Raw genomic sequence first — 288358 nt, forward strand, 5'->3', positions numbered from 1 at the left:
CTTGGTCTGCGTGATTGCTATGAATAAAATCATAGTGTTCTTGTATCGGATATTGTACCTAATTTACTATAATATATCAAAGTTACTTAATCATGCAGCTTGCGGTAATCATTGACCGATGGGCACTCATTTTTAACTCTCTGTTGATTAAAACATAGATATTTACAATAATATTTATTGATAATATGAGATCCATGTTATTTTAAGTTTATTATTATAGGTTTTTATAACCTTTCTTATTGTTTAGGTGTACCTATATCGCCAAATTAAAGTGGATATCTCATATCCACCTCGGCTAATTTGTTCACTTTTGGGAACAACTAATGGTGAGAAATATGATCTAAACGGCATTAGAAAGAGAAAACACCACGCTTTACATTCAAATGATTATAATAATTGGATAACTTGTATAGCGCCGTTTTTGTGACAAATCACCTCAAGGGTGATGTAAATCATCATATCAGTAAAACATACATCTGGTCGCTTCAGATAAACACACTTTTATTAAAAAAAGTCATAAACTTTTTTAAGTTTACGACCACGCAGAGGACATTATAGAAAAAACACTGGATATTGATTTTACACTTGTTATTTTACCCTCCATTACTAATGATATTACATTTATTAGAAGATTAGTGGCAAAAGGTAGAGTTGATATTTATATAAAAGACTGGAGAATTTAGGACTCTTTAGGACTGAAGAATTTTAATGAAATGACCTTAAAAAGCTTACAAAGCTAACAAAAAATATTAAATTTTTTTACACATTTCGTTTTTTACAATGTCGCGGACTGTAAATGTGAAAAGTTTCTGACGTTATGGAAATGATTGTCTAAAAAGTTGAGTTTTGAGTGTTGCTCTAAAATCTGTCGAGTCTGTAATCATTCTTAAATTATATGGCAGTCCATTCCAGGCTTTAGGTCTTGACACTCCGAAAGCACACTCACTGAACTTAGTATAGCTGATGACGCTGCTGACCTAAGGGATGACTGTCGTCAATTGGTATTTTTCGGAATACACATTTCCGATAGGTAATCTATTGGGTGATTCAAATACCATTTTTCAGAACATTTGAGCCATTTTTGAAATGTGGGAATAAGTAGATATGCGTGATAAGTCGCAGCGTTGAAAACGGATTGCAAACTGTTAATTGGGATCTGGGGAGGCTTGCATAAATTGCATTGCAATAATATAAGAATTGATTAAAAATTTTGTGGCCTGTTGACAGGTTTCTCCTCACTGCTTTAATTTGCCTTAAATGAAAGAACCCCGTGCTTACAGTTGTGTTCACTTGAGTTTTAATTGAGTTTATCTAAATGCTAACTACAGAAAAAATGTATACCTCCATAAAACCAAATTTTCCGACCACAACTTGAAAAATATTTATGAAACTTTGTGATTTTTTTTGATTAATTATTTTTACACGACAGTGAAAGTGAGGTGTAATACATTTTTCTAATTAAATACGGGGGTGTTTTTATTTTTATTAATTTGTATTTTAGTCAGAAAAACGAAAGTTGGGCCATTATTAAAACATTCTATGTTTGCTTTAAAAATACATATTTAAAAAATTATGTGTTTTTTCTAATAATATAATCTGAAAGCGTAATTCATCACCTTTCAAAAGCAGTTTTTAGTTACCAGATACGTTAAGAAATATTCAATTTATTTTGATATTTTTGCAAAGCGGAAATAATTTGATTATCTGACAAAATATCCCAGAGGCTTAAGGAGTTAAAAAAAGATCGCATAAAACAGAAGGTAGGTACCTACTTATCAAAATTAATAGTGATTTACTGCCCCAAATCTAAAAAAAACGTAATGGCGTTTGGAAGAAATTATCCAGAACACGAAGATTAATTACCATCTTCGTCGACCCTTTCAGACGCCTTCATTTAGCCGAGCAAGACAGGGACAGCATCTATTTGTTATTTTTAAATTGGGATATAACACTTAAAAGCCAATAAATCTTACACAGTACAATCCGAATGGGACTTGTCGGAATGTGTCGTTTCATTTGAAAGACTACATCGTCCACAGGAGTGAGGGAGACTTTTGTATTCTGTAATATTATCTCCGATCTGTCACGAGAAGCTGTGGGATTTGAGCTTAGTGCGGCTGGACCTATTTGGCGCCAGGAATTTTGCATCTGGTGTAACATTATTTCAGGGCAACTCAATCCCGAGACGTCATCTGAGATATGGGATACATTAGTTGAAATTTGCGCAACCTGACGGACACTTATATGCTTCATAATATTATCTGAAGTGGCCAGATGTTTTGCTGGGATAATGCTGGATATGAATGCTGAAGTAAAATTGAAAATAGGTTTGAAAAAATGAATAGAAAAACTATTATAAAATGTAATGTGACCTTTTTGCTAGATTCCCAAATGAAGTCGAAATACGAAACGAAACTACGTAGGTTCTAAGTACCTACCCAAAAATGGAATCAAAATCCTTATTTTGAGATCTGCATTCGTTTACATAAACTTGTTTAACGTGGAAATACTCCCACAAAGATATATTAACTTTAGACATAGGTAGGTATGAGTAGGAATTGAACGCTAATTCACAAAGCGATCCAATTGAAAAAATAAAGTGGTTTTTTTCAGTGAAGAAGAAGATAATACTAAAAAATCTGAACGAAACAGAAAAATAAAAATAGATAACGGTCACAACTAGGAATCGAATCCAGTTTCTCTTGTTTTATCACGATAGGCGTCTTAATTTTATTAGACACTTTGTGACACTTAAGGACACGGGTTCATGTCCCGTTGGCGTCATCTTATATCAGGAGATTTTTCAATGTGGATGAGTGTTTCAGGCTAATAATTATTGCTTATAAAAAATAATAATTGTTACCCTTTGTGCTGTGCATAAAAAATATTGTCTTAAACATTAGTTTACCAAAAAAATAATAATTAATATTTGACAAGTTCTAGTATTTTCACCAAAATTGTAGACAATTTGTCTCGACGCCATCTAGTGAGAGAGTTAGCACTTACAATGCCTTTCTCATATAAAATAAAGTTGGTTGTTTCAGGTGAACAAATGTAACAAGCAGTAATTGTTGAATGAAACACTAGTATATATTGAATTATTTCGCGGATAAGAGATAAGCCGCCATAGCTCAGTGGTCAGAGCTGTCGACCGGAAATCGAAAGGACACGGGTTCATGTCCCGTTGGCGTCATGTATCTTTTATCAGGAGATTTTTCAATGTGGATGAGTGTTTCAGGCTAACAATTATTGCTTATGAAATAATAGATACTTTGTTTTCATATGAAAAGGTAGATGCCAAAAAATTAAGGAAAAATTAGTTGAAAGACGATATTTTTAATTCTGAATTTGATATATGAGATCGACAAATATGACGTTTAATAAATAGGTCCCAATGGTCAAGTTGTCCCGGTAAGACAAGAGATCCTGGGTTCGGTTCATAGTTGTGATCTTTTTTATTTTTCTGTGTCTTGTTCTGTTTCATGTTTTGTTTAGATTTATTAGTATTATTTCTTCTTCAATGATATATTGCATTGATGGGATAACCTTCAAAATAAGTTAAAAACAAAAAGTGTTTCAAGTATTTTTTACCTGAATTTGAGATCCAAATCGTCTGATGTCACGAACAAGCTGATGCATTATACTGGTCCTTCAGAGAGCTTTTGACAAAAATACTGTCATTAGTAAATGGATTACATACAATTATTCAAGAGAACGCTTTTAGAATACGAAACAATTGTTTATTAAGACTTCGTAAAAGGAAGGTTAGGTATCTCAGCAAACAGGGTTTAACAATTTAATGAATTTAAATTAAGCTGCTAAATAGAAATAAGAATACACATTGTTAATAAGCTTCTAACAAAACAAAAAACAAATACGAAATGTATCTTTACACACGGACTACATTACAATTACAATACCCTTTCATTCTACACTCTATCAATTTAATCACCTTTCAGACAAAACATAACATATCCTTATTCCCTAACTTAGTGGTATAGTATGTCAATAAATAATCAGTCTGATCTATTTACTAATAATTACTCAAATTATTAGTAAATAGATCTTATAATCTTCTTATAACTTCTCCATTCTCTTCTTGCAACCCAAACTAGCTTTTCGCCATTTTTCTTTTTCATATCATAGTAATGTATAGATTCTGTTCAAACTGTAAAATTCACCCGCCATAACACAGGGTCATCCCTAGCATGGAGGGTGAAATATCACAAAAACCATATGTACCCTCTAAGTCTTGTATTAATAAAATAAAATGAAAAATAAAATTTATGACATCAGACATCACACCACAAAATTAATTTCCTTAACGGGCAGCAAGTTAAAATATTCGCCTGTCACTTATAACTAGATATTGATTATAATATATTCAAATGCTGGCCAATAGAAAATGTGTTCAGTTCTATGAATATTGATTAATGAGATGTTCCTAAATCGACATTGGTCACGAACTTCCAATTTCACGACGAACGAAGACCCACCACGATTTGCATAAAATAAAGTAGGTACTTCTTCCTGAATCAATTATCCGAAGACTCGTACTTGAATATTTGATGAATGAGATTTATAAAAATTCGACATTCTACGCTAGAAGAATGCTGATGGACCTTTTGTTTTTTTAGTAAATGATTTTTTCGTAAAGTTGAGCAATAAACCTTGTCCGTTGCATTGCCTCACGTCTGTCCTAGAACGGGAGGAAATAGGGATGGGTTTTTCAAGAAAGGCTTTGTTCATACAATATTCGAGAACAAGTTATTTTACATACCACACGAGTAGGTACTTATAGCTTACTGCTTGATTTGCTAATGGTAAAAACCTACAAACCGATTCAAATTAAAGAGGTCAGTCTGCTTATATTATTGACGTAAAAGCGTCTACTGACCTTCCCCGTTTTATGTTTACTTCACGTACGGAAAAATACGAATGTTTTATGCATAACAAATCGTACGTGTGAAGCGGCTATGACTTATTACGTGTAAAACATTAATATTCAATTCATTCTCATGCGAAGATTCAAATATTTACTTCGACATCTGTTACATATTCAATATAGATACATACTTCGACACGTTCCAGTTATTCTGATTTCAGTTAGCAAGGCTTTCGAAATTTGTAGTTAAATAAATACAGCGTGATATTTCCATTGAAAATCCGGGGTGTCCTGGAGGGTAAGAATTAAGAATTCAAAGAAGTGTGTTGTAGGTAGGAAGGTAAGGTAGGGGTAAGGTAAGAGGAATGCTTATTTAAAGGCATAGATTATCTAAACAGCAGAAAGGTGAGTAAAGTCGTTGTTTGCATTAATAATAAACATTTGGGCGTGGAATATCTGCGTCGCCGGAAAGGACGGATCAGGTTTCTGTAAGGAATATTTAAAATAACTCACCCTTGTAAGATTAAACTTTACAAGCAGTTGAGAGAGTATTTACTAGTACGAGATACAATATTTAACGTGTAAACTGTAAACATAATCTCGCCATCTGACTGCTAGGAAGTCAGAAAGTATTGACACTATCCTATATCCTTTATTATTCATTATGCTTCTTTTTAAAGCGAACATTTTGTTTATTTGTTATAGATAACTGTGAGATGAATACAATACGACTTTTGACGTGGTAATTAGGTACTTTGAATTTCTAATATTCCCACAAACTATTACTAATAATATGGAATGTATTGCATTGCACTACCCCTGTATGCATTCTGGAAAAATTCTTATTATTATTAATGGCAGATAATTTGTAAAAGGTTGACAATTAATACAAAATACCCATAAAATATACACTTCATTATATACAGCTGTAATTCACAATATTTGCAGATGTTTATTATCATTACAGCCTTAATAGTTGTATTTTATCACATTTCATATTAGTCTTATTTCATTTGATTGTAAAATGTGGGGCTCAGCACGGGCAAAGTACCGACTGAGGCCCGCATCATCATCATATTTACATAACATCAGTTAGGTACATAATATATCCGTAATACGTATATATTATTATAGCCCTATTCAAGCGCGCATGGGGTAATTTTTCACAAAAACGGCGCTATAAAATCGTATAAATAATTTTTGGGAATAATTTATGGATAAAAAATTAATTGAAATAGTATTGTAAATTCTGAATTTGAAATACGATATCGACGAGAATGACATATAGGGTTTTCCAATAAGAGGTGTTATTTTGATATTCAATCGTAAAAGATCAATGGTTTCGTTGCTTGTGTGGCACGTAGCGCCATCTTGTTGAAAGTAAACGTTGTTCAGATCAATACCATCCAATTCCGGCCATAAAAAATCATTAATCATCTCTCGATATAGCGCAATCCATTCACCGTAACTGTTGCTCCAGCCTCATTTTCGGAAAAGTAAGGTCCAATGACTCCGCCGGACCATACACCGCGCCAAACAGTCACACGTTGAGGAGAGAGAGGCTTTTCAACAATGACTCTTGGGTTTTCCGAGCCCCAGATGCGACAATTTTACTTGTTGACGAACCACCGAGGTGGAAATGGGCCTCATCACTCAAGATGATTTGCATTTGATTCACTCAAGTGAATTTTAATAATTTCAATGCGTTGTTGAAGCGTGAATCGTTCTATTTTTATCAATGACGTAGTTTTTATTTGTCAAATGTCCAAAAATGACAGCTTTAAACGTAACATATACCGAAATAGCGGGTTATTCAAAACAACACCTCTTATTGGAAAACCCTGTAGAATTATTTGGTTCCGATGCCCGAGTGACAGAGATCGTGTGTACGATTCCCAGTTGAGACCGTTAGCTTTTTATTTTTACGTCTATTAACCTACCAAAGTTGGCGTGTTGGCAAATATTGGTATTCGTGTATGTATAATATTATTCAATAATAATCTTCTCAGTTCCTACCCATGAAAACAGACGCCAATATGATCGGGAAAATATCTAATAAACTAGTGACAGTCATGTGGAAATTACCATAAATTTATTACGCGTGATTATCGATAATTTATTCAAATTGTCTATAAAATTTATGTAGAGCCAAGAAAACTCTATAATTGCTCGTCTTTCCTGATAACAGGTAAGATAAGAGAGCTTTGTCGCCTTGCTGATAATAATTATTGACAAACCAGCACCGAGTAATTATCTTTTAAGTATTACCTGCCAGGGCGAGACAGGAAGAGCAAAGTGGGTTCCATTCCATTCAGGAAATAGCTCGACTCTGGGAAGCAGTCATGGGTGTGGTGTGGAATAATTACCTCGGATCATTATTGAGATTTCAAGCAAATAATGGCAAAAGAGTCTTATTGGAAATACCCATGAGTGAGGAGAAAAAGTCCAGAAGGTAGGCTTAAAAAAATGTAAGATACCGCACAGGCACGCCCACTGTCCGGAGTTAGTGTGACTTTAGAATCCTCAATTACGGGATTGCAGTGGGGCTGAATAAAGTGGAGAAGTGAAGGAGATTGAATGTAATGGTCGAGGTGTAGGTATCTATTCACTAAACACAGTTTTTTAAACCCGTAGCCGATTGGCAGTGTAAGGAGTCAAGCTAATCGCTCACCAACGGAGTTGTGTAAAAGAAAATGGGCTTAAAATTAATAGGTACAACTGCAAATTTATTTCAATAAGAACATATAAAAATCGTCACCATGGTCAATTTGAAGACTTTTAGAAGGTTATTTATTCATCGAACACACAATAAATTGCTGAAAGATGATGGCATTCCTCACATCTCCCATGAACGTGTCTATAAATAACGTAATCTTGTGGACACAACCATTTTCATTGTGTCAAACAATCATTCGCAGACTCCGGCATCCTGTGAGTGTTCCAACAATTCCAACACTATCTGTGTGAACATTTCTGGGAACTCTGTGTGAGGGCTATGGAAACAATAAACCAGGACGGAATTTGCTGTATGCAAATAGTGATGTTATTTAATTAAATTATTGAGAAAAACCGTAAGAAAAAAAGGAAGATCTGCTAAAAACGACATTTTTTCCTGACGTACACATCGGTTTATAAGACAAAAACTTGCGTATAATTAATCCTTTTTCATTATAAACCTGTTTGGGAGGCGGGTATGGGTACCGCCGCCCCGGGAACAATTTTTGCCGTTGGTCACCCCAAGTGGTTTGCTACGTTTGTTGAATTAGTAGAGGTGCCCAGGTTCATGGGGTGGGTTTTGTCTAGGTGTCGGATGCGTTTGCCCACCTACTGCGCGGGGGGCCGAATCGGGAGTGACTGGCTGAGGAAGACCTTTTGACCCCTCTCGACCTATCGCCTTGCACCGAAAAGGGAGGGATGGGTTCATACCATCATACCTGAACACATTGACTCCCAGATTCTCTATTATCTCTACTCACCCTTCACTCCTTTTTCCTTCCCAGAACTTTATCTCTTTCCTCTACATAGCATCCACAAAGATGATATAGGTCCTGAGGGAAAAAATCTTCAGGGCCTCTTTTGTGGAACTAATGTAAAAAAATTGAAAAAAAAAATTGTTGACAGGTTATCCAAAGAATGTACGTGAACATCGGACAAGAGTGCCAACTTTCCGGAGCCAGTGGAACTATGGCATCGTTATTATTGTGACAGCTGTTTGATAATGGCCGGTAATGATAGTGACAGTTGATATTGGTCTTGAAAGCCGAGGTAGCTGTCACAATAACAACAAAAATTGGATTATTCTAAATTTGAAAAAAAATGAAATTCGAAGAATTAAACACAATTACAATAAATATGTCGTGATACTGGAGGGAGCGGGGAGGGGAAGATGAAGTTTAGTCAAAGTAGCTACAGTTTTGTTTATGTAATTTTAGTATGACTTCAAAATGTAGAAGTAACTACAAGGAAAATGCTAAATATGCAAAATGGTAAAAAATGGCAAAAATATACATTTGAATAGACAAATACATAATATAATGTTGCACGATTATATACATACTTAACATATGATTTCATGAAGACGCAAAACACTGTGCATTTATGTAATTCACTTAGAATTATTAATCAAGTCGGATTGACTTATTATTATTAACAGAACATTTATTAGAAGCAGGTTGTCTGGAAACGTTAAGAGCCTTTACAAAGAGAAAAATCCGGAAGCTTACGATAAACCAAACACGTAACAGAAAGGTTTTACTGCTGTTTCAGGTTTCAGGAGTGCAATAAACAAGCAGTAGCCTCCGATAACTCAGGGATAGGAAGCACAAACTCGTAAAGGACTTTCTACGTTATATAAGCATTCTAAAAGTAACCTAGAAATAAGAAAGTAAGCATATATCTGTAGGTATCGGAACATAATAAGAGAATGTGAGAATAAGTCCACTGTATTTAGTTATCTATCCAGTGGACTTATATCTTAAAGCAAGTATATTAATACCCTGGAATATGCATGAGAATAATAAACAAAAATAACCACAATTTTATATGATTTTAAGAAATTTGAATCTTACCTAAATCTATAAGAAAACTAAAATAGCCATTTTGATTCTACGGGCTAATTTTCCGAATTCTTATTGAAAAGAATTGAGAGATATTAAAATAATTATTGTAAATACGTATCTACCGGCTATCAGTCTTATTGTAAGACGGCAAAATTCCAAACCACGTAGCTTATAAATGACGCATAGTTGACTTTACTGAGTAAATTCGTACCCAAATATATTTGCGTTTACTGGGAATGGCTAGTACTGAAATAAAATAATTCAGTAGGTATACTTACCAATATATTATAGATAATTTCTAAAATAATTTATAGAATTTTGTGTTCCTGGATAGATTCCTCAGAGCGATTTCTAGGCCCGCTGGTAAAGACTCAAGACCTATTTTACAAGCTAACGTGCAACGGAACCCACGTTCAAAGTGTGGAACTAATTTATTGGGCAATGTATATTTACTGCTCACTACTCGGTCACAACTTTATTAGTACCTTGAAACATTTTATAGAGTCAACACTCAAGGGACAAGAGGGTCGTTCCTGTACATTGGAAAAATCAACACTTATTTGATATTAAATTAGATTTCTGAAAGTTTTGTAACATCGTAGGTCAATGTAATTATTACGTAGGTACTAGGTAGAGCTTAGGTTGATGTTTTAAACTCAAAATTAATTACAATTTTTTTTAATTTCACCGTTAAATGCCTATAATCGGCCCGTTACTGCTATTGATCACACATTGATCATCTGTCAAGCTGATCACAATTCACAAATTGATCAGAATTTGAAATCGGCCGACAATCGGTGTTCTACGAAGACCGTTAAAAGATGTTTTTTACCATCTAACCTTTCACTGTACTGTGAGCAGAAATATTTTTGTAGGCTTATAAAATAAACGTTTTTAGCGATATAAAACCGAGAAGATACCGACTAGTATTGCATCAAATATTTGATTAGAGAATACTGGATCAAAAGTGTCTGGCGATAATAAACACATTTCAACGTATGATTGCTTGATAATAATGCACAACTTGCAGAAACTTGGAAGGACGATCTTATGGTAAAACTGGGATAAAACTTTTTTGTCTTGCTTAACTCCTGACAACCGAATGGAACACGATTTTAAGTAACTGTCTCTACATTTCCTACACTATTTATTTACCTTCGTGCCATAATAATTGTTCGACTTTGTAAATGGACCAGTAAAAAAATAATTCTCTTGGACAATTCAATTTTTTGGTCATCTAAGGGTTATGACGTTAAGAGGAAACAATCAGAATTTTGCCCAGCCAAACCAGTGCCCATCAAACTGATAACCCCAGGATACCTTGAGCAATGATCCGCGATGCCAGTGGTCGGGGCTTTGACCCATTTACAATAGAATCGTAATAATTTTGTTGTTAAGATGTCACAAGTGGGAAGAGATTTGATTATTTTTGCGCTCCTGCGGGCTATCAAATTTTTCACCATTAGGGAAGGTTTCCTGGGGTTAAATTCGTAGGATATAAATATGATATTACATTAATTCTTTAAGTTGGTTAGTTTTAATGAAAACTCGATGGAAACTAGGTGATCATTTAACCTATTACCATGATAATAATAATAATAATTGGATAATTTGTAAAGCGCCGTTTTTGTGAAAAATCACCTCAAGGGCGCTCAGTTTGTAGGTTGAATAATGCCTTTGATGGGTGAAGTTTGAAATTGTAATAGCGGTGTTTAGTGACCATATCAGAATAGATACATCCTAACTTTTGTCTTTGCGATTTCGTTTCTCTCCCAAATCCCTTCAGATTCACAACACACCTACCTCTATTGGGAATTCATTGGCTCCGAACAGTTGGGACTCTTGGGCGGTATTCACACACGGAGAAAACTTACTGGTATGAAATATTGTTAATTTATTAAAAATCTGGTCAATTTATTCTTTTTCATGATAATAATGAATTAAAAGAGTTCCTAATCAGTCAAAAGATAATGTTTTGTGAGGACGGCGGAACACGTATTCATACAAATACTAATACTGTCGCATTCCGTCATGGTATGTACTAGGAAAAGAACGCGTGTTCTCGATATATTCTAAATGACTAACATTTTATTAGGAAGTTGGCACGCTGTCACCTTTTAAACAGTATCATTTATCTCCGTGCACAAAAACGACAATTCAGGCAAAAACCTAACACGAAAAAATAATGATCCAGCAGCATAGACTAAAAATACATCAATGTCCAGCAGTCTCTGATGGGCAGAGAGGACGGACAGCCAAACAACTCGGTCTTGGAACACACTTCTTACCTCATTCACATCGTCTCATACATACTATTCTATTATTCTGACTCTTGACATGGGCCGACTCAAGTATCTGATTCACTAGATCGTGTCATGTCTTCCTTGGACGTCCCCGACTTCTGCTACCATTCGCATTTGCGTCCCTTACATTCCTTTCTTCGCTCATTTGCTCTACATGCCCAAATCATCTAAGAATCCTTTCTTAATATTACTCATTACGCTTACATTAGCCTTGCACTCTTTGAGGATCTCCACATTTCTCACACGAACATACATTGTTTTACTAAACATACGCCTCAGGAATATCTTTTAAATAACCAGTATTTTATATAATTTAGTTGGGTAGGTATTGATATCGACAAAAATGTAAGGATTGGTTTATTGAGTTCATCTATTTGGCTTGGGGTTGATTTTATGTCGTGGTTGTGGTGGGTTCGAAACCCATCGCAGCGCAAAACTATATGGACACAATTATTTACTCCACTATATGTGTAAGTACTACGGTTTTGCCAGTTGGGCGTCTGCTTATGCTGTCCTTAAAATGTTTACAGTTGTCGTAAGGAACATTTATAAATAAATAAACAGTCAACACAGACATGCACTGCAAACCGGATGCGTACCTTCGAGAGTTGTAATATTTAATTTTCAGGCGAAGCACTCGCGTTTGCCGGTTATCGCTTCGAATGTTTATATTGTGATTTAGCATGCTGGCAGTTGGCAGTTTACTGACTGAGTTCTCAGAAGTGTTGAGGAGATATCTCCTGCAGAAGTTATCTGCGGGCCAGAGAACTTTATGCCCCCCATTATCTATTGGCAGATTTGCATTTGCAACAAAAGACCAAGGCAATACAAACTTACAATACGGAATAGGGTTACCAACAATAATAATAATTATAAAAAGATTGGAAAATGTTTATCAAAACGGATTTTCGTTCAGAAATCCAAATAGGTTCTAATGCTAAATCACTATTTTGATTAATCTTTATCACAAATTGGTGTACATTATAAATACCAAAAATATGCTTTCGATAAATTGCATGTTTTTCAATCGTTTCGTTTGAGTAGAATACAAATAAAAAAATAAATTACTCAATAAAAAATATTAATGTAAGCTACAAAAAAAAATATTTTTTCAACAGAAATGTATTAACGCATAAAGGAAACAACTTTTAAAAATACGGTATTATAGCTATGATTATCTTTGACAGTTTCACTTGTTAACTTTTTGCTTTCTTATAAAATTATTTACAAAATAAATAAAAAGCAGTTTTATGCTTGAAATCGATCGTTTCTAGACTCCGTTTGTCAAGCGATTTTAATGCCTATTACCTACGATATAAGGTATACCAAGAATATACACATTTTTGGCTTGTGGCTTCCTCTTAAGGGGGAGTGTAGAAATTAGTAGGAGAATATATGATGCGAATGCTAATGGTAGCAGAAGTCGGGGACGCCAGAGAAAGACATTGATACAAGTGAATCAGATACTTGAGTCGGGCCATGTCAAGAGTCAGAATAATAGAAGAGTATGTATTAATGTGAACGAGGCAAGGAGTGTGTGCCAAGACCTAGTTGTTTGGCGGTCCGTCCTCTCTGCGTACCTCTACGGGGAAACGTCGTGATGGTTAGTTAGTTAGTTAGTTAAGTTTGTTTCCAGATGGCTAATGTTGGTGAAATGGTAAATGGTTTGACAAAACTCTGCATTAGTGCTCTGTCATCGAAAACTCTTCATACTAATCTGACAATTCCAACCGTAGAGCAAAAAATATAGTAACGAAAAACCACCAGTTTAAATTTATGTACGTGCAAGGAGGTTGTATTTTTATCAGCTGGTAGGCTAAGAAATATAATGCCAATATTGGAATGTTTGATGTAGGGAAGATTTGGGGACTGGAAGTCTTGGGTTGTTTCCTATAAATTTAATTATCCCTGCATCTTGAAATTATTATATTTTTTTTTAGAATACCATTCAGGAGTCCCAACTACTCCCAATCGCATGGAGCCAGTGAGACTATGGCAACCCTACTTGGAGCAGGTTGTAAAGTGAAGGAGATGGGGAAAAAGGAAGGTGGGGGAGTACCCAGCTATTAAAATCTAGTCACCAAACAGGGCTGAAGCCATTTCAAGTAACGGTTCAATTAGAATGGTGGTGTTATACCAGGGCGATACTGAGAGTAACTCCCACTCTGGAACGTGCCGCAAGTATACTATATATATTTAAATAAATAAAATAATGAAATAACACAAATCCATAAAATAAAATTTACTTGCGCACGCCTGGATTTGAACCCACTACTGATCATTTGAGCAATCGGAAAGCAAATCGAGATCCTTACCCCTCGACCACGCCGGCCGTCCAACGAAATGGTAAATAGTCAAGACTATTTAGTTGTGTTGACATAGAATTACCATGTCAACACAACTACTTTCAGCTCACAATGTCATATCCATAGTGATTTATGGATTTTAGAGTTATAAGTGAGGCCATTTTCTAGTTTAGTTATTTTTAAAAATAAATTTCGAAAAAAGGGTGTGAAACTAGTCTTCCATAAGCTTGGACGCTTGGATACCTTATTCCTGTTTAACTCTTGGCCGTGAAAAACAAATTATGTTCTTGGGTTGCAGCTTCAAATTTATTAATAATGTCAGATCTATAATATTATTACTGTTCCCACGAGGAAAACTATTAGAATCACTTGTTTCTCGGTCCCCAGTCTACCACCAGCCACTCTATGTAAACATATTCGTTTATTGAGCTATTTGGCAGCTTTCTAGTCATGTGCATGATAGCATGATCACACCACTGAAATAGAACCCGGGAGAGTAATGTGAAAATAATTATTGCGAACGTTGTTTTCGTAATGGCTACATTAATGTAATTAATGACATACATTTAGCGAAGAAAAATATACGCGTAAATTCTTGTCGTTTTCGCTTTCGCGGAATATAACTGAGTCCAAGGCCGATTGGTGAAGCATAATTTAAATGCGTGATCGTCGATGTCAGTCGATGTAGTTGAAGCGTGTAACTATGAAGGTAATGTACATATTGCATTTGAAATAAGGTTAACTTCATACATATTAATATAATGAGGTGTTTGACACAGATCGGTAAAGATTTATACGTTGTTACCTGTAACAGTTCCAGTGGTGTATAAAGTGAAAAATACCCAAATTGCGATGCATTATTGGATAATCACCGATTGTAGAGTTATAAGCATTTTGAGTTTTCACTAAAGCTTGTTACTCACTAGGGATATAATATTATGTACATGCTGGCATGCACAATATAGATTATAAGATTTAATACGTTCAAGGCTGAGGATAGGAGAGTGGCACATTGCGGCTCCTAGCTAGTAGGAGAGGGACAAATATAAATTACAATATATCGCTCGGCCAGCAGATCAAGGAATATTATCTAAGCCGCGCACCCCCACAACTCCAACACCCATTGTATATTATTATTATTACTCTTTTTACCGAGTGTATGAGATTGAATGGTGAGTGATATCGTGAGACAGGCCACGTCCACTGACATTTACATAATATTGTATCCCTAATAATAATAATAATAATACTTGGATGACTTGTATAGCGCCGTTTTTGTGCAAAAACACCTCAAGGGCGCTGTACAAACTTATATTGCTCAAATGATCAGTGGTGGGTTAAAATCCAGGCGTGCGCAAGTAAATTTTATTTTATGGATTTGTGTTATTTCTTTTTTTTTTGAAATTTAAATATGGAGAAAATATACAGTACAATACTTACCTGGTAGGTCACTTGAGATTAACACTTAATTAACATTATCTAATTGTTTATTGGCGAAATTTAGATACAGGATTTAGGAATTAATTGAAAAATTGAATATAACTGGACTTTCTCTTAGGATTGGTATATTTAATTTAAGGGTACGACAGCGACCTAGTGTGTGACAAGCTTTAGGCGAACGAAAAGCATGTTTTTTCATATTTGCGTCTCGCTCCATAGTAGAAGATACGTTCTTTGAAATGGCCTGAGCTATGTTTATATATATATGTATGTGTGTGTGTGTATATAAACATTAGAAAACAAAATTCTAAGTCATCACATTATTAATTCATTCTATTTAACCAACTAAAATTCTGAATACATTTTTCTCTACTATCCTATCGTCCTCTGGCATATTCTGTCAGGATTTGTGTGTATTTCTGCTGTGCAATAAAATCTTAATAAATGGAAAATATTTGAACGTATTCGAAAACTAAAAACTGTTTTTGAATGATAACGAAATACGCTTTCACATTTTATGATCAGGAATAAATACATTTTTTTAAAACGTATCACTTTACGTATTGATGTCTTAACAATGAAATTAATCGTTCCGTTTACAAAAATAACCTTAATAAGTTACCTCACTTTTTTATCGTTTCCATTAAAAAATAATTATTAAAAATTCATTCAAGAAGTTTTATAATTTTTCTCAAATTGCAATCGGAACCTTTAATTTCATGGAGATACATTTAAATTCTTCTATTGTAAACTATAGTTTTCTTGATTTCAATATAAAACGTGGTGTTTTTTTTCTTTCTAACACCGTTTAGTTGTTATTTCTCACCATGGCAGTAAGGGAGATGCATCGATGTTTATGAGACCATCTGAGCAGTTCCCAAAACCAATTAAATTTGCTTGAGAGCGTAGTTATCAACTGAAGTGAATTCTTCTAGTAATAATTATAAACTTAATTTTGATGTGGTTAATATTTATCATTATGATTTATTTTGAACGCGAAGATCTCACCAGACTAGCTTGCTTGCATAGACATAAGAAGACGTCAGTGCTAACTTGCTACTTCCTTGCTTACTTGGCAGATGAACGTTGTTTGGTATTATTTGCGATGCGCCGCGAGCGAAATAAGAAGGAGATTACGCCCCGGTCCCGAGCGGGATGCTGCGTATCGCGGGACACGAACATGAAGCTATCATGATGTATAGCATATTCATTAAAATAACATATACAAACCAGTGGCGTGCCGTAATACTTTTCCAAACCTGTGTAAAAATTAAAAAAAAAATCGATAGATAAATAGTAAATAGAACTAATTTCTTAAAAACCTAACTTTTCTAATGAGGCTACGTTTTGTTTACATTTTATATATGGCTTAGCTGTTATTATTGTTAGTTTGGCTTATACCTACAAACTATCATGTTTCCATTTGCGTTTTGTTGGCTTTTATATATCAAATGGTGAAGGTTATATTATTGCTTTTACCATTCTATACTTATAATCTTCACAATATTTTTTTATATAAACCATTTAAAATATGTATGTAAAATGGCAGACCGATCGCCCTCGATTTAACAGGCCGCGATAACCAGTCAAACGCTCTATATTTTGTTAACAATACATATTCTTATTTTTGTTTAAGAGGTTTATACCTAAAAATAATTGTTGTATGCATTTACTATTTACTTGCTGTTATAATATGTCAAATGGATATGGTTAAATGTATTATTACTGTTACTATTGTGAACTTACAATCTTCAGAATATTTTTCTTAAGAACTATGTATGTAAAAGCCCAATGGGCGTATAAAAAAAAAAAATAAAATAAAAAAACATAAAAAAAAATGATACACCTATAACATAAACCCATTAGAAATACACTTTTTATTTATATTGTACCTAACTATACTTCCCGTAGGTGGTGGGTTCACACCCCAGCGTGCGCAAAAAAAAGTGATTAATTTGTGTTATTTCACAATTTATTAATTAAAAATAATATGTAGTATATTTACGGCACGTTCCAGAATGGAAGATATTCTCAGTATCGTTCTGGTGTAGGGCCATCATTCAGAATTGAAATGTTGCTTAAAATGGCTTTATCCATTCACCGTGTTTGGTGACAATATTTGAATAGCCAGTTACTTCCGCCACCTTCCTCTTCCCCACCTCCATCCCTCCTTAGTACCACAAGTATCACAACATATCCCAATTGGGGATAACATAGTCTAACTAGCTCCAGATGGTTGGGAGATGGGACTCCTATGCGGTATTAAAAAAAAATATTTTTGGAAAATCAATGAAAATACTGTCGAAAAAAGATTCTCAAGTATTATTTTCTACAAAAACTTGAAAGATAAAACTTTACTTTTAAAATTTTTGTGCAGACATTTTCTTCAAAGTTACATATTCGCGACATTTGAGACATAGTTTTATATTTATCGTCTCATATAACCGTAAATTGGTATGCCACCTACAATACTAATCTTCCAATTAATAAATAATTGTTTTGTCACTTGTGTAAAAGTTAAAACACGTTTATTAGTAAAGTGGTTGAATAATAAAGGGTGAGTCGAAAAAAAAACTTTTTCTTCAATATTTTATAATTTATGCTTCTAAAATTTAGGAAACTTGAATAGAAATATCTTTGCACGCCTCTGGTAGGAAGGTATGGTGCCATGAATTGCATGGCGGTAGACAGATAAGGAGTCCGCCAGCAAACTGACAGAGGAAGTGCGTGGGTCGATAGGAGCTCTCAATAGCAACTAGCACTATATAGCGGCGCCAACAACCAACCACGTACAACTTTGCAAAACTGCATCATTTTGCATACAAATATTGTAATATTAATACTTACTAGGAGTTATGTGAACAATATACAACGTGTCAAAAAAGCAGTTTCTAATTTTCTCGAATAAAATAAATCAAAACTTGAAAATGGTATTATTTGTAAGTAGGTACTTAAATACCTACCCGCTTCATTAATTATATACCAATTTTCTTTCAAATAAGGAATTATACAATTTTTTCAAAGAAACCTATCATCTAAACTTTTTCTGACCATAAGTGCGTTAATATTTATTACTCCGATTTGACCACGATCATGTGAACTCTGGCGGGATTAAAATGTAGTATCTAACTCGCCCACTATCTTGGCCCGGAACCGGAACGTAACAAACAAATTTAGAGACGGATGACATACCAAATGTTAAAACAGAAATTCGCTGCGCTCAATTATAGATTTCATCCAGATTAGATAGATATATGGTTTGGGCTCAAGGAAAACAAACGGAGAAAGAAGTTTAAAGAGAATATCATATTATGTGAAAGTAGGTGAATGTAGGCGATTTTAGGAAGACGTGGCAGGGTCAAGTGGTTCAAATAATAGAGTTGGGTTAGGTTAAGGTCTACGAGTTGGGAGTCAAGAGTCTATGGTCGTGTTGTTTCACCCGGGTAGGTACCTATACATAGTCAATGCCAGAGTTATATTCAGTAAAAAAAATCGTATTTTAACCCTTGACGGTAAAAATAAAATTTAAAACCTTATTTAAAAGTTATGGCATCAACGATATTGTTTTAGTTATTACGCATGTACATGCTTGTGCTCTTACGCGTGTTAACGTAAAAAGTGCGTTTCTATTTTTCTTTATATTATAAGATTTGTAAGTAGCTTCTGAATACAAACCTACTTAGTAATAAAAGCGCCCCTGAGGTGATGTCTCACGGCGCTGTATAAATTAGCCAAGAATAAATAAATAAACCATATTCAAGGAGAGTAGAAAATATGTACATACTTAATTTTTTTCTACGAACATTGAACCCATAAATAAACCACCTTGAACCATACCCAAATATTTTTGTTTTATTTCAAATAAGGAATTATTTCAATTTGTCCAAAGAAATGTCACATAAAATATTTTAAAAAAATAGACACTGTTTACAAATAAGTAGATATTTAAGTACCTACATCGAAATCTTATGATTTCCCTGGAAAATTTTGGTTTTTATTTATTAAATAAGATAAAATTAGAAATATACTTTTTATTACTAACTGTTCACAGAACTCCTAGTAAGTATTAATATTAAAAAAATGTTGCTTGCATAATGGTACAGTTTGCTAAGTTGGTTGTTTTTGAAAATGCAAATCCTGTAAACGTGATTAAAAATAAAGTGAAATATGGGTTTTCCAATAAGAGGTATTATTTTGATATTCAATCGTAAAATATCAATGGTTTCGTTGCTTGTGTAGCACGTAGCGCCGTCTTGTTGAAATTAAACGTTGTCCAGATCAATAACATCCAATTCCGGCCATAAAAAATCATTAATCATCTCTTGATAGCGCAATCCATTCAACGTAACTGTTGCTCCAGCCTCATTTTCGAAAAAGTAAGGTCCAATGACTCCGCCGGACCATAAACCGCACCAAACAGTCACACGTTGAAGATAGAGAGGCTTTTCAACAATAACTATTGGGTTTTTCGAGCCCCAGATGCGACAATTTTGCTTGTTGACGAAGCCACCGAGGTGGAAATGGGCCTCATCACTAAAGATGGTTTCAATTTGATTCACTCAAGTGAATTTTAATAATTTGAATGCGCTGTTGAAGCGTGAATCGTTCCATTTTTATTAATGGCGTAGTTTCTACTTATCAAATGTTAAAAAATGACAGCTTCAAAAATAACATCTACCGAAATAGCGGGCTATTCAAAATAACACCTCTTATTGGAAAATCATGTATTTGGAATGTCCGCTCGAGGAAGTTTTTTCGTCAGAATAAAAACAATGATTTTGTTATATGCTTACCGAATTATATTATAATTGTTCGACCCAGTTCGTTGAAAGAAACACTCTTTTCGTAATGTCAGTTTGAACTGCGGTTTAGAATAATTTTTAATACATATATTTAATTATTACACTGGTTGTGATTTTAAAAGGCATCCGTGACGAATACAAGGCATTGCAGGAAACCAAAGCAACTTGGTGTGGTTGAATGGTTGTAACGCAATAAAGATAAAATTCCCCGGTGACACTTTTCCGCAATTATTTCGTTTAAGGTCAGAATTAATCGTCCGATGTTATCTCAAAGACGAATGAACGTCTGAAAAGCTAAATACAAAAAAGTTGTAGTGTTTTTTCCGGAACTTTTAAAACTTGATTCATGTCTAGGAGATTAGCAGTTAGTTGTTAGTTCTAGCAAGTCCCTCGGTAATATATGGCCCTTCGGCCTTAGGGAAGATATTTATGGCACTTACTGTGTGTTTGATGAATACCTGGAAAAAGACCGCAAAGATTAGACTTATGGCAGTTATCTACTTAAGATAATAAAGGTATTACAGTAGTGGGATCTTGAAAAAAAAATGAAGGGTTTTTAAAATAATAACAATACTTGGATGATTTGTAAAGCGCCGTGTTTTGGGCAAAACCACCTCAAGAGCGCTGTAATAATATATGTCTAAAATGATATATATTTTTTTAAAATTATTGAAGGCAATATTAACCACTCTCAAACCAAAAATGTAAAACAGAAAGGAGAGAAAAAGATTCGTTCGCATCTGGGAATTTAACCCAGGACTCGGGTTGTAGGGCCATTGCTCTGTCCAGTGACCTCTGAGTATATTTGTAGGCAGCTATCTTTAAGTATGATTAGAAGGTACTACACGAATTAAATTAAATTTTTTTGATATTTTGTAAAATTATTAACCTCAACACAGGCTTGTCCTAGTGAGGTTAAAAATTATAACTTTAAAACAAGATACAATGTAAAGAAACGATAAATAAATAAATAAATAAATTGCAATCTAGATGGTGTCTTGGATAAACACATCCATATTTATTGTATGTGACATTTACAAGTCCTGGATGAATATTCAATTTTTATCGCGGTATTATTTTATTACATTACAATTTTGTATTTTTAGTTTTAATTTCTTAGGTATGAATTTTGATAGCTTTACGCCCAGGTACTTGCCTATACACTACAGTTCCTCAAGGCAATTTACGTAAATTTTGGTGAGAAGTAATTGTCAGTTGACTGATATCGGGCCATAGTAACATCTACCTTCGCAAAGTCCCAGGGTGACGATGGGTAAGAAGATGTGTAAGAAGAATTTGCAAATAAAATTGAATTCTTTACCTAAAAAACTTTAATATTTTGTTAAAATTATAATTAAATTTTTTCAGCATATTTAAGTCATTTATTTTTATTTATTGTTTGAAACAATTAAGTGTTAACAATTAAATCCATGAATTTGCCATTGGGATGTGAATAGATATCAACACTCCAATAGAAAGTTCAATTCATTGATAATACGACCGTAAAAATATGTTAGATGTACCTAGGTGTTTTTATTTATCATTGACACAAAACACAACTTACTTAAGAGCTTTCAACCCCTAGGCTCCAAACAGGTCAATGAATTTATTTATTAGCTTAAGACATAATTCCCATGTTTGATCAATTTTAGTAAAATTATGGTTAATTTGAGTTTATTTTTTTTTTCATTTTAGTTAAAGGAATATACACATTTCGTTTTCTAACTACACAATTCGAAGATATTATCATAAATATACATAACATTATCTTATCTCACAGCTTATTTCGGGCACACGGATTCGCCCACAAAATACTTCTATCAATAATTTATCTCTTCGGTGTTCAGTGACATTATCCATTTCAATCACAGTCTGACATGACACATCATCATCGCACAAGCGAGTCAGCGATTTATCCTTTATCCACACAGCGTAGATTTGCAGCAGGAAGGAGGACGAAAAAGCAGTCAGTGATAAGTGACAAGCGGCAAGTGGCTTGGCGCCAGTCTCGTGTCACTTGATCTCACCACGACCGGACCGAGTCGTGAAGTGGCAAAGTAAGGAGTAAAAGGTGTTTTACACGACACCTTTTTTCATACCGATCCCCATATAGGAACCCAAATGAAAAATCTTCGCTTTATACGATCGTTATTTTAATACTGATGATTTTATACAGATAGTTGCCATTAGAGAAGAAATAATATTTTTGGACAGTACTAAATCCTCAAAAAATGGCAACAATCATGAAAACATCTGTCACATTGTGTCATATGTTTGGTTGTTATCAAATCGATGTTTTAATTGACCTTTCGGCGTGTGATTTTCACATTACAATGATTTTTGTAACTTGATCGATATTATATTCGTATATATGAGGTAAAACCACCATAATGTGGCAGCGCAGATGCCAAAGCAATAACTGTCACAACTCATTAATCAATTAAAAAGTGTTACAATACGATGTTAATATAAATACATATTGTATCCTATGAGTTAACAGTTAGCAGTGTAAAGTTCTCGTGCATTATTTCCTCAAAACAAAATGTCAAATCGTACACGTTAACAGTCAGTAATGAACACATATCGTAGTGTTTTTATAAATATTTTAAATATAAAATGAAATAAACATTCATCATTTTCACGTAATATAGTTAAGTAAAAAAAGAGATGACATGTCAAATAATGTGTGCCATCTTAAACCTTACGAAAATCCATACCAAAATAAAACGCGTCCTTTTTTTCATCCCGAATATTAAGGAATAGACAAACTGGACGAAAAACTGGTGTAAAACCCGCATAACACGAACTGATCACTGAAAGCTGAGCAGTATTGGAGCCTGAAGCGCCTTACCCACGGGTAAACAAATAGGTCCCGGCCACTTAGCTAACCGGATGGCTTACAAATAATGGCATATTATATACTGTCGTCAGTCATGCGTGATGCGTGGTGCGCAAAGATAATAGAATATAATATCTTTGCTGGTGCGTCTGACGGAACGTTTTTTTATTGTAATTTGTCTCTTGGCGTACGTTGACTAGATTATTATTTGTAGAATATTACAGGAGTTATGGACATCTCTTGCAAAATTATAAACAGCTTGAAATGTGCATTTAGAAACGAGTCACATAGGTGGTTACGGTACAATACAAATTTACAGACAGATGAAATGCCAAACGGTCGAGTTTTTTTTATATTCAATTTAATAATAATGCTTGTTAGTTTACAAAGGTAAGTTTTAAAAAAGAGGTAGTCCAGCAAAGCTGTCACATGGCTGCTTGTCGGTACAATAAAATCTAAACGGTATAATTATAAGGATTTTGACACCAATCTGTAATGTTATAAAAAATGTACAAATTGTATAAAATAAATAAATATATAAGTAAATAGTGGTTTTTAACACTTACTTTCTACCTAGTTAACCATAATAGTAAGGAACCAGATAAGTCCTTTAATGATAAGTATACCCTCCGAAAAAAACAATAATTGTGGATTGCTTCTTTGTCTGTCTGTATAAATTAGGTGTGAACATTTTTTTCACCATAACGATTTTTAAATTTTCAAAATATTTTATATATTAGGGAAATTCAAGTATTGCTTGTATTTCCCTATGTCCTTATTCCGTATCTAAGGTTAGATTACACCAAATAAAAATGTGCTATGGGGCAATATAAATTTTATTTCAAAGAAATTATTCGCTACGCATTTTAGTAACTTGCTTATCCCATTTAAATTTACTGTGAACAATTACTTTGACAAATTTTAATAAATTTGTCAAAGTAATGTTTATTATTTTGCGTACAAAACCTACAAAAAGTCCGAGGAAAACATTTTATTTATATTCTTTTAAATATGCGTAAAGTCGAAATTTGATACCCATGCAATTCAAACTTTCAATTGTTACAGAAAGTTTGCCAATTTTCGGTGGTAAGTACCCACTGAAAAGCGCGCAAACATCAATGAGGCGAAAATAGCTTCGTCATAAACTAGTCAATGCACCAGCTTCATACACACGTATTCAATTTATAATCCTCTTTGCATGAAGAAATATTAACGCTATTTACTATGCAAAAACTGGTCTTATATATTCTTACTTATTCGTTTCAGATACCTGTCTTTTTTGGCGATATTATGTACATAGATGTAACCAAAGATATTAGAAGAACGAGATGTGCTATGAGCAGTTCATACTGTGTGGAATTGTTTTGCCCAGTGTCGCCGGTTTTTTTCACCAATACTACTGCACACCTTCGCTTACGCTAAGGTATCCGCACTAATACATAGAACAGATTTCTGTGCGTACACGTCCCGATAGTATTCAAAGTATCCTAATTAGGTAGTACTCCGCCTACGGTCCGGCGGCCAACATAGCATATCTCGTTATTCTAATATCTTTGGATGTAACATAATATGAACACGTCCCAGACATGAATGAATTTAGTTTGTGTTTTTTGCTGTACCAGCTCCCTGCCCCACTGCCTCGCCTCAGGGATGGTATCAGAACTCCAACACGAACTGCTAGCCTCGCTTCGTTTGACTTCATGTACCAATATTCAAATAACCAAACCACCCACAGAGGTCACGCGTTTGCTGAACGTTTTTTACAAACACAGCGTTTTAAATTAGCTGTCAGTTTGGTAATATGATTTTCAATTGCAAACATTCAAAATGGTACACCGCCTCGGCAGGCCTGACGACACGAACCGAGAACCGAGGAATGTCTTCATGAATATTCAGATGCTATCAGGGGCGGAGAGTAGCGGAAAATAGGTGTCTGATTATATAATTGTGCTGGTTAAGATTTTGTTATTGTACTCCATTCTGTTATGGGATTGAGATGGTCAGTTTTTCCCTTTAATTAATTACAGCATTCTGAATAATAAATTGAAAATACGAGTATGTAAAGAACACGAATTGAAATGCCTACTACCTACTCCTGAACGTTATTTTAATTCCATGTATTAAGGATAAACGATTCAAGTTTAAGGCGATCCAATACCAAGCAATGCAAAATCAGGTGTTTTTGGTTTGAACATTTCATTGCTTAGAAATACTACAGATGCTTTAATTAAATACTGCAAGTAGAATACATCTTGGCCTTGTTAGCAGACGATCACTTTTATGATAAGATTTTTATAAGCCTAGAAAAAAATAAAGTGTCAGGCCTAAAAAAAACTGTCTAGTGCAAAATATCCTATTTCCAAACCCATTTTCGGATATTTTTTTATTGTATAATTTGGCAAATTCAATTATTTATTCGATTGTCGGAGGAAATTTTCATATATGTACCAGAAATTAAAAAAATATGCATTTTCGCGTTGTTTATTTTTACAAGAAGATCGATTTTCGGAGAAGTGAACATTGAATTTGCATTTGTAAAATAACCCTTTTGCCGTCTACTAATTAATCATTGATATTATTAACAACTCTCAATGAAGATATGAAACAAAAACAGATAATAAAAAGATAACGGTCGCAACTGGGACTCGAACCCAGGTCCTCTCTAGTCTGACCTGGTCAGTTAGTGGAGCATAGTCCCGGTAAGAGTAGAGAGGGCCTGGTTTCGATTCCAAGTTGAGACCGTTACTTTTTAATTTTCTGTTTCTGTCTGCTTCACATTTTCGTTGAGAGTTTTTGATATTATCTTTGTCAATGATTTCTTATTTGAATTATTATCAAATCATTTTCAATATTCCCATTCTTTAGCGTGAGATTTTAAATTGTGTACAATTTTATGATTAGCACAGACATAGGAATTAATAGACGAGAAGATAATGGCGAGGGGTAAAATCAACTGTTGAAGAACGAAGGGGGTTAAGCTGACTGTGATTCGTCAATAAATCAATCTGACAGTAAATAGGCATCTCGCATTATAATATCACCATTTAGTTCTTAAAAGTAAAATCTGCTTTTGAATGAATAGACATTTTTACATGGGAGCGCAAATTACTCGCCACGTTATGAACTAATTTGCGAAGTCCAAATTCGGCGAAGTAAATTTCTTCTGTTTGCAGAGTCGTAGTTAGTTTCAGAGTATTTAGTTAAGACACTTTTACAAATGTTTCATAATTTACTTACCCCAGTAAACAACGATGAGCACACTTGAGAATCGCTACATTGTGATGTGATAGTATATGTTTCTAAAACTGATCCATATAATACGGTGTGAATAAGCTTAAAATAAAGTCAAATAATGCTTACTTATGGAATGTAATACGATAATTGGGTTTATTCTCTTTTTCACATCTATTTTTACAAGTTTTCATAGTACAAGTCAACATTTTGCCGTGTTATTTCGTAAAATGAACCGATGATGCCTCGACCATAGTTCGCACAAGAATGATGACGTCACGTTTTCAAATTTCACTTGAGGCCATACGCGAGCCCAGCCGGCTCCAATGGAACCGGTATGGGGAGTGGGGATAATACGCTTTTAATCACTTAGGGCAGGTCTACTAATATTCATATGTCTATGATGATTAGTTAATTCTAATACGAATTTTGTGATGAAACAGGGTATAAAAATTCTGAATATATTTAGATTCATATAAATATTTACAACTGATTAATGCAACTTAAAATGAAAAACAGATTCCTTATTGTGTAAGTTTGTGCGCGCACAAATGCAGCTCAATCGCGTTGTTCCGGGCTGCAGACCGCAGGGTGAAAATTGCCCCGTTGATGTCCAGATGAGAGAGCCTTAGGTGAGGGAGAGCACCAGAAGCAGAAGTTGTGAGTATTTATCGCTCATGTAAAAATACCACATCTGCTATTTGTCTATTTTTAATAACGTATTTAAAAGAAATAAATAATTAATACAGATTTCAGAAAAAATCTGTTTATTGCAGTTGTTTGATTTTTGACATAAATTTGAAAATTCGCCAAATTAATATTCTTCAGACACAGTTTTCTCAAAACATGAGAAATGCATTCGCGTTAAATTTAAAATTAAATTTTTAGAACCGCGTTAAATTGCATGAGCGTCATGTTCATGTAATTCAACGGGTTTTCAAAGGATTTTTTTTGTATTGGTAATACTCCAACTAAATCTTAACAAAGACATAATAGATGTAGTATTGAATTTTTATAAAAAAATTCTTTGTTATTATTTTTCCACATTTCCACCCCACTTGTCGTTGAAAATAAGTAATTTTATACACGAGAAGTCATTTATTTACCTGCTGGAAAGGTTCCCGTCATTATTTCTTATAATCACAAAATAAATGCACTTGTTTCGCAGTTCTCAGATCGTTTGATGAATTATTATATTTCGCTATAATTAATTTATTTCTGGCAGATTCAATCAATCAAACTGTTTCATTCAGTCAAATGATTGAACGCCGACAATGTTTGCATCAAATTAATTTTTCAGTTGCAAATTTTAAGAATGACAGGTACGAGATCAATCACCTACCAAGATAATTCAATGATAGCTAAAATAAATACATACATAAAATTCTAGGGGGCAATTTTACAATCTTTTTAGTTAGCAGTTCATTAGTGTCACACGTACTCAGGGCTGGCACTGATTCCGGCCCCGTTTGGGGCGTGGCGCAGGTAAAATTTTGGCGTCCTTTAGCAAAACTATTAGACGCATAGGCATTTTCAAGAAAAATAACCCCAAGGGCGATGTGTTAGGACCGTTAGCTGTCAGGTATTATCAGCGCCTCGGCGCCATTGCAATTCGGCGTTCGGAGCGGACAGCTCCAATTGTTCCCACATAGGGCCAGCCCTGCACGTACTGAGAAAGGTTGTGAAATAGAACCTAAGATCTACAATTCAGCCAGGTTTATTGTTTAACCACGGTGTCTACTTTGTAATGCTGCGTATACATGTACGAACCTAACAAACAAATAGGAGTGACTGTTGATTGCCATTTTAAATGGGACATTCAAATAAACAATATTTTTAAAAGACTGAGAGTGATTGTGGGTAGATTCGTTCCTGTGAATATTTTAAAAATCATTTAACTATCTATCACTCGCAGAATCAACTCTACGACATTGAATAACCACCTGGAGACATTCTAGCAAAACTAATTTAAATTACCTACTATCAGTACAAAATTCTATTAAATAGGTATACAAAATTTAAATGACTAATTTCAAATTTTTTTTTTCACAGAGACGTAACATTTCATTGTATCGGAACATAAATATCTTGCCTGTGCAGGCCTTACTATAGGACAATATATTGATTCAGCATATTTCTGAATCTGAATATAAAAATAAATTGGAACATGAACACAACACTAGGTTCACAAAGAATGAAGGCATGCTCGATCCAAAATATAGCAATAAATATGGACAGCGAACCGTAGAATATGTCAAGTAACATAAAAAATTGTAAATTACTAAATAGATTCAGATATATGCTGAAAACAAGGCTCATAAGTAGAAATACTTTACACTAATGATCACTATCAATCACTAGTTGTTATTTATTGGCTTGTAGATGTAGTGTTATTTTAGATTATGTTTGCCAATTAAACCAAAGATCGAACCGAGCCACGAATCATGGAAAAGGAACGAAGACACCGCAAGCGGCATTTCGCTCCTTTTGTGATTGTCTGGTACTTTTCCGTAAATCGTGGCTCAGTTCACGCTCGCGTTCGTTCGTGTATACGGAATATATGGAGCATTTTATTTCTTATTATTTATCAATGTGAAAACCGAATGCGCTACAGTCTGCGCGTTACCATACAAAGTAAGCTGGAAGTTGTTGGATCAATTGCCATATCGGTACCTTTCTGAACGTCGGATAAGCAAAAAGAAATTGGGGAAAGAAATGAAAAGGAGGAGGAACTAGAAAGACCTCGGAAGTGGCGTGCCACGACTTTTCCTCACATTTCCAGAACAAACGATATCGTTTCTATATTTTGCTGCCGGCTTTGAATGAATCATGGAAATTAATATATATATATATATATATATATATATATATATATATATATATATATATATATATATATATATTTTATGTTACTATTAGTTCCGGACATATAATATCAGGACACAAGATAATCCTATAGGTAATTCACTGTAGAATTAAAAATAATTCTATTTATTTTACAACTTTTATTTTATTTAAAAAAAATAATAACTAATTAATCGCCGCTCATTGTAAATGTCTGTTCGTACTTATTTGTCTATATTTGCTTGTTTACTCTTAATTTGTTAATTTTCATGTACGTTTATCATAATGAAGAAACCATTGGTTTTGAAACATCTTGATCCTTTTTGATTAAGTAGTGGCGAATACAAAGTTATTTATTTTATTTAGATGTAAACTAGTTTAAACTCGTTTGATTAATTTCTATTCATATAATTCAAACAAAACTCATATGAACCCAAAGCAGCAACCTTAATCTCAGTCTCAGTTGTTTAAACTTTTCACAAAGTCCCTTTCACATCAATCCAAGACCTTAGTCACTTTTTAATTAATTCGAAATTCTTTGCAAGAGTAATGTCACCGGGTGTTCCTTCAGATGCAGTTAGAAACGGAATAGATTTGAATCCTGAGCGACAAATTAATGCAAAAACGACGCCTCCATTACAAAGTTTAACATAATTTAATGAAAAAACCAATGACGAATCAAGTTAAGTATTAGAAAAACAGAATACGTGAACGGATGTGAAAGTCACGAAGACGTTCATTGTTCATGAAACATCAAACGACTTTGTATAATCATGCTGTAGTTGTGACCGTTATCTTTTTTATTTTTCTGTGTTTTGTCTGTTTCATGTTTCATTTAGAAGTATTTTTATTATCTTCTTCTTCAATGATATAATACACTGATGGGTATAACCGTAAAAATAAGTTAAAAGAAAAAAATCTTCCTGAATATTCATTTAGACTTTTAAAATACTGAGTCAATCGGTGTCCCGTATAAATAATAATAATAATAACAAGAAAACGTATGTTTATTCGAAACACTTTCTAATAATTTTTATTAAATACTTTGTAATCATTTAAAAAGGGTAGCTGCCAAACATATGGGAAAAATTAGTTGCGAGATGATATTGTTAATTCTGTATTTGAAATATGATATCGAAAAATATGACGTTTAGTAATAGGTCCCAATGGGCAAGTGGTTTAAGAAGCCTGTCCCGGTAAAACAAGAGATCCTGGATTCGATTCCTAGTTCGAACTGTTATCTTTTTATTTTTCTTTGTCTTGTTCTATTTCATGTTTCATTTACATTTATTAGTATTATCTTCTTCTTCAATAATATATTGTATTAATTTAATTTATTCGTTTGGGTAAATCAATACGGTTGAATTACGACAAAGTTATAAGAAAAACACGTAAGACAGGTGTGTTAGAAACTACCGTAACATCCCTAGTGCTTTTGTATATTTATTAATGCCTCTTTGTCAAATGAAAGCAGACTTGATTGAGCCCGGCGATATCGATAAAGCCTTCAGAAATCGACATCATTAGTCGCCCATTCAGGGGAAACGTTGAAAAACTTTTTCCGGCGTTAAATATATAACTTGTCGTGCTCCTTAATTACAAAAATCGCTCGCCAGGATGAAAGTAATTCGGGACATTAATCATTTTACCGACGTCGATATTCGCAAATAGTCGACACAATTTGTAACATGACAATCGTGTCATTCCGTCAATCACTATAAGCTGCGTGCCAACGGGTGGAAAAATACCAGTCACTGTCCACCCTTTAGTCCTTTGTGTTCCCTGCTGGGGGCGCAACCCTTCCTCGGAGTAAATTAAAGGCGATCAATCAAAATGTCCTGAAGGATTTAACCGCCCCTAAGCTGCCGCTAGCCTGAAAGAAGCATGCTATCGGGAACGGAACACACAATGAAAATAAATATGAATAGATTAAGGGATATTACTACATTATCCTCCCAAAGACTCATTAACGTTATATTATGTGTTAGGCTAAAGCTGTTAATATAAACCCTTCGAAGTTCCTTTGAGTGATATCATTTTCTTAATAAATTGTCAGAATTCACTTTTGCAGTAAACATGTGAAATAAAAAAAATAAGATAATTAATAAAACCATCAGAACAGTGTATACACAGAAGTTCCACGCACAGTAAAATATCGTAATTTTCTGCTGTAAAAAAACGATAAACGCAATAAAACAAGAGTTCCACGTAGATTAAGTAGGTACCCATAATGTATAGGTAGGTATGCGAAACAACGTCTAATATAATGTAGGATTATAGGCAATAAGAAAATATTGAGACACATATTATGAAAATAATTCTGCCAAGTTCTTTCTAAAGCATTTACTGAACTGTATAGCAATACTAGCCAGCGTGATGTCTCCGGCGTTGAACGGGTTTTACACAGATTTTTTCGAAGTCAGATGTAGAAAGTAATTTAATATCCTTTTATTTTGAAGGTCAAGTGTGCAAAATCTCATCAAGAACTATCAAAGTTGTGCTTTAAGGGATGGATAGATGGGATGTGAATGAAGTCTTTTGTCTTAGTGTGAAAAAATTCATTGGAATAAAACTGTAAATTTGCACAAAAATGAAATCCACGCCGCCCGCCACAGACACTCTTCGCACACATACATAGATAATGTTAAACCTATTTGAATACATTTAACATTTGTCCAAATCTTCTGTCATATTTTGCAGGTACATACATAAAGATTTTTTTAATGTAAATTTTATGAACTTATTTAAGGAAATTCGTGAGGGTGTGTTCATGTAAGGTATTTTTTTATTATTTTAGATGAATTATTCATAAAATACCCTACACCAAGGGTTTCCAAACTATGTAGACCCGCAATCGTCTTGGCGAAAAAATAAACTTTTGTATTTGCTTCACTGTTATTAAGTCACACCACTCTCCAAACCTACGTTCTTTCTGTCTGTCGTCTATAAGTTTATTAAGCCACTGACTGCTGGCAATTTGCCAAAGAAAAATGATGATTAGAAAGAACGCCGCCATTTTACTTGGATTTTTATGGGAAAATTTCTTCGTTTATACATGTGGAGAAGATTCACATCCCAGTTATAAATAAAATGTTTTCTTGGATTCGTTATCCACTCAATCGTCCAAAGCATGAACTGTCCCTATGTGGTATTTTTCAAAGTTTTTCATAGGCCCAATTGTTTCGCAAAAACTCACTTGTGACAAAATCATCAAATGACCATTTTGTTTTGTTGACATTTGAAAGGTCCGAATTCAAAAAGTCGATTCTAGGTGCGTTTCAGCTTTCTATCAAATTTGTATAAGCTGATAAGCTTAACAACATGATAGTTGTGGTTTTCTGCTGATCACAATATTCTTAAAAAGCTGAAACTGACTAAACGGAGAACTTTCAATTAAAAAAAAAAACAAAATGGCGCCTAGTGGGCATTTCATAACAATGTAATATTTGAATTTCTGTGAGACAACCCGTCCTGATAATGGATTAAACTATTGTATTGACTGTTATAATGACCTTCATGAGATTTTAACTGCCCATAGAATGTTTCAAGTAGGTACGTATGGTGTAAATGCTGAAATTCTAATACGGTTTCGCGACCAACCTAAAATTGGCTGGCGTCAGATTGGGAACCTTCCTATCTACATACGAAAACGTAGATTTTCCGCATCCTCCGGAAAATAAAATTACTTCTAAGAAAAAGAACCTTAAAGTTTTTACTACAGAAAAAGTTATCGGCAAGTCCGCCAGAAAAAGGAGTTATGAGAAGAATAATCTTATTACTTGGACTGTGTTTCAATTTCGAGTTTCCTAGCACACTGCTTACAATGAAAAATAGAAAATGGAAATTTAACAAGGAGTGTGAGGATTTTGATATGATATATTACGCATATTAAATTTCTACGTAGGAAAACATATTAGTTTAAATTATGTAATCTAGCATATTTATTGGCACTTTCTACTTTTAAATAAAAGATTCAGGCATGTAAATGATTATACAAATCAAACTAATAATCATTAAGTAATAGCGGAGGAATATATTTTTTAAATGTGAAACGGCACAATAGTACCAACAGCTCCCAATCGTCCGGTGTCAGTGAGATTATGGCATCCCCAAATAGCGAATGTTGTGAGGCTGAAGGAGGGGAGGGGAAGGAGATGGAGAAGAGGAAGGTTGAGAAGTACCTGACTATTCAGATCTAATCACCAAACACGGCCAAAGCCATGTCAAGCAATGTTTCAATTCTGAATGGTGGTCTTACACCAGGGCGATACTGAGAGTATTTTCCACTCTGGAACGTGCGCAAGTACTCTACATTCAGGTTGGGACAAAAGTAATCACCCTATTGCAAATGGCGCCAAAAGTCAATTCGGTTTTGACATTTAATGATTAAACGATTAAATGCATGATTTAGTGATTAAATAATTAAATAAACCAATTTCAAAAGCAGTACCAAAGTTTATCATTTAAAAAAATACAGCAAAAGAACATAGGGTGATTACTTTTGCCCCACCCTGTATTATTTAAAATGAATAAATGTTGAAACAATTTTTAACAATCATCGTGAAAATTTACTTGCGCACGCCGGGATTTGAACCCGCAACCTTCAGATTGCTAGTCGAGAGCCTCATAATATTTGCTGATTTTTTACTCACTAACATCAGCCATGCATTTTTTGCGGATCTCCACATTTCTCACACGATCATACATGGTTATACAAGACATTCGCCTCAGGGATCTGAACATTCAATCTACGTTCATCCTTCTTCTGCCAGTTCCATGCCTCACTGCCATACATCAGGGTTGGTACCAGCCCTCCATTGTGGACTGTTAGCTTCGCTACTTTGAACAATTTTTTGTTTCCTGCATTTACCCTGTCTTTACCAGCCCTCAAAATACTTCCCAAATACACCAACTATTATCATTCACAACTATACAGCACACTGTTTTCGTACTCTCTCTCTTTCAAACACTATAATTTTACGACATGTAATATGTCTCTATTATTTCACGAGTGATGGAATACAGTACCTACATACAAAATAAGGGCAGCATATTTAAATTTAAACGTAAAAGGGAACTTTAAATTCGTTTTATTAAGTGTCGGTCACGTCTCTGTTAGCTTTCAGATTTTACGTACCAGGAAAATTAAATGAAAATTTACTGTAGGTTTAATGAGATTTCTCGAAAAACAATCTCAACTAAATGGTATCCTTTTATTAAGAAAGCCAAGATTAAGTTAGTTTAATCTCAGCTGGTATTACTGTAGGTAGATACTCTTTTTTGGATTTATCTTTCTAGGAATATTGTCTGCCAATCTATAAAAAAAATGTCTAACCATAGATAAATGTAGATAACTCCAAGATAACAGAGAATCAGCAACATGAAAACTATTTATTTTAAATTATGTAATTACTCGCCAGACAAACATTGAAAACATATAAACAATAATTTAAATAGACTCTTAATAAATAGGCAATACTCATTTTTCTTTGTTTAATATATATGTTACAGCCAAAATAATAAATCCGGATTTTATTTATACTATCCAGCCATTATTTATAATGTCTACCCAGTTTAGATAAAGTGACAATTGACACAGAATTAATTTTATACATATAAAATCTTCGAAGACTTGGAAAAAGTAAAAAAAACAAGTAGGTATAGGTAAAGATTATAAAATTATATTTCAATTTGCCTTTTATTTATAAAGTAAATTTAAACTAGGTTGTGTTATTATAGCTTAGGTTAGGTTGGGTTATGATAGGTTAGGTTAGGTTGGGTTATTATAGGTTAGGTTAGGTTAGGTTGGGTTAGGTTAGGTCAGGTTAGGATTGGTTAGGTTAGATTGGGTTTTGATAGGTTAGGTTAGGTTAGGTTGGGTTATTATATGTTAGGTTAGGATAGAGGGGTAAGAAGTAAATTGGACCGTATTTATTACTTTGGCTAACTTAGACCCAGTATTATGAATAATATCTGGATAAAGTGATTAATTTATCACATTCTATAAAAAAATTGTTATTATTATCACTATGACTGTAACATATATATAATTGAAAAGCTTAAAATGTGGAGTAGGTAATTATTTCTAAAGTAATGTTCTATATATACCTATTTTAATGTTTTTAATATTTTGTTATTTAATTCAATTAATTACGAGTATGAAGAGTAAAAAAAATATAACCCCCTCATATTTTGTTTTGGTTCCTTTTATATAATTTTAATGGAAACTACTATTGCAAAATCTCACGAATTGGTAATATTTCGTTATTAAAATGTTACTTTTTGACGTGTTCGAGAAAAATTTATCATATGTAGGGACATTCTATCAGAATAAAAAAATGATAAAATAATTCATGTGCTCAAATTAGTTTTATTTTATTTTATTTTCACATGGCCGGAGAATTAAAATTATTCCGTTCACGTTCGACCGGTGGAGCCGCGAAGCTTTTGTACTGATTTTATATTTAAAAATGAACCACCTTACAATAATATTATCTCTCCGTTAGTTGATTCTGCGATTAGTTCATTTTTTAATCAGGTGTTATTCGAGCCAATATTTGAAGCCGAATATTCCACAAATATTAGGCTGTTATTTTGATTATAATATGTACATGTTAATTTTAAAGGTTTCTCTAGTAGCTGAAACTGTTACTATATATTTAACCCACGAGTTTATAAGGTTCAGATACTCGTATTCGGATAAGTGTGAAACATAGTACAGTAAATTTTTATCTACACATTTTGAAATCAATTTTTATGGTTACCGACTGGTATATAAAAATTTGTTATATTATAATATAATATACAGGTGTAGCAAAACAGACAGTGCAGATTTGAAGAGCAGATACATCAGGTGTGGTGGGGGTAGGAAACTGAGAGGGTGTCGGGAAGGTCGTGCTGTTTTCAGTCGTTACCGTGGTTTAGTCCGGACAACACCGGGGCTTCGCTGTCCGCACGTTTCTTGAAAATCACTGTTATTTCATCGCCATCCAGCAGGCCTTCTGGCTGCAACTTGCGACTTCTTTCGGCGGAACTTTGGAAGAACTCAAGATTGAATTCGGGAGGAAATGCCCGTCGAGATGTGCCAAAATGCGGCCGAAAACTAGAGAAATCGCCTTCACAAATGTATAGCCACTGGAGGGCCATCATCTTTCTGGTGTCATCTTCAGCATTTGATGCATAAAATAAAATTAAACCATTTTAATAAGTTTTGCCGTTTTTTTAAATAGTTCTTCAAAACTGCACTGTCTGTTTTGCCGCACCTGTATTACGGTATATTAAGAAGTAATAATATACCAGTAAAGACAATATTATATAAAGACAAGTATTTATCGAACTTGAAAGTGCGACGAAGTGTCAACAAGTAATACAGAATTAAATTCCTCGGCTGTATAAGTCCTCCATTACGACAAAAGCAACCTTTTCCCCTTACTGTGGTGATAGTAGAAGATTTTAAAATATTGTCAGGTTATTCATAACCCTGAAATGTTTTTCTTTCTTTTAAACTTACAAAAAAATATATTCTCTAAGATATAAAGATTGCAGACATAATACTGAAGAAATGAATACTGGGATGCAGTTGATAAATTGTCTTCTTATTGGACACATGAATCATAATATATATGGCAGGGTTGTGTAATATGCAGTAAGCACAATAGCGAATGGCTCTGTTTAACATTAACATTTCATGTTCAGTCTTATTGAAAAGGATCGTTTTCATATAATACAAGATTACCTTATATATTTGTGGATCCGTGTGTTTTAGTTTTCGCACGAAAACAAGTTGACAAACTTTACAATCAAAATCTCACAATTTTGGTTAGGACGTTGTGTTAGTTGGGGCAAACGTGAACTAATGAAGTGCCGGCACACAGAACGGGTTGGGTTGAGTATGGCATTGTTCCCTATAAAAAGTATCGTCAAATATACATAGTGCGCAGAGGAGCGGGTAGCAAGTGACGGAATAATGTATGCAGATTAACAATCAGGGTTCAAAGGACCATTGAAAATGGGAGGAGTGGAAAAACAAACAATTGACACCCGCGCCCGGAACTGGATCCCGGAACCACCCCTGTGTTTAGTACCCAACCCCCTCAGCAGGAAATCAATCACCCGCAGACAACGTCAAACCGGAAACTTTACGGCGGAAGGGAATTTTTCCGATATTCACGCAAGTACTTGCATATTTATTATATAAAGTGGTGGATCGGTTGCTTTGAAAAGTTAGCACGGCAAAAAACTGATTTGATTTGATAAATCATGAAAATTGTCTTAAGAAAAAGTGTTTAACATTACATCAAATTTGGGAAAATTTAATCACAGCCACAACACATTATTTATATGCGGCGAAACCTTAATAAATCATAGATGATCACTTTAATTTCAGGACAGAACCATTTTACGTGTGAATTACGCATATAATCTGAGTTTGCCACTTCTCTAAATCATTTGTTTCACCATCTCACAATGCCAAATCGAGTAGTTAAATAGTTTACCTTGATTTACAGAGAACAGAGGAGCTGATAAAAATATGTGAAATATCTAGCCAAAGTAGTACCTATAATGATAATTATCCTACACCACGCGTAGTTTTTAGTAAGATCATCGAAGTTAATTGAAAATACCAACCCTAATGAATGTATTAAACAACCCCCCCCCCTGAGATCACATCTGCTTTTACTTTTCTTGCGACGTCGACATCGGATGAAAGTTATATTTTGTTGAAGTAATAAATCAAGATAACCCGCTTAGTAAAAAGTATTCAGGGAGGTCGGTGAAGTATAGTTTATGCCACTTCCTCACTCTCGCAGTTCGCACGACACTCTTCCCAGGGGAAGGAAGTTAAACGCCCGAAACTTTCATGACCCATAGGGAAAAACTGTTAATATTGCCATTTATTTTGGCTCCTGTACAAACTGGGTCAGGACTTGTCAGTTGGCGCTTCTGACAAAAGTTTTTTTATAGTGATGAAGTTAAAAAAGCCTTCGGTTTTAATGTTATTTTTTTATAACGATCTTTTTTTACATTAGCTACACACGGGAGGGCCTGAGAGAAAAAAATCCCTAAGCGCCTATGTCATCTTTGGGGATGCTGTGTGGATGGTATTCATGTGGAAAATAAGGAGATGAACTTGTGGGAAGGAAAAATGTATGAAGGGTGGGTAGGAATTTGTAGGTCAAAGTGTCCAGGAGTAACGGACGTATGAATCTATCCCTCCCTCTGCGGTGCAAGGCGATCGGTCGAGATAATCCGGCTGGAGAGGTCAAAAGGTCTCCCTCAACCAGTCTCTCCCCATTCGGTCCGCCACGAAGTAGGCCAAGACCTAGACAAACCCTATGAACCCGGGCACCCCTGCTAAGGCACCACACTTAGTGAACCACTTAGTATGACCTATGGCAGGGGTGTTGGTATTGATATATATATAAAATGGTTGCTGGGGTGGCGGTAACAATACTCGTTTCCCATATACATCTAATTATAACCTTGTTCTATCGGTATTACAATGGAAGATGCTCTGAAGAACTAGCGTCATTGATCCCTTCGGCACCGGTGCGTAGTCGGGATACACGCCAAACGCGCGCCCAACATTTGTACACAGTTGACACTTGTCACATGAGAACGGGTCGCTTCTACAATTCGTTCTTAAGTTCAACAGCTCGGCTGTGGAACGAACTGCCGGCCTCTGTGTTTCCTCCCTCCTACAACATGGGACTCTTCAAGACCCATGTTCACTCCTTCCTCTCCACAAAAAGACCCTCCACACAGCATCCCCAAAGATGACATAGGCCCTGAGGGAAATTATTTTCTTCAGGGCCTCCTGTGTGGAGTAAATATAAAAAAAAAAATAAAAAAAAATAACGCAATATTATCTAATTAATTTTCACAGGGATTGCAATAAGAAAAAAAAATTCACAAGATTACTATTAAAATTTACCTTCAGTACCTGTAGAGACGACAAATTTTGTATGACTATTTTTACTTTCATTTTGAGTCTCGAAAACTTGTACATTAAAAAAAATTGTTTCAGCCAATTTTGTATACGAACACAAAGGAAAATAAATTACATTCTTTTTTGTAAGTAGATATTGTATTTTTCAGTTGTCGACTCTGTTTCAATTAGGTGCAAGTGAATTACGTTTCGACAGTGAAGAATGTCATTGATACTCTCAAATATTGCAGCAAGGAGCGCCGATATTTGATATCCGAAGTCTCTAATCAACTCCGCAAAAGCCCTAAATAACAAACATTTTTTGTGTTATCGTAATCCGATATTTTATAGGAAGATTGGGGAGAAACATACTTATTGGTGAGAAAAAATACTCGTAAGAACCGACGTTATGTTCAATTATAGGACGGCAGGTAGATACATAGATAGAAATAATAATATTGCGTTCAGTGACCCTTACCATCGATCTGCGCCTAGTATATTCATTACGAAAAACTACAGATAGCAGAAACCAAAACTGAAAACTATAGTTTCGATGTTTTCATAGATTATTCTTTCAGGTTACAGTTACAAAAATACCACATTAAATATTTTCTGTGAAAGACCACAAAACTTAAAAATAATTATATTGCACATATTGAACTTTTATGCTATTTAAATAACCACGAATAAATGCATGAATGTATTTCCGGACAATTCTATCTAATTCGATGTCAAGAAAACATTTATTTATTGTAAGAAACAAACAGCAATTTTATACAGGATGAGTTATACAAGAGGTTAAATATGAGGTAAGCCAAAATAGTTTCTTATGCTAATGTTGGTTAATATGATATAATACAAAATTGTAATTGGTTAAAACCATTAACTGAAAATGAAATTAACAAAAAAGAAAAAAAATCATATAAACATATTAGAAGGAAGAATGAATCGGAAAGGGCAAGAGGCAGAGGAAGATGGGATGGGGACAGGAGATGCTCATGTTGTACCTTTTCTATAACTGTGCATTAATTTAATTAACATTTGTGTTTAATTACACTTGACTTCGTTTCGGTATTTCACAAGAGCATTATTAAGAATATCGATATTGTTAAATTGCGTGTTATATTGCGCGCATATACGGGGGATTGGAGAATTTTTTCTAAGGTTGGTTCTGCACGCGGGCAAATGAAAAAAATGATTTTGTCTGGTTGGCCTTGTAGGTATGTGAATTCTTAAATAATTTACGAGTTCAGGAGAGTCCAGGCCGTTATTCAGAATTTTGTATAAAAATATTTGATCAGATATCAATCTACGTGTTTGAAACATATTTTGATAATCGTAGATCTGTGGAGATTCGCAAAGAATGCAATTATGATGTAAGCGTAGTGAGTAAGATTAAGAACGGTTTCAAGAGCGAATGAACGAAGAAAGAGGTCTAAGTAGAGGATATGACACATATGTGAATGGTAGCAGAAGTCGGGGACGCCCGAGAAAGACATGGCACGATCAAGTGAATCAGATACTTGAGTTAGGCCATGTCAAGAGTCAGAATAATAGAAGAGCAAGGAGTGTGTGGCAAGACCGAGTTGTTTGGCGGTCCGTCCTGTTGGTCACCCCCACGGGGAAACCCCACGGGGAAACGGCGTGATGGTTAGATAGTTAGTTAGTAGAAATTATTACGTTTAAAAAGTAAAAAGTGATAAAGTAAGGTAATAAATTAAAAAGTGTAATAATAAGTGAGCCCTGTTCAAATTTCAGGTACGGCCAATTGAGTTATGGAGCCACCACTGGGCTGGAGCTCCAAAACACTTGATTCCGTGCAAAGGAGGGCGGTCCGTCCTGTCTGAAATCTGTTGTTAATATTGACCGATTGTCATCTCTATTTCACTGATTCAATGAAGGCATGCTTCATAGAGTTTTACCTCCTTCATACAATCCGGGTCTCTTAATGACCCGCATTAATAAATCCCTTTGTACAGCCCTACCTTAAGCCGCCTCACAAATCACAACGATAGGCGATATTTTTTATTTACACTGTTCAAACAGGGACAATCTTGTGAGGTGTCACATAATCTTGGCCTTTTTGAATTGCACAAAGCAATATGAATCCATACCTTATTTCCACCTTTAGTTCGCTATGGGAAATTCATTATACTTTCCCAATCGCTAGTATTGCCAGCATTATTTTTTTCATGAGTTGCCAGCATCCCAGCATTATTTTTTCTATGGGTTTCCAGCATGCCAGCATTATTTTTTCTATAGGTTTCCAGCATGCCAGCATTATTTTTTCTATGGGTTGCCAGCATGCCAGCATTATTTTTTCTATGGCTTTCCAGCATGCCAGCATTTATTTTTATGGGTGGCCAGCATGCCAGCATAATTTTTTGTATGGGTTGCCAGCATGCCAGCATTATATTTTCTGTGGGTTTACGAGTACACCTTTAGTAAACCTAACTAACCACCTAATCGTAAAACCCAACATCTTTAACTTTTGCAATGTACTATATAGTGGCTATGGCCTTCCTATTCCAGAATATTGTGTGTTTAAAATTGAATAAAAATCTTTCATTTAATTAATCGAATCTAAATCAAATCAAAATAATCGAATAAAAAATCTATAAATTTAGCCCGTAGCTAAAGTAGGGAATTATTCGATTCATCCTTAGTACCTATTATATTGTAGTAGCGCATTGAACGCGGATGCATTGGACTCGAGTTACGGGCTTGAGAATTCATGCATTTCTGCGTAACATCTATTCCTGTACTGAGTTTTGTTGTTTTCTTAACATTGCCATTGTGTTTTACGTATTCACACATTTGTTGCGCGCTTTGGTCGTCTTGAAATATTGAAGGTGAACACGAACAGTCCATTGAAGTGAAGCCAGACTCTGCGAATGTAAGGGCTCACAGCAAACGAGAATTACAACTTTCCATTGGAAAAATTTCACATCTCCGACAGTTATTATTCAGGATGATATATTTTATGGTTAAATAGGTATATTCATACATCGAAAATTAAAGATTTCTTCGAGCTACAAATGATAAAAAAGTCAGAATACAAGAATGAGTGCTTATTTGTCTAAATTGTATATATTTTGATAAAAAAACAAGTGGTTTTGCAGGTTTATTATATTCCAGAAGCCCAAACAACATATTGGCTATTTTCACGTATTCTTGTAATCATTATTTTTTGGAGTTGTCCACGGTCCAATTAATAACTATAACAAATAAGCGATATTTAAGAGAAATATATTTTTTTATTCTTGCGGGTTTGGGTTTTGAATTCACAACCCACCGTATTCACAATCCATAGGAAATAAATTATATTAAGATTAATTTAAAATTTAATTCAAATCATATCTACTTAATACATGGATGGAAATATAAAAAAAAGATGTACGGAAGCATATAATTTGATGTCAATTATTATTATCATAAGTCAAGTAAAATTTTATTTATAAAAAATAGAAGATATCGTATATTTTGTTATTGGATAATGTCTGTTAAAAAAATTGAGACTTGCCATGATGTAATGTATCTTACATTCTAGAAAAAAGTAAATATCATGGTTTGGAATCATGTGACAAATAATATTAATTACTCGATGAATTTTAAAGTTTGTGTCACGACCATGACACCGTACTATCTATCATGAATTGAATATAATATTTATTTATATTAATCTATATACATAATAATAAATCAGTAATCTTGAAGTAAAATTTGCTATTTACATTATACAGGGTGTTAAGAGATGTACTTGACTTACTTTATCCAGTGATTCCTAGTAAAAAATGTAAATGAAATTTTGGTCTCCGATGACATCCTTGATGTTTTTTATTTTTATTTTTTAACAGAAAACGTAAAAAAAATTAATAGTAATTAGACAGCTAGGGTCGATGTGAGGGGTTGTGCGGATAATAGACTGAAGGACTAGTAATGACACGTGGAAGAAAAAAAATCAAAAAAGTCACAGGAGACCAAAAACTCAATTAATACTTTTTACTCCAAATAATATCAGGAATCACTGGTTATAAAGTAAGTCAAGCAGGTCCCATTATACTCCGTATAAATTACATGGAGAAGAATAGTATTTTGCTAACTTTAAGTATTATTATTATTGAGGTATTTTATTATAGCCTCCTTGTAACTATATACCGTGCAGTTGAACATATCTACTATTTTTGCGAAAGTATTGCCAACGCATGCAATCCTGATGTTATTGTTGAAATTAAAAGTAATTTTTGAGAATATTTTTATTGGAATCGGAGTGGATTTTATATATTTTAGTGAGGGGAGCAGATATAAGTAATATTCGACTTGATTTCAAACTAAAGAAGAACATATTTTTTTTAATGTTGAGAATGAAGCCATGCATTTTTAATCCTTTATTTGTTACTGACGGAGAAAAAGGGGGACATATTTAATTTTAGCCTGTTGTCCCACGGGTCGGTAAGCAATCGACGTAAACTGAATGCTGCAAGTCCCGCAGATTCGCATAATAGAACTACGCTGCAGATTTTTTGTGAAAAAAATAAAATTTGGTATTTACTAATGTTTAGATAAAGCTTGTTTGCTTGAATCTTGTCATATGTCTAAATAATAAGTATTCTAGAACGAATTGATGTAAAAATTACCCACTACTTATCAACATAAAAAATTGTTATACGTTTTCTAAATCTTTTGAATATAAATCCAATTTTGTTGTAAGAATATAAAAAGGAATTAAAGAAGAGAATAATAATTGCACATATACATAAATGAAAATAAAAGCTTCGAATGAGTACTTCTATGTCGTTGTTCGTTATTGGACACCGACTTTTTCCCTTCTCAGAATAAGTTTTGCTGTTGGCCTATGGGTAGGACGCTCGACTGGCGGTCGATAGATCGTATTGAGACTCAAATCGGACACCGACTGTTTCCCTTCTCAGAACAAGTTTTGCTGTTGGCCTATGGGTAGGACCCTCGACTAGCGGTCGATAGATCGTATTGAGACTCAAATCGGAAACCGACTGTTTCCCTTCTCAGAACAAGTTTTGCTGTTGGCCTATGGGTAGGACCCTCAACTAGCGGTCGATAGATCGTATTGAGACTCAAATCGGACACCGACTGTTTCCCTTCTCAGAACAAGTTTTGCTGTTGGCCTATGAGTAGGACCCTCGACTAGCGGTCGATAGATCGTATTGAGACTCAAATCGGAAACCGACTGTTTCCCTTCTCAGAACAAGTTTTGCTGTTGGCCTATGGGTAGGACCCTCAACTAGCGGTCGATAGATCGTATTGAGACTCAAATCGGACACCGACTGTTTCCCTTCTCAGAACAAGTTTTGCTGTTGGCCTATGGGTAGGACCCTCGACTAGCGGTCGATAGATCGTATTGAGACTCAAATCGGACACCGACTTTTTCCCTTCCCAGAACAACTTTTGCTGTTGGCCTATGGGTAGGACGCTCGACTAGCAGTCGATAGATAGAATTGAGACTCAAATCGGACACCGACTATTTCCCTTCTTAGAACAACTTTTGCTGTTGGCCTATGGTTAGAACGCTCGACTAGCGGTCGATAGATCGTATTGAGACTCAAATCGGACACATACTTTTTCCCTTCTCAGAACGACTAAAATCGGACACCGACTTTTTCCCTTCTCAGAACAAGTTTTGCTGTTGGCCTATGGGTAGGACGCTCGACTAGCAGTCGATAGATAGAATTGAGACTCAAATCGGACACAGACTTTTTCCTTTCTCAGAACAAGTTTTGTTAGTAAATACGTTGACTCTTGATTTTTCTCGAGGGAATCAACCCAGGATCACTGTCTTACCGGTACAATGCCTCTAACGATCGTAAAACTTTTTTCTGTGCCTTATTCTGTTTCACGTTTCCATTATTTATTAGGATTATCTTCTTCTTCAATGGTTAAATATTATATTGATGGGTATAACCTAAGAAGGATATTCCAATAAAATTAAGTAAAATCCCCATAAATTTTACTGCCGGAAATACTAAATAAATATTCCCAGAAAGTAGAAAAGCAATCCGCGTTGAATTTTCATTTAAATTGACTTTCACGGCGATTTAAAAAACACAGTTTAAAATAATGTTTCCCTACCCGGCGCAATAGTATGCAGGAGTGAAACAATGTACAATACGCCATTGAGCACGTGTTAGTGTTGTGCAGTTCATTGTCCATTCTCACGGGCGGAGTTTTTACCCGTAACAATTTTTCTTCATTTGCGCGGCGGTAAAACTGCGCCATTTATGCTCCATGCTCCGCCTTGCGACATGCAACGAGACGAGGGGAAAACACAGCAGAAAATTTTCTGTTTAGTTTCAATATATTTATAGTATCTATTGATTCATTCTAAAATGTATAATTAAATTTTTAAGATCAAACTAATTTAGCTAGCTTATTTTTCAAAAAAGTCTTACAGATTTTTATGCATGTTCTGCATATCTACACTGCGAAAAGTCAAGTTTTGCACTATTCCGACCTTACCGCTTAAATATCGTCGCCGCCATTGGCTTTCTTGTCCTAAAAATAACAGATTTAAATATTTGCTTTATGCGATGCACCACGACGTATCACGTTTGGAATCGGGCCACTAACAATAACACTCTTTATGTAGATGGCGATAAGGTTTAAATTCCCGTTTAACACCAGACGCCCGTTTTGATTTATGTAAGAAAAAACATCGCCAAAAAGTGTATATTATTTTACCATGCGAAGTTTAGGCACAAATATTTTAATCTTTTACTTTCATTTTCTAATGAACTTAATTTGCCACATTATACAATTAACATGGGCTCGTAAGTTGGAGATTTTGAACTCTGAAGCAGATAGTTAATAGGCCTGATAATTTAATTTTTCTGGGCTTAAACAGAAACTTTAAAAATGCTCGATTATTTCAAAGGCCAAATGTTTCTATGTGCAGTAGTTAATTAAAGTATGTGAAAGATTTCTACACGATCAAATTTTCAAACCAAAAAACACACGATTTTGCATTACTACATGGTGCTTCGCCTGCATTGCAATAAATAGAACCAGCCAATATATTGGCAATGTGAACTATGTGTCCGACAAAAGCAAAGCTAAGTCAAGAGGTCAGCAGATCTTAATGTTGCTAACCGGTTAGTTGAACCCTTTTGGTAAAATAAATCCGTTCTTTTCGTATATCCGGCATGGTCATATGGAATAATATAATATTTTAAATCATCTTAAGCTGCTATAAAACACAACTTCAACGTAGAAATAAAATTTACAATTTTCCTTTTGAACCTCTTTAATTATTATGTTCTAGTTTTTTCATCATATTCATGTATCTTAGTTATGCAATGCTTTATGGAAACTTTTTACAAAATGTAATTATTTTAAAACGTGTAAATTGTCATGGAATATCGAAAATCTTTATAACACGATATTTCTACAAATAAGTATTCTAAAATGTTAATATAAGTAAGCCTGCTGCTCGTGAATATTTAAAATCATTGTTTTAATTGGCTTACAATATTAAATATCTGCTATTTTCTCAATTAAATTGTGTTAGGTTATTATTTAGTGTAAGACGCACTTGTTGTGAGCCTACAAAACTGCGCCATATTAATTCAAAAGTGTTTACTAATTTTTATAATTATTATTACACGCTGCATAATATTAACATCGTGTTTGTATGGATAGTGTAGCAAAAGTAGTTGGACTACGACCATAACCGTACGTATTATAATACAATATGTTGCATTATGTATTTATTTTATAGTATAACCTGTTTTCTTGTGTTCGTTGAAGAGATTTCCCGTAAAATTATTCAGTGCAGACAAAATATAAAAAGGGATGAAAGAACAGCATTAAAAATAAAGCAGAGTATAAAAAATGGAAGGCACGCGCAACAAATATAACCCTGAAGAGCAACATTAGTACGGTATGAATAGAGCCTCATTTCTCTAACGCAACTAATGGCATTACATTATATTACGAGCAGCAGCAGAAGGCTCCCGTAATGTGGAGGCTTTCACTTTATCATCCCTCCCTATCCGCCCTTTTCCTGCTGCCCGGGAGGTTTGGGCTCGACGCGGGGGCCCCGGGCCGGGGGCGAAGGTTGCAATGCTCTGCCGCCCCTGACACTGACGGGGGTACAAAAGTAGTACACAACCTTTCCCTTCGGAACGTTCCAAAACCCACAGCAACTCATTTATAATTGTTATTCTTGGAAGATCTACTTTTCATTCCAACCGAGAAAACAATCAGAGGATTTGAGCTATCAGGGAATGATCTAGTTCAAACGATGACGACAGAAAGTAAAGTAACTTGTGTAGGTACTCGCATGTTTCCACTGAAAATCACTCATAAGAAAATTTCATGCACTTTGCAAAGAAGATACAACAAAATAGATTTTTTTATGGGAAGCCGCATAAGTGTCCCAACTGCTCCCAATCGTCTGGAGTCAGTGAGACTATGACATCCTCAATTGTGAGGCTGAAGGTGGAGGTGAGGGGAAAGTGATGGGGAAGAGGAAGGTGGGAAGTACAGGGCTATTCAGATCTAGTCACCAAACACGGCCAAAGCCATTTCAAGCAACGTTTCAATTATGAATGGTGGTATTACACCAGGGCGATACTGAGAGTACGATATCTTCCACTCTGGAACGTGCCGAAAATATACTATATAGTCATTTGTGAAAAAAAAACACAAATTAATCAAATAAAATTTAGTTGCAGTTGGGATTTGAACCCACAACCTCTAGCTCGCTAGTCAACAGCCTTACCCCTCGACCACGGAAGCCTCCTGAGAGGCCAGGAGAGAATTCTGATAAGTTTGCTTGCTCAGAATGACAGCAGTACGACTACCATACACTACCGATATGGAAGGTTCCTAGTAAATTGCCCGCTACAAAATTGAAGTAAACTTATACAGAATCTGTACTGGGAGAGACTGCAATGAAGCTTATTTATTATTCGAACAACAATCATGACGTGATTTTCTTACTGTTAGATACAAAATAACTCTTAATTTTTATTAATTTTAAACTAAACATACCGATTCAATGCTTAAACCACAAAATACACTTAAAACACATTCCCTAGAAAATAGAAGATAAATTACTAACGTAACGTTGTGAACTCCTGCACCTAATCAACTTTAAAGTACCTTATCGAGCTCCTCAGCAAATTGAATTGTATTGTTCTTCAACAATCATTCTGGGACAACTATCACATACATGCACCCATATCTCGTCTACATACACTTGGGAACAAATTCACTTCAAGTATCTGCATATTTTACGTAAGTTTTCAGGAGCATCGTACAGGAACTACAGGGTTTTCCAATAAGACGTGTTATTTTGATATTCAATCGTAAAAGATCAATAATTTCGTTGCTTGTGTCGCACGTAGCGCCGTCTTGTTGAAAGTGAACAGTGTCTAGATCAATACCATCCGATTCCGGCCATAAAAAATCATTAATCATCTCTCGATAGCGATCCATTCACCGTAACTGTTGCTCCAGCCTTATTTTCGAAAAAGTAAGGTCCAATGACTCCGCCGGACCATAAACCGCACCAAAAAGTCACACGTTGAGGATAGAGAGGCTTTTCAACAAAAAAACTCTTGGGTTTTCCGAGTTCCAGATGCGACAATTTTGCTTGTTGACGAAGTCACCGAGGTGGAAATGGGCCTCATCACTCAAGATGATTTGCATTTGATTCACTCAAGTGAATTTTAATAATTTCAATGCGTTGTTGAAGCGTGTATCGTTCCATTTTTATTAATGGCGTAGTTTCTACTTGTCAAATGTCAAAAAATGACAGCTTCAAAAGTAACCCCTTTTATTGGAAAACCCTGTATTTGGTTTATTATTTATTTATTTCTTTATACCAAGCACTATGTAATGCATTATGGATTATGCACATGTAACGCTGTTGACAACGACTACCTTCTGGATATCGTTCATTTTTATTCCTATAGATCGTGTGTTTCGTCCAGTACGAAGCACACGATCAAACAAAATATTCCGGTGACCCGAATCAACTATTCCACATCCTACACTCCATAACTAACTACACATAACAATAATTTTTCAAAAGGTTCACAAAAATAAAATTGAATAATATCTTTTCAGTCGCCGATATTTTCCATTTGTCCTTAGGTTATATGTATTTATTATATTTATATGGTTATATGTATTTTTACTATAACTTTTGTGAACTTGCAATCTTCAGAATATTATTTTTTTATGAACTATGTATGTAAAAGCCCAATGGGCGTATAGATAAATAAATAAAGAGGTCAGTTTATTAATTACGAACCCTCTACACCTGCTGTGTGTAAGATGTCTAAGTTATTTTGATTATGTTTTCGCTTTATGTTTTTTCTAATATAATTATGGTACGGCTTACATCTTTTTATTTGCAACATAAAAATTGTCACGCACATATATTACGCACTTATATACAATGTATTAGTTTATTTGCTTCTGTGAAATGTTTTCTTCATACATTGTGTCTGCACATTGGGTTGGGTTGGGTAAATTTTTCTGTACAAACTCTTTTTTTTTTTTTTTTACTCTTCTATTTCAAAACTACCAATTGGCGATCCCTTAATGAGTTTGATAACTCATGGAAGTGCAACATCGTTTGTTGTATGTTTAAAAAAAAAATATATATATATATTATTTCTAAGAACAGGCAATATGTGTAGCAAGCAAATTCAACTTCTATATGCCTTAGTTTATAACAAATGATAACTTATATTTTGCAAATACAGATGTAATTTAAATGTCGGCATAAATACATAAACACATAAATAATGTTACTTTTATTTACTTATCTACAATTCAGTATTTTTTTCTTTGTATCATGCACTTAATCTTGTAAAATGTAAAAATCGCGTGAAAATCTACCAGGTCATTGATAATCTTCTATATATCTATATAAATAAAAATGTAAATGTTCCTTCGCCCAAAACCTTAAAAATCCGAAAATTCTTCACGATTTTTTTTTTTTAAACAGCGCCATCTGTTGGACGTAAAAGCAACAGGCGCTCTTGTTTCAGTATCTGCATAGACAGACTGAGCCATAGCAAGTGTGTTATACAGTTAGTTAATAAATAAATAAATTAACGTAATTTAACGTCATTTTCTCTACTTATCTAAATTTATAACGGTTTTTATAAAAACCAGTTCAACGAATAGTATTTCTTAAAAGCAAGAGTTGCCGATCGCTTTGGTCGAGGGTTGTGGGGCGCCCTTTATTCACGATACATGCTTAACGCATTTAGACACTTTTACAGCGCTTTAATGAACGTTTTGATCGTGAAAATTTTATGAAAACTTTACAACCCAATTTTGCTACATGCGTAGAATATTTACTGGATTACTTATTTATTTTACGGCCAGTAAACGTGCCATTTGCAGTACTACTAGTGCCCTAAATATTAACTTCATCAAAGTTTACACCGCAAGTAAAACTTAGTCTAATATACAAAGAAGAAATATAACATATTAGTATAATTAAGAATGGAACACAATACAGACAGGACAATTTATTATCAAAGAGGCGAACAATCACATGACTTTTTACACAACTGTGCAAAAAACAGTAAAAAAATTTAAAACAACCCCCTCTTTGTGATTATTGGCATGACATATGTCAATGATTATAAGTATTTTTTTTAGTAGGGAAAAAAATCTTATTCTTTCCACCTTGTCCCTTTCTTTCGTACCACTTTATTACTACTTACATATTAAGGACGATTAATATATGTAACTTTTTTAAACTATTTTTACAGAAATATTTATGTAAAAAAATAATTTGGTTAAATAAAAAAAATATAACAGAATACAAGAATGTTTGTAACCAATGAACACATTTTATTGTTATTAACTTATTCATAAAATAATTATTTACAAATAATAATTTCGGTGGTGTGTCTCTGTAACTTTGGTTCAGTAACCTCTGAAACTGGGATTTGCTTTGATTTTCAAAATTCGAATTGATTGTACTAAGATTAAGACAAGCCATAAATTTGGTGCCAAATTAATTTTATTAATTAATAATTCTTTATTAGAAATGTGTATTTCTTCTGTTAAAATTTTTGACAATTGTCGTAATTTTCAAGTTTATTAACGGTATTCATTCGAAAGGAAAATTTCTGATCAAGTTTTGGAGGGCGATTCGGCATCTTGATTCAAAAGTATGTATCCATATTTTATATACCTTAATTGGTTTTAGGGTTTTGCGCTTGTAACAAATAAAATGCATGCACCTCAGACAAGGTATTTGATATATTTTAACTGGTGTTACTATAATTTAAAACAGCTTTTGGAAGACGAATAAGCGGACCGTGATACATGTATATTAAAAGCTTTAAAGCAACGCCAAAAGATGATTTTGTTTAAAACTAGTACCATTTAAGGGTTGTGTTGGATTTCTCGAAAGCAAGTAGAACTTATTTTTATCTTATAGATTATCAAAGTCGAACTTTTTTATATTTTCATTGTTAATTTCCTTTCAATTTTCAGATATAAAAATTGTGTAAGTGGTGTTTTATTAATCCGGCTTAATAGCTTAGAGAGGTGTTAGTTACTGGAGGACGGGGGTGAACGTGAAGTGGCGGGTGGTGAGGGCGAGGGGGCAAGCTTATGATTAATTAGCAACCAACGGGAGGGGGAGTTTTATTCCGAAGTGGGGGGAGACGATATAAACGACAATTAAGGAAATATGATTGCCCAAGCTCCTTCCTCATTACTTTCTTTGAAAAAAAGTAAACAGACGCTTGGTTCTAACAGTTTTCTAATTTGAAAATATTAGGTTAATATAATTATATTTGTCCATCGTTAAAAATATTGTAATAAGTATTACAATTTGCAATGAAGTATCACAATTAAGTTATTTAATTTCAATACAGTTAATTTTACTGAAAATAATTTGCATGTAAATAAAATATGATATACTGCATCTGATACAATTGTAAAATTGAGGCATCGGCACAGGTTAATGAAGCACGCATTACCAAATGTTTTAAAAAACATATTGCTAAGGTGCAAATAAAAAATGGTTAATAATTCTTATTATCGTTGGAAATCTTAAATTGTTGAGTAAATTTTGAGCTAGTCCGCAGCTCTTAGTGTTAATAATTGTATTACCCACGCACTGAGCTTGTCTGTGTGAGATTTTTTACTATGCATACATTAAACGAAGGTAAACTTATGTTTACAAGACAATGTTTTTTTATGGAAAACGCAAAAAAATAACAAGATATTATAAGTAATATTTGAACCTATGCATATACATTTTTTTAAGATATTTAAATATATTTTTTCTTTTTCTATTTACCCATTTTCTGCAACATACAATATTTTTGAACCCTTACTTAAATAATGATCTTCCATAACAATCTATTCAAAGTTTATCCCACAAAAATAAACGACTTGTAAGTAATATTATAGTTTATTTTTCTTGTATTTTAAAGGAAACTTTGCAACGTATTAAAGTTATTTTATTATTGAAGTTATATTTTCCAAAAAATGGCGATATTAAAAGTTTCAAATTATATTTTCTTTTATATTTTAACAAGATTAAGACCTAATTTCATAAAAAACATCTGTTATCGAGTTATGTGTATTTTTCGGTAGTCGTATTAAACCACATTTCGTAAATATGTGCTCAAATGTAAAATTACATAAATATATTATGAAATGATTTGTTGTAAAACTATGTTTGATGCTCACAACTTAATTTTTTTTATTTTATCACTAATTTCTAATGGAGTACCCAAATAAATAAGAAAGGGTTATTTTTTATTATTTAAATGTCAACTCACATCGTGTATCCTTATAATTTTACAAACATCAATATATAATAATTGGCATTATGCATTTTTATTTGGGAAATATATTTTTGAATAATGTTTTTAAATGAAGGTGTATAAAAAAAACTTAAATTTTAATTAATTAATATTCTTAATTAAAAGTGTTTTTTTTATTTTTACTTTATTTCCTCTTAAAAATCAAACATATCTTCATATGCACTAATTTATTTTGGAATTATATGTAGTTTGACGGTCTGGAACATTAGAGATATACGGGTGCTTGATTATTTTGTAGGTGATTTTGCCGTAGGTACCTACCTACTTGATTTTTTAGTTTCTGAAAATCTAACGCATTTTACATTTCTCGCCCTGTGTTTTCATATTATCTCAAAATTATTTATAAATTTTCATTTACATGTGTGTGACAGTTTGTGAAACCTTGAATTTTCTTTATTCGTAATAAATAGGTTGCTTAACTTATTTTGATTATATCTAGTTAGAAATGGAGGCATAATATAAGCACTTTCAATTTTATGATAGATTTAAATGATACTGTTGTTAAAGCACGATTGTGGCCGTAGAGTACCCGGTAACTAGTTACACGGCTGTTGTAAAAGTAACTTGCGATATAAAAATCAGTCCTTAAGCAAATATCGGCCAGCCGATAATATAAGATAAGATAATGTGTATAACTTGCCCATGTGGTGGCTTCCCACCGGCATTGATAGGAAATACTGCGAGCCGTAATAAACAGTAGTCAGTCACAAACTACAAGTAGGAATATCAATAATACTTGATTAGTTTTATGGTTTATCAAACAACTAGATTAGACATAAGCTAGGAATAGTATTGCCGTTCACGCGTATACCAACTTTATTATTGTTTATATGTGAGTTTCTCAAACCTACAACACGCGCATAAGTACTCGAATTAGATCGTAAATCATTCAGTGTGATGGGAAAAGCTCTCTAACACAGACGCGGGAACCAAACGTGTCTGGAAAATATGGCTATTTTAAGAATATAAGTAACTATATTTTGAAAAAAAAAAACAACTTTGCTTTTTGCATGAGGTTTTTGTATTTTTTACTCCTAAAGAAATGCGAAACAGCAAGTCACGGGTGTTTGTATTCAAGAATAATAATTATATCAAAGCGTCGTATAGGTAACTCATTGTTTTATTACAAACGTGCTATTTGTACTCTTTACTACCGATACTAATACTCGGTCATAAAATTCGAGAAGGTGAAAATAAAACATAAAGAAAAGTCAGATAGACGAAAGCGAGAGCAGAATGTATTCCGAACAGGTCATAAAGCTCGCTGCAAAGCTCCATTCTCCACACACGTAGGTACTAGGTACTCGTATCGCTATACTCGAACTACGGCAGGGAACATGATCCGCGCAAGGAAAACAATAGCGGGCGCATTACTTACTTGGCGGTCCAGGCAGCTTGCTGCACAGTCTCTACTCCGAGGGTGCAGGCGACAGATCACATCTCACCGGACACTTGATTCAACGCTTGCAGTCATTAATTAACACGGGTAATGTTTCGCTGAACTCTCTTCGCAGTCCAGCGGGAAGCCGTCAGGTAAGGCCGAGATAAGCGGTGCACTGTGCAGTCGTCCTCTATCGGCGGCTTCCTCACTAAGCCGGGCTCATGATTTATATCCCGGCGCGAGTCTAGCAACAATAAAACTATAACACATCACATTTACACACCGCGATAAAGTTCCAAACGATCGCAATAAATAATCGCGTTCTGAGGTTTTGATTGATTGTGACAATAGGCAGATAGGAATGTTTTTACGATCACGTAGTACGTATGCCGTTCGAGAACTCTGCCGCGTGTTGCGAGTGTGAGTATGTCCCAACTACTCGCTCTCCCCGAGAAGAGGTAGGTTCTGCGTTCTGCAAGCGATAACACAGATTGCCAAGAGCAGGGTCTACAAATACCTAATAATTTACGACAAGTTTACACAGTGTAAGCAGATAATATTGAGCAGTTTTTCTTAGATAAAGAGCCGTGATTTACATATCAGGATGTTATGGCGATGTCAAACATGCACGGGGAGCCTTATCGCGCGAGTTATTTGAAATTAGGTATTTTTATTTATTTATTGTTTGTTCAGTTGGTCGGTAGCCCGCGCTGCTGTCTATCTTATCTTGTAAGACACGATAATCGAATCAATCGCCTATCGGGATTTTTTTACTGCACTCCAATTCGATAATAAATTGAATGAACTCTGATCGGGATTGCAGAAGAAGCATCGAGTAATTGAATGGGCATTCGAGAACGATCGGGGAATGTAAACAGATGATGGTTTATGTTGGTTCCACCAGTGATTAATACTTCTTCCGTCCGACGCTCGGCGTCGTCTGGCATCTCGGAGCTGGGGACGCCGCTCTATATCCACCCCCTGCCCCTGGCTGTGGCGGGTAAGGGTAGGCGGGTAGGGAGGGGTAGGGAGGAGGGGCCGGGCATGCGTTATTCACCGATGAATTGTTTTGCTTTGTTAGAGCGAACCGACTGATTTTATTTCACTTATGAAATTAACCCAATTACATTTTTGTTGGTTGTTTAAGTAAATTAGTTTTTGTTGCTGTTTAACTTGAGCGATTTATAGTGAGGTCAGCAGATCTTACTACTGCTAATCGATTAGTTAAATTGGTACGGTTGGATAGACTGACTAGTGTTCTGATCATCTGGCTCAATCTAAAAGAGACAACCCCAAGGGGTAAGACCTCTCGTGAACATTCAACAATCGAGTAAATAATAAACAGTCGAAATTCCGTTAAATCGGCTTTCTTTTTAGTTGTATTTTTTCGCCTTTATACCTATTTATTTATCTTTCGTATACTTACGTGGTATTATAACAAACTGACTCCAGATTGTTTTTTTCTTCTTTTCTGTATATTGTTTGTTCTTTCATTTTAAGTAACTGTTTGCTGGGTTTGTTATATCATGCAGAATAATCCGCTTTTGGAGTAATTTTAAGTGGAGTAACTCTGCAAATATAATAAAGTGGAATATCTCTCAATATAAGTAAAAAAAAAGGAATAAAATATTTAGGATAAGATATTATAGTAAAGGGTACAAAATATCAGTGAATGATGTTTTAATTAACCTTTATGATTATTATTATTACACTAGACAATAAAGTAATCAATAAAAAACACAATGTTACGAAATAACAATACTAAATACAAGTGGCAGTGAGATAACGAGTTGCTAGTTTTGAATAAGTGTTTTATAGGTTTTCTCGAGAGATCACGTAATAATTCTGATAAGATTTATTATAAATAAATAAAACAATATTAGTTATAATTTGATATTTTCTCGGCCAAAAGTATTAGAGTGATTTATTTTTGTGGTATTATACCTCCTTCTTTAGCTAACGTTTCGGACAACATTACAGGGTCCATCATCAGGAGAGATCTGTAGAGAAAAAAAAAACTTGTGTACACGTGTGCCCTGATGATGGATATGGAAATGCTTTCCGAAACGTTGGCTAACATTGAGGCAGCGCAACACGGCATAGTACTAATAAAATAAAACACTATATGTGATCGCAATACGCGAATCAAGAGTGGACTGTAAAAAATAATTGTGAACTTTGAAGTTGACACAACTATGGTTGGAGATGGTGAACATGGAGTAAGGAAGGAATCCGACTTAAACCTTTGAGGTTCTTTAAAGATGTTGATGGTTGCTTTCACTCACAGGAGATATGATTTATTTTATGCACAAGCTTCCATAACATCAGGTTTGGATACGAAAGACACTGAGGGAACCGAATATATTCACTGCACAGGCACCCTGAGTTGATATCAATAACAGCACTGATAACAAAGAGATGTTCATCAAACGGGCTTCATCAATAAACTGGTTTGACAGTTACGTTTATTGTTGTAAAAAGTTACACGAACACGTGGGTATAGTCGGATAGTGATAGATACTTATAGGTAAAATAGGATGGGAAAAATTGCGAGGATAATGTTAATGGAAGGTTAATATTTGCGTCAACACTACGAAAAAATAATACTTTTTTACACCATTACATATTTTTGTTATATCAAAGCTGATCAGTTTCAGAAACACCTTTCATTCCTCAGGGCAAAAATATACTAACATAACCTTACAAAATAATGGGTGAATATATATTATTATTATTACTAGGGATTAGTGAAGAGTGGGAGGAAGAGATAGAACGGACTTTTTACCGATGGATTTATTGTTATTTCATGAAATAAAAGACACAATATTTCCGATTGCATTTATTTAAGCATTCACTTACAAAGGATGGATGTACTTAAGAATTTTGGATGTAAAATGGAAATGAACAGATCTGGGCGTGAGAGTTGCCTTACGGGTGAAGTAAATATAGATTGTAGAGGTTAGTACTGTGACACGCGGTAGCACTCAGGAATTGGCACAGGAAGTGGCAACAAGTGCGCCGTTATCGGTGGTTTTCCGTTACATTCACTTTCTCAAAGACGTTTAGCGACGCCAGTAACGGCCGCTTATCTGCGGCTAACGGCGAGTAACGGCGAGTAACGGCGAGTAACGGCGGCTAACGGGCGCGAACGACGCCGAAGCCGGCGGCGCTTTAAGGTTTTTCCTCGCTTTCCCCAACGGATAGAGTCGTCTGTTCCGCCTTTTCCGAAGGCAGCCGGAAAATTCAATTAACTGTTTTCTTTTTGATTATGATAATGAGATATTGTTCTTTCGTTCGTAACGGGGCTTTAAAGTAACATTTTTTTAATATAAGATAATATTTGAATAAATTGCCGAGGCTTATTTATATAATTCACTTTGGTAACTTTTACCGGATACTTGCAAAGTTAGGTCTCGATGATCAAGTTGATATTTCCCCGAAAATCGGCAGCTTTAGATTTAACGACTACGAAACTAATAGAAGTTGCCCCAGGGTTTCAGAGATTTACAGATCGAAATACTTCTAGCTTGCGCCATTGATATTGTAAATTTTGTGGATACACATTTTAAAATGCTTCTAGTTCTAATTTAAATACATATCTACAAGTTTTAGAAACACGACACATTCAAATATTATAGCTGTTGATGTGAGGAAATCATCGAAAAAAATAATTATGTAAAGATATATTAAATATGAACATACATTTTGATTAATCAGGTAGCCAATCTTGAGCTCTTGAGTTGAACAGTAACCCGTTAGATTTCGAATGCAAATTCCACGCTGAATAAATATTCTTCTCAATCCCCCCCCTAAGTGGCCATCATTGCTTATTAATAGATAATTGTATCGCTCAAGAAGAAGTCGTGAAACTGAAAGATTTATGGGAACAATGAACATGTCCCGGCACATTTATGCCATGACAAGTTTCACTGAATGGTTTTTGCAAGCGGCTGTAACATTTATACAGCATTAGCATAACAAGATCGAATTATACGACATTATTTTGACATGTTGCGAAATTGAATACATGCATTTATAAATTCAATACCTTTTTATTGTACTTACATTCAAATTATAGTGTGTAGCTTACAATTAAATTTAATAAGCAATTTTTACATTTAATTTCTAAGAAAAATCTCTGTTTAGAGTATTCTAATAACTCGTTGCGATGTTGGTCTTACATTTGAGCGAAATAATATATTTATTTAAAAAAAATATCGTGCAGGAACATAGCAAAAATATTTTTTAATAAAATATGTTTCTGACACAAACTTACCTTTGTCAGGGCAGTGTAATATCTGAATAAAATAGTAAAACAAATGTAATATTGTAATAATATAATAATAAAATAGTATGTTTCTAAATTATCCACAAACGTTGCACATCCAGTGTTGACTGCATTGAAAGATAGTTCAGATGTAAAATAAAGGAGATCCAAATGTGCTTCCTTTTGGCACACCCTTATTTGTTAATCGGCGTTCTGAATCCGCTTACTTTGCATTTAGCAGCTGAGACAACTTTCTTAACATGTTCTTGAAAAGTTGATACAAACCACTCGATACATGTTTTGTGTTGTTGTTTGATAAATACATGTCAAACATTTGTGTTTTAGGTCTCGTTTCCATTTCGTGTGAAAATTTAAATATATATATATAACAATAATTATAGTATTTTACAGATACTATTAATATTGTGAATTATTAATATTTATCGTTATTTTATGGTCCGTTTACATTATTTGAACTGCTTCTAAATTTATTTATCAAATAATAATGAATCTCTGGTTACCTTCCAGGTAAGTATTGTTCAATATACTATCTGCCTGTACATAATATAAATGTACATTTTAACGCAGCATCACATTCATTGGTCAAATGAACATTCATCGTCATATAATTTTGTAGTGGTGATCGACGAACCGGTGGATGCAATCTGTTGGCCATAAGTTGATAACAGCTTATCTAGTCTGCAGTTAACACGTTGAACGCCATTGTGGAAATGAAGAAAAATTAACATTTTAAATTTGAAAAAAAAATACTCAGATGGCATTTGCGACCATCAAAACGTTTTCCTTTTTTTTGACCAAAATGTTCCATGAAAATCAAGAAAATTAACTGCGGTCACCGGTGACCGTCATGGCGCTATGTGAGAAAAATGAAGATTTTCGCTATGAGGCCACCGGTGACCTACATGGCGTTCAACGTGTTAATAAGATAGAGCATCGTAAAATATATTTGAATATCGCGCTTGAGGTGATTTTCCTCAACAAAACGGCGCTATACAAATCATTCAATTACTATTATTATTTTTGTGAATTGAGCTAGAAGCTATAGAATCAACCTACATTACAAAGAATTAATTTAGCCTTGCAAGCCATTGTAACGGTAAAGCCTTCTTGGTTGGTTTGTTTAATTCATGCAAATAACTCGTTCCACACTTTACTCCAGATAATGACTTGATGACCTTCTGCAAATTCTGTAAAGTAAACTGCTGATAAATTATACAAAATGTCGAACTTCGTAATAAAAAATGAGTTTTGAATTTTTGTATTATATATCCTACCGAAATTACGTTATGAAGGTCTTTCCGCTACCAAGAACTGTACTAAAGAACTTTTATTGAGAAAAAATATGTCAACGAAAAGAGTTATTAACCATCCGCAAAAATCAATAACCTAAACAATAACAATGGCACTCGACTCGTAAAATGTTTATGCTCACCCGATAAATTAAACAGTTCCAAGAAGCAATAACGGAAATATCACAATGATATTTTTACGTTAGAATTTTAATCAGCTCTTGTTTTTTTTTTACAAATGCAGACGATAAAAAGACCAACAAGTAAAAGTGGGTATTTGTTATGTCTACGCTGGACTGTTTCAACACTTCAACACTATTTCACAGGGATTGAGTGGCGAATGGTCAAAATATTTATAAAATACCGAAAAAAAATACAAAGAATGCTTCGGATCTTTTGAGAGGGCGGGTGGTACATGGACTGAATTATGAGCAGCATAATTTGATTATTACAAACAACATCTCTTTGAACTTTGATAACAGCGAATATAAAAGGTTTCTTAATCGTCGGAAAATAGATCGAGGGGCTTAAGATTTCAGAAATCTAACAAAGTAACCGCTAGAAGCGTACATTCAACTTTTTTCAACGGCAAAGTGTTTTTAATAAAGCCCCCATAGAAATACCTCGATAAAACTTCATTTTAAAAACCACTGAACACCGTCTTCTTTGACTTAAGTTATAAGAGGTTCATATTTCCTATAAAGTTGATAATTAATCGTTGCGTTTGAATTAAAATTTAGAGACACAATAAAAAATGATCATATTATTAATAATCGAATTCAATGAAAAGATTACTTCAATTTTTAAACGCAGGAATTAATGTTAAACGCAACGCTCGTTGTATTCTACGTGTTCATAGATGGCGTTAATTAATTCATTGTATTAAAACACGCTTTTTGCAAGGTATTGCTTTACAATATTAAGACAAATTATTTGTTTGCGCCCGCATATTCGCAATATGAATATGAATAAATAGTTTTGTCCATATAAAAACTCAATTCTATCGAGAAAGGCATACAAATACAATATTGGATTGAATCATCGGTACAATATTGTATTTGTGTGCCTTTCTCGAAACAATTAAGTCTTTAAACGAACAAAACTATTGATTCATATTCATATTGCGTATATACGGGCGCAAACAAATGATTTGTCTTAATATTGTAAAGCAATACCTTGCAAAAAGCGTGTTTCAATACAATGAATTAATTAACGCCATCTATGAACACGTAGAATACAACGAGCGTTGCGTTTAACCTTAAACAAGAGAAAAGCATGTGCGTTTGAAAAAGGACGGAGATTGGTTGGAGGTGAGAGCAAAAAATGTGTGGAAATTACGTGAAATTAAAAATTAAAGATGAAAAGAAAATATCAAATATTATTGAATAACGGAATTGGAAATAAACAACGTCATTGTACTTTAGTTATTATTATTTATTCAACAGAGCTTTTTGAGAACGAACTTCTTGTATTGAACACTAGTATGAAAGAATTTAGTACAAAAGGTGCTGAATGGTGTTCCATCCATCAATGAAATGGTCCCACCCTACATCTTTGAACTATGCGTCACGGAAAACTCTGGTCTGAGGCTGTCAACTTTTAGATCAGCAACATCAGCAGCTGAAGGCAGACTGATAGAACCTAAGCGCAAGCCAATTTCTAAGTTTGGTGATCGCGCTTTCGGAGTATCTGGGCCGAAGGCTTGGAATAAACTCCCTCCGGAACTAAGATCCGTAACAAGTCCAACAGAATTCAGGTCTAAACTAAAAATTAACCTTTTTAAGCTGTCATACCCTTAAATTAAATATACCATTCCTGAGAGAATGTCCAATTATATCCAATTTTCCCATTATGTCCTAAATCCTGTATTTAAATTTCGCTAATAAACAATTAGTTAATGTTAATTAAGTTTTAATCTCAAGTAACCTACCAGGTAAGTATTGTACTGTATCTCCAATGTTATCTCCATATATATTTAGTAATAACATAGATCATTGTAGAAATGTATTATAAATTTGTACAGCGCCCTTGAGGTGATTTTGCACAAAAACGGCGCAATACAAATCATCCAAATACTATTATTATTATTATTGTACCGGTACTAAACTATGTTACTTAGGTGTCATAGTAATATCTAGTTTAATAAATTACAGTAACACAACTTTATTAGATTAAAAAAATTTAATGGTTGTAAAAACCCCGATTTTAATTTGAATTAGATTAATACATTTTTAGTAGAGATTTTATATTTATTTGCGTTATAGTTGAAGATTTCCACATCAAAGATAATATTATTATATGTTGAACACAATCTTATCATTGAAGATATCCACATCCGAGATAATATTATTATATGTTGAACACAATCTTATAATTGAAGATATCCACATCAGAGATAATATTATTATATGTTGAACACAATCTTATAATTGAACATATCCAAATCCTAGATAATATTATTATATGTTGAACACAATCTTATAATAGAAGATATCCACATCAGAGATAATATTATTATATTTTGAACACAATCTTATAATAGAAGATATCCACATCAGAGATAATATTATTATATGTTTAACACAATCTTAAGGCAAATATTTAGATTTTATTTTTTCATTAAAAATATTGCATGAACGGCGTGTGCCGCATAGGTACTGTCAATTCAATTCTACGTAATAATTCACACAGTAATGTTGTTTACGATTTTATATAGCATAACATCGGAAATGCAAATTGTCTACGTACACTTAATTAATCAATTTTGATAGACACAGTTGCATCGAGATAATTATTTAATCGATTATGCGATTTTATGATTTTTTTCTGAATCGATACATTTTTGTTTTATGTAAGTAATAAAAGGGAGACTACACAGTTGACGTAAACTCTAGATGATTTTCGTACGTATGCAAAGAATAGTTGTTTGATAATGGCAATGTTTGTGAAATCTTTTTTATTTCTTATAACGAAACTAAGAATTTTAGCTGCTTTATTCGTGATTTAATTAATATGACATTTACATTGTAACTTACTATTGAGAATCACACCACGATCGCGCATATTCGAGATGATTACAATATTGTTTTAATTTAACAGTACGTATACATTATATTTGTCATTTCTTGAGAATATGACATGGTGACACTTTGAACTTTTGCTTCTGAGAATACATAACTTCGCTATTTGAATCATCTTTTAATTTGACATAATCATTTTGGTTATTTATGCTTTGTTTTCATACTCTTATTGTTAATATAATAATATACAAAAATATGGACTCTCATAATACGGGCATGTTCTAGGCACGTGGTAGTCGAAATGCATGTGAAAAATTTTGTACAAACACAAACACAAGTACTAAGTCATTATGATTTGTTGACTGCTGTATTAACCAATTCATGACGTGTTATGAATTGGTTAATACAGCATTTAGTTTAGTACAATGTTATTGATTCGTTATTATTTATTTATATATAAACTATCTGGTGCAGTGTTAATGTTTTGCACTGGTTAGCAATGCATATATTTCAGATGCATCATTGTATTGGGGTTGTTTACTTTTTCAATAATGTAATGGTCCTGCCGCTGGGAGTTCCATTGCAACCTCTCTTTCTGTAGCAGGCAGTGTTAATGAGGCAGAAGGAGAGGTGGTGACGGAGCTTTCGGCGAAATCCCTTGCTTCGAAGACGCCAATAGTGTTGTATTTGAAATTATTGATTTTGGATCAACACAGAATTCGGTGCACAATTTTAATCGTCAATTATATAACTGCAAGGGATGCAGATCAACAAACAATTTAAGTTTTTTGAATGTCGAGATTATGGTTATTTAAAAAATAATTTTTCATGTTTGATTCCCCATGGACGGTCAGCGATTATTAGCGATCACATAATACGGATATGTTCTACAGCTGGAACAGTGTTTAAATCTAAATAGAATTTTTAGCAATGATTCCGATCAGTACAACTATTTTCAGGTCGTAACGTCAGTTACATGTTAAGCTACGATGCAGCCTCGAAGCCGTTGAATTTAACGGTAAAACAGACAAAGTGCAAATCCATGCACAGAACTGAAAATAGTGAACAAACAAGATGGCGTCTTGTTTTACATTTCAACAGTTATTTTATTTAAAAAGGAAAGCAATTTTTATGACGCCAAAGTTCACCCCTCGGCAGCTTATGTTGCTTTAGACACCAGGCAGACTTTGCAATTTTCAATAAGTCCCAACTGTTCCAGAGGAGCCAGTGAGACTATGGCTATTGGGGTATTTTGTGAGGCTGAATGTAGTAGGGAGAGGAAGTAGGAGGTGGGGAAGAACGCTGCACACAGATCTGGTCGCACAAATAAGGTTAAAGCCATTTCAAGCAATGCAAAATTTCAATTCTAAATTGTGGTCTTTAATCAGATCGTTACTAAGAATATATTGAATCTGAAAATGCCGCAAACATACTTCCTATATGTGATTTTGAATGCATTCTTTGTGACACAACACAAATTAATTAAATACAATTTACTTGCACATGTCGGGGTTTGAACCTGCGACCTCCAGTTTCGTAGTCGATCGCCTTTCCCTTTGACCACAGAATATGTCTGTATATTTGAAAAAAAAAACGATGAATCTAACATTTTTTTCTTCTTTTTACCTCGTCGAGTGTCGTAAAAGATCGTCATACTTGCATTTAGGCTGAGATTGACGTAATTTGTTTTGTTTATTTAGGAAAACCAACAGATTTTTTACATCTTTAAATAATTAACTTATAAAAAATACAAATAATATCTAATGATAGGTTTTCACTTAAAAAAATAATTATAATAACAAACTAAGGGTTAAACTAAGGGTTTTGCCAAAAATAGTATTGCAAAACCCTTCAAAGTCATGTAAGATTCTTTAACCATTTTCCCGTGCAGTGAATATGGGCTATGTAAAATATCCTGCAAGATATTTATGGATATCCTGTAAGTAAATATTATTATGTGAGCGTCTCGCAAAATCCTGGAAGCGCACCACGTGGAGCAAAGTCTCAGGATCCGAATATAATTAAACATACTAATCGCTTGTCTGTGATGTAAAATAGTCCTGCGTAATGAACTCAATTTTGCTATAAAATTTTCGAAATTGGAACTGATGACTGTATGAATTCAGACAAGCGATAAAGTAGGTACCTACCTACAATTACAAAACTAATTTATTTTCGTATAATTAGTAACCTTTAATTTAAATGTGTATTTATTTTGTTTAACATTTTGACAGATGATTTTTCATTAACAGTGTTCTTAAAAAAGGTAAGTTTCGTCTCCAAAAAAATATAATTATTATATTGTAAAGAAAATTGGAAATATTTGTTGATTGGCAATTTTTGAAAGGTAATGTGATCCTGATAATATTTTATAATTACTTTCAGCTTCAGAAATTCTACAATTATAACATTTATTTTGTGATTTTTCGCGGGTTTGCGCTAGCATGTTATGTTGATACAGGATGGCGTGAAGGATAATTAGTTTTCGTCTAAAGGGAAAATATGTTTTATTAAAACATGGCAGATTCACGTTAATTATGAAAAAGCCGTTTTAGGCGTATAAATAAATAGAATTATAAATTCAGTAAAACGGTACCATAAGCCAGCCAGAAAAAAAACAGGAGCGAACATTTATAATTGAACTTGAGAATTTAACGTGAACTTTTTTTTTTCAGAACCAAGATATCACTACTACGACAGTCAACTTACGGCTTCTTAAAACAGTCCTACCAACTAGGGTGGAAGCTTTTTCGTTGCTGAGCTTTTGTAGACAATTTTAATCTCCGTTCTCTTTTTCTTCGGGTTACAAGACTCTCCATTAGAGGTGGGCCAAATTGATTGAATTAATTCAATCTTGTAACACACTCGATCTGATTCTAATTTTTAAAAGGAATTGAATCTTCATTCCTTATTGTTAGCGTTTTTTTCACAGTTAAATTATTTCAAGATAATAACGTAGTAATTAATAATGACGAGCACTTTAAATGATTTAAATATTATAGTCTTTCATAGAAATCTAATTAAATATTATTAAGGTATGTGGCGGCGCGCCGCGGAGTTTATATGTACTTTGACCTGTCGTACTAAATCATATATCTAGTATCCCGCGTCCCGCGCCGTAATCCAAAAGACTCGTGTCATCGAGTCCTCAGTCAAGGAATTAATGAATTTATTCCGTATTCAGTTGTGATGTCACGCGTTGTAGACACAAATCCCATGTACCGAGTCTGTCCGTACAAGCGCTCAATCCCAGTCTCAGGGAATAAGTGAAACAGAACAGAGACACAGTGACACAGAGAGACTCGAGACAGGGTTCCCAATTCCCTATTCGTTGAAGATATCGAGTCCCTTTCCTTACTAGTTACAGGTCCGTCCGCACCGTCTAGAGAACGCAAGTCATTAATGTCACAGCAAGACACAAAACAACGAATTAAATGAATTAGTTCACTTGACCAGGTGAATAAGACTGAATTCATTCATTATTGTGAATGAATCTGCTCATGTCTACTCTCCATAGTCTATATTTTTACGACCTTTTAAATTTTTTTTTAATCAAAGTCATATTAAATTAGTTATTATGTAGGTACCTTGACTTTTTTTATTATGGTGTAGGTAAGAAAGATGATTGATACCTAGTAATAAAAAAAATATTCAAGAAAAAGTGTTGGTTTTATTTTAACACAACTTAATAAAAATCCCGCAAATCCAGCGGAATATCTATATTCTATCCCGCAATCCCGCGGGATTTAAAAAGGGTGCGGGATTTGCAAACCCTAGTACCAATAAGGCACTAGCGCCAGGTTATGACAAGATTGGAAAAAAATTGAAAAGCATCTGACCAAAACCCCACCGCTATTTAAACTTCAAGTTAAAAAAGATTATTACTAGCATTGCCAGCGTTATTATGATTTTTTTAATAGTTTTATTGCACCTCCACCCTCCTCATGTTCTACCATTTCACTTCTTTTCCACGTCATGTCGAACCCTTTAAACCAATACAATAATAAATCGTGGAAATAAAACTGATTTCCGCTACACATTTGAAAGAAGTTTTTAACTTTACTAGATCAAATTAATGGTAGATTTTGAGAATTAAAAAAAAATAAAAAAAATAAATAAATAAAGCTGTACATATCAAAATACTATTTAATATAGAAAAAACACTTCAGCTAACGACAATCAAAACAAATATTTGAACCAGGATTTACGCGTTAATCCAGATAATATGAACTAAACAATATATTTTTTCATATCCAGTCGTGACAAAGTGTTTGTCGGTGGATTATTTTCATTCGATATTCAAAATTAACGTTATAAATAAATACCGTTCTTTACACAGTAAAGCAAGGGGATCTAGATCGGCTCTCCATCTGGTGAAGTGGTTTATATATTTATGGAGATACCGCGCAAAATTTCTGTAGTACCTGAAGTACCTGGATAATTAGATCTGGACAACAAACACGGTTACAGTCATTTCAAGCAACGTTTAGATTGTAAGTTTCCCTCTCTGAAAGGCGAGGGAAACTCTTCTTGATGGGTACCATGGTTAACCTACTATATAATTTTACAACTTGTTGTAGTGTTTTTCATCTCCTGTAATATAATAGGTATTCTTACGCGCATGTGTTAATCATACTACGTCATTGTTCCTGATATTAACTGTTGTAGCAGTATTTGTTTTTGACGAAAGAGGAGGAGTTTAGAAGACTTCTTTGGAGAAGGTTATGCAAAATAATAAAGTTCTAGGGCGATTGAAATATTAATATAATCAGATCTAAAAGTATTGTCTTTTAAACAAATTGTGTGCTTAAATGTAATGTTTTTTTTTCAAAATGTTTAACGGCCAACAAAGTTTAGAATTTAAGCGTAATCTTAATATACATCAACACAAACAGAATCACTCAACAAGAAGAAAACATTAAATTAGACTTCCCTTACGAAGGAAAGTAAAAATCTCAGAACTCATTACCATGTAGAGTGTTGAAGATCTTCCAAGAAAAACCTTTCTATTAACGTTATTACAGTACATTTTTAATATATGTACGACTGTACGACTACCATGATACAAGTATTATGATAGTCGAGAGAACTCTAATAAATTGTAACATGTAAAAATAGTTCAATGAATAAAAGCCCGTAGAACGGGATTTTGTAAAATGGGTCTTGAAAAAACACGGATTGATGAAGGAGACGAAAGCAGACAGCTTGCTCAACATGCATTTCGTTTTACAAAGGAGCGTAGAAGCAGTGCGTTTCTTGTTCTGTCGAAATGTGAAAAAAGTGAAACATTAGTTCGTCTAACGAAGTTTTCTATATAATAATGCTTCCCTGAAAACATGAGTTCCGTATTAATATCTCATTACTCCATTAAAAATCAGTATGACAATTCTTCATCCAACGCAAAGAAGTCACAAAAGGAAAGTTCGCTATTTTTATTTAGAGCAGAATCTATGTTTCCGGTTTCCGGGTTGTTTGTGGTTTCAGGAAGTCGGGTTTTACAGGAAAACCTTCAGGGAATTGTCCCGACAAACCGCCATTATTTTTTATCAGTCGGATAGTGAATTCGTACCTTTACTAGTTGTTTTATGGTCATTAGAGTGGGGAAAAAACAAGACAGGCACGATATAGTTACGTTTCTATCAAATACATTGAGGAATAATTGAGATGAACTGATTTTACTAAGCCCAAGAAAAATCACCCAAAGGGCGGTGTTCAAATATATAATATATTTCTACAATGCTCTGTCTCATTACTAACATTAGACTAGATTAACTAGAACTGTTATTAACAGATTAAATCCAGCGGTTCGTCGTTCACTACTACAAAACTATACGTATAATGCATTCTTTGCATTTTTTTGTAGCGTTAGAATGTATATTGTATATGCATATATTATTTATTTATATTCTGTGCAAGCAGATAATATAAAGACTATACTTACCTGGAAGGTCACTTAAGATCAACACAGTTTATTGTTTATTAGAGAAATTTAGTTAAAACAGTTCACAATATGTTTTGAGGTCGTATTTGTGTACTCCGCGTGTTGTGAATTGGTATGTAACCTAATATCTACCACAAACGGTTAAACGTATTACAAAATAAAATTTTATCTTTATAATGTGAAATGTTATATCCGTTTTAATATCGTTTGTTATTTATTTACCTTATCAAAACATTGCCATAATTTTAATGCGTGATTAAGCTAAATTAAATATATATTTTTTTACTTTGTCGTAATAACAATTTCGCAGAGCATTTTCGCAGAACATGCACGATTAGCGTGGTAGCGCGCTCGGAATTGCGATCTGTTCGAACGATAATTGTATTATAATAATTTCAATAACATCTGGCAGTAACGCTGGCTATAGCTGGCGTACTGAAATGGTTTAGCAGACTGATTGCACGTGTGGGCGGCGGAACAATACGACGCTGAGTCAAAGTTGGGCGGGTTGCGCTGAACGGTGGGCTTGGGCGGGTTATATTAAATGATGAAATATGTTTAGGGAATACGATGCATTATTGGCGCTGATGCGTGCGAATGTGAAAATCGCACATGAAATATATTATAGTTAGAAGTTTAAAGTAAAAATTTCCCCCGTCGCTCTGCCACCCAACACACCTTTTAAGTAGACAAGCTTCGGTCAGTGACTGAGTTGCAACGCGTCTGGGTCCCACCCATGCGTAGTGAATTCAATTCCTCGGCTGGATAAGTCCTTCATCACGATACAAGCAATATTTTACGCTTACTATGATGGATTATCGTGCGAACATTCCCGGGTTACATCATGGTAAACCGGGAATGTTCGCCTTTAAAAAAACTTACGAGAAATAAACAGATATATTGAAATAAAATGGTAGATGAAGATAGAATTGTAAATGTAGGAAACACTGAGGTTAGCGGTAACAAATTTTGTCAAAAGAAGTAAAGCTAGCAGTGCACAATGGAGTCCTGGTACCTACCCTAATAATATTTAATATTTGGCTAATTTATATAGCGCCGTTTTCGTGAGAAATCACCTCAAGGGCGCTGAAATGTACGGCAGTAAGGCATGGGACTGGCAGAGGAAGGATGAAAAGAGACTGAATGCTTTATAAATTATGTTACTTATTTGTATAGGTATATTTGTGGTAAAACCATATATGATCGTGCGAGAAATGTGGAGAATCGCAAATAATACAAGGCAGATGTAAGCGTAATGAGCAAGATTAAGAAAGGGACGCCTAGATGGTTCGAGTATGTAGAGCGAATGAACAAAGAAATGAGTGTAAGGATAATATACGTAACGAGTGTGAATGGCAGAAGAAGTCAGGTCGCCCGACATTGCACGATGCATGAATGTGAATGAGGCAAGGAGTGTGTGCCAAGACTGAGTTTTTGCCTACTCCTGCGGGAAAAAGGTATGACGGTTAGTTAATTAGTTAACTGTTATGTTCCTTGGCCAATCAACCAGTCATTCGGAGAGCTAGTTAACTGTCGTAGAGTAGGGACGGTGTACGAGTACAAGGTTAAGTCATATAATAGCAGTGCTTGAGGCAGATTAAGATAATTCTAGGTAGCAGATATTGAAAGATGGGTAAATGCAGGTAACTCCATTAATGGAGAACTGAACGCAGTTGGCGCTAACAAAAATTTGTCCAAAGAAGCGAAGCTAGCAGTCCACAATGGAGTGCTGGTACCTACTCTGATGTATGGAAGTGAGGCGTAGAACTGGCAAAGAAAGGATGAAAGTAGATTGAATGCTGTTGAAATGAGATCCCTGAGGCGTATGTGTGGTAAAACTATTTATGATCGTGTGAGGAATGTGGAGATCCGCAAAGAGTGCAAGGCGGATGTAAGCGTAATGAGTAAGATTAAGTAAAGGACGCTTAGATGGTTTGGGCATATAGAGCGAATGAGAGAAAGTGTGTAAGGAGGATATATGATGCAAATACGAATGGTAGCAGAAGTCGGGGACGCCCGAGGAAGACATGGCACGATCAAGTGAATCAGATACTCGAGTCGGGCCATGTTAAGAGTCAGAATAATAGAAGAGTTTGTATGAGACGATGTATGAATGTGAATGAGGCAAGGAGCGTGTGACAAGACCGAGTTGTTTGGTGGTCCGTCATCTCTGCCTATCCCTGCGGAGAAACGGCGTGATGTTTAGGTAGTTAGTTAGAAAAGCAAAGTATAGTCGGATGTCTAATGAATGTCTCTCCGAAACTCAATCGCTGTACTCTTTTGGGGAACAGTGGAAAATATATACAAATATCCTATATAAACTCATGTGATCCCGTGAAGATTCTTAAAAGGCTTTAGACCGGATAAGACATCATTCAAAATCAAATTCATATATATTACTATATTAATTTACCTATACACGTTTGTATCTACACATTTAGAGACTTCGATACAAATAGGTATAGCGTTTGTGCACTATAAATGCACCTCGTTAACACGTGCACAAATTAGACACCTAATCATCAATCAATGAGGGCAGAAGACTTAAGTTCATTCGGTCACCTATGGGCATATGGGATGCGCTGTTTTGGCCTTTGAATTTCACTACGAAAATTATAATCATACATATCTGCCTTGTTTCAGGGAAGTTCTCGACTCGATTGTAAGTTATTTACTTAATTGAGTTGCTTTTTTTTCTGGTATTACTATTTCATCAGTAAGCTGTATTCTCTAAAACCATCACAAGTTGGCTCGCCCTGGGCCAGTGACTAGTGTCAGATGACTGTGAAAGGCACTCCCTACTCCATACTCCCTATTGCTTAATGCTTACTGCTTACTGCTGACACCCGAATGTATTTATACAGTAACAAGATTTGATATTGCTCCTGATTTATTGCGCTGCTTTACACTGGCGCCTAATCACACGATCGGTGGGCAGTTACTTATATAATAATCAGGTGCACTTTATTCAAAGAGTCAGACTTCTATTTGGTCAGCGTTTTGTGAAAAATGGACTTCGTTGAAACGAGTTATTCATAAGCTGACAAGAACATTCAATGAATAGAAATTGTTTCAGAAATTACATTTATTATTAACATAAGAAAAAATATCATCTTTAAAAATGTAATTTGTCAAACGTGAGGTAATAAACTATAAAAAACAATGTATTAATACAGAAATTAAATGTCAAAAATATCGAATGGAATATATTGAAAATTTATTAACTAACTATTAGTTATTATACATCGTCTTATACTTACTATTCTGTTATACTGTTCTGGTTCACTTGATCGTGCCATGTCTTCCTCGGGCGTCCACGACTTTTTCTACCGTTCACATTATTTCTTAATCTTACTCATTACACTTACATCAGCCTTCTTCACACACGGAGAAAAATGAGTATTGAAAATTTATTAAAAATCCATTGAAATTATTGGTTATCCAGTTACAAACGGGATTGCAGGCCTTTAACGAATGAAAGACTAAGTTTCTTGATAACCTTTAGTAAATTTCGAATAGATTTTCTCGTTTATATTCGAAATTTACTAAAAGTTTATCAGGAAACCTTTTAATTCATTCGTTAAAGGCTTGCAATCCAGTTTTTTATCGGATTCCAAATAGTTTGAAGAGATTCTTCATAAATTAGCAATACTAGTTTTTATCTGTGAATGATCATACATGGTTTTACAACATATAAGCCTTACGGATCCTATTCTATAGTATTCAATCTATGTTACTACTTCCCTAGGTACATACTCTTCTTAAATCAAACAGTTTAATTTTGTTTAATTATTGAAGACAATATTAGCTTTTCCTAAACGAAAATCTGAAAGAGCAAAAATACGGTCACATCTAGGACTCGAACCCACATAAAAATACATAAAAAAGGTTTTCACGTAAAAGCGTATTTTACGTAAAAAAACAACTTTTTTAAAATAACTTAGTGAATAATAAATTGTAATATTTAATTATTGAAGATAATATTAGCGATTCTAATCTAATTTTAGTATGTTTTTCTGATTTTTCGAAAGAATTAGATTAGAATCGCTAATATTGTCTTCAATAATTGAATATTAAAATTTGAGGTTTTACTCACTAAGTTATTAAAAAAAAGTTTTTTTTTACGTAAAATACGCTTTTACGTGAAAACCTTTTTTATGTATTTTAGGTGATTTCTGTCAAAGAACAAAAAAGTTCATTCTTCATAAAATAAATACCAATTATACTTTGATAGACAACTGGGACTATTTCATTAGTACTTATCACAAACGTCTTATTTCCGCTCAACCGAAAAACATTAAGTTCATAAAGTTTAAAAAAAAGCAATCTCTAGTACAATTATCACCTTTTCAGATTTTCACAAGTTTGATTGTAGGTTGATTGAGTTTGTTGGTAGTCAGTGTCAGTAGTAAGGAGAGCTATTTTCGGTGAATGTTTATGCGCAATTCCAGAATACAAGCAAGATGTCTTATTTCTGGGTGAAACCGGCTATAAATATGTTTCATTTTGAATTTCCACAAAAAAACAAATAATCTGACGCCGGAATTACCATAAATAACATGGTCGCTTTGTAAGGAATAATTTATCGATTTGTTAAACACACTACACCTCGCGTTCAGAAATTTGTTTTTCCAAACGAGCGATTCGTTATTCATCGCGTGAATATTTCATTTAAATAACACAACAATCGCCTTCCCTCCGCCTTGGTACTTGGTACAGTGCCACGGAGGTGACTTGAGTTGCACGAACTTCAATAATTTATTTATATATTTTATTATTGTATTCAATATCTTGTTTAATATTCAATATTGCTAATGCTAATGATGCTGGGCCAATTGATGAAAAAAACTTTTTTTACTACAGCAAGCTGAAGGTTGCGGGTTCAAATCCCGGTGTGCGCAAGTAAATTTTATATGACTAAAATGCATTATTTCACAAATTACTCATTGAAAATAATATATATCACATTTGCGGCCTGGTCCAGAAAGGAAGATAATCTCAGTATCGCCCTGGTGTATTCAGAATTGAAACATTGCTTGAAATGGCTTTAGCCGTGTTTGGTGACCAGATCTGAATATCCAGGTACTTCCCCACCTTCCTCTTCCCTATTGCCTTTCCCTCCCCACTATCTTCAGCTTCGCAACATACAATTATTGGGGATGACATAGCCTCACTGACTCGCAGTTGGGATTCTGCGTTTTCATATTTTTTCTTTTTAGACATTTTAATTAATTCCGACGAATTCATAACTATAAAATATTTTTAAAGACCGATACCCACAGATGTAAGTTATATATATTTAAGATGAATAAAAACAGTACCCCAACATTAAAATATTTAAAGTAAAAGGGTTTGAAAATTTTATAAAACGGTTTTCAATTACTTAATTAGCGGTATGCATCAGATTTTATTTATCTAGACGATGGATTAGTAACGTTCTGGGGGATTCAATAAGAAACATCTGAGATTTTTGTAATACGTGTATCAGAATTAATTCAATTGAACCCCGCGGAAGGATAAATTTTCTAGGCCCGTTAGGGAAAATTAGACCGTAGGACCGTCCAATACGCCGGACCGCAGCCCCAATATTTTTGTACACGTCTTTTTCACTTAAGTCGTTAAGATTCCAAGTTTATTTTGGAGTTAGTTTATATTGGCTAGGGCAAATTAGAGTGTAGGTTCGTCCAATACGCTGGGGCCATGCATATTTTTGTTCATCGAATTTATTTAAGGGTATTGTATCATCAACTATTATCTGTTTTTTAGAATGTAATATTACGCGTTTCTTTCCTGACATACATACATTCTTCGCCTCAACCTGATTTAAACATCTTTTCATACTTCATTTCGATTTTATTCATAAACCAACACAAGTATTTCATTTACTTGACCATTGACTTCAATAATAACTGATTCAATAATTTTTGTAGAACAATTGAGATTCGCCAATGTTCATTGATGTCATCCACTATAGTACTTAATCCAAGGCCTTCCTTCTCCGCCGTGAGGAATAAAATTGTTCCGCCAATTCGAGAAGGATGAACAATCGGCTCCAAAATAATTGCAACAACATCATTTTACACTGGGTCAATTGTTTCACAATATATCCTCACTGCACAAAGAAACCAGTAGTTTAATGGCGTACCCAGTGTTGTAATATGTTTTATTAGAGGGAAATATGCTAACCTAAAGGAAAGTTGACTTAAAAATACGTAGACGTATAAAAATACGTATATCAATCTTCTACCATGATATGTTATGGAAAACAGTTAAGAGATATAATTACTTTATTATTTTCTTTACTTTTCTTCCTTATCCTTTCTCTGTACATTTACTATATTTTATATTTCATATTTAATATTCACGTTTTATATTTCTTTTTAATTATTATTATATATGTATTTTTTTTTCTTTCACTACTAGCATCTCCGCCTAATATCAACTAAACCTTGTTTACGCATGCTGTGAACATTTTTAATTGGGGTGTTAATATCTGTGCACATTCCCACCCAAATAATATAAATGTAATAATTGTTAACACTCTGTAAATGTTTCAAACAATAAATAAATAAATAGATTAGAATTATATTTTTTTAATTGGAGATCTCAATAAAGACACAACTGTTAATATTTTAATAAATGGCACCTTCGAAATTGTTGGGAAAGAAAGGAAATGAGCAAGTGCTTATCTTGTCACTTAACACCTCAAAAGTGAGTAGTGTATATATGTATATAGCTAAAATATATGGTAATAGGCTAGCATTACACTTGTAAGTTTTTTCGTAAATTTACGACTTCTAGCCAATGGGCATCTTGCATTTTGAAAATCCAATGCGCCCATTGGCTAGAAGTCGTAAATTTACGAAAAAACTTACAAGTGTAATGCTAGCCATAGGCAAAAGAAAATGTTGTGATATCAATATCGAAAGGTACACGTTAAGTATTTTTTTTAAATTTTGTCAAGTAGGACAAGCGATAAGGTATCTAGCTACAATACAATATTTCAACAGAAAATTATTTTGATTGTCTTTTTCAAAATTGGAACTGATGTGTTAAGAATACATAGAACTGCTAAAGCACCACCTATAATGTAATGCTGTTTTACTAGAAAATGATTTAAATTCTATACTCGTATTTAAAATGCGTAATTTTTTGTTTTAATTCCTTAGGGTGAATCTTCGTGATTTAATAGGATTAAGTGAGATTTAGTGATTTTTCAAACGTTTGACATTTAAAAAAATCATTTTACATCAACTTCTCACAAGAGGCACAAGCTCAGGTTGTATGTCATATTTGGAGGGTTTTTTTAAGGAAAGGAAAAAGGTGTGAGGTATGGTTAGGTTCTGGTTAGGAAAAAAGTATGAGGTATCAGTGTGTCCAGGAGGGACGGTCGTTTGAACCTATCCCTCCCACTGCGGCTCAAGACGATGGGCCAAGAGAGACTAGTTGGAGAGGACAAAGGTTCTCCCTAAACCATCCTCTCAAACCAGCACTTTTTATCAATCCTATTTATGTTATGAATTGAAGATATAAACCGATAAATGTGTGGAATGAGCTTGTCCTTGTGGCCAAAGTAAACTGTTTTTATTCGTTACTTCTAATTTTTCAAATATATTTTTTTTTATGAATAGAGTAACGAATGTTTTAAGTGAATTAACAAAATCAAATCGTTACACATGCAGATCTTATTATTTGTTGTGAATAATAACACCATCTTCACAACAAAGCTATTTGCCTTTATTTAGACTAGAAAATCTTATAATTGGTAACGAGCGTGTAGGACAGCCTGCAGGCCAAAATGCTATGCTCTCAGAATCTCTCTGTTGGAACGTTGGTAAAAACCTAACTGCTAGCCCAGCCCGGTTCTACTGAAGAGGCGAACCTATATACTAGAGACATCGAACGGTCGGTGGCCGAGTTGACATCGCGCTTGGGCGTAGTGTGTTCAATTCCTCGGCCGGCTAAGTTCTCCATCACAACACAAGCAACATTTTCAGCTTACTGTGGTGGTAGTAGGAGATTTTCAAATATTGTCAGGTTATTCGTAACCCGGGAATGTTTGTCTTTGCTTGAACTTTTACAACATACATGAGTTCATCAGTTCAGTTATGTTATGTAAGACACTAATCGGTCCTTTGCGCTCGATGTTCAGCCAGATTTGCAGACGACTGTAACACGGCGATAATGAAATGTTAGATATAAAACACAGAATAGTGTGTTTGTTCGCTCATTGTGAATGCGGACGACGGCAAGTAAGTATAATTTACGGTCCTCAGACTCGGACATCGGCGACAATAATGTGTCGTTGGATTATTTCAGCTTGAAACTCTTTGCTCTCTTATAAATAAAGCGAAGCAGCAGCCACCTTGCTTAGACACCTCACTGATTAACTGTTATCCTGTCGTACTCCTATCAATGTCTGTCTTGATGAAAGATTCTTCTTCTTACTCTTCTCGATTCCTCCCCCTCTTCACCATCACCAGCCTTACAACACACCTACCACAATTGGGGATGCCATAGTACTTATTATTCTCCTTCCAGACGGTTGGGAGCAGTTGAGATAAACATATGTTTTACGAAGATTTACAGTTTTAGTAAGAATTTGTAGCTTATAGGTGGGTAAGTTTGATTCGTATAAAATATAAAAACGTTAGTTATGTTTTAACTTGTTTATTCTTGGTTTTTTTAGTTCACAAATTTGCTCCTTTTAAATGCATTAAGAAACCTGTAAAAACCGTTATAAATTAATTTTACAAAGTTTGGCAATAATAATCTTTACGTAAACATTCTTCTATTATACTTATGTCGTCTCATTTTGTGTACATAAATAGATTTTACAAAGTTCCATGGCACATGATGGAATTAACAGAATGTGCTAAATTATTTGCGTTAAAGACAGAAATTCCGTAAATATATTTAAATCGATGTGTAAATTTGGGAATACAAGAGCTGACCGTTTGGGAATTTTTACTGTAAAATTCTTGACAAATATTTAATTAGTGCCTTTTTTTCAGATTTACTTTTCCCTCAGTATGATATCTGTTTTCATTATTTTCATAATCATTCACTGTCAAATGGTCTGTACGGATAAATTGATCCAATTTACGGCTTCAAAGAATTTCGACAACTGAATAAATTAGTTCAAATCGATGGTCAAATTAAACAAGCTGTCGAAAGTTGAAAAACAGTTGCCAATTAATAATAACTAATCGGTAACACGAATTTAATTTAAGAGACCTTTTATTGTGATCAAACAATATAGATTAATTATAAAGTAACAAGATCAGAGAAAGCCAATTAATGAATAGGCAGTGGACCAAATATTTATAATAATTGATTCCACAATTGAGTGTTCATTAAAATAATTCCATCAATTTTAATTTTCAAAATGAATCATAACATTGCTTTGAAAAGCTCTCGGTATCGTCATTGTGAGAGACCACCCGCTATTTAAAAACCTGAAAACTTTGAAAATGTCGTGTTTAGTGATCAAATCTGAACAGCCCTGAATAGCATCAACTGCCTCTCCCTAGGCTTAGGCAAACATTTTAAAATAATGATCTTCATCTGTTACGCAGTTTTCTATTTATAATACATAATAGACAGCCCCGATTTACTCAGCCTAATTAACTTTCTTATACCAACTAGAACTACTCGATCGAAAACGCTTTTTAATAGCAACAACAGTATCAGGACTGAGTCGTATAGATACTCACTTGTACCTAAATTGCATGCAGTTGGCAATACTTTCGCAGAAATAGTAGATATGTTAAATAGAACGGAATATGGTTACAAGAAGGCTATAAGATACCTTAATAATTATTGTGAAGTTTTTTTTATGATGGACACGGTAATGCTTTTCGATAGCTTAAGAAGGGAGGTTGCGCAACACGGCATAATACCCCAAAAATACCTTAATAATAATAATAATTTATGTTAACATAATACTATTATGCTGATGGTTTAAAAAAATTTAAATAGCTAATTCGACTTCGTGATTACTGTCTCATTAAATTATTATGTAGGTATAACGTATGTTTGTGTAAATAATATAAATTAATAAATTATAGGTCATAGAGAATTTATGGAATTATTTTTTTAGGCTTCACGTTGATTGGTTTTGTCCTCATTTTCCACAATTAACTTATTAAATGAATAATTATAAAACAATAAGCTATTTTGATTGTCGAAATGGCTGGTGACACAGCTTACAAAGTTCCTCTGTTAAAATCACTTTGTAATTTGAGTTGGGTCTTTGTTGTGACGTGGGTGAAGTGTGGCCGGAACGTGTATTGCTTGCGGGATGGTCACCAACTTAATGCTTCATGCCCGATCTTCATGTCCCCGTTGTCTCATGCAGCCCTGTGCCTCATGCAGCTGCCGGTTGTCGTATGATATTGGCCCGTGTACCAGGCCGCATGTTGACCCTTGTTTCATGCTCAAATGGCCACGCGGGTCAGTTAGACACATCCACATGACGGGCAGCCTGGGAGACCGCAGAAATGCAATACCTCTGTACTTACTACTTGCAAACAGTGGTGGATGGTGATCTTTTCGTTATATACGTCTTAGTTAAAAAAATTGTGCTATTGTAGCTATTAAAGAAATAAAACCACAAAAGTCTGTTGAGGGCGTGTGCGTTTACTCGAAGAAAACAATTTTTTTCCTTACTTCTTGCAAAAGATCTTAAGTAACTGTAGTATTTGGTGATTAAAATGTTCGGGTAAGTTCGGGTTCTACCGAACTTAACCGAACGCGACCAACCGACGGCCGGCATAGTCCAGTGGTAACGCATTGGACTGCCATTCCGAAGGTCGCGGGTTCGAACCCGGCGTGCGCAAATAAATTTTATTTGATTAATTTGTGTTATTTCACAATTAATTAATTAAAATAATATATAGTATATTTGCGGCACGTTCCAGAGTGGAAGATACTACCAGTATCGCCCTGGTGTAAGACCACCATTCAGAATTGAAACGTTGCTCCAAATGGCTTTAGCCGTGTTTAGTGACTAGATCTGAATAGCCAGGTACTTCCCCACCTTCCTCTTTCCCTTCCCCACTTACCTTCAGCCTCACAACATCCCCCAAATGGGGATGCCATAGTCTCACTGGCTCCAGACGGGAGCAGTTGGGACTCTTGTGAGGTATTCACTATAAAAAAAATTAAAAAAACCGTCTTCTGTTACATTGTCGGGTTCGCGAAGAGAGCTGTACTCTTTCGCTAGACGGCCTTTGGGCAACTTCTTACTTGTATTGTCAGATAATTATATTCCGAATAAAACAGCGTCCGTGTATTAAGAATCTTCGTGTATTCAATATTCGTACCAGATCCTTTCCTCATAGAATACTGGAGATAAAGGGCCCAGTATTCTAACCTAAGAAGAACAATCATACACCAACGATACGTTACAGTAACCTTGCGTTCGGTATAGATCACAATCACGCTCTTGATATTATATATGTATTCGGTTATTTTTTTCATATAATTTTGAATTTATGCTCGTATGTGTATTATACAAGAGTATTTTTTATGTGAGTGCTAAAAACCCCCAATACCTAAAAACCACATTAAACGAATGTTTGAATATTGCAAGAATAATGTTTTTTACGACAACAGCATAATAAATAAGAACATTTTTATGCACCTTGATCTTTTGGCCCGAAATAAATCATCAGTCGCCACTGCTCGCGACATGTTTGCTTCTCGTAAAATTTGCAGTAAAAAGCTCGGTTTATTTGCAGTAAAATACCGTTGTGTCAGTTTGGCCCCACGTAATCCAGCATCTAGATATTCTCCACGGTAAACAAGAGCACTAAGCATAAAGCACGACCCTTGCCTTTGAAAAGCTCTGTTAACCAAAATACAATTCTAGACTTTTCCAGTTTACGAGTGTGCACTTTGAAATGCATTCAGTTTCAAAGTGCAATGTCTCCCGCGCTACAAGAAATCAGTAATGTTTCCTTTGTAATAAAACACAATAGATTTTTTGTAAAAAAGGCGTTTTTAATCTTTAAGTTGTTCTAACTTCTTTAAGCAGATAGTTTGTCTCTTTCATTCACTATCGCACACACATCAAACATAAAATTTCTGACTTTTCTTTGTAAGCAGTTTTATACTCTCATCACCGTTCGAAGAAGTACATATACGGTGAAATTACTAAATATTTAGAATTTATATCCATGTGAACCGAATTGACGAATATAAGGATAATCCTTGTGGAGGTCAGAAGGCTCCTTGTCAACACGAATTGTAATATACACACATATGTGCTCGTTATAGTAACATAATGATTTAAACTCACTGTGCCGTTCATTTAAAATATGTGACACATAAATTGACGCAAATATTTTGACAGCGGACGATATCTGCGAAAGGCATCAGACGAATAATTGTGAACGGAGCTACTACTGCTGTCTGGTCGCTACGATATTTATTTTTATTTTTTATGAATGGTTAATCGATTATGATTGAAAAGTGCATATCACCAAATTAAAATTCAGTTATATTCAGTATTTATAGCATGCTTATAACAATTTCTAGTATTTTATATACTTATATTGAAATATTTTAGAATTTAAGTAGTTGGTAATAAATTATAGTCAACCAATCATTATGCCATTTATTATATTATTAAATCGTCATGATATTAAGAGACACACTTCACTCATCGTTTCATAAATATTCTTAAAACATCTCATACATACTTTTTGTTTTTTTTTTTTTTTTTTTTTTATCCGGCTCTTAATCACCACAAGATTTTAGTAGGTACCTACATATTTGATTTACTTGATCGAGCCAATTCTTCTTGGATCATTTTTATCTTATTTATTCACTTGCGTCCGTTAAAAATATCGAAACCATCTAAGCGTACCTTTCGTAATCTTTTTCAAAGTCTTTCATTCCATTTATGCCTCCTTAAGGTGATGCACTACGTCGTTTAATATTTTAAATTGAGCCGCTATCAATAACAACCCTTACGTAGATGGCGATAAGGTTTAAATTCCCGCTTAACACCATCCGCCTGTTTTGATTTATGCAAGAAAAAAACATGGCCAAAAAGTGCCTTTTATTTTATTTTGTGGATGTTCAGGCATAAATATTTAATTTTTTTCGATCAATTTATAAATAACTTAATTTTCCACATTATACAATAAAATCATAACCGAAAATGGGTTCGTAAGTAGGAGATTTTGAACTTTAAAGCAGTTTCATAGGGCTTATACATTATTTTTTTCTGGGCTTATAAAAAGACTTATCTAAAAAATACTCGATTGTTTCAAAGGCCAAGATGTATTCAATCAGTATTTAATTAAAGCATCTGAAACATTTCTAGGCGACCAAATTTTCAAACCAAAAACACATGATTTTGCATTACTATGTATGGCATCGCCTTATTATACAATAAACCACGGTAGGAAGTTATACAAGTAGGCCTTAGGGATCTTATTTCTACTGCGGAAAGTAAGTTTTAGTTCTTTCTCTGCAAGTTAAATGCGTCACTGTCATACATCAGGGTTCGAATTGTAAAGTATTAAATTGATTTATCAATTTCAATCCTTCTTGTTTTACTTAATAATTTATTCACCAGGTAATCATTTCGTATTTCGAAGATCCGACAGACTGATTATAAAAACAGATTCAATATTAAATTATAAAACAAAACTATCAATCATGTATATAATATTATTATAAATAAACTTCCATTAAAATAGGTCCAACCGTTTCTTTGCGACTGGACAAATGTAAATCATGTTCACGAACTGTTCACAAAATTTACATTATGTATGCAAATAAGGAATTAGTTGGAAGGTAATTATTTTTGTAAGTGTTATCAAAGGTTTATAAGTTGTTATTGTGAAATTATGACAGGTAACAAATAGCGTGCCGGGGAATGAATGAATGACTCGAGAATGTGGTGTTTGTGGGTGGAAGAAGACGTGGCTGAAAAAAGAAGAAGTGGAAGGCGGGATAAGTGGATGACAAGTGTGGTAAAGTTACTTTTTGGACCAACCAGGATGGTGTCCAAACCTGTTGAGGTGTAAAAAGTAGCCTGTGTTTGTTCTTCTTGGATTTATGAAGTGGTTTGTTTGCTTAGTGGGTTCATGTGTTCATGCGACAATTTTATAAGTATACTGTTCAAATCATTTTGAACATCTCATTTTACATCTTGAAAATGCATATTGTAATTTTGTTTATACAATAACAGGTGAATAGTAAGAGACAGGCGGAATATATGTTTCGTGCGTAGGTTTGAGATCCCAACTATTAATTTATGAAATATTAACTTGAAGTAAACTATTGGGTTTGGGTGTCTTTTAGTGAACGAATTCAACCGGAACGTACCGTGAAGATTTAATGTTTCTGATAATTTCACAAAAGCACAGAGACATATATTCATTCTTCCCAGATGCGGAACTAATCTCTCGTAAACATACTTCAAACGAAAAGAGAAATTTTTCTTCCGATTTCGATAAAATGTAATTTGTGAAACGAAAGATTTTTTATGTGACACTGGACGAGAGTCTCTTACTAACGGCATAACACAACCGTATGTTGAGTCTGTTGAGCAATAGGGTACTATAATGGTTAACAAGCTGGAAAATGAATCATAACTGAAAAATAATAGCTTCGACAGAACTTATTTTTAAATATATCTATTTAAATTTAGATTTTGTTGTTTTTTTGATTGAATGAATATACTTCCCGACATCCGATCTCGTTGAAAATGCATTATATCAAATTTTGGTGATACTCATGCACACGCACGCGCTCACACACGTATTTTTCTGAAATTGAATGACATTATATTGAAAAATTTACAGCGATTGGTAAACGAAATACGTGTTGGTTCTATCCAATTAGGATTTGGCTTAGGTGTTTGCTGTATTGATTCCAGTCCATCGGGAGGAAGGTTCAATCCTCAGTCAAATCAACTAAATATAGATTAAGTTTTAAAGGTCAGTCAAACAATTTTATTTATTTATTTGAAATTGGCCCCTAGCCGACCAAGAGCTGGCGCAAGGTAAATGTATAATACTAAAAAACTTTATTTTTTAAGGGTTAATTTTTTTTCGATTGTGATAAGGAACTTTAACGCTAATTTATTAGTTAGCAACAACAATCAGCAGAAAATGAAAATAAAATGACAATTTTTAAATAATATTCAATATACAATTCATTCCCGATGTTGAAAAATTACACACATCCTATTTTCGGTCATAGATCAATACACGGCACTGCTTTTGAGAAGCTAATTGAAATGGAAAATATAAGGAAACTGATTGTTGGAAAGTGCGAAGTGCTATTCAGATCTAATCAATATACATAGCTAAAGCCATTACAAGCTTAGGTTCTAAGCAGGACGATCTCCTGAGAATATACTCCGCTCTGGAATACGGAAATAATGCACACTATGTTCATATATAATAAACAGTTAAATTTGAACGATACAAATTTTTACCGTCGCGTCGCGCGTCGTTGGATTTTTGAACCCCAAACTTCTGGATCCACGGTAGCACTGTCGATTTATAGAGGTTTTATTTTTTAATTTCGATAACTTTTCGACATTTCCAAGCACGACTGCAGATCGCCAACGTACAGACAACAGTTCACGTTAAATAAATTAAGAACACTTGATCGTTGTGCATTGTTCTTTGTTCGTTGGCGATCTGCAGTCATGACAATTTACCGATACTATCGATAAAATTTTTGATGATGCATGAGACAAGTAAGACATTATAAAAAGTAAGTAGGTATTTTAAAAAATCATGCATTTTTAAAAACAATTTGTACACTATGAATAAACTTTATTTTAACAACAGTTAGTAATATTTTGGCCCAAGGTGTCTTTTTGACAAATGGCGGTCCAATCAAACCCGACTGGGCGGCAATTCGTTTCATTTCAAACGTTTTATTAAAGCAACACCTCCCGCGGTTCAAACAGGAAAAATTATTACAATAATTCATCGTGAATTTGTTTTACGTAAATAACCATATTATTAATTACAATTCTTCTTAACACGCAACAGTCTAAGATCCGTAAATCAAAAGTAACTTTTTTTGCTTCACGAAAGTTTTGTATTGTTTTCTTGGGCTTAGGTAACTAAGTATTATTTTAATAAAATGTTCAAAACGATCACGATAGTGGTTTGTCATTTTTTTACAACTAGTCGTAAACTTGGGTTAGAAAAGTTGGTTTCTTTGTTTAAAAATATATATTTTTAATAGGTATGCATATTAATTTTTGTAAATAATTTGATCGTATGAATAATATTAAATAGTTGAAAATGGATTCAGATATTTAGGTAGGTAGATTTATAATAAAAAAACTCTTTTGTTACAGATTTCAAAGAATATTGTTGTGGCCAGAGGTAAACACAATGTAAAAATCAAAGTATGTTTATATTCTTATTTCAGCGTGTTAATATATGAAAAACAAAAATAGTTATGTTTCATGCGTAGTTAGAATAGTACAGGGCTGTGCTTGAACCAAATGGCGCCTGGCGCTATATTAGGTATTGGGTATTACAATGGCTCCTAGGCGCGATGGAAAGTCGGCGCCCAGAGCGGAACACTCCAAATGTAGTTATGTTTCATGCGTAGTTAGAATAGTACAGGGCTGTGCTTGAACCAAATGGCGCCTGGCGCTATATTAGGTATTGGGTATTACAATGGCTCCTAGGCGCGATGGAAAGTCGGCGCCCAGAGCGGAACACTCCAAATGCTCCTGCACAGGGCCGGACCTGGGATAGTATCCTAAAACAGGAATGGCGTGCGAAAATACATAAATAATGTAAATACTTACATCATTCTTAACATTTATTTAAAACAAAACAAAAACTTACATTTAACAGCTTCCCTGAGGTGATTTTAGAAATAAAACAGTGCTGTGTAAACCATCCAAATATTATTAAACCTATATTCATAACATCTTTTTATTCTATTTATATAAAAAAGAGTATCTGTGGTGGGTAGCGTGGATTGGATTTTAACAAATCTAATGTTTTATTCCGAGTATTATTACTCGCTTATTACTTGCTCCTCAAAACAAGAGGAATGTCATCTAGATAAGATTTCGAAAAACCACCCTGATCAAATTTTCTCACCCATTAAAGAAGAACATTGAAACCTCTTGATACATTTTAAAAATAAGCTAAACATTACTATCAACATTTGGTTTCGGAAAACTTCACGGAAACACCTAGTAAAATAAATTATTAGAATAAATATGTTACATTTATGTATATACTCGCATGTGGAATGTAGATTCATTATTGATACACTTACCAACAAGTGATACGACCTTACTAGCTGTACGTTGTAAGAATTTTGTTGTGTCGTAAGATAAGTAATATTACAGGTAAAAGTGAGCGATCGCGTATAAAATTTCTCAAACTATTAATCAAAGAAAATGAGTTAATTAATAGTTAAGTTGCTACAGTTTGTGACATCAGTTTATTAGTTGTAAGTTTTCCTGAGAGGAGGTAGAAAGAAAATGAATTGCAAATTAAATTAGGCTACCGTGCTTTTAATTTCATCTCGGTAATTTTTTGTAACTATTCTAAATTATGTTCCTTTGAGGTTACTTTACGAATACGGCCATACATAAATTACACATTTATTACTATTAGGCCCCATAGATTATTTATATTTATTTATAATGGGTATGTATTTGGCACTAAATTAACAAATGTAGTCTCAGAGAAATTTAGTAAATAAACTATCGCAGAACCGTGTAAAATCACGGGATATAATAATTGTAGGATTTCAGAAACATTACATTTCGAATGATGAAATTTACCTTTCATTTTAAAGTATTCATTATAATCGAACAAAAAGGTAGCACCCCTTATGAAAAGGATAACCATTCAAATAATATGTGTTCTGTTCTAATGGAATACCTATATGATCGGTCCGCTTAAGCATGTATTGTATCAGTATCTTCATTATTTTAATTAATCCATAAATAAACCATTCGCTAGACCCAATAGATACTATATCGCGTGTTTGATATGATTTAGGACGGGTTGTTTCGGAGAATTTGAAAAATTCATCAAATTTCAACGTTCATTTTCGGGTTCTGTGAAAGTCCTATTCAAGTTCTGTTATTATATAACTATAGCCTAGTTGCTTGAAAAAACTGAAATAAAACAAAACTTGAAAAAATCTTTCACAGAACTAGAAAATGAACGTTGAAATTTTATGAATCATTAAAATTCTCCGAAACAACCCGGGCTTAATATTCTTATTAGTTCTAATTTTGAAAATTAAAAGTTCGTTGAAATTGAATAATTTTACGCGCTACGTATGCTTTTTCAAATTAATATGTTTAATAATTTACCATAGATCAATTATTTATTTATTTATTCAAAAAACAGTTTTTAACATAAAAAAATACTCTGCACATCTCACTAGGGCATTCCTGCATCAAAATGTGCAGCTTTACAATTACATCATTTAATAAATACATATATGTAAACTCAATATTGGTGGTGTATATATGTAAACTTAATATTATTTATAATGGTGTTATTTACACACTTTGATTACGTGTAGGTATTTGACACTAAGTTGACAAATTTTGAACGAGAGGAATTTAGTAGATGATATTGTGAAACATTAGAAAATTTATGCTGGGACATGCAAAACTAGTTGTATGTACAGTACTTAAGTACTCGAGTTTTGGACATCCTGTGTAATTTATGGAGGTAACGGAGTAGTGCCAACAGGTATTACCTTCAGGTCTCTCCTTGGATGAATTACTTAAAATTACTGTAACACTCTAGTCTACATAATCCCTACGGAAAACATCCATTACCGTTAATTATCCGATCGAACAATACATTGTTCCTCCGTGACTAGAAGTATCTTTTAAACTAACCAATTAAACACCAATATGACCATGAAAGTGGGTAATTTGTATCTAGATATAATTTATGTAGTTGGTATCGGATAAACAATGGTAAAATCACATGTTTCATTGGTTTTTTTTATTGATGCAAATCTATTATTAAAAGTTATATTCGTAGGTAGTACAAATCTAGCGGAGACCCGTGAGAAATCACTGGTACTAATATCTCGTCGAATCTTGTTCCACTATTATCACGACAGTAGCAGTGAGCGGGAGTTGGATTCGGTAGTTTCCGGTCGTTAGGCGTTAGAGCCGTAGGACGTCAAATTGGACTAATTTGAGGTAAAAAATTGGAACCAATTTTTTCGCTTAGTGTCTCATCTGAATACAACTAATGGCTTACTAACTAACCATCACGCCGTTTCCCCGCAGGCCAGAGGCGGATTTGCAGTCTTGGCCGCCCTAGGCCCCAGACCATGTAGCCGCCCCTTTCTTAGTACCCATCATATTGACCAGGAGTATCCAAACTTTTCAGTAAGTTCCTAGGGTCAAAACCGTTTTAATTTTCCTGCCATTATCATTCATGGTTCATGGGGTGAGATTTGTCCAGGTCTTGGCGGCGGATACGTCTGCCCACCTGCTGCGTGGCGGGCCGGATCGAGAGAGAATGGGTGAGGGAGGCCTTTTGACCTTTCCAGCCGGACTATCTTGACCCATCGCCTTGCACCGCAGTTGGAGGGATGTATTCATACGTATGTCACTCCTGGACACACTAATCCCCAGATTCCTACCCACCTCTCATAAATTTTCCTTTTCAGAACTTCCTATCCTTCCCTTACTTAAAAAAAGACCCTCCACACAGCATCACCTAAGATGACATAGGTCGTGAGGGAAAATATTTTCCTCAAAACCTCCTGTGTGGAATTAATGTAAAAAAATACGCTTGTTAAATTCGCTAGTTCAATTACTGTATAATTGTCGATTGTCGCAGGCCAGATTGATGACATTGGCGGGCCGTTGTTTGGAGACCTCTGATATAGACTATAGACTACATAATGAATTTACTTTATTGAAAACTTTTATCGAAATCGATTCAGAAATTTAGTTAACTATAATAGCTGCTAGTTTGTGATACTTTCTAAGGTTTCAAGGATTTGAATAAAACATTTAAAACAGTTTTAGGTTTAATTTATTTGACTAGTTTCAGGTTTATTCTCATACAATAATATATAAGTGTTTCACAGTTACAATTAGGGTTGCCAGATACGGGCTGGATAAAAGTTATTATTAAGTCTCCAAACAAATAAAAGAAATCAGCACCTCTTTTAAATAAAAATCAACTTAAGGTACATATTCGAATATAATAACTAAACCTAAAATACAAATTAAAACGTTGGTAAAAAAATTTACGTAAAGCATTATCTAACATAAAAAAAAACTGAACTCAAAACAAAAATCTGGCAGTTACAATTCTCGTCTGCACTTAAGTGCAGCAAAATCATTAACTAGATCTTCGCAATCCAATTTCTTTAAAAAATCTGCTTCTATGTTAAGCAAAGCAAGATTGTTCAGCCTTTGCTCCGCCATTGTTGTACGTAAATAATTTTTTACACGTCGTAAACAAGAAAATGATCGTTCTTCAGAACAGTCACTGGCGGGAGTACACACACACATTGACTTTTTTGTCACGATTGGCCGCCCCTAATATCTGGCCGCCCTAGGCCCGGGCCTACATGGGCCTAAGGGCAAATCCGCCTCTGCCGCAGGCGTAGGCAGAGAGGACGGACCGCCAAACAAATCGGTCTTGGCACACACTTCTTGCCTCATTCACATTCATACATCGTCTCATACATACTCTTCTATTATTCTGACTCTTGACATGGCCCGACTCGAGTATCTGATTCACTTGATCGTGCCATGTTTTCCTCGGGCGTCCCCGACTTCTGCTACCATTGGCATTTGCATCATATATCCTCCTTACACTCCTATCTTCGCTCATTCGCTCTACATGCCCAAACCATCTAAGCGTCCCTTTCTTAATCTTACTCATTACGCTTACATGAGTCTTGCACTCTTTGCAGATCTCCACATTCCTCACACGATCATAAATGGTTTTACCACACATACGCCTCAGGGATCTCATTTCAACAGCATTTAATGTACTTTCATCTTTTCTTTGCCAGTTCCATGCCTCACTTCCATACATCAAGGTAGGTACCAGCCACTCCGTTGTGGACTGCTAACTTCGCTTCCTTGGACAATTTTTTGTTAGTGCCAACAGCGTTCAGTCCTCATTTACCCTTCTTTCAATATCTCTGTCAGCCTTCCCATCTCTCGTAAACATACTTCCTAAATACACAAACTCATCCACCTGCTTTAAGTATTCCTTATTCACAATTATATTGCACACTGTTTTCATACTCTCTCTTTCAAACATCATTACTTTAGGACGGGTTGTTTCGGAGAATTTGAATAATTCATCAAATTTCAACGTTCATTTTCAAGTTCCGTGAAAGATTTTTTCAAGTTCTGTTTTTATTTCAGTTCTGTCAAGCAACTAGCCTATAATGATATAAAAACAGAACTTGAAAAGGACTTTCACAGAACCCGAAAATGAACGTTGAAATTTGATGAATTGTTCAAATTCTCCTAAAAAACCCGTCCTTAGACTTACTTACATTCATCATTAACTCATTCTTAATTCAATTCAACTAATGGCGATGGTCTATATCCCCGACAAAGCAGTCTCAATTTTGAAAATGGCAATTTTTCCTTAATGTGAAAATAATTATAAAAATAATAACAGAGCATATGTCAACTTTGAGGGTGCTGTGTGGAGGGTATTTTTAGGAAATGAAGGAAAGGAAGGAAATGAAGTTTTGGGAAGGAATGAAGTATGAGGGGTGGGTAAGAATCTGAGGGGGTCAGTGTGGTCAGGGGTGACGGACGTGTGAATCCACCCTCCCACTGTGGTGTAAGGCGATGTTCCGAGAGAATTCCGTTGGAGAAGACAAAATGTTTAGCTCAACCTGTCTCTCCCGATCCGGCTCGCCCGCAGCAGTCAAGACTCTGACAAACCTCACCCCATGAACCCGGTCATCCCTGTTTAGCCACCAAAGGCTGAGAACCACTTGGGGTGACCTATGGCAGAGGTGTTGGTTATCTAATTATAATTCTAATTTGCCCTTACTGAGAATATCAAGGCAATTGTAGGTGCCTTATGAGAGAGACCGACACATCATGAAATGTAACGTTACTTACGGCCGTTCTTCCCAATCCTACTGATCAACTGCTGAGCCGAAATTTTGGCTCAACACTGCTCAAACGCACAATTATGCTTTTTCCAACGGAAAAGTGACAACTGAGTGATCAACCAATTTAAGGAAGCCAAACTACTGGATTAAGCTTGCCTCAGTAAATGATTACTTATAAAAAGTGTCAATATTTCATAAGCTTAAATATTAAATATCGGTTTACGTATTACAGTACTTAAAAAAATATATGCATTAATAATAAATACAATAATTAATTCGTCAATGTTAATTTAGCATTGAAAGTTTTAACTTTGATGTCATTTTATTGTCTATGAAAGTGGGCATGGCCACTTATGATAATCAACAGTAAAGATGTTTGGAAACAGGCAAATCGAACGTTACTGAATAAATCACTTAGCTGATCGGACCCTGAAATTGATCGTTCGAAATGTTGGGAACAACGGCCGTTAGTAAGACTTAAGCAATGTTTAGTGTCTAGATCTGACTAGCTTAACGCATCCCAACCTTTTTATTTGCCTTCTTTTTTCCTCCCACAAATCCTTTGGCATCACAATATTCTAAAAAGAAAAAAGTTACCATAATTCCACTCACTTGAGCAGATTAAACTCTTATGCGGTTTCACGCATAAAAACTAGTTGAGTAGTTACCACCTCTTTAGGTAGTGGAAGTCTTTTAAATTTATGTAAACAAACGGAATATGAAGAATGTTCGTAACAAATTCTACTTCAGATAATCTTTAAACGAGTCGAGCGCCATCTAGAACCAGAGTAGGTACTTGAAATATAAAACTACCAGGCAATAGAAATTCAAATAAAACTGATTGAATGTATACATTAAACCGAGGAAAGACAACTCCAAAAAAAGAAGTAACTCCGAGAAAAGAAAACATTATTAACATAACATAAATTATGTACATATTGAATGTCTTGAAAAAAGGTTTCCACGTATGGATGTCGTTTGGATAAGAATTTATTGGCAATTTGTTGTTTTCATGAGAAATTTATTCAGATATTTGTGTATGTCAGAAGTCAAAATGTCACATGTACAAATTTACTCAAATTTACGTTCTTAGAAGTCTCGCATAGAAATAATGCTATTTAGTTTGTTGCGAATTATTCAAGCTTTGCTTCTCAATAATTCAAGTGGAATATTGCAATGCATCTAATTAAATTGAGTCAAAAATCTTCTAGCATTTGTAAAAGATTATACAAAATTTTAATTAAAATTATTTATACTAGATTAACTTATCAAATCGGTTTAAAAATGCTACATAGTTTGTTGTGAATTATTCAAGATTTGTTTGTCAAACATGAAATATACGTAAATTGGGATAGAGATTTATTTGCTTCCATTCATAGAAATTAGATTTAAAAGTCAAATTTGTGTGTTAGTAGGTACTTGAATAGGACACTTGAAATATAAATAATATTAATAAATATTTTAATATCTTAATTTTTTGTACCAAATAGAGATAATGATATCTTCGTTGGGATCTCCCGGGCTGAGAATTACATATTATGGATAATATGAAGTAATTATAAATAATTATAATAAGAAATAATTTTAAACATATAACACGGTGTTTTAGTGCAGTTGAGTGATTTCGGTTTCAGTCTGTATTTGGTGTCAGTAAATTTCTATTTCTGTTCTTTCTATGTTATGTATCCAGCTTTTTATTTGAGGTTAAAATGTTAGAATATTTTTTGCGAGTTTGACTGATAGTGGGATTTTGTTATAGAGTTTAGTGCTTGTTTAGTAACTTTTTTGCCCAAATCTTGTATTTGTAGTTTCATTTTTTGAACCTGAGTCTTTTATATCCGTGTTAGTTATTATTTCATGATTTACAATACGAGTAACTTAAATTTCTCTTGCCACCCAGCGGCATAACAAAATATTTGTCACGCATAAATATTATCAAGTTAGATAGATGACGTGACAAATATTGTGTTTACAGGTAGACACTTATATTGTTTTCTATGCTGTTCAGATCGGATCTCTTAACTACATTCGGGTATGTAAATGTAACGAGAAAATGATAATTTGTTGCTGAGTACTTGCTGTACCTGTACAGATGTACTGGCGTTAGGCGTCAGGCATCAGGAACACGAGTGCTTTATGTATTCGTTGGCCATATGCGGTTAGAGGAGTGCCTGTAGAATTACCTGTGTTACTAATGCACATTACTTCAGAGGATTTACGCCTCCAGTGGAGCTAACAACACGTCACAATGGAGAAAATAATACATTTTACTGAAGGCTTATACCAATATTCATTTTAAAGTAGGGAAGTACTTAGAGCCGATTGTTTAAACAGAGTTTAAAATTTTAAAGTTCTATTCAAGTTCTGTTATTATTTCAATTCTGTGAAACAACTAACCCACAACAGAATCAGAAAGAGTTTTCTCAGAACTTGAAAATAAACTTTGAAACATGTTGAATATTGTTTAAATTTTTGAGATAGATGATTGTAATACAAACCTCCATCAAAACAATTTTTTTTTCTACAGGAGAACCGAGGTTTTAATTACGGTTTGGGTTTTGTCACATATGATGATGCTGTGTATAAGATATTCTTAGAAAAATGTGGGAATGGACAAGGGTAATGCAAAGACCTATTTTGTACGAGGAATGTAACACAAAATTTGAAAAATCACTTTGAGTAGCTTTTCAGTACAAGAACGAATCGAAAAAAATACCAATTTAAACCGTTTTAAAATTGCTCTTTGGAGCATCTTCCGTTGAATTAACAGTAAAACCAAAACAACATTCCCACTCGACGTCTATCAAATTTATAAAACGGACTGTATAAACGTCAACATCCGAGTAATATGAGGCGGTTATCAGTTAGGTATGCAAAATAATCTGCTTAAACATTGGAACGTAATAACTTCTGTTATATTTAAATAAGTTATTTTTAAAAATACGTAACCTGCTTGTGCGGAGCATTGAAAAATCGTTTTCATTATACATGACATGTTTATATCTGAAGGTAGGTACCGTACTACCGAGCACAAAGGTTGATGAATGTGCATAGTAACCAGTTCCAGCCCTTTTGTACTTTTAATGTTATACATTTTTCAACTTAGTGACCACACGTTGTCTCGGAAGATTATTATGTGAAGTTCAATATGATGGAATGTTGATAATCTTTACTGTTTTATTCAAATACTAGAATTTAATTTAAAAAAAAAATTATTTGTAAAGTTCGAAAATGAAAAAATTGAATTAGAAAAAAAAGGTTTTTTACTATAATACTTCTATTTTAAAAACAAAAGAAAAATTGTGTGAAAAATTTTAAAAGAAAATTAGTGCTATTAGAGTGTTTGTAGTGACATAGACTTCTATTTATTGATACGTCGTCGGAGAAATGTGTGGAAACCAATGAATATTTTTCTTAAGATAACCAGATTTAAAGGAAATGCTAATTTCTAGAAAAACCTAATCATTACCTGTCAGGTAAAGTGACATCAAATACCATTTAACATTTTCACCAAACATTCACAAAGTGCAGAAATCTTTAAAGTCAAATCGATAGTGAGTGAGATTTGTTTTTGATTTGATTTGAGGATAGGACCTTCCTCCCCAAGAACTGGAGTCAACAACTCTATCAACCTCGGTAAATGCCGATCGGGTAGAAGCGACATTTATATTGTATATTAACCGCTTTAATGTCATCCAATTTCAGAGAAATACGTATATGACCGCGTGTATGTACGTGATTGTCACCAAAAGTAGATAGTATGCATTACCATCCACATCGAGTCTATCTGCAAAGTTTCAGCTTGATAGGATATCGGTAAGTGGTTTAATTTAAGCTATCGAGATTTGCACTCATTCATTACCTAAAACAAATGTTAAATTCAAATAGATGTACTATTTAAAATATACATATATTCCAAACCCATCGACCAATAACGGACGGGTTATTTCGCAGAAATTGAACAATTCGTCAAATTTCAAAGTTAATAATTAAATTCTGTTCTATCAAGGTTATCATTTCAGTTATCTGAAATAACTGGCCAATAATGACATAGTAACAGAACTTGAATAGAACCTTTACAGAACTTGAAAATCAAATTTTAAATTTGATGAATTGTTGAAATTCTGTCCTAAATCTCCGGAGAACCTAATGCCAAATCGAGGAGTATTGAGAATAGCCGAAGGAATGTTGAGATATTTTGGTAATAGATACCAATTATAAGAAATTAGTAAACCTAATTAAACATGCTAAGTAATATCGGTTGTCTGTGATAATGAGCGTGATGTACAATATTCCTGCGTAATTTAATGTAACAATACGTTAAATGATACCCAACTAGCTTCTAATTCTCATAATTAGAACTGATTGTAGAAACAAAGCGATATTTTTAAAATTTATTTTTCTGATAATATATTTTAAATGTGTATTTCTTTTGTTTAAATTTTTGACTGATCTATGTCGAAATCTGAATTGCTAATGATTTTTCAAGTCTAATTACGGAGTTTATTCTAAAGGTAACAAATTCTGAATTTATAATATCACGTGATTTTTCACGGGTCTACGGGTCCAATAGTATCTAATATTAATTACTTACTTGTTCAGATATAAATCTCCATTAAACTGGTTTATCAATCCTTCATCCGTCGTCTAGTCAATGCGTTTTCCTATGTTTTCAACAACCTTCATTTCTAATTTATATTTTTATAGCACATTAATCTACTTATTAAATAGTGAACAATCTATTGCATTTACACATTTATCTTGTTTGATCGCTCATTTCCTTTTATGCAATAATTTTATACTCTCATATAACATGATTATCATGTAAGTGATTAACTTTTTTTATTATCAGGTTTATAACGAGTCGTGGTCTGGGACCGACAGATTACGCTATACGCATCATGACATGGCCTATTTCAACATATCGCTCGCCATACATTCCCATTGCGATTGTATGGTAAACGATATGCTGAAATAGGCAAAGCCACGATAATATCGCGCGCTTATAACGTGGTCTGTCACAGACTTAGTCTGAAATTACTTCAACTCAGAATAAAATTCAAGTCCTGAATAAAATCGACCGATTTGCAGATGCATCCGAGATCGTCTCCGTTCCGTTCAATGTTCCGTTTCCGTTTTAAGATGGTGGCCGATTTAATGATTCAGTAAATATTATTTTTTCAAATGTCAAATCGTTGAGTTTGTTTAGATTTTCATGTTCGCATTTTTTCTTATTATGGTACTTATCTGTCTGAAGAAAGTTTAAGAAAAGAATACTTATCAATGTGATAATCACTCAATCTACCTTCTACTCCCAACCTTCTCCACTTTAGACTAATCCAACATTCCCCCCACCGCCCCTTATATTTTTTAACTGAAAAAGAAATCACGAATATTGTCACACTTTCTATTAGTGGAAGGTAGTTTATAATTCGCATTATGTACAGTTTTTTTTATTGACTGAGCGTAGTGAAGACCTGTTTTAACTCGGCCATTTGGCATTTCATCTGTCTGTAAATTTATTTATTTCAGTGGTTCCTACTACGAACTGTCAAATTTACCTGCTTATATTGTTCATTCTCAATTTTTTATATTTACTTATTATTCAATTACTTCTGGACAACTATTTATATATATGTACATATGTTTATTATCTATACATATAAATAGTTATTCAGGAAGGTTGGTTTGAGTATGTAGAGCGAATGAGCGAAGAAAGGAGTGTAAGGAGAATATATGATGCAAATGTTAATAGAGGAGAAGTTGGGGACGCCCGAGAAAGGCATGACACGATCAAGTGAATCAGATACTTGAGTCTGGCTATGTCAAGAGTCAGAATAATAGAAGAGTATGTATGAGACGATGTATAAATGTGAATGAGGCAAGGAGTGTGTGCCAAGACCGGGTTGTTTGGCGGTCCGTCCTCTTTACCTACCCCTGTAGAGAAACGGCGTGATGGTTAGTTAGTTCAGAGTAAAATAATTATTGTACTCCTCAAAAACTTACCTAAAATGTGTATATGTAAAACCTTCAAGGAGCGAATAAATAAAAAAAAATCTAAATAATCAATACTATGATATTTACCGGCCTGAAGAATTTTGTAGATGAAATGGAGTCATTTCTTTGAACAAGTTGTATGATTCCTAATTTGAAATAAAAAAAGTTACCTAAAATATGTGGTTTATATTTGAGTATGTAGATATTTACTTACAAATGTTATGAATTTAGAGGAAATTTTTGTTAAATCTTTTCGACGCAAAGTCGACTGTTCTAAGGTGGACAGAAATTCTAGTTATTTATGGATTAAAATCGTCATTTCGAAATACAAAGAAAATTATAAACAATGTCAATAAAATTAACAATAAAGGCTGAAAGGTGAACTAGGTCTGCTAATGCCACTGTGACTTTGTTATGAACCAATAAATATTCAGGCCAACGTGCTGGCCTTTACTGTATACATTGTATCTATTAGCATTCTGCAAAATATTTGAAATCGGTAATTCGTTCATATACTATTATATTGCAAAAGTAACTATTGCGATATTTAAAATCGTTCCCCACTGTAAAACCCACTCATCATCGGTAGATACAAAACATACCAATCCTTGATAAAATTCAGATAACTGAAGAATTAAATGCGAAAGAGATGATATAACGGTTCCATGATAACTCAACACACTTTTAAAAATAGATATAAAGTCATTAGAAACAATGAAATTTTATTTTTTAACCTAACCCAACCTAACCTACTTAACCCAGTTAGTAAAGTTTTTGTTTCATAACTTTCCATGACTTTAAATAACTTTTTAAAGATGTGATGAATTATCAGTATGATGATTTATCCGGTCACCGATATAACATCTCAAAAAAATGATAAATTGCTACCATGTTATTTCATTTTGTGTACAACATATATGGTGATAGCGGTCATAATATGTCAGGCATCTGCCCAGGTTGCACAGGTTGCTAAAACGGTCGTTATGACACTGGCTACAAGCGTTATAAAAATTCTATTTCACTCTCGAAGACGGTTTGAAAGGGAGATACCTATGTAAATACCAATGATAGAGGGAGAGCTCTAATATTAAAAAAAAAATTAGAATTAATAAGCGTTAGAGTGAACATATTTAATAAAACACGACATATTTAAAATGCTGTTGAAATCTCTCGACATCAGAGTTAAAGAGCATTTATGATTTTTGTGATTTTCTTAGCTACGTAGGCTTATGCCCGTATTATGGTAGTCGTACATGATTTACAGTATAATGTAATAATAAAACGTAAGGAAAAAAAAGTTCATTTATAAACCAAAACGGAAAAAAAAAATTACTGAAGGATAAAAACGATGCTTCAAAGAAAATAGAAAACAACATCAAAATTTGAATCACAAAGTATAATTAAAATACATCTTCAAATTAAACAAATTATTTTATGTCATACTTAAATGTTAAAGCACGTTAATCATGGTAGGTACCTATCTAATAAAGTAAATTTTTATTGTCATATTGTCACATTTGAATTTAGTAGGATGAACAAAAATTGGAAAAAGATAATAAGTATGAAATATGAGTATTTTAAAATATTGTAACTTTTTCAGTAACCGGGCAACGCAGGACATTTTAAAAAGTGTTATAAAAGTCATGAAAAGTGATGAAATAAACTAGGTTAAATAGGCGACGTTAGATTAGGTTTATACGCTGGTTTTTTTATATGTTTTTAATGACTAAATTACACTTTTCACAAGGGTGTTGAATTGCCACCGTCCTGAAATGTCATTGAACCGATTTGTCATTCCTATAAAATGTTAAACAACAGAACAAGTTGTGTTTTTATAATTTTCGGAGCGTACTTTGCCATTTTTCCCATCGAGGGAATTTCATATAATTACTTTTGCAATACGGCATCGAAATAGAGATATCTTTAAAACTAACATAAATATTTTTGAAGAGCCTAGAAAGTGTTCAAATGCGGGGTTTTAATTCTCTTGTAGCACCGAGTAATGCACTGGAACATGGTATAAGGTGTACTGTATACAATACGCGAGGGTGGACTTAGTGCTTGCTAAGACACGAAAGGTTTCCTTGACATGGTTCCGTGATTAGGTGCCCCGTGGGTCGCGTGACGCCGCGGGGTGACTCACCGCTAAATGTCAGTCCAGAGATCACGGGGCGGGGAACAGAAGGGTTAAGAAGTCAAGAATTAGCATGGATCTTTAAATCACCATATTAAGTACTATCATGTTAGCTTCTAGTTGAGACAAACGGTGGTTAGAAGATGACAAATGATTGTATTAGAAAAGAGACATTATATCCTTCCCATCTACACATTGCAGAAATAATTTGTTTGAATGTGATGGTAGCAACAAACGATATAACAATTTAAATACACGTTATTGTCTCACAAAATTAATTAAAATGTGGCAAGTAACAAACATTCTTACGTTTCCAGTAAATTCTTAATTCAAAATTTGTTAATGTGTGACAAAGATAAAAATTCAAAGAATATGTGTTTGAACGAAACAGATATAGTACCGGGCAGCGTTTATGTATGAATACGAAATGCTGAATGAGACGACCTACTGTCAGTAAGTTGTCTTTAATAATAATATTTGGATTATTTGTATAGCGCCGTTTTTGTGAAAAATCACCCCAACGGCTCTGTAGAAATATATATTATATTTCCACAATGATTTATCTTATTTCTAACTATAAATTAGACAAACTATTATCAACTTTATGGCTAACATATTGCATTCACCGGTTCGTCGATCACTAATACAAAACTATATGTACAATGCATTTGATTATATGTAATTATTATTATTTATTTATATTTTGTACAAGCAGATAATATACCACACTTACCTATACGTCACTTGAGATTAACACTGTTTTTTGTTTATTAGAGAAATTTAGATATGGTTCGCATACACAGGACATAATTGGAAAATTGGACATAATTGGACTTTCCGGTATTTTAATAATATGTATGTATATTGTCTTGATCAGAATTCATCTTCCCGAATGTGATTCGTCCTTAGGCATAAGACTTCGAATAATGTAAATCCAATAATAATAACTTGATGCTGCTAATGGACATATATTACAATTTATTTACATTCTGTGCAAGCAGGTATTATAAATAATAGACCATACATATACTTACCTGGGAGGTCACTTGAGATTAAACTTATGTGTTGCTTCGTTCGCTATCTACCTTAATTTTATTTCGACATTTACCGTTTTTGAGTTGCTAAAAGCCTTGTGTATTTATTGAAATAATAAGTAATTTATGTGTATTTAAGAATGCAAAGAAACTACATGAGATCTGTTTTTTGCTTGTGAATGATTTTTGTACCCCTAAAAAGCATCTTTCGAAGGCAAGTTTCACAAACAATTAGTTTAAAGTGACAGTTTATCTGTCGAATGAACTACTGTGCGATACTAAACGCAGTAAATCTCCAGTATGTCCAATGGACATAGTAAAACAACGCGCGACGTCTCAGTAACCAATCTTTACTTTTTAATTCAACTAAAGGTAGCAAGAGATCAGAAGTATGAGATGGAAATCGACGTTATAGTATTTAGATATGTTTTATGTTAATTAATACAATCAGTCTACAATTTGCAGGAAGGCATTTAAAATTATTATTGATTAAATCATATCAAGCTGTATGACCAACTATCAATCACTTACTATGTAAACTTGAGATATTAATATATTACAGAGAGATTAGATTATAGGTTATATCTAGATTATAAACCTACGAGTTGGTTTTTAACTTTTTTATAATTGATTACTTGGAAAAAAAATCGAAAACAGGTATAAGTGGTGATCATTTACAGAAAATGAATAAAAATAAGAATTTCGGTTTTTTGTCTGTAATTTTAATTCAATTAACTATATAAATCGGATTTGCTTTGACTTTAGGTGTCATCGTATTTCTGGACAAATTCCGACAAGCGTTTAAGTACCTAACTACCCACAATTTTTTATCAGAAAATTATGTTAACTGTCATTTTCAAAATTAGTATAAAACACACTAATTTCGGTTGTCTGTAATTATATGAAATGTTCCTGCGTATACCAGAGTAAAATTACTCACGTAAAATGAACTTTTAATCTGAAAAATTGGAACTGATTGCATTAACGAATTGAATTTTTTTTTAATCAAATTTTTGGTTGATATAAATCTGTGGAAAATTGAAAGATCAAAATATGAATCACTAATGATTTTTAAAGCTTACTAAAGGTTTTCAATCGAATGGAAAATTTCTTATCGTTTATTTAATTATTTTTTTGACAGGCAATGATCATTTATAAAATATTTCCAAATTCACAAATCCCACGATTACGATGTATCGTGCTTTTTCATGAATCTGCGCTAGCGTTATAAAATCGTCATTTCGTGTACATATCCTTGATATTAAACGATATTTTCGAATAATCGAATATTAATATTTGTCACAGAGTATATATAATTGAACCGTAGCAAAAATTGTGAGGAAATCTAAGTATACCCCATCAAGAAGGGGTGAAAATGTAAAAATAGCACGAGGCATCAGGCATTAGGCATTAGCGTGCGAGCAGACAGATGTCGTGTTTCCTTAACACTTCCCCTCTCCGCACTCCGGATCAAATCACGCGACAGCAAATGGATTCGTAAACACTTGCCAGAGATTACCAGGCTAATGCCTCTCGCTAGTTATTCGTACCACATGCACTTTATACAGTTATGCATGGATTATCGCGACGTGGTGCTGTTAGGAGAACTGGAAGAACCGCCCGAAAGAGACGTGTCAATAGGATTATTTTCATATGGAACATAGAAGGGTGCGACAACAGAATAGGGGAATTTAATTATGGTATAAATAATGGTAATTTAATAACCTGGCTAGTTACTGTTGTTAATTTTTGTAGAAAATATCATCAAAAGCGGTTTGTATTAACTACAAAGTTGCACATAAAATGAAGCTAAGAGCAGATCTCCACTGGCTAATCAAGTAATGAGAACAACGAGGTAATAATACGTTTATAAAAACGAAATATAACGAAAAAACAAAAAAACCATAAGTTATGATGGTCGATTTAAATACCTCAGGGAAAATATTTTAGAGTGAATGAGGAGTGAAAAAACATAGTTGGGAGCCCATGCTTTGATTCTTATATAGGGTCATAAGGTTTTTTCTCAGGGCTAAATATATACTAAATTAATATTAAAAAATATTGTGTTGTACGAAACATATATTTAGAAATATTTCCATTTACCGCCCACTTCATCTTCTACCCTCGCTCTTCACTAATATCTACGCAAGCCTCCACCCCCACTTCAACACCATAATAATTTTGTAAAATTAAGTTAGCGTATATTTTGCTCCGAGGAAGGAACGATAATTCAGAAAATTAAAAATAGTAGTTTATTACAAAGTAATGTATTTGAATTTATTTACAATGCATAATCACAACGTTATAGCTACATTGAATATAATTTAATACTGAAGCAATAAAGCTTCTTAAAAAATTAAAATTCTTAAATAATTCTACAAATTGGCAGTAAGTGTACCTGGTATAGCGTACCGATAAAAACACGTCGGTAATTTGAAACGAAAAAAAATCTCTTCAAACGATAGTCGAACCCTTGGGGATTTTCCAAAATAACATTTAATAACAAATTAAATTTGATTTATACTAGACATTGGATGAATAAAATCCAAGCAAAAAGTTGTTCAAAGGCCATAAATCAGTGCCTGATTCAATCACGGTGACCTGCTCTTGAACCTGCCGCAATGTTTGCTTGCGGAGGTTTGACTAAAACATGATTTATGTAACGATTCAATATGCTAATAAGCGCCAAATAATTTGTCAGTTTTTTACAACAAGACAAACAAATAATATGAATTAGCATATCCTTATTGATATCAGATGAATTATTCATTCAATAATATAATTTGAATAATTTAATTCTGAGGATTCGCTGGTATTTTTGAAAGCATTGATTTGAATATCGTATTATTATGACTATTGTGTTTCTATCCAGCGTCAAATTATGTAAGAGCAACGGAATAATAGGCACTGCAAGCTATGGAGGTAAGTAGGACAAACAAGAATAAATTATAGTTTGAGGTGAAATCACTTACAAATATGGCTCGTGCTTAGAAACGATTTGTACACAATTATGGGTTACCAAAAATGGAAATGTCTTTTCAAATTGAAAATAAACTTAATTTCCTCGTGCGCTTTAGTAGCACAGTACCTACCCACAGTTTTCTGGTTCTTACTAAGAAATTAATTTAAAAAAAGAATATCTCACCATTCATCACTTGTTGTTAAGTAGGAAGTGCAGCTATAATCGAATCCGGCAACTTGTCTGATGAAAATTTTCTCAACCTGAAACAATTACAAAAAGTCATTTCTTGTTAAAATTAGGTAGGCTGGCAGGTACGAAAACAGTAATGTGTAAAGGGGAATGATTACGATTTTAGAGATTCTCTATTATCAAACAGCTGGTTTTGTCTATGAATTTCTGGAGAGCAAATTTTGCATCGACGCGTTTCGCATCTGGTTGACCGCCAGCTTCGTAATATCAAAAAATTGCGATTTAATATATTTTACATATTGTGCATTTAAAGCTCGAATTCTAACAAAGCTTAGCTAACTTCATGTTACGCAAAAAACTGAAAAAGTACGAATTCTGTCAGTTCAATGCATTTTTACACGCCTCTTTATGAATGTATATTTTTAGCTTCCGAACAAATACAAAAAAATCCCTATTGGAATTTATACCGACATGTTTCCAACTGTAGCAATACATTAAAAATTCTAGATCAATTTTAGTGTTTTTCGGGCCACACAAAAATGTGATACCTATTCTAGTATTTCAATTCCTCGAAAAAATGGCTTAAATCATAGCTTATCACAGCGGAACCAGATCAGCATCGCCTCAGCTACAACCGTTCAGATTTTTTGTAACAAACTCCGTAAAATATAATGCACAATAATCAGAATCGTAATGTTATCGCCTCGCCACGGGACGAGCTAGTGAAGTGATCCGAGGCGGGGCGGTGCCGATCCGACGCCGAGCCGATATGTGCGTGTGCGATAACCTTTAATCTACTCAAAAACAATGACATGAACCGGCGCCTACCACCTTCCGTAGGTATTTCGTAACATCTTTGCCATCTTAGTCACCTTTCTAATAATAGCACACTAATAATATATTCACAGACGTCAATATGTTGCAAAATCTAAGCCCTGTGGTAATACTGATCAGTGAATAATCTACGATTGTCCTTTCTGTGAAACCAACGCAGGCTTTGCGAGTAGGTATTTATTTATTTATTTATTATTGGATAATTTGTATAGCGCCGCTTTTGTGAGATATCACCTCAGGGGCGCTTTACAGTTGATGCAGGTATTACAGAAAATATAAATATTACAAAAATAGAGTGAAGTTAAGTTAAGTAAAATGAAGTAAAGGAACAGGTGACACGAAGATAGAAGATGGAGACTCTGCAGCAAGAATCCCAGGTGGTGAAGAAACTGGTCCAGCTGCTGCAGCGAAAGAGTCCACCGCGTCCACCAACAGTGCCAGCACGAGGTTCGTCATCCGTCCAGGTATGTGTCTGCTGCTAATAAAGCGCTGACACACTATCCTCTCACAGATACCAGACCTTGGCAGCACCGCTGTGACGTTCTACGAAGATAGAAGATGGAGACTCTGCAGCAAGAATCCTAAGTGGTGAAGGAACTGGACCAGCTGCTGCAGTAAGAGAGTCCACCGCGTCCAACAACAGCGTCCAGGTATGTATCTGCTGCTAATAAAGCGCTGACACCTCACATAGATAAGAGACCCTGGCAGCACCGCTGTGACGTTTGGCAAGTCCATCATTTATCTCCATGTAATCCTGTTCCTGGTAATTGTTGAAGTGGTGCATTCTGTCCGTAATAAAGCGACGGTTGGGTAATAAATTATTACCCTGGGCTTAGTAAAAAACTTGCCAGTGTCCAAGCTTGCCCAGTTTCCGAGAATTTTGTTGAAACATCTGGAGTGCATTTACCGGTCGCCGTTCGTTTCGAAAAACCAATATTTTTGAGCAAATTTCAGAATATTCACTTTAAAACACTGCACTCAAATCACATATTATAAAGTTCTAATAATTATTAAGTTTATTTTTATTGTTCAAATGTTGATGGATTGATTTTAAAAATAATTTCAAAGGGATGTTGCCTCATTTCCCTTGAAAATACTAAAAAAAACACAAAGCGGTTGGAGGAAGCGTTAGGACGCGTCCTGCTGCCACGAAGGGCGCTATGTACCAGGATATTACCACTTTTGAAGGAGGTAATTTGTCATAGTGAATTATATATTATTATGGTAACCTTTGTATCGTCAGCTCAATCAATTTATGAATTTATGTAGCATTACTTTACAAATTATAATATTATCTGGATGTGTTATTTGACGAGACGCGATTAGTCGCATGACTACACAAATTACGTAATAATTTATCAACATTCTACATGCATACAGTACACAGAAATTTATAACTAAATCAAGTATTTATTATATTCCAGAATCTTGACCTCTACTGGTAAAAGAGTTAACCGTTGAAGCGTGCTTTTTTTTGCATAGGTACTTAATATTACACAAAGATATAAAATTCTTATTAAATTGTATTTCGCATAATTGTTGAATTGTCAACTGACTCAAAAGTCACGAATTCCCGGCGTGGTACAGTAATAAAAAAACGAGGTGTGTCTTCAAGTCCCAAAATTCAGTACCGATCCATTGCTTGACACTTGAATTGGCTTTGGCTATGTTAAGTTATCAAATCTAAATAGCCAGGTACTTCCTAACCTCCCATGGCGTTGATGCAATAGTCCTACTTTCTCCAAATATTTATTTGTTTGGTATCGCAAAAAAATAAAATGAAAATGTTTTAAATTAACACATTAATTGAATTATTTCATTTTGATAATTTAATTAGGCAAGTACGTGACCATTTACCAAAGCAAAACGATGCGCAATAAACTGTGATATTATCTTTTGGGGACATGTAATGACGGCACTTAAATTTTACACGAATTTCAACACATGTTCTAATAACAACTGATTGTAAAATGATTATTAGTTAATACATAATCTCGGCCGCTCTCTAAACCATGTTAACAAGATTAGATTAAATAAGTAATTATTCTTGACTTATTACTCATATATTTCTGAGATTGTGCCAGTAATCGAAGAGTTACCAAAGAGGAAATAGGGTTATACAATAATATATCTTCGATTTTAAAGCCTGTAAATATATTGATGCTGGCATACCTACATTGTTTTAACACAATGCACCCTGCACCATTTCCTACATTGTTTCATGTGAAGGCTTTTTAAGCTGCTAGTACACTGCATTAGTGATGGAAATTTAGAAGTATTTTAAAAATCGACATCCTCATTCGATTCTGAAAATTAAAAAAAAATCGAAATATATGACTACACAATGTAGTTCACATGATAAAAAATACAATTTTATGCAAATGCGGCATTTCAACGAATAATTTAGTTATTCGATTTGATGTTTGATTGAACTTTATTTGACACAAAAAGTATTTTGCAGCGCCAATTCCATTTCGTGGGGTTACTGCCAAAAGTTGTTAACTACATTTTTTGGTTTTTCGAGTTAGCGATGATTTTAATATTTATGTACCATACTCGTAAACTGTGTGTGGAATTAGTTTGGGTTCCTTATTAGATACGTCATTAAGTAGGTTTTTAGCTATTGCTTTTTCTTGTAAAACTTGGTAAAATCATTTTTTTATTAGTGAAAACAAAAATATTGTAAAAGCACCTAAAAAAATGAGCATATTTAAAAAAAACATACACATAGATGAATTAAAAAAAATAACATTCACACTATTTCGCAAAACCCTGACTACAACGAAAATCAAACTCTAAAATTGAGTTTACTCCAAAACTTGTTTTTGTAAGTAAAAACTTTTGGCAGTAACCTCACGATTTATTCAATTAAGCTAAAAAAATATTACCTGTGCCAAAAAGTTTTTTTAAAAATATAAATTCGATTGCGGTAGGTAAACATGCATGCAGGTAAAATTTTTCGGTAGTGCAATATATTATGCAAAACCATAATTATGTAGGTACATATGAAATCAAATTTTTGATAGAACTGATCAATTTATTATACATTAGAGAAGGAACAATTGCTTATAACGAATTTGTAAAAAATTTTTGAGCGATCGCTTGTGACGAGTGTGTAAAAAAAATTATAGTAAGCCATATGCTTTAATATTAATATATTTGGAGGAATGATGTTGATTAAATACTTTGGTAAATGTATATGTATACAAACAATCGCTCGAGTGGGTAACGTTCACTATGATGGGTATTTTTCTCGATTATTTTATTGGTCGATCATAGGGTTGTTTCGAATCTATTTATTTAACATATTTTTTCCTTTTAATTGGATGCTTATGAGATGGTATAAAAATGCTATTTAGTAGTAGGGATGACTAAATAATAATATTTTTCGGGTATTTCCATAAATAAATAAATAATATTATATATGAAAATTGATAATATGTATTTAAAAAAATATTATTCAAACGTATTACATGTATGGCTTGACGAGTGTCATGGTTCCTTGATAAAAAATATATACCGTATTTTTTATTCTCATTATTTCATCGCATCAAACGGTATCAATAATTACAAAATCTTGAAAGCGGAAATTAACACAATTCTCGACATTAGAATGAGCTGAAAGAGTGGTTGTCGATGACAATGCATTCTATCAACTTTTGTGGAAATAAAAAAAAACACGCGGCAATGCATCCATTTCTCTTAAATCGGATGACATTACAGCAGTTAGTAAAAATAATAATCACATTTTGATGATTTGTATAGCACCGTTCTTGTGCAAAATCACCTCCAGGGCGCTGTACAAATATACAATACATTTCTATTACTATCTTATTACTAATTATAGACTCGTAAAACTAATATCAAATTACAGAACAGATTGCATCCACCGGTTCGTCGATCACTAATACAAAACTATATGTACAATGATTTATTTTTTGATTAATTAACGTGATGCTAGAATGTACATATTGTCGGGTACTACCAAAACTTGGTGACAACAGTTTTTGGTTATTTGATTTAGCGATGTTTTTAATGTTTATGTGTTATAATCTATGCCTGGAATAAATTTGGGTTCCTTCTTATAATAATAATAATTGGATGACTTGTATAGCGCCGTTTTTGTGCAAAATCACCTCAAGGGCGTTGTACAAACTTATAATACATTTCTACAGTGATCTATGTTATTACTTAACTATTTATGGAGAAAATATACAGTACAATACTTACCTGGTAGGTCACTTGAGATTAACACTTAATTAACATTATCTAATTGTTTATTGGCGAAATTTAGATACAGGATTTAGGACTTAATTGAAAAATTGAATATAACTTATGTCGGTAAGTTGGTTTTTAACTGCTGATTTTTTTTACAAAACTTTGTATCTTCGTTTTTTCTAATTAAATAGACCACAAACATATTATAAAAACACTTATCATGATATTTTATCACATTTTTTAAATTTTTTTTTTAATATTAACTCCACACAGGAGGCCCTGAAGAAAATAATTTCCCTCAGGGCCTATGTCATCTTTGGGGATGCTGTGTAGAGGGTCTTTTTGTGGAGAGGAAGGAGTGAACATGGGTCTTGAAGAGTCCCATGTTGTAGGAGGGAGGAAACACAGAGGCCGGCAGTTCGTTCCACAGCCGAGCTGTTGAACTCAAGAACGAATTGTAGAAGCGACCCGTTCTCATGTGACAAATGTCAACCGTGTACAAATGTTGGGCGCGCGTTTAGCGTGTATCCCGACTACGCACCGGTGCGGAAGGGATCAATGACGCTAGTTCCTCAGAGCATCTTCCATTGTAATACCGATAGAATAAGGACAGCATACCTACCCGACGCCTGTGCTCTAAAGTTTGCAGTCCGTTTGTTAAGATTGGGGAATCTATCAAACGGACTGCCCGTTTTTGCACAGAGTCAAGGGTTTTTTCAGGTATTTAGGGGCTCCGGACCAGAGATGGCTGCCAAATTCGACAGTAGGGCGCACTTGTGATTTGTACAGGGTCAGCAGTTGTGTACTATTAAAGTATCTGCGGGCCCTGTACAGTACGCCCAGCTTCTGAGAGGCCAGCTTTACTCTGGCTTCGATGGAACCCCCATACCTGAGCTGGTCACTTATAGTTACACCAAGCATATCAATGGAAGGCCTGTTCGGAAGATTGCTTCCGTTGAAGGAGACTAGATTATCATTTAGATCCCTTTTAGACGTAATCAGACAGGATTGGGTCTTTGAAACATTAAATTCGACGAGATTATTTTTACCCCAGGAGGAAATACTCTCGAGATAACCATCCATTCTCTGCTTCAAAGCCCTCCGAGCCGTTGGAGTTTGTGTGCCCTTTGGGGGCTTGTCAAACAAAAAGCTATCATGAACTGTACTGTCATCCGCGTAACAATGAATCGGTGCACATGTCAAAAGGTCATTGATGTGCAGCAAAAACAAAGTCGGAGACAGAACCGATCCCTGTGGGAAGCCAGCATTTATAGAGTGTGAGGATGAGGTGAAACCGTCAGCAACTGCCTGAATCGACCTATCCCTTAAAAAGTCAGCAATCCACGTACACAGGGATGCGGGAAATCCGTAAGAAGGCAATTTGTTGACAAGTCCTCGGTGCCAGACGCGGTCAAAGGCCTTGGATATGTCAAGTGCGACCGTTTGGGTCTCACCGTGACGTTCCAGGCACCGCCCCCAAACATGCGACACATACGCGAGAAGATCACCGCACGAGCGGTTCCGCCGGAATCCGTATTGACGGTCGTTGATCATTTTGTTCTTCTCGAGGTATGTGAGCAGTTTGTCGTTGATCACACGTTCCATCACTTTGGACAGAACTGATGTGATCGCTATGGGGCGGTAGTTGGCCGGGTTGGAGCGGTCACCTTTCTTGGGAATAGGGTGAATGACCGCTTTTTTCCAACCAGAGGGCACAGTGCCACACTTCAGGGACATTTTGAAGAGCTTTGTCAAAACTGGAACTATTTCCGCAGCACACCTCTGCAATACCAGGGCAGGTATTCCATCAGGTCCACTAGCTTTGTTAACATCGAGCCCCCGTATAACGTGGAGTACATCCCGATGCCGGATCCTCAGCTTTTTCATATAGAAGCCGCAGTGAGGAACCAACGGCGGAACAGCACCTCCGTCATCGAGGGTCGAGTTTTCCGCAAACATTTTCCCTAATAAGTTAGCCTTTTCGGTGGCGGTGTTTGCTAGTGAGCCGTCAGGTCTGGTAAGAGGTGGCAAACTGGGTTTGCGAAAATTCCGACCTATTGAGCCCGCAAGGGACCAGAATGCTCTGCTGCCATGCGGGCAGGCAGCCAGCTTTTTGCTGATCTGCAGGTCGTGTTCGAATTTTGACCTATTAATGATTCTCTTGCATTCCTTTGCCGATTTGTTGTATGCTGATCTGCTTTCGGGCGTTCGAGATGTGTTGTAAGCTCGGTAAGCCACGTTTTTTCGTCGAACTGCTTCGGAGCATTGTCGACTGAACCACGGCTTTGAGCCCACACCAGTTTCTTTAGTAGTCGATTGTATGAAGCCATCCATCGCCGATTTGATGACTTCACCAATCTCCTGGGCACATCTTGAAGGGTCCGAAGTCCGAAAACAAACAGCTGACCACGGAAAAGCGTTGAAATGGGCCCGCATACCGAACCAATCTGCTGACCTATAGTACCACACTTTTCTCCTCAGCCTCTCATTGGTTGGTCTGAGGCTAACGGGGATTGATGTCGTCACTAGGCAGTGGTCAGATGATCCCAGAGGCGCTGTGACGTCAATCTTATAACCGTGTGGCACAGTAGTTAAGAATAGGTCTAACAGATTGGAACGGTGAGTCTGGACATCAGGAACCCTTGTAGGCTCCTGAACCAGTTGCTCTAATCCGTAGCAAATGGCAAAGGATTCCGCCTGTCGGCCAGCCGCGTCCGTTGGGCCTGAGAACTTCAACCATGGTTCGTTATGAACATTGAAGTCCCCCAGAACAATAAACTCGGCCGAAGGGTAGCGGGGCAAGAGATCATCAATAGTATCTCTCAAATGTTTGAAGAGCTCGGAAGTGTCTGATTCGCTATGGTTCGGTGAGCGGTATAGACATGCGTAGAATCTTGCCGTACTGGCAAGATTGACGCGCACCCACATTACGTCGAATCTGGAGTTTTCCAGACTCAATAGTCGTACACAGTTGACGTCAGCTCGACTGTAGAGGCAGACTCCTCCTTTGAGACGGAACTTGCTTGCGAGGGTAAAGCCCGGGCAGTCCAGATAGGAGGAGTCTGGCGGCTCGGCTATCTGAGTTTCGGATAGGAAAAGAAGGTTGGGACGTTGGGACAAAAGATGGTGATGAACAGAATTTAAATTAGTGTGCAGACCGCGAATGTTGGCAAAATTTACCAACAGTTTTGGCCCGCACCGGGGACGCCTGCTACTCGCCGCTGTAATGATGTTAAGTTTGTTTTTTTGTATATTCATGATTTTAATATTAGATGTTATATTATTCTAAAAATAATCAGTTTGTTTTAGAAACAACACTAAAAATAAATATTTAAAATCATCAATATTATTTTTTCCAAAACCCTGGTTTCATAATGAAGATAAAACTAATTTTTAAAAACATGTTTTTGTAAGTTACAAACTTTTGGCAGAAACCCGACGGCACATTATTATAATTTTTTTAAATAATTTGTACAGGCATATAATATGTACGAAATAAATCTCGGTATGCATTTGGCGGGGATGGTAGAGTTGTCAGCTCCAGTTCCTTGATAGGAAGGTCCAATAATCAATCAAACCAAAAAAATCTAAGTTTTAAACTAGATGTGTTATAGTAAAAACATTTTGTTATTTTACGGATTGATTTCTTTCGATATTTTTTTCTCACTGCCCATCACTATATCACAACATGCAGAAGGAATAAGCAATAACGATAAATTCAAGTAGGCGCTGTTATTACTCGAAGGATAATTGTAAATATAAGCCAGCATTATTCTTCCCACTTGCTGTCAGGCGGCGATGCAAATCCAATAACATCGGATAACAAATTGATTCAAACTCTGCATAAATAATTATTGTAATGAGGATGGCTCTGGTAACAAGGTATCGCATATGACAGCTCGTCGAAATGACTAAAGCACTGAAGATACAAACCGACGGAAGCGTGCTGTGGTCATGTAAGATCAAATATACACTAATTCAGGTGTTTTATTTTATGTATTTGTTGGAAACTTAACAGCAAATCTTAAAATTAGCACACATATAATACAAACAGTAGTTCTGTGAACCGTAGACCTTTCGTCCAAAAAAACATGTTTCTGGTTTAATCATCTAATATAAATGAAAAACCAAAATTTCCTATGAAATCATAAATCACTTAAATAACTATACCCCTACAACGAGTAGAATCAATCAGAGGCCTTGGAGTACTGCTAGATTCTAAAATGTTATTTAAGGACCATATTGAACATATTTTAGAAAAACCTTATAAACAATTGGGATTTATTACACGCATTACAAAGCCTTTCACTATAGCACACACACTAATTCTGCTTCATATGTCATATGTAAGGTCACAACTTGAGTTTGCCTCAGTCATTTGGAATCCTCAATATCAAACATACATTGATCGTATTGAAAATATCCAATCCAAATTTATCAAACACAAAAAAAAACTGGAAGAAAAAAATTCTGATGCCCTATTTTTATAAAAAATCGTGAACAGTCTTGTTGATTGATCATATCTGCTAGATTGCATTTCGTTGCCCTGAACACAACACCAGATCGAACGACTTATTTAGAACACCACTCTGTAAAGCCAAATATGCGCAAAACTCTTTAATATGACGTATCTGTAAAAATCACAATGCCTTACGAGACGTTTATATTTTCAAGTTTAACTTGAAACATATAAAATGCAACTTACTAAACTGATAACTTATTTTTTTATTTTGCGAAATAATCCCATCATCTTAGTTTATTTTTTTATTTTTTTTTTTTTTTTATTTATTCTTTAATATATTTGTTAAACAATGGTATAGTATATTGTCCTCCACGCTAGGAGTTCACCTGTGTTGTGGAGGACTTTTTCAATTGTAAAGTTATATAATTCTAAAATAATACAGTGGAGTTGGTTACACAGAGAAACATTAAAAATTAAAATATAAAATCGATTTTTCCATAGTTATGACAGTAGTTTTTCCATAGTTATTCCAAAAAAGTGAAATATAAAAAATTAAATATTAACAGGATTGTAGCCAGTTCCATATGTGTTTTTTGTATTCTGTAAGATTAGATGTTTTATATTGTGTTGGAAGTGAATTGAATAGTTTTATAGCCTGGAATCTGTAGTGTTTTTGTCCAAAGGATGTGTTGGTTTTTGGTATTAGTAGTTGGTGTGCATGTCTTGTTCTGGTATTGCGAGAAGTTTGTGAAGTTTTAAATGTGTTTAGGTTCTTGTAAAGGAAAGTAAGTATTTGTTTTGAATATAGTTTTTGAATCTTCAACACTGGGAATTGTTTAAATATGGTTGAAGTGGGTGTTAGTATTGGTACTTTAAGTATTACTTTTATTAAGGTTTTCTGAGCTTTATATAGTGTGTTAATGTATTTTTTACTGGCATAGCCCCAGGCAATAATGCCGTATTCCATTATAGATTGTGCTATTGCGAGGTATATATTCTTAATATCAAATATGTTCAGTATATTTCTCACGTTTTTGAAAAAGTAAATCAACTTGTTTATCTTTCCTTTAACCGATTCAATATGTCTGTCCCATTTTAAATATCGGTCGAAGTATATACCAAGATATTTGATATTTTCGGTTTGTGTGATTGCAGGACAATTGCACGGGGTGCTCGCTGAGTGACAGGAATGTATTTTAAGGTAGATGTTTTTGGCGGGTTGGCCTCTCGAGTTTATGCTAAAGGTTATGAATTTAGTCTTATCTATATTTAAAGTTAATAAGTTAGAGTCAAGCCATTTTTTTGTAATATTTAGGCCAACTTCAGCTTTTGTGATTAGTGTGTTCCAGTCAGTGGCCTTAAAAAGTAACACAGTGTCATCAGCAAAGCTTATAATTTCCCCGTCTGTTTGGAGGTGACATAGATCGTTAATATAAATAAGAAATAGGATTGGGCCAAGTATGCTGCCTTGTGGTACTCCGTAGGATACTTGTTCCTTGTCACTACATGTGTTTTCTATTGAAGTATATTGGGTGCGATTTTCCATGTAGCTTTCAATTAATTTGAGTTCTGTTCCCGTGATTCCGAAATATTTAAGTTTATTTAGCAGGTTTTGGTGGTGAATTGTGTCAAACGCTTTTGCCAGGTCTAGGAATATTCCAAGGCATTTTTTACCCTGATCTATATTTGTTTTGAGGAAGTCTGTTACTGAGGCTATGGCATGTGAGGTACTCATATTTTCCCTGAATCCAAATTGATTTGGTGATAGTATGTTGTTTTTGTTAAGAAAAATTAAAAGGTGGTTTTTGATATGTTTCTCGAGAATTTTTGAAAGCGTGTTTAGAATTGTGATTGGTCTGTAATTATTAATTTCTTCCTTGTTTCCTTTTTTATGGATTGGAATTACTTTGCCCGTTTTCAAAATAGTTGGGAACACTCCTTCTTTAATGGACCGATTTATAAGTATAGTAAGTGGGATAAGAAGTGCTGACTTTATTATTTTTAGTGTCATCGGTGATATTTTGTCGCTACCCTGAGAGTTTGTGTTTTTTTGTTCGTTTATAAGTTTTAGTGTTTGTATTTGGGTAATGTATGGTATTTTAAAGGAAGAAACACTAGTGTGTGTATAGTGGTTTGAGAATTCTGGGATATCGTCATTTGTAGTGATTCTGTTTGCTAATACCTTGCCGACGTTAGCGAAATAGTTATTCACAAAATTACATACTTTTAGTGGTTGTTCTGATGTCTTAATAATCTCGTTATCTATTTTAATCTCGGTTATGGAATCGCTTTTCTTTGAAGATGTGTGGGATATTTCTTTTAGGATTTGCCATATTTTTTTGGGGTCCTTGTTGCATTTATCTAATTTATTTTTATAATATATTTCTTTCGATATACGTGCAAGTCGTGTGCATAAGTTTCGATATCGTTTATAGAAATTTATGAGATAGATGTCATATGGGTTAGATTTGCATTGTTTGTGGAGTTTGTCTCTTTTACTGAAACTTGTTATGAGTCCTTTTGATATCCACGGTTTTAGAAGTTTATGTTTAGTTGGAGAACTTTTTTCGGACGTGATGGTATTTTTTTTAAATTCGTCTTGAATACATTCTATAAAAAGTGACCATGCTTCATTAATTTTATTATTTTCTACGAGTTCTTCCCATTTTTTATTAAGTAGTATGTCATTTAGTTTTAAAATATCAGTTGTATTGTGGGTTTTTGTGGTTTTGGAGTGTATTTCTTGTGAATTGTTTGTAGTGTTTATTTTCAGGATAAGTGTATAGTGGTCTGTAATTGTCGAGTGATGGATTGAGGATTTGTATGATCTTTTTGTTTTTAACATAATGTGGTTTTATTGTTTTATTGTTTTTATTATAATCATGCGAAAACTGTATTACTGCTAACAGTCTTTAATTGTTTTTATAACATTTTGTAATTCCTTATAATGTTTATTCTTTATATTTCTTTGCCATTTAAAAATATATTGCATAGGTGCAAACATTGAATCAAAGACTAGAATTAATGGAATATTATTGGTCTAATATTGTAAATAATCGCTGTTTATGCTAAATATATAAATGACCGTTTGTTTCCTAAATAAAATAAAATAATAAAATAAATAAAAAAATAACTACTCGCTTTCACATTACATTTTCACAATTTTTTAACCGGAACTGGAGCGTAACAAACAAATTTACAGACAAATGAAATAATGTTAAATGGTCGAGTTAAAACAGGACTACACTACGCTCAATCAATAATAACAACAGTTTTAGCCGATTATAAACATTCGTAGTCGCCGGCCGCACAGACGATATAGCGGGAGTGGCCGGCTGGCCGCTTCGACGCCTTGGAAGGGAAGGTCGGGAAAAAGTAGGGAAAATGTTGAAAAAATGGGGAAAAATATGGGGAACAGGAAAAATGGGGAAAAATGGGGAAAAATGTGGTAAAAATGGGGAAAATTAGGATAGGGAAAATTGGGGAAAAAATGTGGGAAAAGTGGGGATAAATATAGGGAAAAGGGAGAAATGGGGAAAATGTGGGAGAAAGGTATAAGGCAGGGGGAAGGAAGGTAGGGGGGAACCTGCGCCCTGACTAGGGACGCTTCGACTATTGTGAAAATGTTTTCTTCTTGATGAGCACCAGGGAGCCGGGAGAAAGAAGAAGGCCAGGTTGCAGTGAAGGTCCAGGGCAGGAGAGGCTTGAAGAAGGCAGTCAGGGCAGTCCAGGAGAGATGTTGATGGTCCGATCGTTGCTGGCTCTCTGCCGAATTGCACAAGTTGTCCGCCTTTTAAAGGACCAACGGGCCTAGCTCTCCCTTTGTTAGCGACAAATTCCGAGAATTATTTTTGGGTTCCCGGAATTTGTCACAGGAGAGAGCGCCGTTGTTGCGTAACTTGGAAGGGGACGATTTTGACTAGGTCCTGACTGTTCTTCAAACCACTTTGCCCGTGTCATTTTTATTCAATTATATTTTGTGAGTTTGCACATATTAAAGAGAGAAAACATATATTTAAAAGGGGAAGATTTGCACAATATTCAATTTTGTGCAAACGGCAAGTTTTGTAAAGGAAACTGCGTTTGCACAATTTCAAAATTTCATGCAAATCTTCCATGTTTTGTACAGATGATAGGTATTTAATTTATAAGAGGGTGTTGGGGGGTCAAGCCTTTGTTTTTTATCTATAATGATGACTGCTTGACCCCGTGGTTTTATTTATTAATCAGCAGATAAGATTTATAGTTTTACACAAGTGCAGATAAGATTACAGATTTTTATAGAGAGAATTTTGTTGCCTAAATTCGAATATGCGCAGAGGTGAGTTTGTAAAGGAACTGCCTCTGCGTAAATTCAGATTTATTAAAATTAATTTAAGTCGGTGGAGGTACGTCCGGTACAATTCTCCCCCCGGTGCAGTCACGGCTGCGCCTAGCGGTCCGGACGTGTAGGTCGGCGGCGTCCTCGACGTCCGGTTCCCCTGGGCCGCTGGGGGTTATGGCTCCCATGCGGCATCCGTGGTCCGGGTGCTGTCGAGGGCGGCGCTGGTGCCGGTGCGGGCGCTGGTGATGGTGCCGGTGCGGGCGCTGGTTTAAGGTGGCGCTTAGGGCTCGTTTCACCGAGCGCACCAACCTTTCCCAGGCTCCCCCCATGTGGGGCTGAGGGGGGGTGAAGAAGCGCCACTCGATGCCCTTGGTAGTCATGGCTTTGTGAGGGTGCGCTCCTTTGGCCAGTAGCTCTCTGGTGTGGTGAGGAAGGCGGGGCCGTTGAACCATCTTCCTTGGAGAGACAGGTCGGGCAGCTCCAAGTCCCGGGTGCCGATGTCGGCCGGATGGAGACGCTGCTTTCCTGGAGCAGGCTCATCCAGTCCCTCCAGCGTTCAGCGTGCTCCGAGGTGTCGCAGAAGAGGTGCAGGGTCACGCTGCTTGTCCTCTGTCGGAGCGGCCGTCGTGGGATGGAGACGTTGCTATCCTGGAGCAGGCTCATCCAGTCCCTCCAGCGTTCGGCGTGCTCCCGTGGATCTCCAGAGAAGGGAGGCAGGTCCTTGGCCATTGAAGCTCTGATGGCTTCTGTCAGGGCGGAGGTGGGCTGCGGCATGGGACTGCCATCATGCTGAACCCAGGCTCTGGTATGTTGGGCCGTATCATCCACCGTAGGTTGGGGCAGGAATATCGGCATGGAGCTGGTACTGGCTGTGGGCTGGCCATCTGGCCGTGCCGGCACGCCATACTCCTTTTCGTGCAGTGGTACGGGCGGCACATGTCCAGATAGTCCAGATGGTCCAGGCTGTCTCCATGTCATGTCCCACTGCTCCAGCAGTCCGGTAGGTGATCTCTGCATCGGCGCTGGGTACCCCGGGTGGGGCAGAGGTACGGGCAGCACAGGGCCATGAGGTCCAGGCTGCATCAGTACTGGGCATCCCTGAATGGTCCAGGGTGCTGGTTGCGCAGGGCCTGCTGGCTCTTGCTGCGTATGTGATGCGTACCTCTGGTCCACCAGAGGTACAGGTTCAGCTGGCACTTCGCGTACGGCTTGCCTCTGTTCTATCAGAGGGGCGGGCGGTACGGGGCCAGAGGGTCCAGGCTGCATCAGGTTTGGGCATCCCTGAATGGCCCAGGGTGCTGGTTGCGCAGGGCCTGTTGGCTCTTGCTGCGCATGTGATGCGTACCTCTGGTCCACCAGAGGTACAGGTCCAGCTCGTACGGCTTGCCTCTGTTCTATCAGAGGGGCGGGCGGTACGGGGCCAGAGGGTCCAGGCTGCATTAGGTTTGGGCCTCCTGCATTGGGCCAGGGTGAAAAGGGCCACCAGGGTAGGCGGCAGGGTGCGCACCAGGGTAGGCGGCGAGATGCGTACCAGGGGGCGCGCCAGGGTGCTCGCCAGGGCAGGTGCCAGGATGCGCAGCAGCGGGCGCAGCAGGGGGCCCGCCAGGGTAGGCGGCAGGGTAGGCTGCGGGATGCGCACCAGGGGGCGCGCCAGGGTGCTCGCCAGGAGAGGCGCCAGGATACGCAGCAGCGGGCGCAGCAGGGGGTCCGCCAGGGCGCTCGGCAGGGTAGGCGGCGAGTTGGGTACCAGGGGGCGCGCCAGGGTGCTCGCCAGGGCAGGCGCCAGGATGCGCAGCAGCGGGCGCAGCAGGGGGCCCACCAGGGTAGGCGGCAGGGTAGGCGGCGGGATGAGCACCAGGGGGCGCGCCCGGGTACTCTCCAGGAGAGGCGCCAGGATACGCAGCAGCGGGCGCAGCAGGGGGTCCGCCAGGGCGCTCGGCAGGGTAGGCGGCGAGATGCGTACCAGGGGGCGCGCCAGGGTGCTCGCCAGGGCAGGCGCCAGGATGCGCAGCAGCGGGCGCAGCAGGGGGCCCACCAGGGTAGGCGGCAGGGTAGGCTGCGGGATGCGCACCAGGGGGCGCGCCAGGGTGCTCGCCAGGAGAGGCGCCAGGATACGCAGCAGCGGGCGCAGCAGGGGGTCCGCCAGGGCGCTCGGCAGGGTAGGCGGCGAGTTGGGTACCAGGGGGCGCGCCAGGGCGCTCAGCAGGGTAGGCAGCGGGATGCGCACCAGGGGGCGCGCCAGGGGGCGCGCCAGGGTGCTCGCCAGGAGAGGCGCCAGGATACGCAGCAGCGGGCGCAGCAGGGGGCCCGCCAGGGTAGGCGGCAGGGTGCGCACCAGGGGCCGCACCAGGGTAGGCGGCAGGGTGCGCACCAGGGGCTGCGCCAGGGTAGGCGGCAGGGTGCGCACCAGGGGCCGCACCAGGGTAGGCGGCAGGATGCGCACCAGGGGCCGCACCAGGGTAGGCGGCAGGGTGCGCACCAGGGGCCGCACCAGGGTAGGCGGCAGGGTGCGCACCAGGGGCTGCACCAGGGTAGGCGGCAGGATGCGCACCAGGGGCCGCACCAGGGTAGGCGGCAGGATGCGCACCAGGGGCCGCACCAAGGTAGGCGGCAGGGTGCGCACCAGGGGCCGCACCAGGGTAGGCGGCAGGGTGCGCACCAGGGGTCGCACTAGGGTGGGCGGCAGGATGCGCACCAGGGGCCGCACCAGGGTAGGCGGCAGGGTGCGCATCAGGGGCCGCACCAGGGTAGGCGGCAGGATGCGCACCAGGGGCCGCACCAGGGTAGGCGCCCAGATGGGTGCCAGGGGGGTCCGCCCCTGGCAGGTACTGCGTCGCGGTGGGGAGGGCTGCGAGCAGCACGGCGAGCTGCCTGCTCATTGTCCGGTTCGCCTTCCGGAGCTGCCTGACCGTGTCCTCTGTTGTGGTTGAATCCTCCTCTGCATCGGAGGACGGTGCGCTGTCAGGGCCGGCAAAGTGAGTGTCGGCAGGGCTGGCAGCGCGTGGGGCGGCAGGTCCGGCAGGGTCAGGGCTGGCAGGGCCGGCAGGGTGAGGGCCGGCAGGGTGAGGGCCGGCAGGGTGAAGGCCGGCAGGGCCGGCGGGGTGAGGGCCTGTCACCAGCTCCACGTCGGGTTGTGAATCTGGGGTGGAGGCTGAAGCCTCGCGGCCACTCCGCAGGGACGGCATCTTGGGACGTCACTGGAAGGCGTGAAGGAGTGAAGGCGTGAAGAGGCGATCGCGGCTCGAAGGACCATGTACGGGACGGCACTGTAGTCGCCGGCCGCACAGACGATATAGCGGGAGTGGCCGGCTGGCCGCTTCGACGCCTTGGAAGGGAAGGTCGGGAAAAAGTAGGGAAAATGTTGAAAAAATGGGGAAAAATATGGGGAACAGGAAAAATGGGGAAAAATGTGGTAAAAATGGGGAAAATTAGGATAGGGAAAATTGGGGAAAAATGTGGGAAAAGTGGGGATAAATATAGGGAAAAGGGAGAAATGGGGAAAATGTGGGAGAAAGGTATAAGGCAGGGGAAGGAAGGTAGGGGGGAACCTGCGCCCTGACTAGGGACGCTTCGACTATTGTGAAAATGTTTTCTTCTTGATGAGCACCAGGGAGCCGGGAGAAAGAAGAAGGCCAGGTTGCAGTGAAGGTCCAGGGCAGGAGAGGCTTGAAGAAGGCAGTCAGGGCAGTCCAGGAGAGATGTTGATGGTCCGATCGTTGCTGGCTCTCTGCCGAATTGCACAAGTTGTCCGCCTTTTAAAGGACCAACGGGCCTAGCTCTCCCTTTGTTAGCGACAAATTCCGAGAATTATTTTTGGGTTCCCGGAATTTGTCACAGGAGAGAGCGCCGTTGTTGCGTAACTTGGAAGGGGACGATTTTGACTAGGTCCTGACTGTTCTTCAAACCACTTTGCCCGTGTCATTTTTATTCAATTATATTTTGTGAGTTTGCACATATTAAAGAGAGAAAACATATATTTAAAAGGGGAAGATTTGCACAATATTCAATTTTGTGCAAACGGCAAGTTTTGTAAAGGAAACTGCGTTTGCACAATTTCAAAATTTCATGCAAATCTTCCATGTTTTGTACAGATGATAGGTATTTAATTTATAAGAGGGTGTTGGGGGGTCAAGCCTTTGTTTTTTATCTATAATGATGACTGCTTGACCCCGTGGTTTTATTTATTAATCAGCAGATAAGATTTATAGTTTTACACAAGTGCAGATAAGATTACAGATTTTTATAGAGAGAATTTTGTTGCCTAAATTCGAATATGCGCAGAGGTGAGTTTGTAAAGGAACTGCCTCTGCGTAAATTCAGATTTATTAAAATTAATTTAAGTCGGTGGAGGTACGTCCGGTACAATTCTACTACTGATAGTAAATTAATGATGTAAGTAAAGTGTGACTACAAAATATTCACGTGGGGAAACTAGGATTACGATAAATGGACAAAGGACGAGAGTAGACGGAAAGGTAGATTAAGTGGTCTGCGGTTGTGTGATGGATTTTCGTTTTATGTCCCGTGTCCTTTCATGAATAGCCAAACGATTTTAACCTTTCTAGGGAGTTGTACTCTCACTATCACCCTGGTGAAAGACGAAAGACAACATTCTGAATAAAATAACATTGCTTGATAAGGCTTTGAACAGAACAGGCAGGAACTTACCCTCCTTCCTCTTAACATTCTCAATCTCCTTTCCCTACCCAATCCTTTCAGCCTTACAGCATCCCACGTTGAAGATGCCATAGTGCCACTGGCTCCAGGTGGTTGGAAGCAGTTAAGACTCTTGTCAGGTATTTACACGAATAAGGTCTTATGAGCATGGGCGACAACAGTTTCAAATCACTATACTTTCATTATTATTATTTTTTTTTTTTTGGTAAACTAATGTTTAAGACAAGATTTTTTATGCATAGCACAAAGGGTAACAATTATTTTACAAGCAATAATTATTCGCCTGAAACACTCATCCACATTGAAAAATCTCCTGATAAAAGATACATGACGCCAACGGGACTCGAACCCGTGTAAAAAATAATAATTAAATTTACAAGTTCTAGTATTTCACCTAAAAATGTAGACAATTTGTCTCGACGCCATCTAGTGAGAGAGTTAGCACTTACAATGCCTTTCTCATATAAAATAAAGTTGGTTGTTTTCAGGTGAAAAAATGTAACAAGCAATAATTTTTGAATGAAACACTAGTATATATTGAATTATAGATAAAAAGATAAGATAGATATTAAGAGATAAGCCGCCATAGCTCAGTGGTCAGAGCTGTCGACCGGAAATCGAAGGGACACGGGTTCGAGTCCCGTTGGCGTCATGTATCTTTTATCAGGAGATTTTTCAATGTGGATTAGTGTTTCAGGCGAATAATTATTGCTTGTAAAATAACTATACTTTCAAATCGGTATAGATCACACTTCTACGGTTTATATGCTCAGTGACTAAAAGTTTTATAAATAAATTAAAACGGCATTGGTATTTGCAATTTACATTAATTTATTTCTCAAATTAATGAATGACGGTCGTTGCATTAACGTAGTATTATTATGAGTTTTAATAAGTTTGCAATCAATGTGTGAATGACGATAGCGACAAGTGAGATATCACATTATGCTGAATTAATTATAACTGCGGTTGATAACTCGACGATTTCGTACACAACCATACAGAGAAAAAATAAAAAGTGAGAATAATAACATAACAAGGATAATAATAATATATGAGAGAGAGAACTAAGATATTGACAAGCAAATTATCTCTTCTAGTACATTTCCATTAAAAATATACGTTGTCAATGACGTCTTGGGAATGTTTCGGGGGCTTAGGATCACAGGGGCCTAGCTAAAAAAACTGGTGTTTTGAGTAAAGCTTGGTTTCGGTAATGTCATAATCATATTTATTAGTGACATGAAGTTCTATTTCGTACATAAGCATTCCAATCTTTATTGGCGTTTATCTTAAAACGATGTTTTTGGAGATAGTACCCTGTGATCCCAAACCCCCGAATTGGAGGTTTGAAATGATGTGATATTATTTTTTACAACATGTTGACTGTGCGATCACCATGACCTTGCGAAAAAATTACACGCCGAAAAATTATAGATTATTTATTTCAAATACGTCAGAGAAGCAGCACACATCAAATAAATCTCTTTTCTGAAGTGAAATTTAGCGCAAACTATTCTGTTCTTATAATAATATAATACAGTTCTTTTGTACAGAAGGGTTAAAATTGCAAACAAAAAAACTCGATTTTAGTATGGAGGACACCGGTGTCCCAAAAACAGTTGACAGGTTGCGCCTCGGATACGTCAATGTAAACTGTCAATGTTAACGTCAATTTTTTTTTTAATTTTTTTTTTTTTATTTTTTTTTTTTTTTTTAATTTTTTATTTTATTTTTTTATTTTTTTTTATTTATTCACATTTAAACCCGCTAAACTACTTATGTAGTTTGTCAGCAGTAATGATAATAATGATGTGTAATGATGAAACTATTTGATCGTTTCAGAGGCAATTGAAGCGATTTCCATTTGAGACTGGAATTTTTACTGAAGCTTTATTGCCAGTTTATACTAACTGTCTCCAAGGAGCTTAAGAAACGTATTGTTAAAAACATTTGGTTTTGTGATTATACTCCTATTAATCAATTGGAAATATCAGGAATTGCATTAATTATATCTACCACACACACAAATCTATCAATTAAATTACGACACGTATCCTAATAAGGTGAAAGAAACAACATGTTAAAATTGGATGTACAAGAAACTACTAGTCAACAAATCCGGATTGCACACTCTGGAAGCTCATGGATGAGCGCTTCAGTTCGAAATCAAAGAAACGCAAAAAAATATTAAAGAAACAGTTCATATTCTCGTGATTCTCGGAAACCTGGCTACGTAAAGGAGTACTTTTTTTCAATATTGCTGACCACTCGAGAATGATTGCTTCCCGTGAGATGGACGGAGGAGAAGGAGTCGCTATCTACATGCATAATACACTCAATAATAAGAAAATCGAAAAATGCTGCAGTGAAAATACATTTCTAAGAATTACGATCAGCGCAAAAAATATTAAACCTCTAATTTATATGTATTTTACCGTAAGCAAAACTAAAACATAACAATTCTTTGACACTTTAGACTTAATAATAAATAAAATGAAACAAACCTGACTAATTTTTGGAGATTTCAATATCTACGTGTTTTCCAATAAGAGGTGTTATTTTGATATTCAATCGTAAAAGATCAATGGTTTCGTTGATTGTGTGGCACGTAGCGCCGTCTTGTTGAAAGTAAACGTTGTCCAGATCAATACAATTCAATTCCGGCCATAAAAAATCATTGATCATCTCTCGATAGCGCAATCCATTCACCGTAACTGTTGCTCCAGCCTCATTTTCGAAAAAGTAAGGTCCAATGACTCCGCCGGACCATAAACCGCACCAAACAGTCACACGTTGAGGATAGAGAGGCTTTTCAACAATAACTCTTGGGTTTTCCGAGTCCCAGATGCGACAATTTTGCTTGTTGACGAAGCCACCGAGGTGGAAATGGGCCTCATCACTCAAGATGATTTGCATTTGATTCACTCAAGTGAATTTTAATCATTTCAATGCGTTGTCGAAGCGTGTATCGTTCCATTTTTAATTTTTGTACTGTTTTGGATATGAAACTTAGGACGAGTTGTTTCGGAGAATTTGAACAATTCATCAAATTTCAACGTTCATTTTCAAGTTCTGTGAAAGATTTTTTAAAGTTCTGTTTTAATTTCAGTTTTGTCAAGCACCTAGCCTATGATGATATAATAACAGAACTTGAATAGGACTTTCACAGAACCCGGAAATGAACGATGAAATTTGATGAATTGTTCAAATTCTCCGAAACAACCCGTCCTTATAATTTAGATGTGAAAATACCAATGTAAAACTGTACCTATTAACCGTAAGTTCCTTCTGTCCTACATTGAGTTTTGTAACTCATCGGGATAGCAAGAAATAAAAATAAGATTTTTTTTCAATAACCGTTTCTTTTGAGCATATTACTGTAATAACAGGTGGGTGGGTTAGGAAAATCGTGGATTAAGTCCAATTTTCGAAAATTGAATTTTTTGTCATTTCTGAGTATATTGTGTGTTAATATTGTTAACCCTAGATGGTTATAACTCGTCGAATCGACGACGCTCTCTTACTCTTTCTCTCATAACTTTTTTGTGCTTGCTCAAATTGCGCTCTTTTTTTACACAATGTTAGTTGCTGACGAGATCTTGCTGTGAGTGGATGTGCGTGGTGTAAACATTTTGCGAACATAGAGATTTACAGGTATGTACTCGTCGAACCGACGAGTTATAACTTTAGTGTGACTTTTTGAATTTGTATGGCCACTTATTTTTTAATTTAGTTTGTTTCCACTTTTTTATAAAAAATAAGTGTTATAATTTGTATAACATAAAAACTGTTTTTAAGCAGTTCTGATTAATTTCCGGTTAACATTTTGAATTTTAATTTATTTTAGAACTGCAATATGGGCAGCAATAAAGCTCTCACGGAGAATAGAACATAGAACGGATTTTATTGCATTGTGACGATGATTATCCCATTGATTTTGATATTTTCGGTCTTGAGGAAATCGATTTTAGCGACGACAACAATAACAGCATGAATCGCTGGTGACGCCATTTTTGGAAAAAAGGCTGGAAATGCCCAACTTGCGGTCCACCCTAAAGTATAATATTCAGCAAATTTTACCCAGTCCACAATCAGAAATTGAAAATGTTGACGGGGAACCAAAGAAGCGCAAAATATGTCACTTCTGTCCACCAAGCAAGCGAAGAATGACAAAGTCTTTCTGCATGAAATGCGCCAAGAGTGTGTGCGGTGAGCACAAAGTTGAGCTTTGTGCCTCATGTGTTAAATGAGGTTTTTTGGTATAGTTTTTTTTTTTTTTTTATATTCTTTTATATATTATATTCAAAGGCTGTGCATGAAATAAGTCACTTTACTTTAAGTTTTTTTTATTCTGTATTTTAAAAAAGGTAGTTCCTTAAAAAAACTAACAAAGAGGCTGGAAACTAATGCAAAGATTAATGCGACAAAAAAAAAATTTTTAATACTATTTTTTTTTTACTCTTTAATAAAAAACGTTACTTAAAATGATTTTGGTGTATTTTCGACTTGCATAGTTCGCATATAGGAATTTCTTAAAAACAAAGTTCGTCGATTCGACGAGTTATAACCTTAGTGAAGGGTAAAAATATAATAACCATCCAGGGTTAATAACTTATGACAAGGGCCTGATGAAAATGACTTGATCAATCATCAAAAGTATATACTTAATTAAAATTAACCTTATAATAGTTTCTGTTTACGTTTATCGTAACATTATCATGTACCCACTCGTATTATAAACAACTTTGCTCTACGAAATACAATCATTAGAGCCCTTTTCACGGGTCAAATATCGCCTTACATTTCGCATACTATAACTAAAATTACAACCTCGCTGAAGTCTTGCAATTCATATACCAAACAGAAACTTTAGTGTAACAGACATAATTGAATGAAATAAATTGAGTAGAGTGCTTTGAGTCACAGAAAATATAAGTTATGAGTTTGCACTCATGTTACTTATGTAACTCAGTGGCGTGCAGTTCATTCATTCTTGGTCATCCCAAGAGACAAGTTTAATTTTTTTTATCTTCAATAAATAAAAAATATTGAAGACAAAACAGAGCAAAAATGTAGTAATAATCTTAATATTAAAACCTAATCCAGCTGACAAAAATCTGTGTATTTGATGAAAGGCTCAAAATATCAGGATAATATTGCTAATTACTTGGCAAATCATTGCATATAAAAAAATAGGCAGAAGTATCGCCACTTATTGAGGAGTTGTGGTAGTGTCAACAAATATACAAGATTTCTCAAGAGTTTCATTATATGATCTATGACGTAGGAGTTGGAAGTTAAATGTTTGTAACTTGACCGGTCGGTGGCCGAGTTGACATCGCGCTTGGGTCCCACCCAGGCGTAGTGTGTTCAATTCCTCGGCTGGCTAAGTCCTCCATCACAACACAAGCAATATTTTCAGGTTACTGTGGTGGTAGTAGGAGATTTTAAAATATTGTCAGGTTATTCGTAACCCGGGAATGTTTGTCTTTCTTTAAAAAAAAATATATATATAAATATATATATATATATAAAATTTCTGTTTTCAGAAATCCTTTAACTAACGGAGATTTACGTCGTAGAAATATTAATGAGTTGTTTTCTTAACAATTTTATTTGAAGAGATATGTTTACAGCGCCCTTAAAATGAGACAATACCCTAAAATAAAACCAGAATATTAACGACGTAAGTGAAACAGCCGTGCACAAAAATTTGCGACGCGCGGCCCAGGTGTATTGGACAGACCTGCGGTTAAATTTGCCTTATAAAATCTCTTTGTAACAACATAAGTAACGTAGTCGTGTAAAAACAATATTCGGCGTAATGGGCGGACCTACGGTCGACTTTGCCCTAGCAGGCTTAGAAAATCGATCTTTCCGTCGGGGTTAGTTGAATTATTTCTAATAAGCGTGTTACTAAAATCTCAAATGTTTCTAGAGGGATCCCTCGGGACGTAAATAATTCATCGTCGGTAATTACCACTAATTTTTCCAGTTGAAAAACGTTTTATAAAATTTTCAAACAATTCTATATTATATAAGGTAATTTTATCAGAACAGCGTTATATAAAATACCCAATTAATATTCCAATCATTTTATGGCAAAAGCAATACGCTTCTATGGACCGCGTGCCATCATAGAGCTATATAATTAGTGTTATTACGTAACGCGATAAGCGGTTTGCGTAGACTCGATTTGGTAGTTTTAGTTAAAGCTTTGGGAGCGTTGGAGGTCACTTGGAGGTAAAAAAGTAAAACTTATTTTTTCGCTTCGTGTCTCATCTAAATATAATACATACGTCAATGTACGCCATTGGTTTGGGTAGTGTGTTTCATGGAAGTTTGTTCTCTGTATGTTAGTTGTTGTATATTCATTGGTACATAATTGTTCGTTGTTGCTCTCAGCTCTGTCGCCCACGAGGCTGGGTTCATAGCCTTAAGGTGACAAGGCAGCCTTTTACAGAAAATGAAACACAATATCCCGCGATTCCTGCAACAATGGCTAATTATGCTCACGGTATTGTGCCGTTGTTTGCCTGGCTATAAAAATCCTACACTTAAACGTTGTCATCAAATAGTTAGCTTTGTTAACATACGACATTAGCACTCTTGCCTCTTGCCCCTCGCCGGGATCTGTGAAGGAACAGTCTTGAACTAGAAACTGTAATAGCGACATATTGCAACATAACGTCACAGCGGTGCTGCCAAGGTGTGTTATCTATGTGGGGATATTGTGTCAGCGCTTTATTAGCAGCAGACACATACCTGGACGGATGACGAACCTCGTGCTGGCACTGTTGGTGGACTCTCTCGCTGCAGTTTCTTCACCTTCTAGGATTCTTGCTGCAGAGTCTCCATCTTCTATCTTCATGTCACCTGTTCCTGTTCATCACTTTACTTAACTTAACTTCACTTTATTTTTGTAATATTTTTATTTTTTGTAATACCTACACCAACTGAAAACCGCCCCTGAGGTGATATCTCACAAAAGCGGCGCTAAAAAAATTGTCCAATATTATTATTATTATTAAATGGTTCCATTCGTAAATGCCAATGTTTCATTTCGTTTTATTTCGGCGTAAGGTGATGGGTCGAGATACAAGTTGGAGAGGTCAAAGGGTCTCCACAAACCAGCCTCTCCCAATCTAGCACTCTGCGCAGCTGGTGGGCAGGCTCATCCTGAGCACACCTCGCCTGATGAACCCGGGCACCCCTGCTAAATCACCAAACGTACCGCACCACTTGGGTGACTTATGGCAGAGATGTTTTTCATACAATTAAATGGTACCGGGATTGGGTAGTCTCCCAAATTAGAAGGTTACTCTCAAAATCGAAATATTCGCGGATTTATTCTGAGCATGAGTCCCCGTTTTAATTGAAAATCTACTTGAAAAGTCAATAAGCAAGTATGAGAATACCAAAATATACGTACTTACTTTTATTTGGGTGTTCATAAAAATAGTATGTAACTTGCCGTAAGCAAATCAATTACTGAAATGCTTCCGTTTAGCCCCCATATAAACTTCTGTTATGACGAATCGATATCTTTAGAAACGTAATTAATTTAGCGGCCAAGGCGATGCGCTGCGAAGCAATACAAAATCATGTGTTTTTGGTTTCAAAATTTAATCCCTTAGAAATTTGATAGATGCTTTATATATTGTATATTGTATAATTAATAAGTAGAACACGTCTTGGTCATTGCTACAATCGAGCATCTTTATAAGCCAGGAAAAAATAAAGTATCAGGCATTTAAAAAATGCTTAAAAGTGCAAAATACTAGAAAAATTACGAACCCTTTTTAAATTTGGTAATATTGTATAATGTGGAATAATTAGTTATTTAGATAATGATCGCAAAACATTTTTAATATTCGTGTCTGAACTTCAGAAAATAAAATAAGAAAGTGGATGTTTTATTTACGTAAATAAAAACAGGCGGCGGGTATTTCGCGGGAATTTCAACCTTATGTCCTTCTGCGTAAGGGGTGCGTGATTTCACCCGATTTTTAAAGTTACATGCCAAGGCGCCTTGATATAAAGTTTTTGGTGTGTTTTCGAAATTATCAAACTGTGAATTTAAAACAGTTCGACAAAGCCTTTAAGGCGATGCATAACGTCGTGTAATATTTTAAATTGAGCCGCTATCAATAATAACCCTTACGTAGATGGCGATAAGGTTTAAATTCCCGCTTAACACCATCCGCCTGTTGATTTATGCAAGAAAAAAACATGGCCCATAAGTGCCTTTTGTTTTATTTTGTGGATGTTCAGGCATAAATATTTAATTTTTTTTTAAATCATTTTATAAATAACTTAATTTGCCACATTATACAATGAAATCATAACCGAAAATAGGTTCGTAAGTAGGAGATTTTGAACATTAAAGCAGTTTTCATAGGCCTTATACATTTTTTTTCTGGGCTTATAAAAAGACTTTTCTAAAAAATACTCAATTATTTTGAAGGCCAAGATGTATTCTACTCGCAGTATTTAATTAAGCATCTGAAAAATTTCTAGGCGACCAAATTTTCAAACCAAAACACATGATTTTGCATTACTACGTATGGCATCGCCTTAATGCAGAAACTACAAAGCTTGAATAATTAATCGCGTAAACTGTGGAGAAATATAAGCTTTACAGGCTAAATCAGTAAAAAAAGCGGCAAACATTTACGATCAAAATATAAAGATGTTTTCATCATCATATTATTCATTCTGACAATGTCACATCACTAATTTGTAAGACAAAATATATATAAGAATTATTCATTTTACATATTAACATAATATTCAAATTCATAAAAATAAGACTTTAACGAGGGCAAAATTTCTCTACTAAACGTGGAAGCACTTTGACGAGCATGTACCTATGATATCTTTACAAAAAAAAGACATTAAAAAATAAGCATGGGTAGGAGCCTATGTTTCAGCTCTTATTACCCTTAATTATTGCTTGCTACAAAGCATTAGTTTTGGAATTGTCAGAATAAACGAGTCAATATTTATGATTGGAGGCAGGCCAGATGTCAGTTAGTACGTTGTTAAGGCGAGTGACCTTTTTGCAGTGATATCGATATTCGTCCATTCGAATACGAAACTGGAAACAATAATAAGGCATTCTATATTAATTTCACGGTTGAGAATGCATGCATTCGATACTGAAACCGCCATCAAAGAGCGATGTGGCTGGCACTTGACTTTCGCCAGAAAACCCTCTCTAAAAGCCTACATTAAATAATTGATGTTTTTTTTATCAATAATTGCAAATTCACTTTTTGGCGTCATTTTGATATAAATACAATAAATATTTCTATACTGCGAATACTTTCAATACTTCATTTAATCAAAATAATCGACATGTTTCAAAATCAATGGTTTCTTCGTCAGGATAAACGAATAGTATTTATGTAGGTTTATGCTGTTGACAAAACCTTTGGTTTAGAAATATATGAATTATTTTTATTAAATAGTGGTGTGTACAAAGTTACATGTTTTATTTAAATTGATATTTAGTTTTGAACGTATTTTTGCCACTGTTTTAATACGATATTTGAATTCTTACAACCTTTTCGATAGGGACGTTCTTTTATATATTTATACAACCTTTTGGATAGGGACGTTCTTTTATATTTTCATACAACCTTTTGGATAGGGACGTTCTTTTATATTTTCATAAAACCCTTTGGATAGGGAAGTTCTTTTGTATTTTCATACAACCTTTTGGATAGGGACGTTCTTTTATATTTTCATAAAACCTTTTGGATAGGGACGTTATTTTATATTTTCATACAACCCTTTGGATAGGGAAGTTCTTTTATATTTTCATACAACCTTTTGGATAGGGACGTTCTTTTATATTTTCATAAAACCTTTTGGATAGGGACGTTATTTTATATTTTCATACAACCCTTTGGATAGGGAAGTTCTTTTATATTTTCATACAACCCTTTGGATAGGGAAGTTCTTTTATATTTTCATACAACCTTTTGGATAAGGACGTTCTTTTATATATTTATACAACCTTTTGGATAGGGACGTTCTTTTATATTTTCATACAACCTTTTGGATAGGGACGTTCTTTTATATTTTCATACAACCCTTTGGATAGGGAAGTTCTTTTATATTTTCATACAACCTTTTGGATAGGGACGTTCTTTTATATTTTCATAAAACCTTTTGGATAGGGACGTTATTTTATAATTTCATACAACCCTTTGGATAAGGACGTTCTTTTATATTTTCATACAAGCTTTTGGATAGGGACGTTCTTTTATATTTTCATACAACCTTTTGGATAGGGACGTTCTTTTATATTTTCATTCAACCTTTTGGATAGGGACGTTATTTTATATTTTCATACAACCTTTTGGATAGGGAAGTTCTTTTATATTTTCATAAAACCTTTTGGATAGGGACGTTATTTTATATTTTCATACAACCCTTTGGATAGGGAAGTTCTTTTATATTTTCATACAAGCTTTTGGATAGGGACGTTCTTTTATATTTTCATACAACCCTTTGGATAGGGACGTTATTTTATATATTCATACAACCCTTTGGATAGGGTAGTTATTTTATATTTTCATAAAACCCTTTGGATAGGGACGTTCTTTTATATTTTCATACAACCTTTTGGATAGGGACGTTCTTTTATATTTTCATAAAACCTTTTGGATAGGGACGTTATTTTATATTTTCATACAACCCTTTGGATAAGGACGTTCTTTTATATTTTCATACAAGCTTTTGGATAGGGACGTTCTTTTATATTTTCATACAACCTTTTGGATAGGGACGTTCTTTTATATTTTCATTCAACCTTTTGGATAAGGACGTTATTTTATATTTTCATACAACCTTTTGGATAGGGAGGTTCTTTTATATTTTCATAAAACCTTTTGGATAGGGACGTTATTTTATATTTTCATACAACCCTTTGGATAGGGAAGTTCTTTTATATTTTCATACAAGCTTTTGGATAGGGACGTTCTTTTATATTTTCATACAACCTTTTGGATAGGGACGTTCTTTTATATTTTCATAAAACCTTTTGGATAGGGACGTTATTTTAAATTTTCATTAAAACCCTTTGGATAGGGACGTTCTTTTATATTTTCATACAATCTTATGGATAGGGACGTTTTTTTATATTTTCATAAAACCTTTTGGAAAGGGACGTTATTTTATATTTTCATACAACCCTTTGGATAGGGACGTTCTTTTATATTTTCATACAACCCTTTGGATAAGGACGTTCTTTTATATTTTCATACAAGCTTTTGGATAGGGACGTTCTTTTATATTTTCATACAACCTTTTGGATAGGGACGTTCTTTTATATTTTCATACAACCTTTTGGATAGGGACGTTATTTTATATTTTCATACAACCTTTTGGATAGGGAGGTTCTTTTATATTTTCATAAAACCTTTTGGATAGGGACGTTATTTTATATTTTCATACAAGCTTTTGGATAGGGACGTTATTTTATATTTTCATATAAGCTTTTCGATAAGGGCGTTCTTTTATATTTTGAGAATGTATTTTCTTTCTCTGATTCATAAAACATCTTCAACTTTGATGTGATATTGTAAAGATTCTAATTAAGCCCAGTAACTTATAAAAAAATATTCAGAGCCCTTGAGGTAATTTTTCATTAAAACTGCCCTGTAAAAAAATATACATTTTTTATTATTATTATTATGGGAAACTGAATGAAGTGGTCAATAATAAAAATGTGTCAAAATAAACGTTGCTAGCAGTCATCTGGTACCACAGATCTCATATCAAGCTCGATGTAAGGTAGTGAGGAACCTAGTATAAAATAAATGCATGCGGTGGAAATAAGATCGCTGAGGTATATGTGCGGTAAAGCGGGAATGCGATATGTAATAATAATAATAATAATTTGTATAGCGCTGTTTTCCGAAAAATCACCTTTAGTGCTAATGCACAAAATGAAAAAGAAACGCATATATTATTTAGACACTCGAGTGGTGTCGAAGAAGAATGCATAACGCGAAAGTTATGGAAGCAGAAATCGGTGACGCTTGTAAATTTTAAATTAAAAACATTTTTATTTTGTAAGGTACTGTACCTCCACCTGTTTTTCCTCCTTCATATAATTTGGGCCTCTAAAAGGGCCGTATTAATCAATCTCTTCCTACAGCCCATATCTTAACCCGCCTCACAACGCTGCCCAACCGGGTGGCGACATGGCACCCCTGCCTTTACACTGTGACAACAGGGGCGCTCTTGTGTCACATAAAAACGGTAGTAAGAAAATCAGAAATAACGTTAGGTTATTCATGTGTTGCGATATGATCATAAAATAAATTAAAATAGAAAATAAAACATTTTTTAACTTATTTCCACTTTTAAATGTTTTATTTTCTTAAATGTTTTATTTTCTATTTTAATAATATATAATTCCACCAAGTATAACAGTATAATAAATAAAGTCATAAAATAAATTGTTTTTTAAAGGTGTTTTTAATTTGCTCAGTGGAAAAAAGCGAATGTAAAGCACACCTGTGGAGTACCTGTTTTACCTAAAACAGAGTTTTACGACTGATGGAGTAAAAAGGTCGTTACTTTTATTCCCAGAAGACCAATAATAATAAAACAGTAAAAACTGCCTTTTTCAAAGAAACACTTGGAAGAAAATTACACACTTTAAAATTCTTTTAGAGTATTTAAAATTGTTTTAAAGTATGTAAAATTCTTTTAAAGTATTTAAAATTCTTTAAAGTATTTAAAATTCTTTTAAAGTATTTAAAATTCTTTCAAGTATTTACAATTCTTTAAAAGTATTTAATACGTAATATTATTACGTACTATAAGTAGTTTTAAAATAATAATAATAATAATATGATATTGTTTAGTAATTATAATAGCTTAATCATTATTGTATATATACTTTGAATAAAAATAAACACTATCAATTCTTCGGCACCTACTTACTGAGTTAGAAATATTATTATCTGTCTTGACTCAATTTTCCAGGAGGGCGGGAAACAAGTTTCAAAGCATTTTATATAAATATAGCATGCTTTCCATACCAACGCTACCCTCACGTATTTTAAAATAGGAATGCTTTCTTTTTACAAAACTTATTACGTTTTAAGAAGGAACCTCTTTTAAAATTTTTAAGATGCAAAAGCTACTATTTCCATATATATTTAAAAACATATTATCCGTTGGGAACTTTCGCCGTCTAAGTAGAGTGCAAGATATTATGGTGTACTATGGCGTGCAAAGTCGTAAACTTTTTGATATTTAAAAAAAATTATTATTATTATGTTTATTATATAAATTTTATTTTGACATTTGTGAGGTTAGGGAGGATTTAGAGAACTCACTTTTTAAATGATTGCTATAAATAATTATTTGAAGTGCTCATGAAGTTTTGATTCTACGGCAGATATGCAATATACAGCATTTCCAATAATATTTTCAATTAGGTAAACATGAAGATATCTTAAAATGGTTGGCGTACGTAGGTATTTATGTCGGTACCATGATAACACAACATAATGACAATTCAACAACTTTTAAAAAAATTGTATAAAGTCATTAAAAGCGGTGAAAAAACGTAACATACATACCTTACTTACGTAACCTGTTTAACCTACTTCATCACTTTTCATGACTTTATATAACTTTTTAAAGGTGTGTTGAATTGTCATTTTTATGAGTTATCCAGTCACCATTTAAATCGTGCTTTACAATATAATGTTACAAAAATAGCGGCGTTGAAAATATTTTTATAAATTTAAACTTTATATTTGTGGAGAACTTTTCCCAGGTTGAGTGGTAGCAGAAAGCTCCCAGGACCTGCGCTTGGTGCAGGGCGCAGGGCGCAGGGGCGGAATGGTAAATGTTGGCGCAGTTTGATATAATGCCCGGTTTTAAACGCCTCATTGTTAGTCGAGGGTTCTCTGCGCAGACCGGCCCTGTTCAAATACGTGGTGCGGTAATCAGCGGGCTTTTGCAGAGGTATACCAACGTTGTATACGGAGAAGTTTTATCAAAATTGATGTGAAATAAATACAAAATAAATTATAAAAAATACAATCTAAATAATTAAGTACCATATATTAAGCCATAATTAATAAATAATTAATTAATATTATTACCATAATTAAGTACTAATCAAGAATGGAAAAAAAAATTATTACTAACAATTTATTTATTTATTCAAAAAAACAGTTTTTAACATAAAAAACATTCCTATATCAAGATGTACAGCTTTATAATTACATCATTTTAAAAAATACATATATGTAAACTTAGTATAATAATAACATTAAATTTAACCCAAAAAAGAAAAGTAAATGACACGGTTATTTCTAGACCGGTAGACAAAAATTAACAAAATTTTAGTAAAAAATGTACGAAAAATAAAACAAAATGTCAACGAAGGAAGAATTGGTCAGTAAGTTGGCAACAATAATATTCTTCTGTTAACTAAAGTACAAGGTACCTGTGCTGGCTTATCAGACACAAGCATAGGGTAACCATACTAACAATTACAACACGGATAGTATGAATAATAAATTATAAGAAAAAAAAAAAAACTAAATAAAATAGGTAAATTATATTTTGCTTATATATAATGCACTTGCATAATGTTGATTAACTAGATGATCATTTGTGGAAGGGTTTAGTTTTTCCCTTGGGGAAGATTTAACCGGGACATAAAATCGGAAATAAAAAAAAGTAAGTAAATAAATTAACTAGAAAATAATTAAAGTAAATAATAATACGAGAATAAAGTAGATAGTAATAAGTAATATGTATATAATAATAATAGTAAGTATATCAGAATAATAATAAGTAAATAATCATAACAATAAGAAAATAATAATAACAAAAAGATATTTTAAAAGTAAATAAGTACATGCGCAGTAAGTAAAAAAGGATTGTATCGAAACAGAGCTTCCACACGGAATAGAGTAGACAAATTATTATCAAATGTTGGCTAACATACAATTATGATATCCATATTTGTGTCCAACTGTAAAAATATAACATTTCAGTTCTCAAATTATGAAGGGTTTACCTTTGAAAGAAAATGTTATGATGTGAAATAACAGATTTTTGATTAAGCTTTTTCAATTTTCCAAATAATCAAAAAGACTTTAATTTGTTTAGTACTCATATTAGTTGTAACAGATTATAAGAAAATATAGGCTTTGTTTTATATATTGTAAAATGTACTAGATTTTTTTTTGGCACTTGATATGAAGATTCTTCATATAATATGATTTAAATTTCATACATAATATTTGTATCATAAAAAAACATCTGTTTTACATGTCAGATATATATTTTTGGGTAATTTATTTGAGATAAAATACTTTTCAATCAAAGTAATACTAAAAGAAAATAATTTTTCAGAAAAAATAAAAATTCTAAAAAAGCAATATTTCTGATTTCGGACTCCTGCCAATAAAATTGCCATATCTTATTTGCATTATTTTGATTTAAGAATATTTTCAAAATTATTCGACTTAAATTTTTGACAGCCTTGCCTTTCTGAATTGTCTACCGAACAAATTAAAATAAGTACATTGTTAAATTAAAAGTTGTGACTTATACTTTCAGAAAGTGGATTAATCAGCGAAGTTATTAATCAGCACAATTATGATTTGTCAACGAAGATTCACAACCCCTGAAAGACGTCTGCACAGTAAATACATATTTCTTTATGTCAATATTTGCCAGCCCTGAGACAAGTTGTCCCACACGTGAACATAGTTCTGTGTTTGTGTAGGTGTAGTACCGTTCAAGTTCAGTCACACACTCGTACACACCTCTCACATCCACACTCACATACACAGGCACGCCGCTTAAACCTGACCCTGCCCGAGGCCCAGGGCCCAGGATGGAATTCGTAAAAATAATTTGAGAAATCTGAAAGGATTTTGAACATTATTTAAAAAAGTTTGTTACTTTTTTCTTAAATAAAATGTTTTTGTTAAGAAAAAGCGATATTTAAATACGTTATAGTATCGTTGCCCACCTCACTTACAATGATTATTCCGAGGCGGGTATTAAGGAGACTAATCAGTTATCACTATCAAATTTTAATATTGATTTCCTTGGATCATGCACCCTGTCCATAACAACTTGTAAATACTGGTTAGAATTCTAGATAAAGCTCTAAAAAGATTAGTGCCAATCCCACCAGAAATTTTTGCAACACCACAGTGTAATTTCTTAACTCATATTTAGCAGTGAATAAACTGATAAAAGCGCTTTTCATGTTGTAAGTTTATACGCGGAATCAAAATGTGGTTAATTGGCATCTATATCAAATGAGCACTTGAGAATTTCCGCGCAATTCCAATTTAGCTCTCCGTCCGAAATTCTGTCAACAAGCTAAAGTATTATTTATATATATTCCTCTAAGAAAATATTGTCTCTTTCAAATTACGCAGGATACCTTTTTATTACATATATCTAATAAATTATAGTCTTCTGCGAAGGACGATATTTTCAGAAATGTAAACAACTGTCGGGACTTGAGATTAATGAATTCGTGACAGTTCGTCGTCCTCGTACCGAGGATTCTGCCTGAAGATTTGTATTTCCTTTTAGTTCTTCATAATATGTATTGGCGTTTCTTGACCCTACAATTACTAAATATAATAAATTTCACGCCAGTCAAAGATTTAATTACAAGAGAGCTTTTAAAGTGACAGAACAAAGAATTAAAATTACATTTAAATATTTTACGTAAACTTGTCCGCATATCTTAAAATTATTTTAAACCTAAAATACGTCTCGGAGATCTATAATTAATGCTGAAAAAGAGACAATATTCAAAATTAACCAAAAATAAAATCAACAAACATTAACTAAATTAACCTAAAACATACAAATTGCGAACGGGTTGAAATTCGTAAAGCCTATATATTACTATATAAAAAATAACGTATCATATTTTTGATTTTTTTAATTATAATTTTTTTTGCAACAGGAGCTTTGTAACTCAGGAAATGCCGGGTAGTAATCACAAGTCCGCTATACAAACGATGTAGAGCAAAACAGCATATAAAATTGACCTCGATAATACAAACTTATTACCATGTCAGCAGGAGCCCCAGACACCATTGAACAGAAACTCCAGCAACTTTTCATGTGAACAGGAACATACGGCAACTTATGAATATGGAAGATCGAACATTCGTCACCCAGTTCGTACGTGTGTCTCATATTTCCGCGACACAAACTGACATTTTTTAACATTGTTCGGGCCTGACACCCGGCTCGAGCACTGGGCACAGTAACGAATAACGAAATCTCGTGTTCGTTTTTTGTCTCGGCCCTTTCCGTGTCACTGGAGGAGAAATTTTGTCCTTTGTTGGCTGAGCTGTGACAAAAACTCCGTCCAATGTTGTGGCAGCTTTTATGAAATTATAAAGTATAAGGGCGGGCCGGTGTTTTCACAGCACTCCAGCTGTGACGTTTGGTGCAAGACTTGCCCATTGTGCTCGAAAATGGATGTCAAAGAACCCCTCTATCCTCTACATCCGCTGGTGATTTGCGGAATCTTTTAAAAAAGCTTATATTTATATCTCAGAATCTACGAATTTTGGAATACAAAATTTAGACTACAAATTAATATATTCGTTCATAATATTTGCAAAGAATACAGCTCAAGTGAGCTAAAGCTTTAAGGTTGGTGGATGTGGTTGGTCAGCTCAAGGAGCATTAAAACGTTGGTAAGGGTATTGAAGAGACTACGCAAGAGTAAATAGTGCCTTGACTGGCTTTTGTTCGCTTTAATCTGGTTACCCTTTAGTACGCAGGATTGGCTACAAGGGTTTGACCTATAATGTTGTATGAATATAATACAAATACAAGACGAACGTTTTTTGAGTTTATTTTTTCAAATAAAGAAATATTTCCGGGTTACGAACAACCTAAAAACAATCGAATGTACAACCGTACCTCACAGAAGGTACCATAATTACAGATTTTTAAAAATTTTTATTCACTACCGCCTTGAATATACCTTTATAGTACCTACATATTTTATTATTTTATTTGATTTCAGCTCAGTTTAATTTTATTTTATTATAAATTTATTATTTCATTTCGTATTATCCTTTTTATTAAATATGGGGGGCTCAGCACGAGTAAAGCATCCAGTGAGCCCACATTTTCAAATAATGTTTTAAAATATGTAAAGTATTGTATCTAATAAATAAAAATGAAAATCTCCTACTACCACCACAGAAAACCGAAAATGTTGCATGTGTTGTGGTGGAGGACTTTGCTAGCCGACAATTGAACTTACGATGCCCGGGTGGCCCAGACGCGACGCCAAGTTAACTATAATAACAACAAATATTATTTTGTTGCCGTTTATTTCATTCCAGGGGTAGGCTATTAAAGTAGAGTTGATACTGTGCGATACGTAGGTATATCTCTTCCCATAGACTTCTTGCTTCATTCAAATTTACACCGTTTCATACATAATAATCTGTTTTTGAAACTCAAGTCCCCAAGTCTTCCTTATGCATCCACAACAGCAATTCCTTCCATCTTCTAGCTCTTTATACATTCTCCCGACACTCCTTACACAAACTATCTGCTCTGTACGTAAAGAACCATCTAATTGTAGGAATTCGTTTTTAAAACTAATATTAATCACAGACTGGACATAATTTAGACCTTAACTCAATTAAAACTCATCGTTTCAGATAATAATATCCATAAAGTCATAAAGCTTTCACCTTCGTAGTTCGCGACAATGTAAATAGCTTGTGTAAAAAATCTAATTAATTTTTTATATTTAAAACTAAGTAAAATTTTTAAACTTGAAAGGTAACTTTTAAAATTATAATTCAAATTCTAATCCTAACAAACAAACTATTAATTAAAAAAAATATGTCAACTCTAATTTAGCACTAATCTTTTAATTAATGAAATATCAGTATTAATGGAGACAAAAATAACAACGGTAAAATGTGCAAAGTCGTATCTTTTCCAAGCTTAAACTATCATGTAAACGTATGTTTATAATAATAATGACATGGCATTTATATAGCGCAGTTTAGTGTCATTTCACTTCAAATGCGCTTAGCTATAATGAACTTAAAAACGGTAATTTAGTATTAGTGGTCATGTTCTTAAAATAATTCCTACAGTGTGCCTTACCCAAAACAGATCTAATATTATAATACTAAATGCACTGTTTATACAAATTGATGACAATACTTAGAATAACAATAACAGCAGGACTGGGCAAAACAAGAATATTAAAACTAAAACATAATATAAAACAGGAGGCAGTTTGTGCTCAGAAATTATCTAAATACACCTGCAAAATAATAATATTTTCTGTATCTGCATAAATAATTTAATATAGACTAGGATGTCATATTTGAACAGTGGCGCCAATAGGCAAAATACAAAAGGCGCAATAATAATTATTATTATGTCGGCGTTGCATCATTTTCGATTTTCATTATTCGTAATACGATCGTAACATGGTTTCGCGCATATCCAACTCAATGATCTCATTTCTGATGCATTCAGTCGTGAGTTAAATGTGACATTAAATTAAAACACAAAAGGTTCAAAATTGCGCAAAATGACAAAACCTACATCATAATAATTTCTCGTAAGCACAGAGAAAAGAATCCGATTTTTATCATCAATTCAAGCTTAAGATACTTTTTCCAAGGCTTTTGATAATACCCTAACAATTGTAATTCACAATGTTTGATTGCATCAAACTTTTTTGTTGTAGAAGATTATTATTTGTGAGGAAACCATAATTCTTTTGGGCACACCCTGTTGTGAATGTTCGTAAGTGCTCCATTCAAATGCACAAAGACGAGAAATTTGATAATTTAACTGACACCTGAGGCGTGCATTCATTTCGTAATGGTTGAATTTTGTACCAATGTATTACTGTTGTTGTCGCTTGTCATATTTATGCGGATTTTCAATGCGTTTATTATTCCGACGGATGTGGCCTGTCAGGAGAGAATTGAATAATCTATTGTTATCGACGTTAATCGATACACACAAAGAATTAAAGGAAATGGCTGAAGATGATTGTGAATGTGAGAAAGTACCTACTTTGAAATTCGACAACACCATCATTATTTCAATAATTCAATAAATTAAATATAAAAGCAAATATTAGGTATCTAAGGAAGAAGTAAGTTTGCCTAAGTCAAGTATTTTCACGGGGCTACATAAATTAGCTATATTCAACATCACCATTAAGCTGAAAGAGTTGGTAAGCATGTTACTAATTATTTATATTAGCGCAAACCAGTGAAAATTCACAAGACATTTGTGGAATTTGTGAAACTGAAATATTTATTAAAAAAAAAACAAAAGAAGCCTTTCAAAAGACGAACATAAATTTAAGTAAATTTGAATAAGCACGAAATCTGTCAAAAAATGAAATAAACCTTTGAAAATAGAATTTTTTATTGATAACATAATTTTGGTACTTATTTTATCGCTTCTCTGAATCGTCAGTTCCAATTTTTAAAATTAAAGCAAATCCCAGGTCTAGAGGTCATTGAATCGAAGTAAACAAGAAACACGAATAGATAAGTTACATGCAAAAAAGGACTTAACTACTTTATATAGTAAAAATGTTAATTTTAATTATTATTTTGTTGGATACTTATTTGTAGGCATATTAGTTCGAAATTTGGTCAGAAATTTTGTAACCAAAACTCATCGTGTGTGGGGAAACTCAATTGTCTGTGCGTGATTCGACACGCTCCGCTTGATATTGAACGAGTCCAAAATCCACCGAGCCGAACAATCGAGCCGTGGCTCGGCTCGGCCGTGTGACACAATAATATGGCGAATCCGGCCGACGATGGCTCGCAAAATTAATTCAGTATAAATTCAGACGTCGTATCGTAAGTAGGGTCTATTCAGCGGACGGAGGATATCAAAATATGTACCTATTTTATGTACCCGTATAAATTTTATATGATTATGTGATGGTGACAGTTCAAAATGGCCAGGCTCGGCGTGGCTCGACTGTATGAAATGAATTCAGTTAAATGGCTCGGAGACAAATGGCTCCGCCGTGTGTGTCGAGTTTTAGGTTTCCTATTTGATTTTGGTGATGGGTAGGTTAGGTAGGCATTCAAAGACTCATCATAAATGGAAAAGGGCAGGAAAACTGGGAAACCGAGCTTGTCGGGGGTTCCCGGGATACCTTGTTTCGGGGAATGGATGAGGGATGACGGAAGAGGATAGGAACGGAAGGGAATTTGGAATATGCCGAATATTTGAATGTCGGCTCGCAGAATAAATGGCACTGTTCGCTGGCGCCAAAAAGAATGTTTGATGGCCGTTATTTATGTTTCTCTGCGACACCTGAGCACCTGCGCTACTCACATGGCTTGTTTATTTATTTTTCTACCGGTTATGCAAAATCTTGACTCCAATTTGGATGCCAATGGCAAATAAAAAATCCGTTTCCCATTACGGAGGCATTCGTTCGACGCGATCTTAAAATTCCACGGAGAAACTTCATTGCCTAAATATACATAAACAATAAAGAATCGTTGATAAAAAAGTAAAGGGGTATCTTTCCGGATATTATCATCAAGTACCTAAGTAGTAACTATGTAATTAGTTATATACGTCAGGGGTCTCCAAACTTTTCAGCCGGAGGGCCACATTGACTACTCCAGTGAGTTCAGAGGGCCAAAACCGTTTTAATTTCTAGACACCCATATTTTCTGTCCTAGGGAGGGGGGTGGGGGGGTGACAATAGAATTTTTAGGGATGAAAATATAGATTTAGATAACGTAGCTTTGAAGATAATTTTTGATACTCGTTTCTCAGACCTTGATATCATTGCGAATCAAATAAAGATTTTCAAAAGAATAACTCGATATATTCGCACGATACTTTTGGACGCATTAGACGCATACTTTTGTATTGGTGCTAGGGAATGCAATCCCGCAAGAAAATGTCAATCCAGGTATTTGCGGGACTGAACAATCGCGTGTCCCGCTTTAGTCCCGCTGGATCCAGGTATTTGCGGGATCCAGCAGAGTGGACTTAGATATCTAATCAATCGTATAATAAAGACCTCAATCTACCAGCCTTGTTTTTACAGTTTTAAATTTATACCTATAATAAAACAAGTTCTTTGGGACATTTTAAAGGATTTATTAATAGGCATACCTTTAGTTAGACATAGGTAAAGTTTAAGTCATAAATTGGCAAATAATAAGATGAGACATAAATTTACATAACATACCCGCCTCGGAACGGACTTTGTCTAGTGAGGTGGGTAAAAGAAATCTATGTACACAAATGAAAATAAAATAAACGCCCGGATTGCCAGCATTGAAACTGAAACTGAACTGAAACTTAAATAATAACGTTCACACGATAAACAATATTCTTGTACAGTGAGCATCATAAGTTTAATTAAACATTATTTTGGAAATAGCTTCGTAAAAAAGTTAAAGTATTAATTGTGTCATCTGATATTGGACACAAGGTAGCCAGCGGCTGAAAAAGCTCCTTCAGCTTCCACGCTGGAGAGTAACACGTATGAGCTGCGCTTCTCTGTAATCCCGCCAGTCCAGCGGGATCCCGCAAAATTTTCGACCGAGATTAGTCCCGCAAAATGTCTGCGGGATCTCGGTATTTCGGGATCCCGGTATACCGGGATTGCATTCCCTAATTGGTGCCAAGTACCTCGCCAACGAGCATATTTATTTATTCGCACGAAAAAATTCGCGGAGTTTTCGCCCCTTCTGAGCAAGGTCTTAGCCATTAGCTGTCGCGGGTCCTTGATGACACTGGTCATAAGATGTCGCGGGCCGGATGGAAGACACTGGCGGGCCGGATGCGGCCCGCGGGCCGTAGTTTGGAGACCCCTGATATACGTAAATGAAAATCAAGCTCTTATAAAATCTTACGTTACCGACATACAAATAAAATCATTCCAATAATTTCTAATTTAAAAGCTTGTTGGATAACATATTTACTATGACACCCAAGTAGGTAGAGGTAGATTTCGAATATGTGAAACAATCATACTAAAAATAAAATCATAATTATATTTGGATGGTCTCAATGTCGCCGTTTTTGAGACAAATCACCTCAAGGGCGCCAATGAATTTGAATGAAGCGACAAATGGTTGCAAAGATAAAGTTCCGTCAAGTCAATTTCGTCTTTTGTATTACGTTTTTGATTTTATTATAAATATAACATAATTGTGATTTTTCTTTATCAAATTATGGATGACAATATACTAAAGTTAACATAAAAAAAAACTTTTTATTAAATATCGGCTAATTTGAATCACCGAATATGGTGCTAACGATTATATAATTTAAGAGTGAACTAGGAAGTTGATTTAAAAAAATATTTGCCAACAAATTCCTGCCATTTGTATGAAAACAACCCTATAAAAATGGTAATAAAATAATTAATGTTTTAATGGTGAAATTATTGACATCTTACACAATAGCACATAACCAATTTAATAATTGCAAATAGCTGCTACTGTCCCACCGTGTTACGTTAGCATTTTCAGTGAACATTTCGTTTTGTGGGATCAAAAGTTTTAGTTAAGATTTCAAAGTGTGAGTGATTTTTGCGCAAAAACTAATTAAAGTAAAAAAATATTAAATGTCAAGTTGAGTGACTTTGTCTATGCAATAAAACAAATATTAAATAGTGATTGCCACCATCAATTTTTCATCAAGCATAATTAAAGAGGGGCATTTGTGAACTTACTAAAATAGTGATGTCTAGCACACGTAGCAAAACCCCAATAATTTCGGAAGATAAATTGAACATGGATAAGATTATTGAATACATTGATAAAAAATTTGAAACCCTGAAAAAAGATATATTTACAAAAATTGATTTACAAACTACAGAAACTACAAAAAGTATTGATTTTATCAGTGCTCAATACGATGAGATGTTAAAAAAAATTGAGGTCTCAAATAATTTAAATCGAGCGATTCAAACAGATTTTGAAAATATAAAAAAGACCAAATGGAAAAAAATATGATAATTAAAAAACTTGAAATCCGACTTTCTGATTTGGAAACGATATCAAAATCTAATAGTTTGGAAATAGCAGGAATTCCACAACAAAACCGCGAACAACCTGTGGAAATTGTTAAAAAAGTTGCTGCCGCAGCAGGAATCCACCTCTTACACACTGATATAACTGACGTCACGAGAGTCTCAGACAGACGAAATGAAGCCCATCCTAAACTTCTTGTGACCTTTTCCGATAAAAGAAAAAGAGATTCCCTCCTTGATAAGAAAAAGGAAATAAATTATAATGAAATCAAGGATCTGGCGACATCTCGAATCTTCATCGGGGAAGAATTAAGCCCGTATCATAAAGAAATCCTATGGAAAACAAAACAATTATCAAAAGAAAAAATTACCAATATGTATGGTACAAACAGGGTAAAGTTATGATACGCAAAAAACAAGATGATAAAATTATCTACATTAAGCACCTTGATGATATGGTGAAAATAATTTAGTGAATAATATGAACAACATTACTTAATCCACTTAATAATTTAAATTGAGAAAATGAATAACGCACTAACAACAAACATACCAAACATATCATCCATAAACAATAATTTTAACATAATGCACCAGAATATTAGAAGTATCAATAAAAACTTTGATGAACTACAAATATTGATGAAAAGCTTAAATTTAAAATGGGATATTATTATTCTTACTGAATGTTGGCTAACTGATAAATACTACCCCCTACAAATTGGTAATTATGTCCCTTACTCTACAATAATGAACAACACAAAAAATGATGGTGTCATCGTATATATTAAAAAAGATATAGAAGCTGATGTCAGAGAGATCTGTATCAATAATGCAAACTGTCTAAGTATATCAATCGGTAATGACACAACAATACTCGCAATTTATAGATCTCCTTCTACACAAAATCTAGAACCATTCCTCAACTCCTTATCTAATCAACTAAGTCTACTAAAAAGAACTAAAGATGTATTTATCATCGGTGATATAAATATTGATATTCTTGAAAATGGCCATCCAAAAAAATTTGATTATATGCAAACACTAGCATACCATGGATATAAAAGCCTAATTGATGAACCAACACGTGTATATAATGAAAGCAAAACTTGCATTGATCATATCTTTTGTAAAACTAATAGAAAAACTCAAGCCATTATTTGTACTACCACACTGACAGACCATTATACAATAATTCTATCTATTGCAAAAAAAAATACATATGTAAACCAAAAAAAGAAATCACTCCTAACGAAGTCTGAAACAAATTGGGAAAACGTCAAATGCGAGTTAACAGTGAATGACTGGACAAGCCTTCTGGAAAAAGATGATACTGATACTGCTTGGAGTTATTTTATAGAAGTTTTACAGAACATTATCCTATCAAACACCAAAACCATAGAAAAAAGTTATCTCATAAAAATTTACACATTAAACCTTGGATTAGTCAGAATATTATAAACTCAATCAGAAAAAGAGATGAACTGCACAAAAAAGTCAAAAACAACCCTTATGATATCCTAACACTTCGATTCTACAAAAGATATCGTAATACATGTAAAAATGTAATACGTTATGCTAAAGAAACATTCTATAAAAACAAGATTGATGAATGTAATAATGATTCACGTAAACTCTGGCAGATCATAAATGAAATAACTAATGCTAAAGCCTCACATAATGACAATAGCATTAAGGAATTAAACATTGATGAGATTCCCACATCTTTTACAGAACACCCGGACAAACTTCTTGACTTTATAAACAACTATTTTTGCAATATAGGCTCAAACTTAGCAAATAAAATTAAACAAAATTCAATTAGTACTATCGAAAATACAGTGAGGATTGACGATGTAAATCAAGAAAACAGCCTCAATATTGTCAAGATAACAAGTGATAAAATAAGAAATATTATAGCCTCCCTAAATATAAATACTTCATCGGGAAATGAACTGATATCAAGCAAATCAATTAAATATCTACAAAATGAGTTAATCCACCCACTGACGTATCTTATAAATCTGTCAATATCAAATGGTATTTTTCCTGCTTGTCTTAAAATTGCTACGATCATTCCAATATATAAAAACGGTCCCAAAAATGATGTATCAAACTATCGACCAATTAGTATTTTAACTACACTATCAAAAATATTAGAAAAAGTTATAAAAAAACAAATGCTTACATTTTTGGATTCTAATAAAATATTATCATCTACGCAGTATGGTTTTAGGGAAAACCTGGGTACTGGTGACGCTATAGCTAATGTAACAAATACAATTATTAGAAAATTGGATGAAGGCAAAAAATGCCTAGCAGTTTTCATTGATCTTCAAAAAGCTTTCGATACCATTGACCACGAAATACTGTATTTAAAACTAAAAAAAAAATGGAATAACCGAAACAACCCTAAACCTACTTAGAAGTTACTTAACGGGAAGAGAACAATTTGTACAAATTGGTAAAAGAAGGAGCAAAACTCTACCAATTAAGTACGGTGTCCCCCAGGGAAGCGTATTAGGACCTATACTATTTCTAATTTACATAAATGACCTTATGAATCTTCCCATCAAAGGAAACATAATGAGCTTTGCAGATGACACTGTAATTTTATTCCATGAACAAGATTGGACAAGCACATATAAGGAGGCTGAACATGGCCTAACTGTTCTTCAAAACTGGCTTAAAGCAAACTCCCTTACATTAAATGTGAATAAAACCAAATATTTAATTTTCTCCAAAAACAAAAGAGGACAACCAATGAATGAGCATATACTCAAACTACATGAATGTCAAAAAAAATTTCCTCAATGTTCCTGCTCGATTATAACTCAAACCAAAAGCATAAAATATCTTGGTATTGAAATTGACGATAAACTACACTGGGATTCACACATTGATCGAACTTCAAAAAAGTTAACTAAACTCATCTACTTCTTCAAAAAATTACGGAACATTTTGTCAGCTAGGGATTTAAAGAGAGTTTACTATGCTTTATGTCACTCCAGATTGGAATATGGAATAATAGGATGGGGCTCAGCAGTATCAAAACATATAAAACAGCTGAAGGTAACTCAGAATTGCATCATAAAGACCATACTAAAGGTTCCCATAAGGACATCAACAACAGAAATTTTTAAACAATTTGACGTTCCAAGCATACAGAAAATCTATGCCAAAAACATTTTGGTACAACACCTCAAAAATAATTCTCAGGAAAACACCTCACATACTCATAATACCAGAGCCAAACAAACAGAGATACTAACTATACCAAAGTGTAACTCTACCTTTGGACAAAGAAGCTCTGAATTTTTAGCAGTAAAGGTATATAACAAACTCCCACTTAGTATCAAACAAATCAAAACAAAAAACAACTGCATTAAGAACATTAAATCTTGGCTTAAGGAATTACCGGAAAAAGAACTTACTAGCATATTTAAAACATCGTCGTAGAAGTTTCTGGAAACCCTTACCCAAAACATGGAGTCATACCATAGAAGTCGCTGAATAACTTATCCAAAACCTAGTCCCCCTCAGCACAGGATCTCCTAGTGAGGAGGACTATGAATATAATCAACATCTATTTTTTATATATATATTCTTATAAAAATGTAAAAAAAATGTATAATATAGCTACTAAATAAAAAAAAAAAAAAAAAAATGTATTAAATATGCATAATTTAATGTAACTTCTTTTGAAACAAAAACTTGACAAAATTTTTGTTTTCAATACAGAAATGGGAATTTATTTTACTCTGTGAGAATTACAATCGTTTTGAACGTTGAAATAATCCGCCCTAGGTTGGCCATTGGTTGAATATATAAAACGCATGGAAAATGTTAAAAATTGTTTTTTTTTATAATGACCCCAAAAAAAATAATGCAAATTTAAAAAAAAGAATGATGATACACTTATATAAAACGAGGCTGCTTCCGAATCCATACAATTTTTGTAGATACCATGACAAGATTCAGAAATAATTTAATTAGATCGGGATAAGGGATTTTTAGAGTAATCTATGTCTATGGATCCAATAGACAGAAATTCTCACCAGACTCTGTGGGAAAACAAGGAATGAATGCCAAACCGTCCTCTCCGAGGAAGCTTCTCACGTCCTTACACAACAAATACCCAAAAGCCACAAACATGGAACTCTAAATGGAATTTCCGATATAACGCGCAGCCAGAATGCTAATTTCGACTGAGGACACAGCGCGTAAAAAGCTCGGATGCTTTCCCGGAAGCTTGTCGCAATAAATGATTAAAATATTAATTGTTCTGACACACGGCTAAAAGGACGGATGAGATTGAAGTGATTTGAAATTGAAATCGGCAATCTGTGTTTAAATCAGCGCGTTAAAAAAAACATTTTTGTAAAATGCAAAACACTTCAAGCTTTCAACAGAAAAAAATACTCAAAGAAAAATCCCCTTTTTTCGATGAAAGTGCCCTTGACTAATTGGCATTATTTTTTTAAAGGACCACATAGTTTGAAATTACGTATTTTCAATCCCCCTTATATATAAATCACACTTTGACAAATCTTTATCATTTTTCCTTTTCTAAAAATTCCCACGTTTCAACGGCTCTTCAAGATCGCATTCTTGTCGAGCGGAACAAAGATATAATCATGTCCGATAGTGGCTGTGGACCAACAAACTGTCGACGCTTCGAAATACCTTTCACTGTGTCTTTTATAAATATATTGATGACTGGCGCAGAATACCAAGGAGATTCCTGTCACATGTTATTTCTGACACCCAACGATACATGACGTTGAAAATAAAAGGATTTCATACCTGTCTCTGCATGGGCGACTGAACGAGGCACGCGCTATTATGTCTTATTGAAGTTTTCCAAGTCAAATAGTATAATATATAGAATTTCAAGTATTTTCTGCAGATTTAATAGATGAACATATAATATGAAGGAGTACATATAGGTACGTATCAATATGTATATATTATAATATTTTGCGTTGATATAATATTTAACATTCTTATTTTTTTTATAATTATATGAAAATGGATAAATGGCGGATATCACCCAATCTAGTAACAAAATAGACCTATAAAAATTATAGAAAAATTAGGTGGCAGAGTCAATAGCCGATATGCCGTGATCTAAGACTAAACATGAATTACGTAATAGAATAAATAAGATGGAATTGGATATCTGATACTTTGTATGGCAGTTAGGCATGGAACTGCAAGAAGGATAAAAGTAGATTGAATGCAGTATAAATGAGATCCCTGAGGGTAAGGTGTGGCAAAAATTTATGAGATTTGATAATCTCAGCGTCTGAAGAATAAAACAGAACAGGATAATGGGGACCGTCTCTGGAAGACATGGCGCGATCTATTGTACTTGGTCCGATTTTGACAAATACTTATTTTTTCCATGAAGTAGGTACTTATTTTTTTAATGATACACTAATGTTTATAAGACATGGTTTTTTATCCATAGCACAAAGATAACAAAGAAAAAAATTGTTGATTGAAGTAGTAGTACGTTTTGAATTATTTGGCGTGTTGGATATAAGTGTGGTCTTGACACTTAGCACTTTTTTATTTTGAGAGCACCTGACCGGACATAAGAAGGTGCGGGTTCAATTCCCGTCGGCGGCATTTATTTTTAATAGGGAGATATTTTCAATTTGTATTATATTATATATATAATATATTTCGAGCGACTTATCATTGCCTGTAATAATTCTTTAAGTAGGTACTTAGTGATCGCTGTCTTCTTACCATTACATACTCACTCTTACAGATTTTAATTTCACGTAACGGATTGAAAATGCACATATTTTTGAATGCCGGCGAATTAAAGTTCCCGCCCGGGTGACTAAAAAACAGGCGATGATCAGTCACCCGTCACCCGTCACCAGGCACCAGCGCCGCCGTCGCCAACGCGGCCCCAGAGTTAAATACGAGGGACGGGATCTTCACCACCTCGACTATTTAAATAGCATTCTTGGGATTGCTGCTTGTCAGGAATAATTAGACCCAGTTCATCGGTGAAAGCACCAATACACATTTTTATTTAGGCGTACATACACAAAACACACATACATGACACAGTGGAATTGTGCATTATGCACTACTATGACTCATAAAAGAATACATCATGGTATTTTAATAATAGATCAGAAGCTGTTGCTAGTGTTTTCTAAAAGATAGTAGGTACCATGAAGAAAAAATGGCAAAACAGAATGACAATGAAATATAATAATACACATACGAGTAGTTTTAGTTTGTTTTGGCTGTGTGTTGAATAAACCATTAGTGGAAAAACTCACTAGTCGGTGACAGCGTTTAGAAAAGTTTATTGTCTAAAACATTTCAAGTTAACAGGTACCCATTTCTTCTGTCATCGCTTTAAAAAATATACTGACCTAAAAATTCGTGATTTTAATTTCAAATGGGCAGGAAAAATCATCAAATTATCTCTTTTACCCGTGTAATAAAATGAAAAAATTGTACATTGTTTTTTTTTTAAATCTCTTTAAAAATCTGTAATTTTTAATTAAACCCGAGAATGATACTGGATTATAAAATATATTTATTTTACTGGGAGATTCTTTATGTAAAAAAGAGAATATTTTGTCAGTTGTTTCACAGAATTATGAGAAAGATAATTTTCAAGTTCTGTTAAAGCTGTATTCGAGTTCTGTTATTCCATCACTATCGGACAGTTGCTTCACAGAACTGAATTTTAACTAATTTTAAATAACAAAAATTCAAAAACATTATATTAACCACTATACAAAGCCATAAAATAATTATCGATCAGAACAAATAAATAAATTAACAATTTTACAAAAAAAAAGTAATAAAACATATTATAATATAAAACCAAAGCAAAAATCGTGGCTCTCTTAACAGGCACAGGAGTGACTTTTTTCTAATAAGATAGACCAATAATGATCTTAAATATAATCTTTTGTACATTCTATTTGTATAATGTAATCCATATTTTTAATATAACAATAGAAAATAAAATTTACAGAACTTGGAACATAATTTCCAGATTTGATTAAAACATTTAAATTCAACAAAACAACTGGCCCTAAGTTGGCTGTACAAAAAAGTATAAAAAACTGTGTTACATTTTTTCTCAGGAGCCGTCGATCGGAGAGGATAAAATATAGGTATATATTTTCAAGGATACCATCCCGTGAAAGATACGCGTTTACAAATTAGTTAAACTGTAATTTAAATTCTGGTCAAATCGTGAAAGGATTTATGGCGTTTGGTTATCGGTAAAATATTCAGTATGGCTTACCACTCTGAATAATTCTATTTGTGTATATTTTATCGTTGCAGTGTTTAAACAGAATTGGATGACCGGCAGTATTCTGCTTTCAGCGTTCATTCACTTGGCAGTAGTATATTCTATACGTAGTTATAAAAACCGGACATAATAAATTCAGCTGCTAAATAAACTTCGTATCATGTTTTATAACAAATCTGGTTTAATCGCATAATATAAACATAAATGATCAACTTAAAATTGGAAGATGACCCGATGGTAAGACGCTAGGCATTCTGTCGCAATTGTGAACAATTCATACAACGGATACTGTCTTACTAATAAAAAATAACCTCACAACCGTTAAACGGTGTTTTTGTTACACATTATACAAAGATTGTACACTTTTTATTTAGGCTTATTACTTATAAAAATGTCTCGCAACATTGCATTTTTCAGATCTTTACGCGTGCGCGCCATTTATGTCAGTTGGTTTGTCACGTGTGATTAAAATCATGTTTTTAATAATAATGTCTATTCTAATGACCAATTCACTATTATATTAGTGTATATATATTTATATATATATATATATATATATTTATTATTTTGTGTAATTTTTTTCAGATTTAATCCATATTGTGAATAATTTAGTTTTATCTTATCGGAAAAAGCGAGGTTATTTCACACTTATTATTTTTAATTGATTTTACTGCGTGAATTTAATTAGACTTCCATATAAAGTGATGTTGTTTAATGCATGTGTTTCATTATGTACGTGTAAGTAAATACATAGTCGATAAAAATCAATGTTTACATTGATGACAAAATGCACCCAAAATGTCTGATTTTTGGTTATTCTCTGGAAATTATTATTATGATTTTTAATCATTTTTAACTCTATGAAAAAGATAAAAAGTGAAGCGACAATTATCTAGAAAAATCTTTACATAAAATTACTGTGTTCTTTGAAGTTTTAATACTCTGAAATTTTTCGTTGTTTTTATAAAAAACGCTTTTCTTCACGTTTGAAATTAAAATTTTGCAAATTTTAAACATTAAAGTATATTTCAAATACGAACATTCAAAAGGTAATTTGATCTTGTTTCTAAAATAGTATTAGTTTTTACGGCATCTTTAAAATGAAGAAATATATAGAACATTTTAAATACCTTGGAAAAATCCGAAATTCGATGAGAAATTATTATTATTTCAAATTATTATTATACAACAGATATACAACCCCTTTGACTGGGTAAGCAATGAATTTAATTGTATGTATCTCAACATGAACTATTTTTTGTCAGTTTATATTTTACGTTTTAATTAGTAAGGTTGTCACGTACACGGTTGTTTATCAAATGAATAAAAATTTACCACATTTTTAAGTAAGACCGTATTTTCAAAACAATTTATGCTTACTCAAAAGGTTTGTGTTAATGAAAGGGGGGATTTCATCACCTGATCAGACGTTATCCGTTTCACCAACGCTGAGTAATGCTAGACGTAAAGTAAATGTCTTTTAAGGCGATGCCATACGTAGTAATGCAAAATCATGTGTTTTTTTTTTGAAAATTTGGATCCCTAGAAATGTTTCAGATGCTTTAATTGAATACTGCGAGTAGAATACATCTTGGCCTTTGAAACAATCGAGTATTCTTTAGATAAGTATTTTTATAAGCCCAGAAAAAAATTATGTAAATGACCATGAAAACTGCTTTAAAGTTCAAAATCTCCTACTTACGAACCCATTTTCGGTTATGATTTTATTTTATAATGTGGCAAATTAAGTTATTTATAAAATGATCGAAAAAAAAATATTTATCCCTGAACATCCACAAAATAAAATAAAATACACTTTTTGGCCATGTTTTTTTCTTGCATAAATGAAAACCGGCGGATGGTGTTAAGTGGGAATTTAAACCTTATCGCCATCTACGTAAGGGTTGTTATTGATAGCGGCTCAATTTAAAATATTACACGACGTAGTGCATCGCCTTAAACTTATAAATAACGTTACTTGACGAGTAGTTCTTCAGGTGGCGTGAAATAATCTCGTAGGGATTAGTAAACCTAGGAAGGATTGTTTTACAGAATTTGAACAATCCATCAAATTTTAAAGTAAAAAATCAATTTCTGTGAATGTTCTATTTATGTCCTGTTATTATTTAATCAAATGTTTCATCGTTGTTTCACAGTACATGGAAAATAATAAAAATTGAATAGGACTTTTAAAGAACTTGAATATTCACTTTGAAATTTGATGAATTGTTAAAATTCCATGAAAAAAATTGTCCTTTAAAATGATTTGAAGTCGGAGATTTCTTTACAAGTTTGATTATATTTGTGGCAAAGTTGTTTTAGGTAGCATTGAGTACACTCACAGTAATCTGAGTGAAGATACGTGTTTTATTTTATAAAAATAGTTTCAAAGTCAATTGTGATATAAAGTTACCATGATTGAAGTCTCAGGTTAACTTACCTAACTCGTATTATTGTGTGCGAAGTTACATTAAATCTTCACAGTTTATCGAATTTGTTTTGTTTCAGTTGGAACAGATAGACAGAGTAATTGCAGGCTTGCATTATTTCTTTTAATAAGTACCGTAAATCGAATCGAACATCAGAAAACCAATATTATCGTAAGACGTGGGAACATTTCGTGAATTTAAAAGTTCTTACAGATATTAAACTTTCTTACTTCTAAAAATGCGGGTAGACAAACAGTGAATTTTTTGTTTTTGTTGTTGTATTTATGATCATTACGCAATATAGCATGGAGTTATTCACTATTTTAAACAACCTTTTCAAGAATTCAAAGAAAAATTAATACGAATATGAAATAGAATTGTAAGCAGTAATTGTTGACGAAGGCATGACAATTATTATTCCTCGTGTAATAATGTTGTACCTACGGTTGTGATTTCACCTTTTTTCATAGAACTTTATGAATAGATGATGCAAAAATTAAGGGCGGAAATATAACAATAATCTTAATGAACGAATAGCAGTTTTGATGAAAGTTTTTTGGGGTGCCCCAACTAAGGCCGCATCACACTGGGGGTTGGAGGAAATGGGAATATAATTGAGTCAACACTTCATACAACCAGCCCCTTTAATACCCCCCGTCGAATTTATTGCTTTAGAATGAGGGCTTTTAATTTACACTCCAATATTTTTTCAAGATGTCTTTAAAGCAAATACAGCGAGTATTATTAAAAACAAGGAGGTGTTGCTGAAAGCTCAGTGGATAGCATTGGGGAGACTAAACTTACTCCAGAGTTACATAGTCCTCCAGTTTAATCCCCATAAGTAGGAGATTAGCATTTGCGAGAGAATGGTGTGAAGAATCACATGGATGCAGCTGTTAAATCCTTTGGGATTAGCGTTAGTTGCAAGTTGCAACTCGTGTCGTTGAAATAAATAACATGCTAAGTAATGCAAGGACATATTGCGCATGTAAAAGGTGAATACCTACATATATTGCTGGACGAAATTGCACTTTAATAAAATATTTATCGGGATGGCAATAAGAAAAGAAGCCGCGTTCTAGTCTCATATCTCAGTGGTATGTACCTAGCTAGGATATCTCAGACATTACGAATCATTTGAAAAATGTATGTTGAAAATTAATTAACTGGGTAGTTGTGTTTCTACAACCTCATTCCCAGGAATCCCACAGGTAACACAACGACAAGCCATCTGGGATGGGAAAATGTATGTGAATTAGAAATTTGGGGTGGTAGGTGCCAAGACAAGTGTGAGGAAGAGGTGAGACGACATAGCTGGCTGAAGGTAATCATTGACAGTGTTATAATGTTATATTTGCTAGATAACAATGTTAGATTTTTAAATAAAGTTAGAAAATAATGTTATTAAATAAATGAAAATTAAAAAAAAACACCTTTGAATTATTTGTAAGAAAATTTATTATAGAAAAAAACATGCACTCTTTTTGATATCAAGCTTATTTTTTAGAACTCCTTTTTAATTTTGAGTTTTTCTTTTACATATTCAGTAATATTACTATTCAATTACAATATATTCGGTTCGGAAACATGTAGATATATATTTAAAAAATTAAAATAGAAGCTTAAACTTTGTTTTTTTCCTTTATTTTTCGTTTGTTATGTAAAATGTATATGTGTGTAAATATTTTTATAAACCTTAGTTTGAGTTTCCGTTTTCGAAGACTTGCCAAAACGTGCATTTTCCGAGAAATCTTCACATTGCAGAATAAAATGATTTTCTTATTAGAGCAAAGGAAATTTAAAAGTTTGTTCGATTCTGATCACGTTATCAAAAATGAGAAAATCGGAGAGAATACAAAAAGCGCCAAACAAATACCAACGAGAAAAGGGAATCCTCAATTAGATGAACTTCTGAATTCTCGATTAACTTCCAATCAGAGATTCAACAACAATTTGATTTCGTTTCATCTTTTCTCATAATTCTATCTAGGGGAATTCAGTATTTAAACCAGAGATTAGATTATTCTATAACATCAATACATTGAATGCCAAGTATAATATTTTGTTAGAGCACATGATGTTATTCTATTTGAATAATATAATATTTTACGAAATAAAAGACATGAAAATACATTTATTGAATACGCTCATTTTCGTTAAAGTATTATTGAATGTCATTCCGTACAAAAATGTGATTTTCTGGAGCCAGTGGAACACAGGCTCAGTAATTTGTCAAAAAATCAAATGTAACATTGTTATCAAATAGCTATTCAGCGCCATTTTTTAATTTACATTTGAAAGGTTTCCGTTGAACGCCGATTCTAGGTGTGTTTCAGCGTTCTATTAAATTGTAAAAAGCTGACAAGCTTAACAACATAATAGCTGTCCTCAGCTGATCATAATTTGTTCAAAATCTGATACTTTTAACTATAGACAAAACAAAGTGGCGCTGATTGGCCATTTGATGACAATGTTACATTGGAATTTCTGCAAAACAACTGGGCCTAAGTAAGTAGTAGTATTGAATCCCGATTTGGTGAATGTTGTCAGGCTGAAGAAAGTATATAGAGATGAGATTATGCACGGAGAAAGTATATAGATATATATTAGAGTATGCACTGAGAAAACTAACTGATAAACAACATTGCTAATTTATTAACAGTCTTTTCAAATAATTAGTTATTCGGTTAAATACGGGATTGTAGGCCATTAACAAATGAATTAATAGGTATGCTGATAAACGTTTAGTAAAATACCAATGTTTTGTCACGATATCGGAACACCTGTTCATCCTGACATTTTCGAATTTTTTCACTAAAATATGTTATTAAGATAAACGCAGGTTACGAATTTACTAAAAGTTTATCAGAAAGCGGCCTCCAGGATTACCAATAATTTTGAAAGTGATTTTTAATAAATAAGCGATACTCATTTTTCTCCGTATGCCATCCCCAATCAGGGTATTCAGCCATTCAGAACTGGTCACAAAACACGGCTAAAGCCATTAAAAACAACGTTTCGATTCTGAAGGGTGGTCTTCACTCTATGATTAGTAAATACTATCAGTATCTACTAACCAGGAAAGTGCCGTAAAGATATAATATACATGAATTATGTTAAATGAACAAAATTGAAAAATAATATAAATTAACGAAATAAAATTATGAAGCCGTGTCCGTGTGCCAGAATTATGAAAGATCAAATTTTCACTAATAACACATTTATATACATATATGAGAAATGTATATGTATAGCATCTATATAAACTGCTTGCTTCAGATGTCTTATAGTGTTGGCTAACGGATGTATTATTTTAATGAAAAATGTTATTTTTAATTGTCAAGTCTCTGATAGCCCTGAATTGTTGTAGCTACTTTGCCATACCCACCGGCCATAGTGGCCAAGTGGAGATAAATTTGATTGTAACAATAAACTCACTACTATTTGCGCTATTATAATATTTTGCTAGATTATATCTGTTGGCAAGTCACCTTTTCTGTATATTTTATCCTGTTTAAATGAAGTGTTTTCTATTATTGTAGCATTCTATGCCTTAAAAAAATTTCAGCTGTATCACATTCAATGTCGTTTTGTATACATATTGTTGTGTTCTTAAATGTAATACTAATATTCGCCTATGTACCACTGTGTACTTATAATCTCATGTATCACATTATTGTAAAAGCCTTTTATGGCGTTTAATAAATAAATAAATAAATTTTGTAAAAATGATTTGATCAAACGTTTACCAAAGATTTTTTTGAATAGATGGTCAAGGAGTCGAAAGATCTTAAATTAAGTTATAAGCTTGGCACGTGTTCTTTTTAATCGGTAAGTAAGTATCTGTAGTTCAAACGTTTGGGGATTTTATGTTCTGACTTCCACGATACTGAGACAGTACATTTGATAACTTTGTTAACTTTCTCTCGCCGGGATTTGAACCCGCAATACTGGGACCAGAACCAAGAAATTTACCACACATGTCATAATTAATCAACTTACTCAATAATTAATTAACTCAATCACTATTTGGGAGGTAGGTGCGTGTACCGCCGCCCGGGGAATTGGATATATGTTACTTTGTTGTAATATTTATTTCTTATAATTAAATTATAATATGTAAATGAAATCCTCAGCACGGGAGATCCCAGTGAGGATATCATTATCTCTATATGTTACTAAGAAAAGAAGACAATAAATCATTATTATTAATTTATATTATTATAACCAACACCCCAGCCATAGGTCATCCCTAGTGTTTCGCTACGTTTGGTGACTTAGCAGGGGTGTGGTTTGTCTTGGTCTGGTTTGCCAACGGTGCGGGACAGATCGGAAGAGGATTCTTTTTCGACCCATCGTCTTGGAAGGGAGGTATTCATAGTTCCGTCACTCCTGGACCCACCTCTCATACCTTTTTCCTTCCCTGAACTTCCTCTCTTTCATTTCCTTAAAAATACCCTCCACACAGCATACCCAAGATGACAGGCCCTGAGGGATTTTTTTCCTCAGAACCTACTATGTGAAGCTAATGTAAAAAAATGAAATAATTCTTAAATAACGACGACAACATACTAACATTTATGGATTACTATTAGGTATCTACTTATATTAAAACGTGTGTCATATGTCCATTGGATGACTATTGATTAGTGCGTGCATTGAATAACTGACTTCATATTTGGATACTTGTCACGACGATCAACATGTAACCAGGAAATGGTTGGAATATTAATACTGTTGCTGTATTTAGCTAATTTTTTACTACTGCATGTTCGAACACGTGTTCCGATATTGTGCTAATATATTCGAAATTTTTTAAAAGTTTTTCAGAAAACCTTTTAATTCATTCGTTAAAGGCCTGCAATCTCGTTTTTAACCGGTGTACCAATAATTGAAATAATTGCATTAACCAACAAATTTCATAAAGACATAGTTGTGTCAAATTTCATGGTGCAGCTAACCGTTCGAGAGTTTTTGTAGCTTCTACGGATTTTCGGTCCAACAAAATCTCTCTCTCGCTCTCTTAGTATAAAACGCTAACGATTTTCATAAAGGTTAATTAACCCCGTCATCAATTCAGCGTAAATTGACATCATAAATAACAATAGAAAACGTCCGCAAAAATCCATCCGGCCGCCCTACCATCCGCAAAAATCTATTGAGCCACCATAACGTCAGCAAAAACCTATCAGGCCACCCTAACGTCGGCAGCACTTTTAGGACCGTATAAAATGCACGGGATATTCGCCTTTTGCATTCTGCTATCACACGATGTAAATTCTAATTGTAGGGTGGCCCCTCTCCGCTGTGTACCAGTGCGCTACTGTGCAATCGATAGCAAACAAAGATTTCACAGAGAAATAGGGTGGCACCCAACAACGGGGTTGGACACCTGCCAGCTGTTGGTGGAACGTCAATCACTGCACTGAATCAATAAAGAAGCACACTTTCTGATTACATTGTTGACAGTGTTTTTGTTAAATAATATTGACTTTGTTTATCACAAGAATGTAGTATTTGCAAAAATAATTAAAAAGCATTTTGATCACCAATAATACTGCTTAATAGAAAGCACCACTGTTACATCAAAGCTGACATATCTGACTAAAGCAAAAATGCGTATATTCTTGGTTTACCTTATACTGTAGGTAATAGGCATTAAAATCGCTTGACTAACGGAGTTTAGAAACGTTCGATTTCAAGCACAAAACTGGTTTTTATTTATTTTGTAAATAATTTTATGAGAAAGAAAAAAGTTAATCAAGTGAAACTGTTACAGATAATCTAAGCTATAATACTGTATTTTAAAAAAGATGTTTCCTTTACGCGTTCATACATTTCTATTGATAAAATATATTTTTAAGTAGTTTAAATTTATATTTTTTATTGAGTAATTTATTTTTTATTTGTATTCTTCTCAAGCGAAACGATAGAAAAACCTTCAATTTATGTAAATCATATTTTTTGGTATTCATAATTTACACAAATTCGTTAAAAAGATTAATCAAAATAGTGATTTAGCACTAAGCTTCGCCTGAATAATGAAATGTGCTATATTAAGGTCAGAGCGTTTATTTCAGCTAATAATGTCATTTTAACGTACCTAATCTGTGAACTTCGAAATATTAATTGCTTTTAACTAATATATGCCCACCGTAGACAAGACGCCATATTGTCTACGTCACATTATTTTCGAGGACGTTCGAAACAGTTCGAAAGCTTTTAAAAAAAATTGTGTACTCTCGCCTCTATTTTGCAACAAACGTTTTTGTGAAAATGCACTTATTGGAATATTTGTTATAATGAATTTGAGCTATTCAATGAATTCCTGGTTTATAGCTAAGTAGGCCAACGCTTCGATTTCCAACCCAGGCACGCGGGTCCAATTCTCTGCAATGTCAAAGTCCTTTATCACATTGCACAAGCAATAATCGAGATTTTTATGATGGGGAGTATAACAGATCAAACTTTGTCTAATTGTTCGTGACTCATTAACGTCAATTTCGTTTTAAATACTTGAGTAATAGATCATTTAAAAATTTGACTGTGACTTTTGACTTTGTAGAATTCCACTGCACGCTTAATACGCAACAAATAGCACATGGTTTCAACTTAATTACTACAACGGATAATTATTTGTGTGGTGGCAAATGGTAAAAGATGCATTTAAGTCGCAATTTTTCTCAATCAAAGTTAAAGTTGAAGGTTAGGAAATACGCAAAGATTATTAAAATAATCCATACTAACACCCTGAAGACCTATTTTGTGCATGTTTACTTAAACGCCCGACTTAAATTGTTGTGTCCATTAGATATTCAAGTTGAATTTTTTTCAATTTTTTAAAGATCCTTTGCATGTAGTGAAATTCGACACAAATACCAAATTTATTTTATTTATTACATCACATCATGTTTTTATTACATTTTTTTACTGACTATTATCCAAAAATAATACAGTAAAAGGCATATAATACGAACTGAAAACAGTAGAAATTAATGAATTAATTGATAGGGACCTAGCTATTAATTTGCTACATCTGAATAAATAAATTAATGACAAATTGCAAAAAAACTTTCATCAGTACCTAATATTATGATTGCTGAACATTGTTTTGATGAAACACATGATTCAAACATCAATACATGTTTCAGTGTATTCCAGAATTATATTGTAAACTGAAGTAGTTAACAACATTAATATTTCTAATTTTTCAATCCATCGTAACAATTTGTCAGTATCGTGCACATTAAATAAGGCAATTCCAATGATTCAATCGCAGTGAGACCCGAGATTTAATTCAATTCACAGCGGCGGTGGTAGGTAGTAGGTATGTCTGTATATAAAGCTCCGATCACCAAAGCTCGTCACAATCGAACTTTCATTACTGGCGGAACTGAATCGCTTTTGAGTCGGAAGCGGCGGAACAAAGCAAAAAGGTTGTCCGGTGAAAGGTGGATTTACTGCCATTGGCCACCCGCAGTCGGGGAGTTTATGGATTAATTAATGGAAATTTTTGGAGAAAAGCTCATTCCTTAATTTTCTGTTTTGCAGCATCTAATTCGCCAATCAACCGAGCTCTTCATACTCTAAATGATATTTGTCTACACTCAAATATTGACATTTTTTCGGATTCACTGCCCAAATTCAAAAGTGGCATCATGTTAATAATATAAACTGTTCAATGCGCATACATATACACACATACACCTATATACTACATACTTCACCTGGTAATTAAGGAATAAACATACCACTTACGAGTACTAGACATTACAAGGAAACATTTCATAGGTACCTACCCAACATGAAATATCTAATTCCTGTGTATTGCGTCATCACTGTTACTTACGTACTGTTTGTTCCTATAATATCAAATAAAAAATGTGCGTTCACTAACTCACAAGCTTCTGAAAGATACGTTCACTATGTGCATTATTAAAATGGAGAACAAGGCTTTGGATTACAAAATTTATTTAAATTTGTAAAGTGCCACTTTATGACAATCCATATCAAGTGTGCTTTACTCTGTATAATATTTATAAATATTTGAAATGAAAATCCTTTCAATGGTGTGATCTTAGTATTTAAAATGATTCCAGCAATGTTTACTCTGTTTAAAATTTAAGCAACCAATCTTCCAACACAATTAATTGATATTTAAAAAAATGTTTATTATCAATTTCTAAGACATGAAATATCTAATAATTATGTAATAATTTTTTACACTTATAAGCTTATTCAACCCGATGGACATATGGTCTGAATGCTAACGGGAGACCATCCCTTGTCAATAGTAAAAACACAAACTGACACAACAAATTTGTTAAAGAGAATATTATCGGATAAAAGCACATAAAACAGATTGTTAATTAATTACTACTGACAGGGACCGTCAAGTGATATGCCCGACATCAGAATGTAAATGAGATTGAATCTGTTAAACTTGTATTTAAAAAAAATGTTTTAAAAAACGAGATAGATAGCAGCAGCAACCCCATTAAATTGGCTGTCCATCACCGGTGCCATGCTCCACGAATAATATGCAAATTGTCAGCAGTACTAGTTGTGCGCTAGGTTACCTACCCTTACTAGGCAATGGGTAGAACGATATAGGTTAGGACCAGGGAGAATAGTACCTAGTCAGTTGGTAGTACAGAGAAGGGGCTGGCTGTACGACACGCGTCGCACGAGGCTTGATAGGACGCCCCACCCCTAACCCGTAGAGGTAGTTAGAACACCCCTTATAAATTTTAAACTACGAGGTTTCATTTGCGTGTCAAGCGATTACTCGCGGGATGTTGAGCGCCGAATCTAATTGTTGGGAGGATCTGCGAGGCTATTCATTATTGTTCTAGGCTTCTAGTTTGCGATAATAATTTTAGGTTGAGAGGCTCTTTGATGCTGCGAAAGTTAGAAACGGGGGAATTGGTTCATCAGGAAAATAAAAGCAATCAGCCGAACATGATGGTAATAAAAATAACTGCTTTTTTAGAACAGCTCCATTGTGGAAAAACATCTCTGAAAATAAATTCCTAGATGGTGGTTTAATACGGATTTGTAATAAATTACAATCAGAAAGAACTTTCAATAAATTTATTTTGACACAAGTATTGTTTTTGTATCGATTAAGTTATAACCGCAGTGGGGAGAATATATAAATGCTGTCAGTGCTGTAACTGGCATATTTTGAATAAGATAAGCGCAATACTTGACGCTAAGCACGTAAGCGCATAGATGTACAAAGTGTAAGAAATAATAAAGCTTTCAGACCAAGTACCGGAACGAACGAACGGAGCAACGTATTAGACTGCTTAGTCGCGGATTTATTACATGTGGACTTGCGGCATTTTTCTCAGTGTGACTATGAGTTTCTTCAACTTGGAGTCCTCAGTTTGGCGAACAATGTTTATAAATATATAACGAATTTATTGCAATTTAAAAGTTTGGCTTTTTGATATTAGTCTTACAAAAAAACTACTGAAATTATGTTGCTAAAACCGCTGAAGAATGGAGGAGGCACATTTTACGGAGATAATTGTGACACGCCAGAATTCTTATTCTATATCTCTCATTTCTTGTGATTATCAACATGATTGTACAATGCGTCAATAAACTTACTGTTGTGTTAATGTTGCATCATAAATAATTGGGCGTATTTTACAAGACGATGTATGTTTAAAACGATTTCGGGAAACTACCATAAACTCATAAAAATGCAGATACTAACAAAACAAGAGTTACGACTAGACCAAACCATAAATAAATATTAACTTTATGAACTCATCTGCATCTAACTGTAGGTAGTCCTTTCTTCCTATATGACCATTTAAAAACTAAAAATAGAAGCTATTAATCGTAATGGTTTAGTAAATAGGTACAAACCAAAATTTCATTCGAATCTGTGCGATAGAGCCGGAGTAAGCGGATTTGTAAAGTTTGAACCAAAAGGATGCCAAATTTCAGTAAATATGATGAATTTTTTTCAAAGAAACAGCTTTACAATACCAAAAGGCGAAGAATTCGAAAAGCGTTCAAAGTAGTAATAATTTACAGCTTCAGTGAACAGTAGATCTCGCTTTTTAAAAAGTATGTTTCTAATTTTCTCTTTTTCAATAAAGAAAAACCTAAATTCCCCTTCAAATCATAAGATTTGTAAATAGGTACCGAAATATGTACCTAATTAACTATAAATCATAAGTATATTTTTTTCAAATAAGGAATTATATAATTTGTCAAATGAAATCTTTATGAAAAATCTTTTTTCAAATTTCTTCAGGCAGCTAGGTACCATAATAGTGATTACTCCGATATAAGAGCTCGTAGTAGAATCCTCGCTCGTGCGAACTCTGGCGGTATAAAAAAGGTACTATCCGACACGGCCACCATCTTGAACAGGAAACGGAACACTTGAACAAATTTACAGACAGATGAAATGCCAAACGGTTGATGTTTAAAAGGACAGTAAAAAATTATGTAAAAATATATAATCAATGAAACAAATGATTCACTGCGAAACACTAAACAATTAAAATCTTTATTTATTTAATAGCTTCACAGCGATTTGACGATAACACGTACCTACGAGTATCAAGTAAATTTATTAACGATTCGATGATCAATCGCTTTACACCTTTCGCCGTAATAATAAAAAATATATACGAGCAATAAAGGTGATAAGTACTGACCCCCACTCTATGAGTGCTATTTTGTATGTACAGCGAGGGTGGAGTACTACATTTTATTGCCGAAATCGTGTACGTCCCTCTATCAAGTCATAAATGTAAAAATTATGGGTTTATAATCAAGTTTAATGACGGAGTAATTCAACGCCAATAAAACTATTAGTTGAGCTTGGCGTGACATAGATGTCGTTTGATTTATTTCATTTGGTTTGTGGGGTGAGGGGTTATATTGGTTGGGAGGGATGTTGGGTCGGGTGCCTCCTGCCTACTTCCAGTGGGAGGGGAGGGTTTCATTGTGTGTTATGTATGTGTCAAACGATTTCCCCTAAGGGTGGCACTGACACAGGGCTGCTTAAATGGAACGTAATGGTTTAAAAACATGTTTTGATGTTGTGACGTTTTTTTGAGAAATGGATTTTTAATCAAGATAAAGTATCGTGCGTACCTGATTTATGTTATAGCCAGTAAAATAATGATTATACTATGAAAGTAAACGATTATTTTAAAAAAAGCTTAACAAAAAATCGTCTATTTGCAAGAACCCATAAAAAGAACGCGAATAAAACGCAATGCGTTTTTCGTGAATTTAAGATTTTTTATAGTTGTTATTTTATGATTTTAGCGCAGAATATCGAATCATAAATACTGTGTCAATGGTCTTTAAATGAAAAGAAAGCCGTAAAAAAAACAAACCAATTATCCATGACGCCGTTTCCGCACAGGGGTAGGCAAAGAGGATGGATCGCCAAACAACTCGGTCTTGGAAAACACTCCTTGCCTCATTCACATTCGTGTACATCGTATCATACATACTGTTATTCTGACTCTTAACATGGCCCGATTCAAGTATCTTGTTCATTTCAAGTATCTGATTCACTTGGTAGTGCCATGTCTTCCTCAGGCGTCCCCAACCTCTTCTGCCATTCACATTTGCGTAATATATTATCCTTACACTCATTTCTTCGTCCATTCGCTCTACAAGCCCAAATAATTTGAGCGTCCCTTTCTTAATCTTACTCATTACATCAGCCTTGCATTATTTCTGGATCTCTACACGATTATACTACTTTTTACCACATATACGCCTCAGGGATCTAATTTCTACAGCACTCTATTTTCATTTTTCCTCTGCCAGTTCTATATCTCACTGACTGCCAGATTCGCTACTTTGGACAATTTTTTGTTTGGTCCTCCATTCATGGAGTTACTTGCATTAATCTTTTTTTTCGTTTATTCATATCAGCATTCCCATCTCTACGAAACAAGTATAATAAATCTGTGAAAAAACGGTTTATTCTTCTTTGTTTATTTATTTATTTTTTAGTCTCCATAAAACAGTTTTACACCAATACACTACAGAGATTACAGATGTAGATTACATAAGGGTGAATGATAAATTGCAAAAAATGTTCCTAAACAAGCAGTAGAAATAACTAAAAGTTTTTGTAAGTATTGTAATACAATATTGATGTTTTATCCTCAACTCTGAGACAAGTTGTTTTGGATGAAATAAACTATATAATTATTCAACAATGTCGCATATTGTTTGCCTCATTTATGTGACGTTTTGACGGCCTCCGTAGTCGAGGGGTAAGGCTTTCGACTAGTAAGCTGGAGGTCGCGGGTTCAAATCCCAACATGCACAAGTAAATTTTACTTGCTTAATTTATTTTATTTCACAATTTACTAATTTAAAATAACATTTAGTATATTTTCTGCACGTTCCAGAAAGAACTTTCAGTATCGCTCTGGAATAAGACTATAATTGAAACGTTGCCTAAAATGACTTTGGCCGTGTTTGGTGACCAGATCTGAATACCCAGATACTTTCCCACCTTCCTCTTCCCATATCCTTCCCCACCCCACTATATTCAGCCTCACAAAATACCCAAAGCAATTTGGCCTCTTGTGCAGTTTCAAATAAATAATTATTTTTTTGAATGTGGATGAAGTATTACGAACTTAGCTTTTATTGTAAACTTGTAAGTATTCATTTTAAATATATGATACATGCACATGACTTTTTTCCAGTGATTCCTGATTTCAATTCTTTCTTCATCAATATATTTTTCAATTGATGGAGTGAAGGAAGGCGAATTAAAATTTTACATTATTTCACTGCGCAAGTTTCAAAATACTATGGAAAAATAGAGTCAAGTTCGTGCTTAGAAGAGGTGAAATGTAGAATTGAGATGGTTATAGCCATATCGTTCCAAAACTAACTGGTGATAATCTGGCTTGTAAATAGCACAGACCATCAGGGAATATTTTAAATCCCTATGAAAAAAATGGATTGATCAATGAATTCACTCTGCAAGAGAAGACAACTTATAACCAGCCACCAAATACATATAAACAGAAAGACTCACCAGAGAATCCCACTCGCAATTGAGTTCTTCTCCTTGCTCTTCAAATTCGGCAGCAAAAAACGGCAGATCAGCACTATAATATATTTGCATTCGCACTAGGAGATTATAATATGTCACCGGCTCTCAAGAGAGTAGAATTATTAATGATGATGAATTAGCACATTTGCAATTCCACACGTATGTCACATTATTGTGACAAAAAAATAAATATTTTAATCATTTTTGTCTTAAATAGACCTCTTTTGACAAATGATACAATACGGATGAATCCAACTGATCAATGCAAAAGGTGACTGGAATCCGTCATCACTTACCTGCAGAGCAAATATATCCAAAACTGACCAGAGATGTCTCCTTTGTCCATTGTATATATTAAAAAATAATTAGTTCATATATGTTTATATTTTAAAAATTAATTCACACTAATTTTAAATTAAATTTTAAATTTTAAATCGACTGCTTCTCCACCAACCTAATGTCCTTAGATAATAAAATTAATAAAATTTGTAGCTGAACATCTTTTCTACAGATTAATTAATTAAAATCATTTAAAACCAACTAATTTCCAGTTTCGAATTCCACGATATATGGAAAATAGTTACTCACAAGTTGAAGAAATACAAAATATATAATTAGAACATTATTTGAAATATGATAGAAGATTGTGAAATTTACAGAGTTGACAAATTGGCGGATGACCCTCAAAACCGTTGAATTAATCACAAAACAATACATCTCTGATTTAGCGAATTGATGGTCATACGCGATGACGTGTGACAACCCTCGAGCCCGATCCACCCCTCGAGCGCCCACCCTCAGCATATCGGAAGGGGTGAGAGGCCCTGGACATATCGCACAGTGGTTACAACAGCTGAGAGCTGGTCACCCTGCTCACACAATCGCACAGCGGTCGAATACCGAATCTAACTATTTGGTAGTTTATAGATAACAGAACTGTTTAGTTACAGAATGGAGATGGATTTTGTATCCAAAATATCATTACAAATCAACGAACCAAAACATATACCTAATGGCCTAAAACATATACCTAGGGGCCTCAGCACGGGTAAACAACCCAGTGAGGCCAACATTACTAAATTGAAATATTGTAAAAAAAATGTATCAACAATAAAAAAAAAAAAAAAAAATGAAAAGAATGCATTGATTATCTTTTCAAAACCACAAGGTAGTATTTACATTTGTATTTTAGACTCCAACCAGATAGTAACGAGTAACTATTATTTATTATTAAAAATAATAATATCAGTTGTGATCTATCTACCCAGAACTACGGTTCAATGAACTCTTTGATTTGATTTGAATTTATGGGTCATCATTTTCAAAATTGGAAGTGTTTGTTTGAAAATTGGGAGAATTCACACAAGCGATACAGTACCTACCTATTACATAATATTTTGAACAGAGAATGATTTTATTTATTTTTAGAAAAAAATATTTATTTATTTTTAGATAAGTGTAGTATAAACGAAGTTTCACGTTTTTTACCTTCACCTAGTCCAATTTGATTTCCAACGCTCCCTACACTCTAACGCTGAATGACCGGAAACTACCGAATTCCCGCACACTGCTACTCGCGTGATCTTAGCGGAAAACGTTTCGACGAGATATGAGTATGCAATTTCGCCTTACTAATTACTAATATTACCAACTCAAGTTTTCTACAAAAAGACGAAAATGCATTCTGTAACTCCTCTGTTGTTACATTTTTGTGACCATATTTTTGACACCAAGAGGGTTCGAAAATGTTTGAATAAACTATATCATCAGTTGTACATAGACCACCGAAGAGCGCACATTAAAATTACCAGACCTTGCCCAGAAAAGGTAAAGGTTTGCAGCGCAGTTTTTGGGACTTTTCTGTACAGGACCTGAACGTTCGTTCTTTAACGAACCGCCTGGCATAGCTATGCTAAATAGTGAACAATTCCGAACTTTTGTTTACCCGATTTGGGAAACAACTATATATAGTTATTTTTAAATATTATATATATATAATTTTTATTTTTTATTAACAAAACTTTATTATTAACATTAACATAATAATTCCGTATTACCATTAATACTGCTCTTCCATTAAAAGCATTTGCTTGTTGATGGAAGAGGAATGTACATTTGGAAAAAAGATAAGTTTAATAACATATCATGGTGCAAGCATAATTTTGTGAAATTGTAAAAATTTTGCACTAATTTCTGTTCTAATTAAGAACTCTTTCGAAAGTATGCAGTTAAGTTTTTTCTTGGCGCACTAGGGGTTAAGCATTACAAATCCAAGGTGGATTTTTTGGCGCACTAGGGGTTCAGCTATACAAATCAAATCATCCAAATATTATTATTATATTTTAAAGCCTACAAGTAATATTATTTGTAAACAGCAGTTAAGGTAATTTTACCCAATTAATTATCCAATTATCATTATTATTTGATGGTTTGTAAAGAGTTAATTCAAAGTTATTAGTTGCGTCGAAGGTCAGTGTAGAGAGCAAGACATGTGTTTGTACATAAAAGATTCAGAATTACCGAATTTCCGATTACCGAAAGAATTCGAATTGTTTATTTTGATACAATCAGCATCATACCAAAAACCACCCTTAAACAGTTTTGACTTCTTCAGCTTATCTTGACAGAATCATTTCTCTAGGACCGATATAACACCTCTTCTTCAGTTATTTCATCAAAAGGGTCCTACTCGCACCATAATACTCAAATAAGGATCTGTAATCTGACCAATGGGGATCGAGACTTGAGTCAACCCAAATCTTTGAGAGATTCCGTCAGGCGAAATGTAAGGATAGTGAGAGAATAGAAGTTATTGTCGGTAGAGTGAAATTGTTCGTACATTGGAGACTAGTCTACCGTGAACTATTAGGTACTCACTACAATTTTCTACAATCATGGAGTTGGAATTTTTGCCATAGTAGCTTTCTGCCATTAAAGTTCATAGTAAAATGTATAAGAGAGATTTGTACCGCTGATATTCTTCGTTTATATTTCAAATAAACGAAGCATGTAACGAAGTAAGGATTGCAGTGGATCTTCCAACTGCAGTACAATAAAACATTAATTTATTATGTAAATGTTTGCAAATATTGGCATTAGGCTGTTTTGTTACACCCGAGGTATAAAAAATATCGGGGTTTAGGCAAATTTGTATTTAGTCAAAGTTGGTACTTTTAACTTATTGTTTTAATTATTAAATGAAATAGTTTGGAGTTTTTATCTAATTCCTAACAAATCAGAACCCCGTGTATCGATTACACCGGGACAGGAGTTCTCCTGGCTGGGGTGGTAGAATCGTATCGTTAAATATAATAATCGAGTTCGAAAAATAAAGCATTGTACTAATCTAAATTTGAGTAACCTTAGGATATAACAATACCACGAGTAACACCGAGAAAATAGTTTTTTTAAGCACGCTCTAAATTTACAGAAATCAAAACATCAAACACTTTAAATTAAACGTAAATCCATTTAAACGTAAAACAAGTCTCAATCAACGAGGATGCTGAAGGTGGGTATGTATAGCGAGCTATCTAATTGGATTTTACAAATGTTTGAGTGACAGAATTGTGCGGGCTGGAGCATTCGTACACGCCATCGTTCGCAGAATCATCGGCGCATAATCAATTGTTCGTCAGAGTTCAAAAACGTGTACAGTTCGAGGGTGGGTCGACTCGAGAGTCTCATAGCGACTAATTGAAAGTGGGGACTGGGGTAGCTGCTATGAGGTCACAGCTACTCCGTCCTGTCTAGTCTCTGTGATCTGCTGTCTAGTACTGTATCAGAAATTAGCCGTTGGAAATAACAGCTAGATTCCATTAGTGCTCAATGCCGTTGACGAAATTTGCGTCAACGGTTGGATATAATTTTATTGATATGCATTGCTTTAGAAGCCCCGATGCCAAATAAAAAAGGTGTAACAGTTTATACATCAATTTATTTAAACACTATTAATAACCCCCATGAGACAGATGAAATTTAGTAAATTTCTCTAATCCAAATATAATATTCAACATTTTAATAGAAATATTAAACACGCTTACCGAACTACAACGTCAAATTTTTATTTTGGAATTTTAATTGTAACGAAATACATCCAAAACATTTAAAACTTAGCTTTACTAACTGCAGTCCACCTAAAGGTAGTATTAATTTCACTGGACTGCAAATGTAGCCAGCCACACTATGGGTGATAAAGAATATGTTTCAATCGAAAGGTTTCTCCATTTTGTTTAGGATACAAAGTGTACTCAAATAATATATGACTTAAGAATAGCAATATAAGTAACTATTGACAAAAATATAACAACAGCGGTGGGAGAAAGTAAACAATTAATTATTATAGTAAAATAAAATGAAAGATTTTTTTTATTTATAATTAACTGTTGCATAAAGTAAAACAACAGAATCAAGAAGCAACCAATACATCACCTAATAAGAAAAATATTATTAATTTATTTAATTATACAAGTACCTTTAAATACAGAATAAAATATTTTTTTACAAAGCAATTATTACGAACAATTATAAAGTGTTGACATAATATGTAATAACTAAATTTTACAAATAAATGTCTTTCGGTGCTATTAAAAAAAATACTTTTGCATATTGGTGTTATTGGTTATGGTAAATCTACTTCTGCATATCAGATTATAATAAAAGTAATAATAATTTATCCCAGAATGTATGCAGGAGTAGTACAATGCAGTACATTCCATATTTGAAATAATATACATAATAAGTAATAAAAATAATAATAAGGTAGGTAATAACACAGGTGATTCCGACAGGCACAAAAAAGCGGAATTTAAGTGAAAAACACATTATAAATAAATAGAGGCATGACACACAATTTTTGAGGTACTTATTTTAAATATTAGGAAATTATAAACTAACCGAAACAAAAATAAATTATATTATGGTGCTTAAACAATACCTTTATATATTCAAATGTCATTGTCATTAGCATAAAAAGCTAGTTGGATAGTAATTGGGATATTTTTAATTACTAAATATGAAGTTGGTACAATTATTTAAAAACAGTATTTTTCTCCGCTTTTTTACAAGTAAGATTTAAAAAACATTTGGATTGGTCTTTTTATGTACCTTTTTACTAGACGTGTATTGGAATTTGGATAGTGCCGAATTAGAACGAATCTACCGGTGGCAATTAGAATATAACTGTTTACGTTATTAAAAATCAACAACATGTTTAACTGTACAACTTTCAATAGTGGATCCCTTATGAATTTGGATCCCTAAAAATAATAAGCAATGTAGCGTTATTTTCAACGGTTATATTCAAAAGTTTTATGTTGGCGTTTTTTTAAATTATCCTCATTATCAAGTACCTACTAACCACTGCTGTCTGCCATTGGACCAAAGCGTTGCTTTGCTCTTATTCGGCAGATCACGATATCTCCGCATAATGAAGCATTGTCGCTTTTAGTCCAATGGTACGTGAAACAGGATGGAGTGAAATACTCGTACGATGAATCAATTGATAATATTTCAATCAGGAGAGCATTTGTGGGATTTAAGGTGTGGTTAGTAAAGCCGATTATGGTAAAAAGACTATTATTACGTTAGTAATCTATAACTGTGTAACAATCACAAGGGATACAGTAATAATAAATAATAATACCTGGATGACTTTTATAGCGCCGTTTTTGTGCAAAAACACCTCAAGGCACAATGATGGATATAATGTTTGAAAAAGCTTTCATGTTTATAATTTACTATCGCACATATTTATCATTGTACGATTTGTGAAGACGTATAAAATATTTTCTTAGTTTTCAAAAACAAATTTGGTCAATTTTCTTTATAGTACAGGGTTTTCCAATAAGAAATGTTATTTTTAATAGCCCGCTATTTCGGTAGATGTTACTTTTGTAGCTGTCATTTTTTGACATTTGACAAGTAGAAACTACGCCATTAATAAAAATGGAACGATACACGCTTCAACAACGCATTGAAATTATTAAAATTCACTTGAGTGAATCAAATGCAAATCATTTTGAGTGATGAGGCCCATTACCACCTCGGTGGCTTCGTCAACAAGCAAAATTGTCGAATCTGGGGCTCGGAAAACCCAAGCGTTATTGTTGAAAAGCCTCTCTATCTTCAACGTGTGACTGTTTGGTGCGGTTTATGGTCTGGCGGAGTCATTGGACCTTACTTTTTTTCAAAATGAGGCTGGAGGAACAGTTACGGTGAATGGATCGCTATCGAGAGATGATTTATGATTTTTTATGGCTGAAATTAGATGATATTGATTTGGACAACGTTTACTTTCAACAAAACGGCGCTGCGTGCCACACAAGAAACGAAACCATTGATTTTTTACGATTGAATATCAAAATAACACCTCTTATTGGAAAACCCTGTATTATAATAATATTTTTTGTTGACAAATTAGAGACGTTCAGAAATTTGCCTTTCGTTTAAACACCGTTAAAAAACATGAAAAATTATTATTTATTATTTTAAATAAGCATTTAAAATGAAGAATTGTTCATTTCCATAGGTAGGTAGCAACGGTATCGTTTGTCTGAAGAATCAGTTCCGATTTTGAAAATTACGCTTAAATTTAAAGCAAGACTGAATTCATTGAAAGCGAAAAATTTCACACAGGAATAAATATCGCACATCGTCACAGACAACCGAAATTAGAATTTTTGACTAACGCAGCCACATGGATAATCAAGGAATATTACAATTACAATTTTCAGAAAGACAAAATAAAATTACTTTCTGTTAAAATATTACATTACAACACCGAAATTAGCATTTTGGATAAACAATTGAAGCTGTGTTATTATAATACGTAAAGATTTTCCCAAATATGTTTCGGTCCAAACCAAAACGTACGGACATACATTAAAATAGGTAGGTACTCATTTTGTTTAGTCAAAATTTTTAAGTTTCAACCGATTTTCATTTGACGTAGGCACCTAGGCAAGGATCTCATATGATTAATTCGGTGACCGGATAAATCATCAAAATGATAATTCATCACATTTTAAAAAAGTTATATAAAATCATGGAAAGTGATGAAACAAAAACTTTATTAACTGGGTTAAGTAGGTTAGGTTAGGTTAGGTTTAAATTTATTTTTTCATCGTCTCTAATGAATTTATATCACTTTTTAAAGGTGTGTTGAATTGTCACTGTGTTGAGTTACAATGGAACTGATTAATTCAGTTGTCATGAACGGTTCTTCGGTCGTTGGCGATCAGCAGTCGTGTTTGGTAATAATGAGAAGTTACCGAAATTATCGATATAACCTTTATCGATATTTCATTGCTAGCGGGACCGCTAGTTGCTTTTACAAAATGTTACATTTCTATCGGTTTATATCTTCAGTGACTGTAATAAATAATTATGTACGGATCTGTAAAGTCTGTTCACTGTTTTATGGTTCAGTTTCATGAGTATTATAAATGTGAAGTGTTTTACAAACTCATTCCGTATCAATAAAAAAGTCGGAGTTAACGAATCCAATAATAAAAACGTTCATAAATCAATTGAATGTGTCACATATAGTCAAAGTTAGTCACAGTCAATTAATAATAATTGTTTCGGAAACCTATTCTATGAATAACAATAACACTTATCTATAAACAGTTCACACATTATTATCACGTAGTTGTGTGCGGTGAACATATGATTTATGACTTAATCAAAGTGTTATACGATAAATAATTCAGTTATCTTATCTGTAAGAACTTTAAAACTATTTACGGAAGCTATGGACCACCCAATAGATAAGGAGAACTTAGAAAAATAGATTGTGCCAAGTTTATTTGGGAATTTTTGACAAAGTTTGTACTTTGCGTTTTGACACCATGATTTTGATTGGTTTTTTCATGGTTACGTCTTATAGAATGTAGAAAAGTTAGATGTTTTTAATATTTTTATTTACTTTTTCTAGTCAGTTAAATACAACTGTAAAACCTTTATATAATTTAATTACTTATTTAGATCCATAAGAAGTGTGTTTTTACTATGTCCCATTTCTACATTCGATTAATTAGACCGATTTCGTATATAATTTTAGGTATTTGATATTGTGGTACTTACATAGCTGGCATAATATATTTTTGGAAATTTTACAGATTTTACATGAATTTTGACTACACGGAGAATAATGACTATTCAAATTATTCGAAATCCGGTTAAAAATGGGATTGCATGCCCTTAACGAATGATTTGTTAGATTCCTAATAAACTTTTAGAAAAATACGAATATTATCATTTCGTCATTTTAGGTGCATGAACACGTGAAAATTTTATGAGGAATCGGCCTGCAATCTCGTTAATAACCGGATTATGAAAAAATTAAAGAGATTTTTAATAAATTAGCGGTAGGCTAATTTTTCTTCGTACAACATTGGAAAATAATGAAGTTCAACATTTCTGGTGAAAATCCCGTTAGTTCAATTTCGTGGCCATATTTATTTATTTTTAACTCCCTTTTTAGGGGATTTTACATAAGAATAGTTTTAAAACTATGTTAATTTATATTACTGCTAAGCAGCCTTTTTTATGCAAAACTGAAGTGCCTCGGCAACAATATTTTGTATTTATTTGATAAATTGAAGATGTCTAGTGAAAAATTAACATTATTACACTCTATTAGTATTTTCTGGGCAATGAGTAGACATATTACGGTAGTTAGTAGTTAGTCCCAGAATTTCCGTATTAAAAAAAAATCCCAACTAGTAATCTGGTATTGGTGGAAACTTATAAATAGTACATATAAGTAACGAAGTGAAAGTATAAAAAATATGGAATTATGAAAAAAAAATTACACTTGGTTGTAATACATAAATATATAATTTTATTCGTACAATTGTAGACGCCCGAAGGTTTACAGTCAACGGATGCTTTACACAATGCTTCTTTTATACTCATGTGTAGGTATCACTGTCAGATTTGACTCGAACACAGATGCATTGCTTGCATTCAGAATGATTTTTTTTTTTAATTAGAAAAAAAATTCTATGGAAAAAAAGTGCATCGAAAATAATAATTTCAGTGATTTGTTTCTGTGTAACTGCGGTTCAATGACCGCTAGAACTAGGATTTACTTTGATTTTAAAATTCTGTCTGATTGTGGAACGATTCAGAGAAGCGATAAAGTAGGTATCAAAATTATTTTATTAATTAATAATTCCATATTTGAATTTTTTTAACTTCTTTTTTTAAAACTTTTTTACACATGTCGTATTTTTTGCACATTCGAAAAGTTAATTTCTGATCGTCCTTTGAAAGGCAATGATCCTCAGATAAATACATATTTTTATAAATACTTTTAGCTTCACAAATCCTACATTAAATTATGGTTGCTCGTGATTTTTAAAATAATAGAAAATACACAAACTGTGAAACTTTTCGAAAAACAGTAAAAATATTCCGAATTTCAAACAACCTACACATTTACTAATAAGGACGGGTTGTTTCGGAGAATTTGAACAATTCATCAAATTTCAACGTTCATTTTCGGGTTCTGTGAAAGACTTATTCAAGTTCTGTTATTATATCATTGTAGGCTAGTTGCTTGACATAACTGAAATAAAAACAGAACTTGAAAAAATCTTTCACAGAACTTGAAAATGAACGTTGAAATTTGATGAATTGTTCAAATTCTCCGAAACAACCCGTCCAAAACAATAAAAAATACTTTTTCTCGGTGACGATTCGCAAAGACATCACTGTCGGAAATGTAAACATATTAAACTATACACAAAATCCTACATGCTGTTCTGGACAACTTTAATTTATTATACTACCTATAATTAGAGTTATCTGTTGTCACGTAACGAATCGGACACGTTCAAAACTCCCGCGAATTCAAATTAGTCAGCGGTGAGTTGTTACCATTGTCGCTGTGCGCGCGCGCCTGCCTTGTGCACGGCCAAGTTGGTAAAACTGCTCTACGCTCGACACGCCGGCCATTCAAATCACCAACGGCCCACACTCACAATCTAGCCTTGGCCCTGTCAACATGTCTGTTTTGCTATCAACCAGGACGCCATGATTGCGCGCCTAAATTAACGGCCGCCTTGTACAAGTATTTTCGAAGCCTGTACCTAATTGCTGTGCCTACTCACCATGGAGAAATGTACGCGTAATAGCGCGTACAGTACGGAAGATAACCCTCCTTTTGTGGTTCAACATGTACGCGAAACCTACTACAAATTCATGTAAGCGGATTAACTATCTTTACCTTTTATGTGCCTTTTGTGACTTGAATTATGCCTACACACACGCTTGCCAGCCAGAACCTAAATTATCAAGAGAGATTGTTCCTAACGAAACGCTAGGAATATTTAGGATGTAAATGACCCATCTCATTTGTGTATCTGTTTGTAATTGTGCTTTGTGAATATACTATCATACCCCATTAATGCGTTTCCTTTGACGAATTCGAAGTGGTTTGTTTGGCAATCAGTTCCCCGTGTAAAAGCCGTAGCTGACCTGACGCCTGATGTTCATGATCTCAACCTCTACCACCTGAGCTAACGCCGATATGTACTAAGGCACCCTTTTTGCAATGGACCTCTCACAGGGAAATTGCGCCCTTTACACTGTACGAGTGGAGTTCCACAAATTGGTTTCGGTGTGCAACCCTAAGTGTAAAGATTGCCCTGATGATAGCCAACCTCCGATAGGATTGAGAATAATAAGTTGAAGGTACGCCATCTTTACGCACAGTGGATGCTAATAATGAATCGTATTTACTTATGTACAGAACACGGACATAAAGATGATAAATCGAAAACAACAAAAGCAGGTGAATATGTAGTAGTTTGACTATTCGAATGAATTGTAGACTAATATGAATATCATGTTGTTAAAGAAGAATTAAAAAAAGTGTGAATTTGGTATTAAAAAAAAAGGTTTTTCTGAGAACAATCCGTTGCTGAACGAGTGCGGGGTTTATCATAATACACGTGTTTCACATTTTTCGAGTGTCTATTATTTTTTCCTTTGTTTTGTTTGTTGTGACAGCGAACTGAAGTACCTGCTGTCTACACACAAGCCTTCAATTTGTTCTCTTTTCTGAACTTAAACGTTGTTCGAGGGTAAAAGAAATATTGTCCTAAAACGGTTTTCAGATTTCTATAAGTTCAGATTATTTTCGATGGATAAATTTGTTGGCAGATTCGGTAAATTTACAGCTATACGGGACACAGTTAAAGGCACATTTTATTAAAAAAAATAGTTTTCATCATTTATATTATAGTGAGAAACACTATTTCAATAACCAGAAATAATGCATTTTAATAGTTTTTTCGTTACTATTAAAAGTGATTATTCATTTAGCGGCGATTTTTACTGATAAGAAAGGTTAGTTTTCTTCTCTTTTAATAACACAAACTAAGAAGCTAAGAACATAAAATAGTTTCTGAATTTGGATTAACTTACGAAAAAAAAAATTTAATAGCTTTAAAAACCTACCTTAATATTATCATGTCAGAACATCGCGTGAAGGAACGACGTTAAATTATCAGTATTGTGGCCGAAATAGCTATTAAAATGCATTACTTTCATTTAACTAACTAACCATCACGCCGTTTCCCCACAGGGGTAGGCAGAGAGGACGGACCGTCAAACAGCTCGGTCTTGGCACACACTCCTTGCCTCATCCACATTCATACATACTCTTCTATTGTTCTGACTCTTGGCATAGCCCGACTCAAGTATCTGATTCACTTGGTCGTGTCATGCCTTCCTCGGACGTCTAAATTTCATTTACAGTTATTAAAATAGTTTTGTCTAATCGCTATCTGCAGATACAGTGTGCTTTAAACATAAAGTTTGCTTATTAACAGTGTCTAGTGTATCTAAATATTTACCGCAGTTTAATCATAATCAACTGATGATTCAAGCGAAAATTTAGCAATTAAAATATTTGTATTGTTATGATGTAGGTTCAAAAATACACTTTTCTATTGTTTTCCACTCACCTTTATGGGGACATCTCTGCAACTTGACAGTTCTTTTAAAACATTCAAATCTCATTATCCCGCACTATTTAAAAATGGAATACAAACAGAATATAGACCACTCGCGTATTTGCATAATATCCCTCCAGTCCGCCAGACAAGAACTCAGTTTTTTGCCACTCGGTGAAAAAGAAGAAGTGTAGACACGCCGGGCATGTTTGTCTTTCCCGGGAACGCCACAAAGGAAAAGAACGGGAAACTATCGGATGTCCCCTGGCAACACTGACCACTGCCGGATGAATATGTAAAGGAAATTAAATCATAATGACCAGCTGGCTAGAACCGCCGACAGGTCCGACCACGCTAGAACATTGCGCTAAACGCTTGGAATCTATTGTTCTACAGCGCGTAGTATCTGGTATGTCTGTATCTATGTACCTAATAAAGTACCATATTCCTAGTTCCTACGCGCTAGACTCGGGACTAGTAGCTACTTCTTTTCTGAATTGCCGGTAGATTGGGAAAGGCACAATGGCAACACTTCAAGATTCCATATTTGAAAACAGACGACAACACGGAAACGGGTAAGAACATTTTTCGCTGATGCTAGCAAGACTTTTTTATACGCTTTTATTTTATTTTATTTCATTTGGGAAACACAGTTATTAAAATAGAGTAGCTTTTTCTGTGCTTTCTTTGCTGTTATACCTACAACATGACAACAAATTAATGAAAAATGGTTAAACAAAAACAAGGACTATGCACAAAGATGTTCTTATTCAATTTTTTTGCCATTTATGTGGTGCAACTACATAAACGGTATAACAATGGTAGATGAAATTAAGAAAAAAAGAGAAGATAATGAAGGAAATTGATAGAAAGTCATACATTAACGCCCATAACACACCGCAGGGACAGTAGGGAATACTTAGTTACAAAATTTTGTTATAATTTCAATTATTTCAGGATTCAACTATGTAGGTACATCGTAAGTACTTCAAGGTTAGGTAGGTAGGTCTGATGGTTTTTTTTGACTGATCGTTGCGAAGTCCTATCTTAACTCGATCGTTTCGCAACTCGTTTGTCTGTAAATTTGTTTGTGCGTTCCGTTTCCGGTTCAAGGTGGTGGCCGTGTTTAGTACGGCATTTTTATTCTTTATTCTAGCTGTCATATCGCAATAATCAATATTATGGTTCCTAGCTCCTAAAATATATTAAGAATCTAATCAAATTAGTATTAATCCGGTTAAAAACGGAATTGTAGATATATAACGATTGCTTTTTTTTATTTTTTTCATATGGTTTTACGCCCAGCCGGGCTTTTACAATTGACCGGTTTTCTAACAATCTTTCAGTAAAACATGTGTTCCGATATATTAGGAATGCACTAAAAGTTCAACAAGAAACGGCCTGCTATCACGTTTTTAACCGGATTTCAATAAATCAGCAATATTCATTTTCTCCGCGTGTTCGAAGAAATATTGAAAAAAGAATTTTCATTGGTTAGTAATGTTTCTTTGGACAAATTGTAAAATTTCTTGTTTCAATAACAAAAGTTACATACAGTAAATATTTTTTATTAAATAGGTAGGTATTCAAGTATTCTTCAATTCAAACACCTGCTAAGGCAGTTTGTCAGCAGTACCTACCTACTTATAAATCTTACGATTTCAGAGGACATGTTTAGATTTATAAATAAGTAGAAAATAGAAATATAGTTGCTGGACGCCGGGTCTAATGTCTGCAAGGAACGACTAGTTATTTAAAAAACTTAATAAGCATTTGATTTAAACACAAGTTATCCTTTTCTACTGTGAAGTTAATGTCGTTGAATTTGGTACATGTTCTTCGGTTACATGAACGTTATGTGTAGGAGGTTCACCAATGTTGGATTTGGGATATTTGTTCCGCGCGTATGTTTTGTAAGAGGCATTGAAAATGAATGTTCTCTAAGAGGCTTACAAAATTCTCAAGATAGTTAAGGATTTTGTAAATGAATTTCTATTCGGGTGTTCGTCTATCTCGAGCAATGACATTATGTAAAATATTGCGTTTTATGTGTAGAATTTAATATCTTAATCTGAAAACATTTCTAACCTTTATTGATCTTTTTATTACCTCAATATAGTGTATTTAACAAATGATGGATCCAACCACTTTAGTAATGATTAACACGTTATATGAATCCTACAAGTTATGGGACCTTTCACTTTCCGATTTTCAATTAACTCACAATTAATAACAACATATTTTGATAATACTCCTAGGTGTATTCAACGTATGCAATGTCCTAAAACTTTGAATATTTGTTTTGATTGAAATTTCATGCAAACTTTTAGTTATGGGTGAAGTATTCAATATCAGTTGTATGGGTGTTTCACAGAATTTGGAAAATTCATCAAATTTCGAAGTTGATTTTAAAATTTTGCGAAGGGAATTATTGATATTTGTTCAACAATTTCAGGATTTTTAAAAACTTGAATCATCAATCTGGGTTTTAAATGTTTTTTTTTTAGATTTTTTCAAAATTATTTTTTCAACCAATATATGATATCTTGGACCTCGCTGGGTATTTCGCCCTTGCTGAAGAGGCCCTCATTTTACAATTATATAAAAAGATAATATGATATAATAAATAATAATAAAGATGAAAAAAAAAATCGACAAATATTATGTGAGGTACACGGAAAAAACTTACTTATATAAAATATTGTTGACATATAAAGAACGTATTCAAACTATTCATAATCCGGATAAAAACAGGATTGCCTGCCGTTATCGAATAAATTGATCGATTTCCTAACAAACTTTTAGTAAAACATTATTATGTTATCGCGACGTCGGAATATTCATACGAATTCTAATATATTCGCATTTCGCCATTGTATATTATCAGGAGGAACGCAGGTGCATAAACACGTGTTCCGATATATTATGAATGTACTAAACGTTTATTAGGAATTGGCCTGCAATCCCGTTTTTAACAGGATTAAGAAATATCAGAAATACTCATTATTACTCCGTGTATGGTTGTATACAATGAAGTGTATGCAATGGTATTGTGGTAGTCTCTATAAAATTTAATGTTACTGTTAAATGTTTTACTAATATTATTTTATATTCTTTAGCTTTAATTTTTTTTTGTATAATTTTCGATAGCTTACTAGATATATTCTTGTTGGTCGTAAAACCTAATAAAATATATATTTTATTCTTTTACTTACGTTATAAAATTTTTGTAGTATTTCCTATTTTTTTATTTAATTTGTCTTTTAATTTTACTCTCACCATCAAAGAGAAAGCGATATTTGTATGGTTTGAGAGTTTGAATGCAACATTGAAACATAAAAGCCCACACAAAACATCCTGAAACTCCACAAGTTCTCGCCTACCCCGGTATGGTGTGGTCCCAACTCCCAACTACTCGCATCAGGAGAACAGAAGAACACAGCGGGAGTTGAATAGTTTTACCGCACACGTTATTATTATTTGTTCGAATATTTACGCGCATAAAATTATTTGTCGAGTGAAAAAATTTGTATTGAAAACACCACGAGTGGTGCGCGTCGAGCGCCCAAGTGTTTTTGTCTGTTGGTGTCATTCGCGGAGGCATTACAGCTTATGTTTCTCATTTTATTTCGCAATGGAATGCTCAAATATTGTCTGTGTTTCTGGTGGAAGTGTATACACTGTAAGGATGGGTGAAGGAACATCTCAAGGATGGTAGTTTCCATGATATTTTATCACGCGACAAATCGTTGTAAGTAGGCAGGGTACTTGTACATACATGATACTAGCATATGAGAACGGTGTATTAAAAATTATATTTTATGTTACACCTAACAAGAGCGCCCTTGTCCTTAAGTATTAAGAAAATAGAACTATATCGCCACCCGGTTGGTCAGCGTTGTGAGTAAGTTGTAAGGCGGATTACGACAGGGGCTGTAGGAAAGGATTTATTAATGCAGGTCCAAAAAAGTATGTTTCTAACTTTATTTAATTTAATAAATCAAAGCAAAAATGTCCTCCGAAATCATGAGATTTGTGGGTAGTTACTTAACTACCTACTTACTTAAGTATTGTTACAATATGTTCAAAATACAATGTCTGTGGGTACTTGTTTCTAGCGGTGTTAACTTGTCTATGATAAGAAATAAAACTAATATTAACAAGCATAAACCATATATTTCATGTAATTTTTTTTTTTAAAACATCAATTAAGGAATTGTACAATTTGTCGAAATGTCACCATCCCAATGAAAATTCTTTTATTCAAATTTCTTTAGGCAGGTTGGTAACATAATATTGATTATTCCGATTTGACAGCTCGTGGAATGGTCCACGCTCATGCGAACTCTTGCGGAATAAACTCTTGCGGAATAGAAAGGTGTTCAAAACGGTCACCATCTAGAACTGGAAATGGAACGTACAAACACATTTACAGACACACAAAATGCCAAACGGTCGAGTTAAAACCGGACTTCAGTCATTCCATAAGAAACAAATATTTGTAATGATGGCTCTGTGTACCTGTATATTTGTATGTATAGTTTAGGGATACTAATTTCTGAATGTAATAACTTTGTACCTAAATGTTTCTCATCGAAGTCTGTTTTATTTTTATGCATCTTCGTTCAAGTGAGAATTTATTCTGAGCTTTGGGGCCTGGCTTTCCGAAAGTGTAACTTTGAATTTATTTTCAGGACGCATTTTAAGGCTAAGTTGTTTCGTAGAAATCCAACGTAACATTGTCGTCAAATGGGCATTCTACGCCATTTTGTTTTTTTTAGATTTGGAAGGTCCATTGGCGTTGAATTGGCTTTTGACGACTTGGTCAAACGTAAGTTTCTGCAAAACAAATGGGGCCAAGTTGTTAAAACTTATAAGAGAAAATGAGGTAATTTAACACTTTCGATTCTTTGACAACTTCTAAATGCTTATAACGCTTTTATTTAACGCCTCAGTCATTTGGAATCCCCAACATCAAACATACATGACCGCCTCCGTGATCCAGGGGTAAAGCTCTCGACTAGCAAGCCGAAGGTCGCGGGTTCAAATCCCGGCTTGAGCAAGAAAATTGTGTTTGATTAACTTGTTTTATTTCACAATTCATTAAAAATAATATATAGTGTACTTGCGGCACATTGCAGAGTGGAGGATGCTCTGTGTATAGCCCTGGTCTAAGACCGCCATTCACAATTGAAACGTTGCTTGAAATTGGTTTAACCGTGTTGGTGACCAGATCTGAATTGCCAGATACTCCCTTATCTTCCACTTTAAATTTACTTAACCCTCCCCAAAATCTTGAGCCTCATACCATACCCCAATTATGGATGTCATAGTCTCTCTGGCTCCAAACGATTGTATTGAAAATATCTAAAACAAATTTATGTAACACCTATCGTATCGCCTTAGCGATCATTGGTGTGACCCTTCCGCTCTATATAAACGCAGAAAAATCTCTGATGTCGCCTTCTCATACAAATAATTGTCTTATTGATTAGATAATACAAAAGTTAGAAAAGATGCATTTCGTTGCCTCGAACACAAGACTAGATCGAACGACTTATTTAGAACACCACACTGTAAATCTGTAAAACTCACAATGCCTTACGAGATGTAGACATGTTCAACTGTAACTTGAATTAATATAAATACAGGGTTTTCCAATAAGAGGTGTTATTTTGATATTCAATCGTAAAAGATCAATGGTTTCGTTGCTTTTGTGGCACGTACTGCCGTTTTGTTGAAAGTAAACGTTGTCCAGATCAATACCATCCAATTCCGGCCATAAAAAATCATTAATCATCTCTCGTTAGCGATCCATTCACCGTAACTGTTGCTCAAGCCTCATTTTCGAAAAAGTAAGGTCCAATGACTCCGCCGGACCATAAACCGCACCAAACAGTCCTATGTTGAAGATAAAGAGGCTTTTCAACAATAACTCTTGGGTTTTCCGAGCCCCAGATGCGACAATTTTGCTTGTTGACGAAGCCACCGAGGTGGAAATGGGCCTCATCACTCAAGATGATTTGCATTTGATTTACTCAAGTGAATTTTAATAATTTCAATGCGTTGTTGAAGCGTGTATCGTTCCATTTTTATTAATGTCGTAGTTTTTACTTGTCAAATGTCAAAAAATAACAGCTTCAAAAGTAATATCTACCGAAATAGCGTGCTATTCAAAATAACACCTCTTTTTGGAAAACTCTGTGCATGTCACTAAATTAATAACTTAAAAGTCTTCAATTTGGTTAAAATTACTTTCTTTTACACTTTAATTTAAGACTGCTTATTCTATAAATAAAAAAAAATATGACTTTAAAAACTTTACAAAATATTTTATACTGCGGCTGTGACGGTACCTATAAAAGTATAGATACATTATTATAATGTATTATAATTAGTTTAGTTGTGTTTTCCACGAAATAAATTATATTGCATTTTCACTATATGACATGTTTCATGTTCATAATTTGCGATCGTAATTCGATCATTACAAATTAGGTCAATCAAGTTTCCATCGTTCTTCAAATATTGACTAACCGATCCAATTATTTTAAAATTCTGCAAACAAACATTTACCGTTATCAAACATGTACTATAATGTATCTAACGAAATTATATTATTAGAAAAAATTAAATGAATAAATAGTTGTTATATTATATGTAGGTACTTAGATTTATCCTCAGATCATATAACTAAATAATAAAAGGTTTGATCTTGACTCTGACCCTTAAAAATACTTTTTTTAATGTCTACAAATTTGAAACTAACGAACTGAAAGTTTTTTACAATTCAACCAAAAACTCCAAAATGATTTATTCTTTTATAACAAACCGCAGACTGTACTTTGAGTCTGAAAGGCGAATTTTATTTTATAGTCTACATTAAATGAATACTTAAACAAGGAGACATCATCGTCCCACGGTGTGATCGTTACTTCCCAAAGATGGGGGTCCAGGTTTAATATTTTAACAATCAGGCCTTTCTTCTAAAGGGATACACAAGTATCTGATACTCGACGATTTAAGGTACTTGGACATACATCAGCACGAGGTAGGTACATAGGTACACGCCGATATTTTTTAAACTCGTTGGAGACATCAGTCTCCCGCGACCAGCGGGGCGAGGTCGTTGCTACTCACTTCGTCGAGATTTCAAACATGGCGTCAATTGTGTTAGACATTTTGTCACAATGCGTGTGTTAAGATCAATTCTAGGAACAAAAGAGTCAAAAGAATGACAGCTACAGCAAATTTTGGATGATAGTGAAGTTACACAGAGAAAAATGAGTATTGCTAATTTATTAAGATCTCCTCAAATTACTGGTTTTGAAACGGGATTGCAGGTCGTTTCCCGATAAACTTTTAGTAAATTCCTAATATATCGGAACACTTCTTCAGTCTTCATGCATCTGAATTGCCTTAATACTTTACATAATGATGAAATGCGAAAATAATAGGATATTCATGGACAGTTGTTCCGACATCGTGATAATACATTCGTATTTTACTAAAATTTTACCAGGAAACCTGTTAATTTATTCGTTAAGGTCCTGAAATTCAATTTTTAACCAGATCACGATTAATTTGAAGAAATTCATAATAAATTAGCAATACTCATTTTTGTTTCATAGTTGGTAAATTGGACGTGACAAGATGTTTAGGATGTGAGTACACAACATGAGTATCGCATACTTGCGTATTTATGATAAAGAAGGACCTCAGTATTCCAGGAGTACATAAAGCAGTACCTAAGTAGGTAATGTCGGTATTAAGTTGTTCGTGTTGGTCCCACCAGACCAGTAGACCACATTGGTCGATGCGTTTAACCGGATTTGGGTGTTAAACGACTTCCTAAATGTGTGTTTTGTTGGCGGAGCTGGGAAATAAAAATAATACGGGCGCGAGCAGTTAATGAAATCCATGCATCTGGCTACGGGCGGGACTGTACCTACTGCCCCGCGTACACTACGGGGCAGAATGTGACACTCATGTATGCAATTTAACAGGAGTTATTATTATTTAATTATACCCTGTTCGTTTAACTTTTCTTGCGCAGATTCATATTATTATATTTTTGGCGTTTTTAATTAAGTGTCATTCTCAATTAATGTGACACAATTTAAAAAAAAAATTAAGTGTCATCATATCATTAGTTTTTAAAATTTCGATTTTCTTTCACACTGATGAAAAATATGATTTTTATTTAATGGCATTAAACAGAAGTAATGGAATCCAAACTTAAAAATTGTTTTTAAAAAAAACTTTGTTTCCTCATGAAATCAAATAATCGGATTTATATTATCTTCTGCAAAAAGAATCAGCATTCGCATTCTTACCTGAAAATAGTAGTTGTGAAGACAGTTATATGAAGACCCGTGATATTTAATGCGTCGAAGACTTACCTGAAACAATAAAAATTAAACATTAATCAAACGATAAACACAAGGTAATCTACAACGTGCATCATCTTTTCTTATGAGAACCATAATTTAAACTTTATTAACCAAACAAATATTCATTGCACATTGATGATATGAATTAACATACATAATGTTTTACTCGTTAATGCATATTTGTTTATAAATATTCAGTACTATCACTGAATAGATAGTACACCAATAGAAATGCCTTCCATGTATGTTTGAATATAATTGAATTTAATTTTAATTTGTTTTTTAATGACCGTTTTACAAAAACAAAGTAAAGTAGTTTATTTCCAGTCCTCCTAACTAGGTATTCCTGTTCCGAAGCAGACAGGAGGTTGTTGTATGGGTGACACTTCATGTTTGCCTCATCTTCATGTATGTTGGTTTCCAAAATAAAAAAACCTTCATGTTTCTTGTGTTGTATTGATGGTACTTCATTTAGGTTGTACATTTTGCTTCTAGCCCGCTGTAGCAAGCGCTCTGTCTCTTTAAACTTGCCTGATGTCGTCATCGCCATCCCATTTGAATTTTTGGATGATGATGAAAAACAGTACTGTGTTTGAATTTTAACAAACGAATGGTCACACTTTTGGATCACGAAACACGCCCACGTCGCATTTCTTCTTTAATATATGAGGACTATGCTGAACATAAACGTTGATAAATAGGCATATTTAAATTAAAACAGTTGTTCTATCCAAGAATCTGGTATTTTTGTATAAATCGCAAAAATAACCCTAATCTCCACTTTACAGCAAGCCTAACAGAGGAATACGAGAAGATTAAAATTATTCCGTGTAACCTTTCTTATCCCCATGAGTGTACAACGTATATATTGGGTCTCTCTGTTTATTTGTTATGGCGTTTATTTGTGTTGGCTGAACATCATGCTGTCATCGCATCATCCCGGCTGGCTGCTACTCCCGACCCGCCACCGGGAATACTATCGTTATACCTTATACGCGTGCTTTCAATACAGTTACTGGTTACTGCCTTCTCGACAGAGGGGTGGATGGGGACTGTCGGTCGTTGTCTTGCGATAGCCCACAATGTGATTTTACCGGTGAATGCATTGTTGACAAACTATTGAATTGGTTATGATCGATGAATGTTAGGAACGCATTACGAAGAATAATATACCTACGATTTAGACAAAGATATAAAAATTTAAATTTGTTTAGCGTTGAGCCTTATAAAAGAGGTGAAAATTATAACTACAAATATAAGTTATTAGACATAGACATGGTAAGAACTTGTATAAGAAGTCAGTTCGTTACATTAGGTTTGGTTTATAGTTAAACATTGATTGACAACTTTCGTGTCATCGCAGTAATCTCTTTTGCTCATAGCTTCTCAACATAAGCCATGTTCACAAGTAGATTTGAAATAGTTTCAAATGCATTAGTCCATATGAGTAGGTATATCTCTAAATATCGCATTGGAGAAGGATCATTTAAATACACTAGACCATATGAGTATATGTCTAAATATCGCATTGGTAAAGGATCATTTAAATACACTAGACCATATGAGTATATATCTAAATATCGCATTGGCGAAGGATCATTTAAATACAGTAGTCCATATGAGTATAATAGCGCATTGATGAAGGATCATTAAATACACTAGTCCATATGAGTATATCTCTAAAAAAATATTTTCTGTTAACATGTCTATTTCTTTAACATGATTTTCCCAAAATACTATCTTTTAATAATTACTGTGTAACTGTGTAAAAAAACACGTGAACACCTCAGCACAGGTTATCTTGGTGAGGTGTTCACGAATCACTATAATATTTAAATATATATACATATAAATATGCAAAAGGAAATTTTAGTAATATTATTATAATTGAAATAATTGAACTGTAAAATACATAGAAAAAAAAACACTACTGCTTCGCTTAGTGATCAAATCTGCTAGGCAACCAGAGGTTTGCATTTTATAAAGGCACATAAGCACTACCTACTGTTAAATTTATAAAATTATTGCAAGAAATAAATTAACATTTAAAAAAATATGCGGGACGTTATATTAGGTGTTAAAGGCCGGAACTAAGTAACCGAAATCACGTACGCGTCATATTCAAATAATCACTGTAATCTACTATTCGTTTGTGTTAGTGCCGAAAAAGGGCATGCCTTTTGGGTACAAATAATAACATACTCCGCCATCTGTTGGTGCCTCTGTTAATTAGTATATCTAACGAAATATCAACTTTATTATATTATGTTTGCAAAGTTGTCTTACATTCATAAATTGTCTATTTATGTAGTGCAAAAAATATGAACCTCTTACATATCCGTTAATTGGCTTGCAAAATTATTGTTTTATGTGAAACCGCACAAGTTTCCTAACTGCTCCCAACCGTCTGGAGCCAGTGAGACTATGGCATCCCCATTCGAGGTATATTGTGAGGCTGAGGGTGGTGGGGATGGGAAGGTGATGGTGAAGAGGAAGGTGGGGAAACCTGGCTGTTCAGATCCGAAGAGAAACACGACCAAAACCATTTATAGTAACGTTTCAATTCCGAATTGTGGTCTTACACCAGGGCAATGCTGAGAGTATCTTCCACCCACTTAAATGAAGCGGTAATTTAAATATTTGTTGTTATTTTGCCAATCCAAGTCAACATCATCATTCTTAGCGATAGCTTCTTCGAAGGGGATTGTCGATGGTAAGATTTTATTTAATATCTATGAATTCCTCTGTTTTTCATACGATCCTGATTAAAAAATCTGTGCACGTCACTGTTCACAACCATCATCATCTCTTCGCCATGTCATTCCCCATCTACTTTAGCCTCATAACATTAAAACTGTCTTTCCGGCTCTGAACTCCAGTAAAGCATCTACGTATGTACATACCTCAAATGATAAAGAAGTTTTAAACCCCGTGGATAGCTTGTAAATCGTGCCTCAATCCATAGATAGGTACGTGAAATGTTATTCAACATAAAAAATCTACCTCTCGTGCTTATTACCAAATAATATAATTTATAGATAAATTTAAAAGAAATACCGAGAATGCATTTGCTATGAATTTACGTACTAAGACTTCTTTATATTTGTAACATGTAAATGGATTGCAGCTTGCAGCGGCAAAAAAATTAGAAATGTCTTTACCGGATGTAATGGTCGTTCATCGGTCATCGGAAAACTCGTTCTGTATGGCGCGTCTTCTGTTTAACACCTTTTATAAACCATACACAACAGGCAACAGGCGCGCTTCTGTTGCCCCAAACACAACACGCACACAACACACTCTCTGCTCACTGCTCTCCGCTCACACATACCCAGGAGATGACTCTAAAATTAGATCGACTCACCGAGAAACGCAAGCTTGTTAGTGGTGTTCTGCTGTGTTTGTTTATACTGAACAAAAAATAGTCAATTCTGTGCCAAATCAATGAAACAATGTGTCTAAACACACCAAGGATGACTAAAATTAAAAATCCATAACTTCACACAATTTCAAAAGATAATTCTAAAAAATTAAGATATTTAATATGGTTCATTTTATAAAAATTAAATAGGAGGTATGTCCCTCAAAGAATAAGTAACTACTCAACATAGTGTCAAGACAAGAGTTAGAAACAATTATCTGAAACATTTTTAACTCTTGACAGGCCAAGATGCCAAACAACACAAAACCAAGTGGGTCTTCCGACGACCCCATACATTTTTCTGTCTTATAGGCTTTTAAACTATAGAAACCCCAATTATTCCGTCAATTATTAATGGTAACTCATGTATTACGTAAAATACTAAAATGATATGTCAAATATTTAAGCTAATATAAGGAGTGTAGTAATTTTGGGTACTACCTATTCCCCCACATGGCTGCGGGATAGTTAAAATAATTATTTGCAAAATTTTGTTACTAAATGTGGAATAAATCAGTTGTTTCAACATAATATAGAGTTTGCTCTGACTTCATGGTAGAGCCAAACTCTGTAGCAAAGGTTCTGGACTCACAGTTTCGTGATTTCAAATAGACATTTAAGTTAAAATGGATTATTTTACGTAAATTATAATAATTACATCTATTTATGATCTTATTTGTTCAGGAAGAGACATCACACGGAATAATTTAAAGCTTAAACATCATTGGCTATTTTAAACTACATTGGAACCACCATTTTTCACGTAAGCTCCTTCGTCTTTAATAATTCATCTTCCACTTTTCTTCCCCACTTCTCTTTTTGATAGTGTATAGATCTACTTGCTTCAGGCTTTCTTGTGTGGTGATCCAAAGAAAAACTTTGCTAAAATGTATGTCGGTGATTGATTCAAGAAAAAACACGATTTCATCGAAATAAAAGTACTTTTATTCGTGCTGAGCAAACGAATTAAGTTTTTTTTGTATTTCATTATATCTGTTGAGATTTAAAAGTAAAGAGTCAATAAAAATATATTTTGACTCTTTTCAGCTAAATAAATTATGCATTTTTTTTAGTAAAATTAACATTTAACCGCGTCGAATTCTCGTGATCCACAAGCAACAGCGTTGCCGAAAAACTACGAAAACACTGTTATATCGAAAGGTATGTAATTCTACGAAATCGACCAAGTTACGCAAAAAATAATTTACGCATTAGATAGTTTCATAATAAAATTCCGAAAGATAAACGAAAATACAGTTGTTTTCATTAGGTTAAAATAGTACACCTAAATACTAGAAACTAAAATGCAAACCGAGCTAAGTAAAAGTGATAAAAGAGAAAATTCATTCTCTCGTCCGGCGTGCTCTTGGATCACTGTAATGTCAAAAGGGAAGCGTTTATTTCAAGTGTCAGCGGCCAAAAAAGTTGATACCCGAATTTATCTTGAAACAAAATTAAGCGGAAAATACGAATAATACAAATGAATAGAAGGAATCAGCCACGGTTTGACTTTAGAGTCAAGAAAATTAACAGTAGTTTTAAAATTTGCAAACAAACATCGCGCAGGAGAAGAATAAATGCTAAGGCAATAAACCAATAGTAATAAACTCGAGTGCTGTTCATTCTTACCGAGTAAACAAAACAAAGTTCATTCTTTCAAAGTATTATTCAGATTCTGTGTGCTGAAACGGGATTTTCAGAATAAATATATATATACAATACGTACTTTGATTACACAGTGACCCCAGCTTACACGGAATAAATTGAAAAAAATAACAATAAAAGTAAAAGTGAGCGAGATTACCGAGTTGCCATTGTATTTTGTGTCACTGACAGTAGAGTGTGGCAACTTCAGGCAGTAAAAAACTTTTAAGAGCGGATTTAAGTTTTTATGCCGAGGGTGACCATCAATGTGGGAAAGTTTCACAGAGTGGCGAAGGCTTTTGTTTGGTAATCTGTGATTGGTGAAATGTAATTTGGGTGTGTGGTCTTAAGATTTTTTAAAAATAAACCGTTATTTTACCACGCACTTTGGTTTAAATTTAAATATAAGTAACGAACAGTTATTGCGAATTGTATTTTGATAGCAAATTGTTTGCGCAAGATTGAAAGAAAATAGAAATAAACCTACCACCAAAGCTTAGCCGAAGAATCTGAAGGAAGCCAAATTAAAAAGATTACTTAAGAAGATTTTTCACAATACATTAGGAAACAAATCCTAGTTGGCCACGGCACAAAAATTTCAAGGGAGGAGAACAGTTAAGATTTTGGAATCTACCGAAATAAAAGTAATCAAAACAAGGAAATGTCTTGATGTCAAAGTAATAAAAAGTTTTAGATTCAAGATTCTTTCACCCCCCCCCCACTCACCTTGGTTACCCCAATCACCTTACTAAGGACTGAGCACCAGAGGGGAAGCCTCCGAGGGCTGCTGGCTGAGGGGGGTTGGGAGGGAGGGGAGGTAATAATAACTTTGGCACTTTTCTGGATTGATTGCCGCTGTTGGCGCATGTGATTTACAGGCGCAACTCTCAGAATAAAATAAAAGCACTTCTCCCCCACAGCATCGACAATAATTTACATTTTGATGAGAAATCAATGTCACACTAATAATGACATAAATACCCCTGTACACTACTGGTGCGGTTCTAATAATGAGGCGTTTACAAAGTAAAACAAATCAACGAAACTGAAGATGTTTGAAGGAAGTCTATGGTTAAATCTTGATAAAAAAAGTGAAGGTTGAATATGTTGAGTTAAATACTTTTATTTTTAGATTACATTGCTATTGATGTTAGCAAGTAGATTCATATACAGATAAAAAAACAATAAACGTGTTGTTTATTTTACATTGTCACATTCTAATAACAAGCCTATAAAATAACTTTGTTTAGCCTAGTTGTGTTAGGACTAGCTGGATTGGTCGCGTAAGAGAGCGAGCGAGGGAGAATAAGCCATTAAGATTGTGTAAAAAGCCATCTGGTACCAGGGTATCGATTCTTCAATCCAGGTCGCTCGCAATCGCCGTCGAAAGTACATTATACATTGGTTCTCACTCTCGATTCTCGTCGGAGGTACATACTTACATTCGCAAACGTCGAAAGTCATTCCACTCGATCAACGCGTGGGTCGAACCACTCGTTGTACGAGTGGAATGGAGAATCGAGGCTCAGGACCTGGACAGGGGACAGATGAAGATATTGCTTCTGGACAGAGTTTTGACATTCCTGGGGAGACTGGGAGAGAAGGATCGTTGGGGGCAAATTGTAATGGATCGTCAAAAGTGAAATGGTAATCATTGCATATTCACTCGTTTACGAAGATTGAAAATTTTTGGTTTCCTCGTATTTTTGTAAATAGTATCCACACCAACACTCCAATTTCTATTGATAATATTATCACCTGACATAAATATTTTAGAAAAATAAAGAATAGGATTTTTTTAGTGGAGCGAGAAACTTTCTGAATTCTTTATCTAAAATGAGTTAAATCTTCCCTGAATTGTATAAACATGTTTTCCATTTCGATCTCAAATAAATCAGTTCGTTGAGCTTATTTGTTTTTACGATCCTATTTTGCATCATCACAAAATATAGTAAATAAAAAACAAAGTTCTCTGAAATCGTAAGATTTGTTGGTAGGAACTTAAATACTTAGCTACTTAATGACGAACAATACGTATTTATATTTTTTTACTAAGATAGTTAAACATTCCCGCATTACGAATAAGCTGCCAAATTTTTGAAAATCTCCTACTACCACCGCAGAAAATGGAAAATGTTGCTTGCAGCCGAGGAATTTTAAGAGTTTCAAAAAGATTTTCTTTTGCTTGAGATTATACTATTATTTGAACGATAATGTTGTCAAATTATTTATAGTGTCGTGAAACATTACGTTGGAGAGTACGAGCTTTCCTCCCGCCGGGGAGTAGTTTGTAGTTCGCCTCCCCTAACTAGAAGACTCCATGTGATGTGGTCTATACTTTAAACTATCTACGGTCTATCTACGTAGCGAGTTCGAAGTAGCAAGTAGCAGCCCTTCCTCAGTACAAGTACACCATGTGGCTGGGGAGATCTAATTCGTTAAATTGATCACTTAGTTACCGCGTAGAGGCCGCGGACCATACCAAACGGAGTAATATACTTGACGCTGCGAGCCGATGTGGCTACAACCTCCTATAATGTATTATGTATATCGAGCGGTGCCATTCCGGCGTAAATACAGTATACTAGTAAATACGATGTTGTTAATAATGAGACGATGGATAATTATCATTGTCTATATTTGATTACACTTCGATCCAATCAACGTATTAATCCGCTGATTGTTGTTAATTTAATATGCGTAGGAAGAGGTTGGGAAACTAATAATCATGTATGTTGGTAGTAAGCATTGACGTTGTGATTAAATCCAAATTCTTGTTTCTTCACAAAGATTATGAATAAAAGATAAAGAATCATGTATTGTCTCATATACTCCCATTATGTACTAATAAATTATTTAAGAAGTCGCGCGCTTGTTAAAAAAATGTACAAAACATATTATGTGGACATGGATATTAAGTGACATTAGACTACCTAAAAAAAATAATAACATCACGTTTTTAAACTTTTCCAATTGTTTGTCTTATTTAGATAATAAATCAATACGATAAATCATCAAGGAAGATAAATTAAATCAGTTCCACATATGCTCTGACCCCAGACGAACCCCCAGCAAGTTTTAACGGCACAGAACGTATTAATTCGTTTCGATCATAAATAACTAATTTCGCTCAACATTAAGTACCAATAAACCCATTTAATTACTGCATGACTCATCATGAGCAATTTCTGATTTATGTTTCCCCGTCAGGATATTTAGGAAACCCTTCAAGTCATCTAGTAAAGTGAATTATTGGCACGCTCATTTCCTATGTCTCTGGTATTCTGGGTGGCTGGACCTCTAGTTAGTAGTTAACTGGGACATCTCTGGATTAGGGTGCATCACAGTCATCTTCACGTGACTTGCATTCCTCAATACACTACCCTCTACCTCTACCCTATGCAGTCTCCACACTACCTTCTACAAGCTCTGCGCTCCTGGTGCTCGTAGCAGCAACTACCTTAATATTGTTGGGAAACTTGATGTAGCTTCACTCGAACTCTTGGCATTTCGTACTTGGTCTTGCCGGTTCGGTGATCGAGTGAACGTGATTATTCGGCATTCTGTTAACCGGTGAATTATTCTGTTACATGAATTTTCGGATGTTTGGTTAATAGTGCAACATAATTTATGACACTAACTACCCACCTTGCATTGAGGGAAAATTGTGTGAATTCTAAATAAAAATCCATATAATGTACAGAAACATTGAACTGAAACTTCATATATATTAGCTTCAATACTCTAGATCAGGGGTGCTCAAACTTGAACTGCTGGCGATCTACCTCAATATTATTATATTCCGATCGATCGCCTCTGAGAGGCTGCAAGTATGTGTGATGGAGGATTGTCGTCTATGTAGGTAGAGTGTATCGTGGCGCAGGTGTATATATAGGGAAGTTGCACAATTGCATGGCCACGAATCCACATAGAATTTGGAGGAACGACAGAAATTAGTTCGCAATATGCATTTTTTTTTAGTCAAGGTAGGTGGAGGTCTGCACTAAAAAGTCAATAAAAAAACTTATATTTATTCAAAATTGCAAGTTTATTGGTTCTTACAAAAAACAAACGAGTTCTAGTTTCTAAACTTAACTAAATAATGACTTTGGATGTTGAAGCGTGGCACTGCATGTCCTCAGCATACTTTTCATACGATGGCACGTAATTACCGAGTGCTAATCGCAAGCACGATGACATTTGTTCGTCAGTTAGTCGATTGCGATATTTTGACATAATTATCTTCATTTCAGAAAATGCAGACTCGCACAAGTAAGTTGACCCAAACATTGTCGTCAACTGAAGGGCGATTTGCCTTAGATTCGGATATTTGTCTTCAGATATAAAATACCAGAATTTTGTGTCAGATGCTGTGGCTATGAGATGTATATCTGATATTATCTGCAATGTTCCAGAACACTCCGTTCAGTAACTCAGTCCGCTACAAGCTACAAATAAATAATAAAAAAGAAGGCATGAAAAATGGGAAATTTTTCTCGAGATCGACTCAAAAAGCACTCGCGATCGACCGGTCGATCGCGATCGACCGTTTGAGCACCCCTGCTCTAGATATAATAGTTTTGAGCTGTATATAACATGCTTCTTTAATAACACCTATTATTATTACACGAAGATTACCCAATTCTCTAGTAACAACGATTTAAAGTCACGAGCTACAAAATGCAGGAGGTGAGTAGTAAGTAGTGGATTTCACGATGTTTGCAAATCATTCCATCAATTTTACAAGCTTTAATTAAAAATCATACCTGTATTTCGTATGGAATGCCACACTTTCTTTGTATAACTAACAATAAAGTCATTTAGCACTATGTAGACCGAGAAACTTAGGACAAATAATAATCCCTAAACTTAATACTAAAACAGCCCAACATCATTACACATACTCAGCAATAAAAAGCTTTAACGAACTCCCTATATAATATATAATATCCGAGAGGAATTATAAAATTTTAAAACAAAAACTCAAAAAACATTTTACTATTAAATAATTTTTAAGTACCTATGTGTTACGATGTGCCAACCTGTATTTCCATTATGTACAAAACAAATGCCAACTTATATTTTTCATTATGTATAAAAAAAATTTCATTATGTACAAAAAAAAAAAACTGCAATTATATTTTCATTGTTTATAAAAAAAGTAGTCCTTCATGCATCCAAATTGTAACAACTGATAAGTATGTACAGTACTGTCAATTTGATAGTGCTCCCTCCCTATACACGAGAATTTCTCAATTAGGGAGGTATTGTTACCACTAATATTATATAATATTCGTTAATTATGTATTATATGTAAATTGGTTATTAATAATAAAAAAAAAAACAGAGAACCGTGGGTAGGTAATAAAAATGGTATTTGGACGAAATTACAAAGGCGAGAATTTCAGGTACCAATTTACACTGCTAGAATTACAGATGGACGGAATTACACGTGGACAAAATTGCGATAAGAGAAAGTAACGGCTACACTTGAGTTACACCTACTGGAATTACACACGTCAGAAAAACATAATTTTAATTGGTTTAAATTGTATGGTGTTCTAAATAAATTTCACGTTCAATTAAAACAAAACTATAAAACTAATGTTAGGTTATGTGTAATTATCTCCACGTGTAATTTCGCCTATATGTAATTTCGTCCGTGTGTAATCTTGGTATGTGAAATTGACATGCGTGTAATTTTACCATTTGGCCAATAAAAATACATTTATTTAAAATAAAACCCACTTTTGTTTTGCCACTAATCTCCTAACAAATAAATGTAAAAGCAATAATAAAGAAGGATAGTACGCAATATGCAGTGTTTTTAATATTTTGTCGTATGAGTGACAATTCGTATCTTTCCAAGCTAAGACTTTCTATTATGACGTGTTAGTCTAAAGGTAATAAATAATCTGATGGTAAGGAGTCACTGACTAATAATTAATCATTAAAGGATTGTATGCAATATTAACGACTTTCAAACAAAAAATGTGAAACCATAAAATCAGAAAAAAATTCGGTCGCATATAGTAATTGAACCCAGAAACTCAACCTGGCCGTTTTTCCTGGAATAATAACCAAAGCTAAAGTCCTGACTCAAATCTTAGATGCGACTGAATCATTTTCTGTTTCACATTTTTCCTTTGAGAGTCAAAATATTGCCATGAAAGAATATTGCTTTCAATGATTACGTTCTTTTTTAAATATTTTTACAGTGCCCTTGATGAGATTTTACTCAAAAACGGCGCTACATAAACAGGGCCGGCTCTGAGCCAAACGCCATCTGTCGCTAGTAAAAACCTCAAGGGCATTGTAATAGGTGTTAGGTATTATTGGTGCTTTGACTCGTTGGCTCCTTGGTGCCTTGGCAAGTTGGCACCCTACTTTGAAATAAAATTGAATTTATTCAAAAGGCCTATAAAGTTATCTTATGTTTTGTTTAAATACAATAATTTTAAAAATATTCGTACAAAAGAAGTATTAAAATTAACGAGCTCCACAGCTCCGGACGTAGCGCATGTTTCCACAGCGTCTGTCTGCATGATTTGCGACTGATATCATCATTATTTTTGCAACAGTAATAAAAAGACACAGAGCACCATGAATGATTCATCCCGATGCAGAGTCACGAGTGTCATTCAGTGAAAAGCGCATCTCGATGCGGAGTGAAGTTGCAAGTTGCGGAGTCATCATCAGTCGGCATAATGACATTGGCCGCCCCGCGCCTTTCTTCCATAATTTGGGCAATATCAACCCCTAGGCCTGCTACCTGCAGGAGGGAAACATCCCTTCATGGTTTTCAAAGTACTACGACTATTGCTAGAGTTTTCTACCCTCGATGGAAGACATTAAAAATAAAACAGAGGTAATGCACTTTTTCTGATGAATACATTTTTTTAAAATATTGATAATTATTAACCCATTGGCCTCAAACGACGCATTCCTGGCGTGTGTACGGCGATGTGTCTTAAAATCTAACGACGCCGTCCCGGCGGGTCTGATGTCTATCGGCTTAAAAACGAAAAAGGGATACATTATTGACATCTGTGTTTAAAATTTTAAATGCCAATCGCTCTGTAGATAATTAAGCATTTATTTCGTAGTAATTGGCAGGACTCCGTTGGTACAATTTTTTCCTGATATTTACGATTGAAATTTTGTTATATTTCAGCTTCATTGAATTTTTTCAAAATGGCGTGTGGTTCGGGAATTGACAAGCTTGTTCGTAAATCGCATGGTGGGCTGCTAACAAGAGCCTCAATGGCAAAAAATATATATTATGGAAATAAGTATGATTAATGTACAACTTTTCTAAATCCAATTTTAAAAAAAAAATGGTTTTTGAAAAAAAATAATTTTCATATCCTCGTTTAATCATATTAATGTATTTTTTTTACAATGCATATGTTTTTTACATACCTTGTTTCAATGTCCAAGTAAATTAAAAAAGATTGTTTCGTTTGCATGTTTAGTTTAAAAGTTATGCAAGATTTAGTACACCACTGCACTTAAAAATTTTGGTACAAAATTAATTCGGATGTGAAGGACAATTTTTTAGCCAAACAATTCGGATGCCAATGGGTTAACACGTGAAATAATTGGTAGGTATCTACATAGTGCAATGCAATTAAAACTAAAATTCAAAACCTTTCCAACGGTCAAAGCCAGGTTTAAGGGGTAGGTTAATAGGCATATGGAAAAAAGCTTTTTTTTGTTAAAATGTGATAAATTTTTGGGTTTTTATAGCGTGTTGCTCTTCATCCATCTTTAGTCAAAGTATCGGACAGTATTACAATTATCATCAGAGCACCATGATGGACACTGTAATCCTGTCCGAATGAAGAAAAAAGCGTGATACGGCATAATTCCAAAAAATAATCACGATAATTCTTTTCGCTACAAAAATCTGAAATCACATCTGTTAAGAAGTTGTCAAAATTCAAGCTGCTAGAACATGAATAATAGCGCCAGTAGAAAAAAAAGAGCAAAAGTGTGAAATACAATAATCACTGCCATGGCTTCCTGGGTGAGCCTGAGGACCATGCACCAAATATTGATGAAGTATGAATGCATTTTCTTCTCTTATTTTCTAATTTATTAAAGGTATTGAACTGCACTACTCCTGCAATCTACACATCCCCTAAGTTTGTGTTTTACTTTAAGAGTATAAAGGCATTTTTACATCAGTTTGACAGACCCCATGACCTACCCCCCTATCTGCAAAAAAATGGCGTTGCTATCCCATGAGACTGTGCGTTGGTACAGCCTTCTTTCTTCTGTAGAGCCCAGGCGGGCCACTGTCATCTCTCGTTACTATGATTGATAGATGGGAATGCACCGAGCCCGCGCTACCCCAAATAGCCTACAGCCTACTCGCTACAGCCTATCCAACCAGAGGAGGTTTGACAAGATAATGCGGTTTCATTATTTCAACCCTTATCATTATACACTGGCTTAGTTCCAGCTGAATAATAAGGAGAATTAGTAACGCAGCGGATACACATGATACGCTTTCCATGAATAGTTTTATTCGTGCTCAAAACATTTGGAAAATACATTTCTATGGGGGTTTAGTATGAGTTTGCCACTGATAGCTACTTCGATGTAACCTATTTTCAGTTACACGCGTCGTTTGTAATAAAGAAAAAGAGGCGATTTATCTCGTAGCCAAATACTTCTACCGAAGCTGTACGAGTTTTTAAATAATCCTCATTGCTCTGCCCACAGAACTGGAGCCAGTGGGTATATGGCATCCTCATTTGGGATGTAATGTTAGCGTGAAGAGAGTGATGATGAGAAGATTGGATAGAGAAAGGCTGAAAATACCTGGCTAATCAGATCTGTGCACAAAGCAAGGCTAATGCCATTTCCAGCAACGTATCGATCCTATGAATTATAAACAACTCTTAAACCTATCACAAATTATTCTAATACTATTTTGTATTAACAGAATATGAAATAATACTGCGCATCCTGATGACATGCCGTATATCGAATATCAGGATATAAGTAATAATATATGTGCCACTAATAGTGTGCAGATTACTTTGCACAAGTTTCAAAATTATTAGCAGTCTTTTAATTGTCACAACATAAGGGTGGCAGGTTTGTAAACTTTAAAGACTAAGGACAAATCAAATTTCAACGCTCATTTTCCAGTTATGCGAAAGATTTTTTCAAGTTCTGTTTTTATTTCAGTTCTGTCAAGCCACTAGCCTATAATGATATAATAACAGAACTTGAATAGGACTTTAACAGAACCCGGAAATGAACGTTGAAATTTGATGATTTGTTCAAATTCTCCGAAACAACCCGTCCTAAGAAAACGAAGGGTTGAATAGGAACGGCATGATTTTATTGTGCAAGATAAGCGTTTCGATATGCTAAATCTTACTTTAAGCGACTAAATCTAGACTCAAGCAAGAAGCATTATATTATTATTACGTAATTAGCATTCGGTAATATTGAGAAAATAATAAATAATGAGAAAAACATTATATCTAAAATAAAACCATTGTTGGTTTTTATTGCCATGAATCATGGAGTTAGTAAGATTAGATTGTTAATATTAATTTTAGTTGTAAGTTGCTAAATATGTAAATACTCGTATATATGTCGTTAAGATAGTAGTTATAGGCCTTAGTCGTAAGTCACTAGATATAAGTCTTAGAGATAAGTCAGTAGTTATAGTATTAACTATTTAAGAAATATATTTGTACAGCGCCCTTGAGGTGATTTCTCACGAAAACGGCGCTATATAAATTAGCCAAATATTATTATTATTATTATTAGATTGTCAGAAACATATTATTAATTGAATTTTTAATGCCGTATTACCCACGAACCTCCATAACATAAAAAACAGTTTTGAGGGTTTTTTCTGACTATTAAACCCTATTGCGGCTGGCTACATTTGCAGTCTAGTTATATTATGACTACCTTGAGGTACACTGCAGTCTGTGGAGCTATGTTTTAGAAATTTTTAGCGTATTTCGTAGTGGCTATGTAAATTCCCAAGTACAAACGTTTATATTGTAGAAGCGTGTTTATTATTAATATGTTAATTTAAAATTACATCTGTTCATAATGTTAATATTTTTATCCCCGGTTGTGGTTTAGATTTTGTGCAGCTGAGAAACAACCATTTACTCTACATTAAACGTTTGGTTTCAAACTTTACCGTCCTACAGGGAATCAATATTTTTTTTTTGTTGAGAACCAACCAAACTTGTTTTAGTTTGATTACAGTACAACCTAAAAATCATAATTAGTAAACTTGTTGGTTTTACGATGGTTTAATTACACTACAACCTAAATGCTGTAGATTTAATTTGGATTATATTAAGTACCTAAGAATCTTATCATCCAAGGACGGTTTTTCGTTCATTTAAGTGAATGTAATAAATAACTACATCTTTCTACAATTCGAATCCACGATGAGAATTGTTTCATATCTTTATTGCAATCAGAAGCATTTCAAAGAAGAGTATAAAGCTATTTAATGATACAAAATACGTATTGTCATTGATAATGGAGGGGAGAAACATTTCAGGGAGCATTTGCTCAAAATAAAAGTCAAGTCATTGAATTTGGTTAACTGTCATATATTTTTAACTGGGCACATAAAAAAAATTAAACTCTTATTCGATCATTTTATTAATTGGAATTATTTTGTAGACTTTTGCAAGGGTTTATCCCGTTGAACGCAAAGTTTTTACCTACCCTTCACCATCATCTAATTATCCTCTATAAAATAGACAAACTACCAGTGTGTAATAAATCCTTCTACGTGGTCACTAAATTTGTACAAACCAAAATCACATAATCTATTATAATTACCACCAAGGAAGTAGATTCATCTATCATATTACTGTTCTATGGCAGGTACGGCCGTTTCTAGGTGTTTTTATAACCAAAGTGATTATTTAATATACTAATGTTTACTTTGAGAAATAGTTAAGTTGCAGTTACTGTTTAATATTCTCTTGTTAGTAATTACTGTCTGTATTCTCTGTATTTTCTCCTTTAATCTATAATTTTTCTAAATAGAAAAAGAAATATGCCCCTCCCATTAACTACCATTACTCTTTACATGGGTATATCTCAGTAACTCGTATTCAACATTAGATACTTGGATATATTTCAGTAACTTGTATTTAACATTAGATACGCGAATATATCTCGGTAACTAGTATTCAACATTAGATAAATGGATATATCTCATTCTTTTATTCAACATTAAACTATAAAACTGTTTTGCGTTTCTCGTGATAATTTCTATCTTCTGGGTCGTGTGCATCAAATGATATTTTTTTCAGTGAATTCAGGTCTCTCTTCGAATGTACTTCCAACCACAACAGCGACATTATCATTTTGGGAGACATTAATATTCCCTTGGAAAGGAAGACACATCCCCATTAAACAAAATTTCCATTGCGAGCAGTGCCAGTGGATGAACTATTCTATATGCACTTGTATGATATATGTACTGGCACACTGGATAACTTACGAGTTGAATTTTCCCCACGACGTTGTCATAAACGTACTGAATGTTGAACTTTCAGGCCATCTTCTCCTCACTTCCGTGCTGGCCTATGATCCCCAAAATTTGAGTTCAAAGCCATCGTCTTCAGAAATTGGAGGGTATTTGATATTGAAGCATTTTGCGTGGAACCAAGGACCTCGGGTCTCTGTAATCGGGATGAATTTGAAATGAAGCAAACGGTTCGATGCTGTTTGAAAATTAGTGCGGAAATAATTGAAAAATCCGACTGACAGCAATCGTCAATTATAGATTGCCCAATAAAAAATCATATCATGAAGAAGTTTCAGAGAAAAATTCATGTTAAAGTTTGGCGTGAAAAAAATGATTCGTAGGAGGACCCGCGAAAGCTTTTGCAGCAATTAAATACCGCGTGTATGGCGAGTTCAACGCCAGACTAATTATTATTCCTCTCTTGAAGCGACTACTCTAACACAGAAAAAAATGCAAAACATTGGAGCCCTTGGTGAAGAACTTTCACCTTCAAAACAAAATTTCCGTAATTGCACAAATGCCGCTGTTTGATGATTTCACAAAATGTTGCGAAAAAGGATATATTGCGGGCTATAGTATCTTGATTTGGGGTTTAGCAATGCGCTCAAGACCCCAAACCTACCTGGCTCTTAAAAAAGGTTTTCCGGATATAGCCTGTAATTACCACAGTTATTCAGAAGTCACTAGTAAAACAACTTTTACCAGGTATGATTTGAGATTTTCAAGGCCAGAGGTATTATAGTGATTTGTTTTTGGGGTATTATGCCGTGATGCGCTTCCGCCTTCTTTAGCCAACGTTTATATCCATCATCAGGGGAGATGTGTAATCAGATTACACGCAACACGGCATTATACCCCAAAAACAAATCACTATAACACTTTTACCAGGCACACTTAAAAAGTGAATTGTTACTACGATCCCAATACGATTACGTTGATAATGACAATACGCTTATAAATTTTATCAGATATCAATTTGGACCATTATTAAAACTCCACTATGAAATAATACCACGTAGAAATAAAATTTCGAATTGTGAATCTTTGGAAAATGAAAAGTAGATAATATTATGGTTAATTTCTTAAATTTGTTGGTTAATTATGACATTTTTTTAGGAAACAGGAACAAATAAAGCAGAAGGTTGTATGATATTATTCTGCAATATCACGCCAAGGGCGATTTATATAAAAGCAACTTGCGGCTATTTAGGGTTTAAAGAAAAATAAAGCTAGTCTGTCGGCAAAGGTAAAGAAAAGTTGAAAGGGGAAATAGTTGGAAGGGGTTGTGTAGGGGTTGTAGTAAGAGGGTGGAAGAGGGGCGGGGGTAGTAACTACGGAACAGACGCTCATGAATTAATCATGCGTAATACGGGAAATATAACGTTACTCCACCGAGGCGGGCTGATTGATCTTCTTCAAATAAGGAAAAGAAAGAAATAATAATTTGATGCCCCAAGAAAAATGCCGGTAGAATTGTGGTTTCTAGAAATCTTTGCTTTTTGATGCCCAATGCGAAAGCTCAAGGGAAGAATAATTATCATTGCAAAGACCCTAAATTACTAAAACGGAAATTTCTAATCAAAGAGTTTTAATAAGAGGGAGGGCAATGTTCTTTTAAACGAAAACAGAAAAATGCCAACAGCTCAATATTGCAACGTTTCATTTCATCGTATTGTTTTTATATATTAGGCATTTACAATATTTAGGTACTCTGAAATTATTTTATTTTATTTTATTGCATCTCACTATACATAAAACACTTTTTTTTCAAATACAAATCAACCTCACTAGGACTAAGCCTGTATCGAGGTTAACAATTTACATTTGAGTGAACAAACATGCGAGTAATCACAAATACAAAGTATTTAAATATTTAAGACAATATTAGTGATTTCTAAACGAAAATCTGAAACAGAAAAATCAGAAAAGGAAACGGTCACATCTGGGACTCTCGAGTTCCAGATGTGACCGTTTCCTTTTCTGATTTTTCTGTCTCAGATTTTCGTTTAGAAATCACCAATATTGTCTTAAATATTTAAATATTACAATTTGAGGTTTTACTCAATAAAGTTATTCCGAAAAATAAATACAAAGTAATTCTACATACAAACACAAAATATTTCAAAATTAAGAAAAAATAAGTATTAGATGTGTTACCAGATGGGTAATTCGACGGTATATTGTAACAACATTTGAACCATAGCTAATCATTAATCATTATTCAAAAGAAGAAGCAAAGTAGATAATAAAGACAGGTAGGGTGACATTCAGTTTTTAGCAAATGGGACTTATATAAAATTTTATTATTTAAGAAAGGACAAGGATGAAAAAATATTAAGACAATCGTCTGTCAATACAAAAAATTATAATATTGATGACTGAAATTTGAAATGAATGAAAAAAAGTGATAAATGATATGTACCTAGTTACTATTTTCAAGGATGTTAATAATACGTTAATATAAAGTAAATGGCCATACAGCCTGATCAAGACACTTGCCAGAGGGGGAAGGCGGTCATACAAATCACGAGCTCCCCATTGAATACCAGTTCATGAAGAATGGCTGTATTTCGTATTCACGATTTTCCATATTCACGAGAAGCAGCGCCGATTTCGTATAACTCATCGGTTCCACATTCGAATACAATCTTTTGAAGGTTTCCCGTAAATGCGGCGATATTTTTATGACAGCCATTATACCGGCACCGAATACGGCGTTGTTGTAAAATGGCCGAATGCTTTCATAAGCCTTTCATCTTTGAAAATCCATAATTCTAATGCAGCAGCCACATCCTACTGCGCTCGCAGCTCGCAGCTCGCAGCTTCCAACATCCCTAACAAAGAGAAGCTTTTCGGGTTTTCCATACCATTTTACGGTACTTCTAACAAAACGGATTCCGGCTGATGGAAAACAAGTTGAAGGGGTTTATGAATACATGTTGTTATTATGAGTGAAATTCTGAATGTAATATAAATATGAAAGAGCCATTTTATGAAAGCTACGAAGAAAGTTAATAATATTGGTGCAGGGTCCCTTCCTTTGTATATGTACAAAATATACGAAGCTTTTTAGACGCTATTTTGCGTTTTCATAAAAAATATGTATTCGTTCTGTTGATTTGTTGGTAAACCTAAGCTAAGCCCGGAAGTAAACAATTTCCCTTGTACAGACACTTTCATTATAATTATTAAATCCAAACGAAATGACATTTGTAGCGTACAAAAAAAATCCAATTGACGAAGAAGAAGATAATACTAATAAATGTAAAAAAAACATGAAACAGAAACAAAACATAAAAAGGTAATCGTCTAAACTGGGAATCGAACCCAGGATATCTGTCGCACCGGGGCAACGCTTCTAATCACTCCACCATTGGGACTTTATTATTTTAGTCATTTTTCTCAATCTCATATTTCTAATTCAGAATTAATAATATTATCTTAAAACTAATTTTTCCCATATTTTTGGTTGCTACCTTTTTTTAATGATTACAAAGATATTTTTTCGAAGTGTTTTTTGTTTGTTTTTGAAGTCAATATGTGTTTCATATTAACGAAATCGGATATGTTTATATAATACACTATCTAGGTGTTATTTTTCTGTGTCTTGTTCTGTTTCATGTTTCGTTTAGGTTTATTAGTATTGTTAATTATTATTATTTCACTATTTCATATGTTATTTAGTAAAAAATATAGCTGGTAATGCGTGTTTAGGATAACACATACACAGCGGCAGAAGTAATGTAATTTCTTTAAGAGTTAAGAGTTTTTATCAGCGTAAAGAGAAAAAACCCTGATGAATCACCACCAGGTTTCAACAGAAAACTATGTAATAATAATAGAATCTATGGTTGAATTGTTATCAGATCATTGTTGTATTCAAATGTTGAACTGTTCCACCATGTAACTGGAAAACTTAACAAATCGTGATGGAGTTCATTGGTCGATTTGTTGGTTCTGGTGAACCGTTATCAAGGTAGTGATTGTGTGTTTGTCTGAAGGAAGGGACGGTGATAGATATACCTTTACCGAAGGGCAGACAGTATATCGATCAAGAGATAGCACACGCCCATTTCAACCGCATTCATGTGCTACTCATAGCGAGTACACGCCGTACTACGTGTACGTCGTATAGCTACATGTGTTGCGGAGGGGAAAAGAAACTCTAGACAGGAAATATTGGAAAATGGAGAGATATTCAACGTGGAATAAGGCTAGACGAATTAATTATCGGGATCAGATGCTTTATATATTCATGCCTGGCAATTCGATGTCAACACTACGGTTGAGGATATTGTAAAATTCCTTCTCAATATAAACAAAGAAATTGTTTACGATGTTGTCAAATTGACAGCCAAAGCTGACTACGCCTCTTTCCGGATCGGAGTCCCGGAATCGAAGCTTTCGTTTTATATGGACCCGAACATATGGCCAAATCATGTTGCATTCAATGAGTGGTTTTTTCGGAGAAATGTTGCAACCAATGATAAAACGAAACACTCTAAGAGTGAGAAATAATTCTAACCTCTCTATATATTATCAAAACGTTCGAGGGTTAAATACGAAATTGGCAGTATTTAAAAACAACCTATTTGCTCGAGATAGCTTAGATTTAATAGCAATCACTGAATCGTGGCTGAAACCAAGTGTGCATAATTCAGAGCTATTTCCAGAGAATTATGTTGTCTTTCGTCGTGACCGCCTCACACGAGCGGGGGGTGTCGTCCTGGCTGTTCGTGCTGATTCTGTAACCCATGCTGAGAGGATTTCTTCAATGGACCTCCCCGACACTGAATCCCTGTGGGTGAAGCTATCCTTGAAATCTTCAACTGTTTTCGTATGTGTGATATATGTGCCACCTCGTTCTTCAACTTCGTTATACTACAACATGTTTGAAAAAATAGAAAGTAATTATAATCTTCTCAGTGACAAAAATATCTTAATATTAGGTGATTTGAACCTCCCTTCCTGTAACTCCAATACTGTGAACATGTTTAATTATTTTAAATGTTTCTACGGTTTGCAAGAATATAACTTGATATGTAATGATTATAATAACACTCTGGATATAGTTTTATGTAATGCCAAGGATCTTGTAAAGTGTGTTGAGAAATGTCATGACCCTATTACAAACGAGGATAAGCACCACCCTGCTTTGTCTATAAGTATTAGTGAGGCTCACTCAGGTGTTTCAAGTTCATGTCTAAACCCAAGTCCAATAGAAGTTCCCTCCTATCACGGAGCTAGAACCATAAACGCATGGAAATTCAACAAAGGAAATTTCCACTTATTATATGAATTGCTTTCTAAATGCTCATGGCAACCGGTCTGCCAAAGTTCAACAGACATAAATGCATTATGTACAAATTTTTACAATTCAATTTACAATATATTCGACAAGTGTATACCCATTTCCACACCTCGCACTACGACACACAGAGTATATCCTAAGTGGTACACAAATAGTATCATTTCAAATATTAAAATTAAACATATTTTTCATAAGCAATGGAAAAAAACACGTCACAACTTGGACTATGCTAATTTTTCAGCCTATCGCTCCATCGTAAAACATGAAATCAGTGAAGCTTTTAAAAATCATTTAACTTCAATGGAAGAAAAATTATCTATCGATCCCAAACAGTTTTGGAAGTACATTAAGGATCTAAAAAAATCCAACAACTCATTTAAGTCTATGATTCTTGACGGAGAGGAATTGACTACTGATGATAAAATCGCTAATAGTTTTGCAACCTTTTTTTCATCTGTTTACAAAAATGTCCAACCAACTCTCAATATTGACTCTACCCTTCACACTGTACAGATTGGGCCCTCATTCGACCTGGTCAGTATTTCAGAAAAAGATGTTAAGGAGGCACTCTCAAATTTAAAGAAACCTCACTCCATCGGTCCTGACAATATTCCAACATTTATACTAAAGGGTTGTTCCGACCTTTTAATACCACCATTATGTCATCTCTTCAATGTATGCCTAAAAAACGGGATTCTCCCAGACATCTGGAGATTAACTAAAATAACCCCTATCTACAAGAAGGGAGACAAACGCGATATCCGGAATTATCGACCAGTTGCCGTTCTATGTTCCATCATGAAAATATTCGAGAAAATCCTACATAAATATATACTTAATCACGTTAATCCAATTCTTGATGACCGTCAATATGGTTTTAGACCCCAGATGTCAGTAACATCAAACCTCTTATGCATCTCAGATTTCTTATCACAAACTCTCGACAATCGGGGACAGGTGGATGTTGCTTATTTCGACCTGGAAAAAGCATTCGACAAGGTTGACATCGACATTCTTCTAAATAAGCTAGCTTCATTTGGTTTTTCCAAAAGACTACTCTGTTTTTTTGCTTCATATTTTCGAAATCGTAGACAGTTTGTTTATTATAATGGTTCCAGTTCTTTGGAATTCATAGTTTTTTCTGGAGTTCCTCAGGGGTCCATCCTTGGACCACTTCTGTTTCTGATTTTTATTAACGATATTGGTTCAGTCATCACACATTCGCTGTATTTACTATTTGCAGATGACTTGAAACTATATCGCTCAATAAAAAATCATCTTGACTGTATTCTCCTTCAATGTGATATTGACTGCGTCTCAAACTGGGCCAAAATAAATGGCTTGAACTTCAGTACACCCAAGTGCAATATCGTCTCGTATACAAGATCAAAGAAACCGCATGTATTTGAATATACAATCAATGAAATTATTCTCCAACACCTAAACCAAATCAAAGACCTAGGAGTTATTTACGACAGCAAACTAACTTTTCACCAACACATCGATGATTTAATAAGCAGAGCATACAGGCTTCTCGGCTTCGTAATTAGAAACTCATATCCGTTTCGTAACACAAAAACACTGACGTTATTATATAACACACTAGTCCTAAGTGTACTTGAATCAAACTCGATCATCTGGGCTCCACATGAATTAACATACACTTTACGCATTGAAAGAGTCCATAAAAATTTTTTAAGGTTTTTATTCTCGCGGCTCTATGGACGTTACCCTTGGCTTTACCCATCGATTTATATATTAGGCATGACCAATTACCACTCCCTAGAGACACGTAGAGGTATTGCTTTGCTTAAATATTTTTTCCAACTAATAAACGGTCACTTATCTAATAATGAGATACTGGCCCAATTAAATTTTTTTGTACCAGAGTCTCACTCTCGAGGACGTCATCACAATCTTCTATATAGTAGAGCAAGCCGCACTAATTTATTAATGAACTCACCTGTAGGGAGAGCTACGTACTTTTTGAATGCGGTAGATAAAAAATTAGATTTTTTTTTGTGTCCTATAGCGCATTTGCGAGATTTTTGGCATTGCATATACACTGCATAAATGGTACAATTATAACGTCTTAGGCTTTATTACCTGTAATTGTTATAAATAAATGTACAAATTATATATAAATAAATAAATAAATAAATAAATAAATAAATATTAAACGATAAATTCACATAGATTCTTTTTAAGGAAAGGAGGGAAAGAAAGTTCTAGTGGGTAGGAATCTGGGGGTCAGTGTATCCAGAGGTGACGGATATATGCATCCATCCCACAGACATAGGAATTAATAGACGAGAAGATAATGGCGAGGGGTAAAATCAACTATTGAAGAACGAAGGGGGTTAAGCTGACTGTGATTCGTCAATAAATCAATCTGACAGTAAATAGGCATCTCGCATTATAATATCACCATTTAGTTCTTAAAAGTAAAATCTGCTTTTGAATGAATAGACATTTTTACATGGGAGCGCAAATTACTCGCCACGTTATGAACTAATTTGCGAAGTCCAAATTCGGCAAAGTAAATTTCTTCTGTTTGCAGAGTCGTAGTTAGTTTCAGAGTATTTAGTTAAGACACTTTTACAAATGTTTCATAATTTACTTACCCCAGTAAACAACGATGAGCACACTTGAGAATCGCTACATTGTGATGTGATAGTATATGTTTCTAAAACTGATCCATATAATACGGTGTGAATAAGCTTAAAATAAAGTAAAATAATGCTTACTTATGGAATGTAATACGACAATTGGGTTTATTCTCTTTTTCACATCTATTTTTACAAGTTTTCATATCACAAGTCAACATTTTGCCGTGTTATTTCGTAAAATGAACCGATGATGCCTCGACCATAGTTCGCACAAGAATGATGACGTCACGTTTTCAAATTTCACTTGAGGCCATACGCGAGCCCAGCCGGCTCCAATGGAACCGGTATGGGGAGTGGGGATAATACGCTTTTAATCACTTAGGGCAGGTCTACTAATATTCATATGTCTATGATCCATCCCTTCCATTGCGGTGCAGAGCGACGGGCAGATAGTCCGGCTGGAGAAGTCTCCCTTAACTGGCCTCTCCAGATCCGGCCCGCCACGCATTCAGCAGACGCATTCGCCGCCATGACCTGGACAAACCTTACCCAGTGAACCCGGACACCCCTGCTAAATCACCAAAATTAGTTAACCTATGAGAGAGATATTGGTTATCCAATAAACGGGAGCCGGGACGGCAGCGATACCCATCCCCGCCTCCCAAAAAAATTAATTCTTTTTTTTGGGGGGATGAGTTTACGCGGCTTATACAAATATATACGGTAATTCATTCCCACTGTTGATGACATATATTGCCAAAGCAATCTACAAGCAAATATTGAATATCATTTTTACGGTGACCGGATAAATCATCACAACTTTAAAAAGTTATAGAAAGTTATGAAACAAAAACTTTATTAACTGGGTTAAGTAGGTTAGGTTAGGTTAAGTAAGGTTAGGTTAAAAAAAAAATTTCATTGTTTCTAATGACTTTATATCACTTTTTAAAAGTGTGTTGAATTGTCACTGTGTTGAGTTATCAAGGAACCCATTTTTACACGCTACGTAAGCCAATTCTTTTTTATATGAAACTATTTAAAACCCTTAAGTTGGCCGAAGTTACTAAAACTTTCAAAACTCAATTTCGGGACAAGATGCGAGAATGTTGAGTAGTACAAGCGTATTCCGATCTAGTCACTAAACACTAGACAGAAAAATACATTTCGCATTCACATTAATGTATGAAATTAATCAAAAATTAGTTTTATCAGAGGTTGTAAATCAGACATGTCGGTATATCCACGAGTAGCCTAGCGAAATTGGTTCCTCCATCATTTAGAAATTCATATAAAAAACTCTAGTCCTTCATTAGGACTTGTGCGCATTCCGTTTGATGTAAACAATTCTTGGTGCGCTCATATTTCCTTGTTCCTTGTTGAGCGAGCACCCCAGATACTCAACTAGAGACTATAGTCTACTATTATATAGATGAGACAGGCAGTTAGTGGATAGAGGAGTAGCTTTGTGGTACGGCCGCCTCCTGCGATCGGATCTTTTTGAACTTTCAAGTACTGCAGATAAGTCGCTCGGCAATTCCCTTCCCTCTCTTCCCTCTCCGCGGGCGCTTTACGCCGGGGTTATGCGGCGAATAAACGTATTGTTTGACCAAATATAAAGGATATAACGACTACTTAATCAAAGCAAATATAGGAATAAACTGCGTTGGATGCTTATTGTTTGAAACTCGGTATTTCCGTAGGGAAATCTTAAATATCATCACTTCATGTGCGCATGTTTTATTTGTTGTATAAAGGATTAGTTTATGGCCTGGTCTCAATTCCTTCTAAGCTGTCTAGAATTACTTTTGATAAAAATATTATTGAAAATATGAATCATGAATACCTTAGGAATATGTAGAAAACTGTTTCTTTCTGGCTTGACATTACAATTTAATCCTATACATAAATCCTTTATATACGTACATTTATCGTTATATTTTTCAGTATTTTACGTTTATAATCTACATTTAAGACAATGCTTCATGAAAAAAGTCATTTGTCAAAAAAGTCAATGATTCGACAATCTCAGTAAGTGCTACCACAATATATCAAAAAACACTCAACAAACATAATATATTTTAAATACAAAATAAACAAACGTACAGACAAACTCTCCCTGAGGTAAAAACAGAAAATAGGGTATTTTCACTCTTTTTCATTTTCGAAAAAAATGCGTTAAAAATTATGACAATGGTGGTATTTTAGTGTGTTGACGAATAAAATTTCTATAAGGATTTAATTTGCCATTTTCGATTTGCCGCCCAAACGACATTTCTTGTCGAGGGCGACGTTGGTGATAGCCGTCTTACCATAAATCGGCGTTTTCTCTTTCATAACGATGTTGTGGCCAGTTGGAAAAGTTTCGGAATGTGCGGTTTAAAGATCGTATTTCATATCAAAATTTATGAATGAAAAAGTGTAGTATTAAAATTACACATTTTAGTTCAGTTTCAGAAAAATATACTTAAAATCTTTCAGCAAAAAAATTAAAATGGCAATATTATTTTTAATACATTTATTTGCGTATGCAGGGATTTAAACCTGCGACTTCTGGCTATCTAGACGAGAGCCTCACTCCTCGACCACGGAGGTCATCTAAATTTAAAATGAAAAACAAATACAATCCTGAAAATGTAGGTACTTGAAAATTCTTAATTTGATGATGTTTACGTCAGTATTATACTCAGTTTATTAAATGGGCCTTCTGATTTATGAGGTCTACATTATAAATACTGACCTCTGTGAGACCGCGGATTCATGAATTTAAATTTCAGCAGGATGAAAACGTTTATTTTTCATCATCCAACATTAATAATGCGGACAAAAGCCGCTATCAGCAGCGGCTGTTCGATTGTCCAAACACGAAAGGAAAATATATATCGAGCCATCCGAAATCCAGCATCTTCCATTTAAAACCATAAAATACAAACTAGAGGCGGAGGCCAAAAATAAATTGACGATTTATTGGCCTTTTGGTAGCGCAGCGCCAAGAATTTTCCGAGTTCACAATACACCCCTGTGGCTTTACGCGGGCTCAATGAACGTAACGGTAACGATGTTTTATTGTGTGGATTAAATAAATGTGCCACATTTCACCCGGCGCCACCCCTGGCCTGCCCCGGCTCTGCTCGGGCCTGCCCGACTAGTGTTGCCGTGAGGTTTTCAAAATATAAATTTATTGCCAGTACTAAAAATTGTTCCCGGCCACCGCGCGGATTTGATTAATATGAAATACGTCAGAAATGCTTAATACAAAAACATCGTTTATTAAAAAAATATGTATAATATCTGCAGATTTATAGGGTTCCTTTTAAATTGAAGTACCGTGATAAATGATATCATAACCCGCCTTCCAGGCATAAATATTGTTCAATGAAAGGATTTAATTTGCTAAATCCTTAATTATTGTTGTATCATATTCCGGGGCTTTCTGAATTTTTGGAATTAATGTCGAATTTCTGTTATTGTCGTTTTTCGAGTTTCTATACTCCAAGTAGTACCACTTTAAACCATATTCGAGGTATAAATACGCGTTAACCCAGAACTGAGAACACACACTGAAAAGTTATATTTTCATGTGGCTTTAATCATTTACGAGGGAAATTAAAAACACTGTAGTAATAAATTTAAAAACTGCTTCTACAAATGGGTTTATAACTTGGTTCGAAACAAAATAAACCTTATAATTTTCACAGCACTTCCATAATTATCACTGATCAGAACCACAAATTTGCCTAGCTTGCTTTCGAATAATTTTTCTTCATAATCGAATGTAATGTTAAAAATATATACCTTTTGAGCAAACAGTGTGATTACGGATTCCACGTGGGTTTCCACACGTAGGGAAAGAGGTATAGAGGGGTGTGTTGGGTGGGGTTGCATGTGGGGTGAGTGTTACAACCCTCCACAGGTAATCTCATAAATTGGGTTTAAATTTTAAACTGCGCGCGGGGTAAGTAAACCCAACCTGGGTAAATAAAGCTCCAACAATATTAGCATTCACGTTCATGATTGCACGTTCAATGGGTCTAGTGTCTACTCGAGGAATTTGCTCGCTGCACTGTTGTTTTAGCGAGTTCTTGAACGAATTGCATTAGATGTACACATACACGTGCTGACGTTAATATCACTTCACGATCAGCCTACGTATATATATTTATTATAGCTACATCAAAAATCGTAAGAACCGAGTTTTTATAATGCGTTCTTATGTATTATTACATCTCAGAGTGACTTATAAAAAACTATTCTCACATCTCGGTTCTAAAATATATAACAATATCCCTTCACAGCTTAAACTGTGTGAATTGTCATCCTTTGGTCCAAAAATAACAAAATAGTTATTAGATCTAGGCAGGACTGATTCCAAAATATTACTAAAAATGTAATCTGATAGTTGTTTATTACGAACGCCAAGTTTTATCATCGTGTTTACATACTCATGTTTTATAAAATTTTAAATTTTACAAAATTTATTATTTTTCTTATATTCGCCATTAGTGTATTACGTACTCAATTTGCTTGTCATATTATTCAACAAGATAGTGTAACTATTATGTATTTTGTAATGTTACTGTTATGTATTTTGTAATGTTACTGTTATGTATTTTGTAATGTTACTGTTAACATGTATGATAATTTGACTGTCCTAAAACGCGAAAACTTCCTAGTTGGACAGTCAAAAGCTTTCTTTACATATGATGTAATGTATCTTTACAAAATATATAAATAAATAAGTTCAGACCGAAAAATTTTATATTAGAATGATCCTGAAAATACGAAAAACCTTTTATTCCCATTTTTCGTAGTTTTATTTATACGTTTAAGAAAATTAAAAAAGGTCCTTCACAGCTGTTAGGTAGTCTAAAAATGGTGACCGGATAAATCATCACAATGATAATTCATCACATCTTTAAAAAGTTATATAAAGTCATGGAAAGTGATGAAACAAAAACTTTATTAACTGGGTTAAGTAGGTTAAGTTAGGTCAGGTTAGGTTAAAAAAAATATTTTTTATCGTTTCTAATGACTTTATATCACTTTTTAAAAGTGTATTGAATTGTCATTGTATTTAGTTATCATGGAACCTCTAAAAATATATTTATGAATTACTTACTGACAAACTAACTATGATCAGTTTCAATCGATTGGATAAAAATCACCCCCAATATCTACATATACAAAGTATAGTGGTAATAAATTTATTGAAGGCCTCCGTGGTCGAGGGGAAAGTGTCTCGACTAGCAATCCGGAGGTCGCTGGTTCAGATCCCTGGGTGCGGAGTTTTTTTTGATAAATTTTGTTTTTTTTCACAATTTATTTATTGAAAATAAAAGTATATAATAAATTTGCGGCACGTTCCAGAGTGGAAGATACTCTCGGTATCACCCTGGTGTGAGACCACCATTAAGAATTGAAACGTTGCTTGAAATGGCTTTTTAGCCGTGATTTATTACCAGATCAATAGCCAGATACTTTCCAACTTCCTCTTTCCCATCTGTTTACTATGCTCAATACTTTCAGACTTACAACATACCTCAATTGGGGATTCCATATTCTCACTAGCTCCAGACGGTTGGGAGCAGTTGGGACTCTTGTGCGGTAATTAAATAAAAAAAACACTAGTTGTTAATACTTTTCTCTGCATTATATCAAGTTAAAAATCAATAATAATTTCAGATGTTTTTAAAAATATATTTTTAATGTGTATACCGCACAACTGTCGCAAATGCTCCCAACCGTCTGGAACCAGTGAGACTATTGCATCCTCAATCGGGGTATGTTGTGAGAAAGGATGTAGTGGGGAGGGAAGGAGATGAGGAAGAGGAATTTCCTGGCTATTCAGATCTTGTTATCAAACACGGCTAAAACCATTTCAAGCAATGCTTCAATACTGAATGGTGTTCTCACACTAAGGCGATACTGAGAGTACCTTCAACTCTAGAAGGTGATGTCGAATAGAATAATTAAGAGATATCTATTAAATTACCTTAAATAAAGTGTACATGAACAAGCCTTCAAAGCCATAATAAAATAATTTAAAAAATAAAACATTTGAAAGGTTCTCTCTACTGTTCCGTTAAAGCAGTCTTTCTCAAAGTGGGCGAAAACGTCCCCCTTGTGGGCGGTGGAGGAACAAACGAAGAATAAAAACCAAATTCAAGAATGACTACCAAAAATTTGGCCTGCAAAAGTGAATCTCCCAACTGTACCCTATGTTATGTTTGGTTGTTCAACGATTTCTGATAGCATTTCCACTGTCGTATTTGTGTAAATGTGGATTTAGTGTTGTAGAAATGGTGCTAATTAAAAAGAGAAATCGGCCGCAAGTTCTAATTGTTTTAAAGTAAATTCTAACCTGATATTAACAAACTCGTCGAAATGCATCAGATTCATCATTCACATTCGCATCAGTTTTATTTCATCTTATTGAAACATTATTTGATCTCAGAAATGGGATATTGGTCTTACCCTGTCTATCCTATATCCATTTATAAAGCACATTTATAATTACATTTAAAATTAATGTTGCAATAACTGTTTTTATGAAACGCAACAGATGGTAATGTAAAATGTTAAGTCAAAAAATATGGGAGGTACTATATATTTTTTTTAAATCTCAGTGGTCAAAATAAGTTTGAGAACCTATACATCAAAGCCCCATTAATAATAATATTTCACAAGCTTATAATATTTTGCTGTGTTAAAAATCTGATTTATCTCTTAAAAAATATCGTTGGTTTATGCATATCTTGAAAAGACCATTAATACATATTTGAACTATTGATCTCTGCAAATAAAATAAATCCACACATAAATAATCGTTAAGCCTTGCAGCAATTATATTTTCCACACACAATAATAGTAGTAACACTATTTATGATTAAATTCGATCCAACAGTTCTACTGTGATATAGTAAGCATAGATTTATGACGTTATAAATTATATGTCTGACGTGAACTAGTAATATGTATCAAACCAGTTATGTGGCTATACAATGTCGATAAATGGGGCGTTTATGCAGGTATCTGTTATCAGTGGCGCACACCTGCTGGGATCGTGTTGGCTTGTGTGATCATCCCGTTCAAAAATCGTGTGTGTAGTATTTTTACATACGTGTAACTTACGTATTCCTAATAGTAGTATTGGTTCAATGTCCAAAAATAGTGTATAATCTTATTTCCTATCATGGTAATGATTAGAACTTATTAACGACTCTCAAACGAAAGATGAGAAACAGAAAAGGCAGAAAAATATTCAGTATCATCTAGAAATTGAACCCAGGACCTTTTTTTATCAAGCATTGAAGTTTTGTTATCTTACAATCATCCACAAAGATAGCAGCCAAAAATATAAAAATAAAATTGAAGATGTTGGTAGCTTACAGTCGAAGTATGACACAGTTAAAAATGACGTGGGTTGACATGGTCGAATTAGCTCAGTGATCAGATCAATTCGCCGGCAAGGAAGGGGTCCTGAATCTTCTGTCTTGTTTGTTTCACGTTTTTTGTTTGAGAGTCATTAATGTTGTCTTAATGATTAAACATTACAATAATTTGAGGTATTACTCATTGAGTTATTCAACTATAAAAATATTATAATCTGATTAGTATTGATTAGAATTTTATTTTTGTTGGGGACCCTGAGGTATAGCTCTCAGATCATATCTGTGAAGATACAGTGCTTTCGGTCTTTCATATTGAATGTTTCTCCGAAACTTATTGTATGTCACATGTGAGGACTTTGTGCGGTATGTCTTTACACTATTGTAGATTTTAGACTTGTGTCCATGAAACCATATCTTTAAGGAGGATACAATACGTAATGAACCATGCATGGTGTTCCAACAGGTATTATGTCATTTGTGAGGATGGTTTGGGGAATGTCTTTTAACTAAAAACACTAATGTGTTCTCCTAAAACAGATATTATTATCTGCGGAGAAGTTATGCGGATTATTACTTAATTGAAGGTTTTGAGGCAATTCTCTAGAACTGAAGTATTTTGACATCGGAGACATGGACATATTCCACCTGACATCACGACATCTCACTGAATCAACGTGAGGTTACTCTTCGAATTGTCTTCGAACTGAAGACACTGAGGTATTCCCTCAGGACCTATCATATATATCTAGGAGTGAAGCATGAACCCTCAATGCGATTAGTCGAAAAGACCTTTAGGAATCATCACAATTAGACCATTGCAATAAATAATGGAACATACGTAACAAATGTACGTACGAGATGTTTATTAAAAAAACAAAACCAACCTTCGGGGTCGTTAAGGGACCCCGAAGTGGGAGGGAAATTAATGCTTCCGTAAAAGTAATAAATAAAAAATGTACATTAATGTGAGAGATTTTATCTAGATGAAAAACGAGCATGTTTTGATCCAGTTTGAAATCCAGTAAAACGAAGAAATTTTAGTTTGCCCTCCGCGAATACCAGCGCGATTAACCCGATTAAGGCATTTGAAATTTGTGTAGGGTTAACCCAGAGGCGGTGACCGTTGATGAGGTTCTGGTCAGGGGAGGGGGAGGGGGTTGTTTATACAAGTATAAATCATTTTATTGCCGCTCATTTAGCACCGCTAGCAATTGCAGAAGTCGTTAGGCTCTGGAGGCAGTGCGGGGCTATCCGCATGTTAACTCGAATTTCATAAACTTCGTAACACAGTGGCAAATGTGTAAATCATGGAGCCATAAAACACTTAATGTGTACATAAAACTTTGGTGTAATAAAACTGATAAGGATACAAGCACTTAGGTGGGTAATAAATAACTATTTGAAATAAGTATACGACCTATTGTAAAACTTGCGACGTATTCCAAAAGATGTTTGGTGTTTATTTTTTAATGCGTATTTTAGCTTGATTACTACTTAAGGCTACTTTGTAAAAATTTTATGGTGGAATAAAGCCCCGGTAAGGCTGAAATACTGGGTTCATTTCCTAGATGCCACCGAATATTTTTCTGATTTTTCTGTTTCACATTTTTCATTCGAGAATCGTTAATATTATCTTCAATGATCAAGGTTGATAATTATCTAAAATGGAGACATGACCATCGCACAACAAGCACCTTCACAACAAGTATCTTAATATTTCATAAAAGGCTTAATCGGTGGTGCCGTTCTTTACTTGAAGAATACCTTTATGAGCAGTCACCCAGCCTCCATAAATCACAATATAAATTGGAAAACGTAAGCAAAGGATGATAGTTCTCTTAATTAACTCACTTGATATCAATTCATCCAATAGCCATACAGGAAATTTACTGAAGAAACAACTCGAAAAACATATTTCTTAAGAATCCTTTTTCTTCCACAGCCGAAGAACTAAATAGAAAAAGTCCCATCAAAGGAAAGAGAAAGTTTGGCGAAAAGATAAAGAAGTGAATAAAGTTTATTCAGCTTTACTGTTGTAGGACTGTTGGAACCTAACCAGAGATAGTGCAAAGATTTGGCCCGTGGAAAATAAATGATGAGGGTAAATGGGTATTGATGGAATTGGAAAAGGCTGGATTGGTCCGGGACCCCTAAGAAAACCTCCGTTTCGTGCAGATAACATCTCACTACCCATTATTACAAGCCTTTTGTCTAATTAATGAATTAACACGGGTAAAACACCTCAATGGAAATCATTCTGTTTAGCCCCAATATAATTCTATCAGCTTATTGTAAATCACTATTTCCTTTCACTTTTGAGAACATTTTATCTCAAAGCTTTAATATATTTATTTACTTATTAAAATCCTTTAACCGTGGTAAAAATAATTTTTCAGAATAGTTTATGATTATAAAAGTGTTATAGATTGTAAAAATTAAATGTCTCCGGTCTCGACCTCGACCTGGTTAACGGAAGAAGTTATTAGCTCTGAACCCAGATGACGTGGGTTCGAAAACCGACGTTTTTACTGATAATTAATTTAAAACTTTCTTCAGGCCGGTATGTCCCACAATATTGATAATTCCGATTTTGCAGGTCGTAGTTGGAAACATATAAACTCTGGAGGGATAAAACGGTAGTATTCAATACGGCCACCATCTTGAACCGGAACCGTAATATAACAAACAAATTCACAGTCTAAACGTATTCCTCTGCTAAAATTGTTATTGCATATTGATTAAAAAGACATATTAAATGGTATTAGGGTCTCGAAAGAGTCAAACTTGTAGATATTACTGTGTGAAAAAGTGAAACGCGTAACATACATACATTCCCTTTTGCGCTTATACAAATCCAGTCAAAAAAGGAAAAAAAAAACAAATCTCATTTTTACATTAAAACCTTCGCACCACGTGCCATCATCAGTCAATTAAGTTGACCTATTAAAATAACCGACAGAATTTAATGTAAACATTTCCATCATTTAAATGTTCTGCAACTTTTTAATTACTCGGTTGAATTAAAAATCATATCCGAACGGGCGAAAACGGGCTGAAGTGGGAAATTTCCTCATTACGGCTTCAAAGTAATAACAAATGTTGGTGGAATAACGAGTTGTTTGTAATAATGAAAGCTCTCATATTGTACGAGGTTTTCCGCACAGGGTGGGCCAGGCAATACAGCAAAAATGTATTCTTAATTACAATTATTTATTTCATGCGATTTAGCTAATGCCGAATACTTTTGTGTAATACATGCTGTGAGTAATTGATTAATTTTTCTTAATTCAATATTTTTTATGAAAAAAATGATAAGGAGCTAATGATAAGTTCGTTAAGCTATTCATACAATACAGAACTCTTATTTGCATAATATAAAAACCGCTGTACTCGGGAGGATAATTGTTGAATTCCCGTAATCCTAAAACCTAAATTGTTTCTATGCTACTCAAAGTGCGTAAAATTATTTGTATGTGCCTCGCAGCCTATGCATAATAATAAATAATCAGCTTCAATTCGCCCATAATCCGCGATAAAGGCGGTGGAATCAATCATACCGAGAAGAGAATTAATGTCGTGCAGATGCGCGGTGAGTTCTTTCCACTTTCCTATGCGACTTATTTCTCCTTGGTGCGGTGGTTTTTTTTTACACACTAATTACATTATTAAATGATTCTTCTATACCATGCATCTAAAAAGCCGTGGACGGAGCGATTCGAGAAAAATTTGAAACAGGAGGGAGAAGACTTGTCTAATCAAATACCCCAAAAAAATCATAAGCTGTTATAACTGAATGAACAACAAAAAAATAAAATAAAAATAGTTCATATGCACCATTTTGCATAAAAATCAGTTCAAAAGTTAGTCATTCAAGATGGCTGCCAGGCAATTTCCTCTCTCCCTAGATTTAGCTTCAATGCCATTCATACAAAATCGCATTAATGCTCTATCTAGGTCTTCTTGTTCTTATGTTCATGTTCTATGCACATAATTACACCCCAATGGCAAAAACTACGGGACAACACCTTACGAATAATAAATTATTCTAGTTAGATTTCAAGCTTTTCCCCGTCTGGAAAGTTTTGATTTGAAAACGTGAATTTCGTTGAAAATAAAATGCGCCTCTTTTTTGTAGTATAACTAGGTTTATTTTTTAATTAGCAGTAATCTACTACTAATTACAACTCGGCATCATCAGGGGTTTTTATAAATCAAAATTCCATTTCTTATTGAACAAAACATGAAGTAAACAATATAGCGTCTCATTTTTTTACAGCTAAAATTTATTTTAGTAAAATCTTCATGTCTTATGATGAAAATTAGATTAATTAAAATAGTCGCATTGACGAAGCAAATGCAAATAAAAGGTGAGCACGTTTCGTGATGCAAAGGCTTACCGATTGAAGAGTTTTTGCTGACACAAACAAAGACTTTAAAGAATTTCAAATGGATACATTTATAGTTGGTTAATTTTCGTCAAAGTATGTATAAATATTTAGTCGAGTGTTTTCAGTGAGACACGTAAACAGATTTCTGCTTTCAAAAACAGATCAAAGTTCTGACCTAAATAAACATCCCGAATGATGATAATTCACAGTCCACCCTGTTGTAGTGACTTGTGAAGGAGGAAGGTGAATCCCCGGTGTATTGGTGGGTCCAGCCAGCGGGCCGGCCTGATGATATCATCAATCCGCTTCATGAGGGTGGCAACCAGTAACGAACACCGTATTTTATTATTTTCCATTAACTATTCACGAATGGAGTGTGATTGTATTACTACTACACTCTCTATATGACTCTCATAAATTCTTTATTGGTTCTTAATTGTGTACTAGTATGTGAGTAGGAAAATTAATTTTTGGCCAACCCAGAAAATACACCGACGATTTAACTAATATCGTGCAAAAATTGTCATCCGCGGCAAACTTCAGCTTCTTCATTAAGTGGAAGCTACAAGCCAAAAATGTGTATATTCTTGGTATACTTTATATTGTTGGTAATCGGCATTAAAATCGCTTGACAAACGGAGTCTAGAAACGTTCGAATTCAAGCACAAAACTGGTTTTTATTTATTTTGTAAATAATTTTATAAGAAAGCAAAAAAGTTAATCAAATGAAACTGTCACAGATAATCTTAGCTATAATAATTTCATACATTTTTATTGAATTTTTTTTTTGTAGTTTACATTTATATTTTTGATTGAGTAATTTATTTTTTTATTTGTATTCTACAAAAGCGAAACGATAGGAAAACCTTCAATTTATCTAAAGCATATTTTGTGGTATTTATAATATACACCAGTTCGTTATAAAGATTAATCAAAATACTGATTTAGCACTACGCTTCGCCTTAAACATGTAAAATTTCTACTTTGTCTTTCTAGTGCACTTTTTTCAATGGTCATTTACTTCAAAGCATCTGTTTTGAATGATAATGATGAAGGCAGTCTTATGTTTTATGATGAATTAGCACAGACCCGTGAAAAATCACGAGAAAGACCTAATTCGGCAGTTTCCGGTCGTTAGGCGTTATTAAGGGTACACACTGCGATTAAACGCAGCGGTTTTGGAATAGCTGAAAACGCCAGGCGGCGTACTAACACGCAATGCGACTGGCGTTTTTACTTAATTATTTTTCAGTTGTACGGGACGGCACTGTAGTCGCCGGCCGCACAGACGATATAGCGGGAGTGGCCGGCTGGCCGCTTCGACGCCTTGGAAGGGAAGGTCGGGAAAAAGTAGGGAGAATGTTGTAAAAATGGAAAAAATGGGGAAAAGGAAAAATGGGGAAAAATGTGGTTAAAAATGGGGAAAAATTAGGATAGGGAAAAATGTGGGAAAAGTGGGGAAAAATATAGGGAAAAGGGAGAAATGGGGAAAATGTGGGAGAAAGGTATAAGGCAGGGGGAAGGAAGGTAGGGGGGAACCTGCGCCCTGACTAGGGACGCTTCGACTATTGTGACAGTTTCTTCTTGATGAACACCAGGGAGCCGGGAGAAAGAAGAAGGCCAGGTTGCAGTGAAGGTCCAGGGCAGAAGAGGCTTGAAGGCAGTCAGGGCAGTCCAGGAGAGGTGTTGATCGTTCGATGGTTGCTGGCTCTCTGCCGAATTGCACAAGTTGTCCGCCTTTTAAAGGACCAACGGGCCTAGCTCTCCCTTTGTTAGCGACAAATTCCGAGAATTATTTTTGGGTTCCCGGAATTTGTCACAGGAGAGAGCGCCGTTGTTGCGTAACTTGGAAGGGGACGATTTTGACTAGGTCCTGACTGTTCTTCAAACCACTTTGCCCGTGTCATTTTTATTCAATTATATTTTGTGAGTTTGCACATATTACAGAGAGAAAATATTTTTTACAAGGCAGCTTTGCACAATATTTAATTTGTGCAAATTTACATATTAAAGAGAGAAAACATATATTTAAAAGGGGAAGATTTGCACAATATTCAATTTTGTGCAAACGGCAAGTTTTGTAAAGGAAACTGCGTTTGCACAATTTCAAAATTTCATGCAAATCTTCCATGTTTTGTACAGATGATAGGTATTTAATTTATAAGAGGGTGTTGGGGGGTCAAGCCTTTGTTTTTTGTCTATAATGATGACTGCTTGACCCCGTGGTTTTATTTATTAATCAGCAGATAAGATTTATAGTTTTACACAAGTGCAGATAAGATTACAGATTTTTATAGAGAGAATTTTGTTGCCTAAATTCGAATATGCGCAGAGGTGAGTTTGTAAAGGAACTGCCTCTGCGTAAATTCAGATTTATTAAAATTAATTTAAGTCGGTGGAGGTACGTCCGGTACATCAGTATCAACGTGAAATAGAATTAAGTAAAAAGTTGTTTGGCGTTTTCAGCTATTCAAAAACCGCTGCATTAAATCAAATCAAATCAAATTGGACTAACTGGATTTAATAACAGTGGAATCAATTATTTCGCTTCGTGTCTCATCTAAATATAAAACATCAATGGTGATTGTCTGAATTCCCGTAAAATCAGTTCCAATTTTGAAATTGGCAGTTAAAATATTTTTCTTTTAAAAATATTACTCTCAGTTATTACTCTCTCTGAAGCTACAGACAGAGTTACAAATGAAATTAGTTTTTTAATGTCATTTGCTTCCACGTGCAAATAGCCTGGTTCCAAACATGGGCAGTGAATTTGTAGGAATGCCATTTTATTACAAACATTTTCTCAACTATAATGCTTCTCATATATTGATTGTTTCCCATTAGAACCCATGTTTCTATGCGTCTAACGGAGAGTTTCTATGGAACATTGATTTTTAATATTAGTATTTATATTCCTAAACAGTCAATTATTTTATCTAAAAGTAGCGTGTTACCTCACCTTTAGTCGAATCACAGGCACAACCACTTGCCACAACCATTCTACCATTCCACAAAGGTAACCCGAGTCTTTCGTGCCAATAAAACACACGACACCAATCAATTGCCAAGGGAAGAATAGAACTTACATCCATCAGCGAGGGGTGATAACTCAGCAATCGGAATAATAATTATAGCGAGGTTTTGCTGAGCGATACAGCCTGAAACAATGGCAAATAATTAACAATTGGAGTAAGGGTTGAAGCAGGATTCATGGCTTCTCCGCTACTCTGCCGCTTTGTCTATGCGGGACATTTCTAACACAATGAAGTGTGCTGTGAACAGACGAATAAATACGATTAAATTAAGCCCCAGGAAATTAAACGACGTTACCTATTATATTCTGTTAAAGTTTTATAGTACTACTTTTGTAGTAAGTGGAATTGCACCGTGGAAATAAGCGAGTTTTCTAACTAAATAATCTTCTCTTTCAGGAAATGACACCCATATCATACGAACAATTTTTAAATTTTTTTTTTAAATTTTGAAAAAACGCTTCTTGAAATAAATACGCAAACTTAAAACGCTTAACCTGGGTCATTTAAATAATTTTTAATTTTCTAGATTCTCCTCTGCCATAAAGAAATTTAATTTACTGAATTTAACTCAACTTGAACTGTACATAAATCGAACGCCGTTCTATAAGCATTACATTTTTTTGAATTATTGACAGCCATTTATGGATATCTGAAAGCTCTTACGGTCCCCGAAAACTGTAAACATCTAAATAAATACATACTAGATTTACAATGGAAAAAAATAAGATTTTTTAAAGTAAAGTTAGTATAGTTTTAAATTTTATTACTTTACGATGTGTTCTAAAACAATTGCTTTGTAGCATTGTAGTTAAGATGACAAATCTCATATTTTGACTATATTATAACGACACTGATAAATTAATTAACTTCACTATGAAAAGAATGTTTGTGGTTAGTACGCTTGGCACAAACATTCTAAAATATCTCAATATTTTAGAATGTTTGTCTTAAACTTATCTTTTCAAAGTGATCATTTAAAACCGTTCACCAAAGCATACCAATAAGTCAAGTCAGGCATAAAATGAAGCGTTTATAAAATTCCCCGCGGAAATTCCGCAAAACAAATTCAAGGAATTCTCCGGTTTAGTACCACATCTTTTGATCAGAGTAAAATGAAACGAAGACAGTTTAACAGTTCGGCTGGTCGGAAGGTTTTCCAATTACTTTGAGGGTCGATTGCAAAGTGCTTGCTGTTCTGATCGGTGCCGGGCCTCTGGGGTTCTAGTAGGGGTCGCAGGCTGCAGGAGATGCCGAGAGATCTAGGGGTTGCGGGGAGTTGGTGATGCTGGGAGGTGTGGGGGCGGGGGTGTGGGGAGGAGACGCAGACCACTTCAAATCATTAAGTAAAAGCTTCCCACAATTAATATCAGTCAGAGAAATTTACCGCCGGAATAGACTGTGGTAAGTAGCATCATTTCAAAGCAATACAAAGTTTTTAAATAATACGGTCCATTTTCAACATTTCTTAGTAAACGCTACAAATCACATTTCGATCATTTTTGTGGCTACTTAAATCAGATATCTTACGAACAGACTTTCTTCTGCAACTCTAGTTTTTTATTTTATTGAAATCAATTACGATCGAAAAATTGTTAATTATAAACAAATAAATTACGAAAATACAGAGTTTTAGAGTTATTTTCACCACCGGGCCAGTATAACAGTTTAAATTTTAAATACATTTGACATTTAAATGTCTTTTGTTTGTTCATAAAAAATCCAACATGGTTCTGCAAAAAAAAACAATAAAACTTATTTTTTTATATATTTTGTAATCAATTGAAGTGAAGAACCGTTTAATTGTAACAAATCTACGAAATAGTTATCGTCCAAAAATAACAAACTATTTCTAATCCAATATGTTCAGACGATGATAAATTTAAATATAAGTCGGAACCTACTTACATTTTTTTATCGATCTTTGATTTTTTCTTTGACCTTCACCTTCAATGTTTTTGTGTTATAAATTATGATAAATTCATAAAACACTGGTTTCTTCTTTAATTTGAAACTGGTCTTATTGACTTGGTTAACACACTCTCGATAATAAATTATTATCACGGTACCTGTCTCTCGCTTGGTGCGGTAGGTACCGAGTAGCATCGAATAGCTGAGTATGTTTGCTGACTACCAACACCTGTTTAAACATTATATTTGGGTTGGTGGTAATTATACTGCAAAAACAATTAGAATATTGTGAGCATATTCAATTAACGTATTTGCGCACCTTTTTTATATGCTCACAAGATAATCATCATCTTCTCCTTTACATTAACACTTAACCTTGAAAAAACGTATGTTTTTTGTCCTAAAAAAAGTGAGTGCCTGCTCAAATAAACTTGGATCACGTCTGCAATGTAAGCTAAAGTCCTATCTAAATATTCATTTATTTGTTATTTGTACTAGTAAACAATTATGTAAATGAAAAAAATTAAATTTCAGGACAATGCGCAAGATAACTCACTATTCAACTTTATCATTTTCTTCTGTTTGTCTTCTCCTATCGGTGTTTGTATTTAATCGAAATAATACAGAATTCTTATTATAATAATCGAAAGAATTCAGAATTCTTATTACAATAATCGAAAAAATACAGAATTTTTATTATAATAATCGAAAGAGTACAGAATTCTTTTTACAATAATCGAAAAAATACAGAATTCTTTAATAATAATCGAAAGAATACAGAATTCTTTCAATTAAATATCATCGACATTTAGTTTCTGTTTCAGTACTTACAAAACAGTTTTTTTAAAGGCGTATTTTATACTGGATAACTGGGTAAATTACCACACGTAGACAAAATACTGATATTGAATACTGTTTCTTTATTAAGAAATCACGATGTGTTATAACGATGTCAGAACACGTGGTCATAAAAATCGTAAAATTTCCGAATTTCGTCATTGTATATTACCAAGGCAAAGGCAGGTGTATAAACACTTATATTGGGGATTTACTAAAAGTTTATCAGGAAACGGCCTGCAATCCCGTTTTTACCGGATTACCAATAACTTGAAGAATTTTTTATTAAATTAGCAATACTCATTTTTCTCTCTCCTTTATGAAATGTGTCTCTCTCCTTTATGAAATGTTAACGACAAAACATTCATTGGTTGAATTACTGAAACTAAAGATGAACTTGAAGAATTTTTTATTAAATTAGCAATACTCATTTTTCTCTCTCCTCTAAAACTTCACCCTTATTTTCCTTAAAAATATAATCCACACGGTATCTCCAAATATAGCACAAGGTATAATTAACTTTTGACTAGGGGAAGGCACGAAGGAGTGAGCTGCCCGCTTCGGATATATCAAATAGAAGATTATCAGGAATATAAAAGCAGAAAAATGTACCTACATATTGTATTGCTATGCCCTATATTATTATGAAATGTTAACTACAAAACTTTCATTGGTTTTGATAATTTATACAGAGAAGTAATTTAAGGTCTTAACATTACACTAAGTGTTAACAAAACGGATCATTCTGAGCAGTTGAAGTTAAGTATCTCACTACACATAAAATACTTTGTTTGTTTTCAAAAACAAACAAAAATCGTGTACAACCATACTTTTGCACGTTAATTCTGTACCGGGTGAATTTCAATGTTAGATACATGAACACGTGAATAAACATTTCCACTTTTCGTTAAAAGGCTCTGACAAGAGCATTGCACTCTGACACCTCGCGACAATGCTCGGCAATAATGTCGATGGCTTTGCAACCCACCCTCCCCGCAACCCTCCAGAAGGTTCCAGATCATAATAAAGGGGAAAGGTGAGTGCAGGTGAACACATATTATACGGCACCTTCTCGCGAATACATCCTTCTAATGGAAATGTCTTATTCCAACCCATCAAATATATTCTTGTGAATTGATGTCTACTCGAGGCAGACCGAAGAGTTTTATCATCGTGCTTTCGAAAAATAATGTAGTTAACTTCGAGTAGATACATGCTAAGTTCAAACAGTGTGTGTTTTAGTGACTCTACCAATAAAAAACTAAATTTTAAGAAACTCTCAAAATATGCATATTGACATACACGCAGAAAAATGTGTCGTACTGATTTATTAAAAATGTCTTCAAATTATTCCTGTTAAAAACGGGACTGCAAGCCGGTTATTGGAAAAATAAATTCTTAATAATATCATGTTCATACACCTGTGTTTGTCTTAAAAATATGTCATGACGAAATGCAAAAAGGTGAGGATTTTAATGAACACTTGTTCGGAAATCGTGACATAACATTGGTAATTTATCAGGATACCTTACTATTCATTTAATCTATTTATCAGGAATACGTTTAATTTGAAGAGATTTCTACTAAATTAGCATTTTTATCGCTAAATATTCTTTCCCTTTACGTATAAACTTAGCCTAACTAGAGAAATTGAGAAATGCTTTTTTTTATAAGACAATCAAGAAAGAACGTGGATTGGAGTAGAAGAAAATAAGAATTTATCAATTTTTTTAGAGTTAAATTTAAATGATTCAAAGACTGCTCGTTCATAGATGGCGCTAAATTAATTATATTAGGAAAAAACACATTTTGGAAGTTATGACAAAACTATTTAATCAAATTCACATTCCATTTACAAAACTTGCAAAAAGTGTTTTTTCGAAAAATATTTAAATGAACCTGTGAACAAAATTTAATGAATAATTTTAAGATTACCCATAACAAGAATCACATAAACTAAATTATTAGATAAATTTATAATAATAATAATATTTGGCTAATTTATACAGCGCCGTTTTCGTGAAAAATCACCTCGAGGGCGCTGTACAAATATATTTATTAAATACTAAAACTGACTTAAAACTGCTGACTTACATCCGAAATTTGCTATTTGCCTCCGAGTTATTTGAAAATGGCATGAAAGATATGAAATGTGAGCTATTTTAGGAACAGATATGTAAAATTAGCCCATATTTTGGTCAGACATGAAGGTAGCAACAGGTGGTTTACTTTGCTAGCCTATCAAATAGAATCAAAATTGAATTTGCTTCTGACAAATTGCTCAGTTTGACTGAAATGCCTCTGGTTTGACGTTGGTTAAATTAGTTTGTTAGAATTATTACTGAAATCAACGTTGGTACCTACGTCACAAGCGTGTTTCATTAAAAATAATTATAAATGTAATTGCAACATTACAAAACATAATACGACTATTTTTATGACACCCATGAGCACAACATATGACCAAATAAAACATATACTAATTATTATCTGCTGTATAAATTAAATAAAATTTTAATGAATGTATTAAGACATTATTAAAAAACTTAATTTCAGTTGTGACGCTGTCTGTAACTCGGTTTAATCAACTTTTGAACTTTTGCTTTAAATCTATGTTTCATTTTCATAACTGTAAGGACGAGTTGTTTCAGAGAATTTGAACAATTCATCAAATTTCAACGTTCATTTTCAAGTTCTGTGAAAGATTTTTTCGACTTCTGTCAAGCAACTAGCCTATAATGATACAATAACACAACTTGAAAAGAAACTTCCACAGAACCCAAAAATGAACGTTGAAATTTGATGAATTGTTCATATTCTCCGAAACAACTAGTCCTAATTGTTTGTTTGTAGAATTTAGACAAGTGATGAAGTACCAACTACAATACAATATTTTTAACAAAAAATTCCTCCAATTCCATTTTCAAAATTGGAACAGATTTATCAAGAATTCAGACTATCGATGTATTATATTTAGACGAGACACGAAGCGAAAAAAATGGTTCCACTTTTGTACCTCGAAATAGTAGTTCTATTTGAACTCTAAAATTCCCAACGCTCTAACGCAGAACGACCGGAAACTAACGAATTCGATCCCTGCGAACTATTGATCGTGTGATATAGTGAAACACGTTTCGAGGAATATTAGAACGTTATTACATTACTTACTCGATTTTACATGTGTCTGCTGTAGTGCAATTCCACGACTAATAACAAATTAATGACAAAAAAGGCACAAGCCCTATAAAAATGTCTACATTATAGTCAGGTATCCATTTTCTCAAGCATATTTATAAAATGGCAATATATTACATTACTGCTACATCCGATTGAATTTAAAATGCTTATAATATTGTCTTCCCAGGAATGAATTTACTCTAATACATCATGAACGTATGATGTTTATTCGTTACTTGATCATAATATTTAACGAAGCATGACAAGTATGTCTTATTTTATGACTTTTAAGGTTAAGTTCCTACCACTTATCGTAGGTGAAAATCCACAAAAACATAAAGATAGAGTTTGTTTACTTAGGGATTACTTACAAGATTGATCATTTTTGATTTGGCTGATTAAACACGTGATAAGTCGTTTATCAAATGTGTTATCTACCATGGGAAATGAACTTACTACATAACTAGCGATAAGATACTGATATGTTTATAATACAAAAAATAGTTCGATCTATTTGTGAGTTAAAACATGAGTGTTTTACAATATTGAGTAATATTAATTTAATACCTAAACGTGAATTGATAAGTGTAATAACTTTATGTAGTAGACACTTTACTCGATTGCTTATTCAATTATTGATGGTAATAGAAATATCGGTCACATTAAATTTTCATCCATGTCGAAAAGCATGATTGGTACTTAATTAATTTTTACTAGCGCAGATCTGAGAAAAATCACTGGACACTATAATTATGAAAACGGGATTGCAGGTCGTTTCCTTATAAAATTTTTGTAAATTCTTAACATTACGGAACACGTATTAATTCACCTGCATTTGCCTTAATAATATTATGTTTGTATTTATAATGACGAAATACGAAAATCATAGTATTTTTATGAACACGTGTTCCGACATCCAGATAATATATTGGTTTTATAGTAAAAGTTTGGCAGGGAACCTATTAATCTATTCTGCAAGGCGGGTGCATGAACACGTGTTCCGATATATTAGTAATTTACTAAAAGCTTATCAAATTACCAATAATTTGAAGAGATTTTTAATAAATTTGCAATACTCATTTTCTTCCTTGTTTTTATAATTTTTTTTACCTGGCTGCGCTGCGAGTCGCCACGAAATGACGCGACAACCAGCCGCACGGTAGAAATCAATAGTATAAATTTCCTAAAAGAGTCTGTCTGTAAATCTGTTGATCTGTCAAAAAGAAACACACAATAAAAAAAGTAATTACTTTAAATAAAAAAAATTGGCTAAATTTCGCTTGTTTCCCACTTCCCACAATCAGTTCCAATTTTGAAAATTAAAAGTTGATAGAACGCGAATAATTTTACCCATTAAATTACACAGGAGTACTTAGGAATGTTTCACATTCAGCACATCATCACAGACAATCAAAATTTGTATCTTTGATTACTCAACAATCAATATAAAATACTAAAATAGCCAAAATAATCACAAATATAAGGTTTTTGTAATAATTTGAATACGAAAATTAAAAAATGTTTTGTGTTTCTTGAGAATATTAAAAATTCCTACGGAGACAGTCTGATGTCAGTCCCTAGTCCCTACTTGGCTAGCGGCCCGAAGCCTTCCAATATGACTCTATAAAATTGACTAATGGCGCATCGGGCGTTTTCTTAGTACGTAAACTTTGCGAAATGACTACTTGTTCCCTGGTATTTTATCAACGGGTTTTCCACTCTCCCCAACTTCAGGAATCGAATTTCCCGAGTGTAGTAATAAAAAGACCTCAGAGTTCCCACCATCATTGCGAACAAAAGATGCACATTTTTAACGTTGTGCCTCTCGCAGTTGACCCGCGACTTACGGCGTGCGGATCAAGTTTTATGAGTCTCCCCTGTGACTTATGGGGCTAAGGGTGTAAAAAATTGCACCCCATAAATGTTCCCCCAACCCGCATAGGAGTATATGCTCCCATAAGGATGTATTTCAGAAGAAAAGTCACAGGAAATAAACTACAAGAAGAGATGTACTTAAAGTCAAGATGTCCATTTATACACGGATCAACACAGTTGCGGAATGATAATAAGGACCAATGGTAATCCAATATTGTTGTTTTACGTGCATATTTTAAATGTATTTAATCTAGTGTCTACTCGACTGTCGATTTTTGTTCTTTAATATTGAAACGGTTATATGATTATTCCATATTCCAGTTCCTACTCAAATTATTTACAATATTTTTGTACCGTTCCTAATAGTCAATATTTATTGCAAGAAATAAGATTAGAAAAAAGAAAACCAAGTGTCATTTTACATCATTGTCGTTTGGTAAATTGTAAGGAAAGTTCGTGTTATGGAAATCTATAACGTTAAAGCTGCTTATAAATTATAAAATGTACATCTATGAACTACAAGTGTCCACGGAATCTTCCAGAAACCACCAGAACTAAAAAACAACAGTTAAACGCTTCCTTTCCTCACTCCTAGAATAGGTTGTTTAAAAAAATTTGAACAATTCATTAAGTGTCAGCTACACTACTCGCTTCGACGCTTCGACGAAGTCCTCGACGAAGTTAGCCGAAGTTCGAAGTGCGTGCCCACACACTCGTGCAACTTCGCGAGTAACGCTTCGAGTCCTTTGACTCGGGCGCATTTACCGACAACAATCGGAAGTCGGGCGAAGCGAAGCGAAGTTGCCCGAAGCGAAGTGAAGTTCGTGCCCACACTATCGTATTCGGTCAACTTCGATCAACTTCGCGAGTAGTGTAGCTGGGCTTTTAAATTTCAAAGTTATTTTTCAGGTTCTGTGAAGGTTCTCTTCATGTGCTGTTATAATCGGCCAGTTGTTTAATATAACTGAAATAATAACAAAACACGAAAATCAACTTTGAATCAAATTTCATGATTAATTCAAATTCTGTGAAATAATCCTTGATCTTTTCTTTCTCTTTAAAAATACAATCCATTTCAAGTACCAATCGTCAGTACTAAACAATTGTACAGAAAAGACTGAAAGAACAGCTGTACGATGGGAGTGTTGGAACGACATAGAAACATACAGGTTTGTGAATTTCATTAAATTTTTTCGTACTTCAATAACGGAATAACGCATAAAATAAAATGAATGTTTCCAAGCCGACTCGTGCTCTTTTTTGAGAAATACGAATCACTCCGAGATAGTCTCACGACCACAAAAGTAAAGTGTACAGAAAAGTGGAATAAGTCTCAGGCGTAACTCTTTGTCGGATTGTTTCCATTTGTGACTTTCCACAAAGTTACCCCCGGGTCTCAAGGGTAGCGCATTCATCCCTTATAAGTTATGGTATAAATCATTTGGATTGCAGTAGAAATATTATTAAGTGGCATAATTTGGGTCGTTTCGCTGGAAGCATGGGTGTATAATGATAGCTGGGACAAATGAACAGATACATATTACACTCCATATTCCATACACATGATGCCACTTCAGATGTTTTAGTAGATAGGTAGATACGCACGAATATATTTTGGCTTCGTTCAACGTAAATAATGATAAACTGAATTTAAAAGAATGGAGTGAAATACGGTAGTTTAAAACAATTGTAGCACAGGTAGAATATTATTTACCGTGCTTAAATCCTGCTATTAGAACACAAAAAGTTTTATTTTTAAATTAACACCACTTTCATTTTTTATAACTAGTGCCGACCAGGTTTCACTACAACCTGCTTCTGCTTCTTCAGGGCAGTATATATAATTCTCTACGGTAGAGTATTATACTGCCATAAAGAAGCAACGGTTGTAGCGAAATCTGATTGGCATTTAGTGTGAAAAAAGTGATGTTTACAAAGATATTGGAATACTTTTAATTGTAATGTCACAGCTATCTAAATGGAAATTTTATAATTTAAAAAACGTGACCTGTGACTAGACTATACTGTATCATGAAAATGGATACGATTGTTTTGATTTATAATTTTATCTAATTTCGAAAAAAAAATCTAGCTTTATAACAGGATAAATTCGTTATCATTTTCCACTGCACACTTTTAAAGTACCATAAAATATAAAATTATTTTAGGCATACATGCAATCGTTATAACAGTATCTTATTAATTTACCTACACGAAAAAAACTGGAAAATAACGTAGATAGACATCCGTCCATGTTGTCGTGATGTAGTATTAAAGTCAATGAACCATTGTTTTTTCTCCAAATCATGTTACATACAAAGAGGAATATTGATTCAACTACAGTCATTTCCTATTCCTAGTAGGCATTTACTATTCCAGCAATCAATCGTTCAATACTAAGTAAATCGTGGGCTTTTTCAACCCACGAGACGAGGAAATGCTTTTGAATTTTTCATGTGGCTGGTATTCCTTCTAGAGCCGTCCACCCACCGCAGCGCTGCACGCACCAGGCCATTTCATTTCTCGTCCAAATGACACGTTACATTAACAGGAAAATGGTGAAGCTACACGAGGATAATGTATGTTTGATTACCACCCAGCGGGGTTTTATGACATTATTAGTTCCAACGGTTTTGTTGCGCTGCGATGCAGGGGTGGTTGTGAAGATTTTTCAATTTATCAATTTTACTACCAGGCTTCGCACATAAGGAAATGGTTTTTTTTAAACACTTTCTATTTTCGTAACATCTTTTTCAATAAATATAAAATTTAATTTATTCAAACTACTTACGAAATACTTATGACTTTTGTAGAATCACAGAACAAAAGGTTTGATATTGCATGTTTGATTATTACAGTATTTATTATTATTAAATATTACTACTTTTGTAAAATCATTGAACTAATATTACAGGTTTGATATTAGGTAGGTACAGGGACATCGAGTTATTAGTTTAGTAAATTTATATTGGGTGATGATTGGCAGATGGAAGAATGACTTTTGTAATTCAAACATTTACAAGTAAAATGTCGAGTGTGTAGATAGATTGCAACAATAACATTTGGCTGTCATCAGTTGTTTTGTTTTGCTCTATCTAAAATTAATTTTTTACCATTCTTTTTAGTTTTCTGGCAAAAAAAAAGTGTAGTGTGTTGTGCCTTGAGGTTTCTTCTCCCTCCTGATCTTCCAGGAGTCACTTTTCGCTGCTGATTTCCAGATATTTATAAACTTTTTTACTTCTGTCATTTTTCATACTATTATTGTAGTTGTTTACTGTTGTGAATAATGGAGGAAGATTTCCCTCCTGGACCCCCTACAAAGCCCCCAGATCCCTCTCCAGACCCCCCAGACGGGGAAAATGTAGAAATTTCTGACAGTGATTCTGTCATCTTGACTTCTACCAAAAAAAGGAAATTTACTCCTTCTTCCCCAATAAAACTTGACTCGCCTTCGACTTCACTGTCCCCACCAGCACTTTCTCAACTTCCTCCAACAAACTTTTATTCTCCTCATTCCCGTGGCCCATTCATAGCATACGCCCAAAAAACTGAGCAAGGAAAAACCATCCACCCTCTTGAATTTGGCAAATTCCTCTCAAATAGCAAGAATCTTTCAATCAAACCTGGAGGTGTAAAAGCCGAGGATCGCTTCCGAATCTCCGTCGAATTCCTCTCAGGGCCAGCTGCCAACAGTTTCATCAAAAATATCTTCATTTCATCTAATTCAAAGTTCAAGGCATATATCCCTACTTTCAATGTCACTCGCATGGGCCTGGTCAGAGGTATCTCGACCGATCTGTCCATCGAAGAAATTCTGTCTTCACTTTCAACCCCCCAACACATTGGCAATCCCATAAAAGCCAGGAGGCTAAATTACAAGGACTCCTCTGAGGGTATAATTACCTGGAAGCCCTCTCAATCTGTTGTTATCACCTTTGAAGGTCAATCTCTTCCCTCCCATATATATTTATTCTTCAACTCATTACCAGTTGAAATGTATACATATCCCACCACTCAATGTTTCAATTGCTGCCGTTTTGGTCATACCAAAGCTGCATGCAGATCTCAACCCAGATGTTTTAAATGTGGAGAAAACCACGCAGCTGACCAATGTCCTTCTTCCTCCTCACCTAAATGTTTTAACTGCTCAGGCTCACATACAGCTATCAACACATCTTGCCCAGAACAATCTCGCCAAAAAAATATTAAAATTTCTATGGCCTCTCAGAACTTGTCTTTTCTGCAGGCTTCTAAATTATTCCCGCCTGTCAAAAAATCATTTGCTGAGGCTTTATCCAGCAACTCCTCATCCAACCCTCTTCCCTCCACTACAACAACTTCTTCTCGTTCAACTAAATTCACATACAAAAACGCTATCTCTAAACCGGCTCCTGGATACGATCAGCAACAACACAACTCACTGCTCTTAAATCCCAATGGTTCACCTCTTTCAAATGCCACAAATGGGTGTGCAAATAATTATAATCCGTCCTCAATGAACTCTCTTAAACTTTCTGAAAAACTCTCCCAAGACAATTCTTCATTTATCCAAACTCTTATTATTCTTCTAATTGACCTTATTTCTTCTCAAACTAATCTACCGTCCAACGCTGCTACTATTATTTCCACATTAAAATCATTTATTCAAAATGGCTCTTCAGGATGTCAGAATACTTCAGTGGAATAGCCGAAGTGCTATTTCTAACAAATCTGATCTCCTTAACCTATTAAATTCCAACTTTATTTCTTTGGCTGCTATCTCGGAGACTTGGTTTACTCCATCCACCCACTTTAATGTGGGAGGGTATTCCTGTCTCCGCGACGATCGCCCGGAAGGTTCGGGCGGCGGTGCTGCCCTTTTTATTAAAAAATCCATATCATTTTCCCCAATAAATAATATCAAACCCCCCAATGCTGACTTCCAAATGGTTGCAGCTAAAATAAAGGACACATCCTTTATTTCAGTCTATCTTCCCCCAACAGCCCACTTCAATAAACAAACTTGGTTGCAAATTGTAAGTCAACTAAGCCCTCCTTTCTTTATATTAGGCGATTTTAATGCCCATTCCCCCGTCTGGGGTTCTGCTTTCTCCGACCGAGATGGTCGAAATGTGATGGATTTCCTAGATCAATCCAACCTTTTCCTTTTGAATGACGGATCTCCTACTAGGATCTCACGCCCCAGCACAAACCCCAGTGCAGTGGATCTCTCGATATGTTCTACTAGTCTGGCTTCTCTCTCCTCGTGGGTGGTGTCCCCCGACCCTTGCTCCAGTGATCATTTCCCGATCATCATTACTTATCAAACTTCTTTCCAATCGGACAAGTCTCATATTTCGACAAAGATTAAAACGAAACACACCAAATGGGATGAATTTAACTCTCATATGGACAAGTTCCTACTAAATTCACCCGCCACCGATATATTTTCCGTCAAAGATGATTATAATAACTTCAAATCAATGCTCATAACTGCAATAAATAAATCAAATCCTCCCCCTAAAACTAAATCTCTCAAAAAACTCCCTCCAACTCCCTGGTGGGATGAGGAATGTTCCAAAGTAGTAAGAATTCGGAAAGCTAAATCTCTTTCCTATCGTTACAATATGACTATGGAGAACTATCTTATATACAAAAACGCTGAATCCAATGCCAAAAGGGTATTGAGGTCAAAAAAAAGATCCGGGTGGTACAACTTTTGCAGTTCAGTATCTCCGAACACTCCAATTTCGGAAGTTTGGTCTATGATCCGAAGATTTCGATCCTCCTTCAGTTCACCATCTCCTCGAGCGTCCCATTCTAAATGGATAGATGAATTCTTGGACAAAATTGCCCCCCCTTCTGTTCCTAACTTAGATGAAATAACGCCCATCTATAATACTCCCATGTCTAATCATTGGCTAGACTCTCCATTCACCTTAATTGAGCTAAAAAATGGTTTATCAACAGTCAAGGACTCATCTCCAGGCAGAGATGGTATACCTTACAGCATAATCAAAAATAGTAATGATAATGTTCTAAATCACTTCTTAAGCATCTTAAATAAAATCTTCCAGACTGGTATAATGCCTGATGACTGGAGTTGTCAAATAATCATCCCTATTTTAAAAACAAACAAATCTCCAAATTTTGGATCCAACTACAGGCCAGTCGCTCTTTCATCCACCCTCAGTAAACTTTATGAAAAATTAATTAAAAACCGATTAGAATTTTTTGTCGAGAGTAAACAGCTTCTCTCTCCATCTCAATTTGGATTTAGGAAAAAAAAATCCACTCAGGATAACCTTGCCATCATCAGCACTGATATTAATTTATCAATTTCTAAACAGGAAGTTTGTCTTGCCGTCTTTATAGATATAGAAGGCGCCTTTGACAATGTTTCCATCCCAATCCTGAAAAAAAACTTCTAGGCCTTGGCCTTCCCCCCATGTTTGTCCAATCAATTATTAATCTATTTCTAGATAGAAAATTTTTCATTGAACTTCCAGATATTTCTCCTCAAAGTAGGTCTATTTGGAAGGGTTTACCACAAGGCGATGTATTGTCCCCCTTACTGTATAATATATACACATATGATATGCATGTCACTATTCCCCCACAAATAAAAATTATCGAGTTCGCAGATGACATAGCTTTCTTCTTATCATCCAAAATCATCCCTCTTGCCGTCAAATATCTTAACGAAGCCATGAATGCCCTTTGCACATGGCTCACGTTACATGGTCTTGAACTTTCAATCCAAAAGACTCAGTGTGTCACCTTCTCAAACCGCCATAAAAACCCCCCCGTTCAAATTTTATTTAAAAATTCTCCAATCTCCAACGCTTCTGAAGTAAAATTTTTGGGAGTAACATTTGATAGGAAACTTAAATGGTCTTCCCATATTAATAATTTAGTTACTAAATGCGAAAAAAATTTAAATATCATCAGATCATTATCTGGCGTTTGGTGGGGAGCTCACCCTACTTGCATTAAGTTGCTTTACAATGCACTTATTCGAAGCCATCTCGACTATGCCTGCCCACTTTTTAGTACTGCCTCAAAAAATGTACTTAATAAATTAGACAAAATTCAATCTAAATCTTTGCGAATAATAACTGGAGCGATGCAATCGTCACCCATCAATTCCCTTCAAGTAGAATGTTCTGATCCTCCTCTTTATTTAAGGCGTCAACTATTTGCTGACAAATTTGTTCTTAAATGTTTAAATTCTAAATGTCATCAGGTTATCCCCAGCGTCTCGTTGTTCATTGACTCAAACCATTCATCTACAATCAGAGCTTCAACTAAACCTATTCCTGACATCTGTAAAAATTTTAAGTCTCTCTCAGAGCTCCACATCATCCAAAATGATCTACTTCCCTTATACAAACTAAAATATAGTCACGTCACCCTATCCCCAACAATATTAGAAGGGATCGGAATCTTTAAAAGTCATTCCAATCTCCCGGCCCGAACTGTCAATAATATGTTCAATGACATTATTTTATCTAAATGGCCCAACTTTTCTCTTTTATTTACTGATGGATCCAAATCTCCCGACTCTCCTAACTGTGGTATAGGTATTAACGTTTACCACAATAATTCTAATGATAGAATATTTCATTCAATTTCAAATCAATTTTCAATATTTTCAGCTGAGTGCATTGCAATAATAGAATCTCTCAAATATATAATCAAAAATAATTTTGAACATTCCCTCGTTCTCTCTGACTCTCTCAGTTCCCTCCAAAAACTTAAATCCAGTCCTCTTCTTCATCCTGATGATCATTTTGTATGCCTTATTCGAGTGATGATAGCATCCATTCAAAGCTCTGGTAAATCTGTAACTCTGATTTGGATTCCTGGACATGTTGGTATCATGGGTAATGATATTGCGGATGCCTTGGCAAAACAAGGAGCGTCCAACCCTGTTGTTACCCTCGTAAACCACATTCCCTTATCTGACATTTTTTCCATCATCAAAGAAAGATCCCGCAATGTTTGGTCAGAGTATTGGCACATTGCTAGTCAATCCAAGGGAGCCTGCTATGCCTCAATACAAAGGACTATTCCATCAAAACCGTGGTTTCAGCAATTCCCTCATTTTTCCAAAAAAGAAATTTCTTCACTCATTCGAATGAGGATCGGTCATTGTTCCGTTCCTTCCCATCTTTTTAAAATTCACGTCCTTGACTCCCCAGATTGTACATTCTGTGGTCTAGAAGTGGGAACTTTAGATCACATATTTTTTGGTTGTCCCTCTCTAAACAAATATCCTCTCTTCTATCAAGCCTTAACTAAAATTGCCTCCCCTCCATTCAACATTTCATCTCTTTTAAGTCTGAACTCGACTCCAATTTTCATTATAATTTTGAAATTTGCCTATTTAAATAAAATTAATATTTAAATTCACCTTTCAATACACCTTTCTCAATAATTTTAAATGATGGCCAAGAACACCCTTGAAGGGTGAAAGCCAGAAATAATGGAAAAAAAAAAGAAAAAAAAAAGTAAAATGTCAGTTTGTTGCTTCAACTTGTTTACTTAGACAATTTATTGTTTTCTGGTCGTTTTTACTTAAATCGATGAAAAAATATTGCACCTGGAAAGACATTGTCTAGACAATATTTCAACAGATGTAAAAAGATAAAATATATTTTCATATTTGTAGAAGTGAAACGTGTATGTTTTGAGTCTCTTTATTAGTTCTTAGCAAATTTTATGAGAGATATATAAAATAAACTAACTAATATTTATGTTTTAAAAAGGAAAACTTTTGAATGACCCAAAAAGAGAAAAAAAAAAAGTTTTTTTTTCTACATTTATTCCAGGCGCACAGGAGCACCTTTAATTGAAGGCAATAATTCCACTGCAACAGTTGCGTGCATCAAAATAGGGAAACTTTTTTTGAATTTGTATGGATTTTGAAATAGTCGCCAACTGTCGCCGCAACTAAAGTTGCTCACGTGCCCCTGGACTTGTTTTGATATATTATCTTTACGCACAAATTGAGTGGGCACTGATGCCAAATGTTTCGAACCCCTTCAAAAGAATGTGCTTAAACCGACGTGCGTTAGGGTTTTACGACTTAGTCAATGGAGGGAAACCCTCCCCTAGACGGAGCCTACATATTATTATTTGTGTAAGTGAATAGCGAATTATCGATTTTGTTTATGGAGAGACAAAAGGCATTTGATGGCGTGGAAAAATCAAGCAGAAGTTTCGTGTTATTTCTTATTTTGTTTTCGGAATAGAGTGTTTTGATTTTATTCATCAAGTTAATTTTAATAATGTTAATAATAATAACAATAATGATGACTTGTATAGCGCGGTTTTTGTGCAAAATCACCTCAAGGGCGCTGTACAAATTTATAATACATTTCTACAGTGATCTATGTTATTACTAACTATTTATGGAGATAATATACAGTACACAATACTTACCTTGTAGGTCACTTGAGATTGACACTTAATTAACATTATCTAATTGTATATTAGCGAAATTTAGATACAAGATTTAGGACATAATTGGAAAATTGAATATAACTGGACTTTCTCTTAGGAATGGTATATTTAATTTAAGGGTATGACAGCTTAAAAAGGTAAGTTCTTAGTTTAGACCTGACCTTATAAACGTATACTAATAAACGTATTTTAAATTTGATAAAACTGATAAGAAACCATTTACAATACATGTAATGTTTTTTTATCAGTTGTGTAAAATGTAATACATGTTTATTAGTAAGGAGGTTGATGTTAACATGTAATTCTTATATTATAAGAGGGAACGTACCTTAGGATGTTTAAACAACTAAACACCCACTGATTAAGAAAAGGGGGAAGCTGTATGTTTTTACAATTTTATCCCAAGTTGGTCGGATAGGTACCGATCAGTTTCCGGTATATAAAATATCATAAAAAGTTCACAAAACTAACATGTTCTTTTGTTTTACTACGGGGCAGAAAAATGGGTTGGAATATTTTCTTTTCCGTTGAAAAAAGTTTTTTTATTAAATGTGAAACTTTTACACTCTGAGGGATAATATTTTTTATTTAGTTCGAAAGATATTCTTCACTTCTTTATTCTTCCTACTTCGACCATTCAACAAACTTCGAAAGTAAGAAAGATACCTTCGTTATGTTAGCTATGTCTCTGCATTATTCGAAAGGCAAAGGAGATGGAGTTAGTATAGGAGGCATAGATAAATATTATGTACAAAAAAATTATCATATATTTATAAATTTATTTTTAATATTAAATTCTTAGTTGGCTTTTCGTGAAAATAATAGTTGATATTCAACAATAAAGGTAGGTACCTACCAATTAATTTCACGTTAAATAAATAATAACCGGTTGACATTAAGTAAAATTGACCGGTCAGTAGCTAAGTTGGCATTGCACCTGGTTTCCATCCAGGTGTCGTGTTTAATTACTCGGCTATCCTCCATCACGAGACAAGAAACATTTTCCGCTTACTGTGATGGTGGTAGGGGATTTGTCAAGTTATTCGTAATTCGGGAATACTTGCCTTTGATATTAATAAATTAACAATTAATAAATTAACAATTTAATAATATCATAAATTATTTGAAAAATGGGGACGCCACAACAGGGCCAGTGATACGGAGAGAGCACGAGAAAATGACGAGAGTAAACAATTAACATTTTTTTTATTTTTTTTTATAGTGAATACCTCACAAGAGTCCCAACTGCTCCCGTCTGGAGCCAGTGAGACTATGGCATCCCCAATTGGGGGATGTTGTGAGCAGAGATGTGCAAAATGGGTGCCCAAAACCATTTGAAATGCAAAGTGGAAATGGGTCAAAACTTTTCCATTTGAAAATGCAAAATGCAAAATGGTTTTTAGAAAAGCATTTCAAATGCAAAATGCAAAATACCTATTTTCAAAATGCATTAAAAATGCAAAATGGTTTCTCAGGTCAAACAATTAAAATAATTATAGAATTTTTAAACAATTTTGTCATTTAATAATGGAAACGTATAAACAATAATGAAAATGTAGAACGAACATATTACATGATGGTAAATCCAAAAACACCACGACTACAGATTATGAAACTACAAAAAATTTGCGCGGGACTAATGTTGCCAACGTAAAAACATAGAAACTGCTATCTAACATTTTATATTACATACGGCCATATTCAGTATTTTTTGTAATGGTATCACTCAATTGCCAGGGCTCCTACCAGGGAGCAACTTGACAAATGTAAATTATCTCTCATAGCGAGGTTGAGGACTGACTGATATTTGGGGCTTATGAAAAAAAGATGAGTGGAGAAAGTAGGAAGAATGTTGCAAAAAGCATTTAAAATGGAAAATGCATTGAAAAAAGCATTTAAAATGCAAAATGGTTTTTAAAAAAGCATTTAAAATGCAAAATGGAAAATACCCATTTTGCATTTTGCATTTCCATTTGAAATGGATTTATTTGAAATAAAGCACATCTCTGGTTGTGAGGCTGAAGGTAAGTGGGGAAGGGAAAGAGGAAGGTGGGGAAGTACCTGGCTATTCAGATCTAGTCACTAAACACGGCTAAAGCCATTTGGAGCAACGTTTCAATTCTGAATGGTGGTCTTACACCAGGGCGATACTGGTAGTATCTTCCACTCTGGAACGTGCCGCAAATATACTATAGATTATTTTAATTAATTAATTGTGAAATAACACAAATTAATCAAATAAAATTTATTTGCGTACGCCGGGTTCGAACCCGCGACCTTCGGAATGGCAGTCCAATGCGTTACCACTGGACTATGCCGGCCGTCGAAGACATGCTTTTGATTAAAGCGTTACGCGTTAAATGTTTGCTTTTATTTTTATTTTCAGTAAAATATTAACGACGATATATTTATGCTTATAGGTTTTAATAAAAAGTCTTAGAAATAATATTTTTGCGCAAGAGATTAGAGTTTTCTTCTTAATTCTTTATTTACGGTAACTGATTAGTCATAAAGAGTTATTACGGTAATATTGCAAGAAAATGCACTATCCAGAATCTAATAATTAAAATATATATTTCAAACACAGCTTGCTTACACTGTAAAGCAAAGAGCAAAAGTCATAAACCATTTGTGGAAAAAAAAACTCAGCTCTAAATTATACCCACATTAAAGGCCCACAAACTCCCAATATTAATTGTGCGCATACGTCTTGTGAAATAGGCTTGTAAGTAAAAATTTATTTGAAAAATGCCACATCATCTTGCGAGAATGGGGTAATCTGTCGGAGTCCTGTGGGATGCGGGACGATGGTATCTAGCCCGTAAACAAATTACTCAGCGAGGATCCTAGAGACAAACAGGACCCTTTGGGATGAATTTGGAGACAGCATCTTTATCTTAACGACCCCGCAGGGTGGGTGTAAGAGCGGAGAGGTACTTTTGTTTTAAAAAGTTGACCCGAATCCTGGAAAAAACAACGCGTGTTCATGACATTATTTTTCATTGCACTTTGGCTTTTTTTGTAAGACGGCCGTTATTTTAAAATAAAAGCCTTTTTCGTGGAAAACAAGTATTCAATTAAATATATGAAGTACCTAAACAATATTGTACAAAAATATTATTGGATTAATTTTATTGAAAATAACTTCAGAAAGTGATTCTACTTGATGGTAGAAGTAAAAAAGGTTTTTAACTTTTTTCGAAATTCCAATGTTTTTTCCTATAAAAAAATACAAACAATTCAACGTATTTACCTTAAAACTATTAAAACGTCGGAATTTTATAAAAAAGTTACTTATCTTCTTCTTCTACTTCTCCCATCATGTAGTCACCTCCTGAAGTTAGCGCGCTTTACCCTCGGACACCCTCTATTTTTTATTATTTTTTTATTATTACTATCTCAAGTGTAATAAAAAAAATATTATTTTAAAGACTTCTATAGTTCAGAATCAATAAACCTTAATAAATATTGAAATTTTAATGTATTGAAATTATACAGCTCTTGTATTTTTTATTTATTTCTTATTTTTATTTCTTTTTATTTAGGAAGCAAACAGTCGTACAGTATTTTGAACTATTTTTGTTTTAAAATTATTTTAAAGTCTTCAACCGAACTGAATCAACGTTCTTTTTAAAAATGTCCTCCACAATACAGGTGTACTGGCGTGGAGGAAAATAAACAATCTCTATAATAATAATTTGGTTGAAATATATATTTTTAATAAGTTAATACTGCATTAATATGGAAATAATGACACCATTAAATAAGGTAATGAGAACAATGATACTCTAGGCGATGATAGAAGTTAATTAGTTCCAAAAATTTCACCAATATAACATATTTTCATATTGGGAGTTGCATTGTGCATATTTTCAAAAGTGCTCTCGCAAATTTGCAAAATTGATTTCTAATTCCAAAATACAGCGTAGAAACAAAATTGATAGAAAACAAATACCAGTATGAACCTTATTCCGCGCATCGAGATTTGCAATGAATATAAATTATAATAAAAGCAACGTCCAAATACATTTTCTTGTACCAATTTGTACTAATTTACGATGCATAATAAATATCAAATATATTTTTTGTAATCGTTTGTTTTGGCCTGGGTAACATATCACTATGGGTGTTAGGTTTTTTTTTTGCAGACGATCTATTATGTTCTAAATTTAAAAAAAAATAAATTCATACAATCGCTTCTGGGAACTATTACTACATACTTTATGAAATTGTGTTATATATAAGTTGGAATTAATCAATAGTCGTAATTGGTGAATGGCATTTTATAATGAGATCTCTTCTAAAACATATATTTTACGAAATTAATCGGATATAAACCGGAATACGGTGATGAGAATATTTTTTTTTTCTAAAATAAGTGTCAAAATATGACACTGTAAATCTGTGTTAAAATTGATTTTTAAAAATAGCCCATAAATAAAACAGCCCAATGAGTAGGTTGCTGCTAGCTACCCTTTCGTGAAATGTGCACTGTGCAGTTTTTTGCGATGTAACCACCTCGTGTAACATTTCGAATCGGGCCGCTACCAATTACACTCTTTATGTAGATGGCGATAAAGTTGAAGTTCCCGCATAAGTTTTTCATTTTATTTTGCGAAATTCCGGCACAAATATTAAAAAGGTTTTATGATTATTTTCTAACAAAGTTAATTTTTTCTAACAAAAAATGGGTTCGCAAGTAGAAGATTTTGATCGTTAAAATATTTTTTACAGGTCTTATTTTTAATTTTTTTCTGTGTTCATAAAAAGAAGTATAAAATAATATTGGATTATTTCAAAGGCCAAGATGTGTTTTACTCCCAGTATTTAATTAAAACATTTAAAATGCTTTCAAATTTTCACACCATTGATAATTGCACATCAAATACTAATTGTTTATTTTTATTCATTCTTAAAATTATAAATCTGCTCTCTACTTTGAACCACCCATAAAAACGTCCATTGGTTTGAATGTCGAATTTCCGTATGGCCACGGGAAGAGATTATGTAAAAGTCCTTGTTTAAATTGATATCGCGTAGGATGATAACGAATTTTTATTAGAATTGAAAAACTCAAAACCACTTTTTCATGAATAATTAATTGAACCTGTCACTGATGGTTCCATTACTGGCATGCTTTATAAAATATCGTTAAATTTGTGCAAAGAATTGTGTATTAAATACCTACTTGCAAGAATGTAAATGAGGTTTATTTATGTACTGAAAATATTTTTTTTGTGAGAAATGCTTACAGGAATTTTGTAATAATATATTTTCTAACGGTTTTTTTTTAAAATACTAGTTTGCTGTGTCTGACCGACAGAGAAGTTTCAAATTACAATGGTCTAACACCAAGATCATTTTAACATGAGTTAGATAATCTCATCTATAATCTCAGTGTGTGTTTTTATATGTATAATGCAGATGCTACCTGTGACAGATAAAAAAATGCTTTTTTTAAAGGACAGCGTCATCTGTTGGATAAACAAGTTTTTTTAAACAGCGCCATCTATCTGCACAGACAGACTGAGCCACGGTTACGTGTGGCGGGGTACAACTAGTTTTCTAAAAAACAGAGTAACTCTGTAAATCACTTTACTTAACTTAAACCTTCTGGTCTACACATTATAATGTCATGTCATGTTAGTTACAAATTTTGTCAGATTAGAGAATTATTTATAAAAAATATTCTTATTCGATATTCAATTATAATTTTTTAACGTAGATATGGTAAACTTTTAAATTCAAAGAGAAATTTGGTGTTCTTCTAAAATTGTTAATATGGTGCGTCTGGCCGTAATAGAAAAGAAGATATGCTAGTTTTATGAGGTACAGCGCCCTTGAGGTGTTTTTGCACAAAAACGGCGCTATACAAGTAATCCAAGTATTATTATTATTATTAAGCGAGGACTTGTCACTTGGTGGCAAATATAGCACAAAGTGATTCACTATTGATGTTTCGTGACAAATAAGCCACTGCTTGACCCGAGTGGTAGCGATGTATGCAAGGTGAAAATATTCCATTTAATAATAATTCTCATCTATACTACCATCACAGTAAGCGTAAAATGTTGCTTGTGTTGTCATGTAGGATTTGGTCAGCCGAGGAATTGAACACACTACTCCTGGATGGGACCCAGACGCGATGCCAACTCTGCCAGTATACTTAGTATATCTGTCGTCCTGAATATAAAAAGGTTCTTCGTAGCTGGTTTTCTGTGGAAATTCTTTAGGTCGTTTAAAATAAAGCACCTATATAATTTAATTTAAAGAAATAATACGTTTTTGAAATAAAAAAAAACCTAAAATTATTTTATGGACCGAAACTAGTTGAATGATGTATAAATAAAAGTGGTTTGAAACAAAATGCCTTTTCACTAAAAGTAATTTTTTAATTGGTCAAGTAAACCACAAAGAACTCACATAAAATTAAAATGTTGCATGCTATGGGCAAATACAACAAATCATCGAAGCCGTTAAAACGATAGTAATAATCGTAAAACTAGTAAAGTAGGTTTATACTTACTTAGTAGTATCGCTTGAGAACTAACTATAATAACTTGGATAGTATAATGTCGAATCTCCAGCCTCAGGTGTTTGTTCAAAAAGCTGGCAAACATGAAAGACAGCAGAAATATCCTTATTTTCCAAATGCGGAATGGCTTCCCGCAGCTCGAGAGCCTTGGTACACACCTATGCTTGACACGGCCGTTCGCCAATTTTATTACCTCGATAAAATATTCCCCGTGACACTCTGTAAATATTATCTTGGACTGCCGTCCTCCCACGGGCGTTTGTTAAAGTGGTTTTTCTAAATGCAAGAGTGTTTTATTATGAATCTCGATCATTACTCATGCTTATTATCATTCTCGCCGATTGCACTTGAAAGAAAGACGCAGAAACTAGTTTCAATATTTTGAACGCGAGTAATTTCGAAATGGACGGCTGTTTGTTCAACAAGGTGATTCATGGCTTGCATCGTGATCATGAGTGATCCGGTCACATGAGAAATGGCAAATGTTATGCAAAATTGAAATGGTTTACATATCAAGTGAATTAATTGATTCAATGAAATGGTTCTGTTTAACGATTACGGAGCAAGAAGTGTAAACATTGATTATGTAGAGTTTAAGTTTCTTGGCGGTAAATTTCCATTTAAACCATATTATGCAAATAATAGCATGCCTAGTTAGAGCCGCTTGGTAAATACTTAGCGTCATCTTGTCAATAGGGGTGCCGATGATTCAAAGCAACGAAATTCAATTCAATTCATAAAATTAATTCTACCTTCTAAACTATGTAGGTAGGTACATATTGAATAAACTTTGTTTTCACCCTTTGTCTTCTTCCTTTGTGTTCTTCGAATGAAGGCAGAATATTTTCCGATAATTAAAATTAGACCATTAAAACTATAATTATTTACTAGCTTTGCTACCCGGCTTCACTATTTATCTTCAATCTTTTGAAGCTCGATTGCTCCAGACACATTTTGATTTTTGGTTGATTGAGTCGTATTCTATTTTGTTAAATAAAACGAATGTTTTTTTTTTACCAATAACACATTTTAAATCACATTATTGCAAAATGTGGCCACAATTAAAAAAACAAAAAAATCTTCGCATAAAAAAGTAATAATGAATTTAACGAAGCGAGTCACCTGCGCCATTAGCGCTAACCGCTACCAGGGTACTAGGGGGACATAAGGTGAGCGGGAATCCGTATGATTGTAATTGCGGCCGAGGCGTTTTCACAGCCAGACACCTTTGTATGGTTGCAAAAATCTATCTCTTCACACCTTCTGGCCTCCTGGTCGCTGGGCGGATTCAATACACCCGCAGGACACGCCTTGTGGCAGAATTTATGCGAAAGCCTTTCACACATTTTGGGCTGTGATGCCAAAGTTAACGATGTCATTTTATGCATCGAAAAAGGTTAGTCACGATAATTTAAAAAAACGTGTTTTTTTATTCTTCAACAATAAGAATACAAATATTATTATGACCAATCGATTGCACAGAATTGCGCTTTAATAATATTCTCTGCATTCATGGTAAGAAAATTCAGACGGTTATTGATTATTCATGATACCTTATCACAAAAAGCATTATAACCGGCTTTTAATTGAGAGGTCAAAAATATTTGTTTCTCGTCGAGGCATTGCGGATTCAATCCTCTTCATGCTAAATCCTCCATGATTGCACAAGTATTTGATAATAAATAGATAAATTTATGCATCTTTTAAAAATCTTCAAGTATCTAATTCACTATAGTCGGTCAATAATATACTATTAAATGAAATACTATTAAAAATGTGTTACATAATGTATTTTTGAATAAATAAAAAAATTTAGTAAGATAATACGCATAATAGGGGAGGGCGGGGCTGGTACTAACAAATTTTGTAATATTGTTTATATTTTCAATGATAATGAACTTTTTTGTTTGTTTTTTTATTCATAGCATGCTTTGGTTATTCAGCTATGATATTAGTAACAAAAATCATCAGTTAGGTAAGTCCTTTCAGAGACAGAGTTATCAAAATCAATAAAATCATTTGTTAATACATACCCCGTATCTGGGGTAAATATTAACGGAGCTGGGGTAAGTATTAACGCAAGGGGCAATTATTAACAGAAGCTAAAATTCTAAGAAATAATCAAATAAAAGTCATTCATATTAAAGATATATTTATTTGAAATGAAACAGTAATTTTTATGATAGGAACTATGATAGGAACTATGTTAGGAACTTTGATAGTATATTTTTTTATGGTAGGCAATAGTTATTCGGAATACGATCCCTTATCATCCGAGAAACAATTGAGGTATATGTATTTTCTGGTGTCACCTCTAACCAGAGATGTGCTTTATTTCAAATAAATCCATTTCAAATGGAAATGCAAAATGGGTATTTTCCATTTTGCATTTTAAATGCTTTTTTAAAAACCATTTTGCATTTTGAATTTTAAATGCTTTTCTAATGCATTTTCCATTTTAAATGCTTTTTGCAACATTCTTCCTACTTTCTCCACTCATCTTTTTTTCATAAGCCCCAAATATCAGTCGGTCCTCAACCTCGCTATGAGAGATAATTTACATTTGTCAAGTTGCTCCCTGGTAGGAGCCCTGGCAATTGAGTGATACCATTACAAAAAATACTGATTCAAAAACTGAACATGGGGCCATGACGCTGTAATATTAAATGTTAGATAGCAGTTTCTATGTTTTTACGTTAGCAACATTAGTCCCGCGCAAATTTTTTGTGGTTTCATAATCTGTAGTCGTGGTGTTTTTGGATTTACCATCATGTAATATGTTCTTAATTGATGTCCATTGTTAAAAGACAAAATTGTTTAAAAATTTTATAATTATTTTAATTGTTCGACCTGAGAAACCATTTTGATTTTCAATGCATTTTGAAAATAGGTATTTTGCATTTGAAATGCTTTTCTAAAAACCATTTTGCATTTTGGATTTTCAAATGGAAAAGTTTTGACCCATTTCCATTTTGCATTTCAAATGGTTTTGGGTACCCATTTTGCACATCTCTGCCTCTAACACACTTGATATGAGCCCATCTTTTGCATAAAATAAATTGTATCCAGTCAAGTCCAGATGTGTCTTCGTTATAAGACTCAGCGCAAACTAAGCAGAAGCAGGCTTCTTCGTAACTGTCATCCTGCAGAATATGTTTCTTTACCTTTTTCACTTCTGCTCTCCGGGTTTCTTTGCCTTTACCTTTCCCCTTTCCTTTGCCTTTGACTTTGTTTTTTCGCTTCCATCTGACTATTTTTTATCTTTTTGGTTAACTTTAATTTGAAATTATCATCCTCTTAGGCCAATTTTTCTGTAGTATCGGTGAGGATCGTTGATTTTCTTGAAAGTCTGCGTTTGGAGTCAAGACGTGGTGATGCTTTTGGAAGCTGTCGTATGCTTTCAATATTAAATTTTTCTGTAGGCTTTGTATTTGATGGTCCTGGCAAATTTGAAGGTCCTGGCTCATTTGATGGTCCGGGCTTGTTATTAGAAGATGGTCTTGATTCGTTCGAAAATTCCGGCTCATTTGATGGTAAACGTGATATTTGATCAATAACCTCCGGAATACTTACGTAAATATCAGGCATGTTAATAATAATTTCATGAACGGGGTAAGTATTAACACGTTAATACTTACCCCACTCAATTTGTTAATTTTAGCCCCAAGGTCACTTTTTTTACTTCATCATTTACAGAAAACAAACTAGTTAAAATAATTACAAACAAATAATATGGTGTTACTGTCAATAAAATAGAGCTCGATTCATGGTAAAACTATAATTTGACTCAGCGAATGAATAAACCTTAAATCAATTTATTGTAAAGAACAAAAAGTTCGCTTACCTGTCAATCTGAGGTCACTGCGCACAACCACTACAAGCGACGGCCGGTTTGCATCTGACAAGTCAGGACACGTTCGGCTGTGTATATACTGTTTCTAAACCGAGTATCATATTTTTGACACCTCACGTTTGGCGGGAATCAGCTTGTTAATTCTTACCTCCGTTAAAACCAACCCCGCCCTCCCCTACCACAAGAATACGAAAATACTTTTGGCCAAGTCTAAAATGAAAACCAATAATCCTTATTTTTTACAGTAACTTCACACAGGAGGCCCTGAGGAAAATAATTTACCTATCGTCGTATTTGGGGATGCTGTGGTTCAGGGAATGAAAGAGTTATGTGGGGTTGGTAGGAATCTGGGGGTCAGTGTGTCCAGGAGTGACCTCCCACTGCGGTACAACGCGAGTCCTGCGGGAGAGGTGAAATGGTTTCCCTCAACCAGTCTCTCCCAATTCGGTCCGCCACGCAGTAAGTGGGAAGACGTATTCGCTGTTAAGACCTAGAAAAACCTCAGCACATGAACCCGGGCACCCATTTTAAGTCACCAAATGTAGCGAACCATCCATGGCAGAGGTGTTGGTTATCCAATAAATGGTTCCCGGGGTATCCATACCTGCTTCCCAAAAATAAATTTTATTTTTATGTAGGATTTCTATTAGCGTGAAACACGGCAAATATCATGTCAGTGGGTAGTGGGTAGGTATGATAGGTATAGGTACGTACTGTTGATGTGTAGTGATTATATTGTTAAGGGTTTATTAATTTTTCATAAGCTAACCGCAGAGAAAATAATATTCCTTACCTCATCAAAAACTTAACATGACAAGGGAGTAAAGCTTTAATAAAGCTTTTATTATTTTTTATATTATCTTTTTTAATTATTTTAATAAAGTTTTCAACAGTGTAAAACTTGAAATTAAAATTGAGGAAAATAAAAATAAATTCACACACAAAATTACAAAATGGATTGAACAACAAAAAAGACAATATTACCAAAATGTCATAGCATAAAATAAAAATAAAACCTACACGTAACACACAAAACCAATATAAACACACATCACTCACAAACACACAAGATTATATATTAAATGTATTATTTTATCTTATATTGTAGATTGTATTTAGATTATATTTTCATATTATAAATTGAAGGCCTCAGCACGGGCAAGCCACCCAGTGAGGCCAACATTACTGGAAAACTTTGAAATGTAAAAAAATATTGTACAAAATAAAAAAAAAATAAAAAAAGCCCTCTAAGAGTCACACCATATCACATGTTTTCTAGTTTATATAACATAAGCGTTGCAGGTCAACTTATTGAACTTAACCATTTCTCTCTGCTCCGTAAAATGATTATTTTAGCATCAAAGTAGCTGACCTGTACCCGCGTTGCGTTGTGAATTATTTGAAGTAAAATCAACTTTTCTCGACATTTTATAAATACAATATGTATGTATTATATATATAAACATTTCGGAAGAAATTCTCTAAAGGATAGTGAAAACCCTATTCAAATTCTTTGCGTTTTTTAGAAGAACTATTCGCACAGACAGACGCGGATAGTGACTTTATTTTATACTAGCTGACGTATACCCGTCGTTACTGGGGTTATTCTTAGGAAATAGACAAATACCATCGGAGAATTTTCTGTATATCTTTTTAAGTTTTAGCCAGTGCGGCGTTAGAAATGTAAGCGCCAGAATTTTTTTTATGTCTTGATTTCAAAACATTGACTTTTCTGTACTTTTTATAAATATAATATGCTTTTTTCACAATGATAATGAGAACTTTACCAAAATCCGTTGTGTAGTTTAGAAGAACTAAGTGCACAAACAGATAGACGCAAATAGTGAATTTATTTTTTACTACAGGGTTTTCCAATAAGAGGTGTTATTTTGATATTCAATCGTAAAAGATCAATGGTTTCGTTGCTTGCCGTCTTGTTGAAAGCAAACGTTGATGGTGAGATGTTGAGATGTTCACAAAACACTACTTATAACTGATTTACATACAGTTACTGATTATTGGCATATTTTTATTACTGAAATATATAAGAACAAAAAATTAACCACGAGTATATTCCATAAATATATATAAATAATTGACGTATTTAAAAACAAATGTGTTTGGAGTGTGGTATCAAGAGTTGTCAAGGGCACAAAAAGAATTCACATATTACAGGGTTTTCCAATAAGAGGTGATATTTTGATATTCAATCGTAAAAGATCAATGGTTTCGTTGCTTGTGTGGCACGTAGCGCCGTCTTGTTGAAAGTTAAACGTTGTCCAGATCAATACCATCCAATTCCGGCCATAAAAAATCATTAATCATCTCTCGATAGCGCAATTCATTCACCTTAACTGTTGCTCCAGCCTCATTTTCGAAAAAGTAAGGTCCAATGACTCCGCCGGACAATAAACCGCACCAAACAGTCACACGTTGAGGATAGAGAGGCTTTTCAACAATAACTCTTGGGTTTTCCGAGCCCCAGATGCGACAATTTTGCTTATTGACGAAGCCACCGAGGTGGAAATGGGCCTCATCACTCAAGATGATTTGCATTTGATTCACTCAAGTGAATTTTAATAATTTCAATGCGTTGTTGAAGCGTGTATCGTTCCATTTTTATCAATAACGTAGTTTTTACTTGTCAAATGTCAAAAAATGACAGCTTCAAAAGTAACATCTTCCGAAATAGCGGGCTATTCAAAATAACACCTCTTATTAGAAAAATCTGTATTAGAATATACAAGCAGGGAGGTGAGGTCAACTTGAATAAGACCCATAGTCAGTGGTTATGTGATGTCGATTTTACAGGATTCATTATAAATAAGGAATATAAATAACGTCGGTAAAAGCTTTCAACTCTTCGCGGATGCAATGGTAAAATTATTGTTGAATTTATATGTGAACACTTATCCGGTGTAATAATGTAAAGATGGGTTGCACTAACCCCGATGAGGTCACCTGACTGTAAGAGAAGTGCCTTCAATTATTAATCTGTATATCTGCGAATCCACTTTGCACCATGTCAATAAAATACAAAAACAGAAATAAGTTTTCAAATTGGCGCCTTTAAAATAATTACACTAAGATAGTACCGTAGTTATATTTTCATATAATTATTAATATGTGATATAGTTAATAATAATATAGATATGATTTGTGTGGTATATAGAAATACATGGCCTCCCCAATTGGGATATGTTGCGAGGCTAAACTAAACAAATAGTGAAAAGTGAGGTTGTGAAGTACCTGGATATCCAAATCTGGTCACCAAATACGGTCAAAACATTTCAAGCCACGTTTCAATTCTGAATACACCATGGCGATACTGAGAGTATCTTCCACTCTGGAACGTGCTGCAAATATACCATACATTATTTTACAGGAATAAATTATTACATAAAATAAATTAAATTAAATAAAATTAATTAATTTCGGCTAGCTAGTCGAGAGCCTCACCCCTCGAATACGGAGGCCGCCGTATTAGCAAATTAAGACTGTAATCCAATATCATTGATCTATAAAAATGCTACACGGAAAAACTATTTCATGGCACAGAAAAAAACATTCAGAAGCTATGCGAAAAGATATTTAAATGATGAAAGAAATTTATTTAGATGAGGTTTTAAAAATTATCTGAGTCCGTTCTAGCATTAACTTAAATGGTTGAATATTTTAAACAAATTCAATATTCTAAACCGATCTTAATCATATTTAGTAGTATATTTTACACTCAAACTTAGAAACAATCCCAATTTTTTTAAAGTGCGAACTACCATCATCCAATAAAAACTTGCGAAGGCTTTTACAAAAAAATTTCATGGGAAATGGGCGCCATTTTATTGCTTACGGTCTGTAAAAAGATACTGACTGCAAAAAATCACCATCCTACATCCTACACAGGTAGTAAAGTCTATGTGACTGCAGACAAGCAAAGAGCATTGCACATTCATGCAGCCTGTAAAGGAGTCCCACACATTTCACGTTGATATCTGGACCCTACATGTTTTATATCTTTTTTACTGTCCAGCCATCCGAAAATATCAGGCAATTTGCATATTGTTCATAAACACCAACGGGCCAGTGTACTGTGGTCACCCGGGTATCTTCTGAATTGAAAAGTATGCATTGAAAGTGTGTCGCAAATTAATTTATGAAGGCTCTCACCACAGGTATCTCTTGTGCAATACGTATTTGTGTGACATTTTTCAAACAAAGACAACAAAAATACCAATGAATAATATTTAGGTTATTTTTTTAATGTCCATGTCTGCATAGTGTAAAGACAGGGGAACTATGTCGCCATCTGGTGGGCAGCGTTTTTATTTTCTCGCGGCTGGAATTTATCGAAACATTTTGATGAAATAAGTGGTAAAAGGTATGTAAAAAGAGAAGATTAATAGTGGAATAGAAAATAAATTCGAATATGGTATATCACTTACCATGGTTTAGTGGCAGTGGCGTGCTGTCCATAAAGGCTGAAAATCGTGTAAGATTTTAATATAAATTTGTAAACCCAAAACCACTATTCTCACCAAACAAAATGTGTATTTAATAAACTGCCAGAAGAAATCAGAAGCATTAATGATAAAATGTACAAATACTGAAGTCTTTCAAGAAATGTTTTAGAGAAATCACAAAAACATAAAATCCCCTCAAAACTACTTCTACTCACCTAAAAATAATACAAATGATTCTGTAGTATTCTGTTCATCTATTCAAATATGTATGTAGGTACTTTAATTTCACAATCATGATCACGATGTAACCATATTAACCACGTTGTTTTAAAAACCCTTAATTCAAAGAGAAATGTATACTATTTCACAAAATACCTACATGTTGTCGTAGTCGCACACCACTGCTTAGTAGTATAATATATAACTCAATTTCTGCGGTCATAAATGCTAGATGATAACTGAAGTTGCTCTATCCGTAGCTTTCAACAACTTTGTAGAAATGTAAGGCTATGTAATTTTAAGGCTAAATATAAGGCAGCAGAACGTGTTGTATTTGTTATAAAAAAACTGAATTTATTTTAAAAAAAATTTCTCATGGTAAAATTTTCAACAAAGGATGGCAACGAAAGTAACTTTATTTTTACAATAAATATGCTTCCATTTTAAAAAAAAAATTGTCAAATTGTGCCTTAAAAATTTTGCATTTTTGACTAATCGTTGCTTTCCCGCTGTCCCATTCATTCAAGCCTTAATCATATTGCTTGCTCTATCCAAAGTCAGTGTCTTCTCTTACACACGTCTATTATTCACGTCTATTATTCACACTCTTAACGTATCCCGCCTCAAGATTTGATTAATTTGATCGTGCCAAGTCTTCAGAGAGATTCTGTGAGAGATATAAAATACATGCACGCAATTACCGATCTAGTAATTATTAAACGGACAATGCGAACGAAATTAACTCCACTGTTTTAGCTGTTCCCAGTTATAACGGAGTATTGATTACCCATTTGGAAGACAATAGAGAATAGATTCGCGTGACAAGAGTGATTTATGTGACAATCCAGTTCCCACTGAATATAATGGAGTAGATCGGATTTGCCTTCTGCGTGCAAAGCTGTAACTCAAATCCGTTCAACTGTTGTATTATACTACTCGTGTTAAGCTGTTGAGATATCTACGTAGGGAATTGATTTATTCTAAAAGTCAAATTTAAGCCGCGTTCAGACGTGAAGGAAAATTCTGCCTGATATCCTTTATGGAAAACAGAAACGAATAAAAAGGATATCATTATTCATTGGTTAAAATAGACGTCGGAATCGGGCTGACTTTGTCTCAAGTTGGAATCTAACTTTATGGTTTATAGATAAATCTGTCAGCAAATAAAACACTGATTTAAAACAGTTATTTACATTACAATTACAAAAACAATAAAGAAAAAGCTTGCTGAAGGCCATTGGAATTTGAATTCCGTGACATTTCGCTGACTGCGAATCTGCTTTTAGCCACTGAGTTATCTAGGCAACTTTTAAACTAGCCGCAAATATTCAAAAGCTGTGTTTTTGAAGAGTATCTATTAACAGTCACGTTTTTCGTCAGAGGTCTCTGTATTAAATAATGGTAAACAGATAATGTTATGCATGCAAAATTGCTAAATAACATTTAAAAAATTAAAATATGTAAAGAAAATTGTGTCTTGTTGGGAATGGGTCGCAAAAATATAAGGGTATCTTACTCAGCATTTCTAAAACTATAAGGGCTAAATTCAGTAGCGTAGCGATTGCCCAGACTTCAATGTGGGTCTGCGTCATTTCACCAATTACACCAAAACGGCAAAAACCCATATTTGAAGACGATAATGGTCTGACGATTTCTAAAGAGATCTCTCAGAAATCGATAATTGCGAGGGTGTGGATGTACGTAGGAAGTGAATACCTACCTACATACTTAAGTAATTCAACGACCTTTCGATAAAATATAAATTCGGAATTTTCTGTAAGCAGTTTCATTGAATTTTGAACAATGAACATTTATTCAATAGCAACTTGATCTTATTTCTCTAAAATAAGGATGATCGTGATTCGTTTTAAGACAACATACTCAAACAAGAACACGTTAAAAATATAACTTATAAAGATGTCGCATTCTCAATGTGCAAATACTTTTAAGTAATTTTAATTTTTTATATATTCAATAATATTGTTATTGGGTTTATAAAAACAGTTTATTTTTAAACAAGTTCTGCTGTGTAATTATTATTACGCGTGACAGCTGTTTCGCCCTCTGAAGGCATTATCAGAACTTGTTTAAAAATAAACTGTTATTATAAACCCAATAACAATATTATTTAATATATAAAAAAAGTAAATAAAAATGGAGTTCTACAAATTAAACTTTTAATTAATACTGGCTGGTAATAGTTCTTGCTTTAAAACAAGTACATTGGTTAAAAGCGACCTCTCTTTGGTGCTAAGAAATCTGCTGCAAGCAATTCTAACATCATCCTTCTCAAGACAATTCGTCTATTCATTCCCTCAATTCTGCAGAGTATTTGAAAAGGTTATCGATTTTTGGAACACCATTGATCATGGGAACAATGTTTTTTATCCCGACCTTCGTCAGCGGCTGGGTCCAAGATCCCCCCAGGAACCCGCATACATTTCAAGAGATTTTCCCGATAGATTGGGCATTTTTCGCAAAGGGAAATTTTTCATTGATTGTCTCAGCTAATGATGACATAACTTTAAGGGATGTGGGATTTGTAACATTTGTCGTTGGGAAAAAGTTTTTTAAATGCAGATTTCATTGGTAGGTACCTATCAATTGTCTGAACCTTTAAAATAAGTGCTTCATTGGGTCGTATTTTTTATACCTCATTTGTTTATATTAGCAGTTTCTAAGTAGAGTAGTAAGTTGTATTTATTGTTATCTATTCCCAAAAAAGCAACGTTCATATCAAAAGTTATGAAATATCCCTTAAACAAGGTTTTTCGGCTTCTATTTTTACCAATCCATTAAAAAGTAGTACAATGTATGTAAATGTGAGTCAAGAGATATTAATTATTATCGATGCTTCCCTTTCTTTGTGTCACAACCCCTAAGACATCTTTTAAAAATCTGTGAGTCTTTCAGTTTTTAGCCTTCCTTTGAACAATATAATCACACTATCAGGTGACGTATCGATGAAACCGACAACACAATTCAAAACTATTTTACAAAAGATTGAATCTTAAAATTAATTCAGTTTTATTAACCGTGAACTATAAACAGCTAGCTGTTCCACTGTTCTCCGAAGATTTTCTAGTCGCTGAGTCTGTTAATGTCATGTTGTCATTCTCGAGTTGGTTTGAAAAATCTACGAATTTTCCTGCATCCTCTACACGTTTAACAGATTTTAGGTTTGTTCACGGCCTTCCGGTTGATTCGAGGGTATTCTGCTAGGGTTGTTAGAAGACTCACTATTTGGATATCTTGGCATTAAATCGGATATACTCAATTTATTCCGGGAATAGCGAATCGATCGCAATCTTTAAATTTATGACATAAAATACTTTGCAATGGAAGCATTTGGAAAAAGTTGTAATAAAAGTATCAGACTTCAGATATTGATCTTGGTTCGGTTATATTTTGCAGAAAATAAATGAAAATTTTCATTTTAAAAGCCAATTTTTTTGTGCAAATAAATTTGTTTTCAAAACTGATTACATTTGGTGATTAATAAAATTATCTTAGTATATTGGCAGACTGTAAAATGCATTTATTATAAATAAAGTTGTCTTCGCGAATTGGCACACTGTAAAGCGCATTTATTTTTAGTAAAATTGTTTTAGTATATTGGTACACTGTAAAGCGCATGTAATTTTAATAAAATTGCTTATATATATTGGCACACTGCAAAGGGCACTTATTTTTAATTAATGCGTTTTAGTATATTGGCACACTCTAAAGCGCATTTATTTTTTAATAAGTATCACATATAACACGTGGTGTCCTAAGTAGTTTTGACCAAAAAAGCGCTGTAAAAAATTCTTTACGAAGAAATATCAGTGTTTTGGAAATTACAAAGAATTCTTTACGTATAATTAGCATGCATGCATCGACGTTAAAAATATAGTATTAAAAATAATATATTAAATACCTTTATCAATATGCGCAGGTAGGTATTTAATTATTGAATTTATTTGATTTTCAAAACTCTTGTTTTAGTCAGTATCATGAAAGTGCACACATGAAAAATAATGGGAATAAAATTGTGAAAACATATTACTCACCGCTTTCTCCACCCTCCTTCAAGAATCCAGAATACAATTCAAGGCGTCTTCAAGAAAACTCAACACGTTGTACAGTAGAATCTTGCAAATCCTTTACTAGCCAAACTTTTAAAGTCCGAATAGTATGAAGGAATTGGAATCCAGAACTTAAAGGAGTAGTCCGTGTGATAAATAGGAAATCCGACGGATTTTCCCGACGCCTTGACAGCAGACGCCGTTGTTTACTTTGACCTAACCTGCACGGCAACGCCGCACCAAACACGGCCCATCGCGCCCACTAAACCGACATAAAACAAGTCACTCAACTCCACAGATACGCAACTAATGACCATCATAATAACTGGTTGATAAAATGCCCGTAGTTTAGCCAATAACGGTGATTAAAATGATTTATTTCGGAGCCCGACGTGTTGTCAACCAAATGCCGGCTGACTGCGCGATATTGTGTTGTCTGGGAGGGAGACGGCTATACCGAGAGGATAAGGGTGGTTTCGCTTCTGAGGGGGATGGAAATATCGAATGGGGTGGGTACTCTTCCCCTGCGACGCAGGCGTAATGCAAAATGCACGTTCCAAGCGCACTGGCGGAGTATTTGGCTAGGGTTTTGCGATTGGAATAGTGGCCGTTTTGGGCCGAGAGTTTTGATCACATTGGAATTGGTACGGCGCAATGTGCGAGTACAGTCTGCACGAACAAAGTGTTCCTCACAACATTGTTTGTGCATGGAGATCGATATTTTTGACATTTACTTGAAAATACTAGCAAAATCAAGTAAACAATTTTTGTTGTACAAATTTCATTACAAGAGGCTCGATAACAAGTTAACCTCTCTTTTTAATAATGAAACCGTTGATATATAACTAAATTCCCTAAATAAGAGTAATCTTATATGTTTAAAGAAAATTTGCACAAAACACATTTTAAACAAGAAACTCAAAAAGTAGTAATTAACTTAAATACAATTTATGAAACAATTACATGTTACATAGAAGCATACTTTAATATCATAGTAAATTATAAATGATGAAGCGTTTTAAAAATATTTATTTATTTAGGTTAATTGAAGCGCACGTGTCGGTAGTTAATCCCTCAATCAAAAAGCAACAAACATGTTATGATATTTGAATGGTTCTAGAGAATATTGAACACTGAGTTACTTTTATTACGTTGAATTGAACGCGTCTGTAAAATTACTTCCCCTATTAACTCACCCTAGCTATTTTGGCAGATCGATATAGCGCTAAGGTAAGCCCCCATGTCTCGCAGCGTTGGCACACCATTGCACCCTAAAACATTTAAAACAAAATTATTTGCTGAACTCAATTAAAATAAAATTATTTGCTGAACTCAATTAAACTACATTTTTGTATACAACTAAATGATTTATTTTGCAATTTTAAAATTTTTGAGACTTTTCTCTTGTCTGCGTAGTGTGCCAATCATATTGATATAAGGTGTAGCGCACGCTATCGTCGTGGTACAAAGAAGCATGGAATAGGGAATGTACCGGCAAAGTGAAAAACTATGGTAGTCCGTGTGTCCTTAAGGCTGTAATTATTGCCAACTTTACAAGGAAAATCGACCTTAACGGCATGCAACGTCTCGGCATGTCCCGTAGGAGATCGATTTCTTGGACAGTGGTAGGCATTATGTTAAAAAGATGGATGAAATGTATGAACGTACGTTTAATCAGTTGAAATACTGTTTTTTTATGAAGTAAAAAATACAGTGTCGTTATTTTATTATAGTTGAGTTTCATTATTTCGTTGAATTTTTAGTAAAAGTCACCTTTTATTCAATTTTGAAACTGTTTTATAAAAGTGGTATATAATATTGGATCAAATCAAAACCACAGTTTAAAAAAATGTTAACAATAATCACTGCACAAGCACGGCGATCATCACTTGCAATGATTATGTTTTCCACAACGTTTACGGCGGATTATATCAGCAGTTACTGATTTCCGATTTACAATTTTGTTAAAGCCTTTGGCGGACTCATTGCCGCAGGTGACTGTATGTACAATAATGCGCGGATTTATTTCCGACTTGAGAATGATTTAAAAAATTGTTAATGCTAGTAAAGAGGGCCTTGATTTACTTAGCCTAATTATTTTTAATTGAAACAACAATCCCAGGACTAGACAAGAGTCATTTAGATACTCGCTTGTACATAGATGTCAAGCAGTTGCCAATATTTTTTCAGAAGTTTTGTTCATCAATGTGTTCAACTGCACGGATTTTAGTTACAACAAGGTTATAATAACCTATCTCATAAATAAAGAAACAATCTTTTGTATGCTTTGTGTTATATTTAGTAATATCTTTGACAAATTTGACTTCTTTAATAATGTTCCAAAAAATTATTATATCTATAAAGTGTTTGTGAAAGCCCATGCGAGCATACAATAAAATATAACTGTTATTTATTTAAATACCTAATTGCATTCTGAAGATATCATTACATTGTAAAAGCCCAGTTGGATATAATTTTTTTTTTAAATTTCTCCTTTCTCATCCCGTAATGTGTTAAATTTTTACCTTTTAATAAATAGCATAAGTAAAAACATACACCATCGCATCTTATCGATTTATTGCTTGTACCATATAAAAGTGTTACTTTACGGCCCTGACTAAGCTTTGGGTATTATAATCGAGTGCTTCTCAAACTAGGACCCGAGTCCCTAATCAAGGGCCTGAAAGTTATGTCAGAAAATAAACGTTTAAGTCAATATTTTCATTAATATTATACAATAAGTGTTTTATTTAAAATTATTATTTTCAATAAAACTGTAAACAAATTACACGGTGTGGTGTCCGGAGTCGATTTTTTTTGGTGGATTTTGAAATATCAGCTGTTTAATTTATTATATAATAATAAAAAAGAATTCTCAAATCAAAACAGAGTTTTTCTCTATGTGATTCACCAGATTTCCGATCTTACTTCGAGTTCCCGGACACGTGAAGAGTTTTATTTTATTTTTTAAGAATACTCGTAATTTATGTTAGTTTTTCTTTTTTAGTAAGAAACAATAACAAATTACAAAAGTCAAAATTCACTCAACAAAATGTGATCTAAAATCTTTAGAACCAAACTAAATAAAATTTAAAAGGTCTCAAAGTAGGATGCGTCAAATCATCATTATTATTTAAAAGAATACATCAACAAATAACCCTGTGATGTGTCTCTGTTATAAATGTAAATACGTAATGTGTGTATTTGAAGAGAGTGTTAGTTATGTATTGTGAATATTACGCATTATTGATGTTGATTAAGAATTGCGATGTTTGTTAATGTGTTGTAAATATTTGCCATGTTTTGTAAAATAATTCAGTGTGTCAACAGCTAAACTGTACTGATTATGATCGCACAATGAGGTTATTAACTCTTGAGATTACAATTCGTTGTGCTTTTTATACCTGTTAAATAATATAATATATGGTATAAAAAGAAGACAAAAGAGTTGTGGTGCACTTCGCGTTGACAGAAATTAAGAGTTCGATGGTTTTAATACACCAAAGTTTTTTAAAACTCCATTGAAATTGGAGGGTGGCAAAATTGTAAAAGTATAAAAATTGTATTACAGAGGCTTTTAAAAATATTCGTTTTGATGAATAATATATCGATGTTACACAGTGTTATGTACGAAAATACTGGCTACAATAGTAATCACCAGAGTCGAGGATCTTGTGTTTGGTGAAGGAATTCTGGCTCAAAATGATAAAATCATGTAAGCAAGTTAAAGAAAAAATACAAAAATACAAGAACATAAATAAGAAAAACAAAAGATTTATCGATTACAGAAAAAAAGCTTTTAAAGAAAATACAAACAGATTTGAAGTCTCTTAGTAGTTTTATATATAACATTATATTTATATTTTTTTGCAAAAGATTTTTATTAAATAAATTTACAAAATAAAAAAGGCCCGATAAACTTTTGTTAGGAAGTAGTGACTTTGTGGTTTGACATATTAATTAACATAATATTGTTTTATTTCATTCTATTTAGTAGTTTGGCTATGGGTGCTTTTTAAAAAATATTGTTTATTAAATTTAAAGACTTTATTAATATTTTTAATTAAAAATTCCTTTTCAATAATATATTTGCTAATGTTATACTGAAAATGCACGAAAAGGTTTTGAAGGATTGTTGTCGATACTAGGTCGAGGGTATATTTCACTGGAATGTGGTGTAGTTATAATATGAATCCTTAAAATAATATCATTTATATGTTTGCACGAAAAATCTCTTACACATTTTGTTAATTTATTTTTCAGTAAGTTATCGGAACCCATAATAAAATTAAACTGTCAGTTACGAACAACTCTTTTTAAATTGCAAGAATCTTAAGCGAACAGTTTGAGAAATACTGCAATAAGCGTACAGGGGTTGCTGTAATTGAACACTGTATTAAAAAGCAATGCACTTGGATTGTGCCGACATTACAATAAATGTATTTATGGGTGTTTGAAGTGGTTTATTATGAACTGAGTAATCTACAATCACCAGGGCCATAACTTGTAACTTAACGCGACGGTACCCTTTATTGCTTTATTGTATTACTTAACCGTTTAGTTAAACGCCAGAACTTTTATATTGCAGCTCTGAAAACATGTCTTTATTACTTCAATAACATCGAAGTAAGTTTTCAGTAACCTTTACCCGGTTATCATGGAAATGCACTTGATTCTCGGAAACTGAGCAGTGCAAAATGTACGTTTACATACGCATTTTTAAGTGAATACCTCACGAGAGTCCCAACTACGGCATCTTCTACAGGATATTTTGTGCAGAAAAATGGGGTGGGAAAGGGAAAAAGATAAGAAAGTGGGTGTTTGTGAAGTACCTGGCTCTTCAGATCCGGTCACTAAACACAGCTATTGCCATTTCAATCAATATTTCGATTCTGAAAGGAGGTCTTTCAAAGGGCAATATTGGGAGTATCTACCATATAATTTCAGTACTTCTATAATATCGAAGTCAGCTTACAGTCAAATTTATCCGTATATCATGAAAATGCACGCTGATTCTCGGAAACAACTCGTATAGTACAAATTGTTAGTTTGAGAGTTCTATTTGTCTTCGGCTTCTTACAAAGTGACGAACTCTCATTAAAATTGATGACAGCGAGATACTTTATTTATTCAATTATATAACTGAAATAACATGAAAAAATATTTTAACTCTTTGTCTGAAGGAGTAAAAACTCCCTAATGGTGAGGTCTTGTATCAATTGTGAAATTTAAATGGATTTTTTTTATATTTCAATACAACCACGATAAACCAATTAATATCCACTTATTCAGGACGCAATGCTCGTCTTTGCACTTTTTTAAATTTCATTGTCGACAACCCGGGCATGTATTATTTAAAATTTTACTTGCAAAAGAGGGCTGAACGCTTTTGGTGCTAGCAAAAAATTATCCAAAGAATCTAGAAGTACCTACCCTGATGGCAGTGATACATGGAACTGGCAGAAGAAGGATAAAAGTAGACTGAATGCTGTAGAAATGAGATCCCTACGACGTACATGTGGTAAAACTGTGTGTGATCGTGTGAGAAATATGGAGATCCGCAAATAATGCATTGCTGATGTAAGCGTAATGAGTAAGATTAAGAATGGGACAGTTGGGCATGTAGAGCAAATGTACGAAGAAAGGAGTGTAATGAGTATATATGACGCAAATGAGAATGGTAGAATAAGTTGAGGACGCCCGAGGAAGACATGGCACGAATAATAGAAAAGTCAGAATAATAGAAGAAAAATGGTTAGAACAAGTATTGAATTTAAATATAGTCTACGTTTGAAATTATGTTGATGATCAAAACAGTTAGTAGGCAGTCTAACTGATATATAATGCTTATTGAAATTACTTAGATGCATACAAATATCATTAACTAACTGACGTGTACTCGGCGTTGTTGGGGGTTATCCTTAGGAGATAGACATATATCGAAAGTGAGTTTTCTGTAGGCCTTTTTAAGATATAAAATTTCGTTATACATTATTTTGATGTTTCTCATGAGGTTTAGCCAGCGTTAGCAATGTAGTGCCCGAAAATATATTTTTTCATCTTGATAATAAAACATTGTCTTTTCTCTACTTTATATAAATAAAAATATGCATGTATCATATATGTAAATCTTTCAGAAGAATTTTTCTAAATGATGGTAAAAACCCTATCAAAATCTGTTGCGTAGTTTAGAAAAACTAAGCGCACCAACAGACATTTAAATCGTTGAAAATATAAATGTTTACCTATATTCAATTATTTTAAAATCGGACAATGCCAAGCGTATCGCTGTGTCCACTGAATGGATATTGTATTTAGACTTCTCTTCTTACTTTGTCTAGCTTCCATCCTTTATTGTCTGCCGGGTTCTATCGTGAGAGGACTGACTAGAAGTAGAATGAATGGTGTTACGTGAGACCGTAACTACAAGAATAAGTCAGACAAATCAGAGTATAATAAACAAGATATTTTCGTATAAATATGAAATAATAAATATATCAGGTACCTATACAATAAAATAGATTTTTTTTTTGTATCCAGCTGCGAGTGTAAGCAGAATTATTCAGACATTTATATGCTTGGGTAACGAGCAGCAACACAAAGCCTTCGTGGTGTAGGTACCGACATCATGTTCTATTATATATTTAAAACGATGTTGTGGCTTCTTTTAAAATTTATTGATTATTAGTGTAAATAAGAGTCTCAACTACCTAATTATTCACTTACTGTTCACTACATTCCCATTTGGGGTATGTGGTGAGAATGAAGGGATAAGGGATAGGGGATATGAAGGCGATGAAGGAGAAAAGGTGGGGATGTAACTGGCTATTCAAATTTATTCACCAAACCCGGCTAAAGCCATTTCAAGAAACAGTCAGAATACCAGTATATATGAGACGATGTAAGCATGTGAATGAAGCAAAGAGTGTGTGCTAAGACCGAGTTGTTTGGCGATCTGTCATCTTTGACTGAACCTGCAGAAAAACGGCGTGATGGTAAGTTATTTAGTTAAATTCTGAATGGTGCTTTTCACAAGGGCGTTACTGAGAGTATATTCCACTCTGCAACTAAATAAGTAACCTACATACATTTTAATGCTCTAATTTTATTAAAAGTTGTGATGCGATAAATTCTGTTGGCATGTTTTATTTGCCACAGTAGTCAAAAGCAAACGATTTTTTATTTTTGTCAAATATTCTTTTTTTTTGTATGAATATTTTCAGGAAATCCTGAAAATTTCCTGAAAATCTTCATTAAAAAAATCAAATTTTCGAAAAAAAGTCGTTTTCAGCTATAAGAACATCAATAATGCCATTTTTTATAAAATTAGCACTCTACCACACCCAAAAGTCACGAGCCGCCACTGCTCAGAACCAATCAATTTGCCGCTTTGTCACTGAGCTTGTCGAAACAGTTATAATAATAGACGTGATAAGGTGATAACCTGAATGATCTAAGACATTCTAGCATTTGCGTTGCGGGTTTGAAGTATTTCTGTACAAACTCAGTAGACGGCAGGTATAATATTTACTATTTCACAGATATTGATACAATGCTGACCCAGTTTTCCAATGAATTCGTGGTATCCTGGTCATTAGTCAGCTGAGTTACGAGAATTGGAAGTGTTATAGTACTTATTGTTTTCACATGACTGAGCACGGTGTGCTTCCAATTGATTGGCTAATATTAGGCATGTGGGTTTTGCACGTTTAGGGTCATTAATTGTTGAATTAATGTGGTCATTGTTGTAGCCTTTACTTCAATAGTGCAAATTAATGTTAATCAGGAGTTGAAAGCGAACTAGCTTTATGTACATCAAATTATCTAATCAGTATTATTTCAGTTTAATGAATATGACCAAGAGAAAAGCACTCCGTTTTAAATACATCTATTTGAATTTAGATTTCTTTCTCGATTGAATGATTAAAGTGGAATCTTGGAAGAGGAAATTAACCCATTTCCCGACATCCGATCAAAATTTACAGCAGTTAATATACGAAATAAATCTCGGTATCATGCAATCAAGATTTGGCTCAAGTTCACTCAATTTAGTCAGTCCTTGGGAGGAAGGTTAAATCGTCATTCAAACCTTTTTTTAAGTTTTAAAATAAATTTTTAAAGGTCACAGCAGTTAAGAGACAATCCTGGGGAGTTCAAAGAGGTAAAGGTTCAATCCTCAGTCAATTTAAAAAATGTATATGTGTATTTTTAAAAACATGTTTTAATAGAAATAATAGTAGGTACCTTAGTAAAAAAATGTTTTTAACGGGTTGATTTTTTTTTTACATAAATAAACGTAACATAATACCCAAAGACTAGGCCGAAGAAAAAATAAACCATATGTTTAATTCTGTTTATAAAACCGTTTTTGCTCCTCTGTTATTACGGCCAATCCGCTAAAAACGATGCGAACGAGTTTTGCTGAGCCCAATGTATAGGTATAATATTATAGTGCCATTGGCTTAGCCGCTTTGGCGACAGCGAAATTACTCTGTAATTTTGAGCAAAACGTTAACTTGAAAGCAGTCAAATAATTATTTATTCCAATTTTTTTCATCGGAATGCTTGCTACATTTTCCCAAATTACTGAATTTGGTAAAGTCAGCAAGAAAAAAAAATCCCATAAACCAATGTTCATTGTTTTGTTTTTTTATTTGCCCAAACAATGAACTCAGAAAATATCACGTTTGAGATAAATCTTTGTCGGCCTCAAGGTCACCACTTTTCTCGATTTTTCTTTCACATTATCCTCGCGAAGAAAGGCGGAGATTTATAAAGTGCGGTTTCTAGCTAAATCTGATTTGATCATGGTTAAGGGAAACCTAATCCTCATTCCAGTTGACTTCTTATTGTCTGTCATAGGCAAAGAAATTTACGACGGTCTTTTGTTATTTATTACAGTTTATCTGGTAACGAACCGTTATTATTTTTGTTTGCGTCAAAGTCAAATGTGGTAAACAAGGTTAAAATCTCAATGAAAATGTATTAATACTTTGCTAAAATATTATAATTTGTTTTGTGCTGCGGAAAGAGTAGGCAACATGTGTATATTATTTCGATTTACTAACTAAATTTAAAATGTTTGAATGAACTGTTAAGCCCCCGTATTCGATTTTTTCTGCAAGTTCCAAAAAAAACATATGTTATTTTAGAAGATAATATCTGTACTTTTATAGAGCCGCAATGGTAATTTTACAAAATTCCATCAGCATAAAAAAATCGCAAAGCATACTCCGAAAATTATTAAAAACACATTTTCTTCTGTTATTTGATATGTCATAGATATGAAGAAATCACAATGTATCTTTAAAAGCAACTTAGGAATTTGTCGAGAGATTATTCTTCTGTTTTAATATAGTTTTGTATTTGATATTTTCGCATGATCAGTATCATTTTTTAACATTAGCCGCTCCCCCTCTAACATTTGCATTTACATATCTCCCTTTCAAACCGTCTTCTTCTTTTTGAACACTTACTACGAAACCTTAATAAGAATAGCATACACATGAAAACAAATGGATATAAGGCAATATTTTTATCGACATAAATGAACGCATACATAAGTATCTACTAACATACATACCAATAACGTAAAATATCAAATATTTATTGATTTACATATAATACAAAAATAAATATACCGAAGGACATTATTTATTACATACCTACAGAGTGTTAAGAGACGAAACTATCAGACATATTTCAACCGGTAATTTCTGACCTTAATTGGAGTAAAAAAATATGAGTGAAATTTTGGTCTACGGTGACATTTTTGGTGTTTTTTTAAATACATTTTTCAAAAATACGATAAAAAACTCGTTCATTTTGGCCGAGTAAACACCCAATATCCACCCCGAACGTAACTGTTTGCTACTGCTACTGATAGCGACTGATTGCTAATGTTTTTTGTTGAAAAAAATCATCAGATACCAAATTCTATATATTTTTATACATTTAATAAGGTCGCGAATGACTGGTTAAATCAAATTTAGTCAGGTATGTCTCTGAATACACTGTATTTTGAAACATAATATTTTTTGTTTGTAAATGTCATTCTTCATTGGAATTTCCCTTGATTAGGAATAAATCTTACATTAATTGAGATTTAAAATATAAGGATACTAAAAAAATATCGTTTTTTGTTGAAGCAATTTAAAAAAATAAATCTCGCTTATTTCACATTACGGTTCAGAGGTTTATTACATAATATAATGTAGCTATTATTGCAGTTAATTTAACCATAAAAAGGAATTTTATAATGACCGTCGCGCATCGTGTCTGAGCAGTATACCTACCGATTCCAGGTAATAATGTTCCAACTAACAATGTCTACCAGTATAAATGTCCCCCGTTGAATGTTCCCAGTAATAATGTTCCCAATTAGAAACAGATTAAATGTTTTTATATTGGCTCAGTCAGCAGACTCTGACTCTGCATGTCGTAAGCTAACCTAACCATTGTACGACTAACATTTTGGCAAGGAACGTTTTGACCAGGATATTTTGTTATGGAACATTTTAACTGGGGACATTTTTACTGGGAATATTTTGACATGAAACATTATTACCGGCTACGATACCTACCTACTCCTTTCCTCTGGAAGGAATACTTGTAAATAAACAAAAAAATACTTGTAAAGATTTATTCACACAAGTGTATATTTTGAAAAAAAAGTTTTATATTAATGCAATAAGGAACTTGAGTGAAAAACATAATGGCTTAAAAATGTATATATTCACTCAGATCAACATGATTCTGAATAAGTAAGTTTTATTACCTATATATAATTACACTAAAATTGCACAGAGACACCCAAACGTCATGTGATTGGTCGGCTGGTTCTGACGGCGCTACCGCTACCTCACGGGTTAACCGGCTGCGTGTATGAGGACAATGTTGTGCCAAGTTGCGCTGTGTACTCACACACATGTCACTACTGCAGTTTACTTGTCATTTCAAAAGAATTGATGTATTTTGGAAATCTTTGCTAAATATTTAGATTTTTTTTTTCATACCGACCCGAGTGGGAGCATGCGAATGGGAGGTTGACCTTTCAGTTAACCGATAAAACTGAGGTACGTACGACGTCACGCGTACCCCGTCACATTTCGATCATTTTGGCGGTCATTGAAAATTCAAACTTTGACAATTATTTTAAATATGAAATCGACATTTGTAAAAATAATTTAAAAAATGCTGGTAGGTATTTAAGTTAGAAGATGAACATTCATAATAAAAAATATTTTACAAAAAAACTGGAATTATTTATTATGGAATGTTAGTTACTATCTTCAGAATTATTCTTCCCTTATTCCTTGCCGCTAACACTTAGCCTAACTTTTAGCCGCGCAATATTTCCTAAATTGGAAATACATTATTTCCACTGCACCGAGAAAACTTAATGATATCAAATACTGTTAACTCTGCTCAAATTATTAATTTTCCTGTTAAAATTAATTGAAAGTGTTCCAAACAAAGTATTAGTCAAAAGGAAATGTTTTATGAGGACGGCGGAACACGCGTTCATACAAATACTGATATTGATATTAACATACTGATATTGTCGCATTCCGTAAAGTAAATGTGTTCTCGATATATTATGAATGACTAATATTTTATCAGGAAGTTGGCATTCTGTCTATTTTTTAACAGGAACATTTTTCTCCGTGTGATTCCGAGCAGTTATCTACCTGTTACAAGATTATACTGAATTTTTCATGTAGATATGGTTTATTTTCGAATGGAATAAAATCATTTTAACATCAAACTTCAAATCATTGAAAACTTTATCCTAGTTATCCCACTAGTGCAAGATTAACAATCAAGCTTTCAAGATGAAAGGTCTGCCCAGTAGGGAGTAGGGAGTAGGGAGTAGGGAGTACGTGTGTGTGTTTATCTCAGCCTCCTCGCCACGGGGTGATGTCCTCGTAACGGGTTCTCAGCGGGAGGCTTTCTTGTTCGTGTCACGGGAGATAAAGGTTCTCATCCCTTGCTTGGTTTACTCTAAACTAACATCTTGGGCAGGGTTGGGCTCAGTGGTAACTAGATAATAACCAAAATTATTAATTTTAGTTGTATGAAGTTGAATGAATGAACTATTGTTTAAATTTGATTTGAATTTACCGCTTGTGTGAAAAGCAATTCAGACTAGAAAAATCATAATATCTTGCTTTATCTAATTAAAAATATTTAAACAAATATATGATTTATAAGTATTATCGTGATTATATCTGGGTTATTGTGTGATGTTGCGCTTCCTCCTGCTTTAGTTAACGTTTCGCATAGCGTTACAGTCATCAACAACAGTGTAGATTTTGGTGTTTATATATTATGTAGAAGTGATATTCCTTGTAGGACCTGTATTTAGTATAATATTTAGTTAATTTAATCCATTTTCAGCGTTTTGTTTTGGTGTAGCCTTCAATCCTCCTGATACCAAGAAATATAAAGATTAGCCCTGTTGCCTATTTTATGCCTCACTGCCATACATCAGGGTAGGTACCATCACTCCATTGTGTACTGCTAGCTCCGCTACTATTATTCTATTGTGTTATATTACTGTTATGTGTAGATATTAATTATTATATGGCTTATATTTAGTTAGAAAGTGAAATCATTTATTAAAAGTTATATAAATAAAAATGTTAATGTTTGTTCGTTCAAAAACTTAAATCTCAGAAAGTTATTCACCGATTGCTTACAAATTTTGACACAACTTTGCATTCGAATACGTGTGTGTTAGAATGTATTATATAGATGTCACATGTGACAGGTAAAATATGTTTTTTTAAATAGCGCCATCTGTTAGACGTAAAAGCAACACGCGTTATTGTTTCTCTATCTGCACAGAAAGTCTGTGCCACAGCAACGCGTGGAGGGGTTCAGCTACGTAATATTAAAAAAATACTTAGTATGTCCGGGTTAAATCTTCCCCGTAGGAAAAACTAAACCCTTCCACACACTTTTCCACAAATGATCATCTAGTCAACATTATGCAAGTGCATTATATAAGCAAAATAAATACAAAACAATACAAGAACAACACGTCAACTCACCAGAGATCAAATGGGAAAATAATTCACCGACTCCAGATATTTTCATATCAGAGGGTTCGGCTCGGTAGAACTCCTAACAGGGCCTATAAATCCTACTGATCGCTCAACATAAATATTTAAAAAATCTTTCGTTATCCTGCATGTATTTAAAATGACTATTTTTTGTATATAAATTCTTTCTTATCTCATTTCCTAAATCTGTGCATATTCATTAACAGATTTTTGAATATTACAGGAATTTGCAATATAAGATTTCAATTGCTTGCGTAATTAGGTGTGTTCGATGCGCTTTGGGTCTACTTAAATAAAATTCGTGATGAATATTTTTACTCATCATTAATATTGCTCTTAAGAAAATAACTTGAAATATAATAACTTTGTCTGCACTGCTTTTATAAAGTGATTACAGAAATTTTAATATTTAACATATATGTTGCTAATATATATTGCATAAATGAATTTAACCAGTTCTGATCTGTTTGTTGTGGAAGGTGGACCATCATCAGAAGACCCCCGTGAGTTTCCTCGGAGTTATATCCACATGAAACTAACAAGCAGCAACCAACTAATGTGTTTTATCTCACCTATACACTAGTAGCATCGGACGGGAAATCTCTGTTTCTCTAAACATCTTATGGCTGGGTAAATATCACGTTACATGAAGTTGTGGCACCTACTATCATTGTAATACCTCCATTAAGTTAGCCTTCAAATATGTAGCCTTGTTTAAACTACATACAATATAATACAATTTAGTATTTTTAAAAGTGTCAAATTACTTATTGGCGGGATAATCAGACATGATTATGGAATCCGAGCAATCAAGAAAGTGGGAGATGGTAAATTCATATTTTCATATGTAGCAGATGTTTTGTGATGTTACATTATAATTGAAAATATATACTGCCCTGAATAAGCTACGGTGCTAGTAAAACCTCGTCGGCAATAGGAATAAAAAATAAAAGTGGTTTTACAAAGGTATTGTTTTATTTTAAAATGTACTAATTTTTTTATTAAAAGCTAATACTTCTAAGGCAGGAAATTATATTTTTATTAACTATAAGGAAATGATACCAATATTTTCAATTAACTATCTTCCAGTCCGGTACCCCGTTGAAAAAAGCTATTATTGTTTCGCTTATTGATTGTTTAAAAAAATCTGCATTACTTAGATTGTAACAATAATAATATAAAAAGGCATATGAAATTAAAAAATAACTTTTTTTATAACCTCAGTCGTTAAAAATAAAGATGTTTTTTCTATTCATATGCCTATTATGTTAAACCACAAAGTTTTTAGCAGTAAAATAATAATAAAACTTATTCTTTTTTTAAGGTTTCATGCCAGCTGAACCTCTAATGACAGTCTTACACATTCATTTAATATAATTGCTTGGCAAATTTAAAAAAAATAAATTATTTAGTCATACCTCATAACCAATATTAGAAGGAGGTAATTTGCCAAACCAATAATTCGTAGGTGCATATCAAAGTAAAGTGCAGTCCCGCCGCCCCGGGAACATTGCCATAGGTCACCCGCAGTGATTAGCACATTTAGTCACATAGCAGGGTCGCCCGGGTTCATAGGTCTTGTCTTTCATTGACAAGGTCTTGGCAGTGGATGCGTCTGTACACAAACTACCTCGCAGTGGAAGGGATGGATCCATTAATCCGTCACTTCTGAACTCCGTCACACTGACCCTCTGTTTCCCACCCATTCCTCACACGTTTTTTTCTTCCCAGAACTTGCTCTCTTTTCTTTGCTTCAAAAGATCCTCCACAAAGTATCTCCAATGATGAGATTGACTTCCTCCGGGCCTTCAGCATGGAGATAATGTAAAAAAACATAGGTAAGTAACACTATAGACTTATGGCATCGTACCAAAACATCCTAGATCACAAAGCCGGGACACTCATTCAAAGCAGCTTCCTAACGTGTATGAGATTCTGCAAAAACTTTCGTTTATATTTTTTATTCAATTTATTCTTATTTGTTAAAATATTTTTAAATGTTCTAGTTAAGGCGATGCACTACGTCGTGTAATATTTTAAATTGAGCCGCTATCAATAACATCCCTTACGTAGATGGCGATAAGGTTTAAATTCCTGTTTAACACCATCCGCCTGTTTTGATTTATGCAAGAAAAAAACATAGCCAAAAAGTGCCTTTGATTTTATTTTGTGGATGTCCAGGCATTCATTTTTTTCCGATCATTTTATAAATAACTTAATTTGAAACATTATAAAATAAAATCATAATCGAAAATGGGTTCGTAAGTAGAAGTTTTGAACTTTAAAGCAGTTTTCATAGGCCTTATACATTATTTTTTTCTGGGCTTATAAAAAGACTTATCTTAAAAATACTCGATTATTTTAAAGACCAAGATGTATTCTACTTGCAGTATTCCATTAAAGCATCTGAAATATTTCCAGACGACCAAATTTTCAAACCAAAAACACATGATTTTGCATTACTGCATAGTGCATCGCCTTAATTTAAAAAATTAATAAAAGTACCCTTTTTTGGAGTTTCCGATACAAGTTAGAAGGCTGATTTGATTTATTATCCCGGCCTTGTGATCTAGGAGATTTTGATCATACACGCATTTGGATCTAAAAGGTGTATGTATATGTATATAAATATCTCTGTTTAGTGGCATTTCCCTTCTCTGAAGCACAGAGGTCGAGGTATTATTAAACGGGCTGAGAAAGTCCCCAAAGATTCAATAAAACGACGGTGCAATGTTGTTTGCTGTCCCTTCTTTCAATTTCCTGCGCCGTTTGATCGTAAAGATATAAAGCTTATGATCCCCGCAACACCTTTACTAAAATATTGGAAGCTCCCCACATAAACTGCATTATTATGATCAGTGTATATTTGTACGGAATGTTTTTATATTTTGCGCCTGAAATAATCATTTAATTGACTTCTTGTTTGGTTACTTGATATTTACCCAGTATCCAATAAACAAACAGTCTGAAATCAAAAGATTAAATTAATATTAAAAGCATTTAGGGATGGTAAACAAAATAAATTGAAAGCAAACCGAAAACTTTGCAAGTAGTGCAAATATAAAAGAGCCCAATGGGCGGATAAATAAATAAATTAAAAAATAAAAATACAAAAAATAAAAAAATAAAATATATTATTCGCAAAGATTAGCCCAAAAATGTATTCATTTTACTGGCCCTAAAATGAACAATTCACTACTTACGACCTTTGAAGAGACCATGTTGACTCAAAACATCAACTTTTCTAAAAACATGTATTAAATCATGACTAAAATTCACTGAAATTTAATACACAGAAGTTTAATATACAGAATCCCGGACAGAACTTCTCCATCATAATTTTTATTTGAATTTTATCTCGCTTAGAACCCCATTTTATTAAATGTTTCATATAACAATAAGACTCAGTAATTCATAGAAATAAGTTCAAAATATTATAATACCCATGAAGACGCTTTGCCTTTTGTGGCATTTTTAGTGCATACTATTTTTTTTTAAATATTTCCTTGTACTTTCGTATTTTATGTATTTTCATTTCATTACCCTGTAATGGTTTAATTTGAAAAAAAATTTCAACAAAAAAAATTTATGTGTAATAGTTAAACAAGGCATAATAAATCACTTTAATAATTTTGGCTGTAAAAATCTCAAATCATACATCCATAATATCAGGTTAAATGTTTGTGGTTAACAACAAAATCCCAGTCAAAAATCAAAACAATATTAAAATCGCAAATAAAATGCTGATTATAAAACACAGCAAAATCCCACTCCAAGTCAAAAATCAAAACAATATTAAAATCGCTAATAAAAAGCTGATTATAAAACACAGCAAAATCCCACTCCATAATATCAGGTTAAATGTTTGTGGTTAACAACAAAATTCCACTCCCAGTCAAAAATCAAAACAATATTAAAATCGCAAATAAAAAGCTGATTATAAAACACAGCAAAATCCCACTCCCAGTCAAAAATCAAAACAATATTAAAATCGCAAATAAAAAGCTGATTATAAAACACAGCAAAATCCCACTCCCAGTCAAAAATCAAAACAATATTAAAATCGCAAATAAAAAGCTGATTATAAAACACAGGGAGATCAGAAATAGAAAATATATCGACCCCAAATACAGATCAAAACCGAAACCACTCAACTGCACTAAAAAAAAAAACATGTAATATTTTTACAAATATTTCAGAAAAAAAACTAAGTAATGTACCTACCTATTTATAATTACTTCATATTAATCATTATCTCTATTTGTTACAAAAAAGGAAACAATAAAACATTTATTATTATTATAATATTATTAATAGTCTCACGGGCTTTTGCAAGTCGCGCAAGTGGTTCCGACATTTGGCCCATTTCTCAAATGAGCTTCCTGAGAGCCTTCCACACGTGGTCCGTGGAAGAATTGCCGTAGACTTCAGAGACTACCTTAATGACATAGAGCAAACACTATCTCTCGCTGTTGTATCCATCTCTATGTCTCTATCTTGTCAATGCCGACTGTTTGCTGATGGCATTCCCTCGACAAACATGCGGGCTACATCGGCGTAGGCCCATCACATAGCCACGAAGCACAAATAATGTGGTTGACATAGCACGTTGACGATATGTCGCATGGTGGTATTTAGTATTAACAACCGGAAACTACATCCATTTCTACAGAACAGTTGTTTTCAGGATTAATTAGAGCATTTACCTGATTATTTCAACGATTATTTATGTTTATTTTTCACGTAAAATCTTTCATGTTTATTTTGTGTTCAATATACGTACACCCATGATACATAATTCCAACATTAAAACAACATAATTAAAAGTGTAATTTATTTATCTATGGGTACCTGGGTATCTGGGCTTGGAATAAACTCCCTCCGGAACTAAGATCCATAACAAGTCCAAACAGAATTCAGGTCTAAACTAAAAACTTACCTTTTTAAGCTGTCATACCCTTAAATTAAATATAGGTACCATTCCTGAGAGAAAGTCCAGTTATATCCAATTTTCTAATTATGTCCTAAATCCTGAATCTAAATTTCGATAATAAAAAATTAGATAATTTTAAATAAGTGTTAATCTCAATTGACCTACCAGGTTAGTATTGTAATGTATATTATTATCTCCATAAATAGTTAGTAATAACATAGATCACCGTAGAAATTAATTATAAATTTGTAAAGCGCCCTTAAGGTGATTTTCCACAAAAACGGCGCTATACAAGTCATCATTATTATTATTATTATTATTATCTTAAAACATACATTGATAATGATATTTCACACTATCTTAATGACAAGATCTCACCTTTAATATCTTAATTTTATAAATAATAAAACTGCCATCAGAACTATAAAGTATATATTTTTGACTAGTTATCAGAATTCGGTATTTCTTTTTTTAGTAAGACATTTTCCGTACATACATACACAGTCATAGCCCAATTGATCAAAACACCAGCGGTACATTTTTTTAAATATGGTACATATATGTACAAGGGACATCAATTTTTTAATACACCATTTATTGTAAAATGTTTAATTATACAATGAAAACCAGAAGATTTACATATGTAAAACATAAACCTAGCAAAAAACAATAGGCAAACAGAAACTTCAACGAACTTATGACAAATATACTAATTTCGGTTGTCGGTGCACGGGTGCGTGATGTGAATATTCCTGCGTAATGCGTAAAATTATTCTAGTTTAATAACTTTTAATTTAAATAATTGGAACGGATAAGTATTTAGTCATATATCAGACAATCGATAAAGTAGATACCAAAAATACTATTATTAGTGTTACTAAATTAAAATTAATTATAATAATTTTCACAAATCCTGCAGTTACAATATCCCGTTATTTTTCATCAGATTTGTTAGTATAAATACGAAGAGAAAAACAATTAGTTTTAATCATAAACACTTTTTCTTTGTTGAATTGGTAAGTACCCACCCACCAATTATCGCCAAAAAAGCAAACGGCGAAAAAGAAGACTTAATTGCGACAAAAAAATTATTCGGATAAAAATAAATCGGTGCTCATTAAATTAAGTACTATGTAAACACAATTTTTGATGTCATTTCACCAAAACAGAAAAATGATTGTCCCAAACATGAATCATCTTATTTTATGTGTACATAAATAAAAACATAATTCCATTGGCATAGAGGCGTACAACAGCTTTAAATGTGTTCTCAGTTCGTCTAGTGCTAAAACTAATATTTATGAGGAGGCTTATAAAAAAACTTTTTTATAATCTCGCCCATTTTGGTTGGCGCCCGCACAAACGGCGCGAAGCTTAAATAGGTTGCGCTGTTCGTTTTATGGTCATAATGTTAAAGTTGAATTATTATTGTACTGGTCTAGTCTGGTTTGGGATGATGCACAGTGTTGAGATTGTGGTAAATTATATTTATTTAATTCTTGTTATGAGTATAGAGAATTCACTGGATAATAAAATACTTGATGTAATTAAACTGCAATATTATGCATCTTGTTTTCAAGTTCTAAAAAGGTTTAAGAATAACAATAGGATAATTTGTAAGGCAACGTTTTTTGTGAAAAATCTTCCCAAGGTCGCTGTACTATTGTAATTTCCAAGGCTTTATCTAATTTTGTTATTCACAAACAGATACCGAAAATATACTCACCTAGCAGCACTTTAGATAAAACACACTTTTATTATAAAGTTTGAGTGTGGAGAAGATTCATCTTTACACGCAGAGGACACTTAACAATAAACACTGGACATTTCTTGATTTTATATTATTTTACCCTATATTGTTATCAATATTACATTTATTAGAAGATGTGTGGTTGATATTTTTTTGGAATATAAATATTTTTGAGAACTTATTTTTAAGACTTTTTAAGAAATGACCTTAAAAAGCTTTGAAATTATACTTATAGAGTTAAATTCGAAATTATGAATAGTTGTTAAAATTTTTCACACATTTAGTTATTTGATTATTTCCAATGTCGTGGAGTGTGAAGATAAAAGTAGAATGTAATAAATTATTAGTTGGACCAGGGTAAGACACCGTGGAAAATCGGCGGGATACTTTGCTCTGAACTGAGAGGTCACGGGTTCAAAGACCAACGAAGCACCAATAAAGTTTATTACAGTGATTTTTTTCATGACGTAAACAATGTCAAATTACATATTTGCGCATCTTTCAGAGACTATAACCGTTCACATCTAAAAAATACATCGGCATGTTTGTAATTGAAAAATGACATTTTATTAAAATTATCCATACTCAACAATCAACGATTTATTGATAAAAATCTCGTGTATAAAAAATTGCAATGCTATGGGAATCAAACCCTTAGCTTTCCGAATGTACAATGTACATAATACAAATAAGTCTATTATTTTGCCACGGAGGTAGTTTTTATTCATAGTAAAGTTATCGCCATCTCCACTGCAAAAAAAACTAATTTCGGTTGTCTGTGCGTGGTTGTTTGTCCCTGTTAAATGAACTCAAATTTTCTTCGAATTTAAGTTTTATTTTTAAAATTGGACTTTCTTGGGTGAGGAATAGTCGGTACCTACTTATACTTGTATTATAATATTTTTAAAGTTTTTTTTGTCAAAATGGCAGTGATAATATACTGTGATTTTTATAGGCCTGCGCTGGTCTTACAATATTTATGGAAAATCACTTTGACTATCTGAATGCAAATCAAAAGTTACAACACCCTTTTTTTTAAATATTTTTTTGAAAATATAAGGGAGTGGATGTCATCGAATAGATGTATGATTTTCAGACTTACCGATAAACATGGTTTAAATTTTAAACAACCGTTTAAGACACAAAAATGATTATTTATCAATTGAGTAAAATGTAAAACGCGTTTATTAGTAAGGCTGTTAGTGTTTGATTGGTTCAATTAACTTGGTAGAGTTCAGAGGCGAACACATATTAATTGTCTAGCTTGTGTTACGGTGTACGGGATTTGAGGTTCCTGGCTCCTTACTTTTAAAAAAAAATCATGTTCTTCAAGTATGAACACTAAATTATGAGCAATAAACAACATTTTTAATGAGGGACATTAATAATTTTATTTTAAAAATTATAATAAATGCGTGAAAACATTCTAAGTCGAATTCTTGTCAATCTAAGGGGCGAGGTTTGTCTATGAAATATATGCATATTATGGAATATATGTAGCCTAAAAATAAACAATAATAATTAGATATGGAATAATTTCTGAGAGCTTAAAACAATCTATTAGGTGGGTGAAAACAGAACACTGGTGATTCCGAAACAAAAAATACTAAACTTCTTTGAAACCAGAACTACATAATTCTTTCGCTCTTTTTACCTATTCTAGTATTACAGTCTCAGATATCAAAGTGTTATATTCCACCTAAAGCAGTACTTAACACTTATAGGGAAGTTTAATGTTCTTTTTACTGTGTGTCTGTCGGGTTGAGCAGGTCGAAGCAAAGCTCGGGCCACCCCCACCGGATAGCAAAACTGCCGCCGCGGCCTCCGTCAAAGGCTTGTTAGCTTTCACCTGCCAAAGACACCCCTTCACTTCTTTAGACTGGAAGATTGCGCGGCCGTTATTAGCGCTGCACTCCTGGCGCTGATGACGCCACTCCGCGGTAATTGTGACTCGTATTGATGGTGATATGGCTTGTTAATACGCACCCGGCCCGCCCTCTTCCCCCGCCACAAAGGGATGCGACGCGGAGGCTTTTTGCATTTTTACGAGACGCCATGAATGTCGGAGAAATGCTTGATAGTTTTCAAGATCTTCAAAGAACGCCCGTACACGTTTCCTGTTTGGAAATTTTGGATTGTTGTCTTTCTTTCTGAAAGACGTTGCAAAAGGATGCGAGTGATGAAGCATGGTGGAAAATGACTAAAACATAAGTAGTTTTGTTAGTAGTTATTCTACCTATCTTATCCTTTAGGTAGAAAACCTGACTGTCCCACTAAAAACATAATATTTGTATTCGAAAACCATACTAACTGCAAGGATGATACCTATTACATAAGTGGTTTAGATAGTAGTTAATCAATCCATCTTATGCTTGTATTTGAAAACCATACCAACTGCAAGGATGATACCTATTACATAAGTGGTTTAGATAGTAGTTATTCAATCCATCTTATGCTTGTATTTGAAAACCATACTGACTGCAAGGATGATACCTATTACATAAGTGGTTTAGATAGTAGTTATTCAATCCATCTTATGCTTGTATTTGAAAACCATACTAACTGCAAGGATGATAACCTATTACATAAGTGGTTTAGATAGTAGTTATTCAATCCATCTTATGCTTGTATTTGAAAACCATACTAACTGCAAGGATGATACCTATTACATGAGTGGTTTAGATAGTAGTTATTCAATCCATCTTATGCTTGTATTTGAAAACCATACTAACTGCAAGGATGATACCTATTACATAAGTGGTTTAGATAGTAGTTATTCAATCCATCTTATCCATTAGGTACAAAACCTGACTGTCCCACTAAAAACACCTGATCCCAGCGCGATGAAACGCTCATCTTTGTACATGTTTAAAAATGCGAAAAAAAAACAGAAATTTTTTTTAAACGTATTTTTCAATCGATCAAAAACAAAACTAAGTCAGTTTGTGATTAGAAACCTTATAACCTATATATACATAGAATAAAATAGTATCTTCTGCAAAATTAACAGTATATGATGTTTTTTTACTCGCGAAAAACTGTTTCCAAAACTTTATTTCTTTTATCGAAAAATGCAATTTTTTAACTTCACACTTCATTTTTACCACAGTAAACACATTTATAAAATAAACAATAATATTTCAAGGCATTGGTACTCAATAAAATAATAGTTATCAAGAATTTAAAATGACAATAACATCTCTGTCAACAAGCATTTCCAGCTATGTACGAACTTATGAATCAACCCAGCAGCAGTAGAAGAGTGAACATAGCAGCCCGGTTGCCAAAAGCGGCAAGCGGTGCAGAGGGACTAATGCAGCGGAAATTTATCCCCGCAGACTGATGTGTAGGAAATAGCTGTCTGCCGTCTGCTAGGATTCTACGTGAGATTAATCTTATGACTAGCTTCTATGCACTCGGTGAAGAATATACCCAGAAAAAAATAAGTATGAATTACACTAATGATGGAAATGGAACAATCTGAGAAGGACTAGGGGTGTGACCAGGTGGTCAACGGTTGAATATTGGTACTTGAATTTCCCTACATAATTTCAATAGACTAACGCCAGTTATCATTCGGAATGCTACAACGGAAAATTATTTGTTGTACAACATTTCCGTTATTCTTTTCCTTAGTACAAAAATGTATGCCTTATTTAATAAATCTAACCTAAAATTTCCTCCAAAATCATTAGATTTGTAAGTGGGTACCTACTTAATTATTAGCCATTAAGTTTGTGTAAAATTTTTAATAATTTAAAATAACTAATTATACGATTTATCCAAAGAAACTCACACGTCTTAATGAAAATTATTCT

General features: G+C 34.2%; 1 long non-coding RNA gene across 1 annotated transcript; it reads right to left on the bottom strand.

Moving 5' to 3' along the window:
* Positions 1-3601: 3601 nt before the first annotated feature.
* LOC149422459 (uncharacterized) lies at positions 3602-192368 on the bottom strand. Its single transcript, XR_016302417.1, has 3 exons — positions 192239-192368; positions 103327-103403; positions 3602-3659 (listed from the first exon to the last, which is right to left on the bottom strand). It is a non-coding gene; the product is annotated as an uncharacterized LOC149422459 (long non-coding RNA).
* Between the last annotated feature and the right edge of the window lie 95990 nt (positions 192369-288358).

Source organism: Hesperophylax consimilis, chromosome 7, assembly GCF_061612785.1.
Source record: "Hesperophylax consimilis isolate HC1 chromosome 7, BYU_Hcon_1.0, whole genome shotgun sequence".
NCBI classification, from domain to species: domain Eukaryota; kingdom Metazoa; phylum Arthropoda; class Insecta; order Trichoptera; family Limnephilidae; genus Hesperophylax; species Hesperophylax consimilis.